The following is a 214,950-nucleotide window of genomic DNA, read 5'->3' on the forward strand; positions in this document are numbered from 1 at the left end:
AACCAAAGGTCTGATTCAGTATAAGGCAGCTTCATGTGTTCAGTGTAGATTGATTGTATCATCCCACCAAGTAGAGAGGAGGATGTTCCCACACATTGGGGTCCAGACATGTGGTGGAATGACTGGTAAAATGGCTGACTCCAGATGTACCACTTATTAAAAGTTTAACTTGTCACATTCCCGGGGTTTCAGAATCCTCTCAGCTTCCTCCATTGTAGCCAACGAAGTAGCAGAAGTAATTGCACTTGGCATTTAAGTTGTGCTTTGGGTGTGTTCAGCTGTCTGCGTGAGCTTGTAAAATTGTATGGAGCCCTAATGCTACACATTTTAAGGAGCCATAAATGTAGGATGATCCATACGCATCCATACAGTTTCAGGAAATAATCTCAGTGTTCACGGAAGATAAAATATGACCTCCCGGGCTGCCCCTCAGCAGAGTCTCACTCTCACTGTATCAGAGAGATGCTTTGATCAGCTACAGCCAAGGTTGGGTAGATGGGAGCGGTGAAGTTTTCATGGTGCGCATGGAGAACAACGCAGGATTCTGGGTCATAAAACAACAATTCTCCCACATCCAAATCTACCAGGACCCCAATTTCTGTTGGGTACTTGAGGAGGTCCACAGTCTGGTGGCAACTGTCATGTGAAAACCGAAACTCCTTGTCATAGCGAGAGAAGACCCAGGAGAATGGATTGTAACCAAGGCGGGCTTCAGGACCTGTGCCCTTACGCTGCACTGATTTATATGAGATACCCAGCTTGTATGCGGCGCTCTTCGCCACGCTGACTCTCCATGAGTGGATCCCTTTGTGGAATGATTCTTCAGCCAAGGCATTGGGCCAGTGGTCAAACCGTTCTGGACCATCAGGGTCACTCTTGACTTTCTTAGGACTGAAGGTCAACGTTTTCTTGTCTTCCGAGAGCATCAAGAGTGGGCTGACTGTTTTCTCATCAATGTGGACTTCATCTGCACTGGGAGGAGAAACAAACTGGTTAGTGCATGTTTGGCAGACAGCTTGCATTAGAGATCTGTGCCATGGGTGTGACTTGTGTGGCCTTTAATATTGGCCTTCAAGGTGCATCAACAAGACTTTTTTTTTTAATTTAAGCATCCCTTGGAACCCAAACATTTAAAAACAGAACCTGCAATTTCAAATTTGAATTTCCAGATTGTAATACCCTTTTGTAAACTTTGTAGTTTTGACTTTACAAAACGGGCATTTCGAGAACTTAAATATCTTGTTGTTTTGTCATACAAATGCCACACATGGAAGATCATAACATAAAATTAAAACATAAGATAGATGTAAAAAAGCACCCACACAAACATAACAAGCAACACAGATTAGATCAATTTAAAAAATGGGTGGCTCAAAAGTGCTGTTATTATGAAGTTTCGTAAATCTCTGCTAAAATGGTGTTATTTGTGCATATTGGGCCTCCTTTTCTGTCATCTTAGTCTTTTATGTAGAGTGGGTTTTTTTATTTATATTTATATGTGCTATCCTTTTTAATCCGTTTATGTTGAGGTTTATTGCTGTATAATTCTTACTGGTCTGATTGACTATTAATAAATTGATTGACTGATTGGTCGCTCAAAAAATTAGCAGTCAGTCATATAATCTACAGAATGAAACAGTTTCAGGGCATGAATGACAAGTGCCCTTTGGAACAAAACAGTTAATACAACTTTCTGGATGGTCAAAAGGAAGGCGTCTGACAGGTCTCTTGGGGTAGGGAGTGCCAGACCCTATGGACTACTGCTTCAAAAACCCACTCTCACTGATAGTCAACCTCCACAGACAGATGGGTCATATAGATGATCACGGAGGAGAATTGTATAGAACTTCCTTAGAGGGAAGGGGCTGTGGCTCAGTGGCAGAGCATCTGTTCAGCATGCAGAAGGTCCCAGGTTCAGTTCCCAACATCGCAGTTAAAAGGATCAGGTAGGAAGTGATGTCAAAGGCCTTGGCCTGAGACCCTGGAGAGCTCCTGCTAGTCTAAGTAGGCATCACGGATGCTGATGGACCAATGGTCTGATTCAGTATAAGGCAGTTTCATAGCATCAGTTCAACTCCAGCGGAGTGCATGCACGTAGCAAAATGGTTTTCCAGAAGTGAATTCTGTGGAACTGAAGACAGTTTCTAAGGCTGAGTTTCAGATTGAATTAAGGGCTGGTTCCAAGGCATACACACACGGGAAGCTGCTCGATGCAGTAATTGACACCTGCACTGGTATTTAGAGAGGACAATATGGGCAAAACAATACTCCATTAGAGGATGAGACACTGACCTGAGTTCCGGCACAGAACAGCGGCGGCCCATAACCGGCTCATCAACGGACTCTGGATGCACTGTGGGTTAAAGTTTAACTTCTCAGATTCCTGAGGTTTCAGGATCCCCTCAGCTTCCTCCAATCTAGCCAATGAAACAGCAGAAGTCATTGTACTTTAAGTTATAGTTTTAAATTATACATTTAAGTTATACTTTTGGAGTGTAACCCACACAATAGGGGCAGGTTAGGACAGCATTGGTCTTCCTTTATGTGCTACACCTACATTTCTCACAGCAATCCTAGCCTTCCAAGGTAGGCCAGAAAGATTACAGCAGTTAGTTCAGGTCTCTCGTTAACTGTGTGGGTTTCTTTTTCTCTTCATCTTCATTTCCCCCCTCACTTTTTATCTACTGTTTTTATTGTTTAAACAGTGCTTTTACTTGTCCTCTTAATTTCTGCTACTTCATTGATGTTCTCTGTTTTTAGCTCTTGGATAGCTTATCGATTGGTACAGGAAGGATCATAAGCAGTTATTATTATATACCTTCCTTTACCCATTTTAATTTTTTTAAATATTATCTTATCTTATATTTTAGTGGTGAAGAATGATTATCAATCATATGGCATCTGATTGATGATATATTTATAACCTATGTTATACTTTTAATTCTATATATAACAGCACTCTGGTCTAGGAAGAAGAAGAAGAGTTGGTATTTATATGCTGACTTTCTCTACCACTTAAGGGAGAATCAAACCGGCTTACAATCACCTTCCCTTCCCCTCCCCACAACAGAAACCCTGTGAGGTGGGTGAGGCTGAGAGAACTGTGACTAGCCCAAGGTCACCCAGCTGGCTTCATGTGTAAGAGTGGGGAAACTAACCCGGTTCACCAGATTAGCATCCACCACTCATGTGGAGGTGTGGGGAATCAAACCCGGTTCTCCAGATAGAGGCCACCACTCCAAACCACCGCTGCTAACCACTACACCACACTGGCTCTATTTACTTACTTACTTATCGATAGTGCAAGCCACCTCAAGCTTTTTTTTTTAAAGTGCAGTGGTGGTTAATAAATGTTTTTTGTTAACTAATTAATTGTTTTGCATGAGAAGTTGTCTGAGGCTGACAAAAAGCGGCTTGGCCAAGGCCAATCCATGAGTTGATAGCTGAGACTTGAACTCAGAACTTCTCTGCTCATCCTTTCAGTCACCATGCTACACTTATTTTCCAAAAAAGCATGGTCCGTTCTGTGGGTCTCTGAATGGGGCCCAGGAGGACAGTAAACTATCAATTTTCCTTCTAATGGTACTAAAGTTATGCAGCAGGACTGTGACTGTTTCAGTATTTAGGCCAGGGGTGGGGAATGTCAGGCCCGGGGGCCATTTAAGCCCCGTGAAATCATTTGGTCTGGCCCTTCGTGGGTCCTGGCAGATCTCTAGCTCATAAGGATCTAAGACTGGTGATCCGCCCCCTCCCGTGGGTAGGAATAGCCTCTATTCAAGGCAGATGTGAGCTTGTTTTGCCAAGAAAAGGAACCTTCTTTCCCCCTTGCAGAAGAGTCATTAGCTATGGAGCTGCTAGGACCACCCAAGAAACTGTTAACCCTTTCCCACCCGGGCCATGGAGAAACGTATTGGTCGGCTAATTTTTAAGTTGATAATTTTGTATGGGCCGCGAATGATGTTATAAATATCCAAATGGCCCTTGGCAGAAAAAAGGTTCCCCACCCCTGATTTAGGCCCTAATCCTGAGCCATTTATGCAGCTACAGAAAACGAGGCACACAACAACTTAAGACAGGTTTGTATCCCAATCTTCATAGTTTTGCAAACTCCACCGGGCATCCAAACATTGCAGCACTGTGGGAATGGCTATGTGCAATCTGTGCATCTGTTGCTGCAGAACATTGCAGCCTGGGAATTTCAAGTGTATTTTAAAAATGACAGGGCTCTAGCCCTTAAGGCTAGTTATGCTCGAAAGGATGTCAACAACCAGAAGGCATTTCAGTACTCCATATGCTTTTTGGTTGGCCAAAGCAGAATAAATGGGGGAAGAGGAATCCTACATACTCTCTCTGCAATATAAATATTACAGATACATAAATGCAAACACATACACAAATTTCATGTAGATGTAATACATACGCCCATTTCACCTATATATGCAAATCTGCTTAATTTAAATCATTTATGTGTGTCACAAATTCCTGCAGAATTTGGGTTCCACTGACACAGTTAATTTCTCATGCGCAGTTCTGCGCAGAGGACTATAACCTAGGCAAAGCCACAAAACTAAGGGCAACATTGTGTGCTCATCCCCTGCAAGCAGGGTTGCCAGCTCTGGGTTGGGAAATACCAGATTTTGGGAGTGGCGCCTGAGGAGGGCGGGGTTTGGAGAGGGGAGGGACTTCAATGCCATAGAGTCCAATGGCCAAAGCGGCCATTTTCTCCAGGGGAACTGATTTCTATCGCCTAGAGATCTCCAGCCACCACCTGGAGGTTGGCAACCCTACCTGCAAGAGATGGGGAGGCACATCAGCTGGTTGTAGGAAGAAAAGAAACCAGCACCCTGATACTCACCTTTCAAAGATTTCCTCTTCTGCCTGCTGGAGAAGAGAGGAAATATTACAAAAGATTATAACTGCATCCCATGAATCATCTTGGATATGCCCCAGTGTTAAAGGAGCTGAGTGGGTATGATCAGCCCCTTGGATTGAGACTGTAAATAAAGGTGGAATTACCCTTTTAAAGAAAGATAGTGAATGCATCTGTGTTTAGCTCTTGGCTGAGGCAATCTCAAAACTGACACGTGTTTTGCTGCAAGCAGCCAGAAAATAATCCAAGGGCCACTGCAGAGGCCAGGCTCCCCATCATTAAACCATCAAAGCGCACACACCCCTCCATCCCTCCACCAGGCTTAGTTCACACAAAGGAGAATAAGATGGCAGAGCCCAGAGGTGGCAAAATGCTCACTTCAAGTTTGACAAAGGGAGCTTTAGCTCTCGAAAACGCATACTCCCCAAAATCTTGTTGGTCTCTAAGGACTGGACTGGAATCTAGCTGTTCAGGTCTCAAGAGGTGGAGTCCATCTTTAGACGTTCCTTTGTATAAAAACTCCCTGCAAACAGAAAGCTAGTGCATCAGGGACAAAAACTGTACTTCCTCATTGCTTGCTATGCTAGTCTTCTGTTTGCAGATGGCTTTTTAAAAAAAAACATAGGGGAGCATTCCAAAATGCGATCCTCCATAACTTCCTCCTCCTATAATGTGGTCCCGTGCTGGACTCTGGGCTTTGTCATGTCATTCTATTGCATGTGTAAACTAGGCGTTATTCATCATGTCTGCAGCAGCGTTAACCAGGAACTTATACCAGGTTCTGAAAATAGTGGATGTAGACATAGCCATACTGATTAATTATGATTAAGGTTGGCAAGGGAGGAATTGCACAGGAGAGGAGAGGGAGTGTGCGATTCTACCTGGAGCAACACACACAAAGATGGGACAGATCCAATGATGAACAAGGCACAGCTGCCCCACTGCCAAAGTGTGATAATCATAAGCCTCTGTCAATCACAGGCTTCACTGCCACTAGGGTTGCCAGCCTCCAGGTGAGGCCTGGAGATCTCCTGGAATTAAAACTCATCTCCAGACTACAGGGGTCAGTTCCCCTGGAGAAAATGGCTACTTTGAAGGGAGGACTCTATGGCATGATACCCCACCAAGGTCCCTTCCTTCTCAAACCCTCCTCAGGCTACACCCCCAAAATCTCCCAACCCAGAGTTGGTCACCTTAACCACCACAACAAGAGAACAGTAAATTGTGTCCAGAGGAGAGCGACCAGAACGGTCAAAGGTCTGGAATCCATGCCCTATGAGGAGAGACTTAAGGAGCTGGGTTTGTTTAGTCTGGAGAAGAGAAGGTTAAGGGGTGACATGATAGCCACGTTTAAATATTTGAAGGGATGCCATGTTAATGAGGGAACTAGCTTGTTCTCGGTTGCTTCAGAGACTAGGACATGGAGTAATGGATTTAAACTAAGAGAAAAGCGATTCCACCTAAACATTAGGAAGAACTTTCTGACGGTGAGGGCGATTCGACGATGGAATGCCCTGTCTCGGGGAGGGGGAGGGGGGAGTCCCAGTCTTTGGAGGTCTTTAAGCAGAGGTTGGATGGCCATCTGTCGGGAGCGCTTTGATTGTGGGATCCTGCATGGCAGGGGGTTGGACTGGATGGCCCTTGTGGTCTCTTCCAACCTTGTGTGATTTTGTGATTTGCAGTGTAAGGAAACTGCATGACAAAACAAACGCCGCTCATGATAAAGCAGGGACGGTTACCACTAGCCCGTGGTCATCTCTAGCAGTGATCATGGCCACCAGATAGGTCCGGAGGGCACCCAGTTTCCGCAGCGACTCAGTCCAGTGGACCTGCTGGGTAAGGATATTCTGGTGGGCCCGTTCCTCCTCTGTGTGTGCCATGTCCAGCAGCCGCTGCTCCTCGCTCTCGCAGACATTTCTTACCAGGTTCAAGCGCTGGATCAGGACCTCTCGTGCCCTGCTGGCCGCACTCTGCAGAAACACAGGACAGGTAGAACAGTTCAGGGCTGCAGTTCCCCAGAATTAGCTTGTCAAGGGAATTCAGAGATTGCAACAGCTGTGGCCATGCAGAGGGTAGCTCCACAAGGCCATTTAGGGAGGGGTGGGCTTACTTCCCCCCCAGGCGTCACCTACTTTCTTTTTTAGTAGACTTCTCGTGGTACACCAAGATTACGTAAGAGATCCCGATGATACACTCTGGTTTACAGACATAGGAAGTCCCCTTAGGCAAGAGTTCTTAGGAAGAACTGCAGTAGCTAGCAGTTGCTGGAGTACTCCACACACACACACCCCAAAAAAACCTAAACAAGGACCTACCAGTCTAGGCTGGTGCAGCATAGTGGTGAAGAGGATGAGCTGTGATCCCAGAGGTCACCTCAGACACAAACGCAACCCAGTCGCCTTATATGAGCTGATTAGTCCTCTCATCTGCACTAATGCTGGCCTACAAGGTTGTCTGTCATCAGGGTCACAACCAGAGACTACATCTCAGGGATGCCCAACTGGATGCAGTCTGTGGCCTTTTATGCTCGGTAATTAGCAGGTCGTTCCAGGCTGAAGTGCCCCACATACTTTTTTTTAGTTCTTCATGCTGAACCGTCATTCCAAAAGCCACTGAGAAGACAGCGCATACCTGCTTCGCATTTCTTAAGAGCCCCTTTAACGCAACCTTTTTTATTTGCTCTACCCCCACCTCAAAGCATCCACTCAAATAGGCATGAAGAATCACAGCCATGGGTTAGCTCCGCAAACGACGGATTGCTAATGGCTATGCAAATGAAGGAACGAAGGAGCAGGCGAGTGGGGGGTGGAATTTGTTTGACTTTCTCCTCTTGCATCGGGACCGTGAATAGGCATTTTAAAGGTTGGATTTAAAAAAGGAGCATTGAGCGAGCACCAAAATCGACCCTGCATAAATGGCCACAGAGTTACTGGTAGTTCATCGGCTGCTGCATCAGTTGCTTGTTCCACCTTGAAGACCCAGGAAAAGATCTCACAAAGATCCGCACTGGATCGTTTTTGTTTCTAAAGCTTTTATTTCCTAGAATTTTTCTGCAAGCGGCTTAGCTGATAGCTTTATTCCTGGTGCTCTTCCTAGTCAATGCCAACATAAGAAAGGCCATGCTGGATCAGACAAAAGTCTATCAAGTCCAGCAGTCTGTTCACACAGTGGCCAACCAGGTGCCTCTAGAAAGCCCACTAACAAGACAACTGCAGCAGCAGCATCCTGCCTGTGTTCCAATGCACCTAATATATAATAGGAATGCTCTTCATCCTGGAGATTTGGTAACATGTGGGGGGGGGGGCAGAGAGTAGCTTAGGATATTTTTAATTACTCAGAAATACCTCTCATTAAAGAAAAGGTTGGTGACCCCTGGTATACATGAAGGGTAAAGGTCCCCTGTGCAAGCACCGGATCATTCCTGACCCATGGGGTGACGTCACACCCCGACGTTTACTAGGCAGACTGTGTTTACGGGGTGATTTGCCAGTGCCTTCTCCAGTCATCTTCTCTTTACCCCCAGCAAGCTGGGTACTTATTTTACCGACCTAGGAAGGATGGAAGGCTGAGTCAACCTTGAGCCGGCTACCTGAAACCAACTTCCGAAGGGATCGAACTCAGGTCGTGAGCAGAGCTTGGACTGCGGTACTGCAGCTTACCACTCTGCGCCATGGGGCTCCTTACACATGAAGTGCTCTGGACGTTTAAAATTTCTATATGAATGCAAAGTAGATTTGTCTCAGGGCTAGGACAGCCAACTTTTTCCAGCCAGCTCAGTTTATATCAGCAGGCCAAAGTGCAGTCATTGAACAGGGGGTGAAACTTCCCCCATTACTCTTCCCTCCATCTTCACCTGCTAAATGGCTACTCTTTAAAGCCGCAGAGCAGGGCCAGAAAATAAGTATCATAATCTAAAAACATGACAACCCAAGAACTAGCTAGGTTATTTATGTATTTATTTAAAGGACCCTTTATGTTGCACCTCACAGCTGATGGCTCCCGAAACACAATACAGAATAACAATAAAATAGGTCCTGTGCTTATTAAAAATACACAGCCATTAGTTCAAACCCCTAAAAAGGCTACCATCAAATTAGGAGATTAGCCAGTTTGAGTTATCACATACCCACCCCACAGCTCAGCCAAAAAAAAATCTCATGTCCAGGCAGAAAAATGTGTGAGGGGGGTTTATGGAATCGTGGAGGGAGGGGGTCACAAGTAGGAATTTAAACAGTTTTCTTCTTGCCAAATTTCTTGCAAATTCTACCCTAAAATCTCTCAGGAAGCATCTTCTCCCATATTACCGCCCCACCCCCAGCTCTTGGTGTTTTAAGACTGGCGTGTGAGGCCCTGGTTAGGATACCGCTGATTATGAATGCCGGGCTGACTACATCAGGAACAATCCTGATATCATAAACATGGGTTGGTCTTTTGAATCCCTTGGGAAGCAAACAAAGGCATTTTTGTTCAGCCAGGCTTTTGAAAACGGAGTCCTCCAGTTCCTGAAACGAATACGTTTTCGAGGACGACGGAACCTGCTGCTTCTGTTCTGTTCTTTAAAAAATTATTGTGTCCGGTTTTTACACTGCAAAATATTTTGTAAACCAAGCACTGACGAGAGCCGTATAAATTGTTCAAATAAAATCAGTAAATGGCCAGACTGGACCTGCAGAGCAAGACAACTGAGGGTCTCCCCCCCACCCGGGGCAGGGTTCTGTGCCTTTCACAACTTCATCATATGCCACTGGAATTTATTTCCCCTCTCCCTATCACTGCACTGCCTTGTCAAAAAAGCTGTACCTGTTTCACTTCTGCCTGCAGTAGTATAGAAGAAGGGGATGCTACAGATCATGATGGATGAGGCACTGCGTACGATCTGGCCCCGGCAGCAAACACTTGGAGTTGTGTTAGACCCCATCAGACTATTGTTCCCTCTTACTTCGACTAGAAGAATGGTCTGATTCAGTATAGAGCAGATTCGGGTGTTTATGCATTAGGCTCTGTAGTACCCCAAAGCAGAGAAAGGCCTTTCCTACCTACTTTAACAGGCTACAAACCAGAGATCTCGCTCATGCTCTTCTCTTAAATAAACAAGTTCAACACCCATCAGTATTATACAGGGGAGCATCTTATAGCTTATACCAAGTCAGCTCCTTGCCCATCTAGGCCAGAACCGTCTGCTCTGATTGGCTGCAGCAGTTCTGCAGGATCCCAAGCAGAGAACTCCTCTCGAGCTGCTCAGCAGCTGGAGATGCTAGGGATTGAATCAGGGACCTCCTGCAAGCAAAACAAGCACCGAGGACCAAGTCACAGTCCCGGGTGCAAGGAGAGCATCTCGAGTTGATCCCACCCCTTCATGCCAGTATCTCGCGAGAATTCATACCACAACATGTTGTTTCTTCTCCGGCAGCACCTCTGCAACATATTTAGCCGTCACGGCACTCTGCAGTTGAAGCGTCTCGCACTGATCTACAATTTTGTTCTGAAACAGAAGAAGCGGGAAGCTGTCACTGCTGCTTTACCCTCTTGTCTTCAGTTGTCAGGTTTTGTAGCAACAAAAAAGAAGCGTGCCTCTGAGCACGCTAAGGATCAAGAGCTTCACCCCCAACAGATTTGGGTTTGAGGAACAAGACTTCCAAGAAGTGGCTTCTTAGCATGCATTCCCCATCCCCCGCCACCCACCAACAAATTAGTCACCATCTCAACAGGACACAAGAAGAGCCAAACTGGTTCAGACTTTTTAGACCAGCCTCCTGTTTCCAATAGTGGCCAACCAGATGCCCATCAGAAGACATACAAGCAACATCTGCTGTTGACCCACCAGCTACAGATGTTTAGAGGTAAACTGCCTCTAAACATGGAGGTTCAACGTAGCCCTCATAGCTAATAGCCACAGGTGGGCCTCCTCCATGGGTTTGTCAATTTGTGTTTGTGATTTAGGGCTAGCATCCAGCTGTCATTCCAAAATGTCAGTGGTGCTCAAGACTACAAGTTCTGAGAAGGGTCCCCCAGCCTCCCAAGAAGCCCAGACCACCACCTTCACCAGATATTTGGGAGGCGGGCCACAGTTATGCAGCAGGGGCCCCTTTGTGAATGTCCAGTCCAGAGGGAGCCAGCGAGGCACAGCAGGTAGAGTGTCAGACTAGGATGAGAGAGATCCAGGTTCGAATCCCCACTCTGCCGCTTTAGGCTTGTTGGTTTACCTTGGGCCAGTCACAGCCTAACCTACCTCACACGGGAGGACATAATGGCGGAGAGGAGAACAAGCTGAGCTGCTTTGTGTCACCATTCGGGAGAAAGGCAGGGTATAAATTAAGCAAATAAATTAATCATCACACATTCCAGAAATTGGGGCCACTTAAATAAAAAAAACAACTTCCTGGTACGTGTTTCTATGTCTTTATAGCAGAAATCCAACAGGGCTGGATTTCTCCGCCAGAAGAGCTTTGCCGGTTGAACTGCTGCCTGACCCACCACTGAGAAAGACGCACGAAGGCTGCCAGATCTTTTACAATGTGGGAAAGAGGTTCCGGAGCAGAGTGCTACAAAAAAGGGGGGCAAAGGTGTCGATGGATATTCCAGAGAAAAAAGATTGGATATTTAAAATGTTGGAACTGGTGGAAATGGCGAAGTGAACAGCACTGATTAATCAAAAGGACAATATGCAATTTACGGGAGAATGGGAGGCTTGGAGGGATTATTGCGAAAATGAATTACATTTGGGGAAATTTGAGGGTTATACATTGATCTGATCCATGAAGTAATATTTTTAATGGCGCGAAAAGACAGACGCTGGAGAAATTATCGATTGTAGACGCATGTTTAAAATGTTAAATAATATTAGGATCAGAAATATATTCGAAAGAATTTACAAATCCGTTCAGAGATGGACGGAGGGTGAAGGGAAGTCAAAAGCGAACTACTTGATTTTTAGTTTCAACAACATCCTACACATTTTCCGTTTTCAAGATTTAAAATGCCGATCGCTGTTTTCTTTACTGTGTTCTTTATATGAAAAAAAATTAATAAAAACTTTTTTTTTAAGGAAGAACAAAAGAAAGAAAAAAAGGGGGCAAAGGGACCCTTCTTTTTTTACCCTCCCAGGGGGAAATCAATCCCCGAGGGTCCCACCTCGAGCAGCCCGCCCGCCCCGCCCAGGCTCACCCGCCGCTCGGCCGCCTCCTCGGCCAGTGGGCGCAGGCGGTGGTCCCGGCAGCAGTGCGCGCACACCGGCCGCCTCTCGGCGCAGCAGAACCAGCCCAGCTCCAGGCCGTGTTCCGGGCAGAGCCGCCCCGCGGGGCCCGGCGCCGAGCCCAGCTGCGCCTCCGCTCCGCTCGGCCCCGCTCCCTGAGCCATGGCGGGGGGACTGAGCCCGGGCGCGGCCGGAGCACCTGCCGCGCAGGTAGGCAGGGAGGCGGGGCGGGCCGGGCCGGCGGGGGAGCCTCCGGAGCCGCCCTTCTCGCCTCGGACACGCCCCGCCGGGGTGGAAGCCGCCGCGCCCTGCAGCCTCCGGGCGTTCGCACGCTCGCCGTCTGCATTCGGTGGCCCGGAGCTTCCATGTGCGAGAGCAGTCTAGCCCGGAAGAGCCCGTTCTTTTGGCAAAAGAGAATCCACAGTGGGTAGCCGTGTGGAAAGTAGTAGAAAAGGGCAAGGGTCCAGGAGCACCTTAAAGACTAACACAAATATTTGTAGTAGAAAAGGGCAAGGGTCCAGTAGCACCTTAAAGACTAACAGTAGTAGAAAAGGGCAAGGGTCCAGTAGCACCTTAAAGACTAACAGTAGTAGAAAAGGGCAAGGGTCCAGTAGCACCTTAAAGACTAACACAAATATTTTCTGGTAGGGTGTGAGCTTTCGTGAGCCACAGCTCACTTCTTTGTGGCTCATGAAAGCTCATACCCTGCCAGAAAATATTTTTGTTAGTCTTTAAGGTGCTACTGGAGCTTCCATGTTCAAGAGCAGTCTAGCCCGGAAGATCCCGTTCTTTTGGCAAAAGAGAATTCACAGTGTTAGTCTGTCTGCAGTAGTAGAAAAGGGCAAGGGTCCAGTAGCACCTTAAAGACTAACAAAAATATTTTCTGGTAGGGTATGAGCTTTTCTGAGCCACAGCTCACTTCTGCAGTAGTAGAAAAGGGCAAGAGTCCAGTAGCACCTTAAAGACTAACAAAAATATTTTCTAGTAGGGTATGAGCTTTCGTGAGTATCTGAAGAAGTGAGCTGTGGCTCACGAAAGCTCATACCCTACCAGAAAATATTTTTGTTAGTCTTTAAGGTGCTACTGGGGTCTTGCCCTTTGCTACTTTTGGCAAAAGAGCAAAGAACGTTGACCATTGTTCTGCCTTTGCAGGATTAGGGCTGTTAGGTTCCTGTTCGCCACCGGCAGGAGATTTGGGGGGTGGAGCCTGAGGTGGGCGGGGTTTGGGGAGGGACTTCAGTGCCATAGAGTCCCATTGCCAAAATGGCTATTTTCTCCCGGGGAACTGATCTCTGTCGCCTGGAGATCAGTTGTAATAGCAAGAGATCTCCAGCCACCACCAGGAGGTTGGCAACCCTGTGCAGGATGCTGCTGCCGTCGTCTGGTTTGTGGGCTTCCTATAGGATTGACAGGTCCGGGTTGGGAAATACCTGGAGATTTGGGGGCTGGAGCCTGAGGAGGACGGGGTTTGGGGAGGGGAGCGACTTCAATGCCATAGAGTCCAATTGCCAAAGTGGCCATTTTCTCCAGGTGAACTGACCTCTGTCGGCTGGAGATCAGTTGTAATAGCAGGAGATCTCCAGCTAGTACCTGGAGGTTGGCAACTCTAGCTTCCTAGAGGCACCTGGTTGACCACTGTGTGAACAGACAGCTGGAGCTGATGGGCCTTGGTATGATACAGCATGGCTTTTCCTAGGTTCTTACGCTTGGGAACTTTCCAGAGACACCCGGACAGCAAATTTTGGAGGCTAAATGGACTTACTTATAACTGGAACAGACTGAAAGTAACTATAATCTTTTTGGATTTAGTGTTGGTTTGATTTGGCATAGAGCCCAGTTCTGGAAACTATTTTGAATGCCAGTATGCCTGATATGCATGCAGAAAAAGCCATTCTGAGCATGTGCAAAGTGCCTCCCTGAAACAGCCATAAGTCAGTTGTGACTTGACAGCAAAACACACACACACAACTAATCAATGGAACTCACCACCACAAGATGTAGTGGTGGCTACGAGCATAGATAGTTTTTATAACGACTAGACAATTCATGGAGGATATAGATATAGATATATATAACAGATATAGTTTCAGATGTTAACAACACTAAGGAAACCTGTCGCCGATTACATCAGTTGTGAATGACCACTCTTGTATATTTTTGAGCTTTGCATCAAAATGTTATTGGCTGTACCTCTTCCATTTAAACCTGTTCTCGCAATATTTCTCCCCTTCTTTCCCTGTAACCATGTGCTGACTGGAGATACAAGCCATACATCTGATGAAGTGGCTTTAGCCCACTAAAGCTGATGCCACGATAAATTGGCTGTTTGTTTTTTAAAGGGCCACAGAATTCTTTTTTTGTTTTGCTGCAACATTAATCATGATAATGAAACCTTCATGTTCAGAGGAGTATACCAATGCTGGGGGCAACAGCAGGGAGGGAGCGGCAGCCTTCACGCCATCCTTGTGGGCTTCCCACAAGGTGGCTGCAGTCTCAAACAGGATAATGACTGTACTAGATGCCCCGGTGGTGTGATGCAGCAGGGCTCTTGGTTGTCTTGATGCCTTCTCCACTCTGCCGAATAACTACAGCAAGCCCATGTGCACATGGGATCGAAAGTCTTCCAGACATGAGCCCCTCCCTGCCTCTCTTTCGAAGCAATGCGCAGCCTCCCCTCACCCAAGTCCTCTATGAAATCATCCATCTAGCTGCAGAGATTGGCGGGTTTGGGGTTGCTAACGGTGTCATGCTACCAAGGAGCGCTGGACCCCAGCCCGGGCATCTCTTGGTTTCAGAAGGGAAAGCAAGCCCTGAGCTCAGTCAGACTGTCCCTCCCTGGCAGAAGAGTCTCCACCCCTTGACGGCTGGTTGCCAGGGGTGGAGTGAAGTGGCGGAGCGAAACTGGGAGGATGCAGAAAGCTGGAGAGATTCAGTGGGAGGCAGGCAGGTAAGGACAGGTGGGGGCAGGGAGACAGAACAGGCCCCCATCATCCAGACAGCCCTGGGGGAAATCACAGCAGGAGGGCCCATCATTGTAGACCCTTGCAAAACAGATGCCGGAGGGGTTCTTCTCTCGTGCCCACCATCTTGCCCAGGTTGCCAAATCTCTATCCAATGGCTTCCCCTAACTGGGAGACTGGTCCTCTTCCTCCTTTCCAAACATAGAACGGGGGTAACCTAAATGATCAAGGGGGTAGCGCCCCCTCCCTATGAAGAAAGGCGGTAGAGTTGGGGACTTTTCGGTTTAGAGAGATCAGCTTGAGACTTTTCTCCTTCTCTAATCCTGGTGAAAAGAGAGAAGCATTGATTGGTGGCTGACTGAGCATACACAAAAGACGATAATTCAGACACAGATAACTTAGACGACTTCCATCCACGTGGGATGGAACCATCAATACCTGTGAGCCAAGAGACCTAAACAAAACCTCCATGTGCAGAGGCAGCTTGGTGGGACAAACGGGAGGGCTGCTGCCTTCATGCCCTTCTTTTGGGCTTCTTTTTGTGGCCTCTGTTGGAAATGCAGAGCTGGACTGGTAAGGACTCATGATCTGATTCAGCAGGGCTCTTGTTCTTCAAAAGTACATCTACAAACCAGACAAAATTTAGGTGTTTTTTTTTTTTAATTAATGTACAAAGAGGCTCCACTGGACTGAAACAAAGATCAACCTTGCCCTGCATACAACAGCTGGGATGCTTCCCGCAAACAGCATAAATGCAAAAGCCTTCTCCCATTGTTTGCCTCGCAGCATCTGGAATGCAGGGATATACTGCTTCTGAATATGGAAGTTCAATGATGGATAATAGACCTGCCCTCCCTTTTTTGCCAGGTCAAAAATCTTTAAAAATTGATTACGAAGTTGATAATTTATACCGATATTCTGTTGCTATGGGGCAGGGAAGCTAACGATAATGATGAAGTGGAGCATAATACTGGATTTGCAATGGCTCGACAACAGATTATCCTTTAAATCTTTTGGATGTAGAGATTCAAGGCTTAGCTTATAGCATAAGGGGGTAAAATTAGAATAGTCTTAAAGAATGCGGCCCCAGATACCTTTGGCAGCTGCTTCATCAGCCCATCTCCTCCAAAGTTCTACACGTGGTTGTTTCAATAGTACTTATTATTTTTCAAATAGGAATCAATAGGTAAAAAATGTTTCCCCCCTGCCATTGTAGCAGCTTCAGACAAGTGCCAACAGAGGAAAGTTACAACCATCAATCAATTAAGAGCATCCCTGGTTAGGGAATAATCTAATTTATTGGATTCTGACTGATAAAGGAAACGGAATCCTTTTAGCTGCATGAGAATCCTGGCCAGAAGGCTGATGGCTGCAGGTTCCAAAGTCATTGTTTGCTCACTGTTCATTGTACGGTGCCACAAATTGTCTCTGTGTAATTCAAGTGGTGTAATTGCAAGCCTGTAGTTTTTTTATGAATTGCACTTTGGGGTCCTGGAAATGGAAACCCAAACGACAGGCAGACAACATCAGGATTCAAAGATGATCCCTAACCATATTGCCTCAGTAAATTCAGCTAGGTTCAATTCGATTTATACATGAGAAGCATTCCTGACCTGGGTTAGTATTTGGATGGGAGACCACTAAGGAAGTCCAGGGTCGCTATGCAGAGGAAGGCAATGGCAAATTCCTTTTGAACATTTCTTGCCTTGAAAACTCTGTGGGGTCACCACAATTTGGCTGCGACTTGAAGTGCAACAAACAAAAACAGAACATACACAGGAGGGCAACTTTACACTGATTTTTCCCAAGAAAGCTATCGCTTCCTAACCCTTCCCTACTTTGAAATTAGGAAGTTTCCAGACCTGTTTGTGATAAGGAATGCAAAGACAGCGTTTAAAAAAAAGTTTGAAAATGCATCTGGGGTAGTCGGTGGTGCATAAATTTTGGAGGGCATCTAACAATGCAATCCTATGCATGCGTATCTGGGAGTGCAACCCACTGAATACTATGTGACTTTTTTCTGAATAAACCTGCATAGGATCACACTGTAACGTAGCTTATTGGATCTCAATCATTTAATAATTTTTAATGGAATAGCATGGAAGAAAATCAAGAAATTAAATGTCCTAACACCACATTACAGTAAAAGGAAGATATTTAGATAAATGTAAGTTCAGCAAGAGAGTAAAATGTCAGTTTCCGATAACACAACTTGGAGTGCTTCACTCAGATGGGAATATCTCTTCCTATCAGGAGGGAAAAGGGAGACTGAATTTGCAGGTGCCACTTCAAGGACTTTTAAACCCTTCTCCTACCATTGCTATACATATGTGAAAAAACAGCGACAGAAAGGCAGCTTTATTGCACCTGTGCATCTCTGAAGGACAGAAAGGCAATTTTCAATGCGCTTGTATTGCGTTTCTGTGTTGACTGATGGCCAGGCAGGAACAACGATTCACAATTGCATTTCGGTGCCTGTTCGGTCCTAGAGTTTCCACAGTAGTGCAATTCAGGCCTCCTCAAATTTTCTGCCTTAAGGCCAGCTTTATAAAAAACTTTTGGCAAACCACCAAAAATTGCAAAGAAGAGAAAAGTGTATCAAAGATATGTTGTCCTCACCCCCCCCAACAAAAACCAATGTGCACAATTACTAGACATTTCCTTAGCCGCAACAAGAAAAACTGGAAAGATTCCAGAGTGATCCGTCAACTTGGGTATGAATCAGCATATTCCTCCTTACTCCTCCCCCCCTTTTTTTATGCAAGCTTAAAAATTCCAAATGTCTGTCTAGGGCCAGATCACCCATAACATGCACATTGCTTCCTTTCTTGTCACTTTATGGGCGGCAGAACAAACGTGAGGTCCAAGGAGATCTAAGGCAGGAACACCAGCTCTATCTATGTCCTTTGGTTGGTGATGGACCATTCACACATGCATGTCGCCATTCAGTGCAGCAGCCATGAAGGCAGGAAACCTGAACCAGCCCCATTGAGCCTACATAATAAACTGGAGAAATATTAGAAATATGAGGAGTAGAATTTTTAATTGTACTCCTCTCTGAGTACTCTTGTGTGTGTGTTAAGGGCTGTCAAGTGGCTTCCAACTCATGGCGACCCTATGAAACAATGTCCTCCAAAACATCCTGAACAGCCTTGCTCAGATCTTGCAAACTGAGGGCCATGGCTTCCTTTGTAGAGTCAATCCATCTGTTTTTGGCTCTTCCTCTTTCCTTGATGCCTTCAACTTTTCCAAGCACGATTGTCTTTTCCTGTGACTCTTCTCATAATGTGATCAAAACACAACAGCTTCAGTTAAGTCATTTTAGCTTCTAGGGTCAGTTCAGGCTTGATTTGATCTAGAACCCACTGATTTGTTTTTTTGGAAGTCCACGGTATCCATAACACTCTCCTCCAGCACCACATTTCAAAGGAATCTACTTCCTATCAGTTTTCTTCATTGTCCAGTACTCTTACCAATCACAAAACATAACTAAAACACATTGAAATAATAAAGAAGTAAGAGACGTGACTGCCAGATGGTTCTAGAGTCAAGAAGGAGGGAATGATGGAACAGGGCAAGGATGGGCAGAGAATACAAGAGAATTAGCCAGCCGAATCGGCTCAGGATCGGCAGCATGCTGTGATGTGAGCAAGTTAAGTCCCTTTTTAATCCCCTTCCTTCTCTTTTAGCCAGGGATTCTTGCCGGGCTAAGCGCTCTCCTTTCTGCTTACTCAAGGGATATCATGGGGAAACTGCAGAGCAAAATTCGCAACAGGGCCTCTAAATACAGGTAAGGGGGATCGCCAGGCTGGCCGTCGTGACATTGAACGAGTTCTGCAAATTCTGCGGCATTATAATCTGAGAGAGAGGGGTGGCAATGGCTTCAATCCTTGGGCTCTGATCTACTAGCGGTGGCGCTTTCCTCTGCAGCATGATGCCCTCCATTGAGGCGAGATGTTCTTTGAGTCTTTCTGAGTCTCTCGCATCAGGGTAAGCCTCTGTGCATCAGAGGAAAGCACAATCAAATGGGGAATGGATCTGTGGGATCCCTCCCATGCTCAATCAATTTAGCTTTCACTTTTGGTATTTATTCAGCTGTTTATACCCCGTTTATCTCCCCAGTGAAGGCCCAAAGCAGTGTACGGTGCCATTCTATCCTCCATTTTATCCTCCCAACAACACACCTGTGAGTTGGGTGAGGCTGAGAAAGAGCGACTGACCCAAGGGAGCTTCTATGGCAGAGAAATGATCTGTACCTGAGTCTCCCAGACCTCAGCCCTGATGCTCTACCTAGTGCACCTCACTTATCTGACCCATTACTATTAATTTTTTTCATAAAGTGCCAATCAAGTATGTGGCACTTTAAGAAGAAGAGTTAGTTTTTATATGCTGACTTTCTCTACCACTTAAGGAAGAATCAAACTGGCTTACAATCACCTTCCTTTCTCCTCCCCACAACAGACACCCTGTGAGGTAGGTGGGACTGAGAGAGCTCGAAGAGAGCTGTGACTAGCTCAAGGTCACCAAGCTGGCTTTGTGTGTAGGAGCGGGGAAACCAACCCAGTTCACCGGATTAGCCTCCGCCGCTCATGAGGAGGACTGGGGAATCAAACCCGGTTCTCCAGATCCGAGTTTACAGAGTACAAGATGACCCCGAGGATCTTACCATCTGAAAATGGACTCGGAGAACAAACAGAGGGAAGGGACAAAGATGAGGGTGGGGAGAAATACAGATCTGGGTAGGTTTTGTTTCAGCAGGGAGTTAAGGGGCTGTGCAAAAAGATGACTGAATGGGACCGTTGAACGAGGAAATCAAGGCCTGGTACTGAATCCTCATTTCTCTTTTGCGCCTGCTCGACAGGGCTGAGGAAGAGAACCCACCTGCCAAGACGGTTCTGCAGTACAGCCCTGCTCACGGGGATGCTGTGGCTTCTGTGGATTCCCTCCCACCAGACCTGTGCCTGTCAGGAGGAAAAGACAAGGTTGGTCAGGGGTCACTCTTGGCTGGCCAACAGCATTGGAGTCCTGCTCTAGACAGACCAGCGGTCTACCTTGGTTAGGGTTGCCAACTTCCAGGTACTAGCTGGAGATCTCCTGCTATTACAGCTGCTCTCCAGCTGACAGAGATCAGTTCACCTGGAGGAAATGGCCGCTTTGGCCATTGGACTCTATGGCATTGAAGTCCCTCCCCTCTCCATACCCCGCCCTCCTCAGGCTCTGCCCCAAAAACCTCCCGCCAGTGGCAAAGAAGGACCTGGCAACCCTAGCCTTGGTGTCTGGTGGCTTCATAAGATTGTATACATGGCATGGGAACTGTCGGTTCAGAGAGATTGTGGCTTGGTGGCAGAGTACCCACTTTAAAAGTAGAAAGTCCCAGGTTCAATCCCCGGCATCTCAGGTGTTGAGGAAGTTAATATATGTTAATATATAGCATATACATTGCATTTATTGTCTTGGCAGCTGTCCTGAGCCCAGCTGTGCCGGGAAGGGAGGTACAAATCTAATGAATGAATGAATGAATGAATGAATGCCATTGCCAATCAGAGGAGACAATACTGGACTAGATGAGCCAATGGTCAGTGGCCTCCCTATCAAACCATAGTTCCCAGAATGATTGGCTTAAACCAGTTTGTGTGTAGTGTGCCAAGCCATTAGTCCAAAGTAAAGTATTTCTAAAGCATTAAAGCAGTGATGCTCCCTGAAATGGTCTGTAAGAACCTATCAAAAATAATCTCTCTCTTTTCAGACAGTTGTTGTATACAACTGGAGATGTGGCACTGTGGTTAGGCGGTTTCTGGGACACGAACGGGAAGTCACAAAGGTAAGCTGTGAGCTGGTTTGCGTAGAAGAATGAATGTGGTTCGAGAAGGTCCTTGGTTCAAAACTTTCCACAAAGGTGGCTGTCAGCATCTCCCAATCTGCAATATAGGGGGTTAAAATGCTGACCTATTTTTACCAGGCTGTTGTAAGGATTACAACATGCTCACGGTGTTTGAAGCATTTTGAACATAACAAGGTATACAAATGCTAAATAGTATGATTGAACCTAGCTGCAAGCCTGGTTCCTTTCTATCCCCTTCCTAAGCAGGTAGGGGGTAATTCACATTCCAAAGATGAAAGAATGACGTCTCTGTTGGTTGGCAAACCAAGGCCCCAGCTCCAACGAACCATAAAAAACGCTCTGTTCATCAGCTTGCTCCTTCATCACCCCCACCCTTTGGAATGGGGTTTCAGAGGAGACCTCATCCCTAGTCCCAGCCTTTACAAAAATGTGCAAATCTGTACTATTTGGGAGGGATCTCTGTTGAGGGCACTTGCTCATTAATTATTGTCTTTTTGGCAGGCAGGTTTTTCCTGTTTGTTGGTTTGATGTGTCAACGTGCTGTTTGTTTTAACTGAAAGCTGGCCGGGAAGATTAGAACAATGGGTTAGAATTTGTTGAAAAATACATGTTTTCTTAAAAAAACAGTTAATACCTTGGAGTAGCCACTGGCCAGCCATTCCAGAGCAAACGTCAGGGTGGGGCCAATAGTGTTGTGTAATGGTGAGAGTGTCAGACTAAGATCTGGGAGACCAAGGCTTGAATCCCTGCTCTGCCATGGAAGTTTGCTGGGTGTCCTTGGGCTTGTCATACACGCATAGGTTGACCTACCATACAGGTAGGGGTTTGGGGAGGGGAGGGACTTCAATGCCATAGAGTTCAATTGCCAAAGCGGCCATTTTTCTCCAGGTGATCTGATCTCTATCAGCTGGAGATCAGTTGAATTAGCAGGAGATGTCCTGCTACTAACTGGCAGTTGGCAACCCTACATACAGGGTTGTTGTGAGGATAAAATGGGAGAGAGGAGAATGATATAAGCCATTTTGGGTCCCCACTGGGGAGAAAAGGGAGATCTAAACAAAGTAAATAAACACTGTATCTCTGGAACAGCAATTTGCTCCATTGAAGAATATTTTGAAAATCCTAGTGATTATAATGATGAACATGGGGGGGGGGGTTGCTCAAAGAGACACGGGGACATCTTGAGGAAGTTATTCTGAACTTTAACAATTCTTTTTCATTTTTGATGCTGTTTCTCCTAGATGCTAAACTACACAGACTCTTGAGCTCAGCATCAGGGTTCTGGGATTTTCTGTTGGTAATAAAGGTCTTTTATGCATGGCTGTTTCACTCGCCATCACCCTTCCAACGACTTTGGGTTGTTCTTTTGATTATGAATGCCATTTCCCACCGGCAGAGATCGCCTCACTCTCCCCCTGCATTTCCCTGCGTTTTGCCCCTGTTTTCAGAGACCTGTTTTATCTCAAAAACGCGGACAAAATCGGGAAAGGCAGGGGGAGAGCAAGGCGACCTCTGACAGTCAGAAACAGCATACATAATCAACACAGACCCAAAGTCGTCGTTGGAGTAACGGCGAGTGACGGCAAGTGAAACAGCCATGCATAATAGACCAAAGAGACCACTGACCTTCCTTTTTATGCCTTTGAATCCCCATCTGGAAATGTGGCTACAGCCCCGTATTGATCAAGATTTGGTTGTCTGCCAAGGGCAGGTTATACAAAAAAGCCAGAGAGTGAGAAAAGAATCTCTTTTGCATATTATTAACACTTACACAAGCATTTCCAGTGTTCAAAGTTGAATACATATTATTGCAGCAATCCTTTTGACTGTCACCTCTTGAGTCTTTGGCAGAGAGATTTATTTTATTATCGATTTGGACATATGTACTACGATTTATAAACTTTTCACAGCCGTTTGCTGCATACATTAAAAACCAGTTGAGAATGTAAAACCGGCACGAACAAACATAACCAAAGTCAACACACAGTCAGCAGCGCTGACGATCCGGGCCATAAAAACAGCAGCGCATGAACACACACACAGAAAACGTAGGCTGACTCTCCTAGCCTAAGACTCAATGGATGAGGGAAGACCAGGATGGTCAAATGTTCCCGCAGGAAACCAAGTCAAGCCGAGCCCCAGGTTGCTGCTGCTGACCAAGCCTGAGTCAGACAGGCCATGCAGGGATACCAGCATCACTGTGGCTTGGCTTGCTCCCCACTGCTAGTGGCCCTCTAGGGTTGCCCGGTCCCTTTCCTGCCACTGGTGGGCGGTTTGGGGGCGGAGCCTGAGGAAGGAGGAGTTTGGGGAGGGAGGGACTTCAATGTCATAGAATCCAATTTTCTCCTGGTGAACAGATCTCTATCGGCTGGAGATCAGTTGTAATAGCAGGAGATCTCCAGCTACTACCTGGAGGTTGGCAACCCTACCTCTTGGGCAGCAGCCTTCTTTGTACTTTACGGGGCCTGTCTCCCTCTGCTGATGGAAGACTTTACCCGTGATGTGAACCAATGACATCCTGGATCACAGTCACGGTGCTATGCAAGGCCAAACAGCATGGTATTCAGACAACCCGTATGCCAGGTTTCCTCAGAGGGAAGAAGGTTTGTTTGAACCCACCATTATTGTCTCCTGCCTAGGTCACCGGCCTCCCCCATTCCAACTGGCTTTTCAGTGCTTCCCGAGACAAAACGGTGCTGCTGTGGGAGTTGCGTGGCACTTCTGGGCCGACCCAATGTTTCTCAGGACACGATCTTGTAGTCACCGGTTTGGCTGTTAGCCCAGGTGAGGGAGATGCGGCTCTCGTTTCAGACTTCTAACACGGTGATGCAAACTTCTTGCCATGCTTTTTCGCAAACACTCTCTTGCTTGTTCAGCTTTCCGACAGCTCTGCACGGGTTCCCGTGACAACACCGTCTGCATGTGGGACATAGAGACAGGCGACTGCTTGCACAGAGCCGCCATTTCAAGGAACCTGGTAAGAGCAGGTGACATTTCTCTGTTACTTAAATTGAAAAGAAAAATCTCTGTGAAATTAGGCATGCCAAAGATGCAAAGCTTTGCTTTATATTTTTTTTAAATAGTGACATTATTGTCACTATTTTCTTTGATATGTGAACAGAGCCTCCATGTTCAGAGGCAGTATACCACTGAAAACCAGATGGGAGAAACAATAGGGAGAGGGCAAGTCCTCTTGTGGACTCTTTCAAGAACTCTAGCTGCCCACTGTTGAAAATAGGATACCGAACTTAGATAGACCTATGGTCTGATCCTATCAGGGCAGGTGTCCTTCTAAAAGAATTCGACAAATTTGTGTAGGATAAGCTGATCACTAGCTAGCCATAACCTATCATGGCTAAATGGAACCTACATATGCAAAGGCAATATACCTCTCTGTTCCAGGTATCGAGGGCAGGCAACAATCTCCTGCTGGTGAGAAAGCATCTGGCCAGCCACTAGAGAAAAAAGGATGGCCCTATAGGTCTGATCTGGCAGCACACTTCTTATGTTCTTAAGAGCTTTTGACGCCAGTAACGTTGTTCAAGAAGCAATTGCAACAAATGCTTTGGCTTGCAGCTTGACCTTGCGTTATCCAAGAGCGGCCCTTGAACCCTACTGCCCTTTTTGCATAGAAATAGCATCTCCGTTGCTACTATTTCTCTCTTGCAGGTAACACACGTATGCTGGATTCCTGGCGAGCCATATGTCATCCAGACCTCAGAGGATAAAACAGTCAGGTCTGTGTCACCCAACAAGAGTTCAAATGAAATTTTGCATGAATTCAGCATCTCAGGACAGAACTGCTCAATTAACCATTAGGATTGAGATGGTTTTAAGAGACTCTTTTTCTCTTCTGTAGTGCTGCTTTTGAGGCTGTTTTCCAAGAAGGTTAAATAGCATGGTGGGAGGAGAGAGGCTTTTTAAACCTTTTCCTCCCTGCTGCTATTACCCCTGCTAGAGAAAACTCACAAGTTTTCTTGTAAGGGGCTGTTGCTCAGTGGTAGAGCATCTGCTTGGCATGGAGAAGGTCCCAGGTTCAATCCCTGGCATCTCCAGTTAAAGGGACTAGGCAAGTAGGTGATGTGAAAGACCTCTGCCTGAGACCCTGGAGAGCCGCTGCCAGTCTGAGTAGACAATGCTGACTTGGATGGACCAAGGGTCTGATTCAGTATAAGGCAGCTTCATATGTTCATGTGTTCATGTATCTAGACCATGTGGTACAGATAGCTTAGGGTGGCAAAATATCATGGGCTAATGCAGGAGGGATTGTAGATAAGTGGAAGAGACACAGAAGGTCCATGTTCAATCTCCATCACTTCCCAGCAAAAAAGATATTGGGAGCAGGTACTGAGAAAGCCCCCTCTCTGGATAGGACCCTGGAGAACTTTCCGCCACGCAGAGTGGACAAAACACAGCTGGATGGAGCAGTGGTCTCTTTAAGGTATCTTTCCGTTCTTCAGTTCCAGCATCCATGCATTCTTATCTTCATTCCAGGATCTGGGACACCCGGGAGCTGCAGGTGGCGCATTCCTTTCCTGCCAAACAGCACATCCAGACATCCTGCGACGTGAGCCCAGATGGGCGTTACTGCGTCAGCAGCAGCTCCGGATTTGGTGGGGAAGGCTGCGAAGCCACGGTGAGGCGAAGCCTGGCAGACTCCCACGGACAAAAGAAGAAGAAGAGTTGGGTTTTTATATGCTGACTTTCTCTACCACTTAAGGGAGACACAAACCAGCTTACAGTCACCTTCCCTTCCCCTCCCCTCCCCACAACAGACACCCTGTGAGGTAGGTGGGGCTGAGAGAGCTCTTAATAGAACTGTAACTTAACCAAGATCACCCGGCTGGCTTCATGAGTGGGAGGGGGAAACAAATCCAGTTCACCAGATCAGCCTCCGCCGCTCATGTGGAGGAGTGGGGAATCGAACCCGGTTCTCCAGGTCAGGGTCCACTGCTCCAGACCACCGCTCTTAACCACTACACAACCCGAGACCAAGAAAGCAGAATGGTGGCAACACTGGATGGAGTTAGCAAAGGCTCTTTAATTGTCTGGTCCCTTTCCCTGGTAAAGAATGCTCTCTGTCTGAGATGCCTTGGCTCTCCTTGAGGAACAGAAGTTCCCAGGGTTTCTTGGGAAGAGGGACTGACTCTTAAACCAGTTTTTAATGTAGACATGGCTTAGTTATCCAGTTCTGTCCGGCTTTTTGTACAGACAGGGCTGCCAAATGGATTTAAAAGAATGCAGGCAGCAACTGTTGAAATCACAGGAAGTGCAAGGGGAGACCAGGAGGATTTTCTGAAGCGTGGGGATTTTAAAACATTTTAAAACAAAAGTTCAGCGTCACCTTAAATAACTTACAACATTTATTTCAATATGAGCTTCCATGAGCTTTTCAGTTCTTCAGATGTGTGAAGGGGAGATCACACGTTGTAGTGGTTAAGAGCGGCGGACTCTAATCTGGTGAACCGGGTTGGTTTCCCCACTCCTCCACATGAAGCCAGCTGGGTGACCTTGGGCTAGTCACAGCTCTCTCAGTCCCACCTACTTCACAGGGTGTCTGTTGTGGGGAAGGGAAGGTGATTGTAAGCTGGTTTGATTCTTCCTTAAGTGGTAGAGAAAATCGGCATATAAAAAAACCAACTCTTCTTTTTCCAAGGCATCGAGGTTTCTATCATGAATTCTATCATGATTCTTTCAGGTGCAAATTTGCTATGTAAGGGAAAAAGAGAGGAGTGGACAAAGAGAGGCCAAGTGGGAATCCCGTTATTGCCTTCCGGAGTGCCACCTTCTTAACAACAGTGGAATAGATTATGCAAATGTGTACAGATGTGCTCGATAGTAGAATTATAGCTGGCATGGACTTAAACAAATAGCAATGTAGAGCAGAGTGATATAATGCTGCATTTGCAAACTAATCTGGATAATGGGCGGAGCTTGCAGGACTCCTCCCACAGATATGCTCCTTTTCCTTTCCAGCTCTGGGACCTGCGGCAGACGAGGAGCAGCGTGCGCGAGTTCCGGGGCCACTTCCAAACCACGGCGTCTTGCATCTTCCTCCCTAAAGGCCTCACCACCTTCCCTGCTGTTGCCACTTCATCAGATGATGGCACGATAAAAATGTGGAGCCAGGAGACTGGAGGTATAATAAATCTCAGTTGCCAGGGGGGCAACCAAGCATAACCAGTTATCTTCCTGAGTCAGGTCAGGGTCCAGCTTGCTCAGCATTTTGATTCCAACATAGGGTAGCCAGGGGACTCTCAGAAGATGACAAGCAGAGCGCAAAGGCACCAGCCCTCTCCCATTGTATGTCCTCATTGTCTGATGCTCAAAGATATACTGCTTGTGAACATGGAGGTTCCATTTAGCTTTCATAACTTTGATAAACTTATCCCTTTTTGAAGGAATTTGTCCAGTCCTTTTTAAACAGCATCTAGGCTAGCAGCAGGAGTGGACTGGAAAGTGAAAATGGCCCTGGAAAAAGACTCCCTGGGTGGTAGGGTTGCCAGCTCCAGGTTGGGAAATACCTGGAGATTTTGAGGGTGGAGCCTGAGGAGGGCGGGGTTTGGAGAGTGGAGGGACTAGAGTCCAATTGCCAAAGTGGCCATTTTCTCCAGTTGAACTGATCTCTATTGGCTGGAGATCAGGTGTAATAGCAGGAGATCTCCAGCTAGTATTTGGAGGTTGGCAACCCTAGCTGTGCATGCAATGACGTCCATGCTGTTGCTTTCTCCTCAGCCTGCCTCACCACCACCTTCCTCGAAGGGGCTGGGCCTCTGCCTTCGCTATCCGCCTGCGAGACAGGTGGCCTCCTCTGCGCCAGCTCCAACTCTGGGATTCATTTGCTGCGAGTCAGTTCCACAAAAGCACTGGAGCTACAGGAGGTGGCCAAGTTCTGACCCTAGGAGACCAGCTACTGTGGCAAACTACAGCACCATGGGAGAACGGACAACACATGGATCGATGGGGTAGAAATCTGCATTAGGATGTGTGGCAATCACATGAAGCAAAAGCAGCAGTGGAGAAGTCAGTCGTGTTGAGATTTGTGCTGCTGTTAACGTGATGTGGGAGCTCAGCTAGTGGAGGCGGCTGGACTTATAGTGGCCAGGTACAGTCAGCAGAGACCCAAGGGCTCTTTTTGCTGATTGAAGCACAACAAGAACGTACCTGGTAGCAGAGCAGCGCCTTGTGGTTCATCCACTTTTCATACTGCTTCTATCTGGACAGTTTTTAAAAAATTAAATCGCAAGTGAACAGAATAGACCAGGTAGGAGCTACTGCCCTCTTCCTCTCCACCCAAAATTATTTAACAGTCAATCATATTTACATCTCACTGTTTCAAGGAACTCAGGGTGCTCTGCCAGGAATGAGACGATCCCGTTTTTCTCTCCTCACAATAGTCCTGTGAGGTAGGTTAGACCGAGACTGGCCGGAGTCATCCAACAAGCCCAGGTGGGAACTTAACTTGTTTTGGAGGTTAGAGGGTCTGATTAGGAACAGAGACGGGTTCAAATTCCCATTCTGCATGAAGCTCACTGGACCCCCGACACTTCTTAACCTAATTTACAAAATGGAAGAGCGATAACCACATATTCTACCTTCAGCTCCTTAAGGGATAAGTGGGGGAAAATCAAACATATTAAATAAAACCAAGGTATCTCCAATCTATATCTCTGTTTTCCCTTTCTTCAAGAACTTCAGGGCTGTTAATGTGGGGTTATACCATTTTATCCTGACACCAGTGAGTGGATGAACGCAGGGAATACCAGGGAACGATTGAATCCCTGGCTAACATCAGAGGTGCAAAGATGAGGAGTCTGTACACTCAAAAATTTTGGCAGACAATCTGCATCTTTGGAACTGGCAGGTCGGCTTCTTCTTTTTTTAAACCAGCTTTACAGTGGCCAAGAATACCAAATTAATATGTGCAGCATCCTGTATAAAAGATAGCACAGGGCCCCAGCAAACCTTTCAAATAAGTGTTTCGGTGCCATTTTATAGGGAATGCCCCATCAAATAATTTTCAACACATTCACTTCAAAGTTTTTTTAATTAACCCATCACCAAACACAGGTTTCTCTTACAAATCAGCATGCTTATTTTCATAGCTTAAGGCCTGATCTGATAGATCTACTCTTCATCACCAGTATGTATCTTACATTCTATTAAGTATCTAATACCCTGATAATACACAGCGTTTCAAGATTCTCCACACTGGTAGTGATAAGAGTCAGGTGTCAAAATCACGCCTGCAGAATAGATTACTTTCAGCTATTCAGGGCACCTCTGCAACCTCCATAGTTAAGGTCCATTTGGAGGTTCGGGGGTAGATTTTCTTCAGTTCTTGGTAAGAGAGCTTTGGAGGGCTTTTCTTGGGTCTTTCATTGATAGACTATGATGGTGCTTTCCCAGAGTTGGTAGAGCTGTCAAACTGCGTCATTCCAGCTGTGAGGACTCAGAGACAGACCCCTTGTCTATTTGGCTGAATAACCCCCACCGTGGCTGTCAGCAGCTCTCCAAGGATGTCTCCAGCCCTGCTATTTGAGATCTTTTAACCTGGAGATGTTGGGGGCTTAGCGCACTTCCTCCCCGACTGCGTTGTGTAAGTGCAGAATATAGGGCAACCTGAGAATAGCAGCCTCTGATTTTTTATAAAAGCAAGTTTCTAGTCCACATAGTTGTAAAGTTAGGCTTGAAAGTCAGTTGACAATACCTGGGGAAACCTCAAAAGCAACAGGTAGACTGAGCAGAACTTCCAGAGTTTGAGAGGTGTATACATCTTGGTATACATCTGTGGCTTGCTGTAGTTTAAGAATTTTGCAAATAATGTACATGACATTTATTTTTTGGGTTAATTTTTTAAAGAACGGAACACCCCCACTTCTTCTCGTGAAAATTTAAAATCAATCCTTGATTCTGAACATACCAAGATCCATTGCCTCTCCTTCCTATACCGAAGGCTCAGTGGAAAATCCTGAGTTTAAAACATTGAGGCGGCCCAAGTTGACAGCGCTCCCCAAGAAGGAAAATGCAGTGGGTCATTTGTATATGCTTGGTATACATTTGCAAAAAAAATAATAAAAATCAAGCCAAGCAGCTGCCACTGAAAATAAATGCTGAAGGAAAATCTGAACCAATCTAGTCACGGCGCAACCCAAGAAACAGAGCCATGGGCAGCATCACTACCACAAAGAACACAGCAGCAGCACAGATAACAGAGGAGTAGTTTTCCAATAGAAGACGACACATCCCCCTATACACAGATCTGGAAGGATGAGTGCTGATGAAGTTCTGGGGCAGATTGTCTTGGGCAATGGCTTTGTACAAGTCCACTGTCACGACCATCTCCGCGTCCTGCTCTTTAGACTTCCCTGGGAGCTTTTTCAGCCAGCACAGGCGAAATCCTTCCATCCAGACCTGTTCGAGTTCTCGCATCCACGGAGGGAACTGCTGGATGACCTCCACGTTAGCTGGGAGGCTGGGGACCCCTTCCTGGGGAAGAGGGATGCTCTCTCGGCAGAGGGGGCACCGAAAGGTCTGGTTCGGCTTCAGGAAGGCACACAGCCTGGCCAGGCACTCCAAGCAGAAAGTATGAGAACATGGCAAAAGCAAAGGGGTGTTGAACACATTGTTATAGGCGAGGTAGCAAACAGGACACTCAGGAGTGGATGCCTCCGTTTCCTCTTGCCCAGTTGGGTTTGCAGGAGTAGCAGAAATGTCCATTGCTTACCTTTTCCCCATGTCCATTTCAGTAGCTGCTTAGAAACAATCGGGATCAGAGCTACCTTCCAGGGGATGGATGCTTCTCTCTACTTCAGCGCTGTTGCTGAAATGATAATCTGCTACATTCCTTCAATGGCCTGTTCTGCTCTTTTCACAAGAGGGGGGTCTCACCGTTCCCAAATTCAGATGGCCAACAAAATATCCACCTCTTCTGTCAACACTTCTGGAGTTTCTAGCAGTCGTGTGAAGGTCTTTTGAGGGTCTTCCTGGCTGCTTGTTACATCCCAGAATTCGTAGGAGTTCAGCCCTTCCAGGTGCCAACGCTACCTCTGACTGCTTTACGAATCTCTGAAGGTCTCTGGTCCAATTCTCAAGCCCAGGTCCTGGGCCACCAATCTGTTGGAGAGTCTTGGCAACAGATATTTAGCTCCAAATGTTTCTTTCAGCTTGAGCCAATGAGTTCTTCTCACTAAGCAACCGGGACTTGTCTAAGCTAGCTTGTCCAGTTTGGCATGACGAGACAGAGAGAGCAAACACAAACCCTATGAGGTTCATACTTTGGGTCAGCAGGTAAATTATGACAGAGGCCAGTTATTTCTTAATAGAAAGCTGCAGCCAATCCTAACAAGTAACTGTGGGTTTGCACGGTTTGACACATTCACGCTTTAAATGCATCCCTAAAAACGTAATGAGGGAAGACACCCTAAGCATGTGCCCAAGGCAAACCAAGGGAAGATGCAAAGTCATATGCCTTACATACATTTTAAAATTCCAGTTTCCAACATATTGTCCACTAGGATTGCCAGGTCCCTCTTCACCACTGGCGGGAGGTTTTTGGGACAGAGCCTGAGGGGGCGGGGTTTGGGGAGAGGAGGGACTCCAATGCCATAGAATTCAATGGCCAAACCGGCCATTTTCTCCAGGTTAACTGACCTCTATCGGCTGAAGATCAGTTGTAATAGCAGGAGATCTCCAGCTAGTACCTGTAGGTTGGCAACCCTATTGTCCACACAACAAATCCCACAGTGAGCCTGTACAGATGAATGGGTAGAGCTATGGTGCTAGAAGCAAGTCTGCATCAAAATGGTGGAGACCACTAAAGGCAGGAAGAAGGCTTAACCATGTGTGTCAGAACTCCAAGAGCGCCTCTCCATTTTCCCCTACGAGTATGTGCTCATTAGTTACTCTTACAAGGAATAGCGAAGGGCTGCACTTGGGGATGTTGTTGGGGCAAAGGCAAATCCGACCCTAGTGTTTAGCAAGGCTGCCACTGAGGCTGGTCCTCATGTGAGGCTAATTGAAGGGGATAGCAGCTCCTCCCCGCCGGGTCCTTGAAATGCACTAGCTCTCCGTCCCATCTTTTCCACAAGGCCTGTACAACTTGTGACCCACCAACCAAATGCATCCACCCCACCCTGGGTTTTCCTGTAACTGCAAAAACAGGAGGGAGTTTGACAAGCATTTGGCTACCTTCCGTACAAAGCTGGAGGAATATTGCCTAGCGAGACAGTGTTGTATATCTGATAGTGCTAGATTAGCATCTTCAAGTCCCAGTTCAAATCACCCCTAGCATTAGGGTTGCCAGGTCCCTCTTCGCCATTGGCGGGAGGTTTTTGGGGCAGAGGCTGAGGAGGGCAGGGTTTGGAGAAGGGAGGGCCTTCAATGCACTAGAGTCCAATTGGCAAAGCGGCCATTTTCTCCAGGTGAACTGATCTCTATCTGCTGGAGATCAGTTGTAATAGCGGGAGATCTCCAGCTAGTACCTGGAAGTTAGTACAGGATAATATATATAAACAAAGTGCAAGTTTTATGAGCTACTGAGGTGAAACAAGGACCATATACATGACACATACAAAGCACAAATATATACAATATATACAATCCGCACAAAGCAGAAATTATTCCAAAGGTATCAACCGAGTACCAGGTAAGTAATAGTATTGTAATCTTTATGTATAGAGTACGTATAGAGCCACAATCATCAATGGATACGGCCGTTTCAGATCCACAGCAGTGGAAATCTTTATAATAATGAATAATAATGATGAATAATGAATGTATAACAGCATTTTCTTTTTGAAGGACTGAAGAAAGATTTCCACTGCTGTGGATCTGAAACGGCCGTATCCATTGATGATTGTGGCTCTATACAGACTCTATACACAAAGATTACAATACTATTACTTACCTGGTACTCGGTTGAGACCGTTGGGATCATTTCTGCTTTGTGCGGATTGTATATATTTGTGCTTTGTATGTGTCATGTATATGGTTCTTGTTTCACCTCAGTAGCTCATAAAACTTGCACTTTGTTTATATATATTATCCTGTACTGCTTTCCTAACCTCTCGGTATTAGTACAGAGGTGCCGTTTTTCTCCCCAGTACCTGGAAGTTGGCAACCCTACCTAGCATTGAAGCTCACTGGAGAGGACTACCAACTCCAGGTTAGGGAATTCTTGAAGATTTTGGGGTGGAGCCTTGGAAAGGCAAGGTGTAATGCCATAGAGTCCACCCTCCAAATCAGCCATTTCCTCCAGGGGGACTGATCTCTGTGGTTTGGAGATCAGTTGTAATTGGGGGGTTTCCTGCCCTAGCTAGAGGTTGGCACCCCTACCACTGGGTGACCTCCCACCAGTTGTTCATGCTCTCTCTCAGCCTAACCTACCTTACAGGGATATTGTGAGGATAAAATGAGGAAAGGAAAACCACATATACTACTCTGAGCTCCTTGGAGGAGGGGTGGGATAAAAAGGTACCAGTAAAAAATGTACAGTTGTGCAGGCCTTTGTGATGATGGGCAATCCACAACGCCTAACTCATAGCATAGGCCTACCTTCTCTGGCTGGCCGCAGTCACAACGGCCTTAGCCACAGCACCCAAGATTATTTTAACTGGAGGTGTTAGACCCTAAACCTGGGATCTGGAACATATATGTATGAACTGTCCTACACCAGATCAGACCACTGGTACTACTAGGTAAGTATTCTCAGCTCTGCTAGCAGCTCTTCAGGATACCAAGCAGGGAAGGGTCCTTCCCAAGAGATGTCAGGGATCAAACCTTGTACTTTCTACCCACAAGGCAGGTGCTCCATCAAAACCCTTCCCCGCTAGTCTACATTCTGTAGAGGAAGCGCTCGATCTCTTCCAGCCTCTGTCAATAGAACGTGCTGGAATTCATAACAAGCACCGCAGCTGGTCATAAATCCTAGCAGAGTGTATATTTGACAAAGTCCCCAAGGAAACCAGATAAACATGAGCAAAGACTTCCATTCCTACTGCTACCCCAGGTTGAGCCAGGGTACAGGTTACAGCAAATACACAGGTGACAACAAGCGATAAGAATCCCTTCCTTTCGCAAGACGATTTGGGGCTTTCCCGCTTGGGTGCCTTTGCAGGAAATAAATGTGGTGGAGGTCAGTCAAGGCCATAAACCAGCCAAGTTCTGCATTATGGCATCTCTTTCATGTTTGCAAATTCCGCTCAGAGAAGACCAACAGCCAAAACCTATGGGGACTCAGTTGCAGGAAATTACAATGGAGCTGTGTGCATGAAACCAGAAGGCCATAGCTGTAGAGATTCCGTGGAAGTAAGGAGTGTGGGATGAAATAGTGAATTCAGCATTGAACAAATCTTCCCTAAATTTTCCCTAAAAAAAGTTCTAGCCCAGGGGTGTCCAATTTTTTAGCTTCCCTGGGCCACACTGAAGAAGAATAGCCTTGGGCCTCACATAAAATACACTAACACTACCTTGGGCCGCACATAAACTACACTAACACTAACGATAGCTGATTCATAATGTTTTAAGTAAGTTTACAATTTTGTGTTGGGCCGCATGAGGCCCAGGGGCCGCAGTTTGGACAAGCCTGGTCTAGCCCTTATGAATATAGGTTTGGATTTTATTTTTTGAATGCACAGAGTATACATTCTGTAATGTTCTTCTGTAATGCCTGAAATCATTATATGCTATGGGAAATGTATTGGAAATGTATTCTTTGACTTGAAATATATTCTTTGTACTCAATAAAGTATATCTGCACTCATGAACACGCCACACTCAGCATATTAGAGGTGGCTTCTATAAGTTACACCAAGCACTTGCATATGTTACAGGCCTCAAGTATAAGAGGGCCACTGTTGCTCCTTAGTTAGAAGCTAATTAAAGAATTAATAGATGGTCTTAGTATGCTTGCATAAGCTGGTTTTCCAGAGATAAGAACCAGCTAGAGACCTTGTTAGTTAGCCTTGGCAGGCACCAAGGTCCAAGATAAGGATAGCCATGATTTAGGATCAAACAGAGAAGCACCTGACACTGGTAGGTCTTCTCTGCTCATTAGAGAGCATTAGATCACCACTTTCTCTGCAACGCCTTCGATTCTCTAATAGGATATGCTAATCCTGGGGTCCCTAGTATTGGGTATTTGGGTCTCTACATTATGTATTGCGTCTTTATACCACCCATTAAAGGTAAAGGTCCCCTGTGCAAGCACCGGGTCATTCCTGACCCATGGGGCGACGTCACATCCCGACGTTTTCTAGGCAGACTTTGTTTGCGGGGTAGTTTGCCAATGCCTTCCCCAGTCATCTTCCCTTTACCCCCAGCAAGCTGGGTACTCATTTTACCCATTACCATGCTTGCAATCCTTTGATGTTTGTGTGAATTGTCCTGCGCCTTGGGGCAATTTTCACCGGGCTGTTTGTGCATTGGCCAATAAACAACTGCTTTGAATCTTCAACCTCCTGCTGTTTGATTGTCATTGGGATTGATACAACAATACAGGCATTTCACTTCCAGGAAGCAAAAAGCAGCCCTGTATGACGTCTTCCACATTCTCAGTGTACCTGAGAAAGGGTCAACCTGGCCTAGTCCCTTCAGCATCTCCATGGCAGCCTTGGCCCGCCCTGTTCTGCCTTCCACCAGGTCTTTGCGGTAAACAACAGCTGCCTACCAACCTCGAAGAGCAGAACGCCAAGCCTCGCTCAAGGGACAAGGTCCCTTGGCAATGGAAGGAGGCGGCTGAATACCCTGCTACTTCAGCTCTGCCAAGGAAGCTTTGGCCCTGGCGCGGCTCCCCGCCCCCCTTCCTAGCTGGAATCTGCTTTCCGGGTGAACTCTCCGCTCCTGCCAGCAGATACAACATCAAAACAAAGAGGAATCGAGAGAACAAGGGGAGAACCAGAATGGAGGAGCAGGCAGCAGCGTCCGCTACCCAGCTCCTTTGCGTCTGCCAAGCAGCCAGAGTTTTCTCTGGTATCCAGGCAGGATGAGGCCCCACAGACCACGTCCTGCTTTCATGGTAAGTTTTCTGGGGCAGCAGCAAAACAGAGGGGCAAGGGGGATGGATGGGTTGAGGCAATCATGGGGGGGGGCGCATGTTGCCAGACCCACTCCAAGCATAAGGCATCTGGCTGGGGTTAGGCACTGATCTCGCCAGCCCTTATTAATACAGGACTGTCGACGGGCATGGTGCCTTACAACACTGAGAAGCAAAAGGCCAAGTCTCTCTCCCTCAAGATAACTAAACATTCCAGAGGGAGATAACTGGGCCGTGGCTCAGTGGTAGAGCATCTGCTTGGCATGCAGAAGGCCCCAGGTTCAATCCCCGGCATCTCCAGTTAAAGGGACTAGGCAAAGAGGTGATGTGAAAGACCTCAGCCTGAGACCCTGGAGAGCCGCTGCCGGTCTGAGTAGACAATACTGACTTTGATGGACCGAGGGTCTGATTCAGTAGAAGGCAGCTTCATGTGTTCAGAGGGGCAGACGTGATAGTCTCATGTAGCAAATGATCCAGAAGAACCTTAAAGACTACTTACTATCTTTGTCGGGACAGGAACTGTTGGGGACTACAACCCACTTCAACATATACACAAGCACCAAAGGGGGAGGAGTCCTTACCAGTTTGCCATTTAATTGGCTTTTGACTGCTCTATTTATTTGTATTTTGCCATGAGTTTGTGTGTATCTGCCAACTGACGACACGCTTCACACGTCTATTGAAGGGACTCTGTTGCAACCACAATGTTTTGCACATGCTTAGTCGTAGTGCTTTTTAATACTTCTGCATATTCCAAGGGTCTGAAAACCGGTTCCACAGCTGAACTCAAAAGAAGCCCTGTCTCCATTTCTCTCTCAAACCACCGCACCAGAAGCAATTGTTCCATCCTCTTCTACTGACAAGATGCAGAGCTTAGCTGTCACCACCCATTGAATTTCTACACAATACCTGGGCTGCCTCACTAGCTTACATCTATCATTTGCGCTTGGTTTGAGACGGCCTCTTAACTCTTGCTAGCATTCTGAAATGTCTGAAGATGATTTTAGAAATATAACATTCTTTTAAAAAACAACAATTAGTTGCCTCGCTTATTTCTGGTATTCAACATCAGACGTGGAGAGTAGCTACCACATTGTCTTTAAAGGGTGGATTGCACACATTTATAAAGGACCATTCTGAGCCAGAAAACTTAGCATTCACACAGTACAATCCTAAGAGTTTCTCCAGTCTAAGCCCATTCATTTCAATGGGCTTAGACTGGAGCAACTCTGCATAGGATTGTGCTGATAAGAGTACAGCCCTGGGCAAATCTGCATGACTTCTGATTGCATTTTTGCCTACTGTTGGTTTTTATATACTATTTTGCATATTTTATTCTGGTTTTGCTGGATACAGGAAGGAGCAAGTCATTGTAGAGTGCATGGTAGTCGTCCCCCACTCCCCAAAGGAAATGGTCAGCTATCCCTTCTGATGTTTCTGTGGGCATTGGCTGCATACTTTCAAGCATAGCCATGTAGGCTACAAACTTTTTAAAGAAGTTCAGAATTGCTGGATACTGGCGTTAGAGAACATTTACCATGTTCTACACTCCTTTTATAACCATGCTATAAAGTTCTGTGTATGTACATTGATGTTTTAATATGAACATTTCACCAAAGCTCTAGCAACTTCTTTGTCTTCCCCAGGTAGAACCCTAGACTTACTAAGTCTGCAGCCCAGACTGGGCTCCTTTCCATCTACAGCATGACCGAGAAGCAGAGCCAAGGGCCAGCAGCAGACTGCCCGGTTTGCTGGAACCCCTACGACAACACCTTCCGCACACCCAAGGTGCTCCAGTGCCAGCACTCCTTCTGCATTGAGTGCCTGGCTCACCTGAGCCTAGTGTCTACGGTGCGGAACCGGCTTCAGTGCCCACTCTGCCGCCACCCTACTGTGCTCCCCTCCGACCAGACCATTACTGAACTACCCACTAACGATGCCGTCTTGCGGCTGCTGCGCCTGGAGCCCAACCACATCATCCTAGAAGGCCGGCAGCTGTGCCTTAAGGAGCAGCGCAAGAGCAGATACTTCTTGCGCCAGCCGAGGGTCTACACCCTCGACCTTGGCCCAGAGACGGACTCCAGCACTGCAAGCCGCCAGGACCTGACCCCTGTGGGGAGCACTACCACCACAACCACCACCCTGCCCAATAGCTCCCCACTCCTGAACTGCGTCCGTGACCCCCAGCTTCGCATTTTCACCTACTTAATGGCCATCATCTTGAGTGTGACTTTGCTACTCATTTTCTCCATCTTCTGGACCAAGCAGATCTTCTGGGGCATGGGTTGAGAGTGGGGTCAACTCAGGGGCTTTTACAAGGGACATGTACAGCAAGGAAGCAGAGGCCATAGATTTGGGGATTCTCTGTGGAATGAGTTCTCCGCTTCCAAACATGGTGAATGGGAGGAAACAAGAGGGTGCGCTTGAATTGGCACCTTCCATTGTGCCAAAACCCCTGCGGCAGCTCAAGGATGCCAAAACTCCTGCTGCAGCTCAGTTCAAGAGAGCATTTAAATTAAAGTGCAGATGTTTAATCCACCTTTTCTAACGGCAGTGGTGGTTTCTGTGATTCAGCCATCCATGGGATATGGGGGAGAGGAGGGAAGAGGAGGAAGGAGAGAGAATTCTCTCACTGGTTGGCCTTTTCCCAATCCAGGAAGAAACTGCAGAGAGCCAACTCACAGGGCCAAACTGGCATTGTGCAAAGGGGTGTTCAATGAAGCGGAGCGGAGCACACCACTCATGTGATAGACATTTCCATGATGCAACTATCTCACAAGAAGGGCCACAGGGAGAAGCTAGCCAAGGTGAAAGGGTACAAGAAGGCCCAGGCCTGAAGTCCTAAAGGAACAGCTAGCTGCAATGTAGAGGGACCTGGCAACATCTAGTCAGAACCAGGGAGTGGCCATGGCTCACTGGTAGAGCATCTGCTTGGCATGCAGAAGATCCCAGGTTCAATCCCCGGCATTTCCAGTTAAAGAGACTAGGCAAGTAGGTGATGTGAAAGACCTCTACTTGAGACCCTGGAGAGCCACTGCTGGTCTGAGTAGACAATACTGACTTTGATGGACCAAGGGTCTGATTCAGTATACAGCAGCTTCATGTGTTCATGTGATTCCAGAATTTAAAAACAATGCAAATGGAAAACCATCTAAGGCATGACCAACCATTGACAATGCAAATAGATGATTAGAACTGCAGACAGTGAAGACAAAAGAGATTTGCCTCTTTGGCCAATCACTGCGCCAAAGGATGCAGAAGAACAGCGATGGAGGCTGTTCACACTGACTACTGCTACATTACGCCTGAAAAGCTAAGCAGGCACAAAGAGAGAGAGTAGGACTGGGCACCTGCCCACTCACTTGTGACTGCAGTGGGTTGAGCAGCCAAGTGACCAACTGCAAAAGCTCCCACCCACCCAAAATGCATCAAGTTCCCCAACTGCTCATCATAGCTCCTTCAAAGCTAGGGGAAATTATCTTTTTGGGTTGCAGCTCAGTGGGACAGCACTGGGTTTTGCATGCAGAAGGTTCAATCCCCAGCATCTCCATTTAAAAGATCTCAGGTGCTGGGAAAGCCCTTTCTCTGCCTGGGACCTGGAGACATGCTGCCAGCCAGAGTAGGCAGTATGGAGCTAGCTGGACCAATGGTCAGACTTAAAGGCAGCACTCTATGGTCATACAGCAGCCCATACTGTGAAGGCTTCTTCTCCCAATTTAAGAGGTCTGTGATAAGAAGAGGAAGAGTTGGTTTTTATATGCCGACTTTCTCTACCACTTAAGGAAGAATCAAGCCGGCTTACAATCGCCTTCCCTTCCTCTCCCCACAACAGACACCTTGTGAAGTAGGTGGGGCTGAGAGAGCTCTATAAGAGCGGTGACTAGCCCAAGGTCACCCAGCTGACTTTTTGTGTAGGAGTGGGGATACCAATCCAGTTCACCAGATTAGCGTCCACCACTCATGTGGAGGAGTGGGGAATCAAACCCAGCTCTCCAGATTAGAGTCCACTGCTCCAAACCACTGCTCTTAACCACTACACCATACTGGCTCTCACTCAGCAGGGGCTCTCACTCAGCATGGTAGGGTGGGAGCGTGCAGATGCAAACGAGAACAAGGTAGATGGCGTGCAGGCAAGCACTGCGGTAGGCAGACATTTCTCTACAACTTTGGAGGCAAAGTCATCAGGCACCAAACATGGCAGCCTCGCTTTGCAGTGGGGCAAGAGTACATCTGTAGGAAAGTTGAACAGCTGAGGCTATGCAATTCCAGCAGTGATGCTGCTTTAATATCTCAAAAAGCTTGTTTAACATGGCAAGGGTTCTCACCACAACCACCCAAGAGGCAACCACCACAACCACCCAAGAGGCTGGCACAGGGTGTTTCCAATGGTGGCAAGGAGCAGTCTGGGCATCCAAGTACCAGGCTGGCAAAGAAGGGTATTCTCGCTGCAGATGGTCGAAGTCATAAGAGCACAACCCCAAGTCTGTTGGCAAGGGAAGGTGGGGAGGGACAGTACAAAAATAAAGCTTCTCGGGGACAAGGGTTCTCAAACGCAGTCTAGCTTGATCGTGGTGAGTGGGGCACCACCTGTGGCCCCTGATCCTACTGCAAGCCAGGCACTGCCAGCAGTGGAGCCCAGGTTGTCACATCAGGTGTACGCTGCTATGGGAGCTGGGAAGGACCAGTCCTGCACCAGGGAACTGCCTATTCCGCCATCCAGAGCTTGAAGGTCCTGTCGTAAGAGCACGTTGCAATCAGCTGCCCGTCCAGGGAGATATCCAAGCCCATCACTTTGCCCTCATGCCCAGCCAGGGTTTTCAGAGGGGACCAGCCTGGGTGCGTCCAGACCTTCGCAGTGTTGTCATAGGCACCGGTGAGTAGGAAATTGCCATGATTTGCTGAAGAGGGAAAAACGAACGCGCACTAAGGGAGGAGAAGTGCCCAGAAAACCACTCCCATACAGCAGTCATCCTATTCCAACTTCCCACCCAGGCTCTCTCAGAGAAGACACAGTAGAATGACACCTGGAACTAGGTATAGGCAGAGAATGGGGAGGGTACAGGAACAATGACATGTCAAAAGAGCACTCTAGAGCAGACTGTTCCAGAATTGTTGGAGCATCTTAGGGGGGTTGGGCAGCTCTCATATAATGCACAGAATTCTACGTTCTTGTCTGAAAGAAAAGCAGGTTTCTGGTTCAAACTGTGGCTGAGAAGAGCTTAAAGAACACCTGAGCGGGCATGCTCGCAGCTTGCAGTCACATCAAGCTTCTCCCCATGGGTCTCTCTCTACTGGTTCCCCTCTCAGCCCATCACTCAGAATCCCCTCACAATTGCCCTGCTCTTTCCAGGTATCTCAACTCAGCCTACTAGGTATCCTTACAACGCTGCGGACAAGTCTTCCTGACCCAGAACTAATCAGGAAAGTCTCCTGCTTAAGGAACTGAGGTTATTTTTAAACCCACACTTGGTTCTGGCAGGGAGGGGTAGGCAGCTGCAATAAGACTTACGTTCAAACTTCACTCCAGTCACTAGGTTCTGGTGAGCAGGGATAGTATAGATACATTTCCTCAGGCGCAGGTCCCACACTTTGCAGGTGTTGTCCCCACTGCCAGTGGCAATGTGGTACCTGCGACGGGAGAAGGGAAATAAGCTCAGGAGCTGGAAGGGAGGAGGAGCATCAGTATTCAATATCTTCAGGGACTGATTCTTACCCATTTGGGGAAAAGTTGATCCCGTAAATCTCCTTGAGATGACCCTCCAAGAACATGATACAGCGCCCCGTACGAAGGTCCCACACCCGGCCAAATGCATCAAGGCCGCTGAAAAGTATCAGAAAGATATGAAATGCAAGCGGGCTTTCAAATACTTTCAGGGTTCAAACATCAGAATTTCTAGCCTAGTGTCTTTGAGTCCACTTCCACAACACAAATTAAGAACTGGAAACTGGGAAGCCCAATTTGCCCTCTTTGGGAGTGGTGGGGCTAGCAAGAACGAGCTCCATCTCTGGTTCTCAGCTACCCACCAAGGTGTGGTTTGCCATGCACAGATTTACCCAGTGCCAGATAGGGAGCCATCATTATGGAACGCAATATCGTAGACCCCTTTGCTGTGTCCCTCCTGGTGCAGAATTTCCTCCTGGGCCTCAAGGTCCCACAACCGCCACGAGTGGTCATAGCTGAAAGTAAAAAAAAAAAAAAAAAAGTTACAGAACTTGGCAATACGGCACCAGTTCCACAGTCCCCCACTAAACACAGCAGGTCAGGAGGATGCTTAAATGCATCCTGAACCCCCGCCCTGAGTCAACATTTCTGACAGTCTGCATTAAATGTGAGCTGGGTTTGGGCCCAGCCCACACCCAAGGTTTTTAAAAGGGCAGGTGGGTGGCAGTAGGGGGATGTGAAGGCTTTGAACAATAAATACCTGAGAAATTCAGTGGGTGCCTTCAGCAACTAGGATGCAAATGAGCCCCTTGGGTTTGTGCTGCCCCTGTGCAACTTTTTATAACTCTCCCTTTGGGCGGCTCTTGGGGTTTCCCTTCCTTCACCCTTTCAGGGGCCCCTTCTGGCTGTGCTACTCTCCCCTCCCCTTTAGTTCCATTACAACTTCCTGTTCTCACAAAGTGCGTCCCGGGGGGGGGGGGAAGCCCCTTACCAAGTGGTGCCCAGGAACCGGCCGGAGGGGTGCCACGCCACCCGTGCCACTCTCACTGTGTGCCCCTCAATGTCTGCCACCGGCTCATCGCTGAAAGAAACAAAAGGACGCCTTAACCGAGACCGCTTGTTACCCAAAGAGGCTGAAACGATGCACAGCCAGGTGGGGATGGCGCCATTTGCCCAGGGGCACAGCATCTGAAAAAGGGCAGGCATCCCCAAATTTTCTTTTCTTAACAAACACAAACAAACATTTGGCACCCAAATTTTCAAAGGGGAAAGGAAAACTTTTAACTGCAGACCCAAACCACAAAATAGTGTACATATGCCTAGTAAGAACATTACAAAGGCAGCTGCTGGCCAGAAGGAACCGGAAGCTCTTACCATGTGAGGAAAACCATCTGTATGCCAGTTGGTATACCACAATTACTAGAATGGTTTCAATTATTAAGAAGTCTTCTGGCATCTTAAAAACGGACAAGGTTTTATTCTAGCATAAGCTTTCACGGACTCCAGCCCTGTGGAACAAGTTCTTCCACTGCTGGAATAGTAACAACAGTTCAGCTATTACAAGACCTTAAAGAACCTAGGGGTTGGATCCTCAAATAAAATGCGCACGATCAGCAGTGGCTGGAAGCCACATACTTGCTCTGAAAAACCAGCTGCTACTCCTACAGGTGTGCGAGATGATTGTGGTTACTAAATGCCAAAGCGACAAAATTTATACCCTGCCTTTCTGCCCTCATAAGGGCCACCAAGGTGGCTAACAAATTAAAACATACAAAATAAAATCATGTCTTAAAAACCATCAAAAACAACAAAAACACATCACTAAAACAATTAAAACCAAAGCTAAAATACACATACAAAAACATAAAAACAATGAAGCATAGGGCAGGGAGGGACCACTCAGGGAATGCCAGAAAAAACAAAAAAAAACTTCACTCACTGGTGGAAGTCAGTGACAGAAAGGGACAAACAAGTCTCCCTGGGAAGAGAGCTTCAGCATTTTGGTGCCACAACCGAGAAGACCCTTTCCCAGGCTGCAAACTACATAATCTCAGGTGTGTGTGTGTGTGTGTGTGGGGCCTCTGAAGATGACTGAAGTGGTTGGGTAGGTTCATAAGGGCCTTCTTAAGGGTTATATGCTCAGAAGCACTCTTCACACTTCACCCAACACTTAGAAGAGGTTCTGGAGTCCAGTCCAAGGGGAGCGGGCCCTGATTCTACCACCTTACAACCTCCTCCTGCTATGGTGAGAGGGAGGGTTGCTGCGCCACAATGAGTTAGTCAGGGACCAATTTACCATCATGGAAATGTCTGCCTGCAGCAACAGTGTCAGACAGAAAGAAACCTCTTCCCCAAAGGGCCAATTAAAGAGACAGCCTGCTCCTTCTCATCACGTCCTTCTATACGCCCCACACAAATCTACTGCTTTCTCGGAGGAAGACAGCAGTTGGAGCAGGGCTTGATCGTTGGGAACAAACCTGCCTCTACCAAGAGGGGACACAGCTAGGGAAGAGGTGCAGGCACCCACAGCAGTAAGAAAATCCAAGGTAGGAGTGTTGCAACACTGGCAGATGCAGAGCCTGGAAACACACGAATGAGTGCTTCTGGGCTGTGGCTCAGTGGTAGAGCATCTGCTTGGCATGCAGAAGGTCCCAGGTTCAATCCCCGGCATCTCCAGTTAAAGGGACTAGGCAGGTAGGTGATGTGAAAGACTTCTGCCTGAGACCTTGGAGAGCCGCTGCCGGTCAGAGTAGACAATACTGACTTTGATGGACCAAGGGTCTGATTCAGTATAGGGCAGCTTCATGAGTTCATGTGAACCCTGCCACCCCTGAAGTCTGTACCAGGGATACACAAGCAGCAGCCTGAGTCAACATCTGCCTTCATGCAGCTTTAGAAGGAGCAATGTTAGCATAGAAAGAAGGGGGGGGGGAAAGGAACTTCTTGTCAACAAAAGTTGTCAACGATTAGATAAAAGTTCCCCAAAGATCATTTATTTTTTATTTACCCTCCTTTAGATGTGACATTCTTGAAGCCACATATCAGTAAAAAAAAAAAAAGTAGAACACATGAACCTGCCTTATACTGAATCAGACCCTCGGTCCATCAAAGTCAGTATTGTCTACTCAGACCAGCAGCGACCCTCCAGGGTCTCAGGCAGAGGTCTTTCACATCACCTACTTGCCTGGTCCCTTTAACTGGAGATTCCGGGGATTGAACCTGGGACCTTCTGCATATCAAGCAGATGTTCTACCACTGAGCCACAGCTCCTCCCCAAAAATAATAAAACCTCAAGCAGTTAAAAATTTAAAAGCACTTCAACTAGAAGCAGATAAAATAGTAAGAGAATAGTAAAAAAAAAAAAAAAAAAAAAAAGGAAGACCTGCAATGACTTGCTGCGGATGAGAAATCTCAACCCCGGCTCGTTCTGTCTTATTCTGCCTCTGCCCTCCTTAATCTACCCGGTCACCCAGTTTTCCTTCCCTTCCTTCTCAATCGTCCATACACTCCCCACCCACCCCGCAACCATCTGTTGTTTGCTTTCCCAGTCCAATGCTGACATTAAAAAAAACCCAAATGCTTTTTCTTCATGGTGTTGAAGTTGGTGGGGTTTTCCCCCCATGATGCTGCCTTCTGGGGGGGAAGGGAGTGCAGTAGTATGAAGGATCAGGTATTGATGACCATCCCATCCTAGGCAACCTCAATTATCCAGTTTAGTTACTTCTCCCTAGCTAAAGATACTTCTCAGTGCTTGTCAATCAAACACCCTAATTTAAATAAGCCTCCACTCCGATACAACATGAAGCAGGCAAAAGAAAAAGAAAAGAAACAAAAGAACTCACAACCAATTAGAGACAGCCCCCCCCCCAACTCTACTTGTCTCCCAAACAACTAACCCTATACTGAGAACAAGCTAATATGCACACATTAATCCCCAGACAAATCCACAAATGCATACTAAACACTCACGTTTGTTTCTTATTTATTAAAGGCAACTCTTTCTTTGAGTGCAAAGTCTGACATTGTTTAAGTCCCTAATTCAATGTGTCACTGAATGTATTTTATGCTAACATTTGTTATTTATTCCATAGCTCCCATCTCGATCAAGCGGGTTACCTCTTTTCTTGGGAGGATGTTATCAGTAAGCGGTGGTCAGGGCCCCCTGAGGATTTCCCCCCACTGGTGATGCTATGCCCTATTGGGCATAGTCAAAAGGATGGAAGGCGTTCTGGGCTCTAGACTCACCTGTCGAGGCTCCAGAGTTTGACCGAGCCATCAGCTGCGCATGAGGCCAGGTTCACGTCCTTCTTGTCCAGGGAGATGGTCGCCTTGGGGTGGAAGACAATTGCCCCAACATTTGTGTTATGCCCTTGGGGAAGCGAAGAGAGGCAATTAGTTACAGACCTGCTTCTGCTGCTTAATCTTGCTGCTGCCTCATTACTGCCCCCACCAGGACAGTTTCAGAGGGTAGCCATGATGGTTTATAGCAGGAGAGCTATATTCGAGTCCAGTAGCACCTTAGAGATTAACAAGGTTTTAGGTGTATAAGCTTTCGACAGTCAAAGCTCCCTTCATCGACATCTGATGAAGATACTGATGAAGGGAGCTTGGACTCTGGAAAGCTTAAACCCTGAAAATCTTGTTGGTCTCTATGGTGCTACTGGACTCGAATCCAGCTCTCCTACCAGGACAAATTATGATACTGGTTGAAAAGATGCTCTTTTCAGATACCACGAGTTAGCAGTGAAACATTAAAAAAACACTGAGATATTTAAAACAGCACATCTCAAGGACTCCAAATACTTCACATACATTATCTCAGCAATTCTTACAAAAGAAAAGTACATGATAGGCCAGTATATATGTGTGTGAGTGTGTTTGCTGGGGCGGGGGGGGGGGGGTTAGTGGAGGAAGGCCTGTTAAAGCAGGCTCCTTCAGCAGAGGAAGTCACAGTACCTCGCAATGTGTGGACGTGGTTGCAGTCAGGCACAGACCACAGCTTGCAAAGTCCACTCCTATAGGAGTAAAAGGGAGGTGGTTATCAGGAAGGGGCTGCCAGACATCTAGTCTCACTGGATAGCTCCCCCCAACACCCTGGCAGCTTCTCCCACACAAGGTGCAAGAAGTAGTGGGGATGGAAGACGGGTGGTGGTGGTTGAGAATCCTTACCAGCAGGCTGTAGCCAGGAGTTTAGAGTTAGGGCTGAAGTGGCAGTACGAGATTGGACGGTCATCCCCAATTTGGCTGCAAAAATTATTCAAAGACTGAAAGAGGCAGGGGTGGGGAGAGAAATACACATACATTACCATCGGAACAACCAAAGTGTTAACTGAAAGAGGGAAGCCAAGAGGGGCAAAAAGGAACAAGGTTTCTAGAGACATGAGCCCCCCTCTCCACAAACAGATCAAAAAGTGGCACAGTATCTTTTCTACAAATGAAGCTGCCTTACATGGAGCCAGACCACTGGTCCATCTAGCCGCATACTGTCTCCTCTAACTAGCGTAGGCTCTTCAGCACCTGCTAGCTAAGCGCCTTTAACTGGACATGGCATGGATTTAACCGGGGGCCCTTCAGCAGGCAAAGCACATGCTCTATGTCCGACCTATGGTCTGGGGCGAGAGCAGACCATCAAAAAAGCTCTGCCTTCCAAGGCAGCTCACTCACAGCCTTGAGACTTAGTGGGGTCTGGGCTGCAGCCATCCTGTGTCTGGAACATTAGTCATGGAGGAAAGACTCCTAACCCTCAAAGATTTGTGTAGCTCCTGTTTCTGAGATGTCCTGGTGGCTTCAGGGATGTCCTTCAGCAACCGGGCCTCCTCCAACCGCTTGATGGCCCTGGAACAGGAACAGCAGGTGCATTAGGCCTTCCCCACACAAAACCAGCCCTTGTAAGCCCTTCTTCCTTGCGTGCAGCAAGCTACCATGATAGTTCATCAGCCAGCTGCATCCTGCCCTTTTCCCATTGAGTGTTTAAAGACCCTGCATCTCAGGCTCTTGTCCAAGCTGATATTCTGTCCTCAATGCCTTACCGAGGGAGTGAGTAGTTGGCCATCCACAGTCTGGCAGTTTTCAGGGTGTTTGGTCCTTCATGGTACCAGGTTTGTTGATACTAAGGCAGCCAAAAAAAAGAAGAAGCAGAAACCTCTAGTGAGATTTGGCTAGTAGGGGAAGTCATCAATGGGAGGGCAAGAAGCACCTGGGCATCCCTCCAGCATGTCTGGATCCAGCTGAGAGTCCCTCTCACCAAAGCACATTTTGCACTGAACTGTAATTGTCAGGTTTGGTCCTTGTGAGTTGCTTTGGGAGTCATTTTTTTGGCTGTTGTGCAGCACAAAGACACAATAAACAAATATGATAGTGGCTTCACTTTTTATAACAACAGACATGAGGCAGAAAACGAACAGAAAAGTCATTACTATATTTACAGCGTGTGTGTCAAAGCTCTGTGGCTTTTATGAGGTCCCAGTAAAAGTAATCTGCAGTATGCATACGTGTGTGTGTGTATGCATCCAGATTAATCACGACCGCTTTTTAGTTAATCAGAGGGTATTTACAGTGCAATCTTAAACAGAGGTATATCCTTCTAAATCCATGGATTTAGAATGTGTATCTCTGCTTAGAAGTGCATGGTTAACCCATTAACCTAACATAGGTTTTTTTTTAACTTTTGCAGACTCACTGAGCTGCACACAGATGACACCAGCGTCACATGACAGGAAGAGAGTAGTGTAAGTTATGACTGGTGTCAAGGCCAGGACCCCTGGACTGGAGACCAAGCGAGCTGGAGACAGGAAATATAAGCTGAGCACCAAGACGAGTAATGTAGTGAGGAATGAGCCAGAGGTCAAAGCCAAGGAAGAACCCTCTCCACCACCAAGTCTTGCTATCTACTAGCTCCTCTAAGCACACATGCAAAGATAAGCAGGTGCTCTGGTGCCCTTGCTCTCTATCTATGCACACTAGCAGCAAGTTCTTCTGAAGCTTGTGACCCAGGACATGGAGTTCCACAACCCCATTGACCTAGCAGACTGAACACTGCAGTCTTAATTTAACCGTATTGGATGTCAAGCACAGGGAGAAGAAAGAACTGTGAAGGGTGCTACATTTCCCCCCTAAGGCTACTTAATACATGCTTTATATCTATTACCTCTTCTTTTGATTTCTTAGATTTTTCATCATCTTTCTTGGTCTTCTTCAAGGCATCTGTGCCAACCACTGAGAGAATATTACGCAACCTGAATAGAAAGGAATTAACTGTTCAGCTAACTCTGGTTAAAATCAAGACAGCTCTGTAGGCAAAACACAGAGTATGAGTTAAATTCCTCCTCAGTCTCTCTCACCTCTCCCTTCTCTCTGCAGGGCCTTCACCAAAAAGCGTAATGGGCTCCCCGAGAGCTCGCAGGCAGGCCTTGACCTCAGAGTCATCCGTTGAAACGTTGATTTGTCTTGCTCGTTTCCGACGTTCGAACTCAGCCAGCACTTCTGCCTGGCGCTCACTGATGTGGTCCTCCAGGTCAAAGACTTCACCTGGCCCCAGAACAAAACCATGACGTTAGAGCAGACTACCACCGAGTCAGGGCCAGAATGCACTTCTTCCCCTAAGATGTCCCCTACAAACTTGGCTCTCTCAGAATAAGGGAGTAGGTTTAGCTTGCTTTGTTTCCATCAAGCCATAAGTAGAGAATAAATACTCTTCAAAGCAGCAAATGCCCTCTTCCTTCAGACCCCAATTCAACACACTACTTTTTGGGGAAGCCTTTGGCTTAACTTTAGTCCTCATCTGCAGCTAAAAACTAATCATGTGTAAAACTACATTGGCGAATATTTACTCCTTCACCATCCCTCCCTGCCCTGTTGCCCCTTTCCCCTACCACATTTAAATTATAAGCCTCTTGAGTTTTGTCACTTGTTAGCCTTCAAATATATGTACAGCACTCTATAAACAAATCCCTCTCAGTACATTTGTGTTATGATACACTTCTCATTTCCTTCAAATTCCTCCTCAAAACACACCTTTTCTACAAAGGCTTTGGCAAAACACTTTGTGTTCCCCCCCCTCCCGCTTACTAAACCTAACACAGGTAACAGGAATGAAAATAGACCAAGAACATAGATCTGGAGACCAAGCCCTACGAAGAAAGGCTGAGGGACGTGGGAATGTTTAGTCTGGAAAAGAGGAGGTTGAGGGGGGACAAGAATGCACTCTTTTTTGAAAGGCTGTCACTTAAAGGAGGGCAGGGAGAGGATAGGACTCACAATAATGGGCATAAAATATGGGCGGAAAGAAGCTGCACTGGCAACAGGTTGTGGAAGGACATTAGGATTTTTTTTTTGTACACAAATAGTTCAGCAGTGGAATTGGCTGCCTGGGGAGGTGGTGAGCTTCCTCTCTCTGGCAGTCTTCAAGCAGCGGTTGGACGAACACTTGTCAGGGATGCTCTAGGCTGATCCTGTATTGAGCAGAGAGTTGGACAATATGGCCTGTATGGCTCCTTCCAACTCTATGATTCTTCTTATTGCTCCCTACCTCCAACTACTTCAAATGTTGGATTGGAATCTCCTTGGGGCAGGGATCCGTTTTCTTATAGTTTGTAAAAAGCATGGTGTTGGTGGTGGTAAGTGCTGTCAAGTCACAGATGAATGATGGCAACTTGTAAGGTTTTCAAGGCACGATATGTTCAGAGGTGGTTTGCCATTGGCTGCCTCTGCATAGCAACCATGGACTTCCACAGTGGTCTCACATCCAAACACTAACCAGAGCTAACCCTGCCTAGCTTCTGAGCTCAGGCAAGATTGGGTAAGCCTAGACCATCCAGGTCAGAGTGTAAAACGCACACCTGTTAATAAGGCCTCCACATCAGACAACACCCTCTCTTCAGAAGCAGTGGCAGCATTTCCATCCTGCACTTTCACATCCAAGTACCCATACAGCTCACGGCCACTTCTTACCAGTAGTGATGTTGATATTGCCAGCCTCAATCGCAGCTTTGACCGCATCCTTGCTCAGCATGCCCGACTCCCCTTTAGAGAGTCGTTCTCGTTCCTTCTCCTCCAGGCTTCCATAAAAAATAGGCACCCTCTTAGGAGGAGGTGCATCGCTCTCGTCTGAAGCCTTAGTTTTAGCACCCTGCAGGGGGGGAAAAAATCTCTCAGCACAGGCTTTTTGTTGAGACACAAGACTGAACATAGTTTACCCACCCACTTTCTAGAACGGCGTTACCAGATGATGCACAATACAGAAGAGGAAAGAGCTTACTCTCATTTCTCCCACGTGTTTTGCTTTAAAAGGGGGGTGGAATCCTCCCTCGTGCCTCAGGGTAGGGACGCTGCGATAGTCCACGCAGGTTTAATCTCCAGGGCGTGTATTATTGCCCTGCTAGTGGGGACAATTGACCCTGACCTGGATGGCCCAGGCTAGCCTGATCTCGTCAGATCTCAGAAGCTAAGCAGGGTCAGCCATGGTTAGTATTTGGATGGGAGACCACCAAGGAATACCAGGGTTGCTGTGCAGAGGAAGGCACTGGCAAACCACCTCTGTTAGTCTCTTGCCATGAAAACCCCAAAAAGGGTCGCCATAAGTCGGCTGCGACTTGATGGCACTTTACACACACACACACAGTGGGGACAATTAACCCAGCTTTTCCTAATCTAGCCACTTTCCATTGCATGCATAGGGAAAAAGAATTAAATATATTTATCCTAGCACAAGAAGACCTGGGGACTGCCACCGCTTCTTGCACACAGAGAGCTGGAAACTTGCTCAAAGACCTAGGTTCGCTCACCGCAAGGAGCCTCGACGCCGCCATCTCGCTCCGTCAACTCTTCGCTCGGCCCCAACAAGCAGCCCGACACCGCCCGGCAAAGCACTTCCGGGTCTCCGGAGCAGCGGCTTCCCTTAGCAACGACGGCGCTCCCGTTCAGCCCCCGCGGCGCGCCGCTCTAGGCTCGTCTTCGGGCTCCTCTCCGTGACTGCGCGGCGGGCCGTTCCTCGCAAGCACTTCCGGGTCGCTGTCCGCGTGGAGCGTGCGGGGTGCGCAGGGGCCCCAAAGGCGAACGGCTTCGCGGGAGGCCGCCGTGGCTGGCTGAGAAGCGCGCGCAGGATGCTGCGGCGGAAGCCGACGCGCCTTGAGCTGAAGCTGGACGATATCGAGGAATTCGAGGGCGCCAGGAAGGAGCTGGAGGTAAGAAACGTTGTGGCTAGACGCATGTGTTCAGAGTTGCCAACAGGCCTGGAGCAAAATGTCCTACCCCTTTAAAAAGGTAAAGGTCCACATCACATTTAAGGTGGGCGGTGGGTATTTGGGCACTGTTTACTCTATAATATTATAATAGAAAATGTAAAACCGTAGTATAAGTGCTCTTTTTGTATTTTTGTTTTTCTGTTTAGTTATTTGTTTATGTGATTTATAATTTATGTTTTTTTACTTTTTATGAAAACATATATATATATATATATATAAGTTTTCATAAAAAGTAAAAAAACAACACACATCATAAATATATATATATAAAGGTAAAGGTCCCCTGTGCAAGCACCGGGTCATTCCTGACCCATGGGGTGACGTCACATCCCGACGTTTACTAGGCAGACTATGTTTATAGGGTGGTTTGCCAGTGCCTTCCCCAGTCATCTTCCCTTTACCCCCAGCAAGCTGGGTACTCATTTCACCGTCCTCAGAAGGCTGAGTCAACCTGGCTACCTGAAACCGACTTCCGTCGGGATCGAACTCAGGTCGTGAGCAGAGCTTGGACTGCAGCTTACCACTCTACCCCTCTGTGTGTGTAAAGTGCCGTCAAGTCGCAGCCAACTTATGACGACCCCTTTTGGGGTTTTCATGGCAAGAGACTAACAGAGGTGGTTTGCCAGTGCCTTCCTCTGCACAGCAACCCTGGTATTCCTTGGTGGTCTCCCATCCGATTGTGTGTTAAGTGCCGTCAAGTCGCTTTCGACTCATGGCGACCCTATGAATGAAAGTCCTCCAAAATGTCCTATCTTTGACAGCCTTGCTCAGATCTTGCAAACTGAAGGCTGTGGCTTCCTTTATTGAGTCCATCTCTTGTTGGGTCTTCTGTCAGTCTTATATGTTAATTCAGGAAACTTATGTTGAGTTAAGCCAGGGATTGGACCTGGGAGCCTTTTGTGTGCAGAGTTGTACCACCTTTTTGTTTTTTGCAGAGTCGTAAGAAGCAGCGTGAAGAGGTGGATGTAGTGGGAGCCAGCGATGGCGAGGGAGCTCTGGGACTGAGTAACGATCACAAGAGCCGGGAACAGATGATACACGACCGCATTGGCTACAAACCACAACCCAAACCAAACAATCGTTCAGCTCAGTTTGGAAATTTTGAATTCTAGAACATGGAACCTTTGAGCAAAGAAGGAATCCATCCACGGTTATGGAACGCTGGTTTGGTCTGTCATCTCTGGGTTTTGCCCAAGCAGGGGAAGCCTTTCTCTTATGTGAAACTAAGACTGGATCCTCCTCATTTGAAGCTGTCTATCTTACAACCTTAATGGCTGTGTCTTAAATAAATGTGTACTTTTAAAATAGGGTGCGCAGTGGCAACAGAAGTATTAAGGAGAGCCTTCTCACAGTGGAATGGGGGATGATAGCATTATGGGTTATGCCAAAAGGAGGAGTTGTGGCTTAGTGGCAGACCACATGCTTTGCATACAGAAGATTGTTGATCAAGTTCTCAGTTAAAATGGATCTCTGGAACTAGGGGTGCTCAAGAAATGTTAGCAGTTATAACCAGATAATGATTGGCTAGATCAGTGGTACTGGCTCTATGGATCATGGAGAGCCACACTATCAATTCCTATCAACCAAAAGAGCCACATGACTACTGTATGTCCTGTGCACTACCCCAAATGCATATGAACAATAATATATAACTGTTTAATTACCACTGAGCATCGAGAGAGACTGGGAGTTTTTTCGTTTCTTTTAAAATGAGCTAGCGTTTAACAGTGGTATCATTACACCACCAGCTGCATATGCTGACCCAACTTCAAACACAAAACCCCTGCATCTGTACAACCTTGATATAATTGTCACGGGTAAGTTGTTTTAAAACTGTTTTATCTAGGGACCATAGTAAAAATGAAATTATCCCAATTGCCTGCTTTTCTGGGGCCTGGAGAACAGTGCTCAGAAGCTCCACAAAGGATCACTGCGCTAGATGGCTGAATGGCTTGTCAGCGTAAGATACTTTGTGTATCTGTGGGCAGAAGAATGAATACCTATCCAGCTTCCTCTTATACCCCACCTTTCTTTCATTTGAGGTGGTTAACATGCATTCTTCTCCCGCTTGGGAGTTGTACACAATTATAGTCCAAATGCTACCTCAGTGGGGTAGGAGAAACAAGATCTTCTTTAGTTTACTCTTTGGAGGTGTCAAAGGAGGTCTCTTCTCATCAAGATCCTAATACATTGTGATTTTTATTACCAGCCGGTAAATAAGATCTCCCCCTTAAAGCTGCTGCTGATTTAATTTTCCTGCATGTGGCATAAGAGACTGATCAGTGTATGGTAGTGTGATAAAGAGGCTAGCAGCACCTGTGCTTATACATGTGTAGTCATTGGCAAACCATAGTAGAGTCTCATTTTTAAAGAAGCCAGTGATGGTTGGCCATTGAGCTAGTCAAACAGCAGTTTGACAGCATCATACTATGAGAGCAAAAACCAAAATGAAGTTTGATATGTTACTCACAAAAATAAGTATGAAACAATTAAAAATTAGCTATTCAGTTAATTTTAAAAGTTTTTAAAACTTGGATAAGATTATTGCAAGTGGAAGATTCACTGAATAGTTCTTGTTTATCGTCCGAGCCTGATGTTGTAGGACAAGGGGGGGGGGGGAAAGGCAGTTGTGAACAGAGGCAGCAATCAGTTCTTCCTGTTCGGAGATGCTTGTGTGGTTGGCAGGTTTCCACTGTGAGCAGCTTTCCCCTGCCCCTGCCTGTTGCAGGGCTGGATATCAAGCAGCCCTGCCTCTGCTAACAAATGAAATACAAGAGGGAATAGGGGCCTTTTTTGGCTTCATGAAATCTAACTGCAGTTAAAGAACAGGCTGTCAATTGACAATATCCGACTGGTCGATTGGTGTTTCAGCTATAAAGTTTGTACACTCTTACTGCCTTGTTTGTTCCTAATAAGTTAGGACATATGAAGCATATGTCAAACTTTTTCTATATGGCCCATGTGTCTGAATGGAGATAACACAGGCTGTGTGATTTTCTGATGTGTAAACAGTACGTTTTTTAGCTGCATCATACAGCTGCTTAAGTCTAGATGAGCTAAAGAACCCTGTTGCACGTACTCCCAGAGAAGGAGGCACATTTGCCACAGTGAAATGCTAGAACCCAAAGTCCTCATGTTTGATTGTGAGTCCAATGGAGTTGCTTTGTGCAACTTAGGAGAGCTGAAACACATTCCACACATCCACTAGAAGATACTCTGCTTTATTAATGACATACAGACTGATTCAGCACTTATACAATAGGATGAGATGGACAGTCTCCTGCCCATGGATTTGACAATACACACCAACCCTGGCATGTGTTGGAAAAGGCACCATTGTTCCTTAGACACATTTGTCTACAGCAACAACCCAACCTTTCATGACCTAGGATGGGCTAAACGAACAAAGCATTATGTTGCTTCCAGCATCGTACATAAGACACACTTTGATGAACAGACAGATTTTTCTCAGTACCTAGTGAGTCCTAAGATATATGCCCTTTGTATACATCTGTAAAGGGATCGCAGCTTGAGGGCTTGAAAGCCCAGGCTCTGCCTTGACTGGTTCAGTTACTACCTGTCAGCTATCAGGTAACAGTTTGCCATGGGGTGACCGCTGATGGAACTTGCATAGGCCCAGGGCATCCACCAGTAGAGCTAGTTGGCTGTAGTGTTTCAAAAGAGCGGCAGAGGTATGGTTGATTTAACTCATGACACATTATAGATAAAACTCTTGTGTGACTGCAGGTACTCTGTAGAAAGATTGTAATAGGATGGTGTAACTTCTAACGTGATCTGCCCGTATTTGCCACTGTAACTCATTTGTACCACACTCGGGGCCTGAAAGCAATCTTCCTGCTTACAAAAGTTTTGCTTCCAGGCAGCATGCAAACAATACTCACTCAGCCTACGTGAGAAACTTTGTACAAGACCAGTTTATAAGCTGCTGTAATGCAGCTAACAGTCATCTGCACCCTACTCTTTTGTCTCGGTGAGGCGGGAGGAGGAAGTCACATAAGCAGAGCCCGCTGTTCAAACTTGTTTGGCTGACAGTGGGTGGCAAGATCAAATTGAGATGCACCAAACAATTCAAATTGGTATAGGAGACTCACCACCACACTGTCACACTGCATTTCAAGCTGAGGTTCCTTCCCGCTCTGAAGGAAGGTCATCTTGGAGCTTCGGGTGTTTCTCGTCCCATTGCTTGGAGAGGCAGGAGAAACACCCGGAGCTCCAAGATGACCTTCTACTTCAGAGTGGAAAGGACCTTCTTGGTGAGTAAACAATGTACCTTTCCTCATAGAGGAAAGGGATGTTTACTTTTTTGGTCCTATGAGCATTCAGTTCAAAACATTGCCAAGCACATTATTTTCCTGTACCCAGACCCAGTTGAAGGTTTTTATGTTGCTCAAGGCAAATTAATATTGTTTTCCGTACTGAGCAAATACCAGCATATTAAGTAAATGAGAATCTTTAGAAACCTTTAGACTAAGGAATGTATTGCTGCACAAGCAGCCATGAGCCATAGCCCAGGGGGCATCTTAGTAGAAACGCCCCCAGTCTTCTACAAATGTCCAACACAGCTGTATCTTTGCCCCAGACAGACAGCAAAAATCAGAAGGCTCTTGGTAGTCCTTCCTTGCAAGCAGGGGAAATGAACCCAGCTGCTCAGATGACATTCATCTAGGAGAGCAGACACTGGCTCTGCTCTCTAAGAAATCTACATAGCAAATGGGGTTGCCCCTGGGAATTTTGCACCCACTCGCCCCAGCCTAATTCACCTTACAGTTGTTCTGATCTTGCCTGTACTCGTTTGAGTCGTTGTTGGTCGTACATCTTGTAACGCAGGACAAACAAGTGCCAGTCCAAGCCCTATTTGATTTCTGTGTGTTGCTACTTCATTTCTATGCTGTTTAACAGCCGAGGCAAGTAATCATTCTCTCCTGTGCTCCTTCAAAAAAATTCTTTATTAAATGAGGGGAACTGCTCCCCAAATGTTTTCTTGCTTACATTTTTGCTATGGATGTAGGCAAAGTTTAACTGAGAGCCAGGGAGTTTCTGAAATGGGGGCATCAAGCCAATGCCAGGAATCTACCCGGTCCAATTCAGAATGTTTTTGGCTAAGCCACCAGAGATTAAAACAGCACCCTGCAAACACCCAGCAGAGAAATCACTAAGCCAGAACATTCAATTGCTGCCACAATCTCTGTTTGCACTAGCTGGATTTGTAGACTTTGCTCCAAGCAAACTCTTAACATTTCTAGAAGAAAAGTGACGTGACCAAAGGCATATAACACTGTCATATCCGAAAGGCAACCCTCGATGCCCTCTTTTCTTCTTGCTACAAGCCTAGCCCCTGTAATCAAATTGGAGGGACGGGAAGTTTGTGTTTCTGTATTTTTGTTCCTTGCACTGTGGGTTGATTTTGCCTATGTAGCATCAGCAGAGCCCTACAGCCTTCTTGATTTGACTTAATAGATTTATAGGCTGCCCTTTCCTGGCCAAAGCCAGGCTCAGAGTGGCTTGAAGAGAATCTGTGTACCATGGGCCACTAGAGATCTCACTTGGTACTCGGATACAAAAAGACCTGGTTATTTAAACTTTAGATAGCTAGACGGGACTGCGACATACCATACAACTACACAGCACCATAGCAACATAACAGCAAGGAACTAAAATCTGTAGTTACCGAGTCAGCTCTACTGCTTACCATAATTTTTGAGGAACCTGAGGGTGGGGTGGAATTATATTTTCTCACTCAGCTGCCGCTATAAGGTGGTTAGTGCAGCTTAGAGGAAAAACGCTTGCCTCCATGTAGATGATATGTTTTAGGGATGAATTGTAATTTCTACAGTGTACAAAGCATGTTATCACTCTATGGAGGTAATGGAAGATGCCCCAAAAGAAACATCCAAAGACAGATCTGTACCGACTGTTTTCCCAGGTTACATCTCAGAACATGTTGAAAATAGCTGCTGAAGTCTGGGGTTGTTCATCAGGGTTCATTTTCTGGGTTTTGACCCAGGAAAATAAGAACCTCATAAAAGAAGGAAACTGCGTCTCTCGCTATATTCCTCATAACCATGGGGCAATGAAAGAAACAGTCTCCTGCAAGAGTTCTGTCTGAAATGGTAAACCAAGGCCTTTAAAATGGATCTACTTCTAAGGCTGGAGGTCTTATTTGCACACGATTGCTGTGCTGCTCTCTGGCCACGCAGGTTGAACTCGCAGAAAACAGCCACAAGAATGTACCAAAATAAGGAGACACCCCCAATTGTAACTCCAGATACTGCTTAACCCCAATCTTACATGAGGTAGTTCTAGTCGTGGCTGTAAATAAGACTCCTTTGCATTACAAACAAAAATGCTCTCTTCCTGCCTACAAATCAGAATGAAGTCAGTTCTTGTTCCATACATTTATTTAAAATAGGATTTAAAAAAAAGATTGTGGATTTATATGTTCATTCATTTCAGAAGCCGCTAGTCACAGCAGACATGGCCAGCCAGCAAATCACGCTGACCCCAGAATAACCGACAGGTGATGTGTAGAGCCCAAGGCTGTTTGGGAAAAGCAGCCATTAGGACTCTGCTGCATCAGAGGCAGCCTGACGAGGCCTAGGGCTAGAGTCAAGCCACCATCTCTGGCGGTGGGGATGGGGGCCACAAAGGTAACCTTTACGCTAGAGCAAACAAATGACCAGAAGCACCTTGCACTAGATGGCACAGGCCTCCGCTGCGTAATCCCAGAGGTAATTGTGCTAGGAGGGCGGCAGAGTTATGGCGCCCATCAATAGCCGAATAAGACCCCTCAATAAGCTCCCCCTCCAGCAATCCAAGCATATTCTGCTTGAAGTATATAAAATAATGTAGAACTAATTATTTTCTGTGGTTAGCCTGCTAGCTAATTCAATCATGGTAGGTTCTAAAAAATAAAAATAAAAAAACGCTAATTGTATTTATAAGCCAACTATCCCCAGTAAACCACTCCTCTGGACAATGGCTCCTTTCCTACCAGCAGGAAGCCGCTTCCTCAGGGAGGGGTAGGAAGCGAGACGCTTTGGGGGGGGTCACATCCCCACAAAGTTATAAAGACAGCATCCCTCAGATTTTTTTTTGGCATGGCTTCCAGTAAGCTTGGGGGGTGACCCTTGTCCTTCCAGAGGTTACAGGGAGAGGCTCAGACCCACTGCCAGGGTTAATGGCAATGCTCTGTGATATCCACCACTACCGCCTTTTTCCAGCTGAAGAAGAAGTAGCCCGTGCCCGCACCTGCTGCCACGGCGATGCAGAGGTAGGCATTGTAGGTCATGAAGATGAGCATGAGGAAGTAGCTGACCACCACTTGGATGATGTGCAGCGCCGTCTGGAAGATGTGAGGGACGCTCAGCATCTGCTGCCTGCAGAGTTGGAAAAGGGGGGCGGGGAGGGGCAGAAGGACGTTATCAGCATGTACCACAAACACTTATGAACTCTGTCTGCATAGGGACTGACAAGATGGTGAGGAAAGGCAGATTCAGAAAACAACAGAATCGAAGCATTTTGTAGATGAATAAAATTCCAAGAACACTGGGGGGGGTTGTTTTTGAGAGGAATTTGTGGGGCTCAAAAGCTTGTTTATTGTTTTGAGACATTGCAGTCGGTCCTAATTTATTATGCTACTGCCGTTTTTGAAATCCTTGAACAAAAAGCTGAACAATGTGGCATCGTCACTCACATCCTCTTGACATCCATATTAGACTACTGCAACATGGTTTACTTTGAGCTGCCTTGCGGGGTGGGAATGATTGGAAACTGCAACAGGTCCAGAATGCAGCTGCAAGGACTTTAATTAGGGCTTGCAAAGAACCACAGAGCAACGGATCCAAGACTATATTTAAAAAATAAGCAATGTGACAATATAAATAATCATTGAAACACATACAGAATATTAACATATGCTGAGCAATAAATATACTGAATAGTGTAAATATAATCATGGCAGTACAGTAAGTATAATGTAAAAGAAATTAACATGTAATATTGACCAAAGAATGTAATTGATGAATTTCCCAGGCTCTTCACTCATTTCATGCAAGTTAACTTATTCAGATAGCCAAAGAATTCGTGGAGACTGATTTTACTGAGTTCCTGAAACAAGTATTACTAGTACTGAATTCCTAAGGAGGCATAACTAATCATTGAGCATGGACATATCTGAAGAAGTTACTTGTATGAAATAAGTCAAGAGCCCAGGAGGTCGTCACTTATATGCATAGTTCAATATGCCAAGTTAATCTGTTCTAGAATATATTTATTGCCTTGCTGTGATTATATTTACATCTACTGTTCAGTATATCTACTGATTAGTGTATGTTAATATTGTTCTGTATTTATTTCTACGATCATTTACATTGTCATGTTGCTTATTCTTTGATATAGTCAATTGGTTTCACCTTGGTCCTGCCCTTTGTGGTTGTTTTGGTTTTCCAGAAGACCCCTCTTCCCCTTTATTATTGTGTAGAGTTTATTTGAGCCTTGTCATGCAGTACATTACTCTGATACTGTCATCAGCTTCCATGGCTCCAAGTTGGTTTCTGGGCCCCATTCAAAAAGTTGATGTTGACCTTTAAAGCCATATATGCTCAGGGGGAACAGAATATCTTAATGCTCACCTCCTCCCACCCATTCAGATCACTTTTGAGGCCCTTCTGTGTAGCCCTGCCCAAGATGTACCTGGTTAGTTGTAAAAAACCAATATTTTCAACCATGGCGCATATGTTATGGAACTCCCTCCTGAAAGTAATCTGCCTGGCTTCCCAGTTAATAGGTTTCAGGCAGGCAGCAAATTAAAATGTTATGTTTTCATAAATCCTTTGTAAAGAGGGATAAGATTGCTTCTCTTACTGCTTTTCCTTGTGTGCTTTGACGTTATTATTTCCATGCTGTAGTTATTTTCTCATACCTGTTTTAATGGGGATTGTTTTTATTTTGATGCAAAGTGCCTTGTAGCTCATTTGATGGAAAGGAGAGAGATAAATATACATTTTTTTGTACAAGGAAGTGGGCACAAGGATTAAGCAAGGGAATACCCTGACAGTTTTCAGAAGCTTGGCACAGTATGGCTCCTGTGCCTCCCCCTCCCTAAAACACACATTACAGAAGGCATGGTTCCCATAGCATCTCACAGAACACAGCATATCTCAAAACTGAATGAAACCACAATGGGTCAAGTGAACCAGCCCTGTACAGAATATATCCTTATTCTCTTTTCCCTCACTAGGCCCAGTTCACACATGCAGAAGAATGAGGCCGTAGAATGGGCTGCCTTGCTTTCCCATTGTAGGTGGAGGATTTAAACGCTGAATGTTCTTTCATGTAGAAAGACTTCCTAACACAGTACAGAGAAATTCTGTCTACTTGCTGCATTAGTTTTCTGTTGGCAGGGAATTTATAACCAAAGGGAATGTTCCAAAATGTGATCCTCCATCTGCATTCTGAAGTGATCCCAATCATTCTACCACCTCTTTCATTTGTGTGTGTGAATCCAGTCAACACCCCCCCCCAAAGATGGCAATGTTTGCTCACCCAACTGTCTTGTGCGTCTCCATCAAGACGGTACCGTTTGGTCCTGGGACAGGCATGGAGTTGTAGCGGATGCTGACCTGTGACTTCCGGAGGAGGCTCTCTCGGGCGATCTTCAGGCCCTCATAGAACATGGCGAGGAAGAAGACAGCCACAAATGCACCAGCCATTTCTATCATGGAAAGGGAGGAAAGTCAATGGCTCCATCTGTCATCTTGTGAAGATACCGGCATCCAGGTCCACCAGGCAAAGCACCGTTCTGAGCTTGGATATTAGGGTCCAGTTGGCTGCAACGATCACTCAGAAACACGGAACCTAGTGCAGTGTTCCACGTTATTCAAAAAGGGGCGCAACAGCAGCTTCCCACCATATTCTTCTTGCTTTTAAAGCCTGTATGCCTCGGTTATCAGAGGGCCAGGCTTTACAAGCAATGCTGGCTGGCCTGGCCTTTGTCATGTGGCTCACAAGGAGGGCTGAGCAACTGAGTGGTAGCTACAATCAGCATCTTTCCTCTGGAAAGAAAGTCTTGAGGCACCTTGTGCCACATTTACTGCAGCCTTGGTTTCTGTAGACAACAGACTACTTTGTTGGATATATCAAGTGGACAGAAAAAGATTAGGGGCATGTATATGGTCACAGACACAGCCAAGTCTTGAAGGATGGTATGCAAGTTCCCTAACATCACATATGGGATTACTGTTTGCAACAACCCAATCACCCCAGTCCCAGTTAAGGCCTGAAGAAGCAGAGTCGAACCTATCAAAGGACTTTGCATCCCCATGCTCTGTCTGGCTGCTCCCTCCCTGCAGCATCTTTTGCGAAAGTACATATGAAGCTTCCTTATTCTGAGTCAGACTTTTGGTCTATCTAGCTCAGTATGGTCTGCTCCAACTAGCAGCAGCTCTCTAAGGACTTGGGCGTAGAAGGGTCTTTCAAGACACCTGCTACCCAAGATAGCTGGAGATCTTTTTCTTCAATGCACACACACATAGGAGATGAGGGTGTTTCCTCAGGTGCATTCTCAGTTCAAGTGAGGCCCCTGTGGGCTTGGCCTGGATTCCACATAACCCAAGCATGCTCCCTTGAACACACTCCAATATCCTCCACACAACCCAAAAATGCTCCCTTGAACACACTCCAATATCCACATAACTCTGGAGTTCCACAGCAGAGGTGTATGGGTTCCTCTGTGCACAAGTCGTCAAGGAAAAGGATTCCCTGAAGTTTCAAAGCCAGTATTACAGCAGAGTAACTCCAGGAAAGAAGGACATTTGCAAGTACTGAGTTGAGGCCACCTAGTTATTTTGGCCTCCCTCAGCAGCACGAAAAGGGCCACTGTCATGCAGCCCAATTCACTCACCTCCAGCTGTGTTGATGACGAGCCCAGAAAACAGCAAAGGCACATTTGTATAGCTAAAGTGGAAGGTCATTTCCTGCACAAAAGACAGAGAGCTAAGTTAATGCCCTGATGGCACCACAGCTTAAAACAAGAGGAGTCAGACTGCAGTCTCTGGGCTTGTGCAAATTCACTGACCTAAGGACTAGAGTGATTACTCACCACCCAGGTTTTCTTCCATTTAAGTAAAGGTAAAGGTCCCCTGTGCGAGCACCGGGTCATTCCTGACCCATGGGGGGATGTCACATCCCGACGTTTCCTAGGCAGACTTTGTTTACGGGGTGGTTTGCCAGCGCCTTCCCCAGTCATCTTCCATTTACCCCCAGCAAGCTGGGTACTCATTTTACCGACCTCGGAAGGATGGAAGGCTGAGTCAACCTTGAGCCGGCTACCTGAAACCGACTTCCGTTGGGATCGAACTCAGGTCGTGAGCAGAACTTGGGACTGCAGTACTGCAGCTTACCACTCTGCACCACGGGGCTCCTTTTCTTCCATTTACTCAGCCTTAAGTGGAAACCAAAGCATGTTCCTAATGCAGTATATGTGCACATGTGTGAAGGGGGTGGGGGACATTTCTGGATATGCAAACAAAATTATTTATCTAAAATAAGGATGGCCAACATCCCTTCTTCACAATTTTGGACTGGCCTAGAGACAGCCAAAATTTGGTGTTGCTTGTGACCCTCACCCTCTTTCAACTATGGGAGAGACAGGGTCTCAACAGCATCACTGATCTGAAGCTATGAGGAATTTTGCTGGTTTACCAGTGCTTCTGACTCGGAACAAAACTGCTAGACAGCCCCCTTTTTGTACTTTAGGCTGGAGCAGGCGGCACAAGTGCACACACCAGGATAATAAACTTATTACTGGAGAGCACATTTAAGACACACACCCATGCTCCCCCCACCGCTAGGGCCAATTATATTCTTTAGATAATGGCATGGGGACCAAAGTGCATTTGGCTGCACAGACTGGTCACCTCATAATTGATCAGGCTTCACGATAATGCTGGTACAGTAAGAGCTTCATAATTATGAAGCACCAGCACTCAGCTGTAGCTCAATGCAAAGATGAACTATTAGATTATGGGTTCTTTCTTATAAGTACAGAAGTGAAGGCTCACCCAAAAAAAACCTGGAAAATGTTTTTCCCCTCCATTCCTCCAAGACTATTTATTTTTATGTATTTATTTTTGCAATTTATAACCCACCCTCCCTGGCTGAAGCCAGGCTCAGAGTGGGTAGCATTATATAAAATACATCAATATGAACAATAATAAAAATTACCCAAAAAAATCTAAATTTAAAACAATAAAATCCCAATTAAAACTTAAAAACTACAGAACTAAAGATGACGCCTAAATATCACCCATATTGCCAGAGAGAGGTGGTAGATTACCCCTCAGTTAACATAAAATAATATAAAAGGAGGGGAATAGGGAGGCCAGCAAGATGACATTCGTGACCGTCCTCAACCCTAGGCCTGGCGGAATAGCTCTGTCTTGCAGGCCCTGCGGAACTCTTTAAGGACCTGATGTCACCAGACAGCATTCCACCAGGCCGGCGCCAGGGCCAAAAAAGCCCTGGCTCTCAAGAAGGACAGCCACTCACTCTCAAGGCCAGGGACCACCAGTAGATTATTATCAGACGGTTGTAAAGATCTTCGGGGGGTATACCAGGAGAGGTGGTCCCGAAGATACGAAGGTCCCAGGCCGTGTAAGGCTTTAAAAGTCAAAACCAGCCCCTTAAACCTGATCCGATACTCCAGCTGAAGCCAGTGCAGTTTGCTGAGCACTGGATTACTACCCCCCACAATTTTTCCAACTGAAAAACCAGAAACTTTGAAGAGCATCTGTGAGTAAGAAAAACCCAGTAGGATGTGAGGTTTGCAGGTCAGAAAAGCAAATGGAGACAGGTAGGAAGGGACAGTTCCAAGGCTTTCAGCGGTTCCTGCATGTACCTCCGCTAGCTGCCTCCTAAAATGCTTTTAGTGCAAAAGATGCATCGGGCAGAGGGTTGTTCTACTCACCATCATCATCATCCCTCCACCGTGCGAGTGCCCTGGTGATGGCGTTGTGTGATGGTGCGTGTGAGGATCAGAGGTGCTCACTGCTGAGCCATTCATCTGATGGTCCATGTGCGCCATATGATTATGCTCATGTTCCATCCTGGCTCCTGAAGTTTCACAGAAGGCAGATTATATTACGGGAGCCTGGAAGAAGGAAAAATAGCAGCCATCAGGAAGAGAAAAACAGGGGATCTGAGCACCTCCTGAGAAAGCAGCTTTAAGAACCTTTGCCCTTAAGTCAAGACTGTGCATATTCTGAGCATCAGACACAGAGGGCAGCATTCTGAAAAGGTCAATTTTAATTTCAAAATGAAAGCAAGTTTCTAGACAAGAGATGGCAACTCAGCTTGGAATATTACATAAATAACAGTGGTTTGTAGAAGATGCAGCGGCTGCACTGAAAAAAGAAGACTGAACAAAAGTCCTTATCACCTACAAAGCCTCTGAAGAATTCTCTAACAGATATTTGAGAGATAGATAAATACCCTCTCACCTGTAAGTAGCAGGAGGACTCCAAGCCAGGAAACTATGACCTGCAACTAAGTGTTGAGGAAGAGGGGGGACAAATGTGACTACTGAACTCTGGACAATCATTGCATTGTTGAGCAATCACCTCATCTGTATTAATGCGTATGGATTAGGGGGTTCACAGAGCAAACTCCCCTGGAAATCCATTTTTCAGTTTAGGCCTGTTTTCTTATCTATGCTGATGTCCAAACATTAGACACCAGCCTCGAGTGTTCTGCATTTGGGTCCCTCTGAGCAGAATTCCTGTTCTGCCAGAAGCTGTGAGTTAAAAGCTAAGAGCACTTGAAGGAAACAGAAATTACTACTGCCCTAAGAAGTTATCTGCTCTCACATGCATACTATGATTTATGATTATCACTGCAACCATCTGGGCACAAACAGCACACGTGGTGTACGTTCCTCTTGCTCTGCTGCCTTGGAATACTGTTGCGATCTCTAGTGAATTCTCAGAAGCTAGAGGAAGATGCTGAACAAGATACCCAGTGATCCTGCAACCCTGCTTTTGACCTGCTCACAGCTGCCCTTCTGAATCTGCAGACCATCAGCAGCATTTACTGCTTGCCTACCCACAGCCTTGTTGCCACAGTATGCTGTAGGGCTATCGGAGGTCCTTTAGACCTGGGAGAGGATGCCCAGGTTGTCCCATGCTTCTTGATCACAGTGGGGGGGGGGAAGGGAATTGTAGTGATATGGTAGCCATCTCTGCTGTTCCTTGCTCCTTTAAACACCCAGAAAAACAGCACATGCAGCTCACTGAACAGTATGTAGCTCTTTTCCATAGCTGGGAAAAGCAGTGTAAGGCTATCCTGGCTGACTCCGTTGTTAAGGGCTAAAAGCAGCAGCAGACACTTCTGGCCCTTGGTGGCAGGGAAGGAGGGAAGAGATGCAGGAAGGCTGGTGATGGCAGCCAAGGATGGCTGGGCAGGGCAGTGTGGCAGGCAGGCAACCTTTCTGTAATTTTCTACAAGGGCTGCGGGAGCCATACTGACCATGAAAGAGACTGAACAGAAACCAGTGAATTGGTAATGTGACAAGAAGGACCTCCTTTTAATCAAATTGGTGTTGGGAAGCTGCAGCTATCCCCAACACAACAACAATAAATAAGGTTAACTGTGCAGCCGCAGGGTTTAATTGTGCCTCATGGCTCATTTTAAATTGCATCAAGGCAAGAAATCAAACGAGCAAAAGGTTTTGTTCCCTACCTGCTTCCCTAAAAAACAGCCGTACGTTTTATTGAGAAGAGAGCCCTACAATTGCATTAGCGCAAAGAATTAGCAGACAGTCGAAAGGTCCCCGCTGCCCTTGGCAATCTAGTTCTTAGAACGTTAGCCCCCACCCCCCATCTTCAGAATGGCACTAGATGGGAGGTGATAAGCACACAGAGGCTGGAGACAGAAACCCACATAATCGCATTACCGCTGACTAAAGGGGGCAGAAAAACTGGCAGCCAACAAGGGGGGAGAGGGAGATTTCACCACCCAGCATTCAGAATTCCAGGGACACGAGCAGGAGCTGCTCAAAAGCTCTCCCTTTAAGGGTGGGGTGGGGGCACAAGGTAAGCCTGAGAGCAGCTGCTGGGAAGTCTAAGAAGCAGGATATGGCTGGGAGCCACAAATGACCCCCTCCTTATTACAACCATCCCCTAGTTTTTAAGTGGTTCCTGTATGGTCTCCAGTCTCTGCTGCAGCTATGAAAATTAGGATTTGAGAATCCAAAGTATTTCATACAGAGAAGAAGGAGTTAGTTTTTATATGCTGACTTTCTCTACCACTTAAGGAAGAACCAAATCAGCTTACAATCACCTTCCCTCCCCCTCCCCACAACAGACACCCTGTGAGGCAGGTGGGACTGAGAGAGCTCTAAGAGAACTGTGACTAGCCCAAGGTCACCCCACTGGCTTCATGTGTAGGAGTGGGGAAACCAACACGGTTCACCAGATTAGAGTCCACTGCTCATGTGGAGGAGTGGGGAATCAAACCCAGTTCTAATGACACTTCTAACAACCCTGCAATATAGGCCAATATTACCTTCATATTGAAAAAGAGGCCAGTGAAGAAATTGTGCGCGGCCTTTTAAAAAGGGGGATTATCTTCCCCAGAGTGACCGCTTACAAAATCCTCTCACCGCTCCATCCTACCCTAAGCTGGAAAAGGACGAACATCTGTGATTCAAGTGCTGATCTCACTGCACTCCAGCCTATCTTGCAATGACTACAGTTCTCCAAGACTCACAGTGAACTACCAATTATTTAGCAATCCAAGCATATTTTAATACACAAATAAGAAGAAAAGTGTGGTTTTTATGGTCAAGAAACATATTCCATTCTCAGGAGCAAACGAACTAAGCAGCTAGTAAAGATAGGTAACAGGGCACAGTTTCCTGCCCATCCCCCAGTCATAGTCAGAAAACTCAGCGAGGTAACCAGATGGGAAAATCACAGAAATGGGATTTAGAACCACCCAAAACATGCTGCACAGGAGGGAAGGTGGCATGGTATAGCCCCGTGTTGGCAAACCTATGGCATGCGTGCTGCAGCTGGCACGCCGAGCCCTCTCTGTGGGCACGCGTGGTGAGGGCACTGAGGGCGGTGCTCCTTCTCCCCAAGCCTGCGCTGGCACCCTCCCTCTCTCTCAGCTGAGCTGCGGCCGCAGCTCAGCTGTTTTTCGGGGCCCCGCCCGTCTTCAGTTTGGACCGGGAGGCTGTGGCCGAGCACCTTGCCACGCCCCCCTCTCAGCTGAGCTGCGGGGGGCCCGTCTTCAGTTTGTCTGGGGCCCCGCCCGTCTAAAAAAGCATTTAGAAAATTCTACAACATTTGCAGACAATCCTACAAGCCATCAGGAAATCTACAAGGAATTTTCTAGCATTGTAGCAGCTGCAAAGGTGAATTTCAGTAACAGATTTTTACAGTTCCATAAGATGGAGACAACCCTGTGTTTTCTTACTTCTCCAGATACAGCCAAATTTGAAGAACTTGATCTTTCCTGCCTACACTGGTTAGATTTAGAAAATCTGGAAATGGAGCTAATAGAATTTCAAGAAAGCTCTATCTGGAAAAATAAATTCTATGACCTGCGTGAAACACTTGAGAAGATAGGATGCCAAAGGACAGCACAGTTAGTTCTGAAAATGAAATCCTTAAAGTGTGGAATTCTCTGCCAAATAATTTTAAGTCAATGAAAGCACTTGGGATTGCTTTCCTTACTTTGTTTGGATCATCTTATGCTTGTGAGCAGCTGTTTTCAGCTTTGAATTATATCAAATCTGACACCAGAAACAGGCTAACAGATGACCTGAGTGCTGCATGTGTTGCTCTCAAACTTACAAAGTATGAGCCAAGGGTAGACAAATTATCAGCATGCACACAACAGCAAATTTGACGATGTCCTCAAAGATGTCACAAAAATGGTGAATTACATCATGGCTCGTGCTCTGAATTGTCATCAGTTTCAAGCACTTCTTGAGGAGGTTCAGGCACAGTATAATTGTTTACTTATGTACAATAATGTCTGGTGGCTGAGCAGAGGACGAATCCTGGAGAGATGCATGCCAAATGCAAACTTTTACCTTTCAATAAAAAGTTGTTTGTATCATTGAAAGCTCTGTTATTGTGTTTTTCTTTTAATGCAAAATATGTGAATGTATGAGTTGTTTTTTCTAAACTAAAACCTCAGTATTCAGGTTAAATTGCCGTATTGGCACTTGGCGATAAATAAGTAGGTTTTGGGTTGCAGTTTGGGCACTCAGGCTCTAAAAGGTTCGCCATCACTGGTATATACTGATCTCATCAGATCCTGGAAGCTAAGCAGGGTCAGTACGTGGAAGGGAGACCACCAAGGAAGACTCTGCGGAAGAAGGAAATGGCAAACTGCCTCTGCTTCTCACTTGCCTTGAAAGCCCCTTGCTGGGGTCGCTGTAAGTCATCTGTTACTTGACGGCATTTTACACACACTAAGCATGATGTACAGTACTTGGCATACAAGTGAGAACTTATCCAAAGCTCCCTGCATGTGGAAAACTAGTAGGTCAGGCAGAAGGCTCCTAGCATGATCAAACTAGCAATCCCTTAATGAGCTTCAGAGAAAAAGACAAGTTTGTTGGTTAAAAAAAGGAAACCCTTTCACATAGAAGGAACTATGTTAATACAGAATTCAGACCAAACTGACCCATCTATCCTAGTACTTTCACCCATGGCTGACAATGACTATTTTCTAGCCCTGTCGAAGAGCCTTTATCTGGAGATAAAGGCTTGAAGATTGAAGAATACCATATAGTGCCATCTGTGACACTTTAAGGAATAGCATGAGCAAGAGGGGGGTATCCCTGCCCCAAGGAGCTTACTATCCAAATCTTAACAGAGGGCATGGGGGGGGGGGAGTCGAAAAAGGGGGGCATGGGAGGGGAGTCAAAAAAGGTAAGAAGTCAGAGAGCCAGCGTGATGTAGTGGTTAAGAGTGGTGGTTTGGAGCGGTGGATTCTGATCTGGAGAACCGGGTTTGATTCCCCACTGCTCCACACAAAGCCAGCTAGGTGACCTTGGGCCAGTCACACTCTCTCAGCCCCACCTACCTCACAGGGTGCCTGTTGTGGGGAGGGGAAGGGAAGGTGATTGTAAGCCGGTCTGAGTCTCCCTTAAGTGGCAGAGAAAGTCGGCATATAAAAACCAACTCTTCTAACAAAGAATGAATGCAAGCAAACTCAGCAGTTAATGGGACAGCAGCAGCACCAGCAGGCACGCAGTGGTGTGTGCAAAAGGCAGAGAAAGAATGCTTCTCTCTCCTCCTCCCCCATCCCAAGGCCTGAGTCCTATACAGAGATGTCCCAGTCAATACTCCAAGGATATCTGGGATTCTTTCAGCCTCGGTGAAGGAAGCAGCCTGCTTAAGCAAGCCAGGGGAGAGCACAAGCAGAGCTGCACGTCCCCAAAAAAGGCGTGTGCCCTCTTGACAGGAAGCCCACGGAGTACGTCCTGAAAGGCCACTATTGTCTCTCCTGGGCAGAACTTCAAATAGACTTGGCAGCCCAACCAAACCCACTGGATGAACTTCAGGGGGTTCCACCTGGAAGAGCCGTTTGCTCTTTCCTCACTTGGTCTGCTCTGTACATTTGCATGAGTTACGGACAAGCATTCCCACCAACAGCTGGATGGTTTCCACAGCCAGCCGAACCATCTTTTCAGGATGTACTTACAAGCATTCTAAAGGCTGTGAAGGCAATCATGAGAGCAGAAACCAGAACCAGCTACTTAATTCAGCAGCGGAATCTTACATTTTCCCACCATTTCCCACCCCATTCAGGTGTTTTAGATCACAAAACTGAAAAAGATAGGATTGGAAGTACATAAACTGCTCGGTAAAATTTCAGGAGTTAGCCGAGCAAGATCTCCGATGATACTTCATTTATACCCACCTTTAGCATAAGTATTAGGGAGGCAACATTTGACTGAATTGCTCATTTAACTGTTTTGATTATTTTTAGATGAAGTCCACAGACTTAAATGTTATAAGTACTTTAAAGATAGGACATTTTGGAGGACTTTCATTCATAGGGTCGCCATGAGTCGGAAGCAACTTGACGGCACTTAACACACTTAAAAAAAAATGCAGATGGCAAAGCACGCCAAAAATCAATACGGTATTCCTTCTGGTGAGAGAAAGAGGAATGCTTTCCTAAGATGCCTGCCGAAGCACAAGCACACATCCCCTAAAAATTAATCATGCTTTTCTTTCTAGAATTAGTTTTTTCTTCCATGCAAAATTAAAACCATTACTTAACCAAATAGAACTCATATAATTAATTTACAGTTTTCTTTAATCAGATGACTGCCTCAATAAACATTTTGTACTTGACATGCAAATCACCTTTGCCTTTTGGTGCAGAATCTTTGATTTAGAAAATTTATAGCCAGGATCCAGAGAATCACAGGACTAGACCTGTGAGCCGTGGGCTTAAAACCCCTTCCCAAAATACCACACGGCAAACTGCTTTTGAAACCAAGTGGAATTTCAAAAGCAGTTCGCGAGGCAGCATGTTGCTGATCTGTTCAAAGGACAAACATCCCACCGAGAGTACAAAAACCCTTGGATGACTCTCCCATAAGCAAACATGGATTCTCACCAATATATATATAAACAAGGAAAAGACACAAAACAAGGAAAAGACACAAAACCAAACCAAACTTGAACACTACAGCCTTCCATGGCCAAACAAGCTATTTCAATGTATATTAGTTAAAAAGGGAGCCTGTTGAACTACATATTTGGTTAGATTACAGCCCAGTACAGTTCTTCAAATAAATAAATACAAGGAAGCTTCCCTCCCTTAACACAATACCTTGAAAGAAGCACATACCAAAGGTCTTTGTACTCTCACAGTGCTTGCTAATGAAGAACACAATAGGATGGTATAGCCTTTCATACGAGGATAAAACTTAATCATTACCCACAGGTCTTCTCAGGTTTCCATTGTGCCAAGGTGATTCCACCCCCTTGCTCTATGTCCAAAGTCTGGAAAAACCAACAGCCAACATCAGCCCTGCTGGGAGGCTGCCGGGAAGCAGTGGGTGAATGCAACAGGAAGTTCATCTTTCACATTCCCCCTGGACAGTCAACATGTGCTGGATAAGGGGTGATCCCAAGATGGCACTATCATGCAGATAGCTTTCACTGGTCTGTTAAAATTTAGATCTGCCTGCAAAGAAGAAGAGTTGGTTTTTATATGCTGATTTTCTCTACCATTTAAGGAGAATCAAACCGGCTTATAATCTCCTTCCCTTCCTCTCCCCACAACAGACACTTTGTGAGGTTGATCGGGCCAAGAGTTCTGAGAGAACTGTGACTAGCCCAAGGTCACCCAGCTGGCTTATCATAGAATCATAGAGTTGGAAGGGACCACCAGGGTCATCTAGTCCAACCCCCTGCACAATGCAGGAAATTCTCAACTACCTCCCACACACACCCCAGTGACCCCTACTCCATGCCCAGAAGATGGCCAAGATGCCCTCACTCCCATGAACTGTCCAAGGTTATAGAATCAGTACTGCTGACCGATGGCCATCTAGCCTCTGCTTAAAAACCTCCAGAGAAGGAGAGCTTACCACCCCTCAAGGAAGTCTGTTCCACTGACAAACCGCTCTGTTAGAAAATTCTTCCTAATGTCTAGATGGAAACTCTTTTGATTTAATTTCAACCCATTGGTTCTGGTCTGACCTTCTGGGGCAACAGAAAACAGTGTGTAGGAGTGGGGAAACCAACCCAGTTCACCAGGTTACAGTCCGTCGCTCAAGCGTAGGAGTGGGGAATCAAACCCGATTCTCCAGATTAGAGTCCTCCAATCTTAACCACTACACCGCGCTGGCATCCGCTGGCACCACTCTTATCCACTACACACCACGCAGGCAACAAGCGCACGCATACAAATACATACTCAAGAAAAAGGGTTTTTTTCTCCCGAGAAAAAGAATGCAGCCAAACCTCCAACAGGTATTAGCCAACATTAGCCAGTCTCCCTCTGCTAAATCTGAACCATCTCCCCATCATACACACAAGACTAGAGACAAAAGCAGTAAGATACTGATGAGGCATCAGCAGCCTCTCTTCAGCTGACTGCCAAAAGACATTGTTCTTACCTTTGGCCAAGCTCTTTTCAGAATAATTTTCTACAAGCCAAAAACAGCAGTCAGAGCCAAATGCAGTTCATTCACTGACTCCCCAGCTGCGGTGGATACCATAAGCCCAGCATCATGAGACCAGAATGCTGTTCCCAGTTTATTCAATTTCCTGACACCCTTTGGTAATTTTAACTGCTTCCTCTCCAAAGCAAACACCCCTCTCCCCTGCTGCTCAAATATTTCAAGTCCAGAACCTCAGAGTTGCCAAAGGAGCTAGTTAAGGGAACTATTTACAGGAGGAGGGACAGGGGTTTACTTGTATGCATGCACTATTGCAAACATTCAGAAAACACAAACAAGGAAGAGGAAATGGCCTTTGCCTCCTTATAACTGGGAGATGCTTCTCGAATGTTCAATCTCTTTACTTCCTTTAATTTTACAGATTGCATTGCTTTGTTCATGCCCTTCCCCTTTCCACTCAGCCATTAGGTCTCTCTCTCCCCTTTCTCTCCCGGATCCATGTTGACTCCTCCACTGTTGAAATGTAGACTACAAACTTCTTAAAGCATGAGCCAGCCTTTATGAGACATTCAGTTCACAACCATGTACATTTGAGTAGAGCTAGATTAATAACAGAACACAGTACCAAACAAACAATGGGAAAGTGGCAATTTTTCATTCATGTATCTGGCTCATTCACACATAAAGCAGGGATTCCATCCACTCTTTACACATGTCCATCTGAAGGGTGTACATGGAAATGAGGCTGGGGAAAGGATAGGGTTCAGCTTCCTTCACCCCACGCCCATTTTGATGTAAAAAGCAAATCCCAAACCCACCTCTCATCTTCACTTTATACATGAATTGGGCCCTTTCACATGAAATTTTGCTCAAGAGAGTTCTGGATATTAGGACTGGTATAGCTGAACCTTTAAAGCAGTAATTTATTAAAAGGGAATTAATTATTACAAGAGTATTAGGAGGGTATACCCCCTCCCTGGTCTTCCCAAGCCACCTGCAGACCTCGGGGAATGCCGTCTCCACCAATGGCAGTGGCTACTGCCAACCAGCCTCTCCCTATGACATTAGATCACAATGGGAAGCTGTGTTAGTCTATCCGTAGCAGTAGAAAAGAGTAAGAGTCCAGTAGCACCTTAAAGACTAACAAAATTTCCAGCAGGGTATGAGCTTTCGTGAGTCTGAAGAAGTGAGCTGTGAGTCATGAAAGCTTATACCCTACTCTTGCTCTTTTCTACTCCTACGCCATTAGTCCCTGTCCACACCGGGCCCACAAGTTTCAAACACGGTACTGATTCTTAAGCCCAGGCTTGTGGGTGGGGGTCTGGCTCCTCCCTGGTTGGATCACTCCAGCCTTCCAGTCCTTCTGAGCTGTCAATTGGCCAGGAGGGTGTGAGCTGTGACCCTCCCTGGCCACAAAGGGCCTTTTTACTTTTGCTACTGCTAATGGAGAAGCCCAGATTCAATTAAAGAAGCACTTCATCAGGGAATCTTTGACTATACCAAATAAGAAACAATATTTGAATGCAGTCAATTGACTATCTTTCCAACTCTACTAGACATCCTCTCACAACTTCACTGAATCCAGACCCCCTAAGGCAGAGGTGTTGAACTCAATTATTACGAGGGCCGGATATGACATAAATGTCACTTGGTCGGGCTGGGCCATGCCTTGCCAGCCCAGATAGGGAGCATGGGGGGGAGGGTGGCTGCCTCAGCTTGCTTGCGGGCCGGATAAGAGCTCTCAAGGGGCTGGATCTGGCCCACAGGCCTTATGTTTGACACCCCTGCCCTAAGGAAAAATGCAACCGGTATATGTCAAGTGTTAGTTCACAGTGCAATAGTAAAGCAGGGTTTGTGGTTATCTCCTTTATTAGAACACCCTCATGCTGCTTGCTTTGGGTTGGGTTGTACCTGGAAACCAGATTTCAAGTGCACCACAATGCACATGACCGTTCCTATATCACCTACAACAAACCACCAACTCAGGAATGATTTACAATGGGCCATAACAGTGAAGAATACATTACAAGGACATACTCCATAATTAATGGGCACTTCATATTCATCTCTGCTAAAGCAAACCACAGGGCTATGTCCACTTTTAGGTACAAGTTGTACAAGTTTAGCCAGGACACAGATAAGATGGCTTTCAGTCACCTTTCCATTACATCATTCTCATGCCACACCTCCACACTTGATGCTTTTATTGATTTAGATATTTATAGGCCGCGTTTGTCCCCAGTGGAGATCCAAAGTGGCTTGCAACTTCATTCTCCTCTCCTCCATTTTATCCTTACAACAACCCTGTGAGGTAGGTTAGGCTGAGAGAGTGTGACCGGTCCAAGGTCACTGAGTAGGTGATTTGGGATTCAATCCTGGGTCTCCCAGATCCTACTTTGGCACTCTAACTGCTGCATGAGCAGAGAATGAATGTACCTGGACTGCACTGCCTTTATTCCTGCTTCTAAGTCAAAAACTCATGAGACCTTACAAATCCCTCTACAACAGACACAGTTCAAATTTAATCCTTGGGTATGGTCCCCACTCTCTTATTTCTGTCACTCCAAACTATCCCTTTAGAACAAAGGACTTGAGAACATACAGATCAGGCCACAGGCCACCAATTCCTTGGAAAAGTCATCTTGTCTAGAATGTGGTGGGTACATTTTAACCAGAGCCTGTTGAAATGAGTCACAGAACAACCAGTATCTAAAGATCCTCACAGACTCCAGGCACAATTCAATAAACTTGGTCAATAAACTTTAAAGTACTAAATTGCACCTTCTTCCATATGACCATGGCCAGCTGCCAAGATCATCATCTGAGGTCCTTTACTTTGTGCCTGCAACTACTGGAGTTAGGCATCTGGCTACTGCAGAGAGGGTATTCTTCGTAGTAACAACCTGCATATGGCACTCTCTCCTAATGCAAATCCACCTGGTAACTTCCCACTGATGCTTTTTAGCACCAGTCACAATCCCCCCACACCTGTGCTTTTGGTGTTAAGCTGACTGCCTTGCAAATGGGTTGAGTTTGTTTTTAGTTTACTTTAATTCACACTGGCTTCTACCTGCTGCTGTATTTTTACTTCTGCCTATTCTCACACTTTAGGTTTATTCTGAAAGTTTTCTTTTGCAAATCACCATGAATACATTTGTGAAAGGGCAGCAGCAAAGTGCTGAAAATAAAATAATTGCAGTTCAACTAATTTGCTTCCAACAATGAGCAGAGGCTTGTCTCTAGAATGTTCACAAGCAAAACATGGTAGAAACAGCCCCTCCCTACATTCCCCCCTTTCTTTCTCACAGATGTGACTTGCAGACTCAAAAAATAATAATTAACATTATACTATATCCAATCCCAGTATTAACCGACATATTTGATTTTGTTTCCTAAGTCTCATATGCAACGTTTGTACTTTTTACTTTAGAAGGGTAATTGTACATTCAAATGCTCACTATGCTCAGGTAAAAGCTTCCCCCTCTAGTAGGTAAAACACACACAGCTGCCTTATATTGAATCCAACCATTAGTCCACCATGGACAGTACTGGCTACTCAGACTGGCAGTGGCTCTTCCAGGGTCTAAGGCAGAAGTCTTTCATACCACTAATTCTACCTGATCCCTTTAGTTGTAGATGCTGGGGACCTCCGACATACCAAGCAGATGCTCTCCCACTGAGCCATGTCCGCTCCTGGCAGTACCTCCTACAGAAATCTTTCCCCTAAGCAGCAAAGGGCACCGCGGAGCTCTTTCCAGTCATACTGCGGTGACAGATGCTGCCTCTCCTGATCCACAAAGCCAGGGGAAGGCAGAATATGCGGCCACGGTAAACACAGCAGCACTCCCTTTCTGAACAAGGAGAGCAGCTGCGGTCTTATCTGGCCTTTTCTAACGCTGGAAAACTAACAGGAAAACAGGCTGGATGCTCATCCTTTCCAACTGCGGCAAAAAAAACAGAGGCCAAGCAGTGCGGGGAGGGAGGGAGAGGAAGGCATCACATTCTACCTTCTGATGCCGCTATTTATGGCTCCCCCCCTCCAAATTTATCCTTGCACCAGCAGCCTACCTCTGCTACTTAGAGACAAATAAATATAGAAGGACCTTTACCTTGGCCAGGTGTGCAGCCTTACCCTCTGCTATACTTGAGGGGAAATTTAAGAAGATACCCTGGGCAGAGAGATTCTGCCCCTGTAAATCTGGGGATTTAGAAACTATTGATCATGTCCTCCTGAACTGTAATTTTTACACAATACCCCGTTCCAAGTTTATTAAGCCCCTCTTCTTGAGAATGGGACCCGATAGGGTGAGAGAAAAGATTGAAAAGCTCTTACAAGGGGATAATCCTTCAATCACCTCGCAGGATGCGAAATTTTGTACGGCAGCAATGAAAATACATCGCCAGAGTAGTCTCTTAGCCCAAATGGCAGATGTATCTCGGTTGTGGTTTTAAGTGATTTATGACTCGGACTGTAAATCTTTCTTTGTAGGATTATTTTAGTCCATGTTTCTTGTTTTATCTGGCCAAGGGCTGTAAATAAACAATTCTATTCTATTCTACCTCCTGATGGGCAAGAGGTCCCTGCAGCCTGAAAGGGTTTGGTTTCAGAAGGCAGGGCGACTGACAAAATTAGCACCGAAGGCAGTGTCTGACACCAGGTGTGGGAGGACTATCAGAGTCAAAGCAAGGCCACAAGGGACTCGAATGCTTATCCTGCCGCTCCACAGCATACCACTGCTATTCCTGCCTGAGGGAACAGCACAAGTCCGCCAGGTTAAGTTACCAAACTGCACCTTATGCTGGGACAAAGCAACCCTGGGGAGAGACATGCTGTGGAAGAAGACCATGGATGCATGCACCTTCAGAACCAGGGTCGCTAGCTCCCACTGCAGCAAATTCATTTTCTGGAATGTGGCTCTTACTTTTTCCATCTATTCAAACACATTCCGTCACATTAAAAAAAGACAGAGAGAGAAAAATGCAATTGTCCCCAGTGTTTTCATAATATTTGTTCATGGACTGGCAACAACTGGACACCGCCTCCTTAATTTCACAAGCAGCCACTGGGAAAAACAACTACACACACTCAGGGCTTTAGAGTCATTCACTTGAGTGTCATTCACTCGCCGTAACAATTCGAGGCACGACAAGAGGCTGCCAGGATCCAGCTGGCAAGGTCCGTGGCCCATATTTGACCCCAGAAAAAAAGTTAAACCTGTTCACAGTAAGGTTTAAATTAATCTTCCCAGCATCGCAAGAATATAAGAGCAGTTCGGACTCTGACTGACACGGGGATGGTCACTGGCTACCTGCAGGCCAAATCCAGCTTCCAACCCTCTCCCCAGTTCCAGGTTGGAAGGAACCCCTTTCGGTGGGAAATGAGAAGGCACCCCAACAGCCTCTAAATGACTTTTCATGTCGTGGAAGGAGTGCCTATTAGGGCATTCAGCCCAGGTGCTGGACTCTCTCCTTCGCCACATGAATCAAGATAAACGAGCAGACATTCTGATCCCTGTGCAAGTTGGCTGGGATCAGAGTTCCCAAACTGATGCGGTTAGTCGATGGCTATCACTACGACACTGGGTGGGTGGAACTTAGAAGCCTAAGCCAGTGTATTCAAATGGCTGGGAACCACAAGTCTCTGGTTCAAGTAGCACCTCTGATTTGAACCTCACCTCTGCCAAGGGCTTGCTTGGTGGCCTCAAGAAAGCCACTATGGCTCTGCCTCGCATATGGGTATACATACTGGCCAGCCTGGCATGACTCTTTTAAGGATGAGATCATGTCCACAAAGCGATTCAGAACAGTAAAAAAGTGGTACATAAATGCTTATTTAAAGAGAAAAATCTTTTATTGTCTTCTAAGGTGCCAATCTCAATACAGTTTGAATTTCTGGTGTTTCTCCCCCCTCTGCCCAGCTTTGAATAGTACAGGCTGGCAGGAAGAGGCACAGTAACATTTTTGCTATAGCAACCACAGTACAACTTTGAACTCCGGAGCACCAACGAGCTTTGTTTTGGCATGGCAAAGCTAATGAGCAAACAGATTAGAGCTTCTTCTCTCCCCCCCTTTTTTTTGTACGCAAGCCCAACACTTGCCAGGGGCACATTTGTGACAAACAAGAGCAGCAAGTAGCAAGAGCTCCCCTCTACCCCTTTAGTTGATTTGTCTGTTTAATAATATTATTGCTGTGGGAAACTGGCTGGGTGAGGATACCAGAGATTAATCCGTGCGCTGGCATTTACTGAGCAGAGAGAGTAGGGCAGGACAATGGGGATGGGGCACAAGATCAAAAGAAACATCAGGTAAAACAACCAACTCAAGCAGATCTCTGAGATTTCACCATCCCGGGCAACAACAGGCAGCTTCAAAAGAAGAGCAAGGGAGAATGATTAGAGCAAGCCAGACAGCATCAAAAAATTGGGACGGGTGGTTGTTATCCAGTGCATACCAAAGAACAAGAGGCCAAGCGCACTGGCAGCTCCTCTCCACAGTGTACAACTATCATTAGCTCAAGAATGTGGGCTTTCCAAGGGAATGTCCTGCCTGATTCTGCAAAAGGCTATCAGGAAACATTTTGCTTCTAAGAAAGTGCTTATTATGGATGTACACTTTGAAGTGTCCGTCTAGCAGGCTTTTGCCAAGACTGCTTTTTTTTAACGTGAAGGGCAGCTGCTTAGAGCATGTGCTTGTACATAATAAGGCCTCGGGCACAGCCTCCAGCATTTTTACTCAGTGGCCTCCTGCAGCGATAGATCAAATATGCCATAAACCTGAAGGCCCTTTTTAAAGCCTTTCTTGTCATGTAACAGTCTGTTCCATTTTAACCAGAGACAGTGAAATGGCACCAAGGCTTCCCTTCTTTTAGCCAACGCATTAAAATATTTTTATGTCCCAAAGGTTCTTAACGGATGATTTGGTTCTAGTGCTTCAGGCTTGGCTTAACTAACGTTGTTCTATTTTGCTAATGAAATGATTCAGAGCACTTTGCCTTCCTCCCACAAGTAACTCCAGGGGCATTACAGTGATGAGTTGAAACACTGCACTAACCTGTATATAATATAAACAATACCTAAACTGCAAATTACAACGTTTTCAAATCTGGACATCTTTCTCAGCTTCAGCTATCAGCTGGGAAGTCTCATCTAAACAGCTCAGTCTTACGGAGCTCCTTCCTGACACATTCTGTAACCTAGGTGCTAGAATCAAAAATATCTTTTATTTACCTGTGAGTGTAAAGTGCCATCAAGTCACAGCTAATTTATGGCAACCCAGTAGGGTTTTCAAGGCAAGAGACTATTGGAGGTGGTTTGCCATTGCCTTCCTCTGTACAGCAACCCTGGTATTCCTTGGTGGTCTCCCATCCAAGTACTAACCTGCTTAGCAGCTGAGATCTGACAAGATCAGGCTAGCCTGGGCCATCCAGGTCAGGGCTTTGTTTACCTACATGGCCTAATAGGCCATAATCTAAAGAGCACACTTGGGGCTTTGTGTCCTTGCCTGCTGATAGAAGTTTTTTCAATTGCTTTGTAAACTGGGTTGGAGGAAGCTTCTTCTGAGTGGAAGGGAGAGATGTACATTTTCTAAACGAATTTTCCCACACTGAGTTCTCCCTTTGCCACAACTCTGCTAATCGGTCTCTCTCACTGGATGACTGAATACTCTGCAAACAGTCTTATCTGGTGTGAAGAATCTCTGCCTGAGACCCTGGAGAGTTGCAGCCAACCAGAACCAAACAACAATCTAAATCCTGGTAGGCAGCTCCTTCTCGGTTTCCAAGCCATGCTGCAATAAAGAAGAAACTGTCCCTGTAAATTTCTTTGAGATGAACAACACATGCTTTTGTTGACTTTAACCTTGTAACAGTTTCCTTTGTTAAGGCTGCTCCTCAAGTTCAAAGGTCAGTGCTTTCAAATGTTGCCTCATTCTATTTGTCATGGGTATGTGTGAATCTGGGGAGATTATAGTACAACAGCAAGGCCATTATTGCAACAACTATTTTGTCACGCACTGATGAGCAATGACTAAAATGTACTTGGAATTACAACAGTGCCAATAGGAAATGTGGACATAGCTCCTTTTTCTTTCTGGTATTCCCAACCATCAGACCTTGGGGATGGTCCCTAGCTCAGTGTAAACACAGACCTTGCACCCAGAAGGTCCTAGGTTCCCCCCCCCCCCCGCATCTCTATTTGAAAAGTATTTCAGGTTAGAGGTTTACCTCAACCTGGTTATCTAACATACTAGATAATTTCTGTTGGAGTAGACCGTAGTGAGCCAGACAGACCATCAAATCAACTTATTAAAGACAGTCTCATAAGTTTGTAAGATACATATCAACTACTGACGTATGGATATTAGTTTCTCCATGGTATCAGGGCAATTTATATCTATAATACATAGGGGGAAATCTATGGGAGAAAGAGAAAATAGGGAACTGAAATGGAGGAAAACGGTTTCTTAACGACACAATTAATTTTATGAGAATTATCCCCAATACCTTTTATACAGGAGCATGAAAGTTACTTGTCAAGCCTTATTGAATATAGAGGTATGGACAAAGATTTGGGGGAGAGCACCCACAAAAAAACTGAGATCTGTTTTTCCATTAAGCAATATTTATATTTCAGTATGCTTATGTTTAATTGATCTTTCACTCTTAAAGGGCGATTTCCATGTCAAAAACTGTACAGTGAACTGCTAAAGAATAAGGATGTACCTGTACCAGGAAAGGATGGGACCACAGATCATATGCTCTGCATGCAAAAGATCTCTGGTTCAGGCACCAGTGTCCATAGTTAACAGGAGCTGAGGCAATAGGGCTGGGAAAGTCCCCTACTTCAGACCTTAGGGAGGTCACCGCTAATCATAATAGATGGTGCTGGCCAGATATGAGCAACAGCATGACTTGGTATGAAGGCAGCTTTAGAAATACAGTGTCACAGCACAGAGGCATCTCCAGTTTCTGAGCTGTCTTGAACCAGCAAGATGTCAGAGTATCCCTCAGCAGGCTGGATGGATATTTGCTTCAGTTTCTCCAGTCACTCCTGGCAAGAGATCAGTTTCCCACTCACAGCAGACCAAAGTTTCTAAAAAGCTGCTTCCAATAGCATTGACACATAGCATCCAGAACCGCTGTGTATACCTAGGTGGTAATGATTAACTTCCGTGCCACTCTAATTTGAGTCTCTGTCTTCCAAATTTTCAGTGTAATCCGATTACCCTCAGGAACTACAAGAACAATTCATTCTGCTCAAGACATCTGTGGAGCACAGCAAGAGCGAGAAAAGGGGAACACAACCAACTAGTGCCTAAGCAACCGGCTCTCACAAAAGATCACTCTTTCCAATTATCAAAGATTGTGTGATCCAGGATAGGAAGAACTGGCCCAGAGAGACTCTCCCACCAGCTCTGATTAGTCTCCCCCCACCCACAAAACAAACCAAAAGGATTTTTCTCATTACACTAAGGAGTCTCAGGTTGGAGCCTAAACCTAAGCATATGTTGCTGAAAAGGGAAAAGAAGAGGTCAAGGTATGGAACCACATGTAATGGGAGCACAGCTTATTTTCCAGTTGTGGTGACTGCTTTGTCACTGTGAGTCCTTTGTGCAACTCAGACACACAGCCTTGAATTCTGCCAAGTTTTTATTGCTGCTGTTGACTGAAGATGACAAGAGTTACTACTCTAATTACAGTGGTTAAGGGTACATTAGGCAAATTGCTATAAACAACTATCTTGGCTTGCAAGGGAAAGCAAACAGCAATTGGAAAAAAGATGCCATAAGAAATTCACCTGCAGGACTCCATTCTGAAAGCTGTATACGCTGCAACAGAAAGAAAATGCGCAAGGCCCTGGTTACAGCTTTGTCAGTTAACATTTGCTCATTTTGGCATGACCAAACTTGAATTAACTAGTGTAATGGGTACTTTGCTCATTCAGTATCCAGTCTCTTAAGGGCAACATATTGACATTTAAAAAGAACCACAGCATTGAGCACAGCAGCTGAACATCATGTATGGATGCTCTAAATTACTCGTGCTGTGCTTACTTTAAATATATTCACAGTCAATTCTTTGGAGTTAATATAATTGCACTGTCTGGAGCCTGCTCCATCCTTCAACTCTGTCGTATTCCTCCAGTTATCTTTCATTATTGGCCAACATTAGCATAAAGCCCCTGCTTAAGACATTCTCAATTCAATGTGCAAAGAATAAGAAACCCATCCAGTAGTCCATGAGGCTCTTACCTCTTTCCTGTTTCACTGGAGGTTAAGAAGAGCTGTTGTTGAAGCAATGGGATTGTCAAGCTGAGGACAGATTTTCACCTTGGTCTGGTTCAGCACTACTCTCAAAACTCCCAGTTAGCACAAGTTCCAGCTGCAGCAAAGGTTACCTGGGTGCCTGTTCACTGCCAACAAAGAAAAATGAAACTGTTTACCCAGAAGAATGCCAACACTCAGAGAGAGACCTGGAAACATGAATGGCACTTGGCAAGAGGCAGAAAGACGCTTCCATAGCATTAATTTCATACTTTCTTCTCGCATGGACATTCTTGGCCTGCTAAATACACTATCCAAGGTCAGATGGGTCATGCACCGCACAAGAAGCAGTCCTTGTGACTTGGATTTTGCTGAAGCGCGCGTGTGTGTGGATTGTAGTCTAAAACATCAAAGAAAAAGCAGCAAGATCCCAGCTCACCTCCTGGGCCTCTCTCTGTGCAGGCTCTGGATGGCAAGCATTACAGGAGCAGTGTTAGGGGAATGACAAGCGTGCTGTTTGTTTCCCCTAAAAACTGATACTATGAGATGGTAAGCAGCAGTTTGGTCCATTTTATATGACTATTCAAAGGTGTTTAGAATAAGACACAAATCTTCATTCGTACCAATTTTATTACATTATTTATAGCTCAACTTTTTCACTTGGACTCAAGGCGAATTACACAAACTCGACAGGATAGGACATTCAATAAACAATGCAATAGGATTAGGATTGTAGAAACCAACAAGAAGCCTGAAAACAGAACTGAAGTGAAGCATAAATATTAACGTGACACATTGAATGATGCAATGATTACATAATAGGATCCTAGTTTCAACAAGCTATACACAAGAGTGTAGACCACGGTCTCTAATAATTTAGCCAAGTAACCATATCAATCATTTAGCACAGGGCAACTGTATTGCCTGTGTAGCAAAGCCCTCTTGAATAATTCAGTTTTGCATAGTTTGCTCAAACCAGGAGAGTGGGAATCTTCCTCCTTAGGCAGGTCATTCCACAAGGTGGGAGCCACAATGGAGAAGGCACACATATAGGCAGTTGATTTTGCCCATTTGCAGGTTGGCACCTGCAGAAGACCTTACTCCAATGAATAAAATCTTTGTGCAGCATTGAGAGAGAGGTGGTCTCACAGACGGTCCAAGGCCCTGAAAGGCTTTGATGTGATAGCCAATACCTTAAACTTGAGTCAGGTAACTGAAGAGCAGCCACTGAAGTGCCTGCAGGATGGAAGTAATATGTATGCATCTAGCTCCCGATAATACCTGAGCCATGGCATTCTGCACCAAATGGAGTTTCTGAACTGATTTTCATAGGAGACCAATTTACAGTGCATTACATAACTCTAGTCTAGATGTTACTGTGGCATGGATCCAGGTGGCCAGATCAGCCATATCAAGGTAAGGGGCCATCTTTCAGAATAGGCTAAGTCAGGAGAAAGCCTTTTTGCAGCTGCATTAACTTGTTTCTCCAGTAATAGCACTTGGTTCAGTATAACCCCAAGGCTCTTAACTGAGTTAGCAAGGGTCAGCTGAACTCCATCAAACGTGGGGAGCACAATGTCCTTCGAGATCGCCACCTGCCTAACCAGCATTATCTCAGTCTTTTCAGGGTTTCATTTCAGTTTGTTCACACTTAAGCTAATTTATCATAGCAGTCAGGCAGTTATTCAGGGCCTCTACCATGTCACCAGGGATTCAGATAAGGATATATAAAACTGGGTACGATCCACATATGGATGACAGCCAACTCCAAAGCTATGAATGTTTAGTCCTAAGGGCTTTCCATAGAGATTGAAAAGCATGGGGATAGAATTGCACCCTGTGGAACCCCACACGATCGGTCCCATACTAATGAAAACTGGTCTCCAACAGCAACCCTTTCAGTCTGATCCCTGAGGAATTATTTGAAACAGTCCAGTGCGCATCCCAATACCTACTTCTGCCTCCAAGCATCTCACCAAGATTGCATGGTCTATTGTATCGAAGGTGGCAGATAAGCCCAATAAGAGTAACAAAGAGGCATGGCCTTTGTCTACATTCAGACGGAGGTCAGCAACTAAAGCTAGCAGAGCCATCTCCATCCCATAGTCCGTCCTGAAGCCAGAATGCAAAGGGTCTGGAGTAGATGAGTTATGCAAGAAGACCTGGAGTTTGTCCTACTGTTCTCTCAATCACTTTGCCAAGACCAGGCAAGTTAGAGACCGGGTGATAACTGGTCACATCATGTTTCTATAGAGATTTTTTTAAAGTAGTGGACAGATTTCTGCCTCTTTGAGTGGCCACAGGTAGGTGCCCTGAGTTAGTGACTGGTTTATATAGATACTAAGGGTTTGTTGATATGGTCCTTATATGATTTTATCAGCCAGGATGGGTAAAGATCCAGAGTGCAAGTAGTAACTTTCACAAATCTTGACATCCATCATGGAAACTGAGACAAAAGGATTCATGAACAGACCAGGTGGCACATTAGACCTTTCTTCTAGAGTGCCTATATTGCAACTCATGTCCAGATCAGAGAGTACTGTTGATATTTTATCAGCAAAAAACTTGGCTAACATATCACTGCTAATTGTCTCCTTGTGAGACATCAAAGGCTCAGATTTTGGCATCAGCAGTGGAACAACTTGAACAGCAGCAATGGTTATGAGCTAGCTGCTGCTACAGTAGATTAGTAACATTTCTTTGCCACCCTCACCACCACCACTTCATAGGTCTTCCAGTGGGCTCTATAGATGATCAGATTCAGATAATCTATCAGATTCAGCATGGATTCACCTCCAGTGTCATTCTAAACATGTCTCAGCCCTCTTCAAGTCACCCAGTTCCATGGTAAACCAGGGTGGGAGTGGCTGTAGAGGGACAACTTCACATTCCACACTCCCACTGCAGCCTCAACTGAGCATGCATTTGGGATCTTAAAATCCAGTAAGATTAATGAGTCTCCATAGGTGGACCATTTTAACCGGGACCCTTCTCATGCAGCCACATTTGAGCCACATTCACCTTGGCTTTAAGTAGGTAGTGGTCAGACCATGCTGCAGGTCGAATCTCTAACCCTGAAACCAAGCCTTCCCTCAATTGCTCAGTGCAAAGAATTGAATCAAATGTGTGACCTCTTTCATGTGTTGGACCAATCACAATTTGCTCCTCATAGTGCAGTTGTCTCTAGCCCCCTGATCAGTTTGGTTGCTCTTTTCTGCCCCTTCTCAAGCTCTGCAATATCCTTTTTTAGGTGTGGCCCAAGAAAGTCAGAGAGACTATAAAATCCTGAGCTGGTCCTGGTAAGATATCCATGGCATGGATATTGAAGTCCCCCAGATCAATCAATGTAAGAATCTCCAATACCACATCCAACAATCCCTCTGCTAACTCATAAAGGTTGCCCACTGTGGAACTAGGCGGCCAGTAGTCAAGAATGCCTGATCTGTCCTTAGTCCCTAATGTAAGTAGCGTACAGTCAATGCCAATGAAAGTTTGCACTGGTATTCTGCAGAAGCTGAAGGGCTCATGGAGGATAATAGCCACATCTCCCCCTTGGCCCATTGTATGGGTTTGGTGGGGGGCAGCATAACCAAGGGGAACTAGTTGGGACAGACAAACCACATTGGTTTTTTGCAGCCATGTTTCTGTTAAGCAAGACAGGTCAACTTCTTCTTTCAACGGGTCAATTTCTTCTTCCAACACACACATAGGAGGGTCTATACACTGGCCAGATGTGCAGACCTACCATCTGCCATATTAGAAGGGAAATTTAAGAAGATCCCCAGGGTGGAGAGACTTTGCCTGTGACTTTAACACATGGGAGCTGGAAACCATTAAGCATGTATTTTTTAGATGTCCCCTCTACAAGTCAGCCCGCTTCAATATTATCGACCCTTTGATTAGGGAAATGGGCTCTGGTGATGAGGGTGAATGGACCAAAAGGTTTCTGCTGGGAGACAGCTCACCAATTACCACCCAGGTTGCAAAATATTGTGCAGTAGCAATGAAGCTACTTCGCCTTAATGTACATCCTTAATCTGTGGAATTGTAAAATTGGGTGATTCCTAATTTTGTTGGCCTTGGTTGTAAACATCTACTCTGTATGGTCAGTTTCTGTTTTACCTGGCATACTAGCCGCAAATAAAATCTATTTATTTATCTTCTAACAACATCCCCATAGAGATGTGCAGGTTTGTGCTTCACTGATCTGGTGTTGCACAATCTTCGTGCAGACAGTCTTGTCACTCCAAGTTGCTACTGCAACTACTTGTCTCCATCCCTGCACTAGCTATATGCTAAACAAAATGCTTGATGGCAACACGGAATTTTAATTCACCTGCTTCCGCTGAAGCGCTTTTCGGAAAACCGACTGGAAGCACCATAGCTGGAAAAATACCACTGGCTCCCAAACCATCAGTCTAAAGCTGGCTTTTAAAAGAAGTTAATCCACAAGACTTTAAAGGTCAGTTTTTAATTTATTTGGGAGGACTTGCTGGGCCAACTTTCTGAACAAAGACATCCTAAACTAGCAGCAAAATTGCCAGAGAACCTGGCTAAATGCCCAGGAAAAGACCAGGAGGCAAACAAGAGTGCAGATTAAGCGTCATTTTCCAAAATGCAACAGAGCAAACTGCACTACATCCCCAGAAAGGTGTTAACTCCTAGCAGTCAGCACCCCATTTTGAAAGGCAGCTCTACATAAAGCAGAGAAACACCTTTCAGGTGTTCTAGGTATCAGCATTACACTGTTCAGAACCTGGGCGATGTTCTTCTATGCGCATTCATCCACCTCTGCCCAGAGATTTATCTACAAAGTATTCAACAACCATGACCACAAAGAAAGCAGGGGTGGGAAAATTTCAAGCCACACAAGTCATCCCCGTATAACACCAGCAGAAACTTGGGAAGCTCGGCACCTGGGATTTTTGCCAGACCCGCCTTTTCAAAACCGCAAAAAAACTCCTTTTTATGTAAAATGAAGTTACAAAGGGCACAGTCACCCCTGGAATGGCATGTAAACAGTCTCACTGGTGACAGATAAATGAACTCACCTTTCCATCCCCTCCAGTCTTTCCTGTGGGATTGTCATTTGCCCTGGGCACTTTCCCCTTTATCTATTCCATCCAGCTCCAGTCCCAAAGTCTACTCCCCACCAGGCTACATCATTTTATCCAGCCTGATCACGTTCTCCTCTCCCACAAACTTCCCTTCATCTAAACCCCTCAGACCTGTCCCCATCTTCCTCTTACCCTCCCATCATCATGAAAGGACAGCAAAAGGTCTACCCCACTCCATGCTCACCCCCCTTGCTCTCTTCCGCCCTTTCGCACCAGCCATTCTCCCCCATCACTCCTCTCCACCCCACCATCTCTTTTCACGCCCTTTCCACCCACCCTCATTCTTACTGCCCATTTCACTCCAAGACCCCACTCAGTCTTGACCCCACCAGGGCCTCCACCCCACTTGCGTGTGTGTGTGATTTTGCTTTTAAGTCACAGTTGACCGAGGCAAGAGATGTTAACTTGCAGCTGGCGATTCCCTTTCCCCCTTTGAGCACTTTTCTTGCTCCCCTGTGGAGACAGACCACGATCACGTTAGTCTGTCGCTAGCAGTAGAAAAGAGCAAGAGTCCAGTAGTACCTTAAAGACTTAACATTTCTTTTTTTCAAATTTTTATTGAATATTTTTTAACAGAAAAGAAAAAATAAACAAATTATAAACAAAAAACAGTACAAAAAAAATTAAGTAACACAAAATACAAAGTACAAAATTCAAACTCAGAAGGGTATCAATATATCTTACTTATTGCAATCTTAATTATAAAATTTCTAATATTCTGAAAAAAAAGATACCCCTTCCCCTCCACCCACCAATAACAGTGACCCTTCACCCGACTTCCGTAGCTGTGTCTAATCAATTTTTAATATTTAAAAATACAAAGGTATTAACATTTCTGGCAGGGTGTGAGCCACAGCTCACTTCTTCAGGCACAGCTAGAATGTGATTAAAATAAAATTTCTCACAGGGTGTGAGCTTTCGTGAGCCACAGCTCACTTCTTCAGACACAGAATGCGATCTAGATCAGGGCTTCTTAAACTTTTTTCACTTGCGACCCCTTTTCGCCCGAGAAATTTTTACACGACCCCGGTATACAGGTACATAAAATGGGTATACAAATCAAACATTTACTGATAATAAATCATAAAGTAATTTTAAACAATTATTGGGTATACATATAATTTTACTATTTATTAAAGACAAAAGCAAATTTGCAGATTAATTTGCATACTGTTGCCGAATTTTTCGCGACCCCCACATTCAATTACGCGACCCACAGTTTAAGAAGCTCTGATCTAGATGGAATCCCATTCTAGCTGTACCTGAAGAAGTGAGCTGTGGCTCACGAAAGTTCACACCCTGCCAGAAGTTTTGTTAGTCTTTAAAGTGCTACTGGACTCTTGCTCGTTTTAAAACTCCCCTGTGGTTAACCCTCTCCCCCGCGTTCACGTGGGCCTACCCACTCCCCATCTCCTCCCTTCCCCCTCAAGCCTCTCCACCACCCCCTCTTTCATTCCCTCGTTCCCCTCACCCCACCAATATCCCTCATAAGAACCCCGCAGTGGAGAGGACAATCCAGCCGCGGCCCTCCCGGTACAAGCGGAGAAACTCACTTGTCGTCACCTTCCCCACAGCAACCCAGCAAAGCGACTCCCACTCAGCGTCCCTCCCGACCTCCTTCAAACGTGTACCCTTCTAGCGGAGGCGCTTCCTCGCCCGCCCATTAGGCGACGCATCCGTCACGTGCCCAGAAGCTCCCGCCTCCGCCCCTCGGCGCTCCATTCCTATTGGTCAAAACGCGCTTCGCTTTCTGCCCTCCCCCTCCGCCTTTCAATCTCTATAAGTCCCGCCCTTCTGGGGGCGGAGGCCCTCCTTTTAAACACGCGGCAAAAGCAACCGCGGTCACAAAAGAAGTTAGAGCTTTCCCGCGACCCGTAGCTAATCGAGAGAGTCACGTGCTTTAGTCGCCGGCCGCTTTCACTTCCTAGTTTGGAGGCGGTTACTTTGCGGGCGCTCTCGAAAGACAGCCGGATGGTTTTGTGACACTGTCGTGAAAGGAAGTGCTGTCGTCGTGTTTTTCGGCATTGCCTGCCGCTTGTGTTCTCTGGGCGGCGAGCGGCTGAGGGAGTGAGGGGAGAATGTTCGGGGGCGCCGAGGAGGATGACGCAGACTTCCTGTCTCCGACAGGCGGGTGAGGCCCCAGCGGGGCGGGGGAAGAGAACCAGTACTCGGAACCGGAAGGGGAAGAAAGGGGGGGGAGTAAGCCGCTTCCGTTCACCAGCACAACCCCAGAACCTATTTTCAGTCAGGCGTGCTTTTCTGTCTCTCAGCGTGCGCAAGGACGATTAAGGTTGCCTCTGGGCACCCGCAAAGTGTCCTTCTCTCCCAAAACACTGGAATAATCCCGAATCTCATTTCTGTGTGATAAAGGGGCTTCTCTGAAGTGGGAACTGGGTTAACCACCCTTGATAGCTTTTCATCTTCTGAAAGTGTTGGACACGTTCAGAGTTGGCCACTGGTTGGCCACTGTGTGAACAGACTGCTGGACTTGATGGACCTTGGTCTGATCCAGCATGGCTTTTCTCATGTTCATAGAATGTCTTTGCCACTTAAATAACGCATAAACCGTCTACGATGGGGCTTGATATATATATATATATATATCCTTATAAAGACTCAGTTGGCCATTATTGTGTTTTTATTGTAATTAGTAGTATACTTTTGTGTGTGTTGAGTGTTGTCAAGTCGCAGCTGACTTATGGCTGTTACCGCACTAGGTATTCCCAGCGATGTATCAAGAGTTTGGAAATGTTATTAAAAAAAAACCATCGCTTTAAAAGAGTTTTTGGATGCCACGGCTAAAAAATGGTTGAAAGACGTCTTCACAGCTAAAGGGGCCAAACAAAGTGCTAACAGTATTTTTTATAACATTTTCAAACTCTTAATACATCGCTGGGAATACCTAATGCGGTAACAGCCTATGGCAATCCTGTATAGTTTTCAAGTCAAGAGATGTTCAGAGGTGGTTTTCTATTGCCTTCCTTTGCACAACAATCCTGGCATTCGTTGGTGGTCTTTCATTCAGTTACTAACCAGGGCCGACCCTGCTTAGCTTCTGAAATCTGACAAGATCAGGCTAGCCTGGGGCATCCAGATCAGGGCAATAGTATAATTAGTTCAAGTGTATTAAAAATCTATATTCTGTACTTTATTATTGGTCACTAAGATGCTACTAGACTGGGATCTAGCTACAGTGGTAGTTAGTGGTGGGGAGAGTTTGGACTGGGATCTGAACACTGACTGAGGTCTTGAGCATGTTGTATTGTTATAGTCTCTGGTCCCTAAATTGGAATATTAATTGCTTCCATCACAGATTATTGTGAAGGTGAAACAAGCGAATGCAATCATGTCAGAAAGCTGTTCAAATGTCCCTGTTACCTTAAAACTTGATGGGTTGTTTGGAGATTAATTGTCTGGACTAAGTGACTGTTGCTCCTGATGAGATAAACCAGTAGGTCAGATTGTGCAATAGAGAAGTTTAGGTGGGGAGGGAGGGTGATTATTCATTGATTAGATCAGGATCGCAGGGATAGTTTACTGCTAGTTGAAAGGGTCACAGAGCCCTGCTCTCAGCCCCAGTCTAGCCAATGCCATTTCTTCAAAAGTGGAAGCGAGGAAAACCATTGAGATTGTCTCTGTGTTGCCAAAGGAGACTGTGGCAGCTGACAGACCAGAGAGAAATATGTGAAAACCAGGAAGAGCCTTGAGGCCCCTTAAAGGCTTTGCATTTAATGTGGCATAAGTGTTTGTGAGACAGAGCCCAAACATATTACATACATGTTTAAATCTTTCCCAACTTTAATACCAGAGGTCCTTTTACTAGAGGAGCCCAGGGAGCAGAATCTATTGGAATTCTTTTGGGTTCTAGGATACTCTGTCTTGGAGCAGGCGTTTGCACAGCTTTGGGATTGCTCCAATTTTTATTTTCTCCCCTCCCCCACCCCGTGAAGCAAGCGAGACATGTGAGGGCCATGTGATGAAGTAACCAATGAGTCTGCTCTCAAAGCCTTACTGGGATGCCTCTCCTGACCAGGAAGAAAATCCTTGAGTCTTAATCCTTCTTTCTCTGTCTCATTCTATGAGCCCTTCAAATATGCATGCAGCCGTTGCTGGTGTCTCTCCAGCAGAAATGTAAAGGAGAGCCACTTGGAGTTTGCTAGAGAACCATTTCTGCTCACAAAGTCATGTAGACCTTGCAGAGATTGCTGTTTGTGCAAATATAAGATTGCCTTTGGAAATCCAAACTGCTGTTTTGTTGCTGATACTCCAAGATTGGAAAGGATTGTGGGAGGAGGGGTTACACTTGAGAAAACTGCAATGAAGCTTGAGTTGATAGGAGTAGTAGGAAAAACATCCAGTGAGCTAGAAGCTCTTGGACAGCAATGTCAGACATGCGGCCGATGGAATATCATTGGCAGTCAGCCCATGGGTTTGTTCTTTCCGTGATGGTGCTTTTTCGATTGGTTGGGGGTGGGGGATCTGTGTTGAGATTCCTAGAATATTTTTGGTTGTCCGTTAATATAGATCAGAGTATACTATATCGGGCTCATCATTTAGCAGAACCTTGGTTTTTCACTTTTAAAACTGCAAGTTTCTAGCCCTCAAGAATTGTAAGTGTGATTCTAGTTGCAGATAGAATTAAGAATATTAACTTCTGAATGCCCATGGAAGAAGACTTGGTGTTGGAATTCTATGCAGTAGAAAAACTAGTGCACCAAGGGAAGGGTTTTCAGCTTTGTTAAAAATTATGTTTATCTTAGCGAGTTTCTGTGGAACTCCCCAAATGCTGCAATTCAGAAATTATTTTTACTTTCAATTTTCAGAAGGAGAGGTTTATGTGTCTTATTTTAAATGTGTAATCATTTTGAGGTTCCAGATGGGTTGCCTTGTTTGTGGCAGCAAACTGAAACAGGAGTCCAGTGCCATCTTAAAGACTAACAAAATGTGGTTCAACGTCAGTTTTTATGATTCACTTACAATATGCGTGATGAAGTGACCACAGACACAATAACGTTTGCTTTGGAATAAATTGTGTTACTGTTTAAGGTGCCACAGGGCTTCTTTTTTAAACAGATCAACTACACTTTTCCTAATTTGTGGCTTTGGTAGTAGCATGAAGGCAGTAGTTTGTGAGCTAGGTATGAATCCAGGAATGTATTTAAGCTGTTCTGTATTACAGTATTACAGTTTGTTTATCTGCTGATTAAGTTTTTATCCTGCATGTTTGCTGAGGAGTTCAAGGCGGTGTATGTGATTATGCATGTGCGTCGGTTGTGACTCGGCAGCACTTCTGCCACCATGGCATCAAGTGAATAATTGTTTTTCTCTCCATACAGAGCCAGGTTGGCCTCTCTTTTCGGACTGGATAAAACAGTTGCAGGCACCGGAAATGAATTTTTCCAGTACACAGCACCCAAACAGCCTAAAAAGGGCCAACCAGCTACTGGTGAGTAACTGTCAGTACTACTCTTGGGTGTTGCTTATGCAACTACTAAACAGCTTCTTACAAAATGTTGTGTTCCTTCTTTCGGTGGCTGATGCACAGCTGTAGAAGAAGCTCATGAAGTGCTGCCTAGCTAAGATTAAAAATCAGACCAAAGGGAAATTTGCCCCCCGTAGTTTATTTTCCTGCAGTCAGTTATGTCAAACAAATACTTAAGAAACATTGGGATGATTGCTATGGAATTCTTCTGAATGATAATGTAAATGCATTAATTGCATCCTAGAGATGTTTATTTGCAAGACTTCTGTTGAGAAATGTAAGTTTCTGTTAGGCCACAGTGACATTTACATGCTGGGCAGAATCCAGGAAAAGCTTGCTAGTACTGAATTTCATTCTGCTGTATACAGCGACTGGAGACAGGAGAGAACTCTTAACAAAATAACAAACCAGACACTTGGGTCTGTTGTCAAAGGTCAGCATGGTAGGGCACTTGCTGAAGTCTGCAGCTGGTGGAAGGGCTAACACTGGCCAGAGGTGCTTGGACAGTGGGCTGCCAACAGGAATGGGAAATCAACCTGCAGTGCCACAGAAGCCTCTGGAACAATCTCCCCCCTCATGTTGAGAGAGTCACCTGGATGGAACCGTTTTGTTGTTCTCCTTTGGCCCTTGCCAGAGCCAGTGCGACTTAAAGAAGTATGAAAGAGTCATGCTCAGTTCCCTCCTCCAGGAGGGTATGCATGTGCAAAAGGGGATGGCCTGCTTAGTGGGGAGCATCTTTCCCAGGGATCCCCAAAAACCTGAAGGCCCACTGTAGATACTGGTGCATATACCTAACCTGAAGTGAACTGGAACTCGATTGCATATGTAGAAATGCTACGTGGTACAGCCCTTTCCGGACTTTGCCCCTATAGAATCTCTTGTTTGGAAGCAACACGAGAATCCTCATGTTTAAGAAAAAAGTATTTGCTCATAGAACATTAGTACATTTGGTGGGGAAGCAAGGCCAGAAATATTCTCTTTAACAGCTTTCCAGTTTTTAATATGGGAGAAGATTTAGACATGCAGCCTTTTGCCTGTAGTTTGTAGTGGTACAGTCCAGAATGTTTAATGAAACCTTCTGTAGTCTGAACACAAGGTAGGGATGCATCTATGTATGCTTGTTTGTTTTTAAGGTTTATATCCACCTTTCGATCAAATGATCCTCAAGCAGAGTCAATACAATACACACACCTCCACAGCAGCCTTTAAACTTCTGGCTGGTAGCAGAGGTCAAAGCGTCCTTCCACCTTCAATATTTACAGTCCCCAGGAAACCTGGCGTTATTATTATTATATGCTGACACTTGCTGGGAGATGCTGAATGCGAAACGAAGAGCTTACACATTTCTTTGTGTACTTGTTCAGCTGCTGGTCCAGCATCACAGAAGTCACCTACTCCCACACCCATTTCAGGAGCACCGTCTGTCTTCATTGCTACAGCTGTTCATGCATATCGGTTGTAAGTAGCATAGCAGTGGGAGTTACAGTGGCTTTTTGTTGCCCAAATCCTCGAGTTTGGCATCTTCTTCCTTGCCAGTTCTACTCACCCTGCTTGAGCACTGGTTGGTCTGACCTGGCGGATTCCGCTCAGGAAAAAGTGTAGAATCACAGTGGAAGCAACACCAAAAATATCACGTAAAACAATTAGGTTGGAGAATGGGGCATGTCTCAGTGGCAGAATGCTTTGTGTTCAGAAACTGGCTGGTTAAATCCTTGATGCTTCCAGTTAAAGGATTTCAGATAGTTGATAGTGGGAAAAACTCTTTACTACCTGAAACCTGGAGAGTTACTGGCAATCTGGGTACCATTACTGAGTTAGATAGGTCTGACTTTATATAATGCAGTCGGTATATTGCATCTCTTTCACTTTGAATGGATATGACACTTTCCCCAGTGAAAATCCTGCGTAATGCAGCAGCTGAAGGACAAAATATATTGTAAGGTACTGAGCAGGGCCTTTGGGGAATCTCCTTTGTTGGGTGCTCTCCATTTTGAGTGCTGTCCTAGGACTGCCAGAACGGTCTTGCTGGGTCAGGCTTGGTGCCCATCAAGTGCAGTTTTCAGTCTCCCAGATGTTGGCATAAATAGGATAAATATTGTGGATCAGTTGAGTTTGCTGATGCACAAGATATGGTGGCATCGGTTTGCTTAGTTGGATTGGATCATTCATAGATAATAGATCTCTCAATGGCTAATTTACAGACAATATGTATTTCAGCGGCTATCAGCCATGATAATTGAATTAAGCTATATGTAGAGGCAATAACCATCTGAGTAACAGATGTCCAGGACAAACAGGAAATGAGTACTTGTATGCCTTGTTTCTTTCCAGAAACATCAGGCTGTTCACAGATGGAATCAGGATGCTGGGGGCCCTTGGCCTGATCCAATGAGACATGAAGGCATTTTGCTAATTTTGGGACCAGGCAAAGGATGAAGTGATGTTACATGTTGTGTTGACATCACAGCCAGGTGAAAACATCATTTGACATCACATCTGGGTTTTCTCCTGGCCATGACGTTGCCCCATTATGTAATGTCGCTTCTGCACTGTTCTTCTGCTGGCCTCAGAACCAAGGACAGGTGGGAGGGCCCAGCAGCAGATTAGTGCCCTCCCAAAGCAGGCAAATGGCATGCCTAAATCTCATTAATGTGGGCGCCAAGCTCACTTTTGAAGCTGCTACATAACATTATTATTTTTACAATTCAGTGCAAATGGGCAATACGTGAAACAAGGCAAATACGGAGCAGCTGTAGTAGGGAGCCACTCGACCAAAGAGGTGAGAAATGATAGTCTATCAAACTAACATGTCCTTTTGCATCTTTGTTGCATGCTTGTGGTTGCTCATCAGTTTCACTGAGTTCCCTCTCCCCTAGTTCTAATATTTGAAAGAAGTAGTAGTTCACTCTTCTCTTTCCCCATAACATGCGTAAGTTTATAAAGCGTTCTCATTTTTCTTTTCCCTCCTCATCTTTTCCCCCTTAATCTAAGAAGCCTCAAACTCCTTGCCTCATAGGGGAGGTGCTCCAGTCCCTTGATCTTTTTGGTTTCCCCTTTGCCAACTTTTAGATACCTTTTTTGACATGGGGCAGCCAGAGCTTTATAGTATAGTTGGGTTATGAGTGCTGGTTGTACAGCTGGCATGATCTCACTGCTCAGCAGCCTCATGTGTTCAAGTTACTGTGTCAATTGTGGATGCTTTTGAATGGCCTGTTCACTTTTCCCCTTTCTTTTCTCCTTTCCGTCTTTTACGGAATCCAGTACAGGATCCTTCTTTATATCAATCAGCAGCAGCAGGTCACAGCAGCCAGGATCCATTCAGGGTTTGTATTCACGGTAAGCCTTAGATCTCAGAACTACCCAGTGAGTTTGGACCCTGTGGATCCGTTCTAATTCTGGCACTTTTCTGTGGATCAAGGAACCTTCTGCTGGTAAAAGGCTGTTATGTCAGCAAAAGTTTCCTCGGGTTGGAGAAAAAGCTCCACTGTTTGCAGAACAGATCAGTGGGTTCCAACCCAATATTTCCCCCCTCGATAAATGGTTAAGCCCGTATAATTCTTTATAGGTTGAATATAGTGACAAATGGTTTCCTTTTGCCTCTTAATTTTTTAAAATTCTTTTTTGAGAATCTTAAAAAAAATGGAGTCTAAGAATAAAATATTCAAACTACATGAAGACAAAACCATCAGAACTATAAGCTCTGAATGATAGAAACAATAGATAGAAATATAACCAATTAGTGTGTGTTCATTTTAAAATCCCTAGAATATGTTTTCTGTGAATGTAGATGTATTTCTTTCTTCATGTATGATTCCCCCCCTTAAGGCAGCTGTATTCACTCTGCAGCTTGAGGAGAGCCACTTTCGTAATTACCATCAACCAAAAGAGCCACATTTACTTCTGTCCCTGGGCATGAGGCCTCAGGGAGGTTCGCAGCTTACCCATTCCTTCAGCAGTGGCTGTTTCAAGGTGGAAGCCACATACCGAACACAAGCCTCAATGGGCAAAGGCCTTGCCCACCTTTCTGGGATATGGGGCAGGTGCAATATTGTAGAACAGTGCTCAGAAAAGGCTCCCGTTGCGTGTCACAGGTGGCTCCCAAGCCACCTGAGTATCACTGCCTAATGGACAACTGTAGTAGTCCTGCCACAGCAGCAATTAACTGGATACTTGTGGCACTTAAAGATTAACAGGTTTTTACTCTAGCATAAGCGTTCATGGATGAGAGCCTGCGTCATTGGGTGCACATATTGGGTGTCCTCACTAGGCAGAAACGCAGTTGGGAAAAACAAGCTGTAAACAGAAGGGTCAGAGGGGGATATAAAATTAGGAGATACAAGGTGAGAAACCATTATTAGCAAAATAAAAATGTAATTAATTAAATTGTAATAAAGTACAAAGACAATTCACAATAGTAGTAATTTTTGGTAATGCAATTTCCCTAGTTTTTCTAAGCTAGTTAACACATGCAGTGACTGAGGAATTCCAGGTCCTGGTTAAGCCCTTAGGAGTTGCCAACCTTTCAATTGTTTCATGTTTCATGCCAGTTCTTTTTAAAAGAAAATAGCCGCCACCAATATACATAGCTAATAAAAGTTGCTTCAGCAGAACCAGCATGGTGGTGTAGTTAGAGTGCTGGACTAGGATCTGGGAGACTCAGGTTCGAGTCCGTGTTCTGCCATCGAAGTTTGTTGGGTGGCCTTGGGCCAGTCACACACACTCAGCTTAACCTACTTCACGGGGTTGTTGTGAGGATAAATGGAGGAGAGGAGAAAGATGCAAGCTGCTTTGGGTTCTCACTTGAGGGGGGAGAAGGCAAAGTATTGATGAAGTGAAATAAATAAAGCCTGTCTGCCATTTTGAATGTTGGTGGCTTTCGCCTTCCATTCACAGGTCCAACCCAACAACTACAGTACATTTTATGATGATCAGAGGCAAAATTGGTCTGTCATGTTTGAGTCAGAAAAGGCAGCCGTGGACTTCAGCAAGCAGGTGTGTGAAGATGTGTACTAAACTGGCGTGTGGAAAGGCTTCCTGGTGAAAATCTCTAATTACCAGTACCCAATAATATAAATGCAAACCTCTGAGCAAATTTATCTGGTCGCTTGTTTGGCTTCCCAGGTGAATTTCCATTGTCCTGGAGTAGCAACGTTTCTGAGTTGGTGTACTTTTTTTTTTTTTACAACTAACACGTACTTTGCTCAAGAGCAATAAATGCTTCACATACCTAAAGGTCTTGGAGTAAGAACTGTGTCCCTTTGTGTGGAGCAAGGAAAGGGAGATAACGTTGGATACAACTCCTGCCAAATCTGGAACAAGATGCTGGTAGCAAAGCTGAGTGTACCAAGACGAAGGTCAAGCATAGGAAAAACAGGGCAGGGGTAAGACAGAGGCAGCAAGAACTGAGAAGATGCAAGAGAGAAGGTTGATCAGATGTGTATGTATTTTATTCCTGATGCATTTTGGGTGTCCTCATCCAGGGAATGAATTCAGCAGTGCACTGCTTTAGTTCCTTCTAGTGTATCATATAGAGGAACTGAATCTCTAAATAGTTCAGTTGTATAGAATCATAGAGTTGGAAGGGACTACCAGGGTCATCTAGTCCTACTCCCTGCACAATGCAGGAAATTCACAACTACTTTAATTTGTGTGGGCAGATTTGTTTACTGCAGTTAAAGACTAGGGGGTTACCGCACTTTGTATTCCCAGCGATGTATTAAGAGTTTGAAAATGTTATTAAAAACATCACTTTAAAAGGGTTTTTGGATACTATGGCTTATAAATGGTTGGAAAACGTCTTCACAGCTAAAGGGGCCAAACAAAGTGCGAACAGTATTTTTATAATGTTTTCAAACTCTTAATACATCGCTAGGAATAAAAGTGCGGTAATCCCCATAGTTGTGTAGGCATATTAGACGGAAATGCAAGTTTACATCATAATTTCATCTCCTCCACTTCTTTCCTGTTTATTGGTGGTTCTCCTCCCCCCCCTTCTGTTTAAGGACCAAGAACAGCTGCAGTGTCCCCTTGCTGCTCAGGTCTGAGAGAAGGATTAACCTAGATGCTTTCGTAATGGCCAGGCCATCACTTTTTGTGACCCATTCTTGATCTATTGCCATCCAGTTGTCATCTTTGGGTCATCTGGCTGGTTACCCTATAGTTCTCTGCTCTGGCCAGAGTTTGGTGATGGCATCCTGGCGAAGTCCCTATCTGATCCACCTCAGGCTCTGGATCAGGGCTTACTGTGGGCTGAAGGCCTGATAGGCAAAAGGGTGTGATTAGTTACTTTATACTGAGGCATACAATGGACCGTGCGACATGGGACTGTCTGTTATGTAGCCTGGCAGCTCTCTGGAACAAGAAGCATTTAAAAAATAGTCCTTTTTCAGGACAGCAGGTTTAATACAAAATAATGTTCTCCATTCCTGCTTAAATTGAAAGCTCTTTGGGACAAGGACCTGCCTTTTTCAACTTGTGCTGTAAAGCACCACATACACTTGTGGTGTACTCTACATGCATACCAGACACCTTATGCTGGCATCTATACCACATTCAAAAGGTCCTTGTATTGCTTCCCACCCCCCTAACTACTGCATGTGAGTTCAGTCCCTGGTTAGTTCATATTGTGGCCACTCCTGTGGACGAGTCATACTAAAAGGCCTTGTTTCCCCCCCCCCTTTTGTAGCTGTGCATTGCCAAATATAACAGTAATCCTTCCTCTGATTCGGTGTTGCATCAAGATCTGATTGTTGGAGAAGGCCAAGGTGTGGAAATAGGAGACTCCCTGGAGGTTGCTTTTACGGGCTGGCTGTTCCAGAACTGCGGACTAGGACAGGTGAAACTCGGAAGAGGGCTGATGTTTCATTTCAGTTGATAGTCAAGAGACACTTTAGCTTCTTAACACGGGGGGGGGGGGAGGTTCACCTGAGATGGAACGCATTAGCCATGTTAGCTCGCTGGGGATTTGAACAATCTGGCTTCCCCCAAATGCAAAACCCAAATGCTTTTCAAGCCACTTCACCAAACTGGGTGGGAGCAAACGTCTGCTCAAGGATGCTGAAGTGTGAGTTGTTATCTCTTGCATCCAGTGGCCTGCATGTTCTTAGCTATGGGCACTGGGATTCACGTCCGATTTCTGTGATCAGCTCACTTGGCAGCAAGTTTCTGCCCCAGGTCGAGACACGTGCTGCCAAGTTCTAAGTCACCGGGTGAAAATTTTATTTCCCCCGGCATTTTGGGTGGGCTTCTTTTTAACTGGAAATGCTGGGGGTTGTAGTTATGGTCTCCTTATGGATAAGATATTGAGCTTCAGTCCCCCAGTCTGGCATGGAAGGCCCAATGATCCCTGAGAGTCCACTGTGGTCATTTCCCAAACACCTTGCAGTGGCGATTTGCTAAAGTTTAAATGTCAGGATTTGAAACTGTTGCCCCCCCTTGTTAAATAATACTAAGTGCCACATTCCCATTGCCCTTTGCTATCAACAGGTATTTGACTCAAATGTTAACAAAGACAAGCTCCTGCGTCTGAAGCTGGGCTCTGGCAAAGTCATAAAGGTAGGTATCCTAGCACAGTCATTGAGTTGTTTTTTTCCCTACCGGCTTCATTTCTAAACTACTGGTATAGCAGCAGTTGCTTTGAGAAATCCAGAAGAGAAATAGAATGCCTGAGCCCAAATGCGTAGACTGGCTGCTGTGAAACTTGGAGTCTCCCTCCCCCCGGAAGGCCCGCTGGGCCACTTTCCAAATGGCCTTTAGATGGTGGTAGAAAACGAAGAAGGAGCTGATTTTTATACCTTGCTTTTTCTCTACCTTTAAGGAGTCTCAAAGCGGCTTACAACCTCCTTCCCTTCCTCTCCCCACAACAGACACCTTGTGTAAGGTAGTTGGGGCTGAGAGAGTTCTGAGAGAACTGTGACTAGCCCAAGGTCACCCAGCAGGCTTCAAGTGGAGGAGTGGGGAATCAAACCCTGTTCTCAAGATCAGATTCCACCGCTCTTAACCACTACACCACCCTGGCTCTGGAAACACATTTTCTGGAAAGCATTCGGCTTGTAGCTTTTAAGTGGAACTGCCCTCAGATTTTTATTGGACTGTGTTGGCTTTTTGACTTTAAGCGTTCCTGGCTTCTCTCTTGTTCTTCGTATTTTTGTTGTAGTTGTGGCAGGGCTTTTGCAAAAGGCAGGGTTTAAATATTTGCATAAATAAGTAAATCTCTTCAGAATGACAGATGGGAAGATGTCATGACACAGTTAAGAATTCGGCATGGGGACCATTTTTACCAGCTCCTGGCAATGGCATTTGGGGTATACATTGTAGTGATGCCACCTTCTCCCTTACAAACCCACCTGTCCTCTCTGGTCATCTTTAGAGGCCCTGCCTTGGGTGCCCCTGCCATGTAAAGCTACACAGGTAACAGCTTGAGAAAGGGCCTTCTTAGGCATGGTACTGAAAACTTTGGAACTCCCTCCCCTGGGAGGTTCCTCTGTCTCCATGTATCATTGTCTTCTGCCAGAGTGTGAAGACATTTTTGTTTTGTTTGGTATACCCCCAGTAACTGTTACTGACCCTCCTCCCTGGTTTATGCTTGTGTGTTTATTTCATATATACTTTATTTTAGATGCTGTTTTGATGTTCACTTCCTTGGGTACCCTACTTGGGTGAATGTTTTGTATAATAAATGAATCCCCCCATCATGTTACTGCATTTTTAAGTTTGTGTGTATGTATTTGTTAAATGCTTGCCAAACACTTCTGCAAAACCACACTATCCATGTGTCTTTGATACTTCAATGCTACATTGGTTCCCCACAAGTAACCTTGGAATGGTTATGGATTAGTAAATGTATTTTGGTACTTCTTGTTCAGACTGTTTTCAAACTTTGTGTGTATGTGTGGTGTTTTTTTTTTTAACGAAAGGGCTGGGAAGAAGGGATGATTGGCATGAAGAAAGGAGGAAGGCGCTTTCTCCTTGTTCCACCAGCACTGGCTTATGGATCGCAGGGAGTAGCCAGCCGCATCCCTCCAGACTCGACCTTGGCCTTTGAGGTGGAAGTCAAGCGGGTGAGTAGCTCTTTCCAGACACATAGGCCTTTGTGGGGGTTATTGGAATACCCAGATCCTTGTGATGTGTTACTGGCCAAGTAACAAGGCTACATAGCATGTGACTTTTGCTCCCTTAGGTGAGGCTTGTGAAGGACTTCGGCTCCAATGGACAGAACCTAGGCCCAAGAGATTCTCTTGTGCCTTCCCCTGGGCCACACCAGGAAAACCTCTGCACAGATCCAGCAGGGTTGCTTCCCTCGACACTACCTCCAAAACCAGGGTGAGAAACCAAGTGGTTTAAGAACTTAACGTGAAATAAATCTAATGATGTTGCAAATACACCGCTGCCTCTGTGTTAGAATTTGACATTGCTAATAAGGTCCTTCTGGACCAGACCTAATCATACTGTGATCCATTGTTGTTTCCAGCCAGATGCTTCTAGCCCCTCACCAGCAGGGCATGAAGGCAGCAGCTCTCCTCTATTCTCTCCCCACTTGGTGGGGGACACTGCCTTTGAACTTAGAGGTTTCATTTAGCTTGTATGCCAGCTGCTATCACAGACTTCTCTGTAATCCGTTTGTGTATTTCCTTTTTTTTAAAAAACAAGCACAGCTTTGGCTGCAGTGAATCTGCCTGTTCTGAATTGTTATGTATGCATTCTCTGTGAGGGTTTGCTGGGGGCAGGTTCTGCAGATTTCTGGAAATTGTGGGATATCTCCTTGGTTTCAAAAGCAGCTGGTGGGCCAGTGCAGACAGAATTCTGCCCATCCTTAGCCTGTTCTATGGCATTGGGATCTCCTGGTCCCTTCCCTTTCAAAACAGATACTGCTGGAGGAGAGAAAGGAACCTGTGAAAATATGCACAGTAGGCCAGGGAGCTTTTTGTCACTGAACTGATATTTGTAGTGAAAGACCTTCCTCCATTGCCAGACAGAGAGAGAACAGATTCTGCAGTGATACCATTTCTGTTGTCATCTTTGCATTGATGGGCAACAGGATGGGAACATTATGCATTCTCCCTCCTCGCTTCCTAAAATTTTTATATAATTTTATGTAATGTTTAGAATGCTATTTTATGGTTTTAATGAACTTTATTGTTATGATGTTTTAATTGTTACCCGCCCTGAGCCTGGCCTCAGCTGGGAAGGGCGGGTTATAAATTTAACAGATAAATAAATAAAATATCCCATTTCCTTGCCTGCTTCAGCCTTGGTTTGCTCTTAATGAATGTTCCAGCTTGCTTGAAATATTGACTGCATTCAGACTTCACAACATACAGTAGCTTATGCAACACTATGCTTAATCTAAGAGACATAAGTAACAAATCCAGGTGTATGTGCCTGACCTCCCTCTCAGTAGGGAAGATATCCTTCCTAATATTGCCATCTCTGTGGCTCAGCAGCTACAAGGGGCAAGGAATTCAGATGTTACAACAAACCGCAATTAGCACAAACTGGTTAACCAACATTAGTTTGAAAACCCTGTCATCTTGACAAAGGGCAGATGGTTCTATTGGAGACCAGTATATGTTTAATGAGCAATATTTGCAATGAGCATTAAGTATATGCTTAATGAGCAATGTTTGCAATCATCAAGCATTTTAAGATTCTTGGAATACTTCTGCAATGCATAGAAGTGTTAAAGCTCCTTTCTATCTTGTAGGGAGCCTGCTGTGCGGGTGAAATCCAACTCCATCAGTGAACAGCTAGCGGTAAGTCCCCAGTTCAGCCAAATCTCAATATTTGAGAAATTTGATTTAGGGGGTTCAGCTGAAACAGATGCAGATTAGAACCCCAAATACAACATAACCTCAAATAATATCTCCCTCTGCAAAAACAAGCAGGCAGGGTATCTATGAGACCACCAGTTGTTTGAGGAACATAAATTACCTTTTTCTGCAGGTATTGCAATTTCTGGACAAATGTCAGGGATGCTCTAGTCTAGGCTGATCCTGCATTAAGCAGGGGGTTGGACTAGATGGCCTGTATGGCACCTTCCAGCTCTACGATTCTGTGAATTCTTGTAAAAGTACTCTTGGAAGGATAAAATCATGATGCAGGCATGAACAAAGCAGTGTTGGTTTTTGGTAATTGACTCACCTGTGGTTGTACCTTGATTTCACCATCAGAGAAAGAGTTATGATAATAGCACATAGCTGGGGGAAAATCTAACAAGAAAAAAGTTGTACTGTTGTGACTGTGGGGGAAAGCTGCCTTTTAAAGTCCCCGTATTGTACCAGTGAATAGTATGAATATTCCTGTCTGTCAATGGAAAACATACTTACCGCATAATGAGAAAAGAAAATGGTGTCCTATCCTGCCACGCAGGAACCATTTGGCTTTGGAAGAGCAAGCAATGGACAAACTGCAACCCTGTTTCCTCTTTCCCAGAACCCTGACGTAGCGAAAGCAAAGCTGATTTCACGGATGGCGAAGATGGGGCAGCCCATGTTGCCTTTCCTCGCAGGCACGGCTCCAGCTCAGCTTGACTCGAGCGATTCGGAGATGGAGGTGGGCTTGTTTGAGAGGTTGAGGGGGTGGGGCTCCTGCTGACATTGTTGCTGAGACTGGGGAGCTGATTCTGTGGCAGTCAAAGCGGGACACGGGCTAAAGCAGTGGCTCAGGTAGAAGCCCTTGGTGGGATGTGCCTACATGTCGTTCGGCCTTTAAATGGGATTTAAAACAAAATAACCCTGATTCTTCCTGAACTTTAAGGGTGGGACAAGCTAGGAATCCTCACTAAAATCAACATGTAATTACGAGTTGCTATTTAAGCTCTGCCAGGTCACAGTTCCTAACAAGGCCCTCTGTCAAATTAGCTGTTCTCAGAGTGGAAGGCTTGTTATGTACACTGTCCAGTAAGGTTGCCAGTTGCAGCCCAGAGTCAAGGGTGTACTTCTGAGTTCCCTGATGTCACAGGAAATGAGGCATCTACGGCTCCCTCCACCATTCCCCTCTCCCTCATGCACCTGAAGTATTAGTTATTTGAGCAGGTTGGATGGTGGGGGCAACAGGGTTAGGGAAGGAACAGCTGGAAGATGCTGAGGCTGTCTTGTCTCCCCCTGCATTGGACAAAAAGAAAGAACCAATATAAACTCTGCAGTGAGACCTGGCAACCCTACATGGGACCAAGTTCTATTGGCAGCAGGGTCTACTTCTTTTTTCTCACTCATCTCATCTTATTTATTTTGCTACACTTGTAACCTGCAGAGATTCAAAGTGGATTACAAAGTATAACAAACCATTCAGTCAGACAGCATAAGACATCCAATAAACAATGTAGTAGGACTGGGATTACCAAATTAGAACACAGACACAAACCCTGTCTAAGGCATAACATACCCTAAGGCAGAGAGTGGGTTACAAAGACAGAAGACAGTGCAGTAAAAGCAGGACGATACGTACATACAATAGACATTTTGTTTTGCTCTTTCCCCAGGACCCAAATTCCTTGCGAGGAGCAGCAGAACAGCCAGCGCCATCCTCCCCCTTGAAGCCATCGCCTCAGACGACCCTGCCGCAGATGACGGCACACGGTAAAGAGCCAGGAAGGTTTAGGGCTGCATGTTCTTCTTGGGGCAGGTCTCAACCAGCTGCTTGCTAAAGTCTCATGTTATGAAAGAAGCAGAGAACAAATTAAGATCAAGGAGCTGAACCCTTCCTAACCACCTGGAAACCTTTATTATGACATTTCTACACTGCTTTTCTGCATATAGCTGAGCTGAAGGCAGTTTGCATAATGTGATTCAGTGTGCACATGTTACAGTCATAAGAGTAATGTGCTTGCATATGTTTAGATACCCTTCTGGCTTCTCAGATTACAGTAAGCATGTCTTCTTCACAGCCATTGCGGCTAGAAGCTTGGTTTTTTAACATACATATTTTGGAGGAAGACGAATTCTGTACCTGCCGCCTCTCTGTGGATGCTTGCTGAATGTCAGTATACATGCAACCCTTGCTCCTAATTTCTGTAGCTGTGCTATATTATCAATGCCTGTTTTTGCTGTGGAGCATGATGCAGTCGTCCCCATCACTTGTGCTCTTCCAGCTGTCAGCTCTGTCCTAGGAAATCTACGTAGCCTGTCCCAGGCTAGGAGTGGGGGGATGTGATTGATCGCACTGGGCCAGGCACAATGTAGGCTGGTGTGACAGCGCTGCACCGATGTGGGAAATGTGCAGAGGAATGGAGTGGGGGGCACATTTAATCTACCACAAGCACAGCCTGTCTGTATGGAGCTGAGCAACATTAATGTCTCTGGTTTCCTCTTAGTGCCTCAGCTCACTGTTTCGGGGCTGCAGATGTCCTCTGGTGCCATAATGCCTGCAGCCCTTCAGTCACATTCAGTTGTTCCCGGGACAGCCCAGGCTTTTCAGGTACGGAGATGCTAGTTGCTGGAGCTTCTTTATCAGCAGATGCTGCATTTAGAGCACTTCTCTCCATCTCCCCCTACACACACATGCGCCAAAGACTTTCATGGCATTACCACTCTGATGCATTGCCTCTTCTGTGGTCCGGTACCAAGAAAATTATACTTAGACCTAGGTGGTGTGGCTTCAAATCATGCCTTTGCTGTGGATTCAGTTCCTCACCTGTGAAAAAAGAACTAAGCATACTACCTCACAGGCTGAGAGTGGTCACAAAGGTGGTGATGCATTTTGGAAATCAAAACTGCTATACCAATGAGGACTAGAAGCTTTGGTTTTAAAGCTCTCAACTGAACAGATATAGTATGTCCCCTTAACATTATTGGTTTTCCAGCTGTGATAGTTTCAAGTGCTGGCTTTGCAGCCCTGGACCCCACTCACCTATTTAGATTTGAGGGTTATGAATTATGCTGTTAAATGGGATTTGACAACCACACACACACACACACACACACAGAGTCTGTTTCACAATTCAAAGAGGAATATTTTCAAGGTCCTGTCAAACTGAGGCTTTGCCACTTGCTCTGTCAAGCCTGACTCTAATTTCCCTTGCTCCCTCAGCCATATGCAGGGGTGACATATGCTTACCCACAAGCCACTCCTGCAACTTCTCAGCTCCAACCTGTTGGGCCAATGTACCCCGCTCCTTTTCAAGGTATGCTAAAAGAAATGTGTAGTGCATGTGTAATTGAGAACTACTCTGAAGTGAGTGTGCAGGAAGTCCTTAATTCAAATCCCTCCTCAGACAGGAACTCAGAGGCCTTGGGCAAGCTGCTGTCAGCCTCATCCATCCCATTGTCCCTCTGCACTAGGTGGACACCCACCTCCACTCACAGTGCCTGCCTACGCATCTGGCTCCCTTCTCGGCATGCTTATGCTAGCTGAGGTAGGAAAAGCTGGCATGCAGGCCAAGTCCATTTTCAGGTGTTTCTCTTCCCACTCACCACCCACCCCTAACTTTGAAATTCCCTGTCCCAGGCAGTGTGTTAAACCCCTTTTCGTCCCTACCTTTCCAAAGGTCAGTTATTACTGTAAAATATTTTGCAATTATTTCAAAATTATTTTGTTGGATTTTGTTGCTGTTGGCTGTTTGTGAAGCATTGGGAGAGGAGGAAAACTACTCATTGTTGCCACTTCATATGACAGTCTGACCCATTAATGGTGATAGATTAAATTTCCATGAACTGAGACGCAGAGATAATCAAAACTGTGTTTCCAGCTTCTTAGAAAAAATGGTTACTATTTGGGTTATATATAGACTCTGTAAGGAAGTAAGAGCTCCGTGGCTGCAGTACTGCAGTCAAAAGCTCTGCTCACGACCTGAGTTCGATCCTGACGGAAGTCGGTTTCAGGTAGCCGGCTCAAGGTTGACTCAGCCTTCCATCCTTCCGAGGTCAGTCAAATGAGTGCCCAGCTTGCTGGGGGTAAAGGGAAGATGACTGGAGAAGGCACTGGCAAACTACCCTGTAAACCAGGGGTGGGGAACGTCAGGCCTGAGGGTTGTTTAAGGCCCGCGAAATCATTTGGTCTGGCCCTTCATGGGTCCTGGCAGATCTCCAGCTCAGAAGGATCTAAGACTGGCGATCCGCCCCCTCCCGCAGACAGGAATACCCTCTAGTCAAGACGGATGTGAGTTTGTTTTGCTGAGAAAAGGAACCTTTTTCCCCCCTTGCAGAAGTCATCAGCTATGGAGCTGCTAGGACCGCCCAAGAAACTGTGTTAACCCTTTGTGTTAACCCTTTGCCCGCACGGGGAGGGGGGTCATCTGGGGCAGCTGCCTGCTTGGGGCTTGGTCAGTTAATTTTTAAGTTGATAATTTTGTATGGCCTGTGAATGATGTTATAAATTTCCAAGTGGCCCTTGGCGGAAAAATGGTTCCCCACCCCTGCTGTAAACAAAGTCTGCCTAGTAAACATTGGGATGTGATGTCACCCCATGGGTCAGGAATGACCCGGTGCTTGCACAGGGGACCTTTACCTTTAAGGAAGTAGTGGGACAGACTTTCTAAATTCAGCTCAATATTTACTTAGGGGTTTTTTAAAGTAAGATTTTAAATTTGATATACAATACTTGTTCCATATATTAACAGAGTAATGTGATTAGAGATGCCTATTTTTTTTCTGTATATATTTCTCAGATCAATAGGCTTGACAGCACAATATATATTTGCTGATGTTTATATTTGTCCCATTTCAATAACACTGGAAACCTGTAAATATAAAATATGAAAAGCTTTTTAAGAACTTCCATGCTGTTTCCCCCTCCCCCCCCCCCCCCATTGCTGCAGCTGGAGACATTGGTTCATTCCTGATGACAGAGGCCAGGCAGCAAAACACAGAAATCCGCCTAGCTGTCGGCAAAGTGGCCGATAAAATAGATCACCTCGCAGACAAGGTAATGGGGTTCTCGGGGTTCATAAACTCTATGTTAAGAATGACCTTGCTGGATTAGACCTAAGGTCTACTTTCATCAGGCAGTTCATAAGTCAGGCACTGATGATGCAGCATTTTTGTTTATCATCCCAAATCTGGTGTTTGGGGGACTGCTGTTCCTGCACATGGCAGTTCTGTTTTGCTTTTGTTAAGTAGCCATACACCTCAAATGAAAATCAGTGCAGTGTAGGGTTGCCAACTGCTAGGTAGTAGCAGGAAATCTGCTACTTCAACTGATCTCCAGCCAGTAGAGATCAGATCACCTGGAGGAAAATGGCCACTTTGGCAATTGAACTCTATGGCATTGAAGCCCCTCCCCAAACCCCGCTCTCCTCAGGCTCTGCCCCAAAAATCTCCCGCCGGTGGCGAAGAGGGACCTGGCAACCCTAGTGCAGTGGATTCCTGGGCTACAAGACAGAGCTACTTATTTGGGGCCTGTTGCTTATGCTGGCTGCTCTATTACATTGCTGTGGTTCCTTGCTCTATTTATTATTATTATTATTACTATTTAGATTTTTAGGCCACTATTCTGCCAAGTCGGGCTCAGAGCGGCGTACAACATTATTATACAATTATTATTACACAGCGCCCTTCATTTATCCATCCCAACAGTAGAGGAAGAAAAGGAGAAAGGAAGGCCAGCAGGGTTGAAACCGTTGCTATCTTCAACCATAAGCCCGACAGAACAACTCCATTTTGCAGGGGCTGCAGAATTGATTTAAGTCCCACAGGGCCCAGATCTCACTAGGAAGAGTGTTTCACCAGGTTGGGCCCAGAGCCCCAAAGGCCCTGGCTGAGCACAGCCGGACCTCTTTCAGGCCAGGGATCAGCAGCAGATTTTCTCCTGCAGAGGGAAGAGCTCTTTGGGGGGCATAACGGGAGTCTCCATTATTCAGGTAGTTTTTATGGTTTGTCTGCAGTAGGCCCACCAAGCCCTTTCCATTTCCACTCTTCATTTTCTCTGGTCCTTCTGGGAGCACCCCAGTTCCAGCTGCCCTGCTAGCTTATGATGCTGTGTAGCACTTGCACATGGCAGCGTAGGGGGCAGGGTGGCTAGGCCACTTGTAAGCAACTGGTGTGCAGAATAAAGAAAAGGCCTGAAGCTGTCAGGTGGACCGGGCTCGCCTCTCCACTTTCTGCATCGCTCAAACTGCTGGGGAACACATTAAACTGACACTGCTAATGGATTTGGTCACCGCAGCACCAAAGAACTGAACTTTTTCCTATTTCTGCACAATACCCATTCCTAGGAAATAGGTACAGCTTTTTCTAACCCCGGATGACTCTCTGTTCAGTGGTGCCTGAGCCACTGGACTCGTATCGATGTCTTACTGCTCAGGATATCGGCTGGGCCATGCTTCCAAATCATTCTGGAGGGAGTTATCTCCCACTTGTTCTGCTGCTCGTCTCCCTCCACGCAGCCATGCCTCACTCCGGCCCCTTCCTCTCTAAGCACAGTTCACCAAATCTTCCTGGCCTCTTGAGGGGAGGAGAACCAAAGCCCTGCATGGTCTCCTCTTCAGCATTGACCTGTCTCAGCCAATGTTGAGAAGAGTCCTTGCTCAATTAGTTGTTTCTAGCCTAAGATTGGAGGGGAAGTGCAAGGGCATTCCACCCGCTGCCTGAGTATGGTGAAGCGGCAGCTTTCCCCTCTGGTTCTCATCTGGAGTCTGTTGCTGGTTGCCTTGGGAGGGCTGGTAAGTTACTGGCTAGCTCTTAAGTTTCTCTGCCTCCTGCAGGCTGACGTTAAGACACTGCAACTCTGTTCCTTCCAGGTGAATGAGCTACAGAAGCAGAACTCAAGCCACAGTTTATTGCCCGGCAGCTCCTCTGTTACCATGGAAACAACGATGATCATGAGCAACATCCAGCGCATCATCCAGGTGAGGGCCTTTTAGCCTGTGAAAGGTATCTTTGTTGGCTCTCTGGCGAGAAACTCATCCACTAACATTTGCCAAGGGGATTTAGGGTCGGGGAGAAACAATTCCATGCAACTTGGAAGAATGCCCAAGATATTTTTCAAGTGATATTCCAGGGTATATTGGTTCCTTGTCAGAGACTCGTCGGCCAGAAGATGAGTAAGGGCAACAAGCTTCTGTGAGAAAAAAACAGCCTGCCTGCTGGCTACAGAGCAGCACAGTAGCCAAGGGGCTGAGCTGTAATCCAAAAGGTCTTGGCTCAGATATCCCCACTGATACAGACCCAATAGATAGGCTTAGGCAAACCACACTCCCTCTGCCCCCTGTCTCACCTTGCAGGGCTGCTGTGAGAATGTGTGAGAAAGCAGTATTTGAGCATCTTCCCTTGCAATGAGCAGCCACAGAGGAGTGTTAGGGGTATTCGGGAGCATGCTCTGAGTTCATGCAGGGTTACTGGAAGGCTCAAGAAGCCTGGCAGTGCCCTGCATGAACTGGGTTTGCATCCTGGAACGTCCCCCCCCCCCCCATGGAATCCTTTGCAGTGCTCAAGACACAGTAAGTCAGTACTGTGGGGAAGCATTCCTAAAAATAGAAAATCTGAAAATTGCTCCCCCAGTGGAAGAGGGACCAAATTGGGGTTGGGATGGGGGCAGCCCTTGGGCCTCCCTCAGTGGTGTTTTCCTCTGTGTCCCTGTTCTGGGATGCTCTTGCTTCTTTCCTGCACTGTGTTCTTGTTGCAGGAGAATGAGAGGCTGAAGCAAGAGATCTTTGAGAAGAGCAGCCGGATTGAGGAGCAGAACGAGAAGATCAGCGAGCTGATTGATCGCAACCAGAGGTGAGGAGAGCTCATGCTCTCTACTTTGTAAAGATGTATTTTTGAGCAGAGCGACCTCTTGATGGAGCAGAGGAATACCTTGCACGCTCCTCCATATTGGAGGAGTAGCCCACGCTCACAGCTCTATGAGGAATACTGTTGGCCTCTGCCACTGTGTGTTCTCAATCATAAATATTGCTTTACTTCACTCGTGGCTGGCTGTATCACCCCTGTAAGTTTTTGGAATTCTCTCTGGGGGCCAGTTGACCCACCTCCTGGAGCCCTCTTCCCCCCTAGGCTGTTGAGGATGCATCCTGCCATACCATAAAAACATTTTGCAGCTGCCCCCTTAGCAATTATTTCTAGCTGGAGCAGCAGCCTGTTAGCACTTGGCAACAATCCCAGCAAAGTTGTGAAGGTGATCCAACCAGCAGTGCTCTCTTCTTAGTCTAGCTAGCTCAGATCGGGGAAAGGAGGGTAGAAATGAAGCAAAAAGCCTTTTGTAAGGAGTGTGTGAAGAGAGGGAGCTCAAATTGTGGAGCATCCAGGACTAGAACTTGGATCAGGTAGGACCAAAACCTCCCACCAGAAAGAACTGCTTAATTTTGAGAAACCTGTTCCTCCAGATGGAGAATTTGTGTGGGGCATTAAAATGAACAAACTCCTTTTGCCATACTGTGATTAAATGTGATAAGACTGCTTTGAGTCACGTAAAATAGAGTAATGGATGAAATCCACCCCTCAGACCAATCCTGCCATCAGGACTCATAAAGCCATGCGCTGCATATTCTCTTCCCAGGTACGTGGAGCAGAGCAACCTCTTGATGGAGAAGAGGAACACTTCACTGCAAATAAACAACGAGCACACGCAGGCAAGGGTCTTGCATGCTGAGCAGGAGAAGGTAAACTCTGCGGGAGTGGTGGCCGAGAAGTCTGGGAAATGAGCAAGGCTGCCAGGAGGGCAACAGTGGCCCAAGATCATGACCGATCAGAAGCCCTCTCAAGTTGGGTTTACTGTTGTAGATCGGAACCCTGTTTTGCCTGTATAGATCCTTTGAAATATAAGGGGGAAGTAGAATTGTTCTAACTATGCTTCAGCCCCCTTGTTTTAAAAACAGCTGGGTGGCTAAAAGACACTAGGGCAAAGGTTCCCAAACTGTACTCTAAGGAGCACTTGGTGCTCTGCAAAACATCTCCTAGTGCTCCATGAAGAGATTGGAAAGAAAAATACTACTGTCATTCGGTTTAGTATATAGGTGCTAGGTGAAAATCAGTGCTCCGTGACGACTTTCTCTCCTGAAAAGTGCTCCATGACTCAAAAAAGTTTGGGAAACTCTGCACTAGGGCATAGCTGAATCTGCATTTGGTGATTTTAAACATGTGCTTTTCTTGAAGCAATGCTAGAGCTACAGATGCTCAACTTCTGTGTTTGGTAATTCATGTGCCAAACACACGAGAGTGCAGTTCACCCCCAAAGCTCTGCTAACCTTTTCCTCTGCTGACAATTCTCTCCTGCTTTTATACTGGTGGTGTTAACTTTCCTTTCCTGTTGCTGCTTTTCTTCCCCCTGTTAGCACACGCTGCCATTGGAACAGGGCTGGGACCAGGTGAGGCATTGTCCTCTGATGTCCAGAAAATCTGGATTATTCCCCCTCCCTGTTTTTTCCACACTTACCCAATCCGTGTGAACCAAGGCTTCCCTCATTGATGGCTCATCCCAGATAATAGTGTCGAGTAGGGTGAATTAACCTCTCTCTAGATTAGCCCAAGCTCACTAAGAATTTGGGAAACACAGAAACACTTCAGGAGCAGAACCTTCCCATCCGGATCTTGCATGCTGCAGATGCAAAATCATCATTGGTGGGAAGGGGAAGACCTGAACTCTGTACTCTCGATTTTTCCTGTTGAGAGCCCAGGCTTGTGGGTCAAACTGCTAGACTTGACTATTACTTTTGGAAACTGTCTTAAGATTCAGTAATCTTGCAGGGTAAAAAAAAAAGGATTGCAAAACTTGCATAAAACAAGTCAATTTGAAATGGGGGGTATAGATAAAAATGTAGCAAATGTTATCTCTGTCGTAGCATGTTTGAACTGTACCACTTCAGGGTGCTGGTGGGGACTCATGTGGCTGGAGGGCTTCTCCATGCAAAAGAAAATCTCTGCACACAGGAAACGAGCATGTCAAGGAGAGGGGTTCTAGCCTAGCCAGTTTTCCATGGTGGATTTTATATGTAATGGCAAGCCAGGGATGGCTGCTGTGTGTACAAGCCTGGGGGATTTTTAGGCTTGCTCACTGCTTCATCCCCTTGTGCTTGGCCATCCAGTTACATACTCTTGCTTTTGCAGCAAATCGTAGTGTATGGTTCCCCACCCCCACAAATCCAAATTCCAAACTCTGGTTTGATCTTTGTCAACTTAGTTAGCAGGGCCAAGCACAAAGCGTGGATTGCTGCTTCAGATGTGTAAAGGCAGAGTGTTGTTCACCATGAAACCACAAATCCAGAGATTTGGCAGCATAAAAAGAGGAGGTGAGAGCACAATATTTATATGTATTTCATTTATACCCCACCTTTGTCCCCAGTGGGGGTTCCAAAGTGCCTTACAACAGTTCTCCCCATCTCCACTTTATCCTCACAACAACCCTGTGAGGTAGGATAGGCTGAATGTGTGTGACTGGCTCAAAGTCACTCAGTGAGCCTTTGTGGCAGAGTGGAGATTCAAATGTGGGTCTCCCGGATCCTAGTCTGATACTTTGCCACTACGCAAGAGCCTGATTATCATGTAGCAACAAATCATAGTTGTAGGATTTCTGCCTCCCCCCCCCAAAAAAAACATAAGGAAACATTTAATCCAGTGAGCCCTCACCTGTAGACTGAAATGGTACAGTCAAGACATGTATAGGCTAGCTTGCTGAGAACTGGTCCTCTTAACTCTCACACAAAGATCCCCAGCTGACTTTGTTCTTGGCACATGGTGCCTACAGTGCTTCTGAAAGATGCTAAGGCTTTGAGTCTGCAAGGAACTGCAGAGCTGTTAACAGCAGTTTTGTAGTACATAAATTGCCTCTGAGCACCTTACAACAGCAGTATATGCAGTAGGATCTGGGAGACCCATTTTTCAATCGCCACTCTGCCTTGGAAGCTTGCCTGGTAAACTTGGGCAAGTCTTACATGCTCTCTGTTTAACCCACCTCACAGGGTTGTTGTGAGGATAAAATAGAGGAGAAGAGAATGATGTAAGTTTCTTTGGGTCCCCATTGGGGGGAAAAGGTGGGATATAAATGAAGTAAATAAAATGGATGACTTTAAGAAAGGAGAATTGCACAAGATGCCTCCGAGGTAGGAGCCCCCAGCTATTTTAACTATTTTTAACTTGGACTTTAAGAAAGGATTAGACAAATTCATTGTCCATTGTTGGCCTATAACCACAGTAACATGCAGCCTCCATGTTCAGAGACTTGTGAATACCTGATTCTGTGTACAAACAAGGCTTTTGTGTTCATGCCCTCTTGTGGCCTTCATGGAAGCCTCTGGCCAGCTGCTGTTAGGAGCAAAATTCTGACCTAGGAGAACTCTTGGTCCTATCCAGTAGGGAACTTTTTATGTTGTGCATTCACATGTAGCTCAGGCATCTCTCCATTCACTGTGTTCCTGATTATTGGTCACTGCACAGTCCTGATTTCACACGCATCCCATGCTGGGTCAGAGTGATTTATTACATTTAGACGTGCCAGGGGTCTGTTGGCTCCAGTAGAACTGGCCTGAAGTTTGCTTAATGGGAACTCAGCCCAGCGTCTCGGTTGCCTATGGAGGATGCCCTCTGGACAAGCCACCTCTTGAATCCTTTTGGAGGAGCCCACCTGAAATTTCTCCTTTGCTGCCTCTTTCTCACTCTGCAGGTCAAAGTTGCCGAGGAGCTGGCCGCTGCCACAGCACAGATCTCCCGGCTTCAGCTGGAGCTAACCGATCACCAGAAGAAGGAGATGGATTTGCGCTCCCAGTTGAACACGGCCCTGAAGGAGGCAGAGGGACAAGGCACACAGCTCGACCAGCTGCAGGCTCGGCTGGCGGGTAAGGGAAACTTCAGGGAGGGCCAGGCTTGAGGGACTATGTTTTGCTGTATCTGTCATTGTGTTTACTAAGAGCTGCTGCTGATTATCTTTGGGTGGTACCACTTGATGGTTGGTTGCACTTAGGTTGGTGGCTACTGCTCGATGGGCTCTTCTGGATTGTTTTCACATTCATTTAATGCACTTTCAATCCACTTTGAATGCATTTTAGTGATTGTTTACAAGCGGATTTTACTGTTTCACACAGTGAAATCCAGTTGCAGAGTGGATTGAAAGTCCATTGTTCAACATGAAAGTGCCCTTGGGTGATGTGATGGCCCCCGGTCTTTGGAAACGAATTCCTGTTGCTTTTAGTAGAAGCGAAGTCCTTGGTGTTCTTAAGAGATCATTGAAGAGTCCTTTATTCATCCAAGCCGTACTGATTAGCTTATCTGGTATCCATTAGCTTGGCACTAGTTTTTATCTCTTTGTATAGTTGTTCCAGTGAACGGATTTTACTGTCTTACTGTTGTTTGTTCTTTTTACGTACATTGCTTCAAGAACACCATTTGCTGAAAAGTGAGTCAGAAATTTTTCTCAATGAATGAAATAAGAAAGGTTGCTTCTCAGCCTCTGCAGAGGGTCCCTTCTCTTGGCCCTGCATGAGCAGAGTCAAATAATGCACCTTTCAGAGAAGCTGCTCTCTTTTTTTTTAGTAAAAGCAGTTTTTTGTCCCTTAAAAAATGCTACATTCTTCTGGGTTTCAGAACTTGGCATCTTGTGGTTCAGAATTGGTGCAGAGAGCTGGTGATGCACAGTGGCTTCGAGGGTGAGCTATGAAGCTCTGGTTCAGATTTGACCACTGCCACAAACTCACTAGGGGTCCTTAGGCTGACCACTCTCTCTCTGCTTCAATTACGCTGTCTACAGCATGGGGCTAATACTGGCCTACCGAATTGGTTTGTTGTCAGGAATACAAGATAATGTATGTGATCAACCAAACGCTTGTATGAATGTTGAGAAATTAGCACACCTGGCCCTGGGAATTAAGGCACGTGTACGTTCTAGGCATGTGGAGTTCCTGGATTACTGGAGGGTTACTGCATCACTGTGAATAGTTTATTTAAATGAATGTTTTTTATTTTGAGTTCACATTGGTGGTGGTGCGGAGTGCCTTTTGATGCCAACGCTGTGTCCTGCCTTGCACAGATCTTCAGCAGTCATCTGAGGATGCCCGGAGCAGATTCCAAGTTGAGAAGCAAAGCCGTAGGCAACTGGATGCCAAGCTGGCAGCCCTGGAAGAAGAGCTGTCTGACCTCCGTGTGGAAAAGGAGAATCTGGAGAAGGTAGGAAGCTGTGGGAGATGCAGAATCTGAGTAGAGATTGCTTTTTTATTTATTTTTCCACATGCCCAGTGCTGGCTAGCCTGCAAGGAATAGTGTGAATAGGCAGTAGAAAATGTCACTGTTCTTATGAGCCTGGGGTTCTATGATGTTGTATCCCTTGGCCTAGGGGAAAGGGCTCTGAGGCCTGGCCCATGTATATGCAGAATGAAACGGCAGAGAGGGCTGCACTACTTGGTTGATTTTAGAGAACGTGTGATCTTTTCAGCAGTTTTACAAGTTGAAAGGCAAAGAGTAATATAAATAGCACAATACAAATGGCAGCATCATTTATAACAACATAACATAAGCATGTTAACAGAAGCAATGAGCAACTTCTTTGGCTGCGGCCCCAGACATCAGATTGCAAGTAAGACATTCTACTTTTGGATGCTCCCCTTCATTTAAAAACTAAATACTTCTTGCAGGTGAAAAACTAGTACAACAGGGAGAGAGCTAGGCTAAAACCATTCTCCCTGAGGTGCTAATTGTTGCTTGTCAGGGATTTTTATGTGGCGGGACATTCAAAAGGGGTATTCTCTACCTGTGCTCAATAGTACAGGTCTAGCTCCTTGGACTGCTGCATGAAATTTCCTTTAAAAGTCGAGACTACTGTTCTATTCATCTCAGTATTATCTTCTGTGACTGGCAGCAGCTCTTCAAGGCTAAGAAAGACCTTAGCAGTATTTGCTACCTGAAATAAAAGGAGGTTCCAGGGATGAAACCTGGGACCCTCTTCATACAAAGCAGATGGCATATCACTGAGCTATGATCCCTGCACATGTAAACATAATCTTGCTCTCTGACCTGTGATTCCGCCCCCCCCCCCTTGTTTCAGAACCTGGCTGAGAGGAAGAAGAAATCCCTCTTGGAGAGAGGACAGGCTGAAGAAGAAATGGATGAGATTCGCAGATCCTACCAGGAGGAGCTGGACAAGCTCCGGCAACTGCTGAAAAAGGCCCGGACATCGACCGACCAAGTAGCTTCTGAGCAGGTGAGAGGAGGCAGTCAATAGATAATCACCTCCATGACTTTCACCAGAGAAGCAGGGGGGAAAGCCATCACCAACCAGGTGGCAGAAGACCAGTTGGGGCTTTGTCCTGTTTGAAGAACTTCTGCTTTGGAAGCCTGAATCCCACAGCATGGGGGTCACTATTTTTTCAACTTCAGCCAGTTTTTCTTTTTTAATGTTTGGCTCAGAGCTAGTGGGCAGCAGTGCTGAAAAGAAGAAACAGGAAAATTGTTATGTGAAAGACTAACAAGAGTGTCCTGGGGGGTCTGGTAGATTTCTCTTATGCAGGCAGAGCTGGAATCCCAGTGGGAAGCCAAATGCGAGCGTATGCTGACCTCTACCAAGGAGCAACATGCCCGCCAGTACCAGGAGGCATGCGAGGAGAGAGATGCCCAGCAGCAGAAAGTGTCCCAGCTGGAAGAAAAAGTAGGTGGCCTGTTTTGTGTGTGCGTGTGCGCGCACACGTGTGTGTGCATGCCTTCCTCCTCCACAGCTCAATGAAGTGTGTCACAATTCCTGCATAAGTGGCTTTCAGGACCATCAGCCTCCCCAACCTTCTTTGGCCTGCACCTCATCCCACCTCTTGCCACCCTTCTATAAATCCTCACTCCGCCAGTGTCCAGATCTTACCTTTCACATTTCCTTAGGATGCCTGCTGATGCATGCATACACCAACACATGCCCTTAGTTGGCATAAGAAGTGTGCTAATGTAGAGCTTGTATTCCCTGAGTACAAGTGAGCAGAGGTCCAGTCTGTTTCAAGTTTCCTCTGAACCCTATTTTGAAGGGAAAAGGTCACATTGTAGACAGTGTTCGTACTAGTGAGACTCCTGTATTGTGTTTGGGGAACCTGTTGCTGAATACAACGTTCCTGAACTTTTACAAGGGGCACAAGCTTGCAAATGAGAGAATACTCAACTGCTTTAGCTTACATGTCAAACTTGGTTTACTTCCAGTTATTGCAGCTCAAAACCACAAAGAGTTTGGAGGATGAGAAGCTCTTGGTCTTGCAGGAGCAGCTGGAACAGCTCGAGCATGTGAAAAACAAGGTGAGGAGAACTCTCCCCCCATTCCACACCAAGCCTCTCTGCTGCTTTTTCTGCCTCACACTCACTGGGGACAGCACTGGGTGCGTCTGCAGTTAAAATGGGTTTTGTGCATCGCTTCGCAGCCAAATCCAAAGAACAGGACAAAATTATCCCCTCTTTGGGGAAGTGTCCAAAAGCCTTTGCACAAAGCTGTGGCCCTGGGCTTGGGAACAGTGAAACGAGAAATACTCTGCCGGACCATCATGTCCCTGGCACTTTCCTGGCACTAGCCTAAAAGGAAATTATCATCTAAAAATCATCCCATCCCATCTTGCCTCCAAGGAGCTCAGGGCCACCTGAGTGGAATTATCCAGTTTTATCTTCACAACAACCCTGTGAGGCAAGCAAGGCTAAAAATAAAAAAGGATAGGAAGTCCCTTGCACAAAACTTCATGGCTGAGCAAAGATTTGAACCCAGGACTTTCCACCTCAAGCCCATCACTCTAACCACTATGTGACGCTGGCATACTCAGATAACCTAATTTCTTCTCCCCACCCCCCAGTACTTAGTTTTACAGTCCCAGGTAGCTGCTCTCAAGGCCCACTATGAGGAGCGGATCCAGGAACTTGAAAAGCATCATGGGAGGCCTTCATCTGTAGACTCCACTGAAGAGGTGAGTTTCCCCCCCCCCCTTGTTCAGCATTGCCCTGGATGGCAACCAGAGAGTTGAGTGCGGTGGGAAGTGCTGGCTCTATAGAAGTAGGGAGAGGACCCCATAAACTGGAAACGCAGAGGAATTTCTCTCCTGGATGACTGGCAGCTTAACTCATCCCAGAAAGAGTGTTGCAGCATTATTCCGAAAATGCTGGTAGGAGGGGCTGTCATAACACTGCTGTGCTTTTCCTGGTTCAGAGACGGACCCTTGCAGCATGATCCCAGCTCTTCATCATGTTGTTGCCATAATAGGCACAGCTGTGGGGCTCTTCTGTGCTCCCTTTGCAGCTGCTGGTAGGTGTACCTGCTCTAGCCAGAAAGAACGCTTTGGCTGTGTGGCAGCTGCCTCTCTTCTGCCCTTGATCATTTTCAGCACTCCCTAAAGCTGTGCCCTCTTGGCACCCTTTGCTGTTCTCATACCATTTTGATGGCCTCTTTTTGTATCTCAGTGGGGCATGGTGGTGTAGGGGTTAAGAGCGGCAGTTTGGAGCGGTGGACTCTGATATGGAGAACTGGGTTTGATTCCCCACTCCTCCACATGAGCAGCGGAGGCTAATCTGGTGAACTGGGTTGGTTTCCCGACTCCCACACATGGAGCCAGCTGGGTGACCTTGGGCTAGTCACAGTTCTATTAAGAGCTCTCTCAGCCCCACCTATCTCACAGGGTGTCTGTTGTGGGAGGGGAAAGTAAGGTGATTGTAAGCCGGTTTGATTCTGCCTTAAGTGGTAGAAAAAGTCAGCATATAAAAAACAAACTCTTCTTCTTCTATCACAAGCTTGTTGCTCCCTTCCTAACATTCTTCTCCTGCCTGGCCCTGCATGTACCAAAGATGATCCTGAATGCAAGATGACTCAATAATAAAAAAAAAACATTAATACAAAATTTTTCATTACTGTGCATACTTGGAACTTTTGTGCAAATGTAAGGCAACACCTTTTTCTTGATGGCACACCTAGAGAAAAAAAACCCCGTCTTCCTTTTGGTTAAATACATTACTTCACGGCCTCTCCTCAGGGAGAGAACCGGCTTCTCGGCCTTTTGATTTCCTAGCGTGTTGTTCTCCAGGTAAAGAAGATCATGAACCAGGTGTTTCAGTCCCTGCGGGGTCAGTTTGAGCTAGAGGAGCCCTACACCGGCAGAGAAGTCTTGGGCATCGTCATGAATACCATCAAGGTACAGCTGATACATAAAAATTCCATACCAAGAGAAGCCAAATTCTGCAACCCACAAATTGAGTAAGCTGTCATAAATATTATATGCATTTGTTGAGCTGTATTACATAGTTCTGGCGTTGCTGGTCACAGGGAAGAGCCAGAACATAGAAGCCCTGTTTATTCCTGACTCACCTTCTTGGCCTCTGAGATTTCGGCAAACATTGCCCACCTTCTTTTAAGCATGTATTTGCAGCCATGGAGGCTAGGAAATAGCTTTTTAATTTTTAAAGACAGTTGAAGCTGAGATGATTGGGAAGCTGCATTCAGCATGCAGTTCAGTGTTCTGTACTTCCTCTGTGCAGCCACATTATCATAGCATGAGGGGGCAGATTGGGGGAAGAAAAGACCCTGGAAGTGGGCCCTGCTCCCCAAAAGGAGGGAGGGATCACTTGATGTCCAGTCCTGGGCAGGGGGTACCTGGCTAAGCTGGGCAGCTTGCTGCGGTGAGCCCACCTTCCTTGCACCCCGGCTGACACCCACCACTCTTTTTGGGCTGGGATTGCCCTGGTGGGGATGGACCCCCCCCCCAGGCCATTGGGCCATTGGGACTTTTCCTGGTGGTCTTAATGGCCAACCTGCCCTGTAGCATAAATTGACTTCTGCTGGAAATTGATTCTAGCGTTAATACCTCCACTTAGGCCACACAGCTCCAGTCTTTCTTATCTCACAACTTTCTGTGATCCTTCTGATGCTCTTCTACTTGATCAATGCAAATTTTACTTAGCCACGCTTGAGATTTTTACCAAGTGTTAGCCATAAGCTTTCGAGATTATTTTACAGTCATAAGGTCTAGAATCTTGTATTTCTTTTAAAGCAAAGCCAAGGTGTTGGTTGGATAATGCCTTGGATAATTTGCCACCTCCCCACTATGAGCTGAAGTCCAATACATTAGGGGAAATAAATATATACAAATGTATTTATTTATATTGACCACAGAGTATAGAAGAATCCTGCCAAAGGAAGGAAAAGACAGGACTTCAGATTTGGGGCGGCAATGAGTGCTGCTGTGCCTTTGTGGCAAGCAAACCCTTCACTCCTTCTGTTTGCTTTCAGACAGTAACGCTGCAGCTGCTGGAGAGGCACGAGGAGAGGGGAGAGAGCAGCAGTGAGGAGGATGCGCCGGGCTCTGCAGAAGAGAAAAGGGCAAGCCCCGTGGGCCCAGATAAGGAGCCCAGGAGCCCTTCTCCACACGGACCACCACTCTCAGTGCCTTCAGTCCCCCCTGACCCTCCAGAGGAGGCAATGGCTCATCTCCCTTCTGTCTCTCCCGAAGGAGCCCAGGGCAGCCCAGCTGTTGCAGTATCTGAGGCACAGGCCCTAGAATCACATAGAGAACAGACCTCCTCGGCCTTTAACGAGACCACAAAGCCTAATACAAAGCTGGAAGTCCCAGAGCTCCTGGCCAGTGAGGAGGAGGGGTGCTCTAAACCGGTAGAAGCCAGTGCTGAGGATGAAGCCTGCGCAGGAAACTCAGCTCTCACTGTGGCAGGAGCATCAGAGCCTTCCGAGCCAGCAGTGGATGAGGCAAAGAGCAAGGTGGAAGAACCCACGCTGGATCCGGAGAGAGGGAGTCACCTGGTTGTTCCAAACCAGAATGCTGAAATCGCCACTATGGCTGAAAAATGTGTCTCAGCAGAAACTCAGCAAGGAGCAGCTCCCAATCCTCCTCAAGTAGATTCTGGGTCAGTCTTGGGAAGTGTATGTGTGTGTTGTGCTCATGCCTGCCTTGAGCTGCATCTATTTCACCTCCTCCCCATTTGTTGGCAATGCAGACGTGTTGCAGGGCAGAGTGAGCTGGCTTCGGTCTTGTGTGATCTGCTTCTCCCCCCCCCTTAAAATCCTCAGTCTACCAAATTTTTAAAAATTTGGAACACACATGGAAGACATGAAGCTGCTTTATACCGAATCAGAGTCACGATTGTCTGCTCAGACTAGCAGCGGCTTTCCAGAGTTTCAGGCAGAGGTCACCACCTGCTATCTGATCCTTAACTGGAGATGCCAGGGATTGAACCTGGGACCTTCTGCCTGCTAAGCAGATGTTCTGCTGCTGAGCCACGGCCCCTCCCTTTACCAAGCAGTAGTGAATACTCAAGATCAGTTAATGGTGAAGGCCTGTCCAATTTGCAGTGTGTAAGCCTGGATGTGTGCACTTACTTTAGAAGGGTCATGTTGACATGGACCAAGGTCCAGCAGTCTTTGCAAGAACGCCAGCTTACCAGGCAGGCTCCGGTGGGTCACACCCTGCTTTCTGCCTATCCCTGCTTAAGGTCACAGCCTATGTGCCTTTCAGCAGCAATGCCAATGGAGCTGTGGACCCCTTCATGTTACTTCTTCCCTGCTGAGTCCTCTTAGGACAGCAAGTAAATGACTACAGAAGCTGTATGGTTTGGCCAGTATGGTGCTCTGAACTTCCTGCTTGTGGTGTGGCTCCCAAGCACCTTTTAAAACTGACTGCCTTTTAGCCATCTAATTGGGCATACAACCCAGGACCCAAATGCTAAGAGGTGGGGAGTGAGTGGGATCGCAGCTCTGTTGTATGGGCAGGCTTTTGCATACTGCATCTTTCCCCCCCTCCCTTTCCTGAAGTCAGATAATTCCACTTGACTCCTCTTCTTTCTTTTCTCAGCCTCCATGAAGACCAGGGCAATATGTCTAAAGCTGTAACTCGACAGTCCCATATGTCAGGAGGGCAACCGGAAGAGGATGAAGATGAAGAATTGGTAAGGAGATTGCGGGGGGCTCATTCCCAGAAGATTCTGGCCTTGGCACTTTTCAGTATGCTGCAGAGATGAATCCACTGGCATTTAGACTGGCAGATCCATGTTTAATGTTTGGAGGCATTTACTTGGGTTTCCTATCTGTATTCAGATAGTGGTCATTGGGTGCAGACCAGTTGCCTCGCTTTTTGCTGTTGTGGTGGTGTTGGTTGTTTAAAAACGTAAAGGGAAATGAACTTGGGTAACGTCTGGTGAAATCCATTCAGGGTCCAAACATGACTGATAATGATCAGAGGAGGAGAAATTTCCCTGCCTTGTCTGTGGCTCGCCAAAGAGTAACCAAGTAACAAAAGTCAAGGAAATAGGTGCACGCGTGCATAAAACAACTTGAGAACTTGAAGAGTGGGAGAAGACTAGAAATAAACAGTCGACAGACTTTCCACAAATGCTAATGTCCCCCTTTCAGGATACTAGAAGCTTGTAGGGGTTTGAACAGGCCAATATTGTAATCCTCCTCTCTTCCCCCCTGCCCTTCATTGACTCACAATCCTCCATGCCTCCTGGAGGCTATTGAACATGCTCAGTTCTTATCTGGCTGGTTTGGGGAGAGGGTTACTGCTTTTTTCAATGTATGTATGCATACACGGCAATATTTGCTTACCTGGAGAATCTCCCCACTGTGCAGAAACCACTCCTTTATCTGCGGGTGGCCCCATTTGTTGTCCTGCTCATGGGCACTTCAGCTAATTTATTGTGAAGTCAAACTGGGGCCCATGCAGACACTTTCCCAAATATTCCTCCCCAAGGAACTCTTAAAGGGTTGAGCTTCCAGCCTCCCCCACTTTTTAACTCTCAATTTCACAAGGGTAATGAGCATCCTCAGGCTTAATCCAGCTAATCTTAGAGGATTTCCTTTTTAATTTAGGTGTTCTATACACCTGAGGAGTGTGTAGACACTGTAGATGGCTTGGCTTTGTTGCTTTTGTAGCTGATGCAAGCCATCTATTTTTACCATTAGATATCATAGTGGTGATGGTGGTGAAATATGGCTACTTCACATTCCAGAATGTAACTTTTCTTAGCAAAAGAGGTACGCAACCCTGTCTGCAGCCCTCTCCTTCTGTGCTCAGCAGTGTTGACCTAACCCATCTCTTGGGGATTTTCAGAGCCTGAAGGGCCGGCCTCCTCCGACCCCCCTCTTTGGGGATGATGATGACGATGATGACCTGGATTGGCTTGGGTGAATGACTGGACAAACAACACGGCAAGATTTGGTGTGGGTGCGAAGTGATTTAGCAAGCTATGGCCTGAATTGGATGGCACTGTTGTAGTGGAGCTCCCTGGATTGCTTATTCGGGGCAGGGCAGCCCCTGCAAGTTGCTGACCATTACATGCGTGGTGCAGGGTTGAAGACCTTGTCTGCGTGCCCTGACTTCTGTGAGCCTGGACCAAGTCAAGAAGCCAGCCTCTCTCTTGCATGCACACATCTGTCCTGCTAATCCTACTTATGCAAACAAGGAGATGGAGGAGGGACTGGGAATGGGCCCTCCCCAGTTGCAGGATTCCTTCTCCATGTGAACGTCAGATCAAAGGCTCAGAGGTGTTTAGTTTCCCCCCTCCAGCTCCCTGGACCTTGGATGCTTTTTGCAAGAAGTTCTGTAATTCCAAACCCATGCCTCTGCTTACTTTGATGGCAGGCAAGTGTAGGTTGGTTAGGATCACAGGAGCAATTCCCTGTGATGCCCTGTTTGCACAGTGAGGTGGGCAGGGGTGGGGAATGTAGTTAGCATTTAGCTCTGCTTTCTGTCTGGCACTGCAGGAGGGTCCAACCCTTTGACACTGGCAGTTCCTTAAGTGCCCACTAACTGCTGGGAATCTAAATTGCTAGAGGCCTCTGAAAGGTGAGAGGCAGCATGCATGGATGATCCTACTATTCTTTTCCTGGATGAGAGGTATTGATCGCCGTTCTCTTGGCCCTGTTCTCTTGGGCGTATTTCTGGTGACCTTTAATCCTGTTCAGATAGCCTGTCCCATTAACCTGTGTGTGTGTTGAGGGGTAGGGAGAAGCATCTGTGGTTTACCAGCAAACCTGATGAAATGTTAAACTAGTCCTGGCTAGCCTTTTGCCTTCAAGTTGTTTTGCACAACGCAAGTTAATTTTGACCTCCGGTGTAAAGCAGCCTGTTTAAAGAAGAGATTTTAGGGCCCTCCTTGTATCCATGAGCCCCCCAACCCCATATGTGAACCTTCCCAATACACACGTCTGGGGCAGATTGTTGAATTTTTACCTGGCTTATGGGACCAGCTGCTTATCTTGTCCTTGAGGCACAAAGCAGTATTCAAAATGAACGGTTACACGTGTACCTTTTAGGGGCGCTCTGGATATTACCCTTGCCTCTTTGCGTCCTCAGGAGCTTCTGAAACAAACTTGCAGGGTAAGCATCCCAAACTCTTGTTGGACTGTCTGGATACAAAGTGGATCTCGTCCAGTTACAGTTGTCTAATCATGTGATCAGGCGTACAGCCAACCTGTGGCCACTGAGAACTATTTTTGAAGCTGCATCAACAGGATAACCATGATGTATGTATTGGCCTCTGGTACATAAATGGTGTCTTGCTGTTGCTGTTCTTGGATGGAGGGGGAGTTGACATACTTTATTCAGAGGAGAACGGATATTTAAATTATCCCACCTGGCATACTAAGTCTGGTATTTTATTCCGAGATTTGGCTTCTGCTTTTCTCCCCCCAACCCCAACAATATTAAGCTTTAGACTTGATAGGGGGAAAATACCCACTCTGGATGGACAAACAAAGCACTTTGAAGGAAATGAAAGCTTTTGAATTCAGGTGGCTTAAAAACAAGCCAGGCCCCATGCTATCTCACCACTTGTCACCGTTACAGATTTTCTTGTGTTGCCCTTTCGGCCTCTGGAGTAAGCGTGGTATTGAGCAGTTTGGAAGTGAAACCAGTGCCATGGCTCTCCTCTTGTTTAGATCATGACGGGATTAAAATGTGATCTCCTTGAACAATAAAAGTGCAATTTAAACTATCTTCGGGATCATTTTAAAAATCTGGGTTGGTTGGTTTAAACTTGCCATTTACATAGTGCTATATGGACATTAACTTGTTTCGACAATCCTCATAAGAGCCCTGTGTGGTAAGTTAGTATTATCCCCATACTGCAAATACTGATAATGAGATTCCCCGTTTGGCTGCTTATGGTCATAACCCTCATGCTGTACTTGTTCACTTGTTACCCTCCCCAGATTCATTTGCTACTTGCTTGGGTTTTTTTGTGCATATCCAGGCTGCAGCTTTTCCTGATCTCTGAACAGGTTTATGTTCTAAACAAGTACAAGAATCAAAGCTTGTCTGGAACCAGTATTCAGCCCCAGAACCTTTGGCTTAGGTGTCGAGCATGTGAAGTTAGAGTGTGTCCTTGTACAAAATGTGTGCATTTCCCCACTAAGTAACCATGCCCTTTGTCCCGTGCAGATTAGAGCAGAGGTGGCCATGCGGTGAGCACAGGCAGTAGTAATCTATGGGACTACAGGACGAGGGTCCAGTAGGGGCCTAGCACTGAAACCAGTGGAGCTGCTCTCTTTGGCCTCGGTTCATTGAAAAGGCCAGCCGCTTTAGGGAAGCCTTTAACGACTCATCTGCTTGGGCTACTGAACCGAAGTAATTTCTAAGCGGTAAAGGTTAACTATGAATCATAGTAAAAGTATCTGGGACAGTGGCTCTTCTTGATTGCTTAAACAGCTGGCCTTTTTTTAACATCTTGGGAAGAGTCATGGCAGTGTGCCCCAAAGAGCTGTGCCATAATTACCACCCCCTTCCTATCGGCAGGGCTTGGTGCCTCCCAACTCCCCTTTGATCCCAGACATTTGTCCCCTGCTCAGCAGCTTGTTTTTGCCCTGGAAGGAAAGATGACTGACCAGTGTCTTAACTGAGTGTGAACGTGCCTGCTAGGAAGTTGTCTGCCAAACGAACACTTTCTCCATGTCTTCTAGATTGGCGGCTTAGGGTGGGGAGGCCACATCTGTGTGTAATTGGACAGTGAGTGTGTTGTGGTGGTTAGAGCATTGGACTAGGATCTGGGAGAGCCAGGATGGGATCCCTACTTTGCCATGGGAGCTGGCATGTGTGACCTTGGGCCAGTCACAGACTCTCACCCAAACCTACCTCGTGGGGATGTTGTGAGGGTAAACTGTAGGAGAGGAGAAGGATGTCAGCTACTTTGGGCCTTGACTGGGATATAAATGAAGTAGCTAAATTTAGTGTAGGAGTCTGTATTTGTTCCTCCAACTGTGCATACTTCTCAAGGGCTCAGCTACACACCCAGCTTAGAATTGCCCAAAGAGTATGCCAAAACCTGCATTAGTGGTACTTGCAACATGCACCTGCCTGTCTTTTGTAGCACATATCCTTAATACAGAATGGGAATCTGTGGCAGTGCTTCTGGGCCTGGGTTCTGCATAAACAGGTTTTTTGTTTTTTTGCTGCCGAAACAGAAAAAACATCTGCAGCCTGTGTAGCTTTCAGGTCCTCATGGGAGCAAACAGACAGGATTGTGTGTGTGTTATTGTATAAAATTCTTGCATCTAGAGCAGTAGTCAGACAGCCTTTCTTTAGGGGAAAGTGCTCAGGTCCTGCCCGCAGCCTTTTGCCATATCCTCTCTGATGAGCAGACAGAGAATAAATCATGGAAAATCAAAAGCATTTTCCAAATGTTTGTATTTAGCACCTAAAATGACCTATGAGCTATCCCCGTTGTTGTTTTTTTGCCATCAAGTTGCATCCCACTTATGGCGACCCCGTAGGGTTTTCAAGGCAGGAGAGGTTCGGAGGTGGTTTGCCATTGCCTGCCTCCTTGTATTCCTTGTATATTGTGATATTCCTTGGAGGTCTCCCATCCAAATGCTAGCCAGGGTCCTGGATGTGCTGTACGGGAATTTACAAATCAATATTTTGCATGTATATGAAACAAATGAGCGTCCTGAAGCAAATTATTTGTGTTATCCTAGATAAGAATATATTTTTCTTCCTTTTCTCTTGCTCCTCACCCAGTAAAGACCTTAAACCTCTTAAGTCAGTGAATCTTTTTGTGAAATTGATGAGTATGGAAGAAGCCTGGAGCTTGCTTGCCTCGAGTCTTCCCAAAGCTGCAGTCAGTTCAACTGTTTTAATGGCAGCAGCAGCTACTATGATGTAGTATAATTATTTAAAAACAAACCACTTGATGCTTCAGGAGCATACTCTTCAGAATTGTTGCATGGCCACAGCCAAGGAGATCTTGTGTGGGTGGGTGGGTGCTGTCAATTCACAACTGACTTATGGCAACCCTGTAGGGTTTTCAAGGCAAGAGACTTTCCGAAGTGGTTTGCCATTGACTGCCTCTGCTTTGGTTCCTTGGTGGTCTCCCATCCAAACACTTACCAGGGTCAACCCTGCTTAGCTTCTGAGATCATATGTGATAGGGAGAGTCTATTCCTTCCCAGAACACAAAGATAAAACAGTAGGCTGCCGGTTTTATTTTATGTATTTATTTCTTCTATGCCTTCCTTTACCGCTTGCATCAGGCTCAGGGCGGCTCACAGAAATTCCCACAACAGTTAAAATCACATCAGTTTACAAGTTAAAATCCACAATATCTTTTAAAAATGCCAAGGGCACCCTTAGACTATATGACAATATCAGGAACCAGTTCAGAGGGGAAGAATCAGGGAAGGGAAACAATAGGGTACCCCCAATAAGGGAAAGGATAAAGAATAAAAGTAGATAAAAATATAAGTACATGGTAAAATGGGTGGGGAGGGAGAGAGGTCAGCAAGATGGAAACTGTCGCTTTCCTCAACCGTAGTCCTGGCAGATTAAGCCCTCTCCACTCAGGAAGTTTTGAATTATACAATTCTTTCCCCCATCTGCAGGGAAGGGCCCATTCAAACAGTTCTGTGCATAAAATCATTAGCTCAAAACAACCACAACAACCCAGAATCGCTTCGCTGATCTTCCATTTGCCCCCTTCCCCCAACCTAAGCAAGAGTCACCTGGTTTCAAAGCCTTCGCTCTTCCTTTGAATTTGGATACAACTCAGTTGTTTGACCCAGTTGCATTGAAATTGTATAAACAATGTAACAATGTTTGCAATTTATAATTTTTCTCCAAAAGCTGCCTTCATTGTTAGATCAGTCCTACACAATTTAACACCTCTGACACTTCATTACTATGTGCTGGGCAAAACCTAAGTTTAATTGCTTGAAAGTCCTCAGCTCCTTTGCAAACTAATAAAGGCTCCCATTCTAAAAGCGTGTTTACTAGCAAGTATGCCCTGGTGGGCTTGGTGATGCTTCGCTCCTGAATAAGCATCTTAAGAACAGGTTGCAAGACAAACGTTGCTAAACCTCAGGCTGCAAGACAAACTTTGCTAAACCTTTGCTACGTAGTTTGGATCTCAGCTCTTGGAAAGATCAAGAGCTTTGCGCAGCTTGCTGAACATCAAATGGCTAGATTGCAGTCTTCAAAGAGAACAGATTTAAGAAAACAAATTCATCTTTTGTGAGGATTTTTGTGACTTGCCAGTTTATACCCTCAATCCCATCCTTATTAGAAACAAAATGCACCAGGCCCCATCTTCAGGCCTTAAAAATCTATCCATCCAGATATTTGTCTACATGAGTGATGTCATAATATGACCTGTGTCCATGGGCTTGGAAAAGAGTCGTGTCCAGAGACCTGCACAAGGTCCCCATGGCAGTGCTGAACAGGCTAAAAGATTTTCTCGGTTCTACTTTCTTTGGCTAAAAAGCTAAAACCAGTAGGCATCTCTAGCCTCCCTTACTTGAAGAAGACCAGTGAGAAGAAGATCGAGATGATGAGAAGAATGATGGTCACCGCAAAGCAAAGCCGGACATTTTCCACTGATGATGGAGGTGGCTGGGAGTCCTGGGAGGAGGAACTGCTGGGAAACTGAACCAGGAAGGTGTTTGGTATCTCCTGCAGCTGAAACCTGCCCAAATTCCCTGTTCCAGGATGGAGGCCTGTTGGGTATGCTGGGACTAGGCTGCTGACTGTGAAGATGGGCGAGCTGGTCATGTAGTTAAACTCCACGTCTAAGGATAGAGCTGAGTTACTGAGGGACCAGCTGGGAGATCCAGAGGAGTCTTTGTCGTCCATGGGCTCCTCGTCTGAGTCCACCCCTTCCGGTCCTTGCGGAGCCATCTCCCGTAGAAGGGCTTCATCGTCCTTCAAGGCCTGCAGTCCTTGTTCAGGCACGAGTGTCACCATTCGGCAAAAGGGGCAGACCACAAAAGAGTAGGCTCGGGACTGGCAGACCAGTTTTCTCAGGCAGGCCAAGCAGAGGGAGTGACGGCACCACAGAAGTTTGGGGACCCTCCCACGGGAAGCTTCTTTGTAGGCCTCGTAGCAAATGCCACATTCCACCAGGCGCATACCCAGGCGCGCATTGGTGGGGGGCAGCGCCATTTTAGTCCGTAAACTTGGACTGTGCTTTCAGACTGAGAGGGATATTCAGAAGCCAACACACCCTGGTTCCAGGAGCCCTTCTCAGGTAGTCCTTAGCTTCTTGGAAATGATTCCTTTGGAGTAAGGAATGAACTTTCCCCCTAGGTACTGCAGCTTGCTTTTATGATCCCGGTTCTTCTGGTGCCTCTCTGGCATTGGAGGTCTCCTATCCTAGTTAACAAACAGAGGAACTCTCCAGTGTATGAATTGAGGGTTGTGGGCAGCAGATAAAGCCCAGCCTGACTAGTGAAGCCCCGCCCAGGCTAAACTTTAATCTTTAATTGATGACTTGTTAACAGAAGGCTTATTTTGTTTGTGTAGACTGGAAACGGGTGGGAATGCTGCTACCAGGAAGCAAAAGCGGGCCCTAGACCAAACTAACAGCCTCCTTAAAGAGAAGATTGAGCCAAACTGGGCCTGAAAGTAGCAGGATTTAAGTTGCTTGGCTAATGAATCACCATTGGGAGTGGGTTCAATTGAATCTTTTACTCTCTATAGTGTATGTGATTTTCATACGCACTGTGTTGCAGTACGGCACGCCTCTTTCTCGAATGTCTGGCTTTTTTTGCCCTTGCTTTGCAAGAACAGGCCCACCCTTTATTCTTGTCTGTCTTCTGCCTGTTACCGCATAGATTTGCCAAATGGGCAGTTCTTGCATCTGACAAGCAACCTTTTCGTTCATTAAAGCATTCTGCCCCGATAAATCTGAGTGTTTTTCAGGTGCCACAAGACTCCTGTTTGATTTTGCTGCAGTAGGCTAACATGGAAAATGCTTTGTTGTTTCTACTGTATAAGCTTAGAGGCCTGTGAGAAATTATGGGAGGCACAAATAATTGGGGAATCCGCTTCCGACCCCTCAAATCTTCTGATATGTGGCTGAGCAATATTAACACAACTGTATCCAATTGCCTATTTTTATTACATTTTATCTTGCCCTTCTTCCAGGGGACTCACTGTGATGAACTTGGTTCTTTCCTCCTGCATAGTGCATTTCACCGCTCAAGGACTTTGTGGATTTTAACACAGTGAAGCATATTGTATGCTCCAGCAAGCACTCTGTAAACTCTCATCACACTCCTGTTTGCTAAATGTTTGCTCCTTTTCATTTTCTACTCAAATACATACCTGTTTGTTTTTAACATCTTAGCTTTTTTGGCATAAATCTGATTTCTCTAATAAAGTTTCCTGTTTACATATTACATGTAAATACCTCTCCTGAGAGCCAGCGTGGTGTAGTGGTTAAGAGTGGTGGTTTGGAGCGGTGGACTCTAATCTGGAGAACTGGGTTTGATTCTCTACTCCTACATATGAGTGGCAGACACTAATCTGGTGAACTGGGTTGGTTTCGCCACTCCTACACATGAAGCAAGCTGGGTGACCTTGGGCTAGTCACAGCTCTCTTAGCCCCACCACTGTGTGTCTCTTGTGGGGAGCGGAAGGGAAGGTGTTCGTCACCCGGTTTGATTCTTCCTTACATGGTAGAGAAAGTTGGCATATAAAAACCAATTCTTCTTCTCCTGTCTGCTTTTAACACTTTCCTTTTTAAAAAAGTTCTACATTCTAAGTTTAAGCCATCAGCACTCTTTCAGTTAACTGCAACCATATGGGGATGTTGAACAACATATTATCTTCACTGTCTGTAGTGCAACAGTTTGATTCTTTTCCTTCATGTTTTTCAAAATAATTCCAAACCCTGTTTTGTTTTCTGCACACCTTTATGGCCCTCGACTTTGAACGGTTGTTAATGCCTGGTGCCTTATCTTGACTTAATTTCCCCCTCATGACCGCTCTTATGCTCGGCTATTATCTGGTGTCTTATCTTGACTTGACTTCCCCTGCATGACTGCTGGTGCTCAGTTATTATCTTTTTGAGTTATGAAAACTAGTTTGCTTCTGTTTCGCTTCCAGATTTCTCCCACAGCTTTTTAGCGTATATTTTTACCATGTTCCTTTCAACTTCTGTATGTTGTTCAGATCTTCTATATTGATGTTGGTTGTTCTCTTTTATTATACACTTTCAAATATCTTTTAAATCTATTGAATTTTTAATCCCACCCTTCCTTCATTTAACTCAAGATGGCTTCCACGGATCCCCATTCTTCCATATTATTTTCACAAGAATCCTATGAAGGTAGTATAGGATAAGAGTGTCTGCTCTCCTCCGCTTTTGGGTTACTTCTGGCAGCTCCTACCCTCCCTACTATTGACACAAAGCTGCTGATATTGTACTCTAGCTAATCCTCTAGACCTTGAGTATGGCCCGGTGAGTTGCGTAGTTCCCCATACATGCGGCAGACCATATATCATCAGCCTTGCTTTGCATGTCTCTGTCAGCCTGCAACTTTGACCATCGTTCAAGGCTACTCGGTAATTTCATTATGCGGTGAACTCAATCCTGAACATCAGAGGATCAGGAAGGATGTAGGACAGACAGGAGCCAGTAAACCATGGCAGTCTCCTATGCTGGTAGGGCATGGTTGCCCAGTATGAGCAGTGTTTTCTTTCACCATGTCCGGGTAAGAGTGGCTGGTTTTGAGGTGGAAAGTTGGACGAAGTCAACTAATGATGCCACTCTGAGCTTCTTGGACAAAGGGTGAGATGCAATTGTGAGGAATGAATTAACAGAAAGTTTGTGTTTCAGATCCTTTATTTCTCTTCTGGATACATGAGACAATTACACTGGAAAGACCAGCACCGGAAAACAGATTCATGCATGACACAGTGTGATAATATACCTCCAGCAACTGCCTGCCTATGGTAGATGACCTTCCAGGGGCTTTGTCCTTCTGCCCTTCCTTGGTATGCCCTTTGGGCCAGTCCAAGAGGCATCAGTGACCAATACCTTTAGCTGAAGATGCAGCGAAAATGTCTAGATCTGTAATGTGGCTTAAATGTCCTTCAAGCATGGAATCTTGGGAACTAGTTCTGCAAGAGCTCTCTCGCAGAATCCTTAAACCGCTCCTAAACTTGTGGGAGAAAGCTACGTTTAAAACTAGTTGATGTCTGTAATATAGATGTGACTACAAAACCCGCTGTGAGACAGCACATGCTCAGGGCACTGGGAAAGTGCTAGCTAAGGTTCAGCAAAGGCATTCAAATCACGAGGGCCAAGGGGCTTAGAACCCAGTCTGGAAATAGATCCAGCCAGAATGGCTGTCAAGCAAGAAGCAATTTTACTGATGACTTTTGGCTGGAGGGAGGCACGTGTGACTCAGAGGCCCCAGGAATAAGGAATTAATCACCCCCAAGAGGGAGCAAAATGCACACAGCGAGGTGCAGGTCTTGCCTTCTCTTGGTGGTTGTTAGGCAGTGTCCACGCAAGACTGGTCACTGTACACCCATTCCCGCAAGTCCCTACTGGGCGAGCTGCCCTCCGGCCGTGTTATCCAGAGAGTGAGGGGGAGGCATGCTGTCAGACTGTGCCACCATCCCCTTTCCAAGCACTGAAGCCTGGCCTCGCTGTGGCCCAGAATTCTGTGGGGAGGGCCCACAAAAGAAATGAAAGAACTAGAGAGCTAGCTCAGCCTAGGTCTTTCTGGGACTTCTATGACAATTCCTGCTTTCCTTAGCTAGCTTCCTTTCAGGAGAACATGGGGAGGGGAGGAAGAGCAGGGGTATGTAAAATGCTTTCAGGCCACTTCAGGGTGGGGGGCACAGAGAAGAGCAGTGAAAGAAGGCCTTGGTTTGTTGCTCCACTGGCTTTCGCCTGAAAGGGAAGCAGCCAACCTTGACCGGTGGCTACTGGCTGCTCCTGGGGGAGGTGTCAACTTGGCAGTGCAGGATCAATTACTGACGAATTAACTGCGAGGCACTGTGGACTGCAGGCAGCAAAACTGTGTCCTCCACCCAACCGGGCCATCTGCCTGCTACTCAACCTCCGACTAGCCACTGAACCGACAAGCAAGGAGAAAGCTGCTCCTTAGGAGAGGGGGGCACAGCATCAACTGATTCAGCGGCCCCTCCTCCCAAATTCCATGTTGGAGAAAGCAGCGAAAACAAAGAGGAAGGCTGAGCATGATCGATATCACAACCGTAAAAGTGGGCTAAACAACAGTGGGAAACGTGAGCTGTTGCCTTATTAGTAGTCTTAAGGGTGGCTGGGAAAGTGGGAGCAGGGGGTCATAAAAGAGCCATCATCAGCCTGTGCTCCCTTCAGCCCCTCCCCAGTACAAAGGAGGGATGCCTACGTGGCACCTTTGACTTGCCAGCTGCTGCTGCATCACAGTCCAAGAGATTTAATTCCTTAAATTTTCTTGCTACGGGAAGGAAGAAACTATCTCCCTCCCACTGAGACCTTTACACCCAATTCCGCAGGCGGGCAGGGCTGGTCACTGGCAATTCTAAATAAAATTATTTTCACTCTGTCCGAGATGGCAAGCTTTACAACAACAACAAAATCTGAGGAGTGGGAAATAATTTCCCCCAGCCTGGCCCATGTGCGTGTCCTGCCCAAGCGGTGCCCTCTGCCCAAAATGTCTCCACCTTGGCCTCAGGGCCCCTGTAGTGGTTGGTGATTGGCAATGGCAGAGGAAAGGAGCACAGAAGCCATGCTTTATGAGAAGTTGTTGACATATAGGCATATGAGGTGCAAGGAGGTAGTGCAAATCCAGGCTTTCCCCATGGCGACCCTTGCTCCCAAACCCAAGCAAGGGTAGAGGAAGGGGGGGGGGAGATATGTGATGGGAAAGGCTGTTCCATTCTGTGGTGCTCTGTGTTGGCATCTAGCCACTGTGGAAGAGGCGTATGCGCTGCACGATCTCCTTGCGGCAGAGCGGGCAAATCTGTAAGGCCTCGGAGCAGGTCTGGCAACAGCAGACATGGCCGCAGCTCAGGAAAACCATTTGGGCCTGGAAAAGAGAGAGTCCTCAGCCAGCTGTTAAAACAAGACTTTCCCCACCGTCTGAGCCAGTTCCTCCTACACCCCTCCCCTTAGCCAGAGGGACAGTAGTTTTATGAACAGAGAAAGGAGACCAGGATGCACATTTTACTTAAAGGTCAGGGTAAAACAGAACGGGAGACAGAAAATGTCTCAGAGGCTACTGTACAGCTCAGCATGGCATCTGGGACAGAATTGGGATTCCTCAGAATCTCAGCACGAGATCTCGGTTTATGATTGCGGGGGAGCATCTTAGGAGGACTTCCTGTGATCATGAGCTGAGGAAGTAGTACGCTGCATATGAACTTGAGCAGGTGCTCTGGAGTGGCCCTGTTTCTTCCTGGCACCTAGCACCCACACGACCCAGAAGGCCTTACCTCTTGCTCCATACAGACCACGCACTCACAGTTCCGATCTTCCAACAGTGGGGCCAAAGGGGCTTCAGGGGCAGAAGGCTCCTCACTCGGCCCTGGAGCACAAGGGATTGCTGCTGATTCTGGCTTCAACAGCTCTGTGAGCAAACAAAAGAAAGGCTGAGAGCTAGCAGAAGGAGGAGGGGCTGAGGCTCAGTGGTAGAGCATCAGCTTGGCATGCAGAAGGTCCCAGGTTCAATCCCTGGCATCTCCAGCTAAAGGGACTAGGCAAGTAGGTGATGTGAAAGACCTCTGGAGAGCCACTGCCAGTCTGTTTAGACAATACTTACTTTGATGAACCAAGGATTTAACAGGCACTTGCCTGCAAAGTAGGCTATGTGTATAATATTTGGGTGGGCTGAGGTTCAATGGCTTGTCCGAGGCTGCAGTGAGTGAGTTGAACCAGGTCTTTTCTGTTTTGCGGGTCATGCTCTTCACTGCCGAGCCAGGTCAATTGGCCAGTCTGCTGGCTTTCCAAGATCTCCCGGCAGAAAAAGGTCTTACTCAGTCCTCCTAACCTGAGATCCCTTAGCAGGAGATGCCAGGGACTGAACCTGGGATTTTAAGTGTGTGCTCAGCCTTTGAGATACGGTCCCCTATGTCTCCTTCAGAGGATTTTCAGGAGTGTTCAGGTAACTTCATCTGGAAAAAGACCACTGATGGGGAAACGAAGTAACGTTACCTGGTATGGTTTTAGCCACGGCATGTATTTCTTGGGCCCTTCGGATGATGGAGAGTTGCAGGCCAGTTTCTGTTATTCCAATCTGAAAGAGAAGGTTAGCTCTGTCAGAGCAAATAGTGTGCCAAGAATCCTCTGCACATGCTGACTCTCCCCCCCAAAAGACCTTTCCATCTTGCTCAATGCATATTCTCCAAAGAGCAACATTATGCTGAAATAGGGGAGTACCTGGATTGCATGGGTGCAGATTTATTTATTTTAAAAAGATTTGTATCCCAGCATCCCCCTCTATTAGATCTGAAGTGGAGCTAAGGGAGAGTTCTTACAGCATTCCCAAAAGCTTGTTCGGAGAACAAGACATTTGTATTCTCTAGGGAAGCCATGCAAAGGAGCCTGTCAAGGCCCAGGGCTAAAACCTGCACTCCGGAAGCCGCCTAATCGAAATAGCAAGGCAGGAGAGAAGAAGAGTTGGTTTTTATATGCTGACTTTCTCTGCCACTTAAGGAAGAATCCAACCGGCTTACAGTCACCTTCCCTTCTCCACAACAGACATCCTGTGAGGTAGGTGGGGCAGAGAGAGCTCTAAGAGAACTGTGACTAGCCCAAGGTCACCCAGCTGGCTTCATATGTAGGAGCGGGGAAACCAATCCAGTTCACCAGATTAGCTTTTGCCGCTCATGTGGAGGAGTGGGGAATCAAACCTGGTTCTCCAGAGCAGAGTCCACCGCTCCAAACCACTACACTACACTGGAGAGGAACCATAATTGTCCACCTCGTACCTTGGCCAGGTCACTGGGAGCCATGGAGCAGAGCGTTCCTAGCGATATCCGGTGATGAGCAAAGATTGGCAAGTACTGCTCAGCCGACAGGTCGGTCAGCACTGTCACTAGCTGCTTCTCCAAGCCCTCCTCCTGTGGGGGGGAAAAAACAGTAGATGAACATCTTTAGCCTGCCTCTTGCTAGTACGTCAAGTCCTGGGCAACCTGGAACGTGCCACAGGGAAGACAGGTCCCAGAGAGGGTGCTGTACCCCAGCAGAGCAACGGTTCAGCTTCCTGGCTGCCGGCTGAACAGCAAGCCAGGGCTTCCTTCTCTGGGGTTCTCTGGGCATCTGCTTGGGTTGCGTCTCAACTGCAAGTCACCTGCAGCCGGAGAGAGAGGGGCTTCTGGTTCAGCAGGCGCTGGTACTGGATCAGCCAGTAATTCTCCTGCTTGGTTTCGCTCTTGGCTTCCAGCTCCCGCTGCAAAGAAGAAAGAGGTCATCAGACGCTTTCTTACTTCAGGAGAATCCATCGATGTTAAGGTCAGAAGTGTCTCTGGACATCTGCGAGGAAACAGGCCTGGGAAGGGGCAGAAAGGCTGGTCCAGGTGTCAACAACAGACACTGAGATGACCTGCTATTCTTCCGATGGCACAATTCAGGTGTCACACACAGAGGGTACTAAGGCAGGCCTGGTCAGTGATGTTTGAAAGAAGTACCTTCCACCATTTTCAGCGCCCACCATACCCCAGCACCCGCTGACACCCCAGGGCGCTTCCCCAGTCCCAGCCAGCACGATAAGAAACAGTGGAATAGTAGAGAGACCGGCTAAGAGACTGAACTGGGAAGTCCTCCATTTCCATGTTGCCTCTGCCATGAACTCAACAAAGGGGCTTCGGCAAGCCGCTCTCCCCCAGCCTCAATCCTGTTTATCTGCAATATGGCCATGATAATACAAACCTACTTTACAAAGTTCTTAAAAGAATTATAAGATAATGCATGCGAAGTTCTCTGAAACCGAAGGAACTGTCCAAATGTATTATTTACTAATCCTTTTGGGATCCCTCCAGCAAGACAGACTGGAGGAGGAGAAGAAAGCCTCTCTGACTCCTGAGTGTGGGGGGGTGGGGGTCATGCTTCGGCCCTGCTCTCACTTCAGGACATACCAAACCCCCAGATGAATGGGCCTTGGTGCTCTTACCAGGATCTCCTGCAGCTCCTCTTCCCGCTGCTTCTTCTCTTTCAGCAGCTGCTGCAACAGGTCGGTCAGGGCTCGCCGTTGCTCCGCTACCGCCTCCTGAAACACAGGACGACATGGACATTTTGGCCTGACTCTAAACCTCCCTTGATACCCCCCCCCTTTACCTAATCCCGCAGTTCTCCAGCAAATGCACAGAATTAATCTGGGAAAGGGTCCTTTATGGTAGAACTGGGGGTGTTTCCACCTGACTTCTCAGCGCTTTCAGTCTAAGATTAGCTTTGACTTGGGCAGTGTGGGTGTGCCGTAACATGGAAACGTCGCCGCCTTGTGACGTTTTATCCCTGTAAAAACTTCAAACCCGAAACAATTGTTTGTGAGAATTGGCCAGTCCTGTGCTACAAGGGAAGTCACTCACTGCAAAGGGATCAAAAAGAGACAGACAGACCCAGCCTGAGCTGCCTGTCCACTGGTGTGATCTTGACCAGGTGAGCTCTGGCCCAGGGCTGTGTGTTCCCTGTACTTCAAAATTCTGTGCCAAGGGAAAGTCTAATCCAGCAACGTGTGTATGTTATGCAAATGCACCAAATTTACCAAATTTGTTCAAGGGGAGGGGCAAAGAGCTAGGTGCACCAGGTGTCCAAACTTCCAGCCCAATGGATAAGCCAAGGAGCTCCTTGTCTGCTGTTTGTTCTCAACCTTGGTTCTTTGCAACCCAAAGGACTAGCAACTTGGTTTCTCTACAACCCAAAGTACTAGCAACTTGCCCTTTCATAAAATGAAAGTGGGGAGTCTTACTTGAGCTGAATTCTATGTCCAAGATCATACCGTTTGTTAAGAACAGGGACAGACACGCAGACCTGGCTCTACCCACTAAGAGCGGATGCAACCGTAAAGATGAAAGGTGCTCTTTGGAATGTCGCTTTTGAGTGGATATTGGAAAAAAAAGAAAGCAAACCCAGCAAAAAACCATGTAGCAAAATGTGAAATGTTTGGCAGGGGTTCCTTCAGCCGGTCGGGTTTGAACCCAGCAGAGGCCCGTTCTTTCCAATGATTCCAGATCTTTGAATGCAACAGTGTTTGCAGGAAGCACCAAGCCATGGGAAAAACCAGGACTGAGAGATCCCCTGCCCCACCCCAACCCCTGACCAAGCACCGAGTGAAGAGGGGGTAAGGAGGAGCATGAGCGAGCAGATGGTCCATTGTCGGCAGCCCCAGAAGCCCAACCTACCTGCAGTGCCTCTGTGTCCAGCTGCTGCCTCTTTACCTCCAGCTGTGTCAGCTGCAATAACTCTTTCTCTATTAACTTAATCTAGGCAGAAGATGAAACGGGTTTTTACTTGCATAGGAAAGGACACAGCTGTCACTGGCTTCAGCTCTGGCCTTAACTGAACTAGCTGGGGCTCTGTTGCGCCCCTCCTGCATTCTCAATAGGTCGAGCAGGGCTAAGCAAAGGCCCCTTGCAGCGGCTTTGAAGGAAACAAGCATGTTTGATGAGGAGTGGGGGGGTCTCTCCTTGCATTCTTAAAAAAAAAACCCACACATTTGCCCTTGTTGCCTTGGGGAAGGTGGACATATGGCAATTATCTTGATTTGTAGCTGGGTGCTACTGCATGGAAAAGTTACGTGCCTTCTTTGTGGGGAGGCGTGGCATGCCCAGCTAATCTCAGCTGTCTCCCTTGTCACATGTAGTCCTGAACAGTGGGGAGGGGATATCCTGAATGATCACACTTGACTCCTCTACATAAATCACATACTGACATGCCCAGGAAGAAGGCTGCAGCTACTGGCTCTGAATGACAGATGGGGGGTGGGAAGAGCATGGCCACGGAGAGCTCAGGGTCTCCTAGCAAAATTGAGGACAGACTCCTTGTGCCAGCCTAACAGGCCACGTTGCTTCTCCCTAAGCCTCAGACAAACAGCTGCAATTCTACAAGCACCATATACTGATGGAATGTAGTGGCAGACAGAGTGGGGCCCTTGAGTGTCTCTGGACGTGAAGCTGGATCTCCAGCAAAACCCTCCTCTGGTGAGCTATGACAGAACCTCATTGTTGGAAGCAGGAGCTTCTCTCCTTCAAAGGGGACCAGCAATGCATCATGCCTTCTGACTAAAGGGAAGGCATCACTGAATCTAGCTGGATGATAATCCAATAGGAGGCCGAGCACCCAGCTGGAGAAGATCCTGCTCTTTGGAACGAAGAAATCTTATTCTGGGAACGAGGGCAACAGTTGGAAGACTGTAGGTTTCCAATTATGTGGAAGAAGCAACCCAATGTAGTCTGTCTCCTTGTCTACCATGAAGAATGCTGTGGAAGATATAGGGTTTCCTCAAAATCTCTCTAGGGTATCCACTCAGACTGCTTCTGTCATGCTTCCCAGAGACACTGGGGTGCAGGTGGTAGGCTTCCCAGAAAGGTAATATGGTTCTGACTGAAACCAGAGCTCACTACAGTCCAGCAAAGCCACCACAGAACAGCAAAGTCAATGAGCACCCTTGCCCAGCACCTCTTAGAAAGTCCTCTCCCAGGTTTAGAAGATTGGAGGCCAAAGTACCCTGTTAACCAAAGGAAGGGGGGTTATGAGGGGATACATTGTTGAAGAACTTGCAAACTCTATTGCCTCAAACCTCTGGCAACAACAACTCCATCCACGTCTGCTCAACTGGGTTGCGGCCACATGCTCTTACACTGATGGGCTTCACTTTTGCCAGAATGGATCTGAAAAAGCAGGCTGGTGACAGAAACAGAAACTAAAACACAACCATAAATCATGAAGCTCATGCATTTATGGGCCATTCTCTGATGTGGGATGGAAATGCAATGAAGTTTCCAGGAATGGGGCATACCTAACCGGTTCTGAGGGAGTGAAGCACAGGACTTGGCTTGCTGGCCAGGAGAACGCCAGTCTTTTGCAACATGGGTTCTCGGGACTGTCCCGAAAGGAAACTTGAGGTGGCCCCTGCAAAATTCCATTTTCCACTCACCTGATTCCTGATCTGGCAGTGCATAAGATCTCGCTTCACCTGGAGAGCTTCAAAGGCAGCCTTCTGCATTTCGCTCTAAAAGATGGACAGCAAGAGGTAAACATGAATCTCCCAGTAACAGCATGGTTCCCTGTTACTCAGCAGTCTACTCTAGAGGCTCAAGACAGAGAAAGGGCATGAGATCCTTTAACCGTAGATGCTGGGAACAGACACATTTGCATGCTATATCACTTAGGCATGGTCCCTCCTGAAAGATGTTCTCATGCATGCATATGAAACAGCCTTCTACTGAGTCAGAGCATCTAGGCCATAATTCCTCCCCTACCTGGTACTGGCTTTTCGGGGCCTTTTCAAGCACATGAATGAAGAACCATTTTTAACTGCAGATGCAATGAATGTACTCTCCCACTGAGCAGTGGCTCCATTCTCAGACAGATGGGTGGCTCGGGCTATCTAGACCATGTCTGCTCAAGTACGAGCTTGCCCATCAGTTAAGACCTTTATCATTTTTCAACGAGTAAGGAATTGGTTGATTCTCTTCTAACCCTCTACCTATAGCCTGGAGTCAGAAAGTTTGGGAAGGTTGCACTCTACCTAGATGTGGATAGCTTTAAGAAGACCTCTTTGAAAAACAGACGAGAGTTAAAACTGTTAGAATCTGAGCCAGCCAAAACTCTTGACAAATGTAAAATTAACACTGAAGTCTACCCAATCACCCAGAAAGGTTATTCAAGTTATGAAGTTCTTGCAAAGGCTGGGTTTTTTTTCTGTTGTGCTAGAAGAACATAATAATTGTTATGCTGGGCTAGACCCAAGGTACAAGGTACATCTAGTTCCACATTCAGTAGTTTAGACCAGCCAGAGAGATGCTTCCAGGAAGTCCAAAAGCAGGGCAAGGAATGGCTATTCCCTGGAGTTTGCTGCTCAGCGACTTGCACAAAGACAGTCTCCAAACTGAAAAGTTACAGCTAAAAGCAATAGGCAGAAGCAGGGGCATGGCTTCCTATGAACCTTTTCTGATAGAAGAGGTATTTCTGCTGGAGAATGGTTCCTTGTGCCAAAGAAAGGCTCTGTGATTAGAGGAACAGGTTCATATAATCCAGCTCTTTGAACTCTTTGAATTCAACTCCTTGAAGCTCCGCTTCAACACATTTCCCTCCCACCTTGTGCATTCCATGTCCTTTGCCCCCCACTGGCCCACGCCCTACCCATATGCAGCACTACCTCCTGCAGAATTTGGCTGATGGCTTTGTTCTGGTCCAGCTGTTGCCAAGCCAGGATTTGCTGCAACTGCTCGTCCATCTTCGCTAAACTGCAAGAGAAACAACCCCAGAGATTATCTCTATTGGTTTTTGGATGCTAAATGCAAACTGAAGGCAATCTAGGCATTGAAGCAAAGTTTGAGGCCCTCAAAATGGGGTTGCCAATTTTGGGGAAGTTTACGGAAGGACAGATGAAGAAGCCTGGTGGATTGCAGCGGGTCTGAGGTCAGAGCTAACGGCAAATGTTTCTGCTTTGGTCCTCTGGCTGATTGTGACAGACCAGGTGGTAAGCATAACGTGTCTCAATTTTAATGCAAGGGGATGGAGAAAACCCACTTTTGGGAAGTACCATGTGAAAACAGCATACCAAGAATGGGCTGCATTACCAAGAACGAGAATTCACTGGTTTAGCACATAGGGGGTTACCACACTTTGTATTCCCAGCGATGTATTAAGAGTTTGAAAATGTTATAAAAAACATCACTTTAAAAGGGTTTTTGGATACCACGGCTTATAAATGGTTGGAAGACGTCTTCACAGCTAAAGGGGCCAAACAAAGTGCGAACAGTATTTTCTATAACGTTTTCAAACTCTTAATACATCGGTGGGAATACAAGTGCGGTAACCCCCATAGTCCAGATGTCAGAAAAACAAAACACCCAAACCAGAGGTTGGTATTTTTCTGATCGGCTGGCAACACTCAAAAGGGTTCCAAGGTGGTGAATTGTCACAAATAAAATTCTCTGCCCAGAGCTCCTTGGAGGCGGGATGGGGGGAAGAAATAATATCTCAAAGCCCACTTCCTGACTGTAAGTACCTGGTACAAGTCTGGTTGACAAGGTCTTGCCGGCGTGATTCAAAGGCCACCTGGACAAGCTTGCTCTTGTACGTTTCTGACAGCATCTGCTGCATGGCCGCTGCATGGGCAGAAAACACGGGGAGTCAACGGCCTTCCCAGGCCTCTCCTGATGCACCTGCAAGGATCGGCTGCTGGAAAACCGCTCCCTTCTACCCTTCACAATGGTGGCGATGTTTCCATAGAAGCAAACCAATACCCTACCTAAGCATCTTCCCAATCTGCTCCTCATTGCTTCAAGTATTGGCAGGGAAGGCGAGGGGAGAAGAAAGGGTCAAGATGCGCCTTTGAGGGGCACAGCAAAAAAAAAAAAAGTTAGGCCTGCCTCTTGGACAACGCCCTGACCTGGTAGCCCCAGGCTAGCCTGATCTCGTCAGATCTCAGAAGCTAAGCAGGGTCGGCCCTGGTTAGTATTTGGATGGGCATCCTCCAATGAACAAAGTTGTGACACGGAGGCAGGCAATGGCAAGCCACCTCCGAACATCTTTTGCCCTGAAAACCCTATGGGGTTGCCATAAGTCAGCTGTGACTTGAAAGCACACACGCACAAAAGGAGCCAAAACAGCAGGGCCTTTGTTGCTGGAGAAGGAACACAGATGTGCGCAAATTCCAACTGTAAAAACCTGTGTAGCTTTATGGAAGGGAGGGCAAGGCACAGCCGGAATGCAGCCCTCACACCGTGTGATCTCAAAGATTGGCCCCAAACACCTTACTGCAAATGCACCCCGCCCTTTCTGCTAGGAGCTCAGGTAGTGGACTTGCTTTCTACAGTGGGACTTCCTCTGCTGAGCTACTGGATGGTTGACCCAGTGCAAGCTGGGGCTTGGAGGTGGCGGTGGCACTGGGCCTTGCTAAATATTCCCATCGACACACTCACAGGCCACTTCCCTTCTGCGTAGCTGCTCCGCCTCCTCCTGAGTAATGGCCATCAGCTGCTCCATCCTGATCCTAGAATTAATGAGGAAAAGTCAGCTACTGCATGATAAAGGCAAGAGCTGCCCTGATTGTTTCACAGCCTGCATTCTGCAGGTCACCAAGGTCCATCTAGCCCAGCATCCTGTTTCCACCAATGGACAGCCAGATGCCTTTGGCTGTTCACAAGATGATGGCCAGAGGCTGGGACAAAGCAACGGGGAATGGCCAAACATCATTTGGTGTACTGACCCAGTTGCTATGCTCTCCAAAGCCATCCCAACAACTGAAAGGAAACTCACCGATCATTCTCCAGAGATTTCAGAATCTCAGAGTTCTGCTTTTGCCTAGAAAGGTAAAAACAGAGGATGTTGACCAGACTAGACAAGAGTATCCTTCTCCTAGACTGAAGATGTTACTTTGCCCCTCCTGCCCACACACCTCTAAGTCTTCAGTGTCCCCACCCCATTCCCAAGTAACAAAAGATTTCTGCCCTTGTCAAAAACAAAAGAGAATGAAATAAAACATGGAACTCAGATGTCTGACTCTAAAAATAAACAACAACTAAATTCAACCAGGGAGCTTTCACCTGCCCTTCACATTACTCAGTTATAGATACTTAAAATTTTTTTTTTAAAAAAAAATCAGCAGGCTCTTAAAAATATCGACTTTTTATAAACGTATTCTGCGCTCTTGCTTTTTAATATTATATTGTACTGTTTTAACGTATGTATTTTAGTGTCTTGTTATTCGGGAAAACTCACACTGTATTCCTACCCTAAATCTTCTCTCAGCAGAGTGGGCTGTCCTTGGTTGGTGGGAAAAACTGGGTACATCGAAATATTGTCGAAGGCTTTCACGGTCAGAGTTCATTGGTTCTTGTAGGTTATCCGGGCTGTGTGACCGTGGTCTTGGTATTTTCTTTCCTGACGTTTCGCCAGCAGCTGTGGCAGGCATCTTCAGAGGAGTAACACTGAAGGACAGTGTCTTTCAGTGTTACTCCTCTGAAGATGCCTGCCACAGCTGCTGGCGAAACGTCAGGAAAGAAAATACCAAGACCACGCTTACACAGCCCGGATAACCTACAAGAACCAATGGGTACGTCGACTTAGTACTTGTTAGCTTAACTATCAGTACCTTTTTAATAACCAGAACAGTAGTGAGTGAGCAAGTGAGAGAAGGAGAAAAGTAGGTGGGCTAGAGGACGAGGGGAGAAAAGAGAAAGAGCCGTTGAGACTCATGTCCCCTTCCATATGTGCGGCTGAGGCTGCTGACGGAAACAGTGTTCTTCTGTTATATTTGAATGAATGCTCTCTCTGTATAAGCTGCCTTGAGAGTCCACTCTTGGAATAAAGGGCAGAAACATATATTTTAAATAAATGTTGATTAATTAATTTAACTAGTGTATTATTGGAGCCAGCATGGTGTAGTGGTTCAAGTGTCAAACTAGGATCTGGGAGACCAGGTTCAAACCCCTGCTCTGCCACGGAAGCTTGGCGGGTTACCTCGGGCCAGTCACTCACACTCAGCCAAACTTATCTCACAGGGTTATTGTGAGGATAAAATGGAGACGGGAAGAATCTTGTAAACCATGTAAACCACCTTGGGTCCCCATTGGGGAGAAAAGTGGGATATAAAGGAAGTAAATAATAAATAAATAAATATTACTGAACAATTAATGATATTTTGATGAATATGATTATCATTGTTAGTCTCTGGTATGTTTAACTCATTCTGATTCAAGAATCAGGACTTTTTCAGCAGCCAATCTTGGGATTTTCTTTGCAGCTCAAAAATCACAGATTAGTTTCCTCAGTAGAACTACACCTGGCTTCTAACTCCTGCTGCCAGATGTTCCAGGAATGTTACCCCATCTGAACAACAGGTACTTGGTCTGGGCTCATGCCAACAAATCAGACTCTCACCAAGACATTTTGAGCTTTGGCTCAAGCAAGTCGGCCTGGACTGCTAAGAGCATAACTCCTGTGACTGCCACACCCACTTGGACCCCTCAAGGCCTCTAACCTCTGGTTCTCTTCTAGCAGCTTCTGGATTCGGCTGGTGACCCCCAGCTCCATGTCTTTCAGTTGCTCCAGCAGCTTCATGCGCTCCACTTCCAGGCGCTGCTGGTGTCGCGACAGGCCCTGCTCCAGCTTCATCTGCTCCTGCAGCCAAGAGGAAACCCGCTGCACTTAATTAAATCTGTGGCAGCACCATCTCTCCCATGCAAACTTTCAGAATTTTAAGATCTGAAGGAGAAGCCTGGCTTTGGATTTCATCTGTAACTAGAGAATGGTGAGGTTTTCGAGCTTAAATAAAAAATGGAGCTGCCTTAAAGCATGTCAGGTTTGCTGCTCCATTTAGTCCAGCGCTACCCTGCTGACTGCCAGTGACTGTCCAAGATATTCCTAGCCTTACTGTCAGATGCATCTCTGGAGAAACTGGGGATGTTTACTTATGTATACGTATAAGTACATGATGCTTTATGGAGTATCATTGACAGACTCTGCTTGTAGGAGACTGCAATCTAAATGTGGACAGTGGGGCAGGGAGGGATAGCAGACAAAAGGAAAGGGAGAAGGAAGCACAATATTAAAAGAGCTCTGTTGGATTGGACCAATGGTCCATCTAGTCCAGCAGCCAAGTAGATACCCTGGAAGGCCCACAGGCAGAGATACAAAGGCCAAAGTCTTCCCTTGTTACTGCCCTTAAGCAACTGGTATTCAGAGGAACACTGCCATTGAGCACGGAGGTTCTATTTGGCCATCATGGCTAAAGTTGATGAACCTGTCCTCCATGAATTGGTCCAGTCACAACATCCTATGGCACTGGGTTCCATAATAGAATCATAGTGTTGGAAGGTACCACCAGGGTCATCTAGTCCAACCCCCTGCACAATGCAGGAATTTCACAACTACCTCCCGCCTGCCAGCCCCCCTACTCCATGCCCAGAAGATGGCCAAGATGCCCTCCCTCTCATGAACTGTAAGGTCACAGAATCAGCATTGCTGACAGATGGCCATCTAGCCTCTGCTTAAAAACCTCCATGGAAGAAGAGCTTACCACCTCCCGAGGAAGCCTGTTTCACTGAGGAACCGCTCTGACTGTTAGGAAATTCTTCCTAATGTCTAGATGGAAACTCTTCTGATTTAATTTCAACCCGTTGGTTCTGGTCCGACCTTCTGGGGCAACAGTTAATTATGTATTGTGTGAAGAAGTTTTTTTTTTTTCATCTGAATTTCCCATCAGTCAATTTATCTGCATAATCTCTAGTATTACAGCAGGCGGTGAATGGAGAGGGAGGGAAGAATGGAAGAGTCGAGAGAAGGAACACAAACATCATTACCGCCTTCATGCTCTGGAGGATTTCCCCCTTCTGGCTCTGGCTCTGCTGCATCAATTGCGCCTGCTCCCTCTGCTCCAGGTCTAACCAGCGTTCAAACTCCAGTTTCTCCTGCATTTTCTGCTCCTGAGAGACCAGCAAAGAGCCTTGTTAACACATTCCAAAGCATTCTGGCCATTACTCAAGCTGTGGGCCAAATTCTCACAAGAAGTAGATGAGATGGCAGACTTGCATTAAGATTGTACTACTTCAGACTGCGGTGCAAGGAGAGGCTGGCATGATTGTATTTTTTTTTTTTAAAAAACCCACATAAAAAACTAGCACATCAGGGAGGAATCCAGGCAAGAACTTCCCTCCTTGACATGGTAGGATTTTTTTTTTAATGTGTGGGAATATATTTTTGGCATGGAGAAGTAGTATGTCATGCAAGGCCTATCTGCAGCATGAAGTGGTAGAGCCCAGAAATAAATTTCCTTATTTGATGCTTCTGAGGACTAAGCCGAAGTCATTTTCTGCAAATGGTGAAACCCAGAGAGGCCAGTATGGAAAACTGAGACCTTTTCCTCCAAATAGCTCAAGGTGGTATACATGGTTCTTTCCTCCTAGATTTTGTTTTCACAACAATCTTGTGAGGTAGGTTAGCATGAATAACTGGGCACCCAATCAGTGGGAATATGAACCTGGGTGTTCCCAATCCCAATCTGACACTAGCCACTCCTTTGCACTGGCTCACTTCCCCCACCCACACAACATTTGGGCAGTCCTTCACCCACTTGTGCCAACAAAGTAGTTCAAGAGGAAAAAGCAAGCAGATGGATAGACTTGTGGAAACACGGTGCATCACCCCGCAAGACCTAGATAGCACTCACTGACGTGCAAAAAGTTTTACCATTATTGCTTCCATTTTCCAGATCAAGAACTTCTCAGAGGCCCACCTGAATGAGGGCTTGACCAATGGTACCCCTCCTCCAATTCTCCCTCCGTGGTTTCTGCACCAGAACAACCTCTCCTCCCCAATCCTTCCCTCAAGAGCTCCTGGAGACTTTGTTCACAGGGGATGGCAAGTAGGGTTGCCAGTTTCCAGGTGGTGGCTGGAGATCTGCTATTACAACTGATCTCCAGGTGACAGAGATCAGTTCCCCTGGAGAAAATGGCCACTTTGGCAATTGGTCTATAGGGCATTGATGTGCTTCCCCTCTCCAAGCCCCACCCCCATCAGGCACCACCCTCAAATACCATCTCCAGGCATTTCCCAACCCGGAGCTGGAAATCCTAAGGGCAAGAGAAGGCCTGGGCTAATTTACCACAAAGAAGGGCCGGGCAAAGTAAGGAGTCTTACCTTCCGCTTCTCGTACTCCAGAAATTTGTTCTGAAAAGGAAGCACAAACAGAAAAGTGAAGTTAACTTTTGTAGGCATTCTGAGACCGAGTGCGATGTAGTAGTTAGAGTGTCGGACTAGGATCTGGGAGACCCGGATTCAAGTCCCTGTTCTGCCACGGAAATTTGCTGTGTGAGCTTGGGCCAGTCACACCCTCTCAGCCTAATCCGCCTCATAGGCTTGTTGTGAGGGTAAAGCGGAGGAGAGGAGAACGATGTAAACCTCTCTGTGTCCCCAATGGGGAGAAAGGCAAGGTAACAATTAAGTAAATTAATAAATTGCAACCCACCCAACTCCTCCCAATTTAGGGAGCAAGTGCTGGTCGTTGGGCTGTTCTTACGCTGCCCTGTGAAGCAAAAATGACCCTGTCCAAGCCAGAAAGAACACACTTAGGGCACCTCGCTCAGCTCACATGATGAGCAGAACTGTGAGAGAAGGACATATAATGATACCCTGACAGGAGTTCGTGGCCCTCTGGTCTTAGCCCAGTGGATAGCAACTGTATCTTCCATGGATGGCTATGAAGGGATATATACTGCTCTACTAGGTTGATACCTGCACACATAGTATATGAGAGACACATACTAACCACTATTACAACTAGAACCAATCTGATTAGTTGTTTGAGTAACTGGTAATAGATTTTACAACCTATACACACGCCTGGTTGGGTTTGAACTGTTTGTATATGTGTTTATTTCTGTAAATGTGTGCAGGCTTAACATGGGTTTTAATTAGCCACTGATAAAGGCCCAATAGGCCGAAACGCGTTTGGTATGTGGTTACAGAGATCAACCCTAAGAAATGCCATTGTGCTATTTTAATGTTTTTAAATATTTTTAACCTTTACTTAGCGCTTCTAATAAATTATATTTTTAGTATTTATATACACACATATATATATATATATATTCTTTCTACCCAACCTTGGGTACCCAGCTTCTGTTTTCAGGTTGGATTTTATTCCCCTCTTTTTTCTTCCACTATTGGCTATGAAGGGATACCAAGGCAGAGCCCAGAAAGGATGGGCTGCATTGGGAGATGGCCATAGTTGATGCTAGCCAGCCTCAGGGTCCCTCTGCAGCCCCTTCTGTCCTCTCCCTCTGGAGGGAAGAGCATGGAACAAGTGGCCAGAAGAGACTGCCATACGCACCCCCTAATAGCTTGTGCCCTTGGGTTGGATTTTCATTGCTCTCCATCACTTTGGGAGCCTTGGTTGGCTGAATACCAGCATATTAAACACAGATATCAAATAGTAAAATAGAGCAAGGGTGATTTAACAAGTACATTTTCATTCTGCCCTTCAATCGAGATGAGGGTGGTGTACTGCGTTCTTCCTTCCCCATTAAAACGACCACGAGGTAAGTTAGGCTGAAAGTGTGACTGGTTCAAGGGCACCTGGCAAGAAGAGAGGTGAATTGAACCTGGGTCTCCCCAGCCCAGCCTTCTAGCCCCTACACCAATATGTAAGGTGGAGGTCAGAAGTCGCATAGGCAGTGGGGCTCCAATGCCTTATGGGTAAGGAACTGTGAAGGCCCACAAGCCAGGCTGTGGCCTAGATGAAGAAGAAGAGTTGGCTTTTATATGCCGACTTTCTCTACCACTAAAGGAAGAATCAAACCGGCTTACAATCACCTTCCCTTCCTCACAACAGACACACTGTGAGGTAAGTGGGGCTGAGACCGCTCTGAGAAAACTGACTAGCCCAAGGTCACCCAGCTGGCTTCATGTGTAGGAGTGGGGAAATCAACCCGATTTACCAGATTAGCATCTGCTGCTCATGTGGAAGAGCGGGGAATAAAACCCGGTTCTCCAGATTAGAGTCCACCGCTCCTAACCAACCATCTTTACCACTTCACCATGCTGGCTCTTTCTAGTAGTTAGTCGCCACTCCTTGTCCTCCCCCACCTCAGTAAAATAAAGGCAAACCATTTCAAGGTTTGTACGTGGCGTTTAACTTAAGGCACTTGCTAAATAAAAATGACCGATGCTGCATTATACAAAGCCAGACCATTGGTCATGCTAGTAAAGAACTGTCTCTTTTGACGGACATCAGACCTTCAGGGTCTCCAGCAGAGGAAGGCTTTTCTCAGCATGTGTTATCTGAGGTTCTTTAACTAGAGATACCAGGGACAAGCTACCACTAGCATGGAAGATTCTACTGGGAGAAAGATGTTCCACATTCCCGAAACAGTTCCCTGCTCACCTGCCACTCGGCTTCATTGTTCGCATATTTACAAACTGTCCTGCTGACCCCGTCCACCGAGGTCTCTCCTCCGTCACTTTCCAACACTGGGAGTAAATACTGGGATGGGGGGTTATATTCAATTCTAGATTCTAGAAGGACAAAGAATGCAGCGTGTCATACCACAAACCTCTGTGAGAACAGGCGAGGTTCAGAGCTCATATCCAGCATGGTGGACCAGGGAGATAAAGATTCAGATATCTGCAGAGTTATGAAGCCTACTGGGTGGCCTAAGAAGACTGTGAGTTCAAACTACCTTACTGAGTTGTTCTGAGCATAAAAGGGGATACCGTATATACTCGGGTATAAGCCGACCCGAGTATAAGCCGACCCCCCAAATTTGAGGCCAGAAAAGGGAATTTCTTATTGACCCGCGTATAAGCCGAGGGTCAATAAGAAATTCCCTTTACCGGCAATGCTGCGCTCTAAAATGGCGGCCGCCATTTTAGAGCGCAGGGCCCTGCCCCAGGTCGCCCTCCCGCCCAGTGCCATCCAAGGGGGGGAGGGGGAAGAGCCCCTGAACCCCCTACTTACCGGGAGAGGCGGCGAATCGGTGGCGGCGGCGTGGCCATCCTGGGCTGGCAGGAGGCCCCTGCCGGCCGGAGGAAGGCGCCCAGGCGCGTAATCGGCGGTGGCGCGGCCGGCGGGGGCCTCCTGCCTGCACAGGAAGGCCCCTGCCGGCCTGAGGAAGGCGCCCAGGCGCGTGGTTGGCGGCGGCTCGGCCGGCGGGGGCCTCCTGCCGGCCGAGGAAGGCCCCTGCCGGCTGGAGGAAGGCGCCCAGGCGCGCAGCCGGTGGCGGCGCGGCCGGCGGGGGTCTCCTGCCGGCCCAGGAAGGCCCCTGCTGGCCGGAGGAAGGCACCCAGGCGCGCGGCCGGCGGTGGCGCGGCCGGCGGGGGCCTCCTGCCTGCGCAGGAAGGCCCCTGCAGGCCGAAGGAAGGCGCCCAGGCGCGTGGGCGGCGGCGGCGCGGGCGGCGGGGGCCTCCTGCCGGCCCAGGAAGGCCCCTGCCGGCCGAAGGAAGGCGCCTGGGCCCAGCGGCGGCGATGATGGAGGTAAGTTCCCTCCTCCCCCCTCTACCGTATTGACCCGCATATAAGCCGAGTTTGGCTTTTTCAGCCCTTTTTTTGGGCTGAAAAACTCGGCTTATACGCGAGTATATACAGTAGTTCCGCAGTTGCCAGCTTCACGTATAAACAAATCTGCACAAATTAAAGTAGTTGGGAATTTCCTGCATTGTGCAGGGGGTTGGACTAGATGACCCTGGTGGTCCCTTCCAACTATGATTCTATGATTCTACACAACTGAATGCCCTTATTTTGCCCCAGGACACTTGCTGTGTGCCAACAGGAGCATCTTGAAGCTGAACATGTGAAGCTGCCTTATATGGAGTCAGAATATTAGTCCATCTCACTCAGTATTGTCTACTCTGGCTGGCAGCAGCTCTCCAGGGTCTCTGGCTGAGACAGCTCCTTCCTAGTACCTGAGATCTTTAAAAGGAGACGCCAGGGATTTAACCTGCCTAATTAAGGAATTATCCAGCTTAATTCAGTGGGGCTTGCTCCCAAGGATATGAGCATAGGACTGCAGCTCATGCAATCCTCCCTTTCAGAGGTGTAAGGCACCTCTTCTCAATACTGAGCTCCATGTCAAACTCTGCATGGTTCTCAGCCTTACCTTCACACAGAAACTGCTGGATGGCTTCTGTGCCAGCGCTGCAGATGGTGTCCGGGGGATAGGTCATGGACAAGGCGTCCAAAGTCAGCATCTGCAGAACATGAACACATACAGCCGGAGCTGTAGCTCTCAAGTTCTGCTCGTGGATGACCTTCTGCTCAACCTTCAAATCAGACCTGATCCTACAAAGGCCAGTGCACCATTCAAAGTACAAACCTCAAAAGACGTAGATCGGAAGCTTCAGCTAAGGCAGCAGCATTATTGTTAAGCTGGGCTGCTCTGCTGAGCATGTTCAGTGGATTCCCCAGCAGCTACACTGGCTGCCACTTTTCTTTGGAGCTCAGTTCAGGGTGCTGTTAATTACTTTTAAAGACCTTCATGGCCTCCATTCGTGAACCTGAAGGACTGCCTCTCCCCGTAGGTGCCTCAAACCCAACGAAGACCAACCCAGCAGGCCTTACTGGCAGTACCAGCCCCCCACCCTCTGCAAGCAGATGAAATTGATGAAGGCCAGAAATAAGGCCATCTCAGTTGGAAAGTCAGTAGAGAAATTTTAAAAATAACATGTTTGCCCATTGGGTTGGAATTTTTCCCTTGTGGGTTTCACAGCATCTTGGCAAGCAAAGAAACGAGCCCACTCGAAAGAAAGAGAAGACTCCCCAGCCATACCTCTAGGGTCCGGATGTGAGCCAGCGCCTGCGGCAACACTCGCACCTGGTTCTCACTAATATCTAAGGTCCGCAGGCTATGCAGGTTGCTCAGAGTAGCAGGCAGCTCCTTCAGTTTATTGCCTGCAGTGGGAAGGTAAGAAAGAAAGGAAAAAAAAAAGATGGATTCTCATCACTCGGTACATCATGGGACACTTAAAGAGGTGGGAAACCGTTTTTACATTCATAGCATAGACATTCATAGCATACATTCTATGTGAACACACATGAACACAGATGAAGCTGCCTCATACTGAATAAGACCCTTGGTCCATCAAAGTCAGGATTGTCTACTCAGACCGGCAGCGGCTCTCCAGGGTCTCAGGCCTTTCACATCACCTCCTTGCCTAGTCCCTTTAACTGGAGATGCCAGGGATTGAACCTGGGATCTTCTGCATGCCTGGGATCTTCTACCACTAACCTATGGCCCCTCCCCACAATGTGAGGGATGGCCAGGTTCTTCACCCTGAAGAGCTGGACCTTTCATGAAAAGTGCTGCTTTCACCTTGGTGGACGTCTTGCGTACAAAATGAGAAAATTACCCAGAATCCTCTGCATTGTGGCAGAGGTCTTTGGGATGTCCCCTCACTGAGTGCAAGGAAAGACAGATTGGAAGGTTTGCCAGACAGGTGTACTTCCCTGAGTGAAGTTGCTTGAAGAAAGATGCTGGCCAAGCAGATACTTCCAACTAGGGGGAGTTTGCAAAAAAGGAGGCTGAAGGCTGGACATGGTCCATGGGCTGCGGGTTGGCCATCCATGCTCTAGTGGATTTAGATACTGGTGTGGCACACATCCATTCCTCCTCTTGTCTCACATGTGTGCATATAAAAATTCAGAGACTGAGACAAACCGCTGCTTGGTCAGGCTCAGTATTGTCTACTCTCAACGGCAGCAGCTCTCCAGCAGAGAAGGAACCTTCCCAGCCCAGCTACCTAAAGACCTTTTAATTAGAGATGCCAAGGACTGAACCTGAGACATGGGGCCTTCTGCAGGCCAAGCATGTGCTCTGTCACTGAGCTACAAAAACCCCTTCCACTCAATGTACGAAGGTGCCTTATATGGAGACGGTCCACCAGTCCATCTAGCTCAACGCTGTCTCCTCTGGCTGGTAGCAGCTCTCCCAGGTCTCAGGCAGAGAATGCTCTTTCCCAGACCTTGCTGCCTGAGACCCATCAACTAGAGATGCAAGGGCTGAACCCGGGAGCTTCAGAATGCAAGGTATACCCTGACTGGCAGTGGAGCTCAGGCAGGAAAAGGACTTTCCCAACAACTATATCTGAGATCTTTTAAATAACACCCCCAGATTCAAGATGTCTCTTAACTACGAAGTTAACGGACACCTTTTTACTTTTTCTGAACTGCTTTCCTCAGCCTATCAGAAGAAGAGAGAGTGAAGCTGTCCAACCAGTGGTTTAGGTTTCCCTCCACCACACACACATGGGGCTGGAAATGAGGCAACCCTCATCCAGAGATGTTTCATCTTACCTTTCACATTGAGGGTCTGCAGCTGGACAAGATCCCCAATTGAATGGGGCAGTGCCTTCAACAGGTTCCGTTCAACATTCAGGACCTACAAGAGCAGAGAGATGAGACTGGGGATGTTGGTCTCTCATTGCCGGTAAGGTCCAAACCAGGGCCGTGGTTGGCCACACACAAATCCAGGCCTCAAGAATACATCTCCAGTTCAGTTACCACCCTAAGGTATAGCGCCAAATGCAGCTAGCAAGTGACAGTGCCATGCTATCTAGGCAATGCAAGGCTCCTCATATGTTTACCAGACCTGGTCAATAGAGGGGCTGATGTAGGACACTTTCCCTTTTGTGTCTGAAAAGCAGGGCCAGCATTAAAAGCAAGACTGGGCATCTGCTGAGGCCCACAGAGGGCCTGCAGCTGACAAGAAATGCTTCTTCGCATTTTGCATATTGCAGGGTCACTGGAAAGATCTCCCATTTCCTGTGGACAGGAGGCTGGGGAGGTACCAGAGCCTTTTGTGGTCCTTTAAGCCCTGTTGATGCCAAATGGGCTTAAGGGAGGAGCACAAAGGGGTTGCACGCCTCTCCTTACAGATTTCCTGCTGGGAGAGGAGGCAACGGACTAGGACTCTTTTATATTCCTTTAAGACCAGAACTGGTAGGGGTAAAAAAAGTGTGAGAAAGGGACATTCAACTCCTTCCTACTGGAAAGAGTATGCACAACCATGTGGAGGGGGCAGGGGTGTACTTAGTGGTCAGGGGCTGCTGGAGGACATCTCAGCCAGGCTCCCCCCAAACCTGGAGCTGGCCCTGCTCAATACAGCTCTGAGGTCTGAGCAGGCACACAGCAGCTCAGTCAAGCAGGGCCCTGCCGAAGGTCTTGAGGCTCTCGTGCCAGCCCTGAGTCCCGAATGCGGTCCAGCTTCACGGGGCTGAACAATAAATGAAATAGCAGGAAACAGAAAGGACCTTAGACATTCCACATGCAGCAATCAGGCTGGGTGGCAGAAACATTTCTGAAAAGACGCCCTAGGATGTGGCTCTTCCTTTACCTGGAGAGATGTCAATTGACCAATATCAGCAGGAAGTGAGGTCAGCTGGTTGTCATGGAGATCTAAAACCTGGCAGAGGAGAAGAGAGGCAAAATGAGTATTAACCACCAAGGCCCTAAAGCAACAGGAAAAGGAGGTTTGATGCTTTAGCTGGGAATTTCAAAGGAGACCCACTTCTGTGGTGTATCAAGGGGAAAGCAGGCATCAAGGCACAGAGTGAGAAGCAAGAAAGGAGCTCAGATGACCATCCAACTCTCTTCCCCAAAACACTCGGTGTGGCTCTATTCCTTTCCCCTCACTTCCAGACTGATAAACCTGCACTTAGCTGACTCCCATCCTCCCTGCCCCCAAGTAATTTAGTTACCTTCACAGTTATGAGATACAGGAGACTGCAAGACTTTGGGACCAGAGATGTCAAGCAATTTGTATGAGCAATCAGCACCTAGGGAAGAAATGAAGGCGGCATTTTTATAGTGGCACCAAGAGGCATCACGGGGCATCTTTTTTTCCCTTCTCACCAATTTAAAACTGGAGAATGGAAAAAAGTTCCTGGAATGGATGGACCACTGGTTTGATTCAGCAAGGCTCTTCTTATATTCTTATTGAGAGAAAAGAAAGGAGAGGAACGGAAAACAAAAAAGGGTACAGAAATGTAAGAAAGAAATAGGACACAGACTTATCCCTAGAGGTAACAGTATCAAGACCGATCCATAACAGCATCAGACTACCTATCAGAAATAGGACACAGAATTATCCCTAGAGGTAACAGTATCAAGACCGATCCATAACAGCATCAGACTACCTTCAAATGTAAGACTCGGAAGATGGTGTGGCACAGTGGCTTAGAGAACAAGCTGCGATCTTGGAAGGCCCCGGTTCAAATCTAGCCTCTGTTACAAAGTCACTGGGCGGCTTTAGGCAAGCCATTCTCTCTCAGCCTCAGCACTTTCCCCCATTTGCAATATGGCCCACCTTATAAGATTGTCATGAAGCATTTTGAGCAGTGAAAATTTTCAGAGTAGCTTGTTTTTAAGACTGTGGATCCAGGATTCCTCATTTTTCCAATAAAATTAAAGATAGGCTGATGGTCGCACCAAGGAGTTTAAAGGGAGCAACGAAAACTTACTTTAATGATACTGCTCATACAGCCAATTTGGCTCTAAACAGTGTCACTCTAAGACTATAAGAAAAAAGAGAAATATATTTGTATGTATACCTGTATAAACATTTGAAAATAAACTAGGGAAGAAACTTGGTAACTGCCAAAGTAATATTAAAATCCACCCTTGCTAAAAGAAACCCCAAATTATCCAACTCACTCCTAGAGTTGGAGCAAAGAAAACAAAGAAAAATCATTACACATTCAAACCACTTTGGCCAGTCTCGTGTGCTGTGTCAGATACTGCACCAGGGATTCCCAGAATCATTCTGAGTTGCTTTTCAGGGATGCTCATGTGCAGGGAGCCCAAGAAGTTCCCACGTGCACACAGGGACCACGTCTGTATTCCTTACCTTTTTCTGCAGGACTTTACAGGTTGAAAACGCTCCATATGGAAGCTAAAACAGTAAAACAAAAACAAAAGAATCATGAAGAAGGTCCCTTTTATAGCTTAAGGCATATGAAGTTAAATACCCTGCCTCCCATACTGAGAAAGCATGCAGCAAAGCAGTGTGTGTCTGGGTGTGTGTGTGAGTATCTAGATGGCTGGAGTAGCAGCAGAAGAACACATGAAGCAATTTTATATGGAGCTTGACTGCTGGTCCATCAAGCCTAGTATTTTCTGCTCTGGCTGCAGTGGTTCTTCAGGGTTTCAGGCAGGGAAAGGTCTTTCTCAGCAACTGCTATCTGAGATCCTTTCACTGAGGATGCTAGAGATTGAACCTGAGACCTTCTGCGCAAAAGGGAAGAGCTTTAACACTGAGCTCTAACCTCCTCCACTGTCCTGGTTCCTACTTTACTGGTGAATAACATGAATCTTCAGCCTGCAATCTGGTAACCATAAGATAATTTTCAGTGTACTGGATGTCTTCTCCCAAAGATGACCTCCATATTGATCGCAAACCATATCCTGGAAGCAAAACCAGCTGAGCCTTTAGCCCTTAACAGCTACCTGCCAACTCTAGCTTGGGAAACTCCTGGCGATTCGGGGGGAAATGCTTGGGAATGCAGAATTTAGAGACAAGAAGGACCTTAATGGGGATGTGATGCCTTAGAATCTTTCCTCCAAAATTGCTATTTCCTGCAGGGAAACTGATCTTTCTACTCTGAAAATGTTGTAATTCCAAAACTCCAGGCCCCACTCGGAGACTGGCAACCTGGCTTCCCAACCCCAATCTTCCCACAGTCTACTAACCCACCACGTGGGAATTGGCAACATACCTCTGAGAGTTCGCATTTGGATATATCTAGGATATCATCAGCTCCAGCTTCCTTTGCCTGAAGAGAGAGAGGGGGGTGGGAGAGTGAAGAGCTGCAGAATCCCAAAGTCATTTTAACTATAAGATTATTGGCGATTTTTATCTCAGAGCATAGTCTACCAAGGGGTCCCCAACCTTTCTGAGCCTGCAGGCACATCTGGAATTCTGACTAGGGGTGGTGGGTGCAACTACAATATAGTTGCTACAGAAGGCGAAGCCAATTACGAAAAGGGCTACCATGGGAGGCGGAGCCAACCACAACATGTCAGGGAGTGAGGTCATGTACAACTCCAGCAGTAACTCTTTGACGTTTCTGGAAGAAGTTGTGTTTAACTGGATGTCTTTTTAAATGAACATATTGTTCAGACATATTTTCTTGCCTATACACAGCTTTCAGTCACTCAGTGAAGATCCCTGTATTCTGGTGGCAGCTGCTGCTGAAAGCAACTTTTAAAAAAACCCTGCACAGCCGATCAGATCTCCAGTGGCCAAGCAGAAGCCCTGCTGGGCAAAAGCCGCACCTGGCCCCATTCACTTTCTAAAAAACACTTGGCAAGGGCCAGGAAGGTGCCAGTGGGCGCCATGGTGCCCACACACCCCACAGTGTGGTGTAGTGGTTAACAGCAGTGGTTTGGAGCAGTGGACTCTAATCTGGAGAACAGAGGTTTATTCCCCACTCCTCCGCATGAGCGGCGGACACTAATCTGGTGAACTGGGTTGGTTTCCCCACACCTACACACGAAGCCAGCTGGGTGACCTTGGGCTGGTCTCAGCTCTCTTCGAGCTCTCTCAGCCTCACCTACCTCTGTTGTGGGGAGAGGAAGGGAAGGTGATTGCAAGCCAGTTTGATTCTTCCTTAAGTGGTAGAGAAAGTCTACCACTTAATATAAAAACAATTCTTCACACTGAGGACCCCCTTGTCTAACCAGACATTTTTAAAAAAAGAGTTCTGCATTTGTGAACACTACCATATGTCCTGCATACAATTTTCCAATTGTAATGGTATGCACCAAGCCCCACCTATGTACAGTTGTCATGATGAGGCTGGGGCTTCCCCCTCTCGGTCCCGCCGTGCCTCCTTCTCTGAGCTGGCGAGTGACCAAGAGGGCTTAGTTCCCTACCTATGTGTGTGTGAGGTGTCCCAATCCCTTCTGGGAAGTGTTTTCTTCCCCAAACCCCTACCAGAAGTTTTGGGGTCACTCTTCTCTGATAGAACCTGCCATTGCTCAAGGCCCCCCTATATCCTGTTCCCTCTCCTCTTCCTAGTGCCCTGAGTCATTAGAAGGGAGGATATGCTTGTGTGCGTGCACATATGCAAATAGCGGGGCATGTGGGTCAGGGTTTCAGTGCAGGCAGACCACTTTGATTAGCGGAGATCCTACTGAAAAGCCAATAGGGATGACTGGGAATTGAGGAGGACACAGCTATAGTTGTTGCAGAGCACCAGAGGATAACTGGCTAATCCAGACTGATCTTCATTTTACCTCGACATTTCTCTTTTGAGAAATGGGCTCAAAGGGAGCAGGAACCTAGCACAGGCTGTTCTCCAACCTTGGCCTTGTTCTCCTGAATCCTTCTCATCCTTTGGTAGCCTTTCCCTAAACAAGCTGACTGTTTTAATTCCTCGCCTCCCAGCTGGGAGGGACTCATTAGGACCAATCATAACTTGGGGCAGCCTGGTTGCCCACTTCCCACCAAAATTGCATTATCTAATACACCCAGGTCTTGCACTACTGATTTTTAGGGCTCCAGGTTGGAATATTAAGAAATTACCCATCCTGACTCCCTGTGACCTCAGCCAAATGGGAAGAGTTTTCCAGTGGTTCTCACTCATCTATCAGCATATACTTGACTGCCGTTTGCAGTTCAAGCCATTTATAGCATGGTTCACAGAGATATGTGTATTGTGCTAAGGCAAAAAGTTTCCCATTCATTATGACAACTACCCTTGGAGGTAGATTAAGCTAAGAGAATGATTACCCCACTGTTATTTAGTCCTCTTCATGGTCCAAGCCGGTTTGATTCACCCAAGTGAGAAGTGAAAATGGAATGAAGATTTCTGAGCCAGAACAGTGGGGCAGTGAAATTTGGTAGCATCCCTAGGCATTGGTGCCAATTTCTTTTAACAGATGACATTTGGAAGCTTATCCAAGGAGAAGGGAGCAGCAAAGGCCACACAGTGCTGTTACTCTAAGGTTTTGGCCAGCTTCCTTTCTTGGTGGAACCTGTAAGCTTCAGGGTCCTGTCAGTTGCTCCACCTTGCCACGACCCCATTCCCCAGGGCAACTTACCAGGCACATCTGATATTCAAGACGTTTGCGGGCTTCATCGCTGGGTTTCCTCTTACGGAAGAAGAGCAGCATCTTCCCCCTGTTTACTTTGATCTCACGTCAGTGCCTGAAAGTGGTCAGTGGAAAAGACAGGGGAGGCAGAGAGAGGGAAGAGCGACAAGAATTTCTGGATCATCTCAACATACGTCTGACAATCATCCACCCTGTCAGACAAGTTATGCTTGATAATTACCTCCTCAAAACTATTTCAGAAGTAATTTAAAACAGAACTCTAGCCGTGTGTATGTGTTAACAATACTTCTCCCAATTAATGTGGGCGGGGAAAATGCCTAGATCAAGACTCATATTTTATACAGGTTTAACAAGAAAGGAGGGCCTAGATCTTCTGCCTCTGCACTGGGAAATCATATACCTAAAGGCTGTATTATACCTGACAGAGAACCAGAAACAATCAAAGTGGTTGGACTGGGAGAAGGAATCCTTAGAAAATGTGGTTTGACAGTTAAAACATAAGAGATGCCTGATAAACAACCCTTTCATTTTATCCACACTCACATATTTCTCCCTTCATAAACAATACTCACTTCACTCCCCCTTTAACCTAACTTGAGGGCTAGTACCTAGATCAGTAAATTTTCAAATTAGCATGAATATAAGCTCTATAGTTTTTGTGATGTCCTACATGACAGAATATATTGCCAGAGGCTCACATTAAAAAAAAATGAAGGGTTCATAGGTACAACATTACTCATATATGCAACTGGCATACTTAGGTCAGTTCTTCCATCTCCAGAAACAGTTGAGATTGGAGCTGACTACCTTTTACAGCCCTTTCCTGGGGGGTGGGGGTTGCACGGTGGCTGGGCGTGGCACAGCCATGCTGCCACCAAAGAGGATTCCTGGTCGCTGCGGAGAAGAAAAACCCATTTTTACATAAAAAATAGAAGAAGGGCAAGAAAAGCCCCATAGCTGCTGTGGGAGGGGGCGTTCCCGGGGTGAAAGGGGCTAGGAAGCTGCCTAAAGGGGATGGACTCTGGCGGGAGGCTGCATTGGCAGGGGAGGTTGATGAAGCTATGTGGCGCCCAGGCGCCAGCGGAAATGCTCCCCATGCTGGTGTAAGTGCCCATTATCACAAGATAATGGCAGCAAGGGGTCACATTGGCTCCTAAGCCGATTCAGCCCCCCCCTTAGGAATGCATCCTTAAAATTAATTTTAAAAGGAACTGACCACTTGAAAGGAGTCGTCTCCTTGTATCATTTACCAGAATCTTACTAATGGAAAGAAAAAACAAATTACATAAAGGCATGGGAACAAGATTTAAGGGAACAGTTAGGAGAAGACATTCCTGATAGAATATAGCGATTGTGTTCCTTAAAGGCAAGATTGATTAATGTGAAAGAAATCACAGTCAAAAGGAATGGCCAGCAGCACTTTGTGAAATACCGGTAAACTCAAACGGTGGTCACCTACCAACTCACATCTGTGCTGACCAAACTGCGATCCGGAGTATAATTTATTTCAAGGCTGGTGGGCCTGCCCTATGGTCCAGAAGTACTTGAGTACCTTCTCCAATGCAGAGAATGTGTCACTGAATGCATCGACATACCAAAAGACCCTGAAATCACCCTTCTGAATTTCCAGAGGAAAGATCAAGATCCACTCAGCAAATGGGAACTGATCTCCTCTATTTTAACAGATGCACGGATGCGAATTGCAGCACAATGGAAAAGTAAACAATTCCCATCAATACAAGAAATGGGCTGAAAGAATATGGGATCATATTCAATAAACTAACAACACAATGAGATCAAAGACATTAGAAGACATACAAGCCACTTCCTTGAGCGTTTTCATTATACTTGGAGCAGGATTTCTATATATTTGTTTAACAAGACATTTCTCTCTCTCAATACTTTACAGTGATGCAGAGCGTCACCACTCTAGGTTTAGGCCTGTTGATTTCAGTTGGCTTAGGATGGAGTACCTTTGCATAGGATGGCACTGTAAGAGACAATGGGAGCATCGTATCTGATGAAGGGAACACCGACTCTCGAAAGCATACACTCCACAAATCTTGTTGCTCTCTAAGGGGCAACTTAGGATTGCCAACCTCCAGGTACTAGCTGGAGATCTCCTGCTATTACAACCGATCCCCAGCCGATAAGAGATTAGTTCACTTGGAGAAAATGGCTGCTTTGGCAATTGGATTCTATGGCATTGAAATCCCTCCCCAAACCCCACCTTCCTCAGGATCCGCCCCAAAAACCTCCCACTGGTGGCGAAGGGGGACCTGGCAACCCTACAAACCAAACACAGCCTGGCCATTGCTAACTACATATTGGAATATCCCTGTTATTGGAGTCTCAGGCAAGTTACTTGGGCCCACGTTAGGGTTGCCAACCTAAAGGTGGTGGCTGGAGATCTCCAGCTGATAGAGATCAGTTCACATGGTGAAAATGGCCGCTTTGGCAATTGGACACTATGGCATTGAAGTCCCTCCCCACCCTCCTCAGGCTCTGTCTGCAAAACTGGACTCAAACCTAGCTGTTCTACTGCAGACCAATACAGTTACCCTCTGAAACTGTAACAGAATTGCACCCTTCTAAGATAATTGAAGCCAATGGATTGCATCATGCATGCCAGGGAGGATTTCCTCCATGGAGGAACAGTAACCAGTTCAAGTGGAAGTGCTAAAATTACTCCTCGCTGTCTGCTTGTTCTATTTATTTATTTCCGAATAAATATTTGTGAGACCGAGTTCACTTCCTGATGCACAGGTGTGTAAATCCATCAGGTCTGATTTCTATACACAATAGAAGAGAAAGTATAAAGATTATCCGGGCTGTGTAACCGTGGTCTTGGTATTTTCTTTCCTGACGTTTCGCCAGCAGCTGTGGCAGGCATCTTCAGAGGAGTAACACTGAAGGACAGTGAAAGGACAGTGAAAAAGCCCGTGAAAGCCTTTGACAATAAATTATAAAGAAATTCTTGTTCAAAGCAAGATCCAATACAAAGAGTAACCAGTTTACTCAGCATGGGTGTGAGGCACTTCCAACTGTCACTAGATAGGCAAAATGATCTTAATGCAGGATGAAGTGAGATAAGGAGCGACAACAGGAAATTACATAGTAATTAATTCTAGAGAATTGTCATTTGTATGTAGTGGGAAATGCAAGGTATTAGAATCTATAGTGACTAACAAATGACAATACTCTGCAGGCTTTGACAGCTGCTTGAGATCAACAAAAGCAGGTCCTTTGTAAGAGGCTGGAGGTGGGGATGAACCAAAGGGGTTTCAACCTCACGTCCCCCACTCTCCTTTTGCCAAACACAGCCTCAGCAGTTTGATTTCCGGCAATGGAGGATGTAGGCCAGTATGAGAGCCAGAAATCCAACAGGTGCAATCTTGCATAGCAATGGAGAGCGGGCTGAAGCGAAGCAGCGTCAGTCTCGCCTCCTCCCCATTTGCCAAGCAAAAGCTGCACCTATTGTACTCCTGCCTGTCACATCCGCCTGCTGCCAAGAAGCCAGGAGTCTGCATCTGGAGGGAAGAATCCCAGACTCTTGTGGACACACCCAGAATCAGGAGGAGGTTTTAGATTAGTAGCTCCACCCCCCGATGCTGGCTTTAAGCCCAGGGCCGAAGGACCTAAGACACGCCCCGTCCACCCGGCCGATCCCTTGCCGCGCCCCGTACTCACCGACTCATAGCTACACCGATCCCTGATCCCTTCTGGTACGAGCAAGTCACCTCAGGAACTTCCTGGGTCCTCCCCGATCCCCGCCCCCACGCTTGTCGTATCCCGTGAACACCCTCTCCCCCGCCACCCACAGAGACTAGAGCCCAGAGCGTTTCTGGAAGACGGCCCAAAAGTTGTTTCCTGGTTCCCCGAAACAAAAATGGCGAAAGTGGCTTCGCTCGCCGGAGTCCGTGTTGGGCCAGTGCTCGAAATAGGCATGGCGGAGTAGGCCTCTCGAATCCCACGAGACTAAGAGTAGCGAAAACCGTTGCGGGTATAAAATTAGACTGAAGTAGTTGTAACGCGGAGAACGTTTTATCGGAAACCATCGTACAGCATTCAACGGGTTTTCCCAGACAACAGACGGAGTGGCGCCACTCCGCCTATATAGCAGAACTCCATCAAGTCAATGTAGGCCTTCCGTGTAACACCGGAAGTTTAGGTTGCGCGTTTCTCAGAGAGAAAGATTCCCCCCCCCCTTATCTCTACGGCGAACGCCCGCCTAAGATTTCCTGGGCGTCGTGACGCACAATCTCGCGAGATCTCATCGACTATATCCTTTGAGATCGCGGCCGCGAAGGTCTCTTGCCATCTTTGCAACGAAAGAGGGAGGCTGCGTGGCTCCCTGTATCCGTCGCCATCCTTCGCGGCGCTTAGCCCAGCGCTCCTCGCGACGCCATGCCGCCCAAGTTCGACCCCAACGAGATTAAAGTCGGTACGTATCGGAGCCCCAGCCTTCCGTCTTCGGGGCTGGTTTGGAGTTGCGGCGTCCCCGGGGTTCAGGCCTGGTTAACGCATGCAGGCGAAGGCGCGGGGGGGGGGGGTAGACTTGAGTGCTCCGTTTCGGACCGCAGATGGAGGATCCCAATTTGGAATCTTTCCCTGTTGCAAATACCCTCTGCGCAATAATTCACAGTGGGTAGCCTTGTTAGTCTGTCTGCAGTAGTAGAAAAGAGCCAGAGTCCAGTAGCACCTTAAAGACTAACAAGAATATTTTCTGGCCGGGGATGAGCTTTCGTGAGCCACAGCTCACTTCTTCAGATACAGCTTAGAATGTGAATCCATCTGTCTTTAAGTATAGGAGAGTGAATTCAGACAAGCATTAGTATGTAAACGTTAACAGGATGTCCATGCGAATAGCAGGCGTGATGGGATGAGGTGTGGTATGCAGAAGAGTCTTTGATGTCCAGGGGAGAGATGGGTGTGGAGAAATCAGCCTTGGTCATGAGCCATGAATGCAAGGTCTTTATTCAGCATTGACTTTAGTTTGAATAGCAACTGTAATTCAGCAGTTTCTCTTTCCAATCGCCCTTTGAAATTCCTTTGTAAGAGAACTGCTACTCTTAAATCTGCAACATGATGTCCTGGAAGGACATGTATGGCTCATCTCTACTTAAAGACAGATGGATTCACATTCTAGCTGTATCTGAAGAAGTGAGCTGTGGCTCACGAAAGCTCATACCCTGCCAGAAAATACTTTTGTTAGTCTTTAAGGTGCTCCTGGACTCTTGCTCTATCCTGTGTGAGAGAACACCAGCTCAATAAACGACGAATGGAGTTGAAGCCTTTCTTCCAGTTTCTTGTGGTCCAGCTGTGCTCTTTTCCAGTCGGCAGATTGGTGTTTCCTTTACGCAGCCAAAAACGAACCGACCACCTGCCGCCCGAAATGGTGCCGTCCATTCTGCAAGTTTAGGATTTCGCAACTCGATTCCCCTGCACGTGTGAACGCCTAGCTGGTGCTTTAGGTTGCCTTTACCTGTGTGTGGTATTCAGGATGGGATAGTTCTTGGAATTACTGGACCTTATTTGGTTTTGTACTTAATGCCCTAAGGCGTGTAGTGTATCAAAGGGTTTGTCTTGTATCCTATTTTACTTCTAGTGCGGCAATAACACAATGGATATAATGTGGAGAAATGAATTTGGACATTTCTGGTTTGAATGGAAGCCTCTTCCATGAACAAAACAGGGGAGAAGTAGCAAGGCAACCAGCAGTCAGTGCCCCGTCTAATATGGGGGTAATTAATCAGTGAGGCTAATCACAAAATAATATTGGTAATGTGCTTTGGTTGCTTGAAAGGGATATATCCGTTCCAAGAGAGTATAACTCGGTAGATATCCTGGGTGACGCAGATGGGCCCACAGCGTAAAATGTCAGTCTTCAAAAACTGCAGATCCCAAGGAGCTGAGGGCATTATATGTAGGTTTCCCCACCTCTTTTTTTTTTTTACAATGGTGTGAGTCAGATGAGTGGTTGGCTAAAGGTGACCCTGGGAGCTTCATGTCACAGTAGGGAGGATTTGAATTTAACTCTCCTTAGTCTTACACTCCGTCCATCATCCTTGCCTTTATGGAATTAGCAGTCGAGCGCTGACCCGGTATGCAAGCTTAACTCTGCATCATTTTCTGATTGGATGACTTGCTGTTACAAGCCGCATTGGTTCCTGTAGGGGTTGTCTGACTTCACAAGTAACCAGGAAAGTCAGCTTGGTGTAGTGTGTAAGGGCAGTGGTTTGGAGCGGTGGACTCTGCTCTGGAGAACCAGGTTTGACTCCACACTCGTCCACATGAGTGGCAGACGCTAATCTGGTGAACCGGGTTGGTTTCCCCACTCCACCACATGAAGCCAGCTGGGTGATCTTGGGCTAGTCACAGCTCTCTCAGCCCCACCTACCTTACAGGGTGTCTGTTGTGGGGAGGGGAAGGGAGGGTGATTGTAAGCTGGTTTGATTCTCCCATAGGTGGTAGAGAAAGTCAGCAAATCCAACTCTTCTTCTTGTCAGGCCTGGAGGTTGGCAACCAGGGAGTTAGTTGACTTCATTCGTACCCTGGCTTTCTCCCCATTTGGGGAACACAAAGCAACTTGTATAGTTTTTCTCCTCGTCATTTCATCCTCCTGTCAACCCTGTGAGGGAGATTAGGCTATAGTTGTCCAGTTGCTCCTCATTCTGTATATGTTAAGATGTTTGCGCTGTGTGGTAGCCATCTGCGTGAGGATCAGCCTCAGAATGAAGGGTTATGCATGTGTGTTTGTTCCTCTTCTGATCTTGGTTGCTATTTACTTTTCACCTACAGTGTTCTTGAGATGCACTGGAGGTGAAGTTGGTGCCACTAGTGCTCTGGCTCCTAAAATTGGACCCCTGGGTTTGGTAAGTTTTCCTATTCCTTGTTTTGTTCCATGACTGCTCTATTAAGCTGAATTATTAAATTCACCATTTAACCTGGATACCCACTTTTTTTCTGACCAGCTAGACAAACCTCTGCTTTAAAACTATTGGCTGAGGGGAAATTTTATGGTGTAATTTCAGGACCAATTTAATCTTTTAAATAGCCACTTCTAGACAGGGAAGCTTTTCAGGATGTGACTCTATTTAGACCAGCGGTTCCCAAACATTTCGGGCCACTGCCCCCTTGATTCCACAAACTCAAACCCAGGGCCCATTACCCTATCCTGTGCATTATTCAAAATAGGGGTTTGCATGACTCTCTAAAGAAGATCATAACAATAAAATTTCAAAACAGTAACAATTAGTTGCACATCTATTCAAAGTCAAATTAAAACGTTTTTGTTGAAATTTATTCAACAAAACTGATGAACTTGATCCAGTGGTACCAGCTCTTCAAAAAAATTCAGATAGTTTCCACCAAATTTGCCAGTATGATGCCATAGCTTGTGTGTGTAAAGTGCCTTCAAGTTGCAGCCGACTTATGGCGACCCCTTTTGGGGTTTTCATGGCAAGAGACTAACAGAGGTGGTTTGCCAGTGCCTTCCTCTGATCTATTGTAAATTAGTGAACAACACAGTTGAAGGGGCCCACCTCTAGTGCCCCCCTGCTGCCCCCTTGCCTATTAGTCCCCCCTAGGTAATCTTACCGCCCCCCCAGGGGGTGGTATTGCCCACTTTGGGAACCACTGATTTAGACCATCAGTGTGGTACCAGATAATAATATAGGTATATTTTGATAGGTGGGTTAGTAAGATCTGTAAACATATTGTGAGGCGGTAACATTTGGAGTGCCAGCATGTAGCATTTTGATAGTCCAAGAGCCTGAATGTTCCTTAAAATTTGTGGGATGGAGCATCTTTCTGAAGCTTTTACTGTAAATCATACGTGCTTGTTTTCATTGCCGCTGTGTCCAAATGCAGACTAAACTGGTCATATGGCAGGCCCCTTCCGAAAGGTCGAGAGAGTGGTCCAGTTGCTGATAGGTAGGGGGGAAATGTTGCAAACAGTGTTTTGTGAGCCTGCAGAAGATTGAGGTCACTGAGAATTCCTGAAAAGCTAGGGTTGACCATTGGGGAAAGCAGGGCCAAACAGGCTGTTTTTGAGACAGGGGCCAGGGCAGAAATGGCCACTGTTCATAACCTCCATGCACTCCTGTTTAGCTTCTCGGTTGGCAGGTCTAAAGGGTAAGCTGGGTTTGGTTTACTGCTCTGCCATTGGCCTAGATCAGGGGTGTCAGACTTATTTGTTATGAGGGCCAGATATGACACAAATGTGACTTGGTTGGGCTGGGCCATGCCTCGCCAGATCAGAACCGGGGGTGGGAGCGGCTGGCTCAAGGGCCGGATAAGAGCTCTCAAGAGGCCGGATCCGGCTCACGGGCCTTATGTTTGACACCCCTGGCCTAGATGCTTTGTGTCAGAGCTGCCTTTTCCTTCTGGGCCAAGTGATTTGTGGGCCCATAGCTCCCCAACATAAACATACGTCCCACTGGAATGAAGCCAGCTGGTGGTTTAGTTTTTCTCTCTGCTTCCGCTCAGGGCAGCAGCTCTTATTGTGTGCTTGTTCTTCCAGTCTCCCAAAAAGGTTGGGGATGACATTGCCAAAGCGACCGGCGACTGGAAAGGGCTGCGAATCACTGTGAAGCTGACCATCCAGAACAGGCAAGCTCAGGTACAGAGAACGCCACAAGGGATGGCTCCGCAGCTGAAGCGCTGGGCTCTGACAAGGACCCGCTTCGCTGGCGCTGCGAGCCATAATCCCGGCAGGGTCGACTCAGCCCTTCATCCTTCCGAGGTCGATAAAATGAGTACCACGCAACTTGCTGTGTGGGAGGTTTGGGGGACTTGGGCTTCAGAAGAACAGTCCTCCGGGAATGGGGTGTTGAGACGGCAGCAAAGGCATGCCAGGTTTTGCGTCTCTGGGTTTGGCCCCCTGGCGTGCTGCTGCTTGTGGGGAGCATCTAAACGCTGTTAATCATAAGGATGGCTGTGAAGGGTTTCATGGCTTGGAACTATAGGGTGTGGCTGGGAGGGCACGCAGGACCTGCGGCCTTGCTGAAACTAAGCTGGTCTGCTTTCGTCAGTGCCGGATGCCAGATCTTCTGGGAATTAGGAGTCCCCTTGCATGTGCTTGCCTTGATGGATTCTAAATGTAGCAAATTAAAATCTTTACAATCTCAAGCACCATCCCTAGGACCCAGAGATTCTTAGGACATTATATTGTATTGGGGTGTGTGTGTGTTAAGTGCTGTCAAGTCGTTTCTGACTCATGTTGACCCTATGAATGAAAGTCCTCCAAAACGTCTACCAGGAGAGCCTTGGAGCCTAGCTCCCTTCTCCAATCTGCAACCCACAGGACAACAAGACTGATCTACATTCCAGGGTTTTTTTTCTAAATGGGAAACACTATGACCCAGGATTTTGGGATGGCGCCTTAGAGCCGTGTCCCTCTGTGTCTTGTAGCCTTTTGGCTTCTTTGCAGCCACCCGCCACCATGTCTTTCCTGCACTAGTGACTGACATGTTCCAGTGGTAGGCTGAGAGTAACCCCAGCTTAGGAAGCAGGACTCTTCCCTTTGACCGTGGTGAGTTCTGTGCCGAAAAGTTGGAAACACAAAGGCAATGAGAACGTTCTGGGCATGAAGTATGGGTCACGAGGTGTGGGGGGGGAGGTAGTTGTAAAATTCCTGCTTTGTGCAGGGGGTTGGACTGACTATGGTGGTCCCTTATGATTCTATGTTGCTCAAATTCTTTTGGGTTGGAGATGAGGGTAACTTTGCTGCCTGTTTGTGCTGTGGCCGTGTTAACTGGAAATAGCTCTCTTGCTCCTGTCCAGGCTTAAGGGTTTGCACCCCTGCTGGTTCTGCTGTCTGTCCCTCCTACTTACCATTTCCTTGTGAAATTGGGGGCTCCAGCAGCTGTGGAGAATAGCTAGGATAGAAAGCGGTGATGGCAGAGGCATTGTGTAGGTGGGCTGATGTTGTGGATTGTGGACCGCTTGCTGAGAATGAAGGACTAGAGGTGGTGTGCTTGGGGAAGGGGGCAATTTGATTTTTGCCTGCAGAAAACCTGTCCTGACCACATGATGCTGAGCACTATCCCACCATTGGCTGGAGGAAGGCTTCAGGCTTTGGCAAGCAGAATGGTTGGCTACAGGCCATTGGCTGGCTTCTCTTCATCCTCCCTTGCCCCCCCCCCCAGTCTAACAAGACTCCAACTTGGCTTCTTCCCTCCAGATTGAAGTGGTCCCATCAGCCTCCGCCTTGATTATCAAAGCTCTGAAGGAGCCACCCCGTGACCGAAAGAAGCAAAAGAACAGTGAGTGTCCTTGCTGGGTAGTAGCGTCTATACTTTGGCCTAGTTGAGTGAAGGAGGAGGCTCGTGGCCCAGACTGGCAGTGCCAACCAGCCTCTCATCTCTGGCTGTAACTGGGACAATGTACAACTGTGACCTGTGTGTGATCAGAAGAAGACAGCTGACATGTGGAATATTTTTTTGGGGGGTGGTATGACCTGGATGGTGCAGGCTAGCCTGATCTTGTCAGATCTCAGAAGCTAAGCAGGGTCGGCCTTGGTTAGTATTTGGATGGGAGACCACCAAGGAATACCAGGGTTGCTGTGCAGAGGAAGGCACTGGCAAACCACCTCTGTTGTTCTCTTGCCATGAAAACCCCAGAAGGGGTTGCCATAAGTCGGTTGCGACTTGACGGCGCTTTACACACACATTCACGTACTAGGCTAAATTTAAGCCTGCTTCTAAATTCTGTCACTGCTCCAACTGTGCAGAGCCAGCATGGTATAGTGGTTTGGAGCGGTGGACTCTGATCTGGAGAACTGGGTTTGATTCCCCACTCCTCCACATGAGTAGCGGAGGCTAATATGGTGGACTGGGTTGGTTTCCCCACTCCTACACACGAAGCCAGCTGGGTGACCTTGGGCGAGTCACAATCTCTCAGCCCCACCTACCTCACAGGGTGTCTGTTGTGGGGAGGGGAAGGGAAGGTGATTGTAAGCCAGTTTGATTCTTCCTTGAGTGGTAGGGAAAGTCGGCATATAAAAATCAACTCTTCTTTTTCCTAAACCATTTTGGGAATTGTACTTCAGCAATGAGAAAATAGAGCTACTGCTAAAATATGGAAAGGGTGAGAAAAGCTAAATGCTGATTCAAAATGAGGTAGGCGTAGAGGTGAGCCAGCTTATTAATACTTGAAACCCGCTATGGGGAAGGTGAAGACATCATTTACCTAGGGTGCTGTCTTCTGAGTGCCTTAAATGAAGTGTTGCTATTTTCTGCACAGCCAGGACTATGTGCAACAGCCACCCGCCACTGTACCTGCTTTGAGTTCATCTGTGGCTAGTACAGTCCAGTGGTGAGCTAAGAGGAACCCCCCATTCAAGGAAACAGGGTTGCTCTCTCTGTGGGTAACTCTGTGCCGAAGATTGGGAACAAAAGGCAAGGAACACATTTCACAGCCTCGCTATGGAAGGGTCAGCTGATAACTTTACTCTGGGGCAGAATGACTGTCTGCATTCTTCCTTCATTGCAGTTAAGCACAGTGGCAACGTCAGCTTTGATGAGATCGTGAGCATTGCCAGGCAAATGCGGCACAGGTCCTTGGCGCGGGAGCTCTCTGGTAAGGGGCCGAGCACCATGTGTGGGATGGAGGGACATGCCAGCTCTTGAATGTTGATTGTCACTCTCGGGAAACTGCCAATTAGCCCATCCATTGTGTAGCCTGGTAATGTCTTGCTGACTGGTACTACTACTTAGACTTCCAAGGCTTGGGTCTTTTCTAGCCCTTCTTCCCCAGATCGTTTGAACTATGCAAGTTGGGTTCTGTGTGTGTATGTGTGTGAGAGAGAAACAGTTAAGACCTCATGTACTAGGTATGCAAACTAAAAACTGATCAGATGAGCTCCCATTATGTCATCTGTCCATTGCCACACTAATACATAAGAACAGCCATGCTGGATCAGACCAAGGTCCATCAAGTGCAGCCATCTGTTCACACAGTAGCCAACCAGGTGCCTCTAGGAAGCCCACAAACAAGATGACTGCAGCAGCATTGTCCTGCCTGTGTTCCACAGCACCCAAAATAATAGGCATGCTCCTCTGATCCTGGAGAGAATAGGTATGCATCATGACTAGTATCCATTTTTACTAGTAGCCATGAATAGTGCTCTCCTCCATGGTCTTGACTGAATCCCTAGGTCAAATTTAGGCCCCAAACAAGTAACCTTGACCTTTTGGACAATAATCTAGCATGCCTAGAACTCCTCAGGTGTCTTTGGATGGGAGGATAAGGCCTTCAAAATGCAGGTGGATTGAGTGTTCTCAGGGTCTCCTTGGTCTTAGAGAAGGTCAGTTTTTGCTGAACAGCTGACATAAATGGCCCTGCCATGGGACAAAGTGAAGCTGCTGCTTTTGGGGTGTGTGTATGCAAATTGAGAAAGGCTCCCAGATCTGACCAGTGGGACACAATAAACTCTGCAGGCTTTGTTGAAGCAAAGAGAAGCTCTCAAAGGATTGTGCTGTGTATCCTCTTCAGTCTCAGGCTCCAAACAATGCAGTTGGTCATTGTATTCAAATTTCACTGTCCTCTGCAGGAACCATTAAGGAGATCCTGGGAACGGCCCAGTCCGTTGGCTGCAATATTGATGGGAGACATCCCCACGACCTCATTGATGACATCAACAGTGGTGCAGTTGAATGTCCAGCGGTAAGTGCCCATCGGTTCTGAAAGTGACTGGCAGTCTCACTGGCACCTTCTCCTGGTGTTACACTGAATTGGCTCGCCTTTTATCTCCCCACTCCACAGAGCTAAGACGGCAGCCCATGGGAACTCTACACAGCAAGTTCCACGGTTCTCTGGAATCCTGTGACTGTTCATAATAAAAAATTCAGTTTGTCCTAACACATTATGTATTTTGTTCAGAAGTCTGATTCTTTTTGTGGGGGGCGGGCGACCTAGGACCCTGTTACCCTTTCACAATCCACAGATTGAGCTGAGTTGTATATACAGCAGGGTAACCAAGATTTTGTGAAAACGAGCAGAATTTTGCTGCCTCCTATTCTGTATGTTTGTTTTTTAAATACTAAACGTATGGATGCTGCCCTGAGTTACTTTTGGAGGAGCCAGGGGTGGTGGGTGAGTTTAAACATGAGCAGTTTGGTGTCCCAAGATATTGGGTGATATTTCATCTTTGGCTGCAGTGTACTGTAGCAGTCTGCAGGTTTGGTTAGCATGTTCTATGTGCAGGCTCGGTTTCTCCCGCCCCCTCCGGAATTTGAAGTTTTAAACTTGAGGAAGCAAAAGTGGAACACTACAGGAGCAGAAAGGTTTTTGAGAAGGTCAGCTGCCTTACTCATTTCATTGGTACAAATTAACCCCCCCCCCCGGTCCTATATCAAGAGGTAAAATGCTTCTGTTCCACATGCCACAGGCAAATCATTCTGCTGTGTCTCAAATGGTTTTCCCCAACCCTTAGAACATATAAGAACATAAGGAAGGCCCTGCTGGATCAGACCAAGGCCCATCAAGTCCAGCAGTCTGTTCACACAGTGGCCAACCAGGTGCCTCTAGGAAGCCACAAACAAGACGACTGCAGCAGCACCATCCTGCTTGTGTTCCACCGCATCCAATATAATAGTCATGCTCCTCTGATACTAGAGAGAATAGGTATGCAGCATGACTAGTATCCATTCTAACTAACAGCCATGAATACCCCTCTCCTCCATGAATATGTCCACTCCCCTCTTAAAGCCCTCCAAGCTTGCAGCCATCACCTTACACCTGTGACTGATGCAGACATTTAGCTGACTAAGGACAGTAGGGAAGGTGCTCTGTTTTTAATAAATTCCAGGCTGTATTCATAACATGAGCTGCCTTGACTGCTATATTGAACAGAAGCAGAGTGCTGCTTGTGGACACCTGCAGCATCACAGTGTCGAAAATGGCCCTGTTTCATGCTTCTTGGGTCTCCTCACTCCTTGGATGAAGAAGCTCGGTGAGCTGGGCAAACGGGCTGTGTGCCCCATCTCCACGTTGTAAGTGCCAGGTCCTGGTGTGCCCTCTGCAAGACAGAACAATTGGTGTGCGTGGGCTTACAAAGACCTTTTGCTTAATGACCACTCGAGAATACAGTATGGATGTGTGAGCAATTAAGGTGCTGAATACATAAAACAGTCTGCCAGTTTCGATAAAAATACCTGTTGCAGATACCAGTTCTACTATCTGTGTCTAGTCAACCGTTTCTCATTATTTCTGACTATACCCTGACATTACTGTATGTATTCTGCACAATAATTCAAAGTGCCATTAGGATCTGTTAGCATCTCCAATAAATTGGCTCCAATTTTCTGCTCAAGTTAAGTGTACGAATTTCAACTGAGATCCTGAAATCATAAAAGTACTGGGCAGCAATGAAACAACCCAGAAAGACAGCAAAACAGAATTTCCACCTGGTACTGGAATGTAACGAAAGTAGATGGGAGTTGTGTCATCTTCCAAACCTCGGGAGCTACAAAAAAAGCCCTGTTGCATATGATAGTTCAGCCTTGGTAGCTAATCAAATGGAAGCACTCTGCAGTGCTAGGCAGTTCTTTGTGAAAGGGCATGCTCCCAAGGGGGCCCTTTTGTGCATTAAAATGGGCTAAACCCCATTTCTATGTATGGGTGCGAAAGCTGGACATTGAAGAAAGCTGATAGGAAGAAAGTAAATTCCTTTGAAATGTGTTGGAGAGTGTTATGGATACCGTGGACTTGCCAAAAAAAACAAATCAGTGGGTTATAGATCAGATCAAGCCTGAACTGATCCTAGAAGCTAAAATGACTAAACTGGGTCTGTCGTACTTTGCTCATATTATGAGAAGACTAGAGTCACTAGGAAAAGTTGAGGGCAGCAGGAAAAGAGGAAGACCCAACAAGAGATGGATGGACTCAATAAAGGAAGCCACAGCCCTCAGTTTGCAAGATCTGAGCAAGGCTGTCAAAGATAGGGCATTTTGGAGGACTTTGATTCACAGGGTCGCCATGAGTTGGGAGCAACTTGGTGGCACGTAACATACACAAACCCCATTTCTAGATAGTACGTAGCTGGCCATGTCCCAGGGTAGTCCCTTTTCAGTCTCAACACTGGAATCTGCTTACCCGAGTTCTTGTGAGGACAGCTGAGGTGCAGTGGGATAACCACATGTTTTACATGCAACTGGGTGGAGGGGAACATTCCTTACCTTTGCTTGCCCACCTGTATACATGTTGTGGTGCAGGGCTGATAATAATGGATGGAGCTCTTTGTAGCACCTGCTTATAGCCGCGTACTGTGTCGTACCTGTTGGCCGCTGGTTCATATGGAGCATCTGCAACAAGGAGGGAGGGGATGAGAAGGGGCAAAAGGCCATCCAAGCTGGCAAGCTTTTGTGGTTGCTAGAAGATGATCTTGGGTAGCTCTGCGTAAGGGCGTGTTCCCAAGCAACTAGAAGCACTAGTGAAGGAGGAGAGCAGCTCTGAGTACAGCCCCCAGCAAAGTGCCTGCTGATGTTTCCTGGCATCTGCTTCTTCCCCAGAGCAAAGGCCCAGCCCTGGTTTTTCTCCACTCTGCTTGTCAGGAGGTGCTTCAGGCAACCCCAAGAAGCACTGCCTTCATTTCTGCAGGGAGCACCAGTGTGGGACATCCCTCATCTGTGACTGGCTTGTGCCCCATAACAGCTACTCTGTTATGTTGCCCACTGCCTGCTCTCAAAATTTCAAAAGTGCCCACAGGTTCAACGAGGTTGGGATGCCCAGTGTAAGGGCAGGGGCTGGGTTTAGGTTGGGTACATTCCAAGTCTTAATTCCTGTTCAGCTATGAAGCCACTGGAGTTTAAGGGACAGAGTATGGGACCAAGATGGGAGAGCTGGGTTCAAATTCCAACATGTCATTGAAAGTCACTAAATAAAATTGGGGTAGACATTCTCTTATCCTAACATTTCCTGCCCTCTTGTGGGGATACAAGGAAGAAGGGGAAACCATGTATGCTGCTATACACTCCTTGGAGGAAGGGTGGGATTTAAATGTGTTAAACTCACAGGATAGTTTGGGGATGGCCAACAGACTACTTTGCAAGGTACTTGTGAAAGAGCAGGTAATTGCAAGGATTTTTGGTGTAGTCTTGCCCTGGCTGTGTTCTAAAAAGCTGTTTACCAAAGCTGCAATTTTCTCATTGTGCTGAGAAAGGAGGTAAAAGCTAGAATATGGAGCCAGCTTCTCAGGAGAAGATCTTAACATCTCCAATGGCTTGTTCACAGAGAGTATTATCAGAAATCAGGCTTGTGTAGGGCAGAGGAGCCTTGCTGCTAACCCTTGAGGCTTGGCAGGATAAAACAACTGGCTTACTAGGTGTACCAATAAAGACTTAATTATGCTTTCCAGCCAAATATTGCACACACACCCCCACAGTGGCTCATAGGAATCAAAATCCAATGCAGAGACATCGGTCTAGTTTTCAAGTATGTTGAACCAAAGTGAACAGTGTTGGAGGATAAGCATACAAAGTTCTCAGGGCACAGAAGGATGCCGCAAATGTGTCTAGAACGCACAGAAAGGGGTCTCTCAAACAGAATTGCAGCAGCTGAGGTTTCTGGTCAGCTCAAGCACAGCAGAGTTAGGCTCTTGGGTGTTACCTACCCAGAGAAGGATAGGACAGGTAGTTCCTGATCGAGAGCCTTCATGGAGGGCAGGAACCCAAGGAAGAATGACTCCTCACCTTTGCTGGTAAAGGAGAAGGTGCCCTTCTGTCCAAAGGTATAGCTGGGACTGCTTGGCCTGTTGGCTGGTTTGGAGTTTAGGGACTGATTGTAGTGAAATGGAGACGGCCACTGAAACACAGAATTGAGCTGTGAGATCCCTCGTACAAAGGATGTCTTCCCCTTCCTAAAACTTAAAGCTGGGGAGGCTGGAAGGATGTGGGTGAGGATACTCTTCCCATTATGGAAGAACCATGTCCAGTGTTCATGCAACTGTGGTGAGTGGAAAGGGACTGTGGCACAGGTGAATGTTTCCTTTTCCATTTTTGAGGCTCAGCACATGGCCAGACATTTCCTCATGTGCTTTGATCTTGAAGTAATTTGGGCCATATGGTAGTACATGGAGAGGGTTCTAGCAGGTGTGAAACTACACGGTAAGTGACACCCCCCCACCTCTGCATTTCTAGGCTGTTTGTCCCACCTCTGATCTGATTGAGTTCAGCTCAAAAACATCCTCTCGTGACACATACATTTGTCTCGCTGCTAAAATTGACTTTTCTGGTGAAAGGGTGCTTGCTCTGGAACCAGGTTTTCTGCCAGGAACGGCGCCCTCCGCCCTCTGGAGAGATGGAAAAGATGGGGAAAGGCTGCATCAGAGAATGGTGCTGCAGGAACAAGTGTGTGCCTTGAGCAGGAGCCCCGGCCTGGAGTCACATCCATCATCCAAAGAGTGATGTGGCTTTTCTACCACTTCAAACACGGGCTTACCGCACCGAGTATTCCCAGCAATGTATTAAAAGTCTGAAAATCTTATAAAAAATACTGTTCACACATTGTTTGGCCCCTTTAGCTGTTAAGACATTTTCCAACCATTTATTAGCCGTCGCATCCAAAAACCCTTTAAAAGCAGTGTATAGGTATTCTCCGTTTTAGTGACGTCACATTTTTATTTTGGAGGTGCGGAGAGACACGCAACATTTCGGAAATCCATGAATACTGTGCTGGAGGAGAAGAGTGCAGTAGGGAACCATGAGAAATTATTGTATAATGTTTTCCAACTTAAAAAAATGCCCTAGAAGGCTGAGTGTGCTAACCCCCACTGATGCTGGGAAACTTCCCAAAATTAGACTTCCATTTACATTTGAAAAACATGCACACAATCTGCCCATAATGCATGCTATCGTGACGCATCGGCGCCCAAAGGACAAGCAGAACCTGTTCTCTAGGTGTTCAGAGCTCATCCTGTCAGGAAGCCTTGTGTCCATTTCTCCTTGCCTCAGGTGACCAGGCAGGTGGCAATTTCACGGGCTATCGCCAAACTGCTGTTGCCTTGAGCAAGTTAGACCTCACCTAGAGTACTGTGTTCAGTTTTGGGCACCACAATTTAAGAAAAGACGAGCTGGAACGTGTCCAGAGGAGGGCAACAAAGATGGTGAAAGGTCTGGAGACCAAGTCCTATGAGGAAAGGTTGAAGGAGCTGGGTATGTTTAGCCTGAAGAGGAGAAGACTGAGAGGGGATATGATAACCATCTTCAAGTACTTGAAGGGCTGTCATATAGAGGAGGGTGCTGAGTTGTTTTCTGTTGCCCCAGAAGGTCGGACCAGAACCAACGGGTTGAAATTAAATCAAAGGAGTTTCCGTTTAGACATTAGGAAGAATTTTCTAACAGAGCGGTTCCTCAGTGGAACAGGCTTCCTTGGGAGGTGGTAAGCTGTCCTTCCCTGGAGGTTTTTAAGGTTAGATGGCCATCTGTCAGCAATGCTGATTCTATAACCTTAAGCAGATGATGAGAAGGAGCGCATCTTGGCCATCTTCTGGGCATGTAGTGGGGGTCACTGGGGGTGTGGGGGGAGGGTAGTTGTGAATTTCCTGCATTGTGCAGGGGGTTGGACTAGATTACCTGGTGGTCCCTTCCAATTTTATGATTCTAAGTAACTAGCAGACATTTTCACTCCCTCAATACCTTTAGGAGGTGTCTTCCATCCAAAGGTGTAGGATGGAGCAGTAGTCTCCCTGTAGTTGACACTGGGGGGTGAGTAGGCCGTTGGCCCAGGGCTGTCCATGTTCACCGTCAGCGGGGGCCATCTCTCAGTTGCCCCTGGATAGATCATGAGAAACTTAACTTTTGCACAAAAGGTGACACAAAATTAAAAGGGGCTGCAATTCTTAATACAGAGGGGGAACAGGATTGGGGAGTCTGGTGGAAAGGATTCCCAGCTAAGCAGGGAAGACAGGAGATTGGCCTGCTCATAAGCTTTTGAAAGCAGCTGTTAAGGGGTGCGTGGAAGACATTCAAGTGAGGTTGCTTTTTCATTTGCATGCCTCATGCTGCTAGTAATTATTATCTATTTATTTGCAACTTCTCTATCCCACCGTTCTGCCCAATTAGGCCACTAAGGCAGCTAACAAAACAGCATAATGCAATACACCATAAAAACAGTGCTAGAATACATAAAAGAAACAGAGGACAGCAAGTAAAACCACAAGGCAGCAAGGAGGGGTTATGGAGGGAACACCAAACCAACCAAAAAAAAGTCTTCACCTCCTGGCAGAAGATAGTAATAGAAGGAGGCAAAAGAATATCCCTGAGGAGGGAGACTGTGTAGGTTTAGTGTGAAATAAAATGAGAATACTCATAAGAGGGGGTCCATCACTGAGAAGTCCTGGGCCCAAAAGCCAATAGGGTGTTTTGAAAGCAGTTCCAGATTGGAAGGACCTAAATTCAAATCCACCCTTTAATTTCACTGGTTGACCTCAGCTCAAATAGTATCTCTCAGCCTAGCCCATCTTACAAGGTTGGTGTACTGGGTGGGATTAAATGCAAAAAGTCAAAGATGCTAGCTCCTACTGTATTTCATTTTTAATCTTTTTAAAGTGTGTGTTTGTTTTTAACTTTTCCCGATGATGAAGCCTTATGACACCTTTGGAATGCTGTTTAACACTTGGTAGGATAGCCCTGTGGCGCAGAGTGGTAAGCTGCAGTACTGCAGTCCAAGCTCTGCTCACGTCCTGAGTTCGATCCCGATGGAAGTTGGTTTCAGGTAGCAGGCTCAAGTTTGACTCAGCCTTCTGTCCGAGGTTGATAAAATGAGTACCCAGCTTGCTGGGGGTAAAGTGTAGATGACTGGGGAAGGCAATGGCCAACCACCCCATAAACACAGTCTGCCTAGTAAACATTGGGATGTGACGTCACCCCATGGGTCAGGAATGACCCGGTGCTTTATCTTTAGGATAGCCTGTGTTGCAGCAAAAATTGAAAGGAGTTTGTGGCAACTTACAGTCTAAACGTAGCATCTGCTTTTGTGGTCTAGAGCCAGTGGTCTTCAACCCATGGGTTGTGGTGGGTCATGGAGTCCCTCCTGCTGAGTCTCAAGCTTCTATTTGAGCTGCTCCTCCCCCCCTTTTGCTATATCTTGGAAGGAACTGCTACTTAGACAGTAAGGGTGTCGTAGTGACTGCCTCGCCTTGCACACGTGTGGCATTGATCAGTGTAAGTGGCAAGGTGGGATCATCATTACACAGGTCTGGAAAGGATTCCTTTGTGACCATTGGATAGTTCCTCACTAGGCTACCCTTCCTAGTGCTTGGCTTGTGATTCCTGACCCCACCTGTTTGGTCCACTGCTCATGGAAATAGCCTTGACAGCGGTGAAATTAAATTTCTGGCTCCCTTTTCCTGTCATGCGACTGTGATGCCACATGGCTTCTGTCATGTGGCTTAAGCTCCCTGGGTTCTGATGAAGACCAGTGGTGTAGAGCTTATTTTGTCAGATACATGACGTTAATTCTAAATCAGAATATAACACATAGAGACTATAGATGTGCATGAGTATTAAGTGCCATCAAGTCGCTTCCGACCCTATGAATCAAAGTCCTCCAAATTGTCCTATCTTTGACAGCCTTGCTCAGATCTTGCAGACTGAGGGCTGTGGCTTCCTTTATTGAGTCAATCCATCTCTTGAGACTATAGATAGTGGAATTAAAAGCCTAAAAGGTGCAGCAAGTGCTATTTTGGCGCAAAACTTTGAACTATATAAGCTAACCCCAATGACTATTCAGGACACACATATTTGGTGGTAATGTAGCCTCATAAGTTATGTTAAGTAGCTTAATACTACCAACCTTTCCCATATCATGGCCTTTCTATCCACACTTCCCCCCTCTCTGTGTGTGATGAGGGGTCACCGTAGCCCACAAAAGCTTCTGCTAGACTAAATCTGTTATTCTTTACAGTGACCCAGGATTTTCCCCCCTTTTGCTTGACTTTTTTCAGTCCCTGAGCATCTCAAAATGTTTCTACAATTGGCTTGACCAGGGACAGAGTCTCAGACTAGGATCTCGGAGATCCAGGTTCAGATCCCGCTCTACCGTGAAGCTTGCTGGGTGACCTTGGGCCTCTCAGCATCATGTATGTGACCAGGCTGTTCTGAGGGTAAAATGGAGGAGAGGCCATCCTGCCCTGAAAAACCTCCAGACAAAGACAACATTCAACAATAGCCATACAGATTAGTTTTGGATTACACACATTAACAGATCACTTCAGGATACAATGGTTCCATATTAACATACCATACCCTCATTAGCACATTATCTTGATACTTACAGGACAATACTTTTGCAGGACAATACTCAGCTCAAACCCAACCCCTTTCTGACTATATATTACTCTTCCTACACCCTTGACACTGAGAGACACTGTCCTTCAGTGTTACTACTCTGAAGATGCCTGCCACAGTTGCTGGCGAAACGTCAGGAAAGAAAATTCCAAGACCACGGTTACACAGCCCGGATAACCTACAAGAACCAATGAACTCTGACCGTGAAAGCCTTCGACAATATAGAGAGATTATTTGCTCTAAAAATAAGGTAAATGAATACACTGAGAATGTGCCTTTGGGTTCCCCATCGACTGCCCCAAAACAGTGCCTCTGACGGGCTTCCTTCCTACTTACAGGTGCGCGCTCCAGAGTGAATGTTTGGGAAGAGCGGAGTTGTGTTGGGCAGTCTTTTCTGGTGATCCCTGGAAACCAAATACATACAGTTTGTGAGAGGAGGGAAAGGGACATGGTGCCTACGGTGAGTGAGGCTGAGCAATCTCTGGTGGCTAGAGACTGGGTGAAGAGCCCGCCATGGGCCTACACTGCAGGGCTGTTACCACTGCCCCACTTGCAGTACTCGTTTGCCCAACCTCAGAAGTAATTTTAAAAACCCAGGTATTTAAATGTGTTGTCCAATAGCTTCCATTTAAAGAAAAGGAGGAAAATCAGTGGCAACTGGTACCCAATACATGACTCTGCTTTATTCTGAATCAGCTAAAACGAACACCCAGCATGAGGCTCAATCAATATATAGGAAACATATTTAGTAAGATGGTTGAATGATTTATATGTGGGATATACATAGTACATAGATCTATATGATAGCCAAGTGGCTTCTTTAAAATATTATATATTGAGATTGTATAGCGTTTGTCATTTTATGTTGTGTATTTTGAATATATAATTGTTAGTATCTCAGACTTATATAATAATTTGTATAACAGCGAGGAAGGTGATTCACTGGCAGCATCCAATACAATCCAGGGTGGAATGCTATCAGGTGAACATAGAAATGGCAAGCTGAAGAAGCATCAAAACGTGCTTACAGATTGATCACACATTCTTGCCTTTGATGGTGGAGTCCAATCCTTGGGATACCGATAAGTTCTTCGCTCCACCTCACTTGTGAAACTCTGCTCCTTTGCATTTGTGTTTCTATGAAGTTGGAATCCTACTGGTTTGTGCTATACAGTGCTTCGGTTGTAAACGTCCTTTGGGATGGAATTTTTGGCGCGTAGCCGGTTGGCTTTATGTATATTTATTTTGGCAAAGTGTGCCTTACCTTAGTTAGTTAGTTAGGTACTAGATTTATGGATTTAATCATTAAATGTATTAATATACAGGCTTTCAGCTCACTGAATGGTGTTGTAATATATTGATTGAGCCTCGTGCTGGGTGTTCATTTTAGCATTATCTATTTACAGCACAGGTTATTTGTCTGGAAAAAAATCATTATTCTGAATCAGAGCATGAATCTACATAGGTCAGCAGCTCTCCAGGGTCTTAGGGTTCAGGTCTTTCATATCACCTGTGATGACCTGACCCTTTTACCGGAGATTGAACCTGGGTCCTTTTGTAAGTAAATCAGATGCTTAACTAGTGAGCCACATCCCTTCCCCAGATGATACTCCAGACTTCACCAACCTGACCCACCCAGATCTGCCCACCCAACATTAGAGTGCTTAAAGTGGGGCGGGGTAACTAGGTGTAACAATAGAAAAGAGCAAGAGTCCAGCAGCACTTTAAAGACTAGCAAAATTTCTGGCAGGGTATGAGCTTTTGAGTCACAGCTCACTTCTTCAGATACCTGCCAGAAATGTTGTTAGTCTTTAAGGTGCCACTGGACTCTTGCTCTTTTCTGCTGCTACAGACAGACTAACACAGCTACCCATGGTGATATGTAGACACAAGAAGTAACTGTTGGTTGTATATATTACATTGTTCTTACTGCATTATTTTTAGTTGTAATCTGCCTTGAGTTTCCGCAAGAAAGGCAGACTATAAATGAAGAAAATCAATATCAACTTCCTTGAGTATTTAAGGAATGTGCTCATTACGAGCAGGTAAAAGCTTCTGAACTTTTAAAAAAAATAACTTAGATGCTTTTGATGGTAACCGTGTTAAATACTGTTTGGCAACAGTTTTCAAAGCTAACGCTGGCTGTGAGGAAATCACTGTTTTTTTCATGCCTTTTTAAAAAAAAGTTCCACCTAATGAAGAAGGCTGGCTACAACCTTATTGCTCTACCCATCTTCCCTAAATGTGTAGGCTGTTTTCCATGTACGCTATCAAGCAGGAATTGTTTAGTACACTGAGCAGGCAGAGATTTCATAAATATATGAAATGAAAGATGCTATCCTTAAAGTTTTGAGGCTGCCTGTGGTTACGCAGTAGTAGTGATTCAATTGTCAACTGAACAGTGTGTGTGGGGGAATGACACGTCAGGTGGAAATGGGCAGCAGTTGAAGCTTTTCCTGGCATGAAGGTCATCTGGACTTTCCTGATGCAAACATCACCTGGAAATTACTTGCAGATCAGATTGATATTAAAAGCACAGCTAGAGAGACCAGTTTAAAAGTTGCCCACCCTAAGTGGGCAGAGAATGTAGTTTTTATTTCACAAGGGGGTATAGTCTTTGTTCTCCCACGCAAAAGGGGACACAGCGGCCACTTACAGTTTGGAGAAAGTGATCAAGGACACAGAATCACTCTTCAAGAGCCAGGAGAAAGAATATCAGGAAACCATCGAACAAATAGAGGTGGGAGAAGAAGAAGAAAAGATAGCTGGGGTGGGTGGGGAGGGCTGGGCTTTTTTTGGGTTTAGGATGCTGAAAGCGGACTCGCTTGGAACTCTTCCTCAAGTGAAGGTGTTTAAAGAAAATATGGGAGGGAAAAGTTATGTTTTGAGGTTGACGTCTCCCATTCTGCTAGAAGAAGAAGAGTTGATGTTTATATGCCGACTTACTCTACCACTTAAGGCAGAATCAAACTGGCTTACGGTCACCCTCCCTTCCCCTCCCCACAACAGACACCCTGTGACAACAGCAATCCTGAAATTATCATTTTGTCTTGAATGAAAGTTACTGCATCCCCCAAAAGCCCTGCTTCTCTGGCCTTAGCCAGAGGCAGGTGATGTCGTTGTCTCAAGGGACAGATTTTGGTGTAATATTAAAGAGTAAGAAAATGCTCAATTATATTTATCTAGACAAGTGGGGGAGATTTGGATTTTCCAGCTCAGCTTGTAACCCACTTATTGCCTTTTAAAATTCAAATATTTATACCCTGCCTCTCCACTCAAATATGTGCTAGGCAGATTTAAAAAACAACAGTAAAATAATAAAACAATATCTTAAAAGGATTAAAAATGCAACAGATCAATTTATAAAGAGCATCAATAGAGGAAACACTTCCTAAAATCCTAAAAGCAACCACCAGGAAGTCTCTTTAAAAAAACCATGGGATAAAAACAAGCAACCTGAAAATAAAATTCCAAATGGGAGGGGGATATCAAAGGCCTAAGAGAATAAAAATGTTTTTGCCTGACATAGCTAAGCTTGTAAACGTGATGCCAGGTGAGCTGGGATAGGATGGAGTTGCAGAGCTTGGGTGCCACTACAGCAGGGGTGGGGAACGTCAGGCCCGGGGGCCGTATAAGGCTCGCGAAATCCTTTGGTCTGGCCCTTCGTGGGTCCTGGCAGATCTCTAGCTCAGAAGGATCTAAGACCAGCGATCCGCCCCCTCCCGCAGACAGGAATAGCCTCTATTCAAGGCGGATGTGAGTTTGTCTTGCTGAGAAAGGGAACCTTTCCCCCCCCCCTTGAAGAAGAGTCGTTAGCTATGGAGCTGCTAGGACCGCCCAACAAACTGTGTCTTGTGTTTGCTGCCCTGCCTGAATCTCTCGGGCCCAGCTGGGAAAGGCAGAGCCCAAAAGCAAGTCGCTCGACATGGCAGATACTCGGGGCTGTCTCCGGTTGTGCCTCTTGGCTGAATGTTTGACCAAATATAGCAGGCTAATTTTTAAGTTGATAATTTTGTATGGCCCGTGAATGATGTTCTAAATATCTAAATGGCCCTTGGCAGAAAAAAGGTTCCCCACCCCTGCACTACAGGGAAGGCCCATCTTGGCTGCTCACCCATCTAGCCTGTGAATGTGGGGACACCCAGCACACGGCGACTCTGATGAAGCTCCCAATGGACAGCCTGCCTGCTACAGGATGAGGCGCTCTTAGCCTTGCCCTTTCTGCTTTACCGTTGCTTTTGTGCATGCCTCTTGTACAGCAAAGGTCCGCTTTTTGATTTTGCTGGCGGCCTGCTGTTCAGGTACTGCTGGGCCATAAACTTGGTATTTATCTGCTGGAAGTCCATTCCTGCAGCTCCTTGCTCCTGAGGCAGCTCCCCGATGTTGACTCATGCTTTGTCTCCGTCCATCCGGAATGGCGGTCCCAGGTTGTGTGACATCGCCGGGTTCTTGTGTTCCGCTTTGGGTTCCATTCTTTATTGTGCCTAGGTTCCCAAGATGGTAGAACAAAAGGGAAGAGGGAATGGCAGGATTATTTATTTATATGAGTTACAACCCCATCTGAAGTCTCAAGCTCATACCTGAGGGAGAGTTAGGTAGGCACCTTAGAGAGCAGATTTGGAGCACCATTAAAGAGCAAGACATCTATCTGTGGTGCATTTTTATCCTGCCCTTCCTTTCAAAGATCTCAGGGTGGCATACATGATATTCTCCCATTTATCCTCACAACAACCCTGCCAGGTAGGTCAGGCTGTGAGAGGGTGACCAGCTCAAGGTTACCCAGAAAACTTCACGTCAGAATGGGGATTTGAAACCAGGTGTCTCACGGCAGAGCCCTACACTCGAACTACTACAACCAAACTGGTTAATCTTCCTTTGTCTTTGGTATTTTTCTTGGGAGAGAAAGGGTGCAACTTTCCAGGAGCCCTAGGCCCTTTAATTGGTGGCTGAGGCTAGTGTTCTTTCCTCTCACACTGCCTGCAGTTTATCTTTTCCTCCATCTTCTCTCTCCACCCACTATTCCATTTTAGACTGGAAGCTCTTTTGTTTTAAATTCCCATTAAAAATTCCAAAATATACTGTACTCCCCCTCAAATTCCTGCTGCCTCCTATCTCCCTAACAGTAAGCTACAAGGAAGGAGTTAAAAGATTGCCAGGCAGAAAGAAAGGAGATGGATGATGGATGAAAGAAAGGGGAAGGGGTCTTAAAGCAAATCAGGTATACTGGAGTGTTACTTAAGACCTTAACGTGATGAGGGGGTTTGGGTGTGTCAGTGAAGCTGAGAGTAATACCGTAAGGGGTCTAGATTCTATCAAGAGGCTAAACTAGCAGAGTCACACAAGCCGGAATGGTCACTGCTGAGACACCAGATTAAGATGCATCCACCACCTTCAGGGATCAATGGCCACATCAGCAGAAGAGAATGGACAGTTCCAGTGGTGATGGGGGCAGAGGAATCATTGAAGGGTAGCTACTGAGCAGCAGCAGTAATGGAAGCTGACACTGGTGGAAGATCTTTCATAGCAATGGCTGTGCCACTTTGGCTAACCCTGGTTAGTACTGCACAGAATAAGGCAATGGTAAGCCATTTCTGACCATCTCTTTACCCTGAAAATCCTATGATGAGACAACCCAAATTAAAAAAGATATAGTGCTGGAAGACAGAACCTCCAGATTGGAAGGTACTCAGCTACAGGGAAGAGCTGAGGACATGTACAAGTAGCACTATTCTTAATGGACTAAAGCTGAAAGGACATTCAGTTGATGTGAATGGATGCAAAAAGAAAGTCTAAAGTTGTTTGACGCATATAACAGGAACATGAATGTGAGAAGTATGAATCAAGGTAAGCTTGAAATTGTAAAATGAGAAATGGGATGTTTAAACATTGCACTCCTGGGAGTGAGTGGACTAAAGTGCACTGGATTAGGACATTTTCAGTCAGAAAATTACAAAGTGTTTTACTCAGGGAATTATAATCACAGAAGTAACAGAGTTGCTTTAATAGTGAGGAGAGATGTGGCACAGGCATTCAGGAGGTATAATGTAAAGTCTGACCAAATAATATCAATGAGACTTCATGGAAAGCCTATCAACATAGAGATCATATTGCAAATTTACATTGATTCTGGGAGCACAAGAGAATTGCAGAAGACAATTAGCTTGCGTTTTATAGATTACAGCAAAGATTTTAACGAATAGCTATGGTTGGTTTTTAAAAGTAATGGGTGTGCTGCAGCATCTGATTGTTTTGATGTGCAACCTGTATACTGGTGAAGAGGCTACTGTTAGGACAGATTATGGAAAAACAGAATGGTTTCCAATTGGCAAAGGGGTCAGACAAGGATGTATTTTATCTCTTCATCCTATATGCAGAACATATCATAAGGAAAGCTGGCTTAGATTTAGATGAAGGTGGAGTCAAAATTGGTGGACGGAACATTGACAATTTGAGATAGGCAGATGACACCACATTATTGACAGAAAATAGTGAAGACTAGGGCTGTGCACCATCTTCCCCCCCTCCCAGTATTTTTCGGGTTCAGGTTTAACAAACCTGGAAATGTTCAAAAAATCTGAAACAGCTGAATATAAGGATTTGGCTATTTAGAATAATTGAAAATTCCCAGTTTATTAAACCCAAATCCAAAAAATACGTGGAACCCAGCATTCGGATTTCCACCGCCTGCCGTCTCTGGGGTCCTCGGTGTTGCCAAAGCGTCTCCGAATAATGCAGAAAAAGATATAGCATTATTCAGGGCCCACTGAAAAATACATAAAGGTATTTTTTTGGGGGTGGGGGTTTGGTTCAGTTTTAGTTGAATGCACACCCCTAGGTGAAGACATGAAATGACTACTGCTGAAGGTAAAAGGAGAAAGTGCCCAGTTGATATACCAGGTCTCATGGATCCAAGAATGTTTTGGGATATCTGTACAAGGAAAAATTCAGATGTTCTGACAGCTGGTTACAGGAAGCCCTACACCAAATAAAAACTTGTCCCAGTACATGTATTTAAGCATGTAATAAGTCGGTCATAATGCCCCAGCTAATTTCTTAGGAGGGTATTTGATTAGAAGGGTGCAGGAAACCCAGCTGCTCTTTTAACAGGTAGAGTGGCCAGAGAACATGTGTAACCCCAGCACATCAGAGGGGCAAAAAAATAAAAAGGAAATCCATGTAATACCTTTTGTTAGGACCAACCAAATTGACACATCATGGAGTGAGCTTTCTTAGGGTCACTTTGTTAAAAAAGGAGTGTGGTCTCCATTAAGGTTGAGAGTGGAATGCCTCCTTGCCCGCTCCCTACCCACTGGCGCTTGTGGACTAAGCCACACAGCACCAGCAAGGCCGGTACGTCACTTGTCATCCCGCCTTCTGTTTAACAGACAACTGCCAGTGGTGACAATTGCCATGATGGATGCTGCACAGTGGCCTTCATATCGCTATGGGGAAAGCGACCTCTCTATGTAAGGAAATATAAAAAACGTACAGGCATATATAATACACAAATATATATAATATTTTTGCAGAGTGATTATAAACACCCAAACCTAAGTGTGTGTGTGTGTTAAGTGCTGTCAAGTCGCTTCTGACTCATGGCGACCCTATGAATGAAAGTCCTCCAAAATGTCCTATCCTTGACAGCCTTGCTCAGATCTTGCAAACTGAGGGCTGTGGCTTCCTTTATTGAGTCCATCCATCTCTTGTTGGGTTTTCCTCTTTTCCTGCTACCCTCCACTTTTCCTAGCATGACTGTCTTTTCCAGTGACTCTTGTCGTCTCATGACGTGACCTACGTGTACAATATTAGTACAGAAGAGAGAACTGAGTAACTGTTATTGAAAGGGGAAGCCGACATTTAAACATTCTTGTCAAAATTCTAAGCTACGATGTAATTTAGCGTATTTGCTGTATTCTTTCAGCACGCTGAGCCTATGTTTGAACATATATTCATATTAAAACCATACGGAAAGGAACGTGTGTGGCAATTTGTATGATCCCAATAACAATATTAGGAGCCCCGTGGCGCAGATTGGTAAACTGCAGTACTGCAGTCCAAGCTCTGCTCACGACCTGTGTTCGATCCCCACGGAAGTCGGTTTCAGGTAGCCGGCTCAAGGTTGACTCAGCCTTCCATCCTTCCGAGGTCGGTGAAATGAGGACCCAGCTTGCTGGGGGTAAAGGGAAGATGACTGGGGAAGGCCCTGGCAAACCACCCCGCAAAGTCTGCCTAGGAAACGTCGGGATGTGACGTCACCCCATGGGTCAGGTGCTTGCACAGGGGACCTTAACCTTTTTTAGTAACCATATTACGCTGGCCACAGAACGTCGCAATGAAAAGCCACCTTCTGTTAGTCTTGGAAGCGCCAGAAAGCGACGAGCGTTGGCACTCTCCTGCTCTGCCCCATTAAAAAAAAAAAACAATTCATAGGGGCCGTGACGTCACTCGTCGGCCGGCCTCATCTCCTCACGTGCCTTTTTTTTTCTTTCGTGCGTCATCGCGGCGGCGCCGAGCTCTGCTCTCGCGCGCGCGCGCGCGGCCGTCGAGTAATGAGTGACGCAGGAGTGCGGCTCGCGCTCCGATTGGCTGGCGACCCGAAGGGTTGGCGGCGGCGGTGGTGTGTGCGGCCCCGCCCCCTTCCCTCCTCGGGCGTGCGCGGGGCGGCGGCGGCGGCGCGTGGCAGGGGTAGCGGCGTCTCCGTCTGCGACTCCCCTCTTCCCTCCCCCTCCCCCTCCTCTCCTCCTTTTATTTTTACTCCTCTTTTTCCCTGAGAGGCCAAGGCCATGACCGACTTCAAGCTGGGTATCGTACGTCTAGGCCGGGTGGCCGGCAAGGTGCGGGCGGGGCCCCGTCGGAGCGGGAGGGGGGAGGAGCCAGCGCGGGAGGCCCCCTCGGCCCATCCCCCCTCACGCACACGTGATGCGGTCTGTGGCGTCACACAGTGCATCTCCCTCTCCATCTGTGACGTAACCGGCCCTCGGGTGCTGTTGGTTTTAGCGGGGAGCCCCTCCTCCTCCCTGGCGGTCGGTCTATAGGAGATGGGGTATGGGCAGGTTGCTCCTCTATGGAGAAGATGCCTGTAGCTGTCATTTCTTTCTTCCTGAAGGCTTCTCTGTAGCTCATAATTAGGTTGCTAAGACGAGAGGTGCTTTTTTGGGGAAGCAGGCTCCTGAACTGGGAAGCTCTGTATTCAAGTCTCATCTTGTCTAGAAGATGGACAGGCTAGTCTCTTTTTCTCTGTCCCTCCCCTGGCTGCAATATGGGGGAATGGCATACATGGCTGTAAAAATTGCTGAGTTTTTCTCACTTAAGAGGTAGCAGAGCATAGTAATAAAGAGAGTGAAAAGGGATCTGTGAAGTCTTCAGTTGAAATTTGGTGGTAAAGCTGGCCTATCTCACAGGTCACAAGATAACATGTGCTGAACACTGAAAGTGCTGTATGAATGCTAAATATTGTTTCTAAGCAGTGTCCTAGCATTGGGTAATTTCATCATTTCCAGAGTGATAGCTTTATTATGGATGTTTGTAGCAAAATTTCCTTGTGGCGTTTTGAATCAGAAATCAGCTTCCGATGCCATTGTTGGCCCCTAAGCAAAAATGCACTGTCTCCCTCCAACTGCCATCTCAGAGTCAAAGAAGGTTGCAAAGGGCTGGGAAGTTTCAGCGATAAGATGTGGCAGCAGACAACTTGGGGTCTTTGGTCCATCTTCCCTCTCCTTTCCCAAAGTGGCCCTCCAGCAAAACTAGATGCTTTTCTGATGGGCTGTTTGGCAGATACAAGCAGATGAGGCTCATTACTTGCCCAGCTTTCTTTGGATTAGACCAGGTTATGCCGTTGGGCTTGTACAGAAATTCTCATCTCCATGTGTCAAGCTCCTTGGTGAACATCCCATTCCCTGGAATAGTTTAGTGTTGTGGTGAAATGAATGAGAAGGGCAGGGGTAAGTGCTGGTTAACTTGTCTTCTTTATAGTGTGTTTCACTTTTAATTACCTTTATAATTTCAGACAAAATACACGCTGATAGATGAGCAAGACATTCCGCTCGTAGAGAGTTACTCTTTTGAGGTAAGCCTCCATCCCTGTCATGTTGATAGCATGGCTTTCTTTTTTGCTATATTGCTGCCCCTCTCCAGTCACTGTGGATTAAGCAGTAGCAACTGGTGCTCCCGAAGTAAAATCTAGCCTTCTGAGGGGTTCCATCAGCCTCTACCTTCCCCCATCCCACTAGAATAGGTGGGAACCTAAAAGATGAGATAGGAATTAGCAGTATCCATGGCAACAGGATTTGGCTGAAGACACTTGGGAGTGGGAAGGACATGATCTAACTCCCTTCCCATTTGCTTTTTCTAATGTGCTTCCTTCGAAGCTGGTTTCTGATTATGACTCTCAGTTGACTTTATTTGCTCCTCCACCACCATGTTGTTCTCCATCCTTTCCAGTCCTCATTACACAGTACAGTGGATATCATTGGCCTGCTTCTTTTCCTTAGCCCTTCAGTGTAGCTCCTTGGAAAGGGGATGTGTATCTTCTGCCTTCTGAGCACATCCAATATGCTTTAAATTATAGATCTCTGTAACTGTATAGATGGCTATTGAAAATGCTTTAAAATCTGTATTGGTCATCCCATTTATAATGGATGGGTGGTTGGAAGATGATGATTTGCCCCAAAGCAACACAGTGTGTAATTTAAACTCAGATCTCCAGGAGCTGCCCAGTTTTCTAGACCAGATTTTAAAATAGCCCCTATTTATACTAATTGTAGAAAGTAGTCACTTCCCTCTTAATGCAAATCACTTTTTGTCACACTTCTGAAAGGAAGTTTATCAGGGTCCCATTCATTTTGAGTAATAATTGCGCCAGGGCAGGTGGGGAAAGACGGATATCCTATCTTGAGAGGAGATGGGCACCTAGAAGCAACCCCAAGCTTGTACCTATTATCTAAAACTTGAGTAAGGTTATATAAGTAACAGAAGAAGACCTGCATTAGAATTTTTATTTATTTGGAACATTTATATGGTGCCTCTAGAGACCTGCTTGAGGTCAACAACTTAATTGCAAAAGTGTAAAAAAGTTTTTTCTAGTCTAACAGTCAAATAGTTGCAAAACTGATAAGCTTTCATATTAGGATATTGCCGAAGGCTTTCATGGTCAGAGTTCATCATTTCATATTAGGATTTTTATTTACACTTAATTTTTTTCTTAGCCTCAAATATCTTGAATGTTGTTGGGGGAAGCGGGCAACTTCCATTGCATTTTGTCCCAGGGCATGGTTAGAGGGTATATAATCCAGCAACTTGCTGAAGCTAAACAGGTATGGGTCTCTTCTGTGTCTGGGTCGGTGATTTCTGGGGAAAAAACTGTGTATGCTGGTTTAAGTTACATGGGTGAAAAAGGCAGGAGATCAGTGTAATAGATAAAGGAATCAAATCAGCTTTCTAGGCATGGTAGTTTGGAGATGGGGAATCCTTTATAAGGCAAGAAATATAGTGTTTTTCCCTTCAGGAAAGTGCCTTGAAGCTTGTTCTGAGCTCTCAGTTGGTTCAGAGTAACTGTAGTGAGCTGCCATACTCTAATCAAGGAAGCAGAGTTCCTGAGGCAAAGTCCTTCCAGTGAAATACTTTTAGGTTCCTTTCCCTCTGTCTCCCACTTCCTCTCTAACTGTACTTTCTGTCGTCAGGCTCGGATGGAGGTAGACGCTGATGGAAATGGTGCTAAAATATTTGCTTATGCGTTTGACAAAAACCGAGGAAGAGGATCTGGACGCCTGCTACATGAGCTTCTCTGGTAGGTGCTGCTGTGCAGATGACATGCATTATAGATTTCTGAAGAGAAGTGCCCCTGTATCTTTGGAGCTGGGCTTTATAATGTGTAAAGGGAGGAAGCAAGATCTGTGTTGTACTTAAGTGTTCCCTTCCCTTGTATTGCATTCTTAACAAATTGTATTGCGTTCTTGAAAAACCATTGATTTTCCTCCTCTTTAAGACTTTGAGAATTAATGGGTCCCAAAAGCTGACATAAGAAACTTTTATATATAATCTGAATGGGAATGCGTAAGCAGCTGCTTGAAATGTCCTCTGAACCATAGTATCTTAGATGACCTGTGCTGTACCATCTCTTCCTGCCTGTCTTCTTTCTCTTACCTCTCTCTCCCACCTTCCTAGCAATCTTGAGCAACTAGAGACTGGTTACCACCCCTCTCTGGCTTCCTCACATCCCCTGAACCTTGCCCACATACACAAGAAGATTGGGGAAGAGACAGGCAGGAGGGTGGGAGTATGGCACTGGAAAACCACTGGTTTCCACAGTTAACTTTCTAAATTAGTTGCCTGCGCAAAGTATCTATGCACTGTGCTTGTCATCACTTTCAGGGAGAGACATCGGGGAGGCATTGCTCCAGGGTTTCAGGTGGTGCATCTCAATGCAGTGACAGTGGACAACCGTCTAGATAACCTGCGATTGGTTCCATGGGGCTGGAGACCCAAAGCTGAAGAAATTTCTAGTAAACAAAGGTATGTCCTGAACAAGTGAGAATTATCATAGAAGAGTCGAGTGATTCCACTGGAAGTCCCTCAGCCCTTGGGGCTATGTTTGTTTTGTTTTTGCACCTGGAGGAAGTAACAATGCTACTCTTCACTTGCTTAGAGCAATCTTTTCCCCCAGCTCCTTTTAAGGTCTGGGCAAAAGAGTGAGTGTAGAGCTTTTGTAAAGGCTTTGTTTTAAATTCTGTTTAAATGGCCAAGGTGAGTAGTTCAGAGAGTATGCCATTAAGCAGTTTGTCTGATTGCAAATGGATGCCTGAAGTAGGTAGAGCACATCACCTGTGAAAACATTTTCACCCATAAGTGTTCAAACAAAGCAAAAAGAAAGATTATATGGCGAGTTGGTTGCTTTTTGAATCAAAGTCCTAAAATTTGTGTTTAGATGTCAACCATCAAAGCTTTTTCAAGAAGGTTTGTTTAGCAGCAAAGGAAAAAAAATGTGTATATTTTTGTGCCTCTCCATTAGCATTTGGGATGAATGGAACCTTTGGAAGGCAGAGAATGGATTAAACAAAACACAGTAGTTATTCTGTTGGGAAAGCCTGTCTGATGTCTCCTCCCTGCTACCAAAGCTCCATTAGGATGACTAAATTTGAGTTTCCCCACTCAGCCCTTTTAGAAGAGAAGCATCTCATTCTGTGAAAGTGTTCAGTCCTCGGTGTCAGTGAGATCTCGTGTCACTGTCCCTTTTTGTTGTTGTTGCAAGGTATTACATTTTAATGTCTCTAACAATCGTGTGCACTTGCTGAATCAATGCTTAACTTGTTGGTTTTGTTGGAAGGGAACAAAGCTTATATTGGCTGGCAATACAGCAGCTTCCCACAGACCCCATAGAGGAGCAGTTTCCTGTGCTGAACGTGACACGCTATTATAATGCTAATGGGGATGTTGTGGAAGAAGAGGAGAACTCGTGCACATACTATGAATGTCACTACCCTCCCTGCACGATGATTGAGAAACAGGTGTGTTCAAAACCCAAAGTGAGTTGTGGATAAGACTGTTGCTGTTGTGCTGACTGTTTGTTTGCTTCTTGGCCTTGATTTGCCTAAATAAAAAAATGTTCCTAGCTATAGCTGATGGAATCTTTGTATTATCCTGCTAGAAATTTATCCATGCTTATTTAGCATAAGTCAAACAGTTCTTCTGTAAGGGTGGCTTCTATTCTGCATACAAGTGACTTCTCTGTGAGTAATCTTTCCTCCTGGCCCTCAGTATGGTCTAGATACAGTTGTGTCAGTAGGCCCAAAGCCTTCTTTCCTAGCCTGCTATTTTACTTCTCACATGGGAGGCAAGACCACTAACCCTATAGCAGCAGTTTAGTTCTTGTTAAATGACTGCATGGAGGGAATCTGAAAAGGTTTGTCTGCAAAATAAGGCTGCTAAGTCTGACTGCTTTTCTCTGAGTGCAATTTCGAATGCTGTTGCAGACAAAGGTTGGGAAGGTAGAGGTTATATTGGACATGTGTCATGACTAGGTTGTCAGGTAAGGAAATGTAGCATACCACATCATTGAACAAAATGCAGATAGTCTTCATGAGTATATGGGGTCCATTTTGCTAACTGGCACTTACCACTGTTGTAGGAGCATTGAGCTTATGCAAGACACTTGGTGGAGTGCAAGGCTCCTTGTGCTAGAAGAAAGTGCCACCTTTAGCGCAAAGGATCTATGGGACACCCAACCTTGCTATAATTTAGAATCTATGCCAAATACTATAATTTTTGTAGTCTGAGAAATGTAGAATATGTTCTGCCTTGGAAATTTTGGTTGGCTGTTTTGAGATTGGTTCTTTCCGCAAGTGATACTGATTATTGTCATGTGCTCCTCTCTTTAGTTACGTGAATTTAACATCTGTGGGCGGTGCCAGGTTGCACGGTACTGCGGCTCGCAGTGCCAGCAGAAAGACTGGCCAGCTCACAAGAAGCACTGTCGAGAGAAGAAGCGAGTCTTCCAGCAGGAGCTTGGACCAGAGCGATGACTGGCTAACTGAGGCCTTAGCCCCACAGGCACCTTCCTGGAGGGCAAGGGGAGGTGTCTGATTTGCACAGACTGCTCACTTGAAGCCAGAGGCACTGACAACAGAAACAAAAATTTACAAACCAACCCCTGTGATGCTTGAGGAAAGGGACTGGCTTTCCCCTTCCAGTGTTAGTCTCAAGCAAAAAAGACTACTGGGGAAGTTCTCCTGGCAGGAAGCTTCCCGTTATTTATATGTTAATATGTTTGTAAACTTGTGTACAGTTTTTTTTGTTAGCAGTTCTCTTATATAGGACTCATTTACTGTAATGTTCAGGTGAGAACACATTGTTGGTCAAAATAACTGTCCTGTAGCGAAAACTTTTCCTCTTCCCTTGGCTGGGAGAAGGCCAGGGGAGCTAGCTCAGACATCAACAGTTAATCTGAACAACTCTGCATGGAAGCTGTTTTCAAGTAAAGGATTGGAATGGATTGACTGCCTTCTTACTCTTAGTCGGTGTGAAAATGGTCAGTATTTGGAGACCCCATTTGCTACTGCTGACCAACTCAGCTTCTGCATCTTCACATGCCATTGTCCTACCTCTTCTCAGCCTCTGATTGGTTGCCACAACCATAATCCATCACTTGTCCTGATATTAGCACATTGGCCTTAGGACAACACAGGCAGCATCAGCGGAGTGTGTTTGCAAGCCTCAGTTGAGCAGTTACTTTTGCTGCTCCCTTGACAACTAAATCAAAATGGTACAGCCCTTATTGGTGCATTTCAGTTTAGAAGGTCAGACCAGAACCAACGGGTTGAAATTAAATCAAAAGAATTTTCTAACAGAGCAGTTCCTCAGTGGAACAGGCTTCCTCGGGAGGTGGTAAACTTCCCTGAAGGTTTTTAAGAAGAGGCTAGATGGCCATCTGTCAGCAATGCTGATTCTATAACCTTAGGCAGATCATGAGAGGGAGGGCACCCTGGCCATCTTCTGGACATGAAGTATGGGTCACTGTGTGTGGGGGGGAGAATTTCCTGCATTGTGCAGGGGGTTGGACTAGATGACCCTGGTGGTCCCTTCCAACTCTATGATTCAATTCTATGAGATGTGTGAGCTGTCATCGCCCAGAGTACCTAAGTGATAATCTCTGCTCCATGTGCACACATCATTAAAGTAAATGGCAAAATACTCTCTTGGTCACTGACCTACAGATTTATAATTCTCTTATTCGAACTAGCCTTTCTATAGCCAGGGATAGGATCAAATCATTAGTATATTCAGTATATGTTCTTGCCTGGGGGTGGGCAGTAGACCAGGCTGTAAGTCAGATACGAGTGTCACAATTTTCTAGAGAAAATTCACCATACAGATGTAGGAATAGAGTGTGCTCAATTAACTTCCAGGGCAAATAATGGCAGCTTTCAACCAGACTTTCCAGTTTTATGTTACTCCACTCTTTTTCCTGTCCCTGTTAATTCAAAGTCTTGGGTTTATTAAATGATGGGATACTGTATTTGCCAGGGGTATCAGTAGCTAATGCAAACCTATGCTTTAAGGCTTCCCACAAGTCTGGCTAGTTTCTTGAGTGCTTCGGGCTGGAGCTCACAGTTCAAATAGGGAATGATTGCAGTGGCAGCTGTTTCTACACAGGAAATGCATAAAAGTGTGTGCATGTATGTGTTGCTTACATAAGGGATCAAAGGCAGGAACAGCCAGGGGAGTTAATTTATATGGCCAAAGCTCTTGCAGCAAGTGGGCCAAATCTGGCCCCCTAAAGAGTACCACCCAGTGTCTTAAATGTGAACTTTGATGCAAGAGAGCCATGTGACTGATAACCAGAAGTGTTGGCAGCTCCCCTCTCCATCACCTTCTTAAAGTGGTGCTTGTACAATGAGTTGCTTACCAAGGTGTCGTCATTACATAGTATATTAGGTACTCCTGGCTAGGAATGTATATTGTTTTGCACCCTTAATCTGACCCTGTTTTTAAAAAACAAGCAAACCCCTAAATACTCTTAGGCTAGTCTTGTACAATCTTTAATTTTTCAGGTGCACTTAAATCTGCCTAAAATTTTCTGGAATTATAATGGCTGGGTACTATCCAAAGTACTTTAGGTATTCCAGTTCTTTGAATGGAATAGCTGTTGAAAAACAAGCCATGGGATGAGAGATTCTCGACCTCATTTTATTCTGAAGCATCACCCATCCTTTTGGGTTCAGGGCAAACCACATGTTTCCCATTGAACCCCATCATTTTAAATGTCCATGCCTAAGGCATGCCCCGTGGCACAGTGTTAAGCTGTAGTATTGCAGTCAAAAGCTCTGCTTACGACTGGAGTTCGATCCCGATGGAAGTCGGTTTCAGGTAGCCGGCTCGGTGAAATGAGTACCCAGCTTGCTGGGGGTAAAGGGAAGATGACTGGGGAAGGCACTGGCAAACTACCCCACAAAGTCTGCCTTGGAAACGTTGGGATGTAACATTACCCCATGGGTCAGGAATGACCTGGTGCTTGCACAGGGGACCTTTACCTTTTTAAGGCATGTTATCCTTGCTTTATGCATCTCATAGCCCTGTCATACTGCCCACAGCCCATCTCCAGAGAGGAGTTTAAATAAAAATTCCTAAGTGCACACTGGGTATGGTTTGTAGAAGTATGCGAAGCCACCAAAAGTAGCCTTTGGGATGCATTTGCACCTATACCTCTCAATCAGCAGGTTTGGCCAGTAGTAAAATAGTTATTTTGTGTAGTTGTTTGCAGTGCCAACTTACATTTATTGAAGTAACTGCTTGGCAAACTGTTAAGAGCATGAATATACCTGCACAGCGGCATGTTATTTTTCTGGGTGTGATTGCTTCCTTGGTATGTAATTTCACCATGAATTCTTTTAAATTAATATTTCCTCCCCATATTTGCCTTCTTATATATGTACATGTGAAGATGTTGTTTTAAACGTATACCCTCAAAGCTGTAAAATGTGAACAGGACCAAAGGTGTTATAGGTATCAGAGCACTGCTATTGGCTGAAGCTCCTATTTCAGACATCTCTTTTAAAACCAATGTAGCTTTGGGCACCCAATCAAAACAATTTCCACGCCACACATAATGCATCTGGCCATCTAAAATTGTACACTGTGTAAATAACCCATAACACGACCGTGTCAAAAACGGACTGTCTTTGCACGGCTCTCAGCAGGTCTACAAGCGACTGAAATACTTGGCCTTGCTTTTTACCAGTATAACAGCCTGATTTTTAGGATCAGAACACCTCTTATAATACAATGCAAAGAGGGCAGGCTGGGTTTTTGACGGGGAGACGGTTTTAAACCCTCATCCATGCCTAGGGTTGCCAGCTCCAGGTTGGGAAATGCCTGGAGACGGGGTGGAGTATGGTTGCCAACCTCCAGGTGGCGGCTGGAGATCTGCTATTACAACTGATCTTCAGGCGACAGAGAATCAGTTCCCCTGGAGAAAATGGCCACTTTAGCAATTGGACTCTATGACCCTGAAGCCCCTCCCTTCCCCAAACCCCGCCCTCCTCAGGCTCCGCCCCAAAAACCTCCTGCCGGTTGCGAAGGGGGGCCTGTCAAGCCTAGGGTGGAGGGACTCCAATGCCGTAAAGTCCAGTTGCCAAAACAACCATTTTCTCCAGGTGAACTCCGTGCCGGATTTACTTATAAGCTAAACAAGCTATAGCTTAGGGCCTCACTCTCTTGGCCCCCCCCAAAATTTTTTAAAGGGAAACAAATACATATTTTGTTATGTGCAAATGGCTTTAGATACCTATTAGGTCCATAAATTACCATATAGCATATGTAGAAAAGGGCAAGAGTCCAGTAGCACCTTAAAGACTAACAAAAATATTTTCTGGTAGGGTATGAGCTTTCGTGAGCCACAGCTCGCTTCTTCAGATACCACTTCTGAAGAAGTGAGCTGTGGCTCACGAAAGCTCATACCCTGCCAGAAAATATTTTTGTTAGTCTTTAAGGTGCTACTGGACTCTTGCCCTTTTCTACTATTGCAGACAGACTAACACGGCTTCCTACTGTGAATTATCATATAGCATATATTCGACACAAAAAACAGCGACAATTTGTTGTTGACAAAGGACAGCTGGACATATGGAGGGCCCCATGACCTTCAATAGCTTAGGGCCTCATCAAACCTAAATCCGGCCCTGGGTGAACTGATCTCTATGGGCTGGAGATCAGTTGTAATAGAGGGAGATCTCCAGCCACCACCTGGAGGTTGGCACCCCATCCATGCCCCTTACTAGTCACGCAGCCTAACCCACCTTGATGGTGATTATGAGGGGGAAATGGGACAGGCGGAGAAGGGGGACGCCCCATCACCAGTCCATATCTGATGTATTCAACAGTAGAAAAGGGCAAGAGTCCAGTAGCACCTTAAAGACTAACAAGAATATTTTCTCAGTGGGTAGCCGTGTTAGTCTGTCTGCAGTAGTAGAAAAGGACAAGAGTCCAGTAGCACCTTAAAGACTAACAAAAATATTTTCTGGCCGGGGATGAGCTTTCGTGAGCCACAGCTCACTTCTTCAGATACAGCTAGAATGTGAATCCATCTGTCTTTAAGTAGAGGAGAGTGAATTCAGACCAGCATTAGTATGTAAATGTTAACAGTATGTCCATGTGAATAGCAGGCGTGATGGGATGAGGTGTGGTGTGCAGAAGAGTCTGTCATGTCCAGGGGAGAGATGGGTGTGGAGAAATCAGCATTGGTCATGGGCCATGAATGCAAGGTCTTTATTCAGCCCAGGTAAACGCGTTGACTTCAGTTTGAATAGCAACTGTAATTCAGCGGTTGGGCTGTATTCAAGATGGCCTACTCCCCGGGACGCGCGCACAGGATTGTGGCCGCGCTTCTCGGAGGAAGGCCCGGATGGAACAAGCGCCGCGGTGCCGGGGGCGGGGGCTGCCTCGCGGGGTTTCTTCCCCCGGTCGGCGCTTGTGCGTGGGACAAGGCGGAAAGCAAACCGGCTCCGCGATGGCCGCCTTCCCGGCGGAAGGAAGGAAGGAGCGAGGGGGAAAGGCGGGCGCCTCAGGTCGGCTTAGGCCGGGGCCGGCAAGGCGGAGGCGCGTCACGGCCCGGCCTCCTCCTTCACGCCCTTCGGAAGAGCGGACGGGTGTGTGGCGTTCACGGGGCCGGGGCTGGCTTCGCCTCCCCGCCGGCGAAAGCGGCTGGGATGCCTCATGAGAGGCGGAGGGGAAGACAAGGCTGGACATGGGTCGCTTTCCGGGGGTGGGGGGCTGCCTTCTGTTAGCGTAGCCCCACACTGCTCGGTTAAGCAGGGAGAAAATGGGTATGGGGGGGAAGGAGAAAATGGGTATGGGGGGAAAGAGAAAATGGGTATGGGGGGCGGAAATGGGTATGGGGGAAATGGGTATGGGGGGGAAAGAGAAAATGGGTATGGGGGGAAAGAGAAAATGGGTATGGGAGGGGGAGAAAATGGGTATGGGGGTTCAAACCTCCACCGTCATATATACAAATGTACATAGTGTGTCTGTGAGGTGGGAAAGTCCCACCCCTCTTTGGGGTATGAACTATGGTTGGGTGTGTGTGAGGTTTTGTCGTGGTGGTTTGTGTTTGCCTGGAGTTGGTAGTGGGCTTGTGAGTATTGATTGTAGTTCTCCACTACACTACAAGCAAGTTGCCCAGAAGTTGCAAAGCCTGAAGTTGTCTTTATTTTAGGGAAATGTGTGGGTTGATTGGGGGGGGGGGGCTTCTGATTCCCCAAGACGGACTGTCGGTGGGTGTGGTAAGGTCATGGGAAGGCTTTAAAATCCCCAGAGAGAGACAGAGAATTTATTGATAATAAATGGGGTGAAACTTTTGTGTAGTGGTGGAGTGTTAAAGAAGAGGACCTTTAAAGATCCCAGGCCACTAGAGAAACTGTGGGTGTATATGAGGATAAGGGGAACGTGGGTTTGAATATAGACCTCTATACTATTATATGGTTGTGTGTATATAGACTACTCTATGATTGTGTATGGCTCATCTGTCAGAATGATGGAGGGCTTAGGAAAGGAATTTTTATTTAAACTCCACTCCTCTTTGGAGATGGGCTGTGGGCAGTATGACAGGGCTATGAGATGAACCGTTCACAGATGTATCTTCTGTTACAGTGAGGGTAATGTGCGTTTGGCAGGTTGACCTTAAGGTGTGTGTATGTGTGTGTAGTAGCTGTTCTTCATGGGGGGTCTGAGAGGAGGAACTCTGATTGGTGTCTTTCCTGTGTTATGGGCAAGCCATGTTATAGGTATATATAGGTTAAAAGGCACCTTGTGAGTGGAGAATTGGACTGTAAACAGGTGACAAGATTACGCATTAAGAAAGGATTTCAGTCCACATTGGTAATTGTGAAGCTGAAGCTACAAACTTGTAACTGTGCCAGATCAGTTAATACAACATAGACGGTGGTACTTAATGATCCTTGGGGATTGGACTTGGCTTCTTAGCCTCAAATCCTCCATGTGAATTCAGAATGTCAAGCTCACTGATTTGTTTTCTGCGTCTCCTTCCTTTTCTTCCAGACAAGGATGAGCGTTCTTTGACATGGCTTTGCAGTGCAAAATGCAGACTTTGCAAGTAGTAGACACTGAATATAGTGCTGATGCTGTGGAGTGGTGCCCTGTGGAAGGCTGGCAAAACATCCTGGCTTGCGGCACCTACCAGCTGAAGAAACCTGATGGCAAGGTGAGCGGAACAGCCTGTGCAGGCAAAAATCTGTGATGGTTTCAAGACAGCATTGGATTCAAGTTATGAGGCTGGTTTTTAGGATTAGTGTTTTGGTGCTTCAGATGTAACATGTTGAATATTGAGATGGACTTTTTCTCCATTTATAACTTGGTTCTTTCACCCCTTATCCCCCCCCCTAAATGGGGCACTAGGTTCCAAGTTAAATGCAAAATGAAGTCAAGTGCAGGGCTCGTAGTACGAAGTTTGTCATTCAAAATTTTGCTTGGGGAAAGAATTCACTGGTTGCCCTTAGACGAGCCACTATTCTCTCAGCTTCTGTACTTCTATCTCTACAATACATAGGGTGTAGTGGGTGGATAGAACAACTGATCTACTTTGCACAGTTATTGTAAGAATTACTGAATTAATGCATGAGAAGTGTATTGAACACCCATAGTGATACAAAGTTGTTGTTGTTTTTTGCTGGGTTGGTACATTTTTTGCTGATTGGCAATATTTCACTTGGCAGTAAACTGTTTTTGTGCTAAAGAATAAGTCAGCTGGATGACTGAGGGCACATTGTGGCATTATGAGCCCTGGCTCTCTGGCTTTGATCCATTGAAAGGTGGAAGGTTCCTCTTGTTGTTCCTTAAACAACTCTGAAGAAGGATGTGGTGACCTGTTCTCTGCAGGGGATGTGACTGTGGCCTTTGTCCTCAATTATGGGTTCATTTAGCTGAGAATCTCTGATCTCCTTTGTGATCTCCTTTGTCTTCTGATTCAAAAATAGCAAGTTGATGAGCACGGTTGGGCAAAAGGTGCTACAAGAAGCAAGTTTCTGTTCTGCTTCCTTCCACAGAACCCTGATGAAAGCAACAAGCCCCATGTCCGGCTGGGTCGCCTTTACCTGTATCACTTTGAAGAACAGATTTTTGCACCACTGACTGAGATCCAGAGGCTAGAAACAGCTGCTGTGCTGGATATTAAATGGTAGCAGTAGAGGCCCAGATGAGAACTTCTTAGTGGTTCTCTTGCTCATCATTAAGTCATTAGCATCTGATGATTATTTTGTTGGGAGGGGGATGGCAGCATTCCGCAGCGGACACTGAATACGTTTTCACCAACCTTAACCCTAAAGATGTTGCTGCTTTGTATATGTGTGATGGAGACCACTGTTGGATCTGGGTTCACCTCTTCCATAGATGTTGTATGGCCTTGGTCAAAGAACCCTGCTCCTGCCCCAATCTGTAAAACTGATATTTGCCAGCCTTATAGCATTGTTGTGAAGCTAAGCATGATAGACTGTGCAAATTGAACTGCCTGTTTCTAATTTGAATCTGCATTGTAATTTACAAAATAGTATGTGGTGACAGGGTTTTCAAGTGTAGATCAGCGAAATATTTACTGTCTTTAGGATGGTTACAGATATTGGAAACTACAATTGAAATGGTTCAAGTGAATTAAAAGGATCCCCTTTTGCACTTCCTTCTTAAAGAAAGGCTTGGTGTGGTGACCATTCCATTGGACATCAGATAAAATGCTTCTTGTTGATTCCTTTTCAAGGTCCCATGTTCCTGTTGCAGGACATCCCTTGCTGGCCATTGCAAATGCCAAGGGAGCAGTGGAACTTTGTTGCCTGACAGGAAGTGAGGTAGGTGACCAGAGATGGAGATGGGCAAAGCAGTTCCTTCACAAGTAGGTGGGACATAATTCTGCCTATCTAATTGTTGCACTTCAGATTTTGAGAACAATGTCCTTGAGGAAAACAGAGCAGTCAAATGTTGATTGGTGGGAGAAACAAGGAAGGAAATGGGCTGCATCCAGACCTCACAATGAACCAAACAAACTTTTTATATAGCTTTTAGCAAGTGAAACAGACTTCCAGGAGGGTATTCTGCCATTAACTTCACATCTAATGTTTGTATCTGTTTTTTTTTTTTAAATCCCACTTGTACTGATTGTGGTTTGTTGTAATGGCTAAATTCACAAACATTTTGAGTAGCCTCACCCTCTGTAACTTCCTGGCCACAGAGGCAGTAAAATTGGGAGGCTGTCCTCCTTGCCAAGAAATGGAGAGGAGGCAAGAAGCAGATACACAGAAGTTTATTCACAAACTGGGGTTTATTGATTGTCTTGTAGACTAGGTAGAGTTGGTTGCACAAAGCATTATTTATTACGATGTCTGAATGCAGTCATAGAAATATGAACACAGTTGGAGAATAGATTACCAGAAAATTCTTGTGTAACAACTGTGGCATCCTTCATGAACTTAAGGCGGGGTGTGTGAATTCCTAACCCCAAGGTTGGAGAGAACACCCTCTGTTACAGGTACTGAAAATCACTCTGTTTCTTGCTTGTCTGAAATGTGCTCGCTTTGCCTAAAGAAACTGCATCTGCAGAGGTGTCCAGCTGGGTTCTAGAACTGGTGTTGAATCACATGCTCCTCTTTAGGTCTGTTCAACTTTGATCAGCTTCCTTTTATCTCTAGTAGAAGAAGAGCTGCGGGCTGGAACCATTGTGCAGCGTTCACCTAGGAGATGAATGCCTCGCTTTGTCTCTGGACTGGTCCATGGGACGAAAGCAGGGGTGAGCAGAAGCCAGCAGATGGAAGACTTGGTTGGTTGGTGGGGATAAACGTTCTCTAGCACTCCCTATTCCAAGAGCTGAAGAAATGCACTTGCATTTGTTTAGCCATTGTGGGAAACAGAATGCTGCTATAGAAAGATCTTTGGTCTGATCCAGCAGGGGTTTTATTATAATACTTCACCAAGCTGAAATTTCTGTTGTAGAGTTTTTGCAGTAGTCAGGAATTTTCCCATATGTATTCACTTTTCCCTTACATTACTGACTTGAACGACTGAGCTATAAATGTCTTGGAAGATGGCAGAAATGGTTGAAAGGCATGGCTGTTTGCAGCATATGGTTTGCAGTGTAGATGGTCATGGTCACATTTCTGTACTTCGTGTTCTTGCTACTGATGGCCACTGATAGTGGCTGTAAATATCACATTTATTATTTGGGCAGCTGTTCAATGTTTGGCCTTGAGACCTAATTATTAGGGTTTTTCTAATTGTATTTCACAGCAAATCTGGAGTGGTACTGCTGTTCATTTGATGTTAATTTTTTTAACAACATTCTATATCAGTGCCTAGTATTTTGATAAGTTCTGGCGGGTTAGAGAGAGATACTTCGTGAGTTTTAATTTGTTACCAAAATGTAACTTTTGTCAATGATTGTTATTTGGTTTTTATCAGTTCTTTTAGCGGCCTTTGTCCATATGCAATAAACGTGAATCTGAATATCACATTTGTATTCCACCCTTACTTGAAGGAGCTCAGGGAGGCATACTTGGTTCTCCCCACCTTTATCCTTACACACACCCTATGAAGTAGGCTAGGCTGAGAGATTGCGTTTGGCTGAAAGTCATCTAGTGGGATGAACGGGGATTAGAATAGAGGTCTACCCAGCCCTAGTCTGGCACACTAAAAGTCTGTTATCTGACACGTCATTGTTTAAAAGTGTTACATCTCCAGTACAATAAATTGCTGCATTTCTTGAGCATGGATGGTGGGAAAGACCAAAAATGGACAGTCATACTCATGGCTATATTGGAAGTTTTCCCATTTCACTAAGGACCACCAATTTATCCTTGCTGTTTTGTACTTCCTCTTAAAGGGGACACTCCCTGCAGTTGGTCAGCAGTGATTCCAAAGGAAGGCTGAGCTTGCTGTCTGTTGGTGAAACTTCCCCTTCTGTGCACATTCTGGAACAGTGGAAGGCGCATGACTTTGAGGCCTGGATTGCTGCATTTGATTACTGGAACACACATGTTGTCTACTCAGGTCAGTGAATGGCAGAAATTTGCTTTTGCAGTAAATATTGGTAACTCTGCCTTCTCATTTTCATGGTAGTGGCCTCTGTCCCAGGGACAGTCATGTGGGACTACCACTGGGGTAGCCTGAACATGTGCCTGACAGTATTTAAACCACTAAGCATAGACTGTGGCATCTTGAGGAAGTGCCCAAGAGGTCTAGGTCCTATTGATACAGGCTCTGTAATTCTTGATTTGGTAAGCCACCTTGAATTGCAGGAAGGTTGAGATAATATGTCTCAGCTTCTCATCTCCACCCCACTCACTGCTATTTTTAAAGGCATTTCTTTAATCTTCATGTTGGTACAGAAGCTCATCGTCAGTCAAGTAAAAGTGAAATGTCCTCTTAGGAAAAGTTGTTTTCTCACACCTCTTTGCATGGGAATGTCCTTCCCCCTCTGAGTATTTGGATATCCCTTTGCTGGGGGTTCCTACCACTATATGATGCTCCCCTCTGCCATTCCTCTCTTCTGCAGCGAGGGAGGAGTCCACTCGTTTCTGCTTCTGGGGCCCAGCAGTTCGGGGATACTTTGGCTTTCTGTCTGACTCCTTTTTACCTTAGCGCCTTCTTGATATAGGCACTCAACCCTGGACCCCAGACAGTCATTTTTGGTTGCCATAGGAATGGCTGTGGAGGCACCTAAAATAAATGAATTGTGATTCTAATGACATGGGTTAGTTTTTAGCCTTAATATCAGCTTTAGCCACCATTCCATGTATCTCTTTCCTTAGACCCGGGGTGGGGAGAGATCAACTTCATCTCCATAAGACAAATGACACTTGCCCTCTGTGCTTCGTATTTTGCTTCTGGAAATTGACCTTCTAAAGCACAGTTTCAGATTGCTTGGGCAGATAGCTGGAGAACTGTGGTGTTTTGTTCCCTATGAAAGCTTGCTGTCATGAATTAGGGTTGATTTTCTTTGACAATTTTGCAAGCACCAGCAGCAAAGGTTTGAATTGGCAGTCACCTGCTGCCCTCAGAGCTGCCTTTGAAGATAGTCAAAAAATTGCTGTTGGACTGTAATGCACCAGTGAAACTGCTGATCAGAGATTATTGGAAATACAGAAAGAACTTCATAGGCTTCCAGTTTGTTAGTGTCCACAGTTGAAGTTCTTGCTTTGTTAAAATCTTGAACTGTCTAGCACCAGGGTACCTGAAGGGCCACCTGCCCAGCTGCTAAGATTCTTAATGAAGGTCCTGTTCAGTATGTCCCCACTGCCTGAGAGAAGGTGGGTGGCTTCTAGGAAAGGGCTTTTTCTGTTGTGGTGCTGTGTTGGTAGAGATCTCCCCTGTATCTGTGTGCCTGAAATCTAGGTGTATGTCATCCCCCCACACCTCTTCTTCATCTGACTGTGAATGTTCTACTATGTGGTATTGCTTTTGAATTATTGGTGTGGTGTTAGTAATTTCTATGTAGCGGATGCTGTGTGTTCCCTGGGTACTGCAAAGGAAGAATATCCTAGATGCAGTCATGTATAGCTGAAAGCGGCAGCATTACCAGTCTTGTTTTGGGTTTTTCTTTTTCAGGTGGAGACGATTCCAAACTAAAGGGCTGGGATTCCCGTGGTAGTCCAAAGGCTCCTGTTTTCACAAGTGAGAGGTAAGCAGTAGCCTACTAGATGAGGATGTATTGCAAAGGTTGCCTCCTTCTCAGTGGCCGAGAATGATTGGACACTGAGTGATTTCATATCCGTAGGACCTGATGATATTCACAGTCTTAATAGCCTTTGTGACCCCAACTTTGGCTCCCATTCCATTGCAGGCATTCAATGGGGGTATGCAGTATTCAGTGCCATCCACTCCGGGAGAATCTGCTGGCTACAGGAAGGTGAGTTTCTCTGCCCTACTGTCTGCTGTACTCAGTCTCATCCAGTGATGGAGATGTGGGTAGGGTGATGGTTGCTTGTGCACATTTTCGATAGCAGCCTGTAGCAATCCCAGGGATGGAACACTACTAGAGATAAGAAAAACAAGCAAAAAAGTTCTAGCTTGACTATACCTTATTGGGTGGCCTTGTCTATTGAAAGATTTAACTAGGAAGTGCATACTATCTGAGAAACTACATATTTAAGACCTGTTGGGTGTTTTTCCAGCTATGATGAACATTTTCTCCTGTGGGACACCCGAAATATGAAGCAGCCATTGGCAGACACCCATGTGCAGGGTGGAGTGTGGCGGCTGAAATGGCACCCAACGAGGGAGCACTTACTGCTGGCAGCCTGTATGCACAATGGCTTCAAGATCCTCGATTGCCAAGGCGCTATGGGTGAGTGGGTTTTTCTTGGAGTGAGTGTGGAGGGCTCAAGAGTAGCTTTGAGGAGCTGGTCCCTGAAGCCACTTGTGTTTTATACAGCCATCCTCAGCTGGTACAACAGTATGCATGAAACATGTATGTACTTTGACTACCAACATTCTTAAATGCTTGAGTAATGCATCAAGAGAAACATAACAATTGGTGCTATACATTTGAGGCTTAATCACAGAGTCTGTATTGCCAGGTGTCTTACAATCTCAGCCTTTTAATTGCATACCTCTTTCCTGTTTAAGAAAAGCAGACTGTGCCTAAAATCCCACCCACGTGCTAAGATTGCTCTTACACGCTAAGGACATGCAGCCATGGGGAGAGCTAAGGTAATTGGAAGCTCTGCCCTTTGCGCTTGCTTAGAGGCAGCCTTACCACCATACCCCAAGGCACTGGTTACTGAGAGGAAACAGGCATTTACATGCAGGCAAACACACATGTGAGATACACAGACCTAGTGTGGGAATGTGACATTGTGTAATTGGGGCTGTGAAGAAAAAAAAGATGCATAAACATGGCAGCCTGTTAGTATCTTTATCTAAGGAGCAAATTTTGCATTGGGTGCTAGAATTGTCTCCCATCCTTTTTTGCACCTGGCTGCTAATGACCTAGAGCAGGGGTGGGGAACCTTTTTCCTGCCAAGGGCCATTTGCTCATTTATAACATCATTCGGGGGCCATAACCAAGTGTAGATCTCCCGGCGCGGGGGAGGCTAGGGTTGCCAGGTCTCCAGCCACCACCTGGAGGTTGGCAACCACAGGGGAAGCCACGCAGAGAAGGCCTGGAGGGCATCCCCGCTCCCCCCTCCCAGGCGGGAGGGCAGCCCGCGGTGGGCCCCAAGCAAACGAAGCACCAGGGGGGGCGCAGCCCGCAGCCGATCCTCAGGGAAGGAAGGAAGGAAAACAGAAATGGAGGGGGAGAAAAGGACGGAAGGAGACAGACAAAGAAAGAGACAAAGGAGAGAGGGGGAGAAAGAGTGACGGAAAAAGAGGAAGAGAGAAAAGCCTTCCACACACACACAGCTGCACACGCTGGCCCTACACAATTGGGCCCCAGGCTACCCACCTCCCAAACACACACACGGCAGCACACACAGCCCTGCGCGACCAGGCCCCAGCCTCCACACCCTCCCACCCCAAGTCCAGAAAAAGCCCTCCAAGCCCGATCGGCTCCCGCGCTCATGTTCCGCTGCCGGGAGCCACCTGCCTCCCCCCCCCCCCCCCGCCGCTTGAAAGGCGGCAAGAGGAGCTTAGTGTGCCGCGGCATTCCTGCATGCTGCGACTGTAGGGGGCAGCCTTGGGGGAAGCGTCCCTCCCTCTCCTCTCACGGACCAATACTCGACAAGAGGTCCAAAGGGCGCCGAGGCCCCAGGAACACCCTCAGGGAGGGCCGCACTGTGCCTCCGCGGCTGGGCCCTGGAGCTCCCGAGGGCCACTGAAAATGTCTTTGGCCCCGGCCCGGACGTTCCCCATCCCTGACCTAGAGCATACAGGTCCTGATAGGTACCTAGCTTTTATTACTGTAGTGTTCACATTTGGGATGCTTGAGATTAACTTGTGTATACAGCTGTACAGAAATAATTGGGCACAGCATCGTTTGTGTTCGTACTTGGAGAGATTATGTAATTGCTGTTAATCTGCTCTCCTGTCTCTTCCCAACTAAAAGGAACAGGCGCTTAAATCCTGTTACAGTGGCTGTGGGGAAAAAGATATTTGCTACAGTACTTAAGACAGGCTGTAAGCTGCTTTCAGCACTATAGAAAACTGATATGTGAGTTTTAAAATGGCTGCTCTTTAAAGTAGATGTGAATGCCCCACTGAGTCTGGTCTTACAAGCTACGATTCTTTTCTTTTCAACTCATCAGTAGCGAACAAAGAGAGATGCCCTGTTCTTTCATCCTATGTCTTGCATAATTCCTTGGCTTATGGAGCTGATTGGTCAAGGCTTACCCTGAAGGATCCCTTGGTACTGTCTACAGAGATGCCAGTGGTTCATGTAGATGAAGGAGCAACAAGAGTGGATCTTGAAGTCCAGAACCTGAAGATAGTTTATGAATCTCCCACTGCCACCTTTGATGTGTTGTTAGATGAAGATCAAACCCCTGCCTTGCCAGCCCAAGTGGAAGGAAACTTTGACTTTCAAAGACCAGGTCCTGGTGGGAATGGTTCAAATACCAAAGCGCACAACGAAACTGAACTGTTCAAAGCCCAAAGAGAAACCAGCCTCCTGGCAACATGCTCCTTCTATGACAATGCCCTACATGTTTGGAAATGGGGAACTAGCTAGACTGTCTCTTCAGTCTAGATGTCAACATCCATTCTGGACTAAAGTTCTGGCTCATTTTCCTTTCTTCTTGGTGGACCCTTTTAGCACCAGAGAGGAGAGGGCAGAAGCAGCTGTTGAGGCAGAACTTCTGTGCTGGCACTATAGCTGTTCCTATATATTTTCTTACATCAGGTTTCTAGCTTTACTCCTGGGGTCTTGTGGCTCCGACAGCTTTGAAAACTCTTTGGATACTTCATTGTTGATCTTTCGGCTTAGTTATATTGCATAAGAGGTTGGGCTCAGTGGCTTGAATTCTAACTGCCACTGGAGTTGGAAGTGTGTTCTGATAAGAGTGAGGACCTCAATTATCGCACAAATGCACAATTACTGAGGTTTTCTTATTCTACTAGTATATTTTCTATATAGCAGTTCCTCCATGAGATAGTGGAACGTTCTACTGCTTCCTACATTCAGCATTTTAATCCCTTTACTTCCCATGTAAAAGAAGCCCTTCTTTGGTATGCTGGAACACTGGGGTACAGCAAGAAAAACCAGCTTCGTTAGCCTCTTACTTTTTGTTGGGGGAATTAGCTGTTCCTGGATATCTTTTTCCAAACACCAGCTTAAAATATGGTAGACAAATAGGAAGATTGTCTGCCAGCTGCATCATATGGTGGTCACAGAGTGGTTTAAGATCTTTTGGTTCCAGCCAGATACCTGAAGGAAGGGCAATAGACCAGCAGTATTATGCTCATGTTTATGTAGTCCAAATCCTGTCTGTAGGAAAGTCAGAGGCTTGAAGTTTGAGATTGCTTTAAATTGCTGCTGTTTGTAATAAGGAATAGAGAAGCAGTCTGGCTCAAAGCTAAGCTAGCTACCACCTACTACTATGAAGTTCAAGTAGTATTGCTTCTATATCATAGAATGGAAGAAGAACACCAGCAACACAGTATTCATAGCAAGGATACTTTCATGAAACTTAGGAAAAACCATGCTGCAAGAATCCTTGCTAAAGGGCAAATATTTCTCTTGAAACACTGTTCCTTGCACCTAGGCTACTTATATTCAAATATGCACATTGTGAACAAAAATGACATGTTTAAAGTCTATATTTTGGATCTTTCTAAAATAAAGATATGACTTCTATCTTTGTTTACTTTTTTGTTTTTGGTTATGGGACTTCAGTAAGGGAGTGCTTGCAGTGGTATTTAATGATTAAAATATTTATATCCACTCCCAATTTTCTCATGGATCTAAGTGGCTTAGAAGTCACAATTAAAAATAATAGAATGTCCCCAGATAAACTCCTTTCATCTGTCTTGGGAACAGCAGAATGATCCATGTATTAGATGTGAGCCAACAAAAATATTATTTTCCTTTTCTAGAAGCAG

The 214,950-nt window shown here is 46.3% G+C and overlaps 14 protein-coding genes and 1 non-coding gene across 17 annotated transcripts; 8 read left to right on the forward strand and 7 right to left on the reverse strand.

The window, feature by feature from the left end:
• Positions 1-446: 446 nt before the first annotated feature.
• Positions 447-14,308, reverse strand: BSPRY (B-box and SPRY domain containing). Its single transcript, XM_056860127.1, has 7 exons — positions 14,253-14,308; positions 12,035-12,422; positions 10,254-10,352; positions 6,610-6,840; positions 4,856-4,881; positions 2,287-2,417; positions 447-967 (listed from the first exon to the last, which is right to left on the reverse strand). The coding sequence occupies exons 1-7, from the start codon at positions 14,306-14,308 to the stop codon at positions 447-449; spliced, it is 1,452 nt and encodes a 483-aa protein (XP_056716105.1).
• Positions 14,309-14,947: 639 nt separating this feature from the next.
• WDR31 (WD repeat domain 31) lies at positions 14,948-27,760 on the forward strand. 2 transcript variants are annotated; one of them, XM_056860978.1, is made up of 10 exons: positions 14,948-15,009; positions 18,712-18,812; positions 19,884-20,004; positions 20,769-20,843; positions 23,504-23,648; positions 23,741-23,841; positions 24,534-24,601; positions 25,359-25,500; positions 26,841-27,003; positions 27,600-27,760. In XM_056860978.1, the coding sequence occupies exons 2-10, from the start codon at positions 18,766-18,768 to the stop codon at positions 27,758-27,760; spliced, it is 1,023 nt and encodes a 340-aa protein (XP_056716956.1). In that variant the 5' UTR covers positions 14,948-15,009; positions 18,712-18,765. The 2 variants fall into 2 exon arrangements, with proteins under 2 accessions (XP_056716956.1, XP_056716955.1); XM_056860977.1 differs by lacking the exon at positions 14,948-15,009 and adding an exon at positions 16,344-16,429.
• Positions 27,761-29,999: 2,239 nt separating this feature from the next.
• Positions 30,000-30,584, reverse strand: LOC130486828 (RING finger protein 223-like). Its single transcript, XM_056860128.1, has one exon. The coding sequence runs from the start codon at positions 30,582-30,584 to the stop codon at positions 30,000-30,002; it is 585 nt and encodes a 194-aa protein (XP_056716106.1).
• Positions 30,585-37,602: 7,018 nt separating this feature from the next.
• On the forward strand, positions 37,603-38,187 carry LOC130487469 (E3 ubiquitin-protein ligase RNF183-like). The gene has a single exon (XM_056860980.1). The coding sequence runs from the start codon at positions 37,603-37,605 to the stop codon at positions 38,185-38,187; it is 585 nt and encodes a 194-aa protein (XP_056716958.1).
• Positions 38,188-40,286: 2,099 nt separating this feature from the next.
• On the reverse strand, positions 40,287-51,366 carry PRPF4 (pre-mRNA processing factor 4). Its single transcript, XM_056860129.1, is given in 15 exon segments — positions 40,287-40,796; positions 41,408-41,526; positions 41,612-41,719; positions 41,953-42,075; positions 42,552-42,641; positions 45,806-45,929; positions 46,517-46,575; positions 46,730-46,824; positions 47,302-47,395; positions 47,590-47,669; positions 48,708-48,795; positions 48,901-49,087; positions 50,510-50,698; positions 50,701-50,719; positions 51,343-51,366. Coding segments are annotated over 15 exon segments (1,593 nt in total). The 3' UTR covers positions 40,287-40,602.
• A 272-nt stretch (positions 51,367-51,638) lies between these two features.
• On the forward strand, positions 51,639-52,977 carry CDC26 (cell division cycle 26). The gene is made up of 2 exons (XM_056860981.1): positions 51,639-51,741; positions 52,737-52,977. Exons 1-2 carry the CDS (start codon positions 51,661-51,663, stop codon positions 52,911-52,913), a joined length of 258 nt encoding a protein of 85 aa, XP_056716959.1. The 5' UTR covers positions 51,639-51,660; the 3' UTR covers positions 52,914-52,977.
• Positions 52,978-58,923: 5,946 nt separating this feature from the next.
• On the reverse strand, positions 58,924-64,894 carry SLC31A1 (solute carrier family 31 member 1). The gene is made up of 4 exons (XM_056860130.1): positions 64,787-64,894; positions 62,723-62,795; positions 61,366-61,534; positions 58,924-59,198 (listed from the first exon to the last, which is right to left on the reverse strand). Exons 1-4 carry the CDS (start codon positions 64,892-64,894, stop codon positions 58,997-58,999), a joined length of 552 nt encoding a protein of 183 aa, XP_056716108.1. The 3' UTR covers positions 58,924-58,996.
• A 25,441-nt stretch (positions 64,895-90,335) lies between these two features.
• FKBP15 (FKBP prolyl isomerase family member 15) lies at positions 90,336-125,858 on the forward strand. Its single transcript, XM_056860982.1, has 30 exons — positions 90,336-90,487; positions 93,693-93,802; positions 95,203-95,296; positions 96,548-96,617; positions 97,100-97,174; positions 98,732-98,830; positions 100,524-100,673; positions 101,324-101,392; positions 102,754-102,897; positions 103,017-103,159; positions 104,541-104,589; positions 105,269-105,388; positions 106,317-106,413; positions 107,148-107,251; positions 107,864-107,957; positions 109,581-109,696; positions 111,510-111,617; positions 112,394-112,488; positions 113,267-113,369; positions 114,042-114,074; positions 116,366-116,537; positions 117,725-117,861; positions 118,736-118,891; positions 119,183-119,335; positions 119,866-119,958; positions 120,501-120,611; positions 121,719-121,826; positions 122,921-123,549; positions 124,494-124,587; positions 125,751-125,858. Exons 1-30 carry the CDS (start codon positions 90,435-90,437, stop codon positions 125,826-125,828), a joined length of 3,657 nt encoding a protein of 1,218 aa, XP_056716960.1. The 5' UTR covers positions 90,336-90,434; the 3' UTR covers positions 125,829-125,858.
• A 5,565-nt stretch (positions 125,859-131,423) lies between these two features.
• LOC130486832 (E3 ubiquitin-protein ligase RNF182-like) lies at positions 131,424-132,071 on the reverse strand. The gene has a single exon (XM_056860131.1). The coding sequence runs from the start codon at positions 132,069-132,071 to the stop codon at positions 131,424-131,426; it is 648 nt and encodes a 215-aa protein (XP_056716109.1).
• A 4,726-nt stretch (positions 132,072-136,797) lies between these two features.
• On the reverse strand, positions 136,798-166,364 carry LRSAM1 (leucine rich repeat and sterile alpha motif containing 1). Its single transcript, XM_056860976.1, has 25 exons — positions 166,345-166,364; positions 162,629-162,734; positions 160,300-160,356; positions 159,432-159,476; positions 158,284-158,361; positions 157,920-157,988; positions 156,881-156,965; positions 155,358-155,479; positions 154,689-154,779; positions 152,978-153,108; positions 150,733-150,762; positions 149,397-149,519; positions 148,076-148,215; positions 146,353-146,397; positions 146,016-146,086; positions 145,100-145,199; positions 144,245-144,332; positions 143,021-143,095; positions 141,267-141,347; positions 140,039-140,134; positions 139,220-139,318; positions 138,858-138,989; positions 138,082-138,163; positions 137,364-137,497; positions 136,798-136,957 (listed from the first exon to the last, which is right to left on the reverse strand). Exons 2-25 carry the CDS (start codon positions 162,698-162,700, stop codon positions 136,832-136,834), a joined length of 2,172 nt encoding a protein of 723 aa, XP_056716954.1. The 5' UTR covers positions 162,701-162,734; positions 166,345-166,364; the 3' UTR covers positions 136,798-136,831.
• A 624-nt stretch (positions 166,365-166,988) lies between these two features.
• Positions 166,989-175,453, forward strand: RPL12 (ribosomal protein L12). The gene is made up of 7 exons (XM_056860554.1): positions 166,989-167,084; positions 169,442-169,515; positions 171,165-171,263; positions 172,827-172,908; positions 174,137-174,223; positions 175,197-175,309; positions 175,409-175,453. Exons 1-7 carry the CDS (start codon positions 167,048-167,050, stop codon positions 175,412-175,414), a joined length of 498 nt encoding a protein of 165 aa, XP_056716532.1. The 5' UTR covers positions 166,989-167,047; the 3' UTR covers positions 175,415-175,453.
• On the forward strand, positions 173,910-174,041 carry LOC130487517 (small nucleolar RNA SNORA65). The gene has a single exon (XR_008933797.1). It is a non-coding gene; the product is annotated as a small nucleolar RNA SNORA65 (small nucleolar RNA).
• Positions 175,454-176,529: 1,076 nt separating the features above from the next.
• On the reverse strand, positions 176,530-188,276 carry STPG3 (sperm-tail PG-rich repeat containing 3). The gene is made up of 7 exons (XM_056860133.1): positions 188,161-188,276; positions 184,267-184,334; positions 181,279-181,437; positions 179,845-179,933; positions 179,335-179,446; positions 177,823-177,948; positions 176,530-176,663 (listed from the first exon to the last, which is right to left on the reverse strand). The coding sequence occupies exons 1-7, from the start codon at positions 188,274-188,276 to the stop codon at positions 176,530-176,532; spliced, it is 804 nt and encodes a 267-aa protein (XP_056716111.1).
• Positions 188,277-192,672: 4,396 nt separating this feature from the next.
• On the forward strand, positions 192,673-198,916 carry ZMYND19 (zinc finger MYND-type containing 19). 2 transcript variants are annotated; one of them, XM_056860345.1, is made up of 6 exons: positions 192,673-192,764; positions 193,937-193,996; positions 195,609-195,715; positions 196,300-196,440; positions 197,252-197,450; positions 198,303-198,916. In XM_056860345.1, exons 1-6 carry the CDS (start codon positions 192,714-192,716, stop codon positions 198,444-198,446), a joined length of 702 nt encoding a protein of 233 aa, XP_056716323.1. In that variant the 5' UTR covers positions 192,673-192,713; the 3' UTR covers positions 198,447-198,916. The 2 variants fall into 2 exon arrangements, with proteins under 2 accessions (XP_056716323.1, XP_056716324.1); XM_056860346.1 differs by having other exon boundaries at positions 197,252-197,432.
• Positions 198,917-204,791: 5,875 nt separating this feature from the next.
• On the forward strand, positions 204,792-213,593 carry DPH7 (diphthamide biosynthesis 7). The gene is made up of 10 exons (XM_056860400.1): positions 204,792-204,840; positions 204,976-205,138; positions 205,980-206,110; positions 206,684-206,771; positions 207,612-207,706; positions 208,796-208,962; positions 210,520-210,592; positions 210,755-210,820; positions 211,086-211,258; positions 213,159-213,593. Exons 2-10 carry the CDS (start codon positions 204,998-205,000, stop codon positions 213,578-213,580), a joined length of 1,356 nt encoding a protein of 451 aa, XP_056716378.1. The 5' UTR covers positions 204,792-204,840; positions 204,976-204,997; the 3' UTR covers positions 213,581-213,593.
• The last annotated feature ends 1,357 nt before the right edge of the window (positions 213,594-214,950 follow it).

The sequence above is a fragment of the Euleptes europaea genome, chromosome 14 (assembly GCF_029931775.1).
Source record: "Euleptes europaea isolate rEulEur1 chromosome 14, rEulEur1.hap1, whole genome shotgun sequence".
Lineage (NCBI taxonomy): Eukaryota > Metazoa > Chordata > Lepidosauria > Squamata > Sphaerodactylidae > Euleptes > Euleptes europaea.

Bases quoted from the DNA above. Each gene is read 5' to 3' on its own strand.
- ZMYND19 (XM_056860345.1), top strand. From the start codon at position 192,714: ATGACCGACTTCAAGCTGGGTATCGTACGTCTAGGCCGGGTGGCCGGC. The intron at 192,765-193,936 runs GTGCGGGCGGGG...TTATAATTTCAG, and splicing joins TAGGCCGGGTGGCCGGCAAG to ACAAAATACACGCTGATAGA. The intron at 196,441-197,251 runs GTATGTCCTGAA...TTTTGTTGGAAG, and splicing joins GAAATTTCTAGTAAACAAAG to GGAACAAAGCTTATATTGGC.
- STPG3 (XM_056860133.1), bottom strand. From the start codon at position 188,276: ATGGACTTCCAGCAGATAAATACCAAGTTTATGGCCCAGCAGTACCTG. The intron at 179,934-181,278 runs GTATTGAGGGAG...CCATCTCTCCAG, and splicing joins ATGGAAGACACCTCCTAAAG to AGGGCGGAGGGCGCCGTTCC. The intron at 177,949-179,334 runs GTGAGGAGTCAT...TCCTTGTTGCAG, and splicing joins CTTCTCCTTTACCAGCAAAG to ATGCTCCATATGAACCAGCG.
- LOC130487469 (XM_056860980.1), top strand. From the start codon at position 37,603: ATGACCGAGAAGCAGAGCCAAGGGCCAGCAGCAGACTGCCCGGTTTGC.
- RPL12 (XM_056860554.1), top strand. From the start codon at position 167,048: ATGCCGCCCAAGTTCGACCCCAACGAGATTAAAGTCG. The intron at 171,264-172,826 runs GTACAGAGAACG...TCTTCCCTCCAG, and splicing joins TCCAGAACAGGCAAGCTCAG to ATTGAAGTGGTCCCATCAGC. The intron at 174,224-175,196 runs GTAAGGGGCCGA...TGTCCTCTGCAG, and splicing joins CTTGGCGCGGGAGCTCTCTG to GAACCATTAAGGAGATCCTG.
- LRSAM1 (XM_056860976.1), bottom strand. From the start codon at position 162,700: ATGCTGCTCTTCTTCCGTAAGAGGAAACCCAGCGATGAAGCCCGCAAA. The intron at 150,763-152,977 runs GTGAGCAGGGAA...CTTCCTTTTCAG, and splicing joins ACAATGAAGCCGAGTGGCAG to AACAAATTTCTGGAGTACGA. The intron at 143,096-144,244 runs GTAGTGCTGCAT...TCCATCTTTTAG, and splicing joins TCAGCCAAATTCTGCAGGAG to AGCGAAATGCAGAAGGCTGC.
- FKBP15 (XM_056860982.1), top strand. From the start codon at position 90,435: ATGTTCGGGGGCGCCGAGGAGGATGACGCAGACTTCCTGTCTCCGACA. The intron at 104,590-105,268 runs GTAAGTCCCCAG...CCTCTTTCCCAG, and splicing joins CCATCAGTGAACAGCTAGCG to AACCCTGACGTAGCGAAAGC. The intron at 112,489-113,266 runs GTGAGGAGAGCT...TTCTCTTCCCAG, and splicing joins CTGATTGATCGCAACCAGAG to GTACGTGGAGCAGAGCAACC.
- CDC26 (XM_056860981.1), top strand. From the start codon at position 51,661: ATGCTGCGGCGGAAGCCGACGCGCCTTGAGCTGAAGCTGGACGATATC. The intron at 51,742-52,736 runs GTAAGAAACGTT...TGTTTTTTGCAG, and splicing joins GCGCCAGGAAGGAGCTGGAG to AGTCGTAAGAAGCAGCGTGA.
- SLC31A1 (XM_056860130.1), bottom strand. From the start codon at position 64,894: ATGGACCATCAGATGAATGGCTCAGCAGTGAGCACCTCTGATCCTCAC. The intron at 62,796-64,786 runs GTGAGTAGAACA...TCTTTTGTGCAG, and splicing joins GTGGAGGGATGATGATGATG to GAAATGACCTTCCACTTTAG. The intron at 61,535-62,722 runs GTGAGTGAATTG...TTTCCATGATAG, and splicing joins CGTCATCAACACAGCTGGAG to AAATGGCTGGTGCATTTGTG.
- LOC130486828 (XM_056860128.1), bottom strand. From the start codon at position 30,584: ATGGACATTTCTGCTACTCCTGCAAACCCAACTGGGCAAGAGGAAACG.
- WDR31 (XM_056860977.1), top strand. From the start codon at position 16,364: ATGAGAATCCTGGCCAGAAGGCTGATGGCTGCAGGTTCCAAAGTCATT. The intron at 18,813-19,883 runs GTAAGGGGGATC...CCTGCTCGACAG, and splicing joins AACAGGGCCTCTAAATACAG to GGCTGAGGAAGAGAACCCAC. The intron at 27,004-27,599 runs GTATAATAAATC...CTTTCTCCTCAG, and splicing joins GTGGAGCCAGGAGACTGGAG to CCTGCCTCACCACCACCTTC.
- DPH7 (XM_056860400.1), top strand. From the start codon at position 204,998: ATGGCTTTGCAGTGCAAAATGCAGACTTTGCAAGTAGTAGACACTGAA. The intron at 205,139-205,979 runs GTGAGCGGAACA...TTCCTTCCACAG, and splicing joins TGAAGAAACCTGATGGCAAG to AACCCTGATGAAAGCAACAA. The intron at 210,821-211,085 runs GTGAGTTTCTCT...GTGTTTTTCCAG, and splicing joins AATCTGCTGGCTACAGGAAG to CTATGATGAACATTTTCTCC.
- LOC130486832 (XM_056860131.1), bottom strand. From the start codon at position 132,071: ATGGCGCTGCCCCCCACCAATGCGCGCCTGGGTATGCGCCTGGTGGAA.
- BSPRY (XM_056860127.1), bottom strand. From the start codon at position 14,308: ATGGTTACAGGGAAAGAAGGGGAGAAATATTGCGAGAACAGGTTTAAA. The intron at 4,882-6,609 runs GTAACCGTCCCT...TCTCTTCTCCAG, and splicing joins GAGATGACCACGGGCTAGTG to CAGGCAGAAGAGGAAATCTT. The intron at 2,418-4,855 runs GTGAGTATCAGG...TTCATTGGCTAG, and splicing joins GAAGAGGAAATCTTTGAAAG to ATTGGAGGAAGCTGAGGGGA.